Genomic DNA, 283,863 nt, shown 5'->3' on the forward strand with positions numbered 1-283,863 from the left:
CTCGTAGAACCGGTTCGGTTCGGGTTCTTAAGCAGCCTGAACCGAATAATGAACCGAACCCTTTAAATTATTTACTTTGCCAACCCGAATCTAAGCCCAACCGCTTTCTAAAATAAAAGGTTGGGTTCGAAAAAATATAATTACATAAATTTTATGGTTTTCTAATATTACGCAATTATTTGAGAGCTCGGACTAAAATAAGTCATATTTAAATTTTAGATAAATTTAAATTATCATCAAAAAATTTAATTAGTTCAAAATGTAGAGAAAAAAATTTATAACCATACAAATATATTTTTTGTATGAAATTGAACCAAGGTTCGAACCCAAACCTTGGGTTCAGGGGGTATATAAACTAAATCGCGAACCGAACCGATGTCTTGCTCTATGGTTCGAACCGCCGAACCGAACCTTTAACAAAATTTTGGAGGTTTGCAGCCTTGCATCTAATATAAATTATAAACTACGCTTACAAGTAAGAAAAGTCATCAAATTTTTTACACAATATTCAAATGTGGTTCCATTATTGTTTTGCGCAGATATTGATTTCACATGATTTTTTCAATTTTAATTTACAAAGTGATTTATTTATTATTAATTATAACGTCAATATTTTTAAGTTTGTTTGTCTAAACTAATTACACAGCCACACAATAAGACTGTGTTTTGATCCCGCATGTCATATTTTTTTCTAGTCTCAAAAAACGTACCTAAAAAAATCCAACTCGTTATTTAAGATTAGGAAACAAATACACACGTGCAGAAAAAAATGGTTATTTAAATTGTACAACTTTTGTTAATTGCTTGCCATATATTTTGAATAATAATGCTGGCGGATATAGCAGTTTATATATGCTTGGCAATTAAAAGTAATTACATGTTGGAAAATGATTATAAGTTGTAACAGATTAAACTTATTAACTCTCAACAATGTTATATGTATTCAATGTAAAATATTTTATGTTTGAGATTGAATGAGATTGTGCAGAGTTTTGAGTTTTGAGTTTTATGCAATTAAATCAAGTCAACTTGTCTGTTATTTTTAGGCCAGACTTGAACCTAAACTAAGCTGTGCACAAGTATTTGTGTTCGCCAAGTTAAAAATCTGAGGGCAGGTTAATGCACTCAAAATGTTAACAAAGTACATGCACAACATATCTGAATTTATGATAAGCATACGCATGGGGCCATAACATAGATGAGACGGCTGAATGGAGGGAATGGACGAGTCGGGTGTATGGAGGGAAGGGGGGGAGGGGCTGTCAAATAGACCCTATCGCACTTTAAAGTTGCGACTTCGACTGCGACGTGGGGAAAACTTTCAACAGCAGCGCATTTTGAGCGGTGCTAATGAATTCCCCAGCATACACATGAGCACACAAGCCGACTGTGACACTGTGTGCGTGTGTGTGTGTGTGTGTGTGTGTGTATGAATTGGTGTGCCACTGACAGTCATATAATTTCTAATGTGCTGGTTTTATGATCGTCATAGAGTACAAAGGGCACTCACACACTCGCACACACGATGCGGTTGCGAAATACACCCACGGGTGCACGCTTCAGCTACGGTCTGTTCAGTTCAGTTCAGTTTCTGGCTCAGGTTCACACAACGAGCAACTGCCGCACGTGCCTGCGCCTATGTTAAAGTGTATGTATGTATTTGTGTTTGTGTACGTGTGTGTGTGTGTGCAAATTAAAATGCATAAAAGGATAACAGCGACGTTGCTGTTGTTGTTAACAAACCGCAGCCCCAGTGAGGCGATGTTGCTGCCGTGCCGCGTCATAGCGAGTCGAGACTTTGCCTATGCCTGTCAGCAACATTGTCATTGTGGGCAAATTTCGCGAAACTGCAGCAGCAAAAACAATAACAGCAACAGCAACAGAAACAACAACGTGGACGACAGCCATATAAGTCGAGCAGAGCCCTGGCAAATTGTACTGCAGGGAAAATTGTGATTTTCGCGCTCATCAACAAGAGCAGCAACAACAGCAGCAACAACAGCAGCAACAACAACAACAACCAGTGCGAAGTGCACGTGTTGCTGCGGTGTTCAGAGCTTAATGCTTAGACGAAAGCCTTGTCTGGTTTAATTTTAGGACTGGGGATGTGGCCCAGACCCTTTTCCACACCCCTGGCACAGGCCTTTTCCTTGACACTACAAACAGGCGTCTCTCTCTCTCTCTCTCGCTCTCATTCCCCCCTATCTCTCGCTGTATGTACATAATACATATTGCATACTATTAGGCGGTCATAAAAAAAAATGTTACGTTATATGTAGTACATAAAAATAGATGCTCGGTTGTTTGTTTTGTTCTTTGTTGTTTGTGTTTGTGTTTGCGGTTGCTGTTGCTCTGCCTTGTGGTTTCGAGAGAGAGCAAGAGAGAGGGAGAGCAAAAAAAAAAGTGAAAAACCGCGCATATTGTACGGCCATACTCATCAACAACATTTGAGTTATAAAGTTTTATATGATTTAAGTTCTTCAGACCCATAATTATCTGGAGCATAGTAAAATGCTCAAGTTTTTATGACAGCTACACATTTTATTTGATTTTTTTATGCCAAATGTACGAGTATTACGTATACGTAATACAGTTTTAAGTCTCAGTCAGTTCGTTTGTGATGTCTTAGGGCTTCAATTACCTGGTACAACGTAACTGAACGATTATTATTGGCAATCAAGTGAAGTGCTACATTGCCGCGAGCTACATTCAGTTCCAGTTTCCTGCTGATTGCCGGAAACACATCATCACAATAAACCCAAATACTGCATGACAGCCAAAGGCAAAAAACGAAGTGCAAAGTGAGAAACTTTGGCAAATTGACTGCAGCTCTTTTGAAATAGAATTTTCAGTTTTATTTCTCGTAAACTTAATTTTATGGCAATAATATGCGCAAGTTATTTATCTCATTTTCTAAGATCCAAGCCTTTGTGGCAATTTTTCGAGTCAATAATATTTCTGTGTTATTGAGTCTGCCTTTAAATTTCCGCTCTACGCGAAAAGATTCCTATATCTGTTAGTATTCTAAACTATTCACTATTTTTATCCCTCCCTTTCCAACTATCGCTCTGCCTCCCACTTTCTACCCCTCTCTTTTATGTTTCCATCTAAATCTAGACTGATCCCATGTGCAAGTAATTCATAAGCCATTGAAGCGTTCAATTCCAATTTAGTTGCCGAACCACATTTCAGTTGAATATCTCGCATATATAGCCAAGAAAATGTGATATGCTTTCGATAACATTTTGCTCGAGTGACAAATTTTTTGTCGCTGTCAGAGCAAAAAAGCAAATGGGAAAGCTTTCCAAAAAGAGGCGACGTACAAGAAAATATGAAAAAGGGCTGGCAGGCGAATGGAGCAAGTGTTAAATGTTGACATGTCATGACATTGCAAAGAGCGGCGGGCAAAGCGGTTGTCCTGGGTCCAAGAAGGACGAGCACAGGAAGTGCGCAGCAATAGCAGCTGAGGATTGGTCAACATCTGCAAGGAGCAAGGCCCAAAGCTTTGCAGGAAGCGGCTTACGTAGTGACAGCTGACAAGCGAATCAATGAACTACGATATGATGGGCCAAGTAACTTGCCCTGTTCCTCTTACGAAATAACATTTGCTCGATCTACGAGTGTGTTAGTGTGTTCATGTGTGCATCTGTGTGTGTGTGTGTGTGTGTGTTAATACACAGCGTAACATCAACAAATATTGTCGACTTGTTATCCCTTCCGCTTGCCTGCTTCCGTCTACGACTTTGGCAGTATTTCCTCTGCTTAATTTCGATTTGAACTCCATGATGGTCGCCATTTTGTCGTTTACTCTTCATCTCTCTCTCTCTCTCTCTCTCTCTCTCTCTCTCTTCTGTAGCTCCCTATCTGTCTCCTTCTGTCAGTGACACTCGCATAGCACTGTCTCTTTCATTTATTTGCAGAAATTTATTGAAATTGTTTGTCAAATTCCGTTTACTTGTTTTTCGCATTTTTGGACAAATTTTCTGTCTGCCGTCGACGACTGACTTCCACTTCCGTTGATGTGCTCTGCGCCATTTTATCGTTGCTTTTTTTTGGCAGTTAATCTAAAAACTCGTTCTATATGACCGCTTCGTGCCATATCAAGCACAAGTTTCGAGGCCGACGTCTATTCTGTGTCTTTTTATAAGTTTGAGATATACATTCAAGTCATATTGTTCTGTTCTTTTTGCCCATCATTTTCCATACACAAGTGTCGTATGCTAGATGGCTGCCACTGTTTGTTATTCATTTTGCATGCAATTTTCTATGCTTTTTGGCCAAGTGGCTAAAAGACAGAGCTGGTTTACACTTTGTGTTCGATATGAGCTGCCTCTCACTTCCATTCCATACAAAAGGAATACCGCAAAAAAAAAAGCCGAAGGAATATATTCAAAGAAGTAGCAGAGTAATACGGATAGCTGCCAGGACAGAACCCAAAGCAAAGACTTTGAAGTTTTTATTGATGTTGTTTGAATTTGAATGACGTTGTAAAATTATACGCAAAAATATTCAGCCCGGAGAAATACGAGTCCTTCAACAGCAGACGACACACAAGAAAATATGAAAAGATTCAAAAATATACAGCAAATGTTGCAAGGAATATTATTTTTTTTTCTCCGCATTTACTGGCATCTATTTATTTGCAATGTTTTCATTCTTTTTTTCAGAGAATGTGTTAGGTTGTGTATGTTTTGTTTGCTGGTAAATGACATATGAAAAGTTTCATGTGCATATTTTTTTCTAAGATTTATATAAACTTCCTTCGCTTACATTATTTACGGTATACACTTTTAGACGCATTGTACAATAAATTGTTTAGGGAGACTTAAAATGCGTTTTATGTGATGGACAACATGAAAATTGTTTTCAATTGCTAAGCAGAAGTTTGCAAGGAAAATGTTTACTTATGCTATTTTCTTAGATAAACAAAATCAATTTACTTATAGCATATATGAGATAATTCGGTAATAGATAAAGTTTTTAGATACCAACACTCATGATCCTATGTCTTTAAAATATGAAATACATTTTAAGCATGGTATCTTGTATCTTCCTGTCCGTCTAGGACATTTCATTATTAAATACTTTTCTAGATATGCAACACAGTAAAAAAGTCCCTTTGCGAAATTAGGATTGACAGACATACTATATATCTAAAATTCTTTTGCTCAAGTGTCATCGGTTTATTGACGCGGATCTGCTGTTTTTCATCACTTAAAGGATTTTCCTGTTTCTACTTCAATTTGCGCAAATTAACTAACATGAGTAAATCAAATGTTCGTATGTGAGTACCATTTTTTGTGCAATTCTTGAGTGCTCTCAAACTCAAATAACGTAAGGAAACATTTCTTTTGTCAACTTAGAAAAATCAAAAGAGACAAAGAGTAAAAGAGAAATGGAGATAGAGAGGGATTAAAGAAGAAAATTGCACGATAACGCTAGAACGCACTTGCTCTGGCTTATTTATATACACACACACACACACACATACGCACACTTACTGACACATACTCATACATAAGACCATAATAGGCTCAAGACGCTTCCATTCAACACTTTTTAGGTAGCCAAAATGGCGCCAGCATAAAAAGCACAACGACAACCAAATTGGGAAGGGGGGAATAGAGACAAAAAAAAAAACAGAATTGGAATAAATGGCGTAAAGAACGGAGTAATAGGTAAACGCATGAAAGACAAAGAAAAAGGCAGTCAGAAATGCCAAAAAATGGGCAATGAGTCGCACTCAAAGACAGAGTACGATTGAGACTCAGACTCAGACTATTCACAAAATTCCCAGTTGCTTGGTCCGATTTTGGCCGTGATTTGTGCTGGGCAAAAAAGGATACACCTTGTGAAACTGGAAACTGGAAACTGGACAAAAGGGACAGAGCAAAGGGCACATTTATTCGTACATTTACTCAGCTATATTCGGAGCATTCACACGCTGCTTTATGAGTGCCCTCTGACAGCAGGGTGCGTCCAACTGAGGCATCCTCCAAAGAGCATTGTGCCAAAAGTGAGAAAGCAAAAATGTCAATTTGCCAAAATGTCGGCAAACGGAAGCTTAAAATGCGAAAGGTGGCTAGATGTATCTGCTCAGCTTGTGTAGGTGCAAATTGTTAAGCTGCTTGCAAAGAAGCAGAACTTCAAAGCCTTGTTCGGGCCAATACAAGTATTTGGAGCGGGTTTCCAGGCATAACGGTGTCAAAGCTGCCACAGCAACCACCACCAGCAACAGTGCAAAGTAATTTCCGAGATATTGCGCACACACACATAGAGTGAGTGGGGCAACGAGTTATACAGACATTCATACAAAAGCCAAAGCAATCCACACTTCCACCCCCGAAACAACCCCAAAGCCAAAACCACTTTAATTTCCTCGAGCTCCGCCTGTGGCTCGGGTAACCCTCGTTATATATACATACATACGTACGTATATATAAATCTAAATATATATAAAAGTATAAAATATATCTCTTGCCTTTTTTAAACAGTCATTCACACTGCTGGGCCTTCAACTTTCGAACTGGCTTAGTTTCTTGTACACTGTACATGATATTTGACTACGCAACTCGGCCAAAGTTGCTCGGCAAATGCCTAGAAAATACTTTACGTTTACATTTTGTCTTCCATTTACCAATTGCTATGATTTCACTTGACTTCCACTGCGTGGGCCTTACAATTTAAAGTGTGTTTAATTTAAATGACTAAAAGGGTTGCCAATGGACTGTCCTCTGCTTCTGGGCCAAGAGGTTGGGGATTGTGGGTAGTAACACTTAAGCGTACCCAAAACGTGTTAAGGGTTACTTCCCAAAAAGTTTTGCCTGGCAACTTTTCAAGCGCAAATGAATACCAGCAACATCAAGTTAACAAGTAGAGTCAAAGCGAAGCCAAGCTGTCAAAATGTATACGAAACATTTTTTTTTTTTTTTTAAACTGCCTTCCTCCCAAAACTTTCCTCAGCAGTTTACACACGCTTGCGGAAAACTTAAAAGACTTTTTCTAAGGTAGACTAGTAAGTCGCTGATTTAGACAAGGCCATAAAATTTTTAGAGCAAAATAAAAGATAAATGATAATGTCTTTTCATAATGATATGGAATATTGTTTTAAGTTTTTATATAAAATCACATAAATAAAAAATAGAATAAGTCCAATTCATATTTCATTAAAAGTACACTTAAAAAATCTTTTAAAGCTAAAAAATGATGATTAACAAATCAAGTACAAAAATCGTATATCTAAAATAATGCTTAAATCAATAAAATTTCAACGCAATTATTTTCATTTTAATTTGGCACAATTTTAATAATAATTAATACACACAATGCTAAAGAATTTGAGCTTATATTTTTAAATTTTACGTCAAGTTTGTAAAATGTTAAATTTTTAAACTTAATTGCTTTTTTAAATAACATTACACTTAATTATGATTTTCATTTACAAATTTAAATAACTGTTACTATTAAAATTGTTTAAAATATATTTTTCATTAGTAATATTAAAGTAATATTAAACCAAATTGTAGTTCAAAATAAAATAAAAGTATTAGAAATGAAATATTATAATTGAAAGGTTATTAATCCTTAAAGTGAGGGTGTATATGCGAGTGTATGCTTGTAAGCAATTATTTATCGATTTCTGGGCAATCATTGATTTCACGGCTTTGGCCAGGACATAACGCCCTTTCTTAACACCAGCTTCCGTTGTGTCTTTCGTGCTTACTCAGACACATACACACATGCACACACACACACTCACATACTTACAAAGACACACAAACACTTGCATACACTCACACACATGCTGTGTTGAATGCCAAGCGAATTGTGTTCGATCCACATTATTCGATTCTTATTGTAATCGTATGAATATATTCCTCTCGCATTATAACGCTCAATGCCTGAGCTTCAGTGGCTTTTTCCTTGCGCAGTTGTTGACTTTTTGCATTTTTAATGTGTGTAAATGCGTCCTTTCTCTCTCTCCCTCTCTCTCTACACGCCCACACTCTGCATTATTCTCACTCTTCTCCATGTGAGTGCGTTCAATAATTTCCGCCACAACATTTTGAGTTGGGTAACGTGCGTGGTGCCTGAGCGACGCTGCCAAATAGAGTGTAACGTCTACATACATATGTGTGTATGTGTGTGCGTGTGTCTGTATGTGTGAGGCGCCATCAACTTGAAAAAGTGTCAGTGGGCAAAGCCCTAAATCTCTGCTGGCAATTTGTGTGCGTACATGAGCCTGCATGTATGTACGCGTATATATGCACACTAGAGTGGTTCAATTTTTTTTTGTTATAAAATTCGTTATCTACAATGAATTCTAAGAAGAATTGCCCAAGAAACCATATGTCTAAAATCAATATCGAGCTTCCACTTTTTCGAGAAAGGTTTCCATGTCTGTTAGGTAAAACCAACAATAAAAAAGTAATAAAAAAAACACAGATAGAGGCCGAATTATAATGAATTTAGAGATAAGAATTATTTGGTGGTCTTAACTAGTTTTTTTTAAATTGAATTTTAAACAGAAGCACTTTTGTCAAGTTGCAATAAAAAGTTCATATTGCACTAATTTTAAAATTCAATTGAAAAGAGACCGCCAACAACTTATTCTTATCTCTTAATTCATTATAAATCGCCCTCTATATGGGATTTTAATATTTTTTGGTCTTAAAAGACAATTTCCAATTTATGAAATAGTTATAACTTCTATGTAAAAAGTGGAAGCTCGATGTTGATTTTAGACCCTTGGTTTCTTGGGCAATTCTTCTTAGAATTCATTACTAAGTTCATAACCGCTTTGTGCACTTTTATTACTCCATACAAATTGACCCACTCTAATGCACATATAATAAACAGCTCTCCTCAAACCTCCACCTGTTCCAGCGTCCTCAATCCACCAACATTCCGCAGCCCAGATCCAACAGCCGCCATCCAGTAAATCGCATTTGTATCACTGCAGTTGGCTGTTTTCACTTGGACTCACAGTTCAGATTGGCTCAGTTCTGGGCAGAATGCATTTTTCGCAACGTTTCGCCGCCTAACAAGGCGGAAGGAAGTAAGTTTTAAACTCAACCGTTGCCAGTGCCAGGATTCAGTTGAGCTCAGTTCAGGTATACGAGTATACTCGTATTCGAGCACAAATCGCCGCTGGACATGAATGCGAATGGGAGCTGTAAAGTCAGTGTTGGGCATTCAGGGATTCAGCCCAATCCCAATTTGGGGCAGTTTATAATGTTGCATGCGCGAATTGCAATGCTTCCGCTCAACGAAGCGCAGCTGAAATTGCCAAACCAAAAATATGGCTTTAAGCAGCATTTAAAGCAGCAACTTCAAACTGCATTAACTTATTAAATGATCATTATCCACACAGGAAACAGATACAAGTGAATCTCCTTAAAGAGAATTGCTTACATATGTAACTGTTGGCCAATTTATGTTAACTCCTACTCCAATTAAACATATGTGAGAGAGAACTCAAGAAATAATAATAAATGACTTTGTTTGTTAGTCTGCATTACGTATACGTCACGGAGTGTAGACTGAAATCGATTTCCAGTCATGTTGATTTCTTTGGTTATACGTTCCTATTTTGGCAATGGCCATAACAAAATATTTATGCGACGTCATTGGGGCATCATTTAAGTCGTTTGCTGGCACACACTCACACACACTCACACACACACATACACTTACAGAGAGAGACAAATCACTGTCCATCTGTTTGGGCTTAGGCCAGCCTTAATTTGAATTTAATTGAAGCTTTGGCCGCGCCAACCTCATCCATCCCCAGTTGCATCCTCTCGACTCGCACTCAATGTAACTGGCACATCCGCATCCAATTAATGGTGCCGAAACTAGCATGGAATAAATGTGTGTCGAGTGCCCGTTTCTACGTTGGATGAACTGTTAAATAAAATATGGAGCCACCCGCCACGAGTCGAGCCTGACGAGGATTCCTGAGAGCCGAGTGCTTGGCCCTTTTTTTTTTAGCCCTCCGACGAGCTTGTTTGCTGTTTTGCTGCTCTTTCAAGTTTCAGCAGGGGAAGGGGAAGAGCGGCACTTTGTCTGGCACACGAATGCATGTGTGTGTGAGTGTGTGTATGTTTGTGTGTGTGCCACTTAAGTTTACATTTTCATTTGCCAGCTCCAATGACTTTTGGCCATTTACAATCATTTTTTTTTCTCCTCTTTTTTTTAGCGCTAGCGGCAAACTTGCAATGAAAATTGCGTATTAAATTAATTTTCAGCTTGTTTGAAGTTTGACCCGCAGCAGAAGCAACAACAACAGTAACAACAGCAGCAACAACAACAGCTTTGGCAAACAGCAAATAAAACCCTGTAGTTTATGTTGACATGCCGCAGTGTGGTGCAATTTGGGTGCGTCGTGGTTTTATAGCCCACACAAGAAAGAGACGGAGATATGGAGAAAGAGAGAGAGTGAATGGGAGAGCAATATGACAAAGCCAAATTGTAGCTGTTGCCAGTTGGTAGTTCCAAGTTGGCAGTTGTTGTTGGGCTGCTATTAGCTTTGGTTTTTTACTGCGCGCTCGTCCAAATATGAAAAGCCAGCGAGACAAACGCAGGAAATAGTAAAATGTCAGCGTAAAACTGTAATTTATGTGCAAGTGCGAGTAGTCGCTAGAGACCGACAGACAGACAGTCAGACAGACAGACAGACAGACAGACAGTCAGACGGCGAGTGAGAGAGTCAAAACGATAGAGATAGTTGCCTTTGAAGCTGCTTACTTTTTATGTGCATTTTATTTCGTTGTTGCCTTTTGATGCCATTCTCGACGCTTGCCGCTTCCAGTAAAACATTTTCTAGCTGCTTATTGTTGCTGTTGCTTTTGGCCATAACCATGGCACAGGCACATCAATCAATTCATTGACTGCGCGTTGTGCATAAACCAAATACCAAAAACACTACACACAGAAAAACACGGTCGAAATCGATCCAGGCTTTGCTTTCTTATGGCCTTGCCAACAAACCCAACAAATGAGCGCTGCCCTAAGGTAATAAAACTTTGGAAAAGGTTTGCCAACAGATCCCCTACCCAATTAAATATAGTTTTTTATAGTACATTGAAAGAAAAGTAGCACATACTCTTAGGACGCATGATAGCAGATGTTCAGCAGATTTTATTTAAAGCCTTGATTAATGTTCAATTAATCTAATTTAATAGATATATAATATGTATATAATTTTTGATTTTGAATAACTTATAATTTCATATCAAAGGATGATAGATTTAATAATCGAAACCTAATAGTTGTTTCGATTTGATTTCAGGTTTAATATAAATGTATAAAATCAAAGGCGATTCGATGAATATTCATATTACATATTCGCACTATCAATCTGAAGAACTTGTATATTGTTATCAAAAATGTAGTTGATTATTTTGAAACTTATCAAATTCTTCGTATTTACGCTCAGTGTACAACACATTGCTTTGGAAGGAAATCTGAAATTCCTGAAGTGTTGCATACATCTTTCAAATGCCAGGAATGGCAAATCCATATATTATTATCACTCGATGGAACCAGAGAGAAAGAGAGTCACACACAGTAATGCCAACATTTATAGTGGGATTGTAAATTAGCAAGCGAAGGAAAAGCAACTACAGTAAGAAATGATTGTGATACACCAAATACATATCCTTAGATTACCGTTTACGCTTTAGGTTACCGCCGAAGCAACTGAAGCGAATCCTTTGACAACCTCTGTGCTGAAGGTCAGCGAGTGTGCATATTGTGTGTGTTTGGCAAAGTTAGTCCTTCGTCGAGGGAGTTTTTTTTTCTCTTTTTGTGAGCTGCCCACACTAACCAGCTTGTTTTGCTCAAAAGGACATTCGATTTTTTTTTATGGTTATTTAGGTTCTTCTGCTTCTTCTTCTTCATCTACTTGGACTTTTTGCTCGCTTGTAGTTAGTTGCGTGCCATCATAAATATTATGTCTGCCTGGAGTTTTTCTGCAAGTTATAAAATGTATGTGACCACAGCACACACATACACCCACACAGAAACAAAGACAGGGATAGAGAAAGAGGGAGACAAAGACAATATTGCTGTCCTTTGGAATATTACGTGTTAGCATTGAACTTTACGGCAGCACCATTTGGTAGCACTTTTGGCTGCTGCCATTGGTCATATGTGACATAACTTTGATTGAGTTGCTCGTCATGGAGTGAACAACGATTAGAGCAGAAGCTGTGGCAATATCTAATATGCAAACTGACAACTTAAGTAGGCAGCTGAACTGAAATATTAGACAGGCACAGACAAGACAAGAGAAAACAACACACACTCCACGCCACACACTAGAAATGACAAGTTAATCATTTATTTAGGCTAACATGCCACTGTTCAAGTATTCATGTACTTTGTTGTCAACAAAAAGAGACTGAGACTCCTCGTGTTAGTGAATTTAAAATAAACATGCTAGTGTCGGGCTATTCTTGAATTCACTTCCAACACAATATCGCCAGCAAGTATTATTAAACTTAACAAATGTACTCGTATTTAGAAGCATTGTAAAGTTTTTATTATCAGCTTCTAAAGGCTGAGAGTATTATGCGAAAGCATAACGAAATGATGGCGAATTCGTTTAAGGGAATGACAATACGACAATACAATAAGCAGACCCAAAAGCAGCTGCAAAATTATTTATAATAAACATAATAAGCAGGCGACAGCTGCTGCCAATGGCTGACAGAAGGGCGTGGCAATGGCACATGGCGGTTTTGCCCTGATGACAGACAAGGGCGTAAAAGCCATCCAAAATGTTTAATTCTTGAGACATATTCCGAGTTTAATTATGTGTTTATCACGCACTTTACTCCTTGCTCTACGATTGTGTGTAAATGTGTGTGAGTCTGTGTGTGTGTGTGTATGTATGCAGGTGCTTTTTCTCCTTAACGACAATTTAGTTTTTGGCTCGAGCAAGCAACTGGGCCCATTAAAGGACCAACGAGCACTACTGGGCAAATTGGGACCCCCAAAAAGTATGCTACAAATTTTGTATTTTGTTGCATATTTGCCGCAAAATAGCTCACATTTCTGCCAGTTTCTTGTGCCAACAATGTGAAATATTTTATGGTCTGGCCTTGGGAAAACCAGATAATACCCACTCCCACTCCCCTTGATTTAGCCGCAAGAAGAAAAAAAAAATGAAAAATACCAATCAGCGCGCCTGTCAGCCCTCAGCCCAAAAACTCGTGCTTATCGCCAAGTTTTTGATATGCTTTAAACTTTTCTCTCTCACTGTGTACTTTATCTCTGTGTGTGTGAGTGTGTTTGTGTGTGTTTGTTACATAAAACACGCTCACAAAGCGAACGAGCGCCTGGGCGGCATTTTCTTAAAGGCAGGCTCTTAAACTCGTCCTTTTGCGATGCCTTGGCATCCCTTTGCTCAGCTGCTGTGCTCAATTATATAAATTTTTATGGCTCAGGCAGATTTATGCGCACGTTCGTTTCTAATACTTACAAAGTCAAGTAAAAGATGAGGATGTTGTATATCAGAATCATCTGCTTCTACTTGCTAAGTGAATCGACAGTGAGTGTGATTATTACAACTACTAATTGTGTATTCCTACTTCAGATGTTCTCTATCATATGACGCACTTTCTCTAACATGAACACTAACTATAAATCGCAAACAGCAATCTCCACCTGCTCTGTCGCCATTTGGGATATATTTATAGCATCTTTTTATGAACAAAGACAGCTGCATAATCACCACACATTTCTCAACGGTTGACTATCTCTAAACTCATCCAATTTCGCAACTGTTTTAATGTCTGCTTCACATGTAAATAAAAGCAAACACGCCGAAGGATACCTGATAGACAAAGGGCATAAACCTTCCAGTAATTCATTAATTAATGTTGTGATTATTATCTGGTCAACAACAGCAACAACACTTGACTTTCACTTCATATATGTATGTGTGTGTGTGTGTGTGTGTGCGTCGTTCATTCACCTGACCACGCAAAAGTTTCATAATTAGTTTTGTTATTGATGTTGTTATAGTTTTAGCTCTGCGCAGAATAAATAAATCACAAGAGCACGAACAACAACACAAATGAATAATGAAGGTTCTGCACACTGACAAAAATTGTAGCGTAAAATCGCAGCTTTTCAGTTTGGAGATCAGGCAAAAGGCAATCCCGACCAAAATTATTATTTAAAATGTAGATAAGACTTTGACTAATTAATAATATTTATCTAAATGTATTTATGCTGTACACTTAGAAAAATTATAACAAAAGACACCCTGACTCATGACCTAAATTTATGGTCAGTCCGAAAATAATAATTCTTTAAAGCTTGAAAAGATTTTTGTTAATTAATAATATAACTTATCTATTTCAATAAATATCGTTAGCAAAGGTAGTAAAATTAATTATGTTTTGAAAATAAATTGACGTTTTGTTGCTGATGTCTGTCTAAAGTCAAGTTTAGACGGTCTGCCTTACAGTTTTTTTTTTTGCATGATTTCAAGGAGGGTGGCATCACCGTCAAATTGATTATTCAGGTATATTACGAGGCGTCTCAAGTCTTTGGCTCTGACTGATATATGGCTGGCACGTAGCTGGTTTTAATTGAAAACCGAAAAGAAGAAGAAGATGAAATGAAAAGGCATGGAAGGAAGTCAAACTTGAGGTGTGACTGGCCGTTAGTTGATTTTATGCTAATCTATGCAGCTCAGTAAGAGCATCAAAGACGTCGAAGCAGACTCACTGAGTAGCTGCTGTTCCTTGGAATGAGCTGTGCCGTCAATTCATTTCAAATTCCGCATAATTTTAAATAACAGCCGCCTGTTTTTGCATCACAGAATATGTCAAAGCAAAATAAACAGTTTTATTTATAATTATGCGCAGGTATGCGCTGCCAGTCCAACTTATCTTTTTCTCTCTCCCTCTCCCTATCTATTCACTAGAGAGTCTTAAGCTGCACCCAGCTTTTTTTTTATCAGTCTGTTCAGCTGTTGGTCTGCATTGTTACCAACTCAATTAAGTTTGTCGGTTATTCAAAGCTTTATTATTTTAATGATAATTAGAAAGCTCGGCCAGCTCCATCCAACGCGACCAAAGCCAATAATGCAACGCGGCAATCACTTGCAAAGTGCATTGAAAGTTCACAATGGAGCCACAATTCGATTGAGTTACCTGAGCGTCCGCTGGTTTTTGGTTTGGCATCTAATTGACTTAAAACCAAAATCAATTTGTTCACGTATACAAAGCCAAGTCACTTGGTCAATCAGTCAGTCCTTTGGCCGTCAATTCCATCATTCAAACAGTTTCTAGCTTGCTTCACTTCAATTCGGTTGGCACCTATGCGTATACGCAATAATATTCCTTAATGGAAACACAATGTTCTGGTAGTAATGTCAGATTTTGATTCAAAAACAGCTTCAAGTTTTTAAGTTAATTAAATATGGAATAATAGTAAAGATCTTTATTATATCGTACGTTTTCATATAATTTAGAATATAATCTCTGCGATCCCAAAACTTTCTTTACTGGAATATCTTTTTGTTAAATTATACATTTTTCTGACACCAAAAACTATTTAACTTTGCTTAATTAAAAATCTAAATTGCAAAAATGTCATAAATAAAAAATTATAGTTATTTATCTCCCGACGTCGTCGTAGATGTCGCCTTGTCCATGGACTGGAAAACTTTGTGCCTTCTTTTCTTTATTGGATGCAAGTCGCACTATTTTTTCTCATTCTTTACTTCATTCTTTAGATTTTTAGCCTACTTTCCATTATTATTTTTCGGTGCAACTTTGAGCAGGCAAATGAAATATTTTGATTTGCCGCTGCCTGTGGCAAAAGTTCGTTAAAATATTCATAATTACTTGGCGTGTGATGCGGCGGTACTTGAGGCATCTCTCCCACTCCCCTGCCCCGTCCGTGTTCACCTCTCACCCCTGAAACGAAAAGTTGCAGAAGGAAAACAGAAATTGCGCCACTTAATGAGCAAGGGCAAAACTTTGGTAAAACTTTCGGGGGAAACAGCAGAAAATGTATAAGAAAAGGCGCCAACGGACTGCGAGGCTGTAGGGGGCGTGGCAGCTGAGGCACATTTAAAATAATAACGAATTTATTTAAGCTGCTATACGGCGCAAAAAATCATTTACAATAGATGGACGCTTCACTTTTAAGTGGACGAGACAACTTTCGTCTTTCGACAGCTTCGTTCGACACTTGTACTCTGTACAGGAAAGTGAGTATGAGCAGGAGTAAGAAATTTATGCTTATGTCATGGAATTTGCAAATTTACACAATGCTTACTCGTAAAAAAAAAAGAAAAGAGTTCGTTGTTGCCTACTCTACATTTTTAATGTCTGTCATGGCCATTTTATGCCCGCCACAAGATTCTGGCACAAAGGGCTGACAGACTGTCGCCCCCAAAATGTGACACACACGCACACAAAGACGCAATTATCCTGGCCACACCCTCCGCCCCCATTGCTCTATGATATGCTCTCTTCAGCAACTCCCAACTCCCAACTCATCCGACTCACATGTGTAAGCGCACACAAAGGACATGTTCCAGGCCGAGTTGTTGAGTCCATTTGCAAATTTTTTGGTCATGCTGCGACTGCTGAAAGCGGGTTAAAGTCACCCCGGACGGAACGGACGCCCCAAGTGAATGTATTTTCTTTATATACTCCCACTTACATGCTCGTATTCGTTGTGTGTACTTACATATGTATATTCAACTGCCTTGCCTTTTATGCTCGCCAGTTGTTCGGCCATCCGATCCCTCCTCCCTCTTCCACTCTCCGTCTCTGTCTCCATGTGTAGTTGTGCGTAAAAGCTATATAAATAAGTTATACACGTGGTAGCTGGCCATTGGCATAGTCGTCAGCCAGACGCCAGCAAGGACAACTTGGCCCAATGCAATGCTTGAATTTGGCTGAAAGCATGACAATTTAACATACCAGTCAAGGTGGTAATACAAGAGGTGATATTCTAAAGCTTCTGTCCTCACTTTAACTTTATAAAAAAATATACTTGTGCATTTATTGCGAACAAAAGGGCGTAAATGTCATGTTATTTATGTACAATCCGATTCATTCATCGATAGAGTTGTAAATTCAACTAGAGATAAAAGTGAAAGGGCTCTTGTAAAGTCGGTTTGCCTTTAACTAACTGTTAGGAAAGGCATATAAAAAGATAAGTAAGAAAGAAAACAATTGTGAAGCTTTCGCTCTGTTTACAATATTTATTTTAATTACCTTTCGTTTCTGTAGAAATTGCTTAAAGTTCTCGATGGTCCAGTAGAATTCTAAGACTCAATTTCCCACATTGAAAACAACTCATAATAAAAAGAAGTTGGCCACTAATTTTTAAGTTAGTTTTAAAAGAAAACATCGTCTTTCTGTTTCAATAATAGCTGCAGCTAAGGATCATTTTAAGGTATTTCCAAGTTTTGAAACACATTTGAAATGAGTTAAATTTAATCAAAGTTAAGTGCATTGCACTTATAAGCCGACAACTACCATCGAATTTACACAGATAGACCAAATTGTGGGTGCTCTTTAGGGCCTTGGCTGCCCTTCGAGTGGGCAATTAGCAGTTCGAGCCAAAAGCCGCCATGTCGATTTGCAATTAAGCTCAGCAAATGTTGAAAACTTGTTAAAAAAAAAAAAAAATAATAACAAAAAAAGGGTGAACGAATATTTCGTGCCCATGTGTTGCGGTGCGCTGTGGTGCGAGTAGGTGTGAGGTGGTGCGATGGCTTTTTATGCAATCAGATTTAATGATGCGCGAACTATTAAGCGCATTAAAAGCATTAAAAGCGTTTTTGTGCACACTCTATAGCCGCAATCCTTAAAGTGCTCATCTAAGTGGCAGGTAGACAACAAAAAAGCTACCGACATTTATTGCCTTTGACACAAGCCATTAAATAATTTGACGCTAAAAGTGAACGCAAATGCAGTTGACACACGTAAGAGATGAAAAATGAACGCCAAATGAAATTAACGTGCTCAGACTAAAGCTTTTAGCTAGGTTTTTACATGTTACATTTTAATTCTTTTATCATTATTTTTATTACGCTTAATCCAATTGCATGCACTGACAACGTGGCGTATGCGCAATGAAATTAAACGCACGCTTAAAATATAAGGCAGCGAAAAATAGAATGTGTATAGATTGCTTGACATAAGAATGTAAATTAAATTTAAAATACATCAGGAGCGCATTAGAGTCTAACCGGAGCCAGACTGCCATATGCGCATAAGGGTAGCCGGAAGAGGGTGGAGGGCGGAGGGTGGAAGAAAGGGCAAGACGGCACCCGGACGAGTCGCAGCTGCCAGCAACGGAATTAACTTGCGAGCCACGGCAAAGACAAACAGCAGTTGGAAATGAAATAAAACAATGCGAAAAAAGCTACGTACACACACACACATAAGCAAGAGCACACCCATACTTTCACACACTCGCACACAGAACTTGACATATGACATTTAATTTACTGTCTTCGGTATGTTGCCTTTGCTTGGCGCACTGCCAAAAGCATTTGCTCACATTCATTAATTTTCATTTTCGTAAAACAAAAAACTAAGAATAACAAACCACAAAGGAGAAGAATACCATGAAACTTGAACACTCTTATATCAAATCTTTCTCATTTTTTGCACTGGAAGAGTACTAAATTTCTGGCTGTAGAATTGATAATGCGCGCTGCGGTTGCCACTGTAGATATATTTTAAATTATTTATAATTTATTTTTATTTCTTCTTAACTTATATGTAACACTATATGTTCTCTTTCTTTTATTCACCATTGATAATTTTCGTAAACTAACTTATCGATAGCACAATCGTTATCATACATTTAAAATAATATATACACCAAATAATTAATCTTACTTCTGCTGAAGTTTTCTATCTTATAAATTCCGTTAAAATATTATTTAGAGGTATATTAGAAAGAAGTTCACTGCGTGTGATATAAAAATTTTGTCAGAACTCCGTTTAATAAGCACTTCAATACAGTTAGTCAAGTAACTCTTTTGATAAATTGAAATATTCAGAAAATTTTCTTAATTTATGATATTTGCTTGCAATATAAAAAAATATTACTCAAGATTCATTCGGTTTAACTAATTTTAAATAAAAAAAATATTTTAATTTGGCGAAGCAGTTAATTGACATACTGTATGTGAATTTATCGACTGCACGATATCGATATTTTCTTTAAGTGGTTTCGATAAAATAAATGGAGTTTTGGTGAGCATTAAATGATAATAAGAATATGAACTTTAAATTACTCAAACAACAATTAAAATATTGAATATTAAACTCGTTGTTGAGTTGAAAAAAAGTAAATAATAACTCGCTTTCATACGACTGTCAGATGTTCTGTTAAAACTCAAGTGGATGAGTTGCGCGGCAGGTTTTTGCTTTTAGGCGCTGCTGGCGCCGTCATCATCATTATAAACATTATGCTTGGGTCGACTCACACCACGACTTACACTTGCCAAACACACACACACACACTTAGCTTCACATACATTTAGTAGAGTGCAGCAGGACTGTGGCTAATAAAATATTTTATGCGGGGCTTATCTGTTATATCAAAAATGTGGACCTTTGCAGCTGCGACAGGCGCAGGGACACCGACACCGACAGGGACACGGACACGGACACGGACAGGGACGGCAACGGCAACGGCAACGGCGACAGTGACAACAAAAAGCAGAACACAGTACACATTATTAACAGTCGCCCCCTAAAAATAGCAGCAACATCAACAAAAACTCAATGTCAAAAATAAAAAGTCGCACACAACAAGAGAGAAATTGTATTGTTAGAGTTTATGACTGGAAGCAACAGTCCAAAGGGGGTATAAATTACTGACAGGGTAAGTGGAAATCTCGTGGACAGGGGAAGGAGTAGCTGTACACTTTTCTGTCTGCTTTTGCTTGCCACGACTTTCCGGCTGTCTGCATCGTCGTCGTCGTAGCTAATTCGGGCTCAGTTTTTGGTCAAGTGCAGTTTGCCAGTCAGCGAGCAAACATTTTTATGTCCTGATAATAGAACAACATGCGGTTAGCTCTACGTACACACAAAAACAACACACACACACACACACATTTACCCGTGCACGTGAAAGTTTCGTAATTTTTTTGCTCAAACGGTGACAGGATTGGTAAGAGTTTAAGGGAGACGGAGGTCATGTTTTGTGTGCCTGCAGTTTCTAGCAGGTTTTTGCAAAGCGGCAAATGTTGGTTTTCCCTGGCCAGGTTCATTTCCGCATCAACGTCATTGCACAATTTCTACTCCGTTTCGCAAAACGAAGTGAAAAGCATTATAACCAGGTCGAAAAGTACTGCTGACTTTAATGCAATTTTTTGTATAAGAATTATAAAATGTGTGACTCAATAATATTAACAAAGTTATATAAGTCAACAACACTAATACAATACTATTTCAGGGCTCATAATAAAATAAAACTAAGTAGTATTAATGCTATGCTTAAATTCATTTTTGATTTTATTACTATTATTAAAACCATTTCCATTGCGATGCCAACGTGGAGTTTTGTTTTATTTCATAAATCATTATGATTTAAAAAAAAAGATATTTCTAATAAAATTGTATTATTTATATCGTTGCAGGTGAGTTATGCATATATTTAAATATGGGTTGCTTATCTTGGCTCTGGTAAGTTCTGTGTGTTAATTTACTACCTTGGATTGAAATAACTACGACCAGATGATATTTCATTACGGCAACGGGTAAATAATGCCCAGCCATGCGGCTAGCAGGCAGGCGTCAACGGAAATGCTGCAATGCATAAATTTCCACAGGGGACAGACAAGAAATACACGTAATTTCGCATCATTTTAGAATCTTCTACGGTTACAGGAGCTTTCTTGGGGGTATTTATTTATATTGCTAGCAAAATATTTATAGTACTTGGATTGTGACAGTTGAGACACCTTTACTTGCTACTTCACCTCCGCCCCACCACCACTCACACTAGATAAACAATCTCGACAGCAAGTGCATAGAATGATTGCCATTTTATCCATCAATTTGATGCGCTACTCAATCTTTTAGCACTGCAACAAAATGGCAATTGCATTAAGAAGACCCACACACACATACATAGTTGTATTGAACCAGATATAGACACTTTGTAACTGCAACTACGTATACGAGTACTCGAACATACACGTATAGAGAAAGACACACATCAAGTAATTGAATGCACTTGCCCCAACCTACGCACTCAAAGATTATGCGCAGAGCAGAGTGGTTGACAAAGGAACAAAGGAAAGGAGATGGTGACAGGATGGCAGGATGGCAGGATGTGCTTTGATTTTGAGCTCGTTCAATACTATTAACGCAAGTAAACTAATGGCGTCATCATTATTATCATCGGCAGATACAATTGTTATTGCAAGTGTTCCACAATTCATAAACGCCTCAATTTGCTGTCTGTTTAAATTAATAGAAATACAATAATGCAAGATTTTTCAGATTTCGCATTCGTTATAATATCTCCAATCAAACAATGCGTTTTAATGAATTAAATAGTGAAAGTCAAGACTTGAACTCTTCATTCTCAACAGTATTATATTAAGAGTTATTTTACGAAATTCCTGCAGGCGTATTTACTTTGCAGAACACACTAAGCTGCAATGCTATTCATGCCACATTCGAGCATTAAGCTGTCTGAGTCTGAGTCTGAGGCTGACATTGTCTCTGGCTCGACTGGTTCTTGTATTTGCTCAAGTGCTTTGTCTCTCCGCCGACATCGAATCTTGTGTCAATAGTTGGCATACATACATTGCAGGCATTTCATTTACCCCACATCCACTTCCACTCGCTTTTGTCCCCTTCTTTCTCTCTCTGTCTGACAGATACTGTTACTCGCTAAAAACGAGCAGCATCATTTGTTGGCTGCTTTGCATAGAATGGAAAATTTAAATTGAAAATTGACAATTGCATTGCCAACTGGCAACTGCGACTGTGATGGAGATGGAAATGGAGACGCGACTGCGACGGAGTTGATTGACAATGCATGAGATTTGCATATAATAATCGAAATATGTGCTGCCGTCGCTGCTTAGCTATTAAGCTGGGCAAATAGTCGTTAGAAATCTATTTAAAAATCACCACAATTGCTCCACATGCCACAAGTTGCAGTTGCATTTCGATTAACTTGTCGGATAATTCAGTTTTTGTGCCCATTTCAATGAGTTTGTCTCACAGTTCTATTCCATTTCAATTTTGCAGTTATTTGCGTAAACGATATCGTGATTGTTGTTGTGCGTGTGTGTGTGTGTGTTTAATTGGGTATGTTCTGTTTGTTGTCATTGTATGTATGTGCTTATTTTCAACGATTTTGTGTTTGTTTGTTTACAATTTGCTTAAGGATTTGAATGCAAATCGAGATTCCATCGATGCGTATACTTAATATTTTTGTTTTGTATAAATTTCATATGCAACTTCTATATTGATATTGACAAATTAAAGATGCGAGTGTAGACTTATTTGTAGCACTGTGAGTTGCAGTCTCTTTGGCAATTGAATCCGCTTAGATGTGTGGCTGCATTTAAACCCAAATCAATCCAATTCGCATTCAAGTGACTGCAGACTGCAGTTTATACTCAAATACAGCTCGTATTTGATTTTCGGTTTTGGTTGCATGCATTTTTTGAGCTCGGGGCGCATTGCGATGCACAGATGTACGAACATTCATCTGCTTGGAGCTGTGAGTGTTTGAGTATTTGAATAATTCATGCATGACAATGCATAAGTCACTTGGCCATGGGGCCAAGGAAACAGTTGAGTTGAGTCAAGTTGAGCATTGCCTTTCATTTTATGCAGAACTTGCTGAGCCAAGCTAAATGTGATATGTGATTACATAAGAGACCGGACCCCAATCAGCACACAGCAGCAATAAATAACTCGCAAATAAGTGCAATGTTGGTAACAGCGGGACTCTGTGCAATTGTTCATTTGAGTGTGGAAAATGCCAAAAGGAATTTCCGCTTAGTCGTCGCTCACGCCAATTTAAGAAAAACTATTTTTATCAAATTCATGCATGAAATTCTACTTTAGACAATTAAGGTTGAAAATTATATAAATCCCACTTAATACAATTTACTTAGAGAAAACATGCTGTGCTCGAATCTAATCGTTTGTCAGTTATATTGAAATATAGCTGCACGCATACCATTTCATGTTCTCATATTCACGAACTCTTAAACTTATTCTATACTTATCGCTGAATAAAAGCAGCTGCAAGAGCATAGAAACTTCTGAGTTTTTGTTGGATTCTGTGTTATGGATTATGTAAGATTTCAGGAGTCCAGTTGTATTTAATTGTTATTGTGCTCATGTGGATAAAGGAGAAATGAAGAAAGCGCCACCAAGCTTATGCAAATGCTTATACATATATAGTTTGTATGTGGGAATTTTTATATGTATGTTTTAACAGCTGTGCACTGAAATAACACAGCAAATAAATTTGGTCTGTGTTGGAAGGTTATAATTGCAATTGTTGCGAATAGCACGAGGGGTAAAAGGAAGAGAAAGAGAAGGGAATTAAAGTTTTTACTCTCGGCAACTCTTTTTGTCTCTCTCTCTCTCTCTCTTTCTCTCTCTCTTTCTGTCTCTCATTCTGTTGAAAAGAATTTGCGTTCATGTTGCAACGTCATGTCACTTAAATGCTAATGCATTTTTAATTTATTTCGCTCTTTTGCCCTTTCATAGCAAATAAAAATTCATTTAAAATGCCGCAAGGACGTGCGCAAACACAAACACAAACACTTTCGCTCACACATACATGCATATGTGGTATATTGTGTGTTTCAATGTGTGTACGGTCTTACTTGTACTAAGGGATTAATTAGCTGTCATTGATTCAATTATTGATTACAACGTACTCTGTAAGCATCATAAAATATGCCATGACCGATGCAGACTACATCAATGCAAAAGCATTAATCAAATAAACTGCTCGCCTATTGATATCCCAGGTGCGCTAATTGAAACATAATGAAGTGGGATCGACAAAATATGTTTTTTGTTTTCCAGCAATTATAAAATAATAACATCAATCAATATCAAAAAAGACTCCATACCTAATTAGATTAATCGCGTACTATTCACGGCGCATAATTCAGAAATTTTCTCTTGAGAATAACATTGTTCTTGAAACTCTTTAAACCCAACCATTGTCTGTCTGACTGTCTGTCTGTCCGTCCAAGTTCTGTGCTGAGCAGCTGCTGCCCAGTTTGGTCAATAGATAATTTTGCAATCGCTTCTGAGCCTGTCATGTCAGTTGATTTAAATTTATGACCTCTTTTGCCGTGTCCAAGACACATGGCACAAAAACTTTACTGGCTGTTCTCGATAAGAATTCAACGCATTGACCTTTCAATTTTTGAATTTGTCTATGTGTGTGTGAAGTCTTATCACTCACACACAGTCTTTTTATCACATACTCGTATAAACTATAACTAAGCATGTCAAATATGTTGAAAACTTTGATTTATTAAATAGTTTCACTCGTTTTTTTTTCTAAAACACAATTTATTCTACGGAAGAAATTTTTGCATTTTTTTTTACTAAAAATATTTGTTTTTACAGAAAATAATTACAAATTTTATATTTGTCCTTTAGCAACGTATGACTTAAATGGATAGGATTTGCTTTTTGAACAAGAAATTTAGATTTGAATAATAAATTATTATTTAGTTTGCCCAAAAAAAAAAAAATAAAACTTAGCTAAGCTCATTCGAAACTAACATTGGCAAAATAGCAAAAAAAAAAAATAGCTGACTTTAAAACAAGCATAAAATTGAATGAAACCTGAGACGGCTAAAGGATACTGTAGTAATGAAAGAGAATTTAATATTGTGGCCATAGATGCGGTAGCTGTGTAGTTGCCGGGAGGCTAAAATAAAATATACATTTTTGTAATATAATAATACTAAAATATCCAAATATTTTTTTCTAGAGCACCGGATGAATAAAAAAAAATGCAAATGAGTTTTATATCAATCTCTACTTTTGTTTAGTTCAGCTTTTCTTTATAATTTATTAGATCATGTACATGATAGAATTCTTAAAAGTGCTCATGGCTTGTCTGAACATTAAGTGAAACAAATTCATTATATTATATATAAGTGCTATGTACATTCAATTTAACACAACAGAGTGAATTTTTATGAATTGCTTTGGCAGCGGCTTGTCATGAATATTTTCTATGCCATTGAACAGCTATATCGACCCCGCAGCCATTTTGCAAGTGTGTCAACTTCCGCTGGCAGGGTTGCCAACAGTAAATGCAGTTTAGTGCTAAGTGTCTTGCACAGCGCCAGTGACAGCGATAATCAATAAAGTACCGGCAAACGGAGTGCACTTTTTACCACAGTTTATGTTAAACTATTAACAGGATACTCGGCTTCCGTAATGAAGCAGCTGCTGCCGTCGACGACGATGAAGACGAAGGTAATGTTGATGGTGTCGTCGTTGGTGTTGCTTCTTGCTGTCCTCGTTGTAGTTGTCGTTGTCGTTGTCATCAGCGGCTGAACTGTACAAAAAGCGGGTCGCAGTCGACAAGACAACAGCTGCATTGTTCAAGTACACACACAGATATACACATACACATACAAATACACACAGCAATGCACATACACATCTATAGACAGAACAAGCTGGCATGGCGGTGCAATGTCCTAGCCGTATGGCAGAAAAATGTGAAGTGAAAATCGACACTCAATATTAGCACCGTTTATGAGCTATGAACGAGTTACGACCACCATGCCACGTTCGAGGCAGCAGCAAATGCAGCCTGCGGCAAGTTGAAACCGCAGTCGAACCAAACACACACACACACACACACACACACACACATACTCAGACTTACACACTTGACTGGGACGCTGTCAAGTGCTCTACAAGCTGCAATTTGACCCCATTTAATAATCGCCAAATTGTCGCAGTTTGTTACATAAAAGCGAAATTGATGAAGCACAACAGAAATTGAAGCATAGTGAAATTGAATTTTAAAGCAAATGGGGAAGTGGTTGCAATTGCTACAATTTCATTTCCGTTTCCGGTGCACACAAGACAACATTAATCATAATCAACAATGGGCGCATTGCCAAGTGGAGCAATCGAGAGCGAGACAGGGCAAAAAAGATAGAGAGAGAGAGAGAGAGAGAGAGATAGAAAGGGAGTCTATTCGTTGTGGAGCCCTTTCTTATGTGCAACATTAATTAACTCATAAATCTTTGGGTACATCAAGAGGTCACAAATTGCAGCACGTGGCAAACAGGGCATCCCACATATGAGTCTGGCCAATTATTTGTGTTGAAATCTCTGACAGTACTGGGAACTCCTGGGTTATGGCAATTTGATTAATGTAGACTCACACACGTACCTATGTATTCTATATACACCTCTGAAATATATATGATTTGCTGTAACTTCCTAGCAGCCAGTTGCCAATTTCTGCCTAGGGCCATTGTTTCTCAATTTTTTTTTCTGTAAGTTTGTCTATCTATCAAAATCAGGCAAAAAGCCTTTTCAACGACTGTCTAGCTCTGCTCTGCTTTATGCTGCTCCAGTTCAACTGGGACCATCAATTTGATTTTTGACAGCCTTCCGAGCAACACTTGTAGCTGCAAAAGTATCGACAAGATAGCATACATTAAAGTCGAGTTGAAGCTGACTCAGCGATACCTTCTTTTCACATTACCATCAATTTCCAATGATTGTGCGCAACATGAAAGTAATTCAGAGCTATTCAAATTTTTAAAAATCATTTTCAAAACATACTCAAGTAACATGCTAAAATACTGCTGAAAATAATAAATGACTATAAGATACTATGTACCTAGCTATGAGATACCCTTAACTACATATTTGCGACAAGTTGCATCCAGACCATGAGACTTGTTTGAATTGAACCTGGTAGACGAAAAATAAATATACTTACAATTCTTATGTACTCGAAATTCCATATTAGTGATCAGTCTGTAGAAGGTTTCTTTATAAATCTCTAAAGAGCCAAATGCAACGTAATAAAAATTTCTGGAGTTCTTGAAACCAACTTTGTTTACTTTTCAATGTTTCAAAAATATTTTTTAAGAAACTTGATCACAAAATTTCATTAGGTTCTGTTAAATTATATTTTATATTTAACTGTTTGGCCTAAAATATATTTAAAATGAATTTATTTAATAACTTAAATGTATCAAAAATTACTATTTTTTTACAATTTATAGTAAGTTCATGGCGTCGTTTTTTGTGACTCAGAAGATATGTACAAAACATATTTTTTACCAGGGTATAAACATTCAATTTATTACATTTTAGGAGCATGCATAATTTGTTTGTTTGTTTTTACCTTTGCATTTATATTTTCTTAAAAAATTTTGAAACATATATAAATATGACCAAGAAGTGTATCTTGCTCGTTTTTATTCTGTGCTTTAATCGGGAGAAACATAATGAGTACTTGCATTAAATTGCACATTCATTTCATTGCCATTTACAAATAGTAAGTATAACCAAGTGGCAATTGCGGTAGCTAGAGCTAGAGCATTATGGCCACACTACTTGTATTTGGCCATATCAGATCTCCCCTCAACGTTGAACCTGGCGGCAACCTTTTGCTGCTCGTTAAGCAAAGTGCAAGCGATGTGGCAATAACTTTTATGTTTATGTGCATTTCTTGGTTGCATTTCTCTAGTGAATTAGATTTAAGTACAGTCATCGAGTAGGAGGCGACATCGTCTCTGACATGTGCAAATATGACGGGTCTGATGTTGGCAAATTTGTCAGACAACAACGCAAGTTGCAGTGTCAACTTCTCTCCCTCCCTTTCCCTCTCCCTCTCCCTCTCGATGTTGAAGTTGCTCCTACTAAAGGTGGCTGTAAAATGATGTTTGTTGATTTTATGGTGTGTCGAGCTGCTCATAATGTTGCCTTCCCTCTCCTTTTGCCCCCTTCTCGTGTTCTCCCTCGCTGTGTTTGTCTCATGCAGTTAGTGCAGCATTTGTATCCATTAAGAAAAGCAAAAGCAACTTGCTGTCTACCTTAGAGTTTCGTTAGATGCGCTGTTTAAATTGGATTGTATGGAATCGAGTCACATTCTTGTTAATGTTGTTGTTGTTGTTGATGGTGCCGTGGTTTTGCAACAATCGAGATACAAGCGCAACATCAAAGCGGTGTCAGACACTTGTGCGGTTTCTTTCATTGTTAGCTTCCAACTTCCAGCTAACCTCACAGCTATTTACTACATATATATGCCTGGCTATAGTGGGCATGTGAGCTTGTGTGTGTATGCATATCATCATGATTATAATCAGCAAACGCAGGGGCACTTAGCGCTTGTAATGTTGTTGCTGCTGGCACTTTTGTCGGCTTGCTGCACATCAAAGGCGCCGCGTAATGAGCAGCACACGCTAGCATACTCCTCAGGCTCCTCTCTCCCTACCCCTGCCTGTCTCCACCTCCCTTTCCACCCTCTATCGTCTACTAGCGCAAATTGACTTTGTCTGTGTATTTTTTGACACCTGCGGCAATTCGTTTTATGCCCAGGCCCAACAAGACGCGCTCTTTTCATCCGCCTGCCTCTGCCTTTTGCATCAAAAGATAATTTAAAGAGAGCTCAAAACTAGTTCACGGATAGCACAGTACCAAACGCCAATGTGGGCGTTACTTTTGGATGCCAGGGGGGAGTGGGCGTAACAGGGGAATAGTATTGGGGGCTACGGCCTGGCAACCTACATATTTTCAGTCATGGTTTTTGGGGCGTGGTTGGCGTTTTGCTTCTCTATTTGCTTTTTGGCATGCTGATTCATAGCCGCAAGTCTCAAAATTCTTCAGCCAGCGCATTTTTTGGACCAGCGAAAAAGTATACCAAAAAAAAAAATATGTATATATATAAAACTGAGATGCATCAACTTTGCTGGCAGCCCCAAAAAAGTATGCTACGTATTTTGTTCCGTATATAAAGCATTTTAGCAACCCAAAACATACTGACAACCAGAGACTGAATGGTGTCGGAATCTGAATTTAATATAGAGCAATTTGAATTCTGATAAAAATATAACTTATTTTGTACAAAAAAAAAGAAGTTTTTCTGCCCCTTATTATCAATGGGCATAATAGGAAAATTTTGAAGTGAACAGTAGCATTAGTTTGTCGGCATTTCACCTCCAGCTATTTAATTTATTCGAGATTTGAAGTGACACTAACTTTGATGTATACCCCAAGCTTTAGGCACCTGAGAGTCTACTATTTATAATGTCTGCTCTTTTGGCGTATCTTATGTAAATGTCACTGCATAAACATAATTTACTTGGCACAGCCTGCGGGGGCTGTATGGAACTTTTTTACGGCCATATAAAGGCGCTAAGGGGCTGTTGTCGAGCGCTGATCGGAGAAAGTTTTTCCATAAAGCCGTTGGTCCAACAAAAATACCGCATAGTTATGTCTGCGTCCACCTGCCACAAACTGACAATTGGGCTTTTGTGTGGAGCAACAGTTTGGCATTTTGAATGTTCATTGATAAGTAAACAGCATAATACAAATGTCAACTGATTTCAATTTCCCCAAAAGCAGCACAACAGCTGCACAAATGCATTGCATTCACTTGTGCAGCGGGCCATAAGTGAGATGCGTTTCCCCAATCCAAATGCAACTTCTATTCACAGACACACACTCATATCCACATTGATATCAATTGTATTGTGGATCCCCTGTGGCGTCTGCTGTCGAGATGTATTCGCTGTCTTGGCTACAAGTTACTATGTCAGCGTTTAAAGCTCAATTGGTTTAAGTGCCGGAGCATTTGAGCTTTGGCTTGAGGGTAATTCTCACACACAGTAACTGATATTCTGTATTTTGTGATAGTTTCCCCTAGCAGTAGTCGCTGTCATTGGCTTTGCTTGGCTTGAATTCGAGTGCAGCTTGCAAACAAATTAACCACACAGAAAGTGCATTCAAGTGGAATAGTCAGAACTTAAGAATCATTATTTGATCCTTCAATGACGAGAGCTGACTAAGGAAACAAATCCTCTCCACAAGTATATAAATATAATCTGTATTTCAATTGTTGAATTTGTTGTCATATTCTGTACGTGTAATTAATTAACTCAAAGTATATTTTAAGTCTATACAGTAAATTTCTAAAATTGCAGCCCTTTTTCAAAGCACTTAGTGCAACTTAGTTACTTCTGTCTTCGGCTCCACTTCACTAACCTAATGGCATCCTAAAAGGCCCACTGAGTGCAGCAGGCAATAAATGCTTATATTTTATTTAAAACAAAAGTTTCAGGCACCTGACATCCACATAGTAGAGTCACAGCCCCGTTAGTTACATATTATATAACAAAACAGCGTCTGTGTCCTCGAAATATTAGCCATTGTCATCGTTGTCTGCGCGGTGTGTGCAGTTTCTGTTGCTGAAATATCGAAGCACTTTGAAATTAAATATTGCGCATACGCCGCGTTGTGAGGCAAGCATGTAATGCAATGCACTTTTCGCATATTTACACATCATTTGCGCTTGTTAAGTGGCTGGGCGTTGAAGGCGTCGTCTCTAAGCGGCTTTTCTATGCCATTGGCCATAATTTCCCGTTGCTGCTGTTGCCCAATTCTCATGTAATTTAATTCGCGTTCGTGCTCGGCTAATATTTTGATGTTTCGGCTCATTTGTGAACCCTTTTCACCATTCAGAGAGACGCATACGGACAGACACGCTCACGTGAGACTGGCAAAGTTTTGCCTTTATTTATGCAAAAATAATTTCAAATGTTTCGCATACTTTTTGACATTCGCTTTTGAGCGCAAGCATTTTCATAACCTCAGCCAAGCCACAGGAGCGCGTTTTCTCCCATTTTCCATTGCCCATATCCTCCATCTCCATCTCGCCACGTCAGCTCTTCGAACTAAGAATCTAATAAAACTTTTGCCAGTTACCTGCCCGCAGCAACAACAGCAGCAACAACAGCAGCAACACGAAAAACATGGCTGCTTATTTGCTTATCATATGCAAATTTGCATGTTTCAAGTTGAAGTTTTCCTTTGGCAGAGAAAAGCAGCAGCAGCACAGGTAGCGCTGAAAAATAAAAACCCCAAAGAATGTTTAACAAGCTACCTACCAAAGCGGGCCATGGACCGACCGAGCACAAAGTTCAAATAACAAAATTTCTGCTTTTACTTTAGCATAAAAAGCCAGGCTGGTATTTTAGCCTTTCTCTAGGTTTCCCCCCTGGACACCACCACATGCCCACGACATGTACACGTATTTGTGTTTCTATGTGTGGTTTTCATTATACAACTGGCTCTCGATGATGTGTGTTCCTTTGCCGCAGGCCATGCACTCGAAATAAACCCGCTGAAAATGTTTCGAGTATTTGCCTACAAATAAATTCTTCATCTTATTTTAGGAGCCCAACAGTCATTAATAAGAGCAGCATAAACTTTTGCTCAAATATAACATTTAAATAGGTGAGAAACCTTGACTTACAGGATATTTGCATAATTTGGGTTGTGATGCTGGACCGGATAATAATGGGTCAATTATATGACAGGTTTGATTAAAGAGGGTGAACTATAAACTTAATACCCAACTGACAACTAAACAATTTCAATGACTATAATCTAGAAAGAAATTTAAAATATGCAGATATATTTTAGTAAAGCCGAAGTTTCCAACCACACTCATTTCCGACTTGTAGATATGTTTCTCTATTTTGAATTTTAAAGATAACTTCATTCAAAAGACACAATTTTCTAACATATATCTTGACGGAATGAACTTAAACTAAACTTTAAGCAGATTAAATAATTTAATTTTCTCGTATAGGTGTGCCAAAATTAAATTGAGGTTTTTCGACATCGACACAAAAAAGCAGTTCATTCAAAAACTTGAGCTCCCGTTTCTCGTCAATGGAAATGAATTTTCTAATTAAAATTTCTTTTTAACTAACCTAAATACTCATAAATTGACTAACCACAATGTGAGTTTTAAAATGTGTTCGGCAAAGCGTAAAATTCAAAAAGAAAAGTGCGAAACAAGTGCTTAACTTCATATTGAAGGCTGAATTGTGTTCAAATAGGATGTGCAAATTGAAACAGACACTATGACACATGTGCGAAGCATTAAACCCAGCGTACGTCGACTGAAATGCAATTACAATTGCAATCTTCGGCAACAAGAACAAGTAAAACAAACAAAAATTCCCAAAATGGCAGCTGGCGTCGCGGCCATGTTAATATATCAGCCCAAAAGAGTATGAATTGGAACAGAAAGAGGGAGAGAAAAAAGCATGGTTGCGCATGCAAAACAAACAACAAGGAAATGAAAAACGAGCTCAGCTGGAAAATTGCATGGCCCATTCAAATATATACATACAATCTGGAGTACATGTAGAGCCGGAAGTTGACTAGCCAGCGACGTCATTTCCGGCTTTATCCACATTTTTGTATCTTTTTTTTTTGTTTTGTTATGGTTGTTCGGGCTGTCAAGAAGCCTACTAAAAAATTAACTGCACTTAAGAATTGCAAATAAACTGAGGCAGATGAATCAGCAATAATACCAACAACAGCGACAGAAGAGTTCTCGACCAAATTGACATCAAATATTTACTAAGATGAAAGACATATTCATTTTGGCACAAAGTGAAAAAATAACATAACGAACACAGCTCATTAAAAACAAATTGATGACCAGCTAACAAAATGGTTTCTATTTTCATTCTCTCTATTTTCCTGACATGAGAATTGAATCCTGTAATTGTTGACATAGGCTCGCATGGACTTTGTATTATTTGCAAACTCGTAGTAAGTCATATAAAATATCATTTTTAACTTTGGTTAAATCAGAAATCATTTATTTTTTCAGGGCAAAATTTAAATTATTAAGTTAGTCAATTAAATTGAAAAATATAAGTAAGTTTAGCATCAAACACTATCGCATCCAATTTAATTTTTCTGTCAAAAAAGTTGGTTAAACTGTTTATGTATTTTTATGCTTTTATTAATATACATTTTTACCACTTCTGTGACTACAGGGTATAGAGACAATTTTAAGATAAAAATACCCAACAAAAAAAAGCATGTTAACCTCAAAGAATGAAACTATTTCACGTTTCGCTTTACGAGTGTTTTTATTGCCACTTTTAGTCGGGGAAGTGATTGAAATTGTATCCTTTGTGCATGTCGACTGCATTTAATATACAAGTATATATAATGTGTGTGTCTGTGTGTATCTGTGTGTGTATCTAACTACTTCACAATGTTGGTCTGTTATTTCGGATTTTATTTTTATTGCACAACAAATGCTGTGCGCTGTCTGTGCGGTTTTGTTTCATATTATATATATTTGATGCAGGCGAAACCAACTAAAAGTGCTAATAAACCGAAATATTGTAAAGAAAGCCGCAACAAAATTATCTGTAATAGATATTTTATTATATATACACTTGTATTTATATATATGCATTTATGTACTTTGTAAGCAGATAAAACGTACAATGTTACTGCAGGATTACTGCAAATAAATGCACTTACTTTGTGACATAAAAGGTTGCAATTTTTAAATCCCATTACCCCAATTTTTGAGCTCCAACTGTTTCTCTTTTAATATTTCTGTCGGTCTCTCCTTGATTCTCTTTGTAGCTCGCATATCATCAATTAAACATGTTTTCAGTCTAGACATTCCTACATTTATATTTTTATATCGTCGGATATGCTTCTTTAATAAATTTTCCCCATTCATATGTAAATATAATATCTGTGTTTACTTGACCAAACCCTTTTGACTTATTATTAATGCCTATCGTATATAAAAGTATTAATAAACCGTCAGCAAATAATATTGCGCATACGCAGCGTTGACAAACATTGAGTGTGTGCGAAGCATGAAATTTGTATGCCGAAAAATAAATAAATAATAAATAAATCTAAATATAAGTGCTTATATGGAAATGACAGTGGAAATGAGAATGAAAATGAAACAATCTGCCAACTAAAAGACACATAAATAGCTGTCAAATGATATTCAATTTCGATTGTTCTTTATTGCAGAAATCAAGTTCTCTCTCTCTCTCTCTCACTCTCTCACACATAGCACAGTGCATGGGTGTGTGTGTGCTTGGCTTCATTTTGTGTGCGCCTCCGTGGGTATCAATGTGTGTGTGAATTTTGTTGCTATTTTGTTATTGCGGTCACTGACACGTGTACGTGTCAGTTCAGACATAAACGCTGAATTATGCAGACAAGATGGTCGGACAATTTTGATTTGATTTATCGCTGAATGTACATTTTTAATGTCTCAGCAGCAAAGGCAGCGACAGCGACAATGTCAAATCAATGCCATCACATTACAAACAATTTACATAAAATTAGCATAAATAATTTCGCACCTAAGCATGAAGAGAGTGTGTTGATTAATTTGATTAGTCTGATCTAGATTATACTGGTGTGAATGGAAATGAAGTAGCGTCATTTAAAATTTCCTTACACGTACCCCACATATACATTCACAGACTCACAGACATGTGTACATGCCAATATGTATACATATAATTGAAAATGATGATAATTAAAAAACATCTTGTTAGTTTTACATTTCAAAACAAAACAAAATTTATTTTTATAATAAAGCATAGAAATTTAAAGAAACTTCGGCTCATCAGAATTCTATAAATCGAAAGCTTATCACATCTTAATTATTCCAAGTTAAAATTCTTATGGATTATATTTTATTTAACAACAAAAAAGTTTTTGTTTTTTAATTTTTTTTTACCTGTGGTAACTCAATCAGTAAACAATAGTCGTATAATACATTTTGATAGGTATCTAACTTAATTTGATCGGTTCAACTTATTCGTTTATCCTGTATAAATTTCCTTTCGCCATCTATAACGATTCTTCGATATTGTGGACTGCCGTCTACAGTGACTTCCAAATCTTTATGGATTTGTTATAATTGTTGACTTCAAAATCAGCAAATAAGTTATATATTTAAAAGAGAACAATAGTTGAATTTCTTTTAATTATTGGACTTCAAAACAATCAAATAAATTTGACTTTTTAAGAAAATAACAGTTGAATTGATATAACCACAAAACTGTTTAGTTAATAGTTTCATATTACATAATAATAATTGCTAACAGTTAGTCAATTTTCAAATGGATTGTACACACAACAAACGTATAAATACGCCCACACGCACACATACACACACACACAGAGTTTCTTTTGCCAATTACCAGAATCAATAACAAACAAGGCTAACAATTTGTGATATGTATGGTACAATATTTACGAGTATTATTATTACTTTCAAGAAACAACATTTCAGCATTTATGCACAAAAATTGTCATGGCAAAAGCAAAAACAGAAATGTTGCGCACTTTTGATAATTGGCCCGTACAGTATACACTGTACAGACTGGCAAAAGAAAACAGAGGGACTTCATGTAGTCGAAATGCATAAAAGAAATGAGCATAATTGCTTGTTTGTGTTTAATGTAGCCTCTCAAATTGCAGCAGTTGGGCTTGTCAGCTAGTAGGTATGAGTATAATATAAAGTTTGCAGCAAAGCCAGGGACTAAAGACGTCTCTCTGTGTGGAAGAGAGTGGGCAATTTTCGAGTTGAGATTATGTGCTGAACAATAACAAAAATGTTAAGCGGCATAAAGTGCATGCTGTTGGGCAACCAACTGTAAAAGAACAAAACTAGCTAAAACATCTACTGACAAAGACACGCACACACACACACAAATGCACACAGAAATACACACACATATGCATGCACTGTTTGGACGTCTTGAGTGTTTGAGCCAAAGATTAAATGGTGTTTATGGCTGCAACGAAGCAGCTCTCGATGCGCATTTGGCGCTGTCTTCTGCTCAAATACTTTTGACACTTTTGCAAAATTTATGACTTGCAGCATTTCCACAAATGCCAGAGCAGAGAAGAGTATAAGTTATATAAATATCTAAATAAATAAACACTTGCGAAATGTAGATGTTGCACAAAGTGCAATGCCAAATAATTTATAAGGTCTCTCTTTCTCTAACTCCTTCTCTATTTCTATATTTTGCAGGGTTGGACCTGGCCTAAGATGGGTAGCGTGCTATTTGCAGCTGTATTCATAGCATTACACTTTGCCACCGGCGGCCTGGCCAATCCAGATGCAAAGCGTCTGTACGACGATCTGCTGAGCAATTACAATCGACTCATACGACCCGTTGGCAATAACTCGGATCGTCTGACGGTCAAAATGGGTCTGCGGCTCTCACAGTTAATCGATGTGGTAAGTACAAGTTGATCTACTTATCTGTAATTAATGTTAATCTTATTAAGCAAAAAAGTATTTGCCTACACAATGCGTTGTTAATAATGATGGTATCAATTTGTGCTGTCACTTCCTTGACAACTCAATCGCCTGACTGCTACTCAAAAGACAATCAAAGCAGATTAATTTACAAAGCCAACAGCGCCGGTAAGTAGAGGCAACGGTATTTGTTTAAGCCCGAGTAAAGCGTCAGCCGCGTAATTAATAACTGTTTACCAAGTGCTTAAAAACCGGTCGAACTAAGTCTGTGACAGTTTTTCCTTTTCCCTTTCCACTTTTGCCTTTTTCATTGTTCCTTTGTAACGGTCGCACTTGAGAGTCAACTCTGTTTGCATAATAAATCAATCGACTTTGCGATTACATCGACTGATTATTGTTTTGTTGATTAACTTTTGCAATAGCAACGGCAACGGCAAATGCAATTGCAGCTGCAGCAACAACAATTGGGCAATATATCAGAGAAGCCAACTGCTGCCTGGGCCAAATTGTGCTCCATGATGAAACTTCAATTGCCAGAGCAAGAGTCAAGCACAGCAGGAGCAAGCAAATAGTCCGCAATCTTCTGGTTGGTTTGGATGCACATGACAACCGGAAATGGGGAAACCGGCTAACAGTTACGTGCTCTTGGCCATACACACTAGCCGTGCACAGCACAACACCCTACTGATTTTTGCCTCATGCTTCCTGCTGGCTTCGAATCCTTTTTTGCTGCTATAAATCACGCGCTAAGCACCAAGACCACTAAAAGGCATGCCAGGCAACCAGGCAACCAGTCAGGAGCAGCCAGAAGTCATACCGACGCACATTGGGTTAGATTGCACAAAATGCAATATCCTCTCTACGGAACAACAAATTTTCAAGAATATTCTAGCAAAGTTTTCCATTTAAAGTCATTGAGTTTGACACATACAACCTACCAGTAAAGATCTAAGCTTTAAAGTGCGTCAACTCAATCAATAATTATTTTCTATTTAACAAATTTCTATTTAATTTTGAAGAACTTTCACTTTGTGTTCAGAAAATCTGTCATTTTGATTATCTCAGCTTAAAATGTTGTATGGATTCTTGGAAACTTTCAATATGATTTCCAGTAAAATTAATTATTTTTTTCTTACGAAATTTTTTGCCACACTGTGCGATAGCCAAGCACTATGCAACTGGCATAAGGTGCTTATAACGAAATTGCTTTAGTATATGTACGTGTGTGTGTGAGTATGTCGGCGTGTTGCATTTACACACAGTAATATTGCACATACGCCCTGTGTGCCTGACTCGTAACTGGCTTGAAATATTCGCAGAATTTCTTTTATTGCACTCGTCCACACTGGTCACCTTTTGTTGTTGTTGTTGTTGTTGTTATTGTTGTAAGTTACCCTTTGCCATATACTTCATATTGTTGCTGTTATTGTTGTCGAATTGCACGTGTTGCCTGCTCTGCTTATTGGCATTCAATTCCATTTAAATTCTATGAACTGAAATCACTGCCTTTTTTTTTGTATTCGATTCGAATTGAAAATTGCAATCAGAGAGCGACCGAAACCAGGAATAGGTCACTACCAGAGGCTTTTATATTTGATCGTAGAATTTTTAATTTTATATTTTCCATTCGCTTAGCTCTTATGCGTTAGCCTTGGTAACATGTGTAAGTACGAGTAAGTAGCTTTAGTTGCAGTTGCATAGCAACCGCTCAGTCAGGTGAATAACAGCCAGAATTAGTACATGAGTTGTAAGTGAGGAGGCAATAAGTGGTAACTATGGGATGAAGGACATTTCTGTCCTTTAATTATCGGTTGCCAGGTTACAGGCAACAATGTGCCAATAGAGTCTCAAATCGAATCTTCTCACTTGAGTGATAAAAGAGAGAGAGAGAGAGGAAGTTAAACTGAGAAACTAATTCGAATTCGAGCAATTTCAAAGATAAAGAGCAGTATACAGTATTATAAGTCATTATCACTAGAAAAATATTCGAGTCTCAATTTCTATGGGACTTCAAGCAATGCTTATTCATCCACAGCAGAGAAAACATTTTTAGAATTCTATTTTACGGCAAACAGGAAATTCGATTTAAATTGTAAACAAGCCAGAGACGAGTTCCCAGTGCTCCAGGCACAAAATGCAAATGCCGTTGCAGTTTGTAATGCTTAAAGCTTTGGCTTAAGCAATTTAAACACTATATATCCTGCATCCTGTTCGAGGTAATGCAACCGGCAGTCCTTCCTATTCCCGTTGCCCTTTCCCTTTCCCTTCCCTTTCCCGTTGATGTGGCTCTAAGTGCGAATAAGCAAGCAACCGCAACACAGCAATAACAACTACACCAATTATATGGCAACAAACCCAGTTAGGCAGGCTTTAGGTGTGAACCCGACATGGCAGACATGGCCAGTAAGTAGTGAGTGGTAGTGGGAGAACTGGCTAAGAGATTGCTGCTGCTGCTGCTGCTGCTTCTGTTGTGGCTGCAACGGATGCCGCACATAAAGCATAAAGGATACGCGCAACGTTCTCTCTTTCCTCCAGCTTCTTCTCCCGCTGCTGATGCTATTTTATCTCTTCCTTATGCCGCTGTCTTTGTGTGCCTGGTCTTGGGCTTTGTCGTTTTATTGCCGGTTTTCCGCGTCGCCCGCGCCTAATGACCTCTTAGACGCTCAACCGTTGGCTGCCAACTGGCAACTGGCAACTGGCAACTGGGGACTGTAGACTGTGGACTGCAGAGCGCACTGAGCGGGTGATTAGTAGGTCGTCCTGACAGCAAAACCATCCACAACTCACACACGCACACACGCACACACGTAGTGTGCGTGCCAACCGCTGGCAAAATCTATTAACACTGCGTATCTCACCATATTACCAAGACTGTAGCTCCTTTCCTCATCTCTCCTTCTTCCTCTCTCTTTCTCTCTCCCTCTGCTCACAATTCGTGTCTCGGCGGAAAATGCTTTACGTCGCATCATTATCATTTTGTCGTTAATTACATTTTTCAACGCTTAAGTGATTTATTCCGCAATTTTATCGTTTTCTAATTTTTTCCCATTGCCAGCCGCCAGCATATTTACGCTTAATGAGTTGGTTTGCCGTCTGCCACCTAAATAAATATGAAAGGGAAGCAATATTATGAAAGCAACTGGCAAGCAGCTTGACATGAGCTCTACATGTAAATGGATCGCCAGATAATGCTGAGTGATGAGGAGGGAAGCAACTGAAGGGGAGACTGAGTCTAGGTGCTGTCAAGACACAAATTAGAGCACTTACTTTGAATGCTGATGATATGCTCGAATTGTTTGCAGTAACTACTGAGCAAAGAATCTGTAACATCAATTACTTGTTCCTTTTTTGTGTGCTTTTAAACGAATTAAAGAAATAAAAAGGATAAATGGTTTTCCAAAGACTGAGTTCGTTGTAATATGTAACTTATGTTATCAGTATAATCCATGGTTCTTAAACAGAATGCGAGCTCGAAGCAATGTCTTATCATGCGTGTTATGTGACATATGTTATCAGTTTAATCTATGCGTTCAAAATTTCCTTCACAAATTATGTAACTTCAGGCAGTTGTTGGAATAAACTGCTTGATACGTGAATATCTTGTCATTCCACTTCATCTAATGCTGGGAATGGCACTGCGTGGTTTTGTAGTTAAGCCAACTTTTAATCCACTTCGCGGCTTACCACGACGGTGCTTAAACTTTATGCTTGTTTAGCTGCTCTTAACTTTAATTGCATCAACAGCTCTTCATTTCGTCTTCACTATGTCTCATTCCTTTCCATGCTAAATAAATTGATTAAAACTCAATGATGCATTAAGAAAGCTTTGACTCTCGCTCTCTCTCTCTCTATCTGTCTATTTCTTATTTGTTTAGCCAACACTCGAAACTAACCAGCTGCAGCAGCATTTAACCCAGGGAACGTCATGGGCAACCACTTGACAACCAACAAACCACACACCCTTCTTTACTCTTTCCCCCCCTTCCATTTAGCTCGGCAAATTTGATATGCATTTGTTAACCGACACCAGAAGCATCTCAGTTCTTCAGTTCACTAAAAAAACATTCGCTCGTCGCAACTATTTTCAATTTGATGGTCCCCACTCAATGCTCAAGTTGTCACAAATGCAGAGACCCCATTGCCATTCTCATACCAACACTCCCCTTCTCCCCCACCCCTTTTTCTTTTCATTCTCTTTCCACCTCTTCAATAATTCCACTGTTCAGGCACTTGAACAAGTCTTTCTACTCTATTCTTAAAGGTTAACTGAATACTGATATTAAATTTGATCCGTTTAATTTGATAAAATGAGTTTAAAATAATAAAAATACAAGTTTACAAATCGTTTTGGATAATCTCTTTAATAATTTGTTTTTGAATATAAGAATAGCTTACTTTCCGAATAATATTTTGTTCGACTAAAATCCCTACTGAGTATTTGACTGTCGAGCATCAACTTTTACAAACTTTTTAGCTTACAGAGCGCATTTCATTCACGAATACTGATTGAATTTTTGTTTGAATTCGAAACTAACCAAATATTTTTTCAATTTATTTTCATTGCAGAATTTAAAAAATCAGATTATGACGACCAACGTGTGGGTGGAGCAGGTGAGTTCAAATATTTCTCTTCTCTTCGGTTTTTTTTTTTTTAACTTTTTTGTGATGCTGGAATTTTGTGATTTGGCTGCCAATCTTCTTAACGTTTCCGTGGAACATGACTTTGCCATTTGCACTTATCCCTGCAGCCAGCGAGCAAATGCAAAATTATTTTTGTAGCCAATTTTCGTTCCCGCTTTCGCATAATGCCAATTTGTGACCAGTACTTGCAACTCTTGGATTGAAAGCAATAGTTTGCACTCGGACAAGTGGCATGCCACCCTTTTAGCCATTCCACAGGATATTCCTATTCGTATTTATATGTGCATTCCCTTAGCACTAATGCCTTGGCCAGTTGGTGCCACAACAACAACTAAGAGAATACCCAACAGCAGCTATATAAATACGAATACATATTTATTTCTACACTACGAACAAATTTCGTTCTGCGTACTAGTTTGAATGGGTATGATTTGTAAATGAATTTAATATTTTTAGTTCCCTTCGTACTAAAAACAACTATAGAAATAAGTTTTATGGAATTAAAAATAAAATGGAAAAATTTTGTACAAGAAAAAATCAGAATACTTGATTTTTTTTCTGAGTGTACGAGTATTACTATTGTCTGGGTTGGCACATTGTTGGCAAGCAGCTTTTAGGCACTTGAATGGAGCAGCTTTAAAGTTTTTGCATAAAATATGCACACAAAATCCTTTGCACAAATTGCAGTCAATAGCTTTTTGCCTCCTTCCCTTCCTCTAACAATAAAAGCTCATGCTAAGTTTCTGGTCACCCAGTTGACAAAACAAAAGCCAATCGCCGAAATTGCATATAAATAATGCAGCTCATCTGGGTTTCTATTTGTGTTTGAATTTCAAAAACGTGCATAGACATTTCGACAAATATAATTTGAACTCATTACAAATGTTTAACGAGACTGTTCCCGCAAACAAAATCTCATAAAAACCGCTAATGCAAATTACTACATTATCACCATATGAAATACGTTTCAATAATCCCGCCAAACTATTTCTATTACTACCAAATCAATTAAGAAGTCTATGCAATATAAAATATTAAAGTATTTACAGTCGTGTTTTAAAATGCACTTTGTAATCAGCTTAAAGCCCTTATTATGTATTAAACTTGGAATTTCAATTATATTCAGATCCGAAAAGTAGGACAAGCTCGTTTTGCAAATAGTTTACAGAATTGACTTTTGGAACAGGACTGTTTAATTGTATTATATATTTGTTATTTGTTGCCGTTGTTTACGCTACTGCAGTTTGTTTGTTTGTTTGATTTCAGTTTCGTGGCACGCTCATGAATATTCAACATTATGTCCATAAAACCACAAATGCGTGCACCCGCATATTCATAATCGCTTGACTGTACGTGTATATGAGTGTGTGCGTGTGAGAATAGCTGTCATCATTCTTATCCAGATGTCAGAATTCGCAATTGACAACCCCATTTAAATTTGCAATTTGTTTAATTGTTAAAATGTTTGTGAAAATAAAATATCCGATGCGGATTTTGTTTTAGAATGTTTCGTTTATCATAATAAATTGCTTGTCGGTTTAAAAATGTATCAATAAACAAAAATTATTACTAGAATGTTAATGTAGTTAATTTACAAACTAGTCGTGCAATGATAATTTTAATGCCACACTCTGCTAAATCTCATAAAATTTAGCAAATTAAACTTAACTCAAACGTATTAAACATTAAAAGCAATATATCCGCTTAAATACCATACCCGAACTCTCCCTAATTTGTTATTTTTATTGAGCATTTCACGCTTGGCCAACATTTATATACAGCATTTTTCAACCGCTACCATAATCCCATTGTGAATTGCAGTTCAATGCAGGAAACAGCACCCAAATGGCATTCACAATACATTTTACATAAATAGTGCGACAATCAACATAATTACAATATAATATACCCTAAGTAGAGTCTGCCCGACAAATATTTACTCTACTTATTATAAGAAAGAATGTAGGTAAATTAAATAAATATTTAGTTACTTCTTAAACAGGTTCTATTTAGCTAACAGATTGAAATTCATTTAAAAATATGAAAGACAAGAAAATTCTAAACAAAACAGACCAAAAATGATCAAATATTCAATATAAAACTTATTCTAAATATATTGAATTAGTTAAATGGTATTAAATGTAAACAAAAGTGAAAATCGAGGCAGATGACAAAAAAAAATGGTTATCAATTTATATAAGATTTTATAATATATTGAAATTTATAGCAAGCATCAGGCAATTTATTAATAAACAATAATTCACTTCACTTGAATAATTAAAAAATAATTACTGAAAATATATTTAATAGAATTATAAGTGCCCAACAAATTAATAATCTATAAAACACAAATTAAGATAAGAAAAATTGCCTTTTTATCAACTTAAGGACTATCGCAAAAAGGGTTGCCTGATAACTAGACTAATTAAATCAACCACATTGTTTTCCTCTTTAGACTCAACCTTTTGACCGATTCTGTGGTCCCTTTAGCTGTAGATACTCTTCCGCCCGTTGGGCATGAAAAAGGATAACATGAAGAAGAGCAAACAGTTGCGTGGCATGCAGCATCGCAATTCTATTATGAAAATTTAATTTAACGCCAACAGCTTAGCGACCAATAAATTAATGCATAATTAATAGAACGCAATTGGAACATTAATTGCAATAACAACAAAGGACATATGCAATCGCAATCTATACAAACTATATAGATTTGTATACATATAAGTATGTGCCTGTGTGTCAGTGAACACCACAATTGCAATTCAAATCTACATATATGCATATAGTATTATGTAACGTAGAGTTTCACCAGGCGACTAATGTAAATGACAATTTCATTTTCCCATAAATTCAGCATAATGATATTTACTATTGAATGCGATACAATAATATTTCTTGTTACTTTAGATATTTTTATATAAAAAATTGTTTATTTTGTTTCAGGAATGGAACGACTACAAATTGAAATGGAATCCCGATGACTATGGTGGTGTCGACACGCTGCATGTGCCCTCAGAACACATATGGCTGCCGGATATTGTACTATATAACAAGTAAGTTTTTGATCACTTTCATATATCGCATTTTAACCGATTTGATTATGTTAAGAATAAGAGTATCAGTCAAGGGGGCTTTGGCGCCTGGATCCATTTACATAATTGCCCAATGGGCGCGATGGGCGAATAAATCAAGGCTCACAGTTACGCTGGCAATTTATCAGCCGATGATTAACGTATTTTTATTTCAATGTAACATGGTAGCAAAGAAACTGGCCAAGGGTTCAACACTACAACGATGCCCAAAAGGAGGGGGCCTGGCAGGCCTTTATGCTCAACCTCAGCATAAAATGGCTGCCAACTCGTCTGCCTTCTCAAATTGGACGTTTTGTTTTGCTATGCTCGCTGTAATTATTATAATGTGCTTTGTATCGTATTTCACTCTTGGAGGGAAGCCAGCCAAAAGCAAATGGCATAGTGGTATAAGTATGGGAATGGAGACTATCCAAGTAAAAAGACCTTAAAGAAATACGCTAAGCCTGTTCCAATTGTTTTTAGATTTTGTTGAAATTAACTCTATTATAAACGATTTATTAAGGCTTTTTCTTTCAAAGCCTAATTTTTGGTTATTTTTAAATTTTATTAACTTTATGCTACACTTTTCTTCAAGTTTAAAACTCAAATTTTAAATTAGATCACTTTATTAAAATTATAATGAAAGTTGCAGACTTTTTTTGTTCAATTATTATTCAGTTTTAATCTAAAATATAATTTCTAAAATTGTTACAATTGATTATGAAAATTTGTTGTAATTTTGCACGTTGCTTCCACTGTGCCACTTGCTTTGCTGTTGGCCAACACTTGACTTTAGTGCCTACAACACCAGTAAGGACATCGCTTCTTTGGCAGATCGGCTTACGCGCTTTATGTGCCATATTGGGTTCTCTTTTTCTTCCACCTTTTTTTTTCTTGGTTGAGTTTGGATGGGGTTTGACTTGGCTGCTGTGCGCGTTTGTTGCCTTGGTTTTACCAACTATTTTGGGGTGTATATATGTATATGTATATGTATGTGTGTATGTGTGTATATGTGATTTGGCAGAGTCATAAAAACTCGTAATTTATTGCTTGGAAAAAGCTTAAATTTCATTTGGCAACAACGACAAAAGCATTGTCGTTGTTGTGCGTAACTATGGCAACTCCGTGGTACTTACATTGACACACACACACACACAATACAGACAGACACACACACACACCACAAATACGACACACACAGAGATACATACATATATCCAGACTGAGAAATGTGAACGCAATGCGTGTTATATGACCGCCATTGTCGTCCATCTCAGGACCGTTTTTAAACTGCAAATAATTTGTAGAGGCTATAATGAAGCAATGCTTGGGATAGTCGCCATCTCCTCTCCCCTGCACATCCCCGTTTTTAGCCCTATACAGTTTCAATGCCTCTCCTGTCGTATTAAATTGAACTTGAAGTGCCTTTTGTTCGCCTCGAACACTTGTAGTTAATTGTGTTTGGTCAAAATAAATTGCCTCTGTAAAGTCCATTTAACTTTGTGTCCACAGAAGGATTCACAGATTTTCCTTTGACTCACATAAAATGTTTCCTTGAAGCAGCCAATAAAGTATATTAAAAATCAATCGAGATTTGTTCTTGAAACTTAATATTTGTGAGTTTTTTTTTATGATAAGGACATTTAACCTTGCAAATTTTGGAATATATTGAAGAAAAAAAATTAAATTATTTATTGGAAATATTCTCTATTTGCCAGTTAAATAATATAAAGGATGATAATTTTAAGATTTATCTGCCTTGCTTTAATATTGACAAAAGTATTACTGACATAAAAATATATTGTAGAAAAGAAATGTATTTATTTTGTGGAATTATTCTCTATTTGCCAGTTAAATAATAACAATTAAGCATAAAATACTGCTGCATATGACGAATTGCAGTGTATATAGTGTGTGCCGTTCTTGATATCTTAAATGCAAATACATTTTCCCATGTCCAAAAGAGCGCACACAGCACAGAAATTGCGTTTAATTTGCGAATTGCGTCCAAAACTGGCAATATTTTATGCCGCAATTTTTTTGTATTTTTCTCTGACCAAGACAAACTCACAATAGCCAAAACACACATACACGCACACACGCACTCGTACAACCACACACAACAAAGAAGGAGAGAATGAAAATTCTTGCCGTCGAAATTGCGCCCATTTGTATGCAATGAAAAATGTTTAATTGCCTGCTAAACGTGAAATAACTAACAAATAGTTGGAAGGGCCCCATTGTAAATGCGCAACAAAACAACAACATGGTCAAAAAGCAGAAATACCTGCCAGACCGTCATGTTGGCCCAGAAAATAGAATATAATGCCACAGCCATGTTTTCCAAACAACATTCAAAGTTGTAATTTATTGGACGTGGCAAACGCTTGTTGTTGTTAATGTTGTTGCTATTGCTGTTGCTGTTGCTCTAATTGTTTGCGGCTCAATTGCATATCGAAAGCGCTTTGCATTTGCCGCGTTTGTCAATTTTGCAGTTTTATACATTTGCAAATTGTCAGCAATTTAGTTGCTAAGAGAGAGATCTATCTCTGCTGCTGACCAAACATAATTAGCCTTGTGTTTTTGACGTGGTTCTCATTAAATAGGCATCGAAACCGAGTCCCCAATTCAACATCACTTCTCTCTATGTGTGTGGCAAGTTTGTGCAATAAATAAGCACTGCCATTAGCCATAGGCAGCCCACTTCTAAGCCACAGCTCGGCTTCTGTCTGCCTTGAAAGCGACTGCGACAACGACAACGACAACAACAACGATGACTGCAGAGACAGCAACTGTGCTCATATTTGTGAAAGCCGCTTAATTCCAGCAATTAATTTTCATGTTGATCCAAGAAATTAAAATAGCACTCAGACAGCTTCAATCATGTCGACTGCGAACAGTTTCTCTCAGCTTTGTTTCTATACTCCACAGATATACCCAAACATTACGTGATATAAACTTTATAAGTGTTGCAAACTGTTGAAGAATCATGGAGAACTTAAAATATACACGTATGCTAAGAAATTGAAACAAGTAAAAGGTTTGGGTTAAACTTAAACTAAAAAAAAAATTTTCTTCAGATTCGCCAGAATTTGATATTAATGGTAAGGGTACCCCCTTTGAAATTTCGAAAATTCTAAATCTTAAATCTCAAGTTATCAAGTTATCAACTCCTCATATCGTAATTAGAAACAACACTTTAAACTTGATTCTGAGACCTTTCTATTTTTTGTAAAAAATCATGTGAAATTGGACAAGAATTTTGACTTGTAAAGTGGCTAAGTCCGCAGTCTGACCAACTTCAAACTGTCATAACTTGATCAATACTGAACCGATTTTTAAGCGGAATGTCAATTTATTCATAACTTGGCATTTTAATTCATTCTGCATTTAAATTTTATTAAATTCTTAAAAAAAATATTTTCCTCTAGATTCTACTAGATATTGATTTCGATGCTAAGGGTCCCCTTTGAAATTTCAAAATTCAAAATTTTAAATCTCAAGATTTCACTTTTAATCAACTCCTTATATCGTAATAAGTATAAAACAACACTTTAAACTTGATTCTGAGACCTTTCTATTTTTGTAAAAAAATCATGTGAAATTGACAAGAATTTTGACTTGTAAAGTGGCTAAGTCCGCAGTCTGACCAACTTCAAACTGTCATAACTTGATCAAAACTGAACCGATTTTAAGCGGAATGTCATTTTATTCATAACTTGGCATTTTAATTCATTCTGCATTTAAATTTTATTAAATTCTTAAAAAAATATATTTTCCTCTAGATTCTACTAGATATTGATTTCGATGCTAAGGGTCCCCTTTGAAATTTCAAAATTCAAAATTTTAAATCTCAAGTTTTCACTTTAAATCAACTCCTTATATCGTAATAAGTATAAAACAACACTTTAAACTTGATTCTGAGACCTTTCTATTTTTTGTAAAAATCATGTGAAATTGGACAAAATTTTGACTTGTAAAGTGGCTAAGTCCGCAGTCTGACCAACTTCAAACTGTCATAACTTGATCAAAACTGAACCGATTTTTAAGCGGAATGTCATTTTATTCATAACTTGGCATTTTAATTCATTCTGCATTTAAATTTTATTAAATTCTTAAAAAAAAATATTTTCTCTAGATTCTACTAGATATTGATTTCGATGCTAAGGGTCCCCTTTGAAATTTCAAAATTCAAAATTTTAAATCTCAAGTTTTCACTTTTAATCAACTCCTTATATCGTAATAAGTATAAAACAACACTTTAAACTTGATTCTGAGACCTTTCTATTTTTTGTAAAAATCATGTGAAATTGGACAAGAATTTTGACTTGTAAAGTGGCTAAGTCCGCAGTCTGACCAACTTCAAACTGTCATAACTTGATCAAAACTGAACCGATTTTAAGCGGAATGTCATTTTATTCATAACTTGGCATTTTAATTCATTCTGCATTTAAATTTTATTAAATTCTTAAAAAAAATATATTTTCCTCTAGATTCTACTAGATATTGATTTCGATGCTAAGGGTCCCCCCTTTGAAATTTCAAAAATTCTAAATTTTAAATCTCAAGTTTTCACTTTAAATCAACTCCTTATATCGTAATAAGTATAAAACAACACTTTAAACTTGATTCTGAGACCTTTCTATTTTTTGTAAAAAATCATGTGAAATTGGACAAGAATTTTGACTTGTAAAGTGGCTAAGTCCGCAGTCTGACCAACTTCAAACCTGTCTCTTATACACATCTAGATGTGTATAAGAGACAGGTCATAACTTGATCAAAACTGAACCGATTTTTAAGCGGAATGTCATTTTATTCATAACTTGGCATTTTAATTCATTCTGCATTTAAATTTTATTAAATTCTTAAAAAAAATATATTTTCCTCTAGATTCTACTAGATATTGATTTCGATGCTAAGGGTCCCCTTTGAAATTTCAAAATTCAAAATTTTAAATCTCAAGTTTTCACTTTTAATCAACTCCTTATATCGTAATAAGTATAAAACAACACTTTAAACTTGATTCTGAGACCTTTCTATTTTTGTAAAAAATCATGTGAAATTGACAAGAATTTTGACTTGTAAAGTGGCTAAGTCCGCAGTCTGACCAACTTCAAACTGTCATAACTTGATCAAAACTGAACCGATTTTAAGCGGAATGTCATTTTATTCATAATTTGGCATTTTAATTCATTCTGCATTTAAATTTTATTAAATTCTTAAAAAAAATATTTTCTCTAGATTCTACTAGATATTGATTTCGATGCTAAGGGTCCCCTTTGAAATTTCAAAATTCAAAATTTTAAATCTCAAGTTTTCACTTTTAATCAACTCCTTATATCGTAATAAGTATAAAACAACACTTTAAACTTGATTCTGAGACCTTTCTATTTTTGTAAAAAATCATGTGAAATTGGACAAGAATTTTGACTTGTAAAGTGGCTAAGTCCGCAGTCTGACCAACTTCAAACTGTCATAACTTGATCAAAACTGAACCGATTTTTAAGCGGAATGTCATTTTATTCATAATTTGGCATTTTAATTCATTCTGCATTTAAATTTTATTAAATTCTTAAAAAAAATATTTTCCTCTAGATTCTACTAGATATTGATTTCGATGCTAAGGGTCCCCTTTGAAATTTCAAAATTCAAAATTTTAAATCTCAAGTTTTCACTTTAATCAACTCCTTATATCGTAATAAGTATAAAACAACACTTTAAACTTGATTCTGAGACCTTTCTATTTTTTGTAAAAATCATGTGAAATTGACAAGAATTTTGACTTGTAAAGTGGCTAAGTCCGCAGTCTGACCAACTTCAAACTGTCATAACTTGATCAAAACTGAACCGATTTTTAAGCGGAATGTCATTTTATTCATAACTTGGCATTTTAATTCATTCTGCATTTAAATTTTATTAAATTCTTAAAAAAAATATTTTCCTCTAGATTCTACTAGATATTGATTTCGATGCTAAGGGTCCCCTTTGAAATTTCAAAATTCAAAATTTTAAATCTCAAGTTTTCACTTTTAATCAACTCCTTATATCGTAATTAGTATAAAACAACACTTTAAACTTGATTCTGAGACCTTTCTATTTTTGTAAAAAATCATGTGAAATTGACAAGAATTTTGACTTGTAAAGTGGCTAAGTCCGCAGTCTGACCAACTTCAAACTGTCATAACTTGATCAAAACTGAACCGATTTTAAGCGGAATGTCATTTTATTCATAACTTGGCATTTTAATTCATTCTGCATTTAAATTTTATTAAATTCTTAAAAAAAAATATTTTCTCTAGATTCTACTAGATATTGATTTCGATGCTAAGGGTCCCCCTTTGAAATTTCAAAATTCAAAATTTTAAATCTCAAGTTTTCACTTTTAATCAACTCCTTATATCGTAATAAGTATAAAACAACACTTTAAACTTGATTCTGAGACCTTTCTATTTTTGTAAAAATCATGTGAAATTGGACAAAATTTTGACTTGTAAAGTGGCTAAGTCCGCAGTCTGACCAACTTCAAACTGTCATAACTTGATCAAAACTGAACCGATTTTTAAGCGGAATGTCATTTTATTCATAATTGGCATTTTAATTCATTCTGCATTTAAATTTTATTAAATTCTTAAAAAAAAATATATTTTCCTCTAGATTCTACTAGATATTGATTTCGATGCTAAGGGTCCCCCCTTTGAAATTTCAAAAATTCAAAATTTTAAATCTCAAGTTTTCACTTTTAATCAACTCCTTATATCGTAATAAGTATAAAACAACACTTTAAACTTGATTCTGAGACCTTTCTATTTTTTGTAAAAAATCATGTGAAATTGGACAAGAATTTTGACTTGTAAAGTGGCTAAGTCCGCAGTCTGACCAACTTCAAACTGTCATAACTTGATCAAAACTGAACCGATTTTTAAGCGGAATGTCATTTTATTCATAATTTGGCATTTTAATTCATTCTGCATTTAAATTTTATTAAATTCTTAAAAAAAAATATTTTTCTAGATTCTACTAGATATTGATTTCGATGCTAAGGGTCCCCTTTGAAATTTCAAAATTCAAAATTTTAAATCTCAAGTTTTCACTTTTAATCAACTCTTATATCGTAATTAGTATAAAACAACACTTTAAACTTGATTCTGAGACCTTTCTATTTTTGTAAAAAATCATGTGAAATTGACAAAATTTTGACTTGTAAAGTGGCTAAGTCCGCAGTCTGACCAACTTCAAACTGTCATAACTTGATCAAAACTGAACCGATTTTTAAGCGGAATGTCATTTTATTCATAATTTGGCATTTTAATTCATTCTGCATTTAAATTTTATTAAATTCTTAAAAAATATTTTCCTCTAGATTCTACTAGATATTGATTTCGATGCTAAGGGTCCCCCCTTTGAAATTTCAAAAATTCAAAATTTTAAATCTCAAGTTTTCACTTTTAATCAACTCCTTATATCGTAATTAGTATAAAACAACACTTTAAACTTGATTCTGAGACCTTTCTATTTTTTGTAAAAAATCATGTGAAATTGACAAGAATTTTGACTTGTAAAGTGGCTAAGTCCGCAGTCTGACCAACTTCAAACTGTCATAACTTGATCAAAACTGAACCGATTTTTAAGCGGAATGTCATTTTATTCATAACTTGGCATTTTAATTCATTCTGCATTTAAATTTTATTAAATTCTTAAAAAAAATATATTTTCCTCTAGATTCTACTAGATATTGATTTCGATGCTAAGGGTCCCCCCTTTGAAATTTCAAAAATTCAAAATTTTAAATCTCAAGTTTTCACTTTTAATCAACTCCTTTTATCGTAAAAAGTATAAAACAACACTTTAAACTTGATTCTGAGACCTTTCTATTTTTTGTAAAAAATCATGTGAAATTGGACAAGAATTTTGACTTGTAAAGTGGCTAAGTCCGCAGTCTGACCAACTTCAAACTGTCATAACTTGATCAAAACTGAACCGATTTTTAAGCGGAATGTCATTTTATTCATAACTTGGCATTTTAATTCATTCTGCATTTAAATTTTATTAAATTCTTTAAAAAAAAATATTTTTCTCTAGATTCTACTAGATATTGATTTCGATGCTAAGGGTCCCCTTTGAAATTTCAAAATTCAAAATTTTAAATCTCAAGTTTTCACTTTTAATCAACTCTTATATCGTAATTAGTATAAAACAACACTTTAAACTTGATTCTGAGACCTTTCTATTTTTGTAAAAAATCATGTGAAATTGGACAAGAATTTTGACTTGTAAAGTGGCTAAGTCCGCAGTCTGACCAACTTCAAACTGTCATAACTTGATCAAAACTGAACCGATTTTTAAGCGGAATGTCATTTTATTCATAACTTGGCATTTTAATTCATTCTGCATTTAAATTTTATTAAATTCTTAAAAAAAATATATTTTCCTCTAGATTCTACTAGATATTGATTTCGATGCTAAGGGTCCCCTTTGAAATTTCAAAATTCAAAATTTTAAATCTCAAGTTTTCACTTTTAATCAACTCCTTATATCGTAAAGTATAAAACAACACTTTAAACTTGATTCTGAGACCTTTCTATTTTTTGTAAAAAATCATGTGAAATTGACAAGAATTTTGACTTGTAAAGTGGCTAAGTCCGCAGTCTGACCAACTTCAAACTGTCATAACTTGATCAAAACTGAACCGATTTTAAGCGGAATGTCATTTTATTCATAACTTGGCATTTTAATTCATTCTGCATTTAAATTTTATTAAATTCTTAAAAAAAATATTTTCTCTAGATTCTACTAGATATTGATTTCGATGCTAAGGGTCCCCTTTGAAATTTCAAAATTCAAAATTTTAAATCTCAAGTTTTCACTTTTAATCAACTCCTTATATCGTAATAAGTATAAAACAACACTTTAAACTTGATTCTGAGACCTTTCTATTTTTTGTAAAAAATCATGTGAAATTGGACAAAATTTTGACTTGTAAAGTGGCTAAGTCCGCAGTCTGACCAACTTCAAACTGTCATAACTTGATCAAAACTGAACCGATTTTTAAGCGGAATGTCATTTTATTCATAACTTGGCATTTTAATTCATTCTGCATTTAAATTTTATTTAATTCTTAAAAAAAATATATTTTGCTCTAGATTCTACTAGATATTGATTTCGATGCTAAGGGTCCCCCCTTTGAAATTTCAAAAATTCAAAATTTTAAATCTCAAGTTTTCACTTTTAATCAACTCCTTATATCGTAATAAGTATAAAACAACACTTTAAACTTGATTCTGAGACCTTTCTATTTTTTGTAAAAAATCATGTGAAATTGGACAAGAATTTTGACTTGTAAAGTGGCTAAGTCCGCAGTCTGACCAACTTCAAACTGTCATAACTTGATCAAAACTGAACCGATTTTTAAGCGGAATGTCATTTTATTCATAACTTGGCATTTTAATTCATTCTGCATTTAAATTTTATTAAATTCTTAAAAAAAATATATTTTCCTCTAGATTCTACTAGATATTGATTTCGATGCTAAGGGTCCCCTTTGAAATTTCAAAATTCAAAATTTTAAATCTCAAGTTTTCACTTTTAATCAACTCCTTATATCGTAATAAGTATAAAACAACACTTTAAACTTGATTCTAAGACCTTTCTATTTTTTTTAAAAAATCATGTGAAATTGGACAAGAATTTTGACTTGTAAAGTGGCTAAGTCCGCAGTCTGACCAACTTCAAACTGTCATAACTTGATCAAAACTGAACCGATTTTTAAGCGGAATGTCATTTTATTCATAACTTGGCATTTTAATTCATTCTGCATTTAAATTTTATTAAATTCTTAAAAAAAATATATTTTCCTCTAGATTCTACTAGATATTGATTTCGATGCTAAGGGTCCCCCCTTTGAAATTTCAAAAATTCAAAATTTTAAATCTCAAGTTTTCACTTTTAATCAACTCCTTATATCGTAATAAGTATAAAACAACACTTTAAACTTGATTCTGAGACCTTTCTATTTTTGTAAAAAATCATGTGAAATTGGACAAGAATTTTGACTTGTAAAGTGGCTAAGTCCGCAGTCTGACCAACTTCAAACTGTCATAACTTGATCAAAACTGAACCGATTTTAAGCGGAATGTCATTTTATTCATAACTTGGCATTTTAATTCATTCTGCATTTAAATTTTATTAAATTCTTAAAAAAATATATTTTCCTCTAGATTCTACTAGATATTGATTTCGATGCTAAGGGTCCCCTTTGAAATTTCAAAATTCAAAATTTTAAATCTCAAGTTTTCACTTTTAATCAACTCCTTATATCGTAAAGTATAAAACAACACTTTAAACTTGATTCTGAGACCTTTCTATTTTTGTAAAAAATCATGTGAAATTGGACAAGAATTTTGACTTGTAAAGTGGCTAAGTCCGCAGTCTGACCAACTTCAAACTGTCATAACTTGATCAAAACTGAACCGATTTTAAGCGGAATGTCATTTTATTCATAACTTGGCATTTTAATTCATTCTGCATTTAAATTTTATTAAATTCTTAAAAAAAAATATTTTCTCTAGATTCTACTAGATATTGATTTCGATGCTAAGGGTCCCCTTTGAAATTTCAAAATTCAAAATTTTAAATCTCAAGTTTTCACTTTTAATCAACTCCTTTATATCGTAATGAGTATAAAACAACACTTTAAACTTGATTCTGAGACCTTTCTATTTTTGTAAAAAATCATGTGAAATTGGACAAGAATTTTGACTTGTAAAGTGGCTAAGTCCGCAGTCTGACCAACTTCAAACTGTCATAACTTGATCAAAACTGAACCGATTTTAAGCGGAATGTCATTTTATTCATAACTTGGCATTTTAATTCATTCTGCATTTAAATTTTATTAAATTCTTAAAAAAATATATTTTCCTCTAGATTCTACTAGATATTGATTTCGATGCTAAGGGTCCCCTTTGAAATTTCAAAATTCAAAATTTTAAATCTCAAGTTTTCACTTTTAATCAACTCCTTTATCGTAAAAGTATAAAACAACACTTTAAACTTGATTCTGAGACCTTTCTATTTTTGTAAAAAATCATGTGAAATTGGACAAGAATTTGACTTGTAAAGTGGCTAAGTCCGCAGTCTGACCAACTTCAAACTGTCATAACTTGATCAAAACTGAACCGATTTTTAAGCGGAATGTCATTTTATTCATAACTTGGCATTTTAATTCATTCTGCATTTAAATTTTATTAAATTCTTAAAAAAAAATATTTTTCTAGATTCTACTAGATATTGATTTCGATGCTAGGGTCCCCTTTGAAATTTCAAAATTCAAAATTTTAAATCTCAAGTTTTCACTTTAATCAACTCCTTATATCGTAATAAGTATAAAACAACACTTTAAACTTGATTCTGAGACCTTTCTATTTTTGTAAAAAATCATGTGAAATTGGACAAGAATTTTGACTTGTAAAGTGGCTAAGTCCGCAGTCTGACCAACTTCAAACTGTCATAACTTGATCAAAACTGAACCGATTTTTAAGCGGAATGTCATTTTATTCATAACTTGGCATTTTAATTCATTCTGCATTTAAATTTTATTAAATTCTTAAAAAAAATATATTTTCCTCTAGATTCTACTAGATATTGATTTCGATGCTAAGGGTCCCCCCTTTGAAATTTCAAAAATTCAAAATTTTAAATCTCAAGTTTTACTTTTAATCAACTCCTTATATCGTAATAAGTATAAAACAACACTTTAAACTTGATTCTGAGACCTTTCTATTTTTTGTAAAAAATCATGTGAAATTGACAAGAATTTTGACTTGTAAAGTGGCTAAGTCCGCAGTCTGACCAACTTCAAACTGTCATAACTTGATCAAAACTGAACCGATTTTAAGCGGAATGTCATTTTATTCATAACTTGGCATTTTAATTCATTCTGCATTTAAATTTTATTAAATTCTTAAAAAAAATATTTTCCTAGATTCTACTAGATATTGATTTCGATGCTAAGGGTCCCCTTTGAAATTTCAAAATTCAAAATTTTAAATCTCAAGTTTTCACTTTTAATCAACTCTTTATCGTAAAAGTATAAAACAACACTTTAAACTTGATTCTGAGACCTTTCTATTTTTTGTAAAAATCATGTGAAATTGGACAAGAATTTTGACTTGTAAAGTGGCTAAGTCCGCAGTCTGACCAACTTCAAACTGTCATAACTTGATCAAAACTGAACCGATTTTTAAGCGGAATGTCATTTTATTCATAACTTGGCATTTTAATTCATTCTGCATTTAAATTTTATTAAATTCTTAAAAAAAATATATTTTCCTCTAGATTCTACTAGATATTGATTTCGATGCTAAGGGTCCCCCCTTTGAAATTTCAAAAATTCAAAATTTTAAATCTCAAGTTTTAACTTTAAATCAACTCCTTATATCGTAATAAGTATAAAACAACACTTTAAACTTGATTCTGAGACCTTTCTATTTTTTGTAAAAAATCATGTGAAATTGGACAAGAATTTTGACTTGTAAAGTGGCTAAGTCCGCAGTCTGACCAACTTCAAACTGTCATAACTTGATCAAAACTGAACCGATTTTTAAGCGGAATGTCATTTTATTCATAACTTGGCATTTTAATTCATTCTGCATTTAAATTTTATTAAATTCTTAAAAAAAATATATTTTCCTCTAGATTCTACTAGATATTGATTTCGATGCTAAGGGTCCCCTTTGAAATTTCAAAATTCAAAATTTTAAATCTCAAGTTTTCACTTTTAATCAACTCCTTTATCGTAAAAGTATAAAACAACACTTTAAACTTGATTCTGAGACCTTTCTATTTTGTAAAAAATCATGAAATTGGACAAGAATTTTGACTTGTAAAGTGGCTAAGTCCGCAGTCTGACCAACTTCAAACTGTCATAACTTGATCAAAACTGAACCGATTTTAAGCGGAATGTCATTTTATTCATAACTTGGCATTTTAATTCATTCTGCATTTAAATTTTATTAAATTTTAAAAAAAAATATTTTCTCTAGATTCTACTAGATATTGATTTCGATGCTAAGGGTCCCCTTTGAAATTTCAAAATTCAAAATTTTAAATCTCAAGTTTTCACTTTTAATCAACTCCTTATATCGTAATAAGTATAAAACAACACTTTAAACTTGATTCTGAGACCTTTCATTTTTTGTAAAAAATCATGAAATTGACAAGAATTTTGACTTGTAAAGTGGCTAAGTCCGCAGTCTGACCAACTTCAAACTGTCATAACTTGATCAAAACTGAACCGATTTTTAAGCGGAATGTCATTTTATTCATAACTTGGCATTTTAATTCATTCTGCATTTAAATTTTATTAAATTCTTAAAAAAAATATATTTTCCTCTAGATTCTACTAGATATTGATTTCGATGCTAAGGGTCCCCCCTTTGAAATTTCAAAAATTCAAAATTTTAAATCTCAAGTTTTAACTTTAAATCAACTCCTTATATCGTAATAAGTATAAAACAACACTTTAAACTTGATTCTGAGACCTTTCTATTTTTTGTAAAAAATCATGTGAAATTGGACAAGAATTTTGACTTGTAAAGTGGCTAAGTCCGCAGTCTGACCAACTTCAAACTGTCATAACTTGATCAAAACTGAACCGATTTTAAGCGGAATGTCATTTTATTCATAACTTGGCATTTTAATTCATTCTGCATTTAAATTTTATTAAATTCTTAAAAAAAAATATTTTCTCTAGATTCTACTAGATATTGATTTCGATGCTAAGGGTCCCCTTTGAAATTTCAAAATTCAAAATTTTAAATCTCAAGTTTTCACTTTTAATCAACTCCTTATATCGTAATAAGTATAAAACAACACTTTAAACTTGATTCTGAGACCTTTCTATTTTGTAAAAAATCATGTGAAATTGGACAAGAATTTTGACTTGTAAAGTGGCTAAGTCCGCAGTCTGACCAACTTCAAACTGTCATAACTTGATCAAAACTGAACCGATTTTAAGCGGAATGTCATTTTATTCATAACTTGGCATTTTAATTCATTCTGCATTTAAATTTTATTAAATTCTTAAAAAAATATATTTTCTAGATTCTACTAGATATTGATTTCGATGCTATGGGTCCCCTTTAAAATTTCAAAATTCAAAATTTTAAATCTCAAGTTTTAACTTTAAATCAACTCCTTATATCGTAATAAGTATAAAACAACACTTTAAACTTGATTCTGAGACCTTTCTATTTTTTGTAAAAAATCATGTGAAATTGGACAAGAATTTTGACTTGTAAAGTGGCTAAGTCCGCAGTCTGACCAACTTCAAACTGTCATAACTTGATCAAAACTGAACCGATTTTTAAGCGGAATGTCATTTTATTCATAACTTGGCATTTTAATTCATTCTGCATTTAAATTTTATTAAATTCTTAAAAAAAAATTTTTTTCTAGATTCTACTAGATATTGATTTCGATGCTAAGGGTCCCCCCTTTGAAATTTCAAAAACTCAAAATTTTAAATCTCAAGTTTTCACTTTTAATCAACTCTTTATATCGTAATGAGTATAAAACAACACTTTAAACTTGATTCTGAGACCTTTCTATTTTTTGTAAAAAATCATGTGAAATTGGACAAGAATTTTGACTTGTAAAGTGGCTAAGTCCGCAGTCTGACCAACTTCAAACTGTCATAACTTGATCAAAACTGAACCGATTTTTAAGCGGAATGTCATTTTATTCATAACTTGGCATTTTAATTCATTCTGCATTTAAATTTTATTAAATTCTAAAAAAATATATTTTCCTCTAGATTCTACTAGATATTGATTTCGATGCTAAGGGTCCCCTTTGAAATTTCAAAATTCAAAATTTTAAATCTCAAGTTTTCACTTTAATCAACTCTTTATCGTAAAAAGTATAAAACAACACTTTAAACTTGATTCTGAGACCTTTCTATTTTTTTGTAAAAAAATCATGTGAAATTGGACAAGAATTTTGACTTGTAAAGTGGCTAAGTCCGCAGTCTGACCAACTTCAAACTGTCATAACTTGATCAAAACTGAACCGATTTTAAGCGGAATGTCATTTTATTCATAACTTGGCATTTTAATTCATTCTGCATTTAAATTTTATTAAATTTTAAAAAAAAATATATTTTCTCTAGATTCTACTAGATATTGATTTCGATGCTAAGGGTCCCCTTTGAAATTTCAAAAATTCAAAATTTTAAATCTCAAGTTTTAACTTTAAATCAACTCTTATATCGTAATAAGTATAAAACAACACTTTAAACTTGATTCTGAGACCTTTCTATTTTTGTAAAAAATCATGTGAAATTGGACAAGAATTTTGACTTGTAAAGTGGCTAAGTCCGCAGTCTGACCAACTTCAAACTGTCATAACTTGATCAAAACTGAACCGATTTTTAAGCGGAATGTCATTTTATTCATAACTTGGCATTTTAATTCATTCTGCATTTAAATTTTATTAAATTCTTAAAAAAAAAATATTTTTCTCTAGATTCTACTAGATATTGATTTCGATGCTAAGGGTCCCCCCTTTGAAATTTCAAAAATTCAAAATTTTAAATCTCAAGTTTTCACTTTTAATCAACTCTTTATATCGTAATGAGTATAAAACAACACTTTAAACTTGATTCTGAGACCTTTCTATTTTTTGTAAAAAATCATGTGAAATTGGACAAGAATTTTGACTTGTAAAGTGGCTAAGTCCGCAGTCTGACCAACTTCAAACTGTCATAACTTGATCAAAACTGAACCGATTTTTAAGCGGAATGTCATTTTATTCATAACTTGGCATTTTAATTCATTCTGCATTTAAATTTTATTAAATTCTTAAAAAAATATATTTAGATTCTACTAGATATTGATTTCGATGCTAAGGGTCCCCTTTGAAATTTCAAAATTCAAAATTTTAAATCTCAAGTTTTCACTTTTAATCAACTCCTTTATCGTAAAAAAGTATAAAACAACACTTTAAACTTGATTCTGAGACCTTTCTATTTTTGTAAAAAATCATGTGAAATTGGACAAGAATTTTGACTTGTAAAGTGGCTAAGTCCGCAGTCTGACCAACTTCAAACTGTCATAACTTGATCAAAACTGAACCGATTTTTAAGCGGAATGTCATTTTATTCATAACTTGGCATTTTAATTCATTCTGCATTTAAATTTTATTAAATTCTTAAAAAAAAAATATTTTTCTCTAGATTCTACTTATATCGTATTAAGTATAAAACAACACTTGAAATTTGATTCTGAGACGTTTCATTTTTTTGTAAAAAATCATGTTAAATTGATCCAAAATTGTGACTTGTAAAGTTGCTGAGTCAAAGGTCTGACCAACATCAAACATTCATAACTTTGTCAAAATAAAACCAAATTTCAAACGGAATGTCATATTGATCATAGTTTAACCTCTTAATTCATTCTGCATTCAAGGTTTTAAATACCAAGCTTCAAGTTTTAAATTAAATCTTATGTAATAATAGGTATAAAACAGCACGTAATCATTTTAAAATTTTACAATATTTATTTGTTGTACTGGTACATAAAAAAAAACCAACTTTTTTTCCGAAATAGTTGTTTCGGGAGGTACCGGAACCGAAACCGAAACCGGAACTGACAGTTGCTTTTGTTTTGATTCCCTGGTATTTTGGATCCTATCTATTTACTTTAGTGTATCAGCTAGTCTCCTCTTTAAATCCTCTTAGCACTTAGTCTGCGAACTTTTAATTCACGTCTACGTTCGCAAAGCTTTCAGTTATAATGCTTTGAATGCAATGTATGTGCATGTGTATGTGTGTGTGTGTTTGCGTGTGTCTCAGTATGTGTGGTTTCATGTGTATAACATAACTAGGTGGAGAAATTGCGCAGCTGCAATGAATGAAAATGAGTTTTTTTTTCGCTGGATCAACTAAAATTACTGAACTAATTAAAAATACATTTTAGCCTCTAATTACAAATTCATTTTAAAATACGAAAAATTGCTGCTAATGTTGTTTTAGTCGTGCACGCCCATGGTCAATGAATGTGCTCCACCAGGATTGCCACGTTTGCCTGCGTTGTCCATTAGCAGGCATGTCCTTAGGCAATGGACGGGGCAAGGCATTGCCAAAGCCAAAGCTAAAGCCATTGCTAAAGCCATAATCATAGTTATAGCCATAGCCATTGCCATTGCCAGACATACTCGTACACTAAATCCAAATCCAAAGACAAAGCATTTTAAAACGTTATTACAACAACAGCAGCAACAACAATGATGACCAAGTCGAGCAGCGAGCCATTAATGGCTAAAAACCATTTAAAATGGCCGACGGCCCTGCAAAGAGCACAGCACACAGAGTGTGAGAGGGAGAGAGGGAGAAAGAGAGATGAGCGACAACAAAAAATAAAGAGACAAAAGAGAAGTAAAGTTTATAACCAAACCGAAAAACCAAAACCACGCCTGGGGGTCACCACAATTGCAGCCATTATCTTCACGGTGCGCGGTGGCACACAAACACACACACACACAGACGTACACATATACACACTCCCAGTGGACAACGCGGCGTATGAGTGTCAGCCTCATAGTGGTTCGGCTGATGCTGCCGCCGGCGCCAGCTGCGACTATCAGCGCGTTAATCTGTGCGCCACACGGAGTTCCATCTTTGTATCTCGCCCCGCTCCAAACTTAAATCCAAAGCCGAACCGAATCGAGATGAGGCGACATGAGGCGAGGAGAGGCGAGGACAGAGCCAATCCGCAGGCTGGCATAAACTTTCGCGTACTGACTGTGGCAGCGTTTTCAGTGCGCCATTTCTATTTTTATAAATCTAATGAAAGATAATGAAATTTTATTTCATTTCTTTTGATTTCCACGCAATTGTCGTCAGCTTGAATCTGAAAACTAAAGCAGTTGAAAAAGAATCATAGATTCAAGTATATATGTATGTATCTCTGTATAATACGAATATATATGTTATTCAAGCGACTGGGACTCTGACTGTAAGCTGTCTCAGTAATACACAATAATAGAATTAAAGTGGCTGTGGCAGGCCAAGATCCTGCGCCCTCTGCCCTCTGAAGGGGGGAGGGGGGCACGGTTGTGGTGCCTTTTGGGTTCACAAAAGTTCAGCTGATAATAAAGTTGTCAACAACATTCATTTAATTAAAGAAAACAAAGCCAAAGCCATAGCACTTTGGGAATAGAAATGCTCGCATGTATATGGCATGAGAGCTCCCAAAATGGGTGGTCTCGGGGATCGCCGGGAGGGGCGTGTGTTGAAGGCAGCCAAAAAAAAACGAACCGAGCCTCTGTCTACCGCAATGTAATGCCAACGCTGAGATTTATGGTGTTAAGTTAATATGGCCGCCGGAAATGGTAATGTGTTTCCACTGACTGTCTGAATACGAGTAGTGGTTGTTTCCAGTAAATAAGCTATGTGGATTTAAGACTTCTGCAAACTTCGATTTAATTTAAAAAAATATATATGTGGGAATAGTTTAAAAATCGCTTAAAGAGAGTTTGCTGTGACTTACCTGAATAGTTAAAATGAGGAAATTGAAGCCATTTTTCATTATTAATTAGAACCCAATCGATTGCCAAACCAAGTTGACAAATTGTAAACCTGAAAAACCACAAACTGATGTCACATTTGAAACAAACTCAGAACCGCAACGAACATGGAGCCCTGTATGATACAGTTGTAAAGAGTTGTAAGGATTAATTAAGACGGAAATCGAAGTTTACAGATTTTCACTCAAATCCTAGAGATGGATATGGTTTCAAGCTGTAAACCGCAACGAATTTACGAGAAGAGACATTCAACATATGAAACTGCCATTTGACAGTTTCTTGTTAAACAAATATGAAGATTTAAGATCTTTGGATTAAGAATCTATTCAGAAACTTTAAATTTGGCCTGAAATAAGCCTGAGATAGGGTTGTTATTTTGTTAAATTTGTAATATTATCTAACAACAAATTAATGCAAATGTATGCAAGGTGAGAACTGGAAAATTTACTTAAATTAAGAGATTTTCCGATAGTAAATTTTCTGAAAAAATAGTTTTACAGTTTTGCTCTTACAAATACATATGAACTGACCTATAAATATTATCAGATTAAATATTATTGCCTTTATACAATTATTGACATACAACTTATTCTGAATCTTTTTAAATATTCCAGCGCCGATGGCAACTATGAAGTGACAATAATGACTAAAGCAATTCTGCACCACACGGGAAAAGTGGTCTGGAAACCACCCGCCATTTATAAATCGTTTTGTGAAATTGATGTCGAATATTTTCCATTCGATGAGCAGACATGTTTCATGAAGTTCGGCTCATGGACATACGATGGTTATATGGTAAGTGTGGCAGAGTACTTCATAAATACATATGTATTTCACATATATACCAGCAGATAATACATATATTCACTGATCCTGAAACTGCCTGTCAATCAAAGCAACTGGCAGAGCTCAGATGTAAGCCATCCATCAAGACGAGCACCATAAGATGTAGCTTTGGTTTTGGCTCTGATTGACTGACTGCTAATCAAACGCTAATCAAACGTTTAAGTCGATTATAAAAGCATTAAATCAGTAAATTCAATGGCAGCTGATAGGCGTGGCATACGGATCTGTGTTTGGATGTGTGTGTGTGTGTGTGTGTGTGGAGAAACGACTTTTTAAACATGTTTTAACAAAAAGAAAAACGAATTGACTTCGACTGTGTCTGGGTGTCTTGTTCCGAAATTGGAGTGATGACCTTGAAAACGGGCAAAACAAAAGAAATACTCACTCTCCGATAATTGATTATTCGCTTCGTTTTTTATTTATTTATTATATTCCAGTGTGGGCAAAGCGGCCATAAAGGTTTCTTATGGGGCGTAGCATTCACTTGAGGCTGGTTTCATATAGCTGTTATATACGTATATTTATTTCAATACTGTTGTTAATGTTCATTTTGTTTGTGTACACTTGACACGTTTCGTTCGTTGGCATGTGATAAATCACAAGACCTTTTCCCAACTTCACACACACACGCACACACACACACTCGCACATGCAGTTGGCACAGCTGCGTGAGTGTGCGTAGAGAAGATAACAGCCAGCAGCTGCGTTTAATGAACCAGCCACGCCTTTTGAAAACTTTTCGGGACTCGTTTGTCAAACGAAGCAGCAGCTACAACAAACTGCAGAGTGACAAAACATGACATTCTATACAACGAATTAGCTACACACTGAACTTGAATTCTCTAAAAGTGACACAGCTTAAAGTTCAATCTATTCTACTTTTGAAATATTTCTCGCAACTTATAAACTGAAATTAGTTCCAATCTCAAATTTATAAAACTTTAAGCTGAAACTAGTTCGCAAAAATTTTTAGAAGTGAGATCCACCTGAAAACCGTGAAAAATCAAAGTATAGCAATAAAATATCACATCTAATTATATTTTACTAGCATGTTTTGAACAGAACAAAACTTAAAGTTTAAGTTTGTAATTATTGCTATAGTGACTTTAATTGAGATCTACCTTACATATATTTAATTAGTTATAGTAAATAACTCAAGCCGTAAAACTTTTGCACCGCACAACGGCCGCTAGGTGGCGCTGGTTTCATTATGAAAAGGACAAGCGACAAACAAGAAAATAAATTACAGCACATTTTTATCATTTACTTATGGAATACGTACAATTTGTTGTTTTTCTCCAGTTGCCAAATAAGGCAAATTCACGCATCGGAAGCTTCAACATGCTTCATTGACTTTAACTTGATGCACAAGCACACACACACACACTCATACACAAACACAAAGAGAGGTAGAAAGAGAATGAGAAAGAGACACACTTGAAATGTGGAAGGAGAATACATTTATCCTTCCTTCCTTCTGGCCATATATAACAATTGTTGCCGGTTGATTTCGTCGGTTATTCTGAATTCTGCTCATGTCAATTTACAGCATCAGCGTAAATTTATTACGAGGTATTAATGATATTACGGGTACTATGGTCTGGGGAAGCCAACAGTGCTCTGTTAATGAATGGGAATGTAATTTAAAATTGTGTTTTTTGAGGAAAGCAAATTGATTTTTTGCCATTCGCAGCTCTCGACTACGAGAAATTGAGAATAAAACGAAAAATAAGACTCGGAATATAATATTATACTTATAAAGTAAATAAATGGAACGTGTTTGTTCAGTCATCAGATTAAAGCCATAAGTAATAGCAGATCATGAATAACATTTCTCACACAGAGATATTTCATAAGTAAACTAAGAAAAGAATTGAAAGAAGCGCGAAAATAAATGAATCGACACAAACAACAAGCGGAAGAACAAGAAAATAAACTGAATGGTAAAACGTAAATGTCATTACGTTTAAGAAGGCAACACGTGAGTGAAACTTATCACAACAGCTGCCATCTCAATTTTTATTCGTTTTTCACTGGCATCTCCCATCTAAGACGAAGTCGAGGCAATCGCAATTCGTTGCGCAATTGACGATTGTCAAAAATTTGTCAAAAATACACGAGAACGAGTACGTTTTACCATCATCAGTAACAGTAACAGCAACAGCAACATCGACATTGACATCAAATTCAGAGGGAAAATCAGCATCAGCTTTGATTTTCCGCTGAAAATTCATTGCGCCGTCTGTTTGACAAGACCAAAGCGACACTTGAATATTGCTCAAGTTTGCTACGTGTTCTTATTGTTGTTGCTGCTGGAAACGATTGGTGGAAAATGAGGCAACAAATCAGCATTAATGGCAATACAATCGCACAGGTGTTGCATTGTCAAGAATTTGATCCGTAAATCAAAGACAAAAGGAAAACAAATAGAGCAAAGCAAATTTGTTTTATTATTTATCACCCAAGCTATCAATTTATTTAATAGTATTAAGTAAAAGAGCAGTTATTAATAGTAAATAATGGTAATATTTAGAATTGAGAACAATTAAAAAATTAATCTCACAAGTAAAAAGCTTCTGAAAGAAATTTTAAATAACAATAATAGGAATGTTTACAATTTAAATTGTTGTTTAATAATATATTTTACAATTTATACTCCACAGGTGGACTTGCGGCATTTGAAACAAACAGCCGACTCGGACAACATTGAGGTGGGGATCGATTTGCAGGATTATTACATCTCAGTCGAGTGGGATATTATGAGAGTGCCCGCAGTGCGGAATGAGAAGTTCTATAGCTGCTGTGAGGAGCCATATCTGGACATTGTGTTCAATCTGACGCTGAGGCGAAAGACGCTTTTCTACACGGTCAACCTGATCATACCCTGTGTGGGAATATCATTTCTATCCGTGCTGGTCTTCTACCTGCCCAGCGACTCGGGCGAGAAGATCTCACTTTGTATCAGCATTCTGCTATCGTTGACTGTGTTTTTTCTGCTTCTCGCCGAAATTATACCGCCGACATCGTTGACTGTGCCGCTGCTGGGAAAATATCTACTCTTTACTATGATGCTGGTCACACTGTCTGTTGTAGTAACCATTGCGGTGCTTAATGTCAACTTTAGGTATGCCAATGCCATGATTTTCCACTGTCGGATAGTGTAAACTAAACTATATTTTCTTGTAGATCGCCCGTAACGCATCGTATGGCGCCTTGGGTGCAACGAGTTTTCATACAAATCCTGCCGAAGCTGCTCTGCATCGAGCGGCCCAAGAAGGAGGATCCCGAAGAGGATCAGCCGCCCGAGGTGCTCACGGATGTCTTTCATTTGCCGCCGGACGTCGACAAGTTTGTCAACTACGACACAAAGCGTTTCAGCGGTGACTATGGCATACCAGGTAAATCACTTTTCCGTCTCTCTCTCCCTCTCTCTAGTACAATTGTTAAATGTCTTGGTCATGCTTCTATATTCAGTAAAAGAAGTCTTTAAAGAAAAGACAAAGTTTCTATATTTGCCGCTGCCTGAGGCAAACTTAGTGTTGTTCACAAACTTTTTGCATTGCTGTTGCAATTGCAATTGCAGTTGCAAGTTGCAAGTTGTAAGCTGCAAGTTGGAAGCTTTGAGGTGCCGCCTTTGTTGCCGCCTTGAAATTTATGCTTGTTTTTTAGTGGATTCAGCAGGCGCATTAAGTGTGTAGACTTCCACTAACTTACAAACTGGCCAAGTTTATTTCTATTTCCTTTTAAATATACGCAAATACATGAAAATTATATGTACCCTATTTGAAAAGACTTTCCACTCACTGCTCGTTGGAGGGAAGTGCAAATAATTTATGGCAATTAAAGAGAAACTACACAAAAGCATCTGCAAAGTTGCAGCAAGAGAATTATGCGCTTCTTAATTACTTTTGTATCGTTTTGTCACTGTCGTGAAGCTCATTAAAACAAATAAAAATGAATATTACAACGGAAACGAAATGGAAATCAAGGAAAATGCATTTAAATGACTTTAAACTTTCTATAATCAAATAGTTGACAGATAGCTATGCCTTGGTTTATACATAAGTTCATTTTGCGAAGTCTCTTAAATATAAAGCATACGACACGTAAAACCACTCAAAGGCAAAGGCAATTCAATTGCCGTCACCCACAAGACCAAAGTTACAGCCACTTGGTGACTACTTTCCACTGTCTGAACGTCCAATGCGCTGCCAAATTAATGATTTCATCCTTACTTTTCGGTTACTTTCCTGCAATTGCCTTTCACATGAACAAGGAAAGAAAGCGGAAGGGATAGAATACAAGAGAAATCGTCAGCCAAATAAATACAAAAATAAATAGAATGAAGTTAACTATTTGCAGAGTTTCTTTATTGTTTCTGTTTCTGCCACTGTTGCTTTTAGCACTGAGTAGCCCTTTGTCCTGCCCGCCCTGAGGGACATTGCGGCAATATAGCAGAGTTACAAATTGCATTTGGCCATAAAAACGGGGGAATACATTGAAGGAAATATCTGCAAAATAGCTGCTAATTTGATTTACCTAATGCTATTATTGCATCCTCGTTGAGCCACTCACTGAATGCTTCTCTTATCATCTTATCCATTTCTCTTTCTTCTTCCAGTTTTACCCGCCTCGCATCGCTTCGACTTGGCGGCGGCGGGCGGAATTGCCGCCCATTGCTTTGGTGATCCACCTCTGCCCTCCTCTCTGCCACTGCCAGGCGCTGACGATGATCTGTTCAGTCCATCTGGTCTCAATGGCGACATCAGTCCCGGCTGTTGTCCGGCAGCCGCGGCAGCTGCAGCTGCTGCCGCCGCCGCCGATCTCAGCCCCACATTCGAGAGGCCCTATGCCAGGGAAATGGAGAAGACCATCGAGGGTTCTCGCTTCATAGCGCAGCATGTGAAAAACAAAGATAAATTCGAGAGCGTAAGTAGACAAAATATATATTCGAGTACTTTAATCATATATAATAATCAGTTTATACAGTTACTTTTAATATTCACTTAATTTCCCATAATTTTTAAAAACGGAAAAAATTATTATAAAATACATATTTTAAGTTCAATTCTTTGACAATCTTTTTTTAAACTTATAATTTTCTAGACTACACGAAATCTTGGTCTACGACTCAAACCAAAACCTTTCTAAATAAATAATATTTGAAATATTTTGTTTCAATAACTTATACTTGAGTATATTGAGTGCAAACTATTTGTCTTCAATTTATTTATTCTCTAAATAAATAATACTTGAAATATTTTGTTTCAATAACTTATACTTGAATATTTTGAGTGCAAAATATTTGTTTTCATTTTGTTATATACACGTATTTTCCAATCAGTTGGTAAATTTAAAGAGAGGAATATGGCAAACATCATCAAGTCCTCAAAACGGATTATTCAATTTCTACCTCTTGGCAATTCTTATTTGCCAGTCAGTTAGCCAGGCCAGAAGCAGCATGCACGACGTGGTCGCGATATGTTTACTGTCTGCTCCTCATAACCCGTATTTTGCAACGTTCCAAGGATGCAGGACGAGCACGAATCACACTGCTTGCATTTCTCTAATCAAAAATTGCAAAAGGGGATAATTCGAGAGAAGTGGCGGAGTTGGTGGGGCCATCGTCACGTTTGGTGGGTTGAGCTGAATTCAGGCTGAGTGATTGAGTTGTTTGTGCAATCGGAAAGCGCAATTCCGGATTCAGAGTGCAAGTTTGCAATCATTTGTGGCCACATTCTGGTGTTGCCCAGCATCAGCTCCACTTTCTAACTCAACTTTTACCGTCAAATTCAAATCGATAACCAAATTCAAGTAATTTTGCTAATGAATTTTAGCGCACAACTCGAAAATACATTGCGGTTGCATTGATAAGTAGACAAAACTTCAACTATTTAAATTAAGTTTAAATTAGTTAGATATTTTCGACAGCAAAAACTTTTCTAAAATTGCGTAAGCAAACGTCTGAAATAAATTTATTTAATTCAATCTAAATGCAAATAAATATTTGGCAAGAGCATTAGTGTACTGATGTTGAAATACATCGAAATATCGACAAGCGATAATTGAAGCGATTTTCAACTTTCAACTCGAGTTAATCAAGTCGATTTCAATGAAAAATTTACAAAATCATTGAAGTTTGCTCACAAATCAAACGACCTTATGTGTAAAAATTGCACCAAAGTTTAATTTTACCTAGATTATCGTCGATATATCGATTTTATTGGCTTAGCGATTTTACATTTCGATTTTAACTCAAATTACAGTCAATTAATACCTATTAATTATCTTTACTTGTATGCTTTTTAACGATAGGTGGAGGAGGATTGGAAATACGTAGCCATGGTATTGGATCGAATGTTTCTTTGGATTTTCGCAATCGCTTGCGTGGTCGGAACAGCGCTAATTATATTGCAAGCGCCAAGTTTGTACGATCAATCGCAGCCGATTGATATATTATATTCAAAAATTGCAAAGAAAAAAATCGAGCTGCTGACCATGGGCAGTGAAAACTCCTTATAACGACCACTTGGGTTCGCAGCAGGCTGGTGGAATTTAATCATCAGCTCGCTGCGAACCCTGTTCGCCGCACGCGATGACGATCGTGGATAATATACAATGAGCACCACCATGAGCATATCATCTGCGTTATACAACACTAACAGCAGCAGCAGCAGCAGAATCAGCAGTGGCAACACTAGTAACAGTAGTATTATTGCCGCTAGCGATCTGGATAATGATAGCGATATCGATATCGAGGTAATGACCAGCTCATGGAACCCATTGTAATCGGCGGAGCGAAGCGAACATTGGAAATATTAGGAACAAAATACGATTAATCGAGCAAGTGCAAGTTTTGGAGCAGTTGATCAAAATATGTATGTAAAGTAATGCAAAACATGTACTGTAGTGTTGGATAACGTTTATACCTATGGTGGCTAATCAACTAATCCATATGTATGTGCGAAATGGACAGAAACTGGGCTAAGCTAATCCAGAGTTGATACAGAGAATTAAATTAGTAATTTTTCAAAAGATGTATCGATGATTGCATAGGTGTTGGGATGGTTGTGCAGTGCTGCACAATGCAGCAGCGCCAGTGTTGTAAAAAAATAGTTTTTTTGTAAGTTATATTGTATTTTTGAGCGCCAAAAAGTTCCTTGTTGATTTTAAGTTCTAAAGTTTCACAAAATAGAACAACAACAAATACACATACCAAAATGTTTTAAAATGGCATTTTAAACGCATAAACAAAAACTATTGACTGCATGTGTTCAGTGTGTTTCAGTATACGTGAGCGTGTGTGCGTGTGTGTGTGTGTGGGTGTGTCTGAAAGATGTTATCGTAATCAATTTGAATTATTTATCTATTTGTGCATATTTTCGAATTATTTTAAGCAACAAAATAAACATTATGCAAAATGCATTGCATAATATTTCAAACTGGTTTTAGCATTAGTTATGCCTAAATCATAAGTAACTAAATTATATGTAATAATCTACACATAATTAGCACATAAGTCTTAATTAGTCTTAGCTAAGCTACATATATGTTAAGCAAATTAATATTAAAATTAATAAGAGCATTAATATTACAAAACAAACCAAAAAGTTTGCCCCAAGGCAACTTGGTCAAATGAAGCGCGAAATTCTGAAATAAATTTAGTTAAATGTTGTTAAAAAAAAAAACATCAAATTTTTAAACTCACACATTTTTACTACAACAAATACACACTCATATTACCATTTGTATATCTAACAAGCGTATGTATGGATCATATACATATACATATATATTTAAATATATATAGATATTAAATTTCACACAAAACTAAGACAATGCAATTAAAAACACTCACAAACTTACAAAAAGCAAAAGTAATGAGATATCAATAAAAATTAACAATATAAATGGCACTTTGTTATATTGTGCGCAATTCGCTTATGTAATAATCAACAACAACAGTAAAGAGCATAAATTCTGTTAACACTTGTAGATAACAATTAAATACTTTTGTAATCAAATATATTTTTTTTTATATTTAAAATTTCTTTTTTCAATTAATCTCATTTTGTCGATCTATTTGTTTAGCTCTGGCAGTGCGATATTATTAAAAAGTACATAATAGATGTAGTGGGCTTATTCTCATCAAGTAATCTCGACTGTTTTTTGTCCCTTTACAAAATCCCAAGGACTTTAGTAAGACGCGTAATATCAACAAAAACAAAAAACTACAACAACTACAGCCAAATGCCATTGGGCGTTGTCGAGCGCCGCAGAGTATGCAACAAATTAAGTGAGGAATGCAATTTACATGCACACACATACATGTGTATGTGTATGTGTTTTAAGTAAATAATAAGCGAAAAGTACACAAAATTCGCACAACTTTCATGCAAATGCGAGAAAAAGCAAAAAGTATAACTGAAAACTAACTACTGAAACTATTAGCAAGGAATGCCGCGACAACTCTGCTCAGTGTTGTCAAGCTGTTGTGCTGTTTATAATTGTAATGCTTGTTCTTGTTTTTATTGTTTTTGTTTTTGCTTTTGTTTTTGTTGCTCGGCTTTGGCTTTGGTTTTGGCGTTTTGTGAATGTGAAGTCGCAAAAGTTTAATTAAAATTCCAAATCGAAAATATTCAACATTTGCGAATGGGAATTAATTAAAATAGTTTGCCAAGATAACAAATGAGCCAGTACGACAGTACAGCAGAGCTTTATCAAATGCACACACACACTTACACACAATAAATAAGTTTATATAAATGTGTGATTGGCTGAACATGAATATAAATTGCCCACAAATCAACAGCCTTATTTAGACCTCTTTAAGTTGATCGCTTTTGTTACTAACCAGGCATTATTTAAATTATTTTCATATACAGTGTGTGCAACTTTCTCGCCTCTCTTGTCTTGCTTTGCCTTTCAGTTGATTTATTTATAAAATATGTCTAACCTTAGTTGTATTTGCAAATACTTTGCTGTGTCCTCATAGAAATATGCTTTACTTTCTTTAGGGTATTGTTCCTACTCAAAGTATTTTGATTTTTCAAGCTTCCGAAATGTATGATTATAAAGTTAAATTGCCCTTATTTTTTATGTTATGTCTGATTATACTTATTTTGTATCTATAAATTATAAACATATATACCGACAAAATTCGTTTGCAGACATTTAGCTCACTTTCATTTCCATTCTTTTTTGCCCAACGGCCAATTGTTGGCAAGTGTAAACAGGAATTTGTGTTAATAGCATAAACGAATAGCGTAGCACACAAACATAAAAACAACCACAGCAACACCAAAAACGACAGCAATAAAACAACAACAAAAACAGAAGTAACAGACATGGCATCAGATACACACACATATGTATTAAAGAATATTAAATAAATTAAAATTTAAATAGCTGCGCCAATCTGGTGTATTAAAATGTAAAGTGCATAAAAATCAACAGTTAACATTTTTTAATATTTAGCTATTAACTAAACGTAATATAAATGTTAAAAAAAATATCATAAAATTTATTAATAAAACAAACCAATTGCTAAGCATTTAAAAACACAAATACGAATACTAATACAACTGCATACATATACACACATTCAACCGCAGCTGCAAACCCATAATAAAATATGATAATTGTACATTAAATAATTACATCAAATATTAAAAGTATTCAACTGAGCTTATAAAATTAAAAAACAAAACAAACCAATAATTAAATAAATTAAAATGCCAGCAGAAATGGAGAAAAAAACTATTTGACAACTGTCTCGACTTCCGTTATGAAAAGCATATAGATAAAAAGTCTGACAAAATATATATACACACACATTACGAGTATATACTTAAATGCATACGTACATATATAATACTATATATAATAATAAAGCAAACGCTACACACACGGCGCATATATTGAACTTAGAGAAAAAGCTAATTAGCTCCTCAGAGCAATAACAAAATATTTGAATTATGCACCGAGTAAATCTATTGGGTAACAACGGATAAACTTCACAATCAATCACTGAGACAAACAGAGCTGTTCTGGGCTACACTAAATAAATATAATTAAAAAAGCTTATGCTACAAATTGTGCACTGCTCCAAAAAATATATTGTTTATATTGCTAAGAAATTCCTTTGATAGTGACATTCGGAATACCTCTGATTAATTACAATATTATTTAACGAGTATTTCTCAAATCTTTTTGATGCTCTACTTCTATCAAAGAGATTTTAGAAACACTTCTGTATTTTGTAAATAGAATACAATTCTAAATTTCTTAAATTTTCAGTTGTATATGACACAGCTGTATTAAGTTAACTCATAACACAATCACATGAGTATAAATAACCCTTAATGTGTAGTGTAAGTGTGTGAGAGTACTCGTATGTGTAAGGCTTTGCTTTCTCAGTTCCCTGTGTGCATTTCTAAGATAGTTTTCGCTACAATTTCGTTGCTGTGTGTTTGGCTACGCAATTCCCTCAGGAAAACATTCCTGAATATTGACCAGTTGCAAGTGCTCTAATTTAATGCGGCAGCTCCGATCCTCATGCCAAATACATTCATATTCATTTACATTTAGAACAATTTAAAGTTTTAATAACAACAAAATATGATAAACTTTAAGCTAAACAACTTTTTGTTATAGTTTTAGACAATCAACTTAAAAACATTATTTATAAATCAAAACAAAATTAAAAAACAAAAAAAAAACAATGACAAGTAAATGGCGTAACTTTTCTGTGAATAAACTTAACTAAATAACGTAAATGCATATTTAAATTAAAATCGCATCTAAATTGTGTATAATGTGCTTTAAATAGTTGTTGAAGTTAAAGCCGCAACTAAAAATGAAAATTGAAATTTGAAAAAAAAAAATTAAAATAAAAAAGAAAGAAATAGTTGATAGGAAGTAAACCAAATTTCAATTTCAACTACCATTTTTGTAAATTGTTTCACTTGGGAAATCGACACGCTAAAGCAAAATTACATAGAAAACTAAAAAAACATTGAAGAAAAACAAATAAAAAAAACAAACAAAAAATAAATAAATAATATAACAAGAATGTACCAACTATGCAAACTCGAAGGCAATTCGAGAAAATAAAGAAGTCAAATACATAGACGTGTATATGCTCTCATTGGTTGTGTTTTTAGGTTATAATCAAACAGGCTTGTGCGTACGTGTGTACAAGCACAATCAAACAATCGGTCATTCAATCAGTCAGTCAGTCAGTCAGTCAGTTAATCATTTGGTTGGTCGGTCAGTCGATTAGCCAGTACAATTCGAATTCATGATTGTACAGTTCATTTGCACATTAAATATTACTTACAAATTTAATTATTTACTAATTAAATTTAATCATATTAAATATTAACAAAACGAACACATTGTGTTTAACTGTATATTATGCTAATAATGTCAAACATTTTCAATTTGCCTTTTTAAAACGCGTTTTACTTTTACGTTTTAGGTTATAGCTAAATGTTTAGTGTGCTTCATGTCAAAAACAAAAGAAAAACAAAAAAAAAAGACAAAAAAATAAAATGAAAGTTTTAAGCACTGCAAGAGGAAACCCAATTTGATAAGAAAACATGTAATTTAAATACTGCCACAAACAAGACAAAATAAAATGCAAATAAACGTATAACAATGTAATGCAAGTAATTATACTCGTATATCAACATACATACATTTACATACGTGTATTGTATAAGTATACATACGTTTTTGATGTGTGTGTCTCACATTTGTATATGTATATTCACACTCGCGAAACGAATAGTCAAGTAAGGTACTCGTATGATAATTCAGACATTGCAAAACGGGGCTCGAAGTTAACATTGCGGTTAAGATACTTAAGTACTTAATGCATACCACTAGTAAGTACATTTCATACACTAACTCTACCAATACATACTCTCACATTGTATATATATATATACATATATATATAAAAAAAAAACGACCGTTAGGCAACACTGACACTCAAATACTAACACTCGGACTCACTCGAACACGTTACAAAAAGTTGCAACAAACATAAGAGAATAACTAAGTAGTTAAATTAATAAAAGCAGGCTCAGATTTAAAACTAATAAATAATATGTAATAATAAATGTTATTGTCAGTCCAAGATTGCACCCCATGCATTGAAAACATATTTTAAGGCCGAAATGCAGGAAAGCAACTAGAATTTATTTCAGGTACAATTGTTTTGAGTACAGTAATCACCAGCAGACAACGAAATTGTGTACACAAAATGCTAGATAACACATAAACAACAACAAAAACAACAACAACAACATAGCAACAACATAGCAACAACAAGAAAACATTTAGTGGATTGCACATAAAGTAGGTAATCCAAATTATCAATTTATGTGTGTATATCATTAATGAATGCCACAGCAGATAGTAGATGGGACTGCCCTTTCCAACACTAACTGTTAGCAACACTAACACCGAGTGATTTCTATACATTCTCCATTTCCACATTCATTTAAGCATTTTGAGTCCTGCTTGGGTATTCGGAAAGGGCATTCAGCAACCACAAAGTGTTTCATTTTATGCAATTTTTGGAGCCATACTTAGCACTTACAATATTCATAATTAGTTAAAGAAACGAAAAGAAATGAAATAGTTATTAACAAAATATATTAATGAATAAAATTATGAAAACCAAAACTAAGTACATATTTGATATATATGCGGCTTGACCCTGAGATTCAAAAACATAAAATCGGATGTCTTCCAATCAAAGGTCGTCTTTTGTAGCAAAACACAACAAGAATCGAAGTCTGCGTATTGCTAAGCCAACTAATTGGAAGAGCACTGGCAAAAGGAGCTGATAATTGCAAAACCAAAAGCAAAACTGTAATTCTACTACATCAACTACTACTAATACTCACAGAGACACACACAGACACACTCACACTCGTAAACGCACTTTACGGCAACTCAAAACTTCGCCAATATCTATTGCATACTTTAAGGGCAATCATTTTTAATACCTTTTTGTCATCTTCTTCAAGATCACCAACTTATTAAGTACCTGACAATAGAAGCCACATGATTACCAGTTCTATCAACTTCCCCAATCACACAAATTCTCCCCAGATCTCCAGTCTTGTACATATTTACATTACATTTTTCGTTGAGTTGCCAAAATAAAAAGCAGAAAACAACAATCGAAAGTGCAATGAATAAAAGGTTTCAACGACAGCAACAAAAATTAAAACACATCAGTGCATTCGACACACACATACAACTCATTGTCAGACCTGTCGTAGTATCAATGGAAACGAACTTAAAATATTTTATTTTGAACAACTTGACAGCGAAATCCATTCGCAAGGCTATTGTAAAATATTTCGACAGTAAATTTTGTTCTCAATTAATGAATAGCTGCTTTGTCTATTGTACAAATTTTTTTAACTTTGACATTTCCCATTTCCAATTTCTTGTTAAAGCAATTTAAATACAGATATTTGTATTTATTAAATATTTTAAATTAAATAATAGACAGTTTTGAATTCGACTGACAAGTGTGGTATACCAATTGAGTGAACATAAGTAAATAGAATAAATAATATCGATTGTATTCAACTCCAAAAAGTATGCCACACAAATTATTGAAGAATGATTGAATTTGAAAGAGATCAAAATATAAAATTTTTAATTATTTCTTAACTTAAAAGTGTAAACCACCTAAATGGCATTTCGACAAAGGCACTACACACACACACACGCATTCACTTATACACACTCATAAGCTCGAACGTGCTCAGACAAATTTGACAGACACTACAACCAAAAACTTAAATTGTATAAAGTACATATGAAAGCGTTCTGATCGCATCGTTTTAATGTAATAGCATGTTAATTTGTATGTGTGCATATGTGTATGTATGTATACATAGATGTACTCGTATGTATATATGTGAGAGATCGAGTTCTTTATTGAAATCGAATGTTTTATCTAGCTAATCCATATATGAGATACATATAGTACATAAACATACCTACAAGTACATACGTACATATACGCATACGCATGCGTATACACATATGCATATGTATGTATGTACATATATATTTTTTGTGTATTAAATGTTAGGTGCCGTTAGTTTTAAGCGCTTCTGTTGCATTCATGTCTGTATATGTATACAATTTACAAAAATTATTTCAATTTGTCTTAATTCAATTGAAGCAAAAAGAAATCAATTTATTACAAATTTTAGCAACAAGATTTTTAACTTAGAAAACAATGGAAAGTAAAATAAATAAATTCAAAAACTACAAAATGCAAACTACAAGTTAAAATCTTGCAACTCACTGGGGAAAACAACACCACAATTTAACCTTAAATATAAAAAAAATGCCATTGAGCAACTTACACTAAAGAATATTTGATCAATACTATAATTAAAGTACGAACAAAAAATAAAAGCAAATGAAAATATTAAGAATACTGCAGAAAACTGACGCCGAAACGAGTAGTCAAAACTAAACATGTTTTTAGTTGGGCGTGTGTAGCGCTTAATTAAAGATAAGTTTTGCATAAATTATACAACACAAAAATTTTAACTAAATTTAAAATTTAGTTAAAAAATAATATATGAAATTATAAAAAAATGGAGTAAGCGTATAGTAAGCTATATAGGAAAAGTATGTAAAATATTTGCAATTATAATTAAAAATCAACAAATGTTAGTATTAAGTTTAGGCTAACTGCAAATTAACAACAACATCAACAATAAAAAATTTGCCCATTAATATTCAAGGTAAATGTCAAACACGAATTCCATTTTTAAAGTTGCATTTACATTTCACATAAACGTACATACAATACATATACATATAAATTTATATGTGTGTATCAACACATACATACATATTCAAGAATTCTTTGAATAAAAACAGCAATAACAACAAAAAATGAAAAAACAACAAACATATTAGCTAACAATTAAAATTACACAACACAGCGAGATAACAATTCCACGCGCACACAAATTGTAACTTAATAAAAAAAATATATGAAATAACAGAAAAACAAATAATAATAATAGCAATTAAATACCAGCATAAAAAAATGTATAACGTACAATTTACATTTGCAAAAAATATAAAACAAAAACATTACATTGAAGTTAAAATCTAAGAAAGTAAAATTGGCAAGAATTAAACTGCAGAAAATGATAGCAACAATTGCGAATGAATAAAATTGAAATAAACAAAAATAAATAAAAAAGATTATAAAGCAAAAAGCATAAAAAGAACACAACAATTACTATATAAATAAATGTTACGCGTTATTAAATAAAGAAGAATGAAAATAATTTGTTTTAAAAAATGGAACGGTGTTTTCTTTCAATAAAATTAAGTGGGATTGAATATTTCATTCTGTTTTATGCATTTTTAGTGAGTGACTAGGTAACTCTCTTAAACTTTTAGAATCTGTAATAGTATCGAAATCTTTCTTTTACATACGCACCAGATATAATGGAGTCCATTATGAAAAAGAGCTCTCAAAATAAATATAAATGATGTGGCAACCCTGTAACCAGGGCGTCATTATACGAGGTGGCGTTAAACGAAATATATGGTTTATTTTTTTCATTTTTTATAGCAATATTAATTATTTAATAATTAATATTTTATTGTTGTGGATCTTGTGGTAAATGAACTTACTTAACTAACTGAATACTACAACATTTAATTTATAGAGTTCTCATAGCAGTTTATTCATTACATGAAATTGTATTTACTGAACTGTGCAGGAGCCGCCGAGTACTTGCCCAGAGCCAGTGCCAGCAAAGAGAAGTGACAGCCCGGATAGAGCTCGTGGCAGTCACGTAACTGGCGCTTGGAGCGTCGATAGATTCGGTCGTAGTGGTGATGTGCCTGTGGCTCGTGTCCAGCAACGGATGACGTGGGCAGACTGAACACTGTGCGAACCATTTCCTCCAGCATGTTGCCACGTTGTCCTGGAGCATGCAGATACTTAGCGCTCTCGCAGAGTGCACGGGCAACACAGGCGCGTCCATTAAAGCCCATGCTACAAGTCCAAGGGAAGGAGCAGTATTGCAATGGTTGTATATATAGATAGTCTGTGAATCGGATAATACTTACTGGTCAAATGCGGACTGCACCTCGTCGTAGAAACTGCGACGCGAACGGCGCTGCATAATGGGCTTTGTGAGATTGGCTGCAAAGCCATGAGCATGTTGAATCACCCAATTATGGTTGGGCAGATTGTAGGCGACACCCCAGTTGACGGCCCAACTGAGATAGTCCACATCGGGATTGCCAATCATGCCAATGGTCAAACAGATCGCCGCCTGCACAAGCGAAAGTACACGTATTAGTTGTCGTTGCAACCAAATCTCTAGCATGGAGAAGAACACTCACACCGAAACCGAAGAACCATCCGGAAATGCCAGATAACGTTTCTGTCGACTAAGTACTTTTGTCACTGCCCTCGTGACGTTTGCATTTGTCCCGGGCCCATCAATGTGCTCGACTAAATCCGCAAGAACTAGTGCCATCAAAACGACGAAGATTGAAATAAAGTGGAGTAAGCGCGTCATTTTGACAGCATCGCGTTCAGATTAAGACTGACCGATGCTATAGGCTCAATTGTAGCCCGCTCTCGACCAAGTACACCTCTTTTGGGGGGCCATTAGCTCAAGTGATATTGACTGCACTGATTAGCGGCTGCCTGTAAACAACCCGACAACGGGTCAATACTATCACCTGGTTACAGTAACTCTTCCTCACATGTCAACACCATCGACATGGTCGACTGTCAAATGCAAATTTATGTCAACAATGAAATTTTCTCTCCCCATTCACTGCTAAAAAAAAAAAAAAAATTATTCTATATATTTTGACAGTGGTGTAGGCAGCAGCTGGCAAGAGGGGGCTTTTGAATCATTTACCATTTAAACGCAATTAAGAATTTAATCCAAAAACCTTCAACTAAAACTTCGAATTTAATTTCACAAATACTTTAGTCCCCAAAAATCAATTTTATCCGTGCCTACGCCTCTGTCTTTGGAAAACATATAAAAGGCTAAAATAAATAATACAATTTGCGAAATATAAAGTGTGGCCTTTTAACCAGAAATTACAAAAAAAAAAAACAAACAGACCAAACATGTACAAATACTATATATACATATTTATGTATAGATACCAATAAATATGCCAGTATTTGGGTATTTGCTTAAATTCAATTGCATTTTTTGGCATGGCACATAATAAAATAACATTTTTTGCAGTATCAATTTATAACCAGGAAAAATTTTGGCAAGCTTTAAAATATTTGTAGTTGTAATTGCGCTACAAAAAATGGCAATGTGAGATTTACAGTGCTCGAAACTTGCCAAGAGAGCGCAAAATTCGTAATAAAGGTCTAATTTAGTGTTAAACTATGCTTTATTATCTGGTATGTGCCAACTAACAACAAAATATAAGTATAATAAGTTGAAATATAAGTTTAAACTTTAATTGAGGTGAATAAAAACCATAACACAAGTTTATCTTTTGATGAATTTCGTATGATTCATAGAAGAAGTTTAAATGAATGTTTGTTATAAATTGTTACCAACTAAATAACAACACTATTATTATCAAGTTCATTTGTGTACTTTAAAGCGGTAACTTTATTAAAAAAAATAAAAATTTTACTGAAAATCGGCTAATTTTAAAAAGTTTCAAATAAAATTTTGTCTCGTCTTATTGTAGTAGTTTCATTTTATAAATGATCAATATAGAACTATTTATTTATAAAGTCTTCTGATTTATTATCCCAGGAAAAATATATTTTGTGCTCGAAAATAAATAAAGCTTTAACAATTATTCAAAAAAAATTAATGAAGAAAGCTCTACCGATTAAGTTGTCATAATATTTGTGGAATGATTAAATGCGAATCCTTAAATCGATCAATAAATCGTTTTGATTGCTTGCGGAATTTAACAGCTATGAGGTTTATGTATCTTTTTAAATACTAAAAGTTGAACTTAAAGTTGAGTACACCACTCCCAGCCAATAAATGGATGAAGTATTCACCTCGTTGTGTCCTTTATATCTTTTTATTAAATGAATGTTCAAATTTGCTCCGAAAATGTTTACTAAAGTGCAATAAAAAACTCTGGGGACAGTGGGCACCATACCACTGTGCGCACTCATGCAGTGTATGGCCGGCGGTGAAGGCCTTGCGATATGTGGGCTTATGGGCAATCTCCGGATACACGTAGCGCAGCAGAATGCGAAAGATGTCCTGGAACAGCGATTGTCCGGGAGGTGCCAACAAATGACGAGATTCGCAGAGTGTTCGCATTATACAGTAACGTGGCTGATACTGATGGCTGTAAAAAAGTCGAGAAAGAGAGAGAGAGAGAGAGAGAGAGAGAGAGAGAAAGATATATAGAGATTGTCAAACTTAAGCCATCTTTACTTACAGTTCCGAGAGCATTACGAGTAAGTCGAACAGCATAGCATGTGGAGACTGTCCCTGATTCAGGAGATTCGCCCCATTCCTCTCCAGCTCTCGTCTCAGACGCTGTGATACCGCCGTGGGTCGACAGTAGTAATTCCCATACGCATCCTTGACCAGGTTGGAGGCCGGACAACCTGTGCTGTGCACGTTGTTCACATAGGACTTACGGTGACCCAAAAATGGTGCAACCTGCGGATAGCTAAAGTAAAAGGAATGTATGGGATCGGCGGGACTTAAAGGCACAATAACAGGCTGTTGGGGAAGTATGTAGGGTTGTATTGGAGCTGGTATGACGGGTGCAGGAAGAACCACGGCTGCAGTTGCAGGTGGAGGAGGTGGAGGAGGTGGTGGTGGCGGTGGTGGTAATATCGGTTTCTTTTTGCGTCGTGGCAACCAATCCGCCACAGATCCCGGCATATCATAAATAACAGTTGCCTCGGCAAGCAATACCAAACCTCTAGGTATTGTGTCTACCAAAGCCTTGGCACAATTGGCAGTAAGCTGTGGAACAAAGAGAATAATATCTATTAACTATATTCGACTCGACGACTGTTTTAGACCCACAGTAATTGAGGTTCCCAACTCGAAGATGAGCCATCTCTTTTGGCGCTGCAGCAGATGAGGCAGATGTAGCTGCTTCTCACGTAGATAACTGACAGCACGGCTGGAACCGTTCGAACTGCTAGAACTGGAACTGTAGTTGCCTGCGCTAGCCAAGGACAACAACATGGCCAGAAGCAGCAGCGGAGAAAGCCGCAAATTGCGAATGCGAATTCCCATAACGACGACCGAAGACTAAAGGCTGCTCCAGCGTTGAAGGCAGTTGAAGAGCGGAGTTGGACAAGATTTGAAGGCTTTGCGTGGCTATCTAATTTTGCCAGGCCATGCAATGCTAGTTTGTTTGGCTAAGAAATTAGTTTGAGTTGATTGGCAATACGAGAATCGTTTTAAACTCTAAACCAGTTGGCAATTCAGTTTAATTAACAACTTGGTATTTGAGACCATGAATGAAATCCATAAAGAAATGTCTAAACAAATGGAGTTCAAGGTCAAAAACAGAGAACAAGCTATTTTTTTAATTTAAAAACAAGGGAAAAGGCTATATTCGAGATCCCGGTACTTATTACAACTTATATAGAAGTACTTTAAAGAAATTACTACATAATAAAAGCTACTGCATACTTTTAGGTGATTTTATTGAAATAATAACTTTATTAATAACTTTGGTTAGCTATTACTTCCGTTTTACTTGTCCGATCTTGCTGCGGTTAAGTGATATTATAAATAATATTAATAGATAACGTTAATTACCATAAAAACTGTATTATCTTAAAAACTGTGGGTGTGGTGATTTTTCGCGATTCGCGGGGACGGAAAGGGGAAGTGTAAAAAATTTAAAACAAACTTGACCTGCTCCAACGCATTTGTAGTCTGTGGGTGCTAGTTTGGTCTCTCTATCTCTTTAAGTCTCTGAGATCTAGGCGCTCATACGGACGGACAGACGGACGGACGGACAGACGGACAGACACACATGGCTATATCGACTCGGCTGTTGATGCTGATCAATAATATATAGACTTTATGGGGTCGGAGATGCCTTCTTCTCCCTCTTATTTACATTCCAACGAACACAATATACCCGTTTACTTATTCTTTAAGTAACGGGTATAAAAATGTACAGTTAATAGATGAAGCTTTCTTTTCAGTGTGTCCTTTATGTCGTTTTATTAAATTAATGCTCAAATTTGCTCCGAAAATGATTACTAAAGTGCAATAAAAAACTCTGGGGACAGTGTGCACCATACCACTGTGCGCACTCATGCAGTGTATGGCCGGCGGTGAAGGCCTTGCGATATGTGGGCTTATGGGCAATCTCCGGATACACGTAGCGCAGCAGAATGCGAAAGATGTCCTGGAACAGCGATTGTCCGGGAGGTGCCAACAAATGACGAGATTCGCAGAGTGTTCGCATTATACAGTAACGTGGCTGATACTGATGGCTGTAAAAATGTCGAGAGAGAGAGATATAGAGATTGTTAAAGCTTAAAACATATCTACTTTACTTACAGTTCCGATAGCATTACGAGTAAGTCAAACAGCATACCATGTGGAGACTGTCCCTGCTTCAGGAGATTCGCCCCATTCCTCTCCAGCTCTCGTCTCAGACGCTGTGATACCGCCGTGGGTCGACAGTAGTAATTCCCATACGCATCCTTGACCAGGTTGGAGGCCGGACAACCTGTGCTGTGCACGTTGTTCACATAGGACTTACGGTGGCCCAAAATTGGTGCAACCTGCGGATAGCTAAAGTAAAAGGATTGTATGGGATCGGCGGGACTTAAAGGCACAATAACAGGCTGTTGTGGCAGTATGTAGGGTTGCATCGAAGCTGGAATGCCTGGTACGGTTGGAGTTGCAGGTGGAGGAGGCGGTGGTGGAGGAGGAGGTGGTGGCGGTGGCGGTGGTGGTACCATCGGTTTCTTTTTGCGTCGTGGCAACCAATCCGCCACAGATCCCGGCATATCATAAATAACAGTTGACTCGGCCAACAATGTCAATCCTCTGGGTATAGTATCTACCAAAGCCTTGGCACAATTGGCAGTAAGCTGTGAGACAAAGAGATGAGTATCTTTTAACTATAATCGACTCAAAGACTCTTTTAGACTAACAGTAATTGAGGTTCCCAACTCGAAGATGAGCCATCTCTTTTGGCGCTGCAGCAGATGAGGCAGATGCAAGGATTTCTCCCGGAGATAACTGACAGTATGACTGGAACCGTTGGAGCGGCTAGAACTGGAACTGTAGTTACCTGCGCTGACAAAGGTCAGCAAGATGGCCAGAAGCAGCAGCGGAGAAAGCCGCAGAAGCCAATTGCGATATCCCATAACGTCGATCAGAGACTGAAGACTGACCCATCGATGAAGACAATTGATGAGCACAGCTAGCCAAGGTTTGTAGGCCTTTCTGTGATCAGCTTGGTTGGTACAGCCCATGTAATGTAAAATTGTTTGACTAAGAAATTAGTTCGAGTTGACTGAACCCACGAGAATTGGGTCAGACATTAATCCCGTTGGCAATCTAATTAAATTAACAACTTGGCATTTGAGACCACGAATGAAATCAATCTAAACAAAAGCAGCTCAAAGTCAAAATCAGCGACTGATTTTTGATTCAGTTTTAAAAAACAACGCAGACCGAGAATGTCCAAAACTTGGCCGACTCTACTGCCAGTGGTGTTGTTGGTGTTGGGCCACTGCCAGTGCGAGTTCTTAGCAGATGCCTGGATGAAGAGCAATGAGCTCGATGTGTTTGCCACAGCAGCACAACTGGCAACTGGAGCCACTGGAGCCAGTGGAGTGCACACGAATCGGGAGAGAAACAACAACAATGTAACGCTGGCAAACGAGTCGGAGGATTTGGATCCTTTGGCACCGCATGCGGCTGCTGCTTCAATGATGCCATTGTCGCAGCGTAAACTCTCGAGGGGTAAACGCTTTGTGGCATTTCCATTGGGTTCATCGGCTTCTGTAAGTCAACAGACACACAAACACACACTCTGACACACACACACACACACACACACACACTAGACACAAAAGAAGAAAACTTTCAGCACTGTTTAAGCCAAAATACTTTACACAAAACTTACTTAGGCCGCCCTCTGCCTGACCACAGGCGTCATCGGCAATCCCCACTTGTTGTATCTGAGTTTTGGCCTCAATTGGGGCATTGCCTACAATTTGCCCAATATCACATGGGTCCTAAACAATGCCCACGGCTGGAACACAAAAAAACCCAATGCGGCCCTAGTCAAAATCAAGCGCAGACATCGCCGTGATGTCTACGGTAACTTGGAGACCATGATAGACAGGTGAGTTCCATCATAACCAAAATAAATCACAAGCTTAACAGCCATTCTATTGACAACAAATGAATTAAAGATATTTAGTACAACCGTTACGGGAGGCTTTACAAAGGCTGGGTAGTATATCAAATAGTAAAAACCGATTTTATCAGAAAATTTTTAAGTTCCTGTACAACCTAAAGAAATCTAAAATAAATCCAAAGACCATATGTACATCCTATATTTTCTGATTATTATAAAAATAAATAAATATTAATAGACGATTTTATCAGAAAATGTTGCTTTTTCTGTATATTTTTGTTTCCTGTACAATCTACTGGAAACTAAAAAAATTCAAAGAATCTATGTACATCCTATATTTTCGGATGAGTATAAAAATATTTAAAAGTATAAATTTGATGTGTTGCATTTTATTGTTAAAAACTTAAAAAAAAAATATCCAAAAATTTAGAAAAACTTGGGCTAAAATTATTTTTGATTAGTAATTATTTTATTTATATTTTTATTTATTTATTTGTATATTTGAATTAATTCTAAAGTACAATAGTATAGTCAGAGCAACTGAGGCCTTCAGGCTGAATTAGTTAATATTAAAAACTAATGTTAATAAATTTATTCTTTTCTTTTATGCAACATAAAAATTGTTTTCACAGCTAGTTTTCAGTTTTCAGTGCTATAATTCTCACATTTTTTATCAAATAGTATATTAGCATAAGGGAATTTAATTTCTTAATCATTTTCACGTGTTTTCATTCGTATAGAGTCATTCAATAAGTATTCCAATACTCTTATACTATATAGCTACTTGCGTCAAGTGTCTCCTCCACAGGCTGTGTGTGAATTGACTGACTTGCCACAAATGCACAAGCTTACAAATATATGTACATTTTACAAGTATATGTTTGTGGGTATACACTTATAGTATACATAGTGCCAAATTCAGAGCAGCCACTTGGCTTATCACGCACAGTGCGGCCAAAGTCAAAACAAGTTCGAAGACCAAGTCGTTGTCCCATCTTACAGACTCAACCTGCCACATTCCCTTTTTATGTGTCTGTGTGTGTGTGTGTGTGTATCTCTATATGTGTGAATGCGTGCGGCTGGCATAATAATAAAATGTTGGTATTTTATATTAGCATTTAAATTGGCTTTTTGTATGCTTCGGAAATAGTTTAATATCCGAAAAGTCTTCTTGCCACAACGCACAACTTTAACATGAAGTCACAACGAAAAATGCATAACAAAATTGAGAAAATAGACCCATAATTGGTCAGAATTACGAGTGTCTGCCGAGGGAATGACATCTGCATATATCACACGAATGTGAATAGTTTTCTTATGTTCCAGCACAAATGTCTCCCTTATCAAAAGCGAAACAGATACCAAACACACACACACACACACACACACACACACACACGTACATTGTAATGGTAATCAAAGAGCTTTTGACCCATTTGTACGTCATTTGCAGTGGTCGGCTAAGCTTCAAGTGGTCATCACCGAACTTTTTTGGTGATCCTAATTTTACTTGAACTTTGTCAGGATAATGTCCTGTCTCTTCACATTTCGGCTGTCCCATTGACCTTAGCTCATCTTCAGATTGCGGTTCCTGCTCGCACTTCTTGAGCTCACTTCTCAATTTCATGATTGTTTTCATTCCATTCGATACGATATACCATACGATTCGATTCGATTCGATTCGATACGTTGTGATTCGTTTTCGTTTTCGTTTTCGCTTCGATTGTCTGTTTTGCTTAGCGTTCACTCAATTGATGCCTGGCAATTTGAGCATTGACTTTTGTCTCCTGCTTTACGAGCGTTTCTTCTTCTAATGGGTCAACTTAGCGCTCTGCTTTGCCCCCAAAGTGCCCGCCAAACACAATCACCATCACACACACACACGCACACACACACACACACACACCTTACACATCACCCGCACATCCCTGTGTATTGACAACACACACAGCAGCAGAATATGTGCGTATTGCGAATGCCCCATGGGGTTAATGAAGTTGTTTGTTTGCTTGTTTCAACTTTTGCAGCCATAGGAATTGACAATACATTGTAGCTGACATAGACTTTTGCACATCACTGTAACATCGCTTGACATTACTTAGTTTTGCATGCATGGGATGTTCAAGAAGTTTCTCTACTTGAAGTGCATAATCAAATCAATAGCTTTCGTTTCACTTAGTAAATCAATTTGTTTATTTCAACAAACTACATTTGAACAGATATGTTTTAAAAATCTCTAACAACCGAACAACAACACAAAAGTTCCTTTAACCAGGCAATCAATGTTTTTAAATGTCAAAATAGTATTTTTATAAAAAATGTTAAAAATTAAGGATGTTTTTAAATTTTTTAAAGTAAATTTAGATTATTGATTAAATTTTGTAAATAAATTTATTTATTTATTATACTAAATTTTTCAAAAAGTAACAATTTATGTTTAATTTGACATAAATTCATGCCAGATATGTCATAAAAAAGTATTTAATTTCAGTAAAAGTAATTTTCAATGTTTTTAAAAACAATTTTCATCAAAATCTCTAGAGCACAGCTGATTAAAAATGCTTAGTTGCAATTGTAGTAATTTCAGTTTGATTTGAAGAAGTACAGATTGTTTGAAGAAGGCTCTATTCATTTCTACATTCAAATTATCGGCTCAATTCAGAATAAATTTCAAGAAGTATCTATGTTTCGGATGCCTGCATTAGAAAAACATATTCTAAATTCTTGTTTATAATTAAAATTACTAAAGTTCGAAGCACGCGTGGCTTTGTGGCCACTCCATCAGCATCACTATGGAATGGCAATCAAATCATCGATCTTCATCGTCGCTGTCGAAGGTATCTTTGACTTCGCCACAGGTGTTAACTATGTTTCGCGCAAGACACATGCCACAACGGCCAGCAGGTGGCACACACAGACAGAAGGGGAGCGAGATAGAGTGAGTGAGAGAGAGAGAGAGAGAGAAAGAGGAAGTGAGCAGAGAACTGAGTACAGGCAATTCAATTAAGCTGCTGCACCTGACTCAGGTTTACCTGTGTGTGGTCTGTCTGTACGATGTTTATTGTAAACGTGACTACGACTGCTGCTGCTGCTGCTGATGTTGTTGCAAGTGCTGCAAGTGGTGGCAAGTGCAGGTTGCCAAGCATTGCGGTTGCATTCTCAATACTAACAGTCGATTGACACATTTGCACTTTGGCAATTTCTTTGGCAACGACTCTTGGCCTTAACACAAAAGCCAGCTGCAGTTGCAGTTGCAGTTGCAATCTGCCGTGCATCGAAGAGTGTTGCCACAAGTTGCACACGTAGAATGGCCATGATTTACGCGAATTTCGTATTGTTTAATTATCGTTTAATTGTTGTAAAGTTTTTGATTTACGATTTAATTGCAACGACAAGTGCGGCAAATGCCACATCGTCCACTTTCATGAGCAATAAAACTGACGCGCCATTTGAACCTGGCCATGTCAACGACAATGGCTCCAATGATTTATGGCCGTCAGCAACATTGATGACTATGATGGAACGTGCAAAGACAACGTCATCATCCAAATCCGTGCGCTCATTGAGCCGAGCCAAACGATATCTCAGCTTTCCCGAGGGCTCCTCTTTTACAGTATGTGTCAACTGTCATTGGACGCCTCGCTTTCAACGGAGAGCAACGGAATTACACTTGTAACTGCTCTTCTCTTTGTCATTTTCATTGTGTCCAGGTGTCAGTATGCTTCACTGTGGGCATCATTGGCAATCCCTACTTTGCCCATAATAGTTTCGGCTTAAATTGGGGTGTTGCCTACGATTTGCCCAACAATACCTGGATCCTCCAGAGCCTACACGGCTTCTCGCGGCGTCCTGTAACGGCTGCTGTACTTCGTCGGCGCACGAGAAACGCCATCTATCAGGATATTGAGACTATTGTCGATAAGTAAGGCAGGGACCCGACCAATCATTTTAATTGGATCAATTTCAACTTTTGTCCTATCTACCATTACTTTCAGCATGGGTTACAATGGACGGGATTGCATCTTGCGTACGCTCTGTGAGAGTCGTCAATATTTCCAGAGCACCAAATTGAATATGGTCGGTGAGATGATGCGCTCAATCTTCAGGTAAGCGGATTAAATCTAATCTATCTATCTTACATCTGTTATCTTTAGTGTATATAATTAAGAATTCGAAAACATATAATCTATTTATTATGTATAATCTGCAGGCATACATCTTTTTTTAATATTTAGATATTATTCTCATATAACTAACTGAAAGATACTTTTACGCAGGGAGTAACACCGGAACTATTACCGGAAGCGTTAACCGAAACTAAACGTTTCATTGTTAGTACCGGACCTAAGACCGTAACCGAAATAAATTCTCTGTCAAGAACCAAATACCGAAACGTTTGTACCGGTTCGGTTGTGGTTAAGGAATTGACCAACTTCCAACTGTCATAACTATTCCAAGTAGAATGTTATTTTGATCATGATTTAGACTCGATGCTTAATTTTGAAAATTGAAAATTTAAGTCTCAAGTTTTCACTTTTAATTACTTCCCTATATCGTAATTAGTATAAAACAACACTTTAAACTTGATTCTGAAAATTGAACGAAAATTTTGACTTGTAAAGTGCTAGATCCAAAGTCTGACTATAGTTAAACCATCATAACATTGTCAAAACTGAACCGATTTTTAATCGGAATGTCATTTTGATCATGGTTTTGCCTCTAGATTCATTCTGCATTCAAATTTTATTAATTTCAAAAAAAAATATTTTTGCTAGAATTTGATATTGATGCTAAGGGTCCCCCCTTTGAAATTTCGAAAATTTAAAGTTTTAAATCTCAAGTTTTCACTTTAAATCAACTCCTTATATAGTAAACAGCATTAAACAACACAACACAACACAAAATTCATTTGTTGTACCGTTTTGAACCGGTACCGATACCGGAACCGAAAGAAAAAAACTGAAATAGAACCATTTACCGAAATAGTTGTTTCGAAACGTAACGGAACCGTAACCTATATTTTTTTCGGTTTGATTCCCTGCTTTTACGTTAAATGTATAAAAATAAAAAGTTTATTTATTATTTCATTAATTAACTTTAATCTTATCCGTTTCTCCTCTTCCCTTAGTTTACCCAAGCAACGCATTTTCAAGCGTGAACTGAATGAGAATGCGGATATTGTGCACTACGATAACGCTTATCGCTACGCCCATGATGTCGATTGTGCTCAGCAATATGATTGTCAGTTCTCGCTGCTGGAGTTGGCTTTTGGAAAATACTCGACACCGCCGAAAAATTATTATGCCCAATAAATTGCAATACTTAAAATTATCTTATGAAATCGTTTTAATGGACGCTCACCAATCAGACCAGTTCCTCATTCCATTCCCTCCCAACACTCTGGTACTTGTTGCCATCGGGTTATAAATGGCAATTCATTATTCTTGGCTGCAGCTCAGTTCAGCCCCCCTCGATGCCCCTGGCCCGGATGGAAAATGGCAACTGGAGATGAACGAGGCTGACTGTGAGCTGACGGATGTGTGTCAGATTTCGTTGCCGTCTGGCGCCTGCGACCTGCACAAAAGCCTGAACATTATTTAATTGAAAAGAAATTCAACAACAATGACAACAACAACAACAGCTAAATACATTTGGAAAACTTTTCGAAATTCAATTCAATCAACAAGCTGGGAAAATTGCATGACATGACAGTTGAGTAAAAATTGAGTGGGGCATTTAAGTACTGCGAGCTTTTCTGCGAAAACTTTCAGTCCGCTTTACTAGACAGCTGACAATTTTCGTATCTGAAAGATACACATTTGGATGTCTAGGGGATGTGGGTGTCTAAATCGTTTAATAAACTGAACATCTAAAACTCTGACAACTTAATGATGTCTGTGTTTTATAGCAATAATAACACAAGAGATAGACAGGACATTTAATACCCTTGTTAGTTTCATTTATATTGCAGTTATATCTAATAATATACTGGTTAGATATTTTTAACTGATGAATTTTGTGGAAATAATTTTAAGCACAAAATAAATACTCTTAAAAAATTGACGGATTATAATTATTCAAACAAAATTTGAATTTATGTCCTTTTTTCTATACCTTCATAATGTTTCTATTGAACATCTGAGACCGAATTGCTACATTGAATCAAGAAACAAACACTGCTTCAAAATCAATTTCAAGAAAGGGATAGGGATAGGGAGATATTCTTAAAGGTTTATTGTTAAAAGTCTAGCAGTCTTGTATTCAATTAATTCGAAATTCAATGTTCGTTATTGGAACAAATAGTTATTTTTAATTAAATCGTGAAGAGTTTAACCATATATGTACGAACTAAATTCAAATTTCACACCTTTTATATGATTGCGTCCACGATGCGGTTCTTCATGTCAGCACGAAAAGAATCGTTAAGAAAGCAAGAGAAAAAAGTGTTAACACATGTATGTCATGTCCAGCTCTGTGCTGAAGACAAGCGAACAAATGCCCAACAGAATAAGACAAAATGAAGAAGAGAGAAAATAAATGAAATAAACAAACGAACCAGTAGGAAAAAAAAGAACCGATGTCACAATACCACACAAAGCGATAAATAAGTAAATAAGCAACGCGAGAACAACAACAAGAAGAGTCACAGTTTGTTTGCTTTTCTGTTCTGACTTCGGGTTGAGTTGGTCTGGTCAACACCGGTATTTATGTCAAAGAGATTAAATGTACCAAGCGTATCAGTCACCAGGAAAAACTGGACCGAAGCGTGTCTCACAAAGAAAGCGAAGCGTCAGTGAGCCGGAAGTGCAAGAAGAAATAAGAGAAGCTAAATAAGCATTTGACAATGTAAACTTTGTGTGAAATTAAGAAAAGAATAGAGTAACTAGAGAGTGTAGTGTAATTTCATAATAGATAATGTTGTCAACAAGTGCAGTATTAATTGGGCCTAGGATTCATAATTCCTCATCTCTCCCCTCTACGATGGTCTTCTCCTTGAATTGGATGCGACTGTGGCAGTTCCTGCTTCTGTTTTGGATGTGTTCAACAGTCGTTGATTGTGCTGATGGTTTGAATGCGGTCTCAGATGTCATAACGGGAGATCACAGCTACCACAACAACACCCACAACAACTTTGACATTCGTGACAACTATGACAACTTCAACCAGCTGACAGCCAACAACGAGACAAGAGTTTTAAGACGAGGCAAACGTTACCTGGAATTTACCAAAGGTTCGCGTATGTCGGTGGGTTTTGTTCAACATCTCAAAGGATGTCTCATTTTCACCCTATCTCCCTCCCTCTGCAGTGGCGTACCAACGGCAAAAACAATCTCATTAAAATCAACACACTTTTCTCCTATGGTTATGGCTTTCGAGCCAATTATCCGTTTCCCGATCCCCAGGATCAACGCAAGAGAAATCGTGTCTTCTTTAAGCGTGATTTATTTTCAAAATTGGAAACCGCCTTAGATGGGTAGGTCATAGTTTTTCCCTTAGCATGTATTCAGTTAATGATTCTACTTCTATATAGCCATGGCTTTGATGGACGCGCCTGTTTATTGAAATCATTCTGCACGGCACTTTTGGATGTCGATAAGTCTCAGCAAAAGAGCGGCATGTTGTTTAAATTGCTAAAGTTAATATTCAGGTGAGTAAATAATTATATGATACCATGAAATTGAGGTTAAAGGTATTGAAATTGTAGTAACATAGTCAAAAACACCTAGAGATATTAATTGTATTCTGAAAACTATAACAATATGTGAAACTTATTATAAATGGTTTAAACTAAAAATGCTCCAAATTTCATAGTATTTGGTCATAGCAAAGTATTGTTAATTTAAATATGATGAGATTTTTCTGGGAACTCGTATAGCGATAAAAGCTTTAATAAAAGTTCTTAAGAACTAGGTCAGATAGAGCAATTAGCAGCTGCGTAATAATGCGTATTCCAAATAGAATCATTGTGATATCTGTTAGAACATCGTGCTTTTGTCACACTTGTAACCAGTTGGACAGTTATCATTTGGGGTTTTAGTTTGACATTTCCGCTGTAACCACAACAATGGGTGCTCTACGGATCCCGCTGCTGCTTGTGGTGATGATCACCGTGGCAATGACTTTGGAACAGAATGCCACGATGCCGTTGAGAAGACAAAGGCGATTTCTGGACATAATAGAGACAAGTCGGCTATTTGTGGGTAACATTTTGCGATATAAAAACTGCTCCAGTTGCCTTTGTCGCTGTAGTTAACTGACGCAATTTTATTTTTTTGGAATTCAAAGTTTCGCGTTAACGTCAAAAACAATGTGATACCAAAGCCAACAATTTGGGCACATGGCTATGGCTTTCGTGCCAATACTCCCATACTGGTGAAGCGCGAGAATCGACCCTTCAGAAGGGACACCTATGAGTTAGTTCACGAGCTCATGGAACGCAGCGGTTTTGATGGCCAGGCATGTGTGCTAAAGGCTTACTGCACTGCCTTGGCCGGGGATCATGGTCAGGGATTCTTGTTTAAGCTTTTGAAGTATATGTTTATGTAAGTTGGCAAATTTACTTGGATTACACGAAACAAAATTAAATCTTTTTTCGTTGCATTTTTGTTGATTGTTGTTTCAGCTTGGAGGATCACGAGAAACATCACATGCCTTATCTGCGCGAGGAGAACTGTGAGCAAATCTTACATAGCCATTGTCCCCTGAGCTTCGACAGTATATCGCCCTATACCGATGATGTCTAAGATTAATTGTTATGGCTTAAGCTGATCTTAAAAATAAATGGATACATTAATTGAATTGAATTTTTATAAAAATTATGATAGTTTTATTATGAATTCAATAATTTTTCATTACTCTGAACTGGTTTCTTTTGCTTCTGCTGAATAAATCTTCGATCAGCAACAACTATTGAAGATTGTAATGTTTTTTCTCTAAACTAACACAAAACGGACCCTTGACTGAAATGGCTTTTGTATTTTCGCAAATGTGTATTGTTGTTAATTAAATCAAAACCAAATAGCAACCAATTATGAAAACAATTGAAATTTTTCTATTGTCTTTTTAATAAATTGATGAACAAATTGTATAATGTTAAAATAATAGCATTGTCATTGAAAACGTTTTATTCTCCTCTAATTCGTAAATAAGCAAATAATTTACAAATACTTAACGAGTTATAAATTAAATCAAGTGCTCAATTTTAACTTAGTTCTCATTCAGAAAAATTAATAAAGCTGCTTTTGTTGGCACAGAAAGTGTGTAATTAGTTAAAAATAATAAATTACATAATACTTAATAACGAGTCTATGCTAATATATACTAAGTAGTTTAACGAGTATTTAAACACACTTTGCAACGATGCATGTTATACTCTTTTTTATGAGCCCAGTATCCAAAGGTTTTTTTATAGGCTTAAGATATTTTCATTATTCATTCAATTGTTATTTTAATTTTTTTACTATTATCATAATTTCAAAAATAAGTAAATGAGTATATTGTGATGTTTGGAGTGTATGGAACTGGGGTAGAAGGCATCTCCGATCTTATTAAGTATTTTGAAATATATCTGCTCTATTTTCAAAAATGTTGACGAAAAGTAAAAATCTTTTAAAGTGCAACCCGAGTGCAGTCCGAGTTGGAAAATATAAATATTTATTTCAGTTTTTTTTTAAGCTTTCCTGTTTTTTATTTTAAATTTTAAGTTATGGTAAAAGCTGCAAAGAAACGTGCACTGGGCATCCAACAGTCGAGCATCTCGGAGCAGCGTTCATACTGTTTATTGATTGTTTTTGTTACAGCTGCGTGTTGTTGTCTGTATTTTGTTATTTATAATTAACTTGTGTCATTTTCAGGTGGACAATTTTTTTTGTTTTAATGGCAACAAGCAACATGCACTTAATTGGCAGTTTTATTAAACAACAGAGAGAAAGTGGAAAGTCAAGAAAAAAAGTATAGCATACTTTTTTGCGTTCGCTCATTGTTGACCTCATTGCATGACAAAAGTTTCAGCTGCTGCTGTTGATGTTGCCGCTGTTTAATGTCGCCAGCATGAAATGCCAAGTGTTGTTAAAATGTTTGCAGGCGCCTTTGAGCCACTTGCCACGCCCAGGCCCGCAGACCTGTCGCCCACGCACATAGTATTAAAAATTAACTTTAATTAAGTTGAATACATAAATTACACACACACACACACACACACGCACACAAGGGCATTAAAACGCACACACATACACTTACAAACATGCTGACGTTTTGTTGTAATGCACTTTTCAAGTTTGTTGCAAACTCTGAGAGAACTTCCGTCTTTGGGGAAAGGGGACGACCAAAAAGAAAAAACTTTAAACGCTTTTTGTATTTTAACCAGGTATTTTCTCACACATACAATCACTTTGTCAAGCGCACACACACAGATATATACGCAGAGACTGACATAACCTCAATCAAGTATTAATTATGTTCACAGTGCAAGAAATTGCAGTGTAGTTACGAAAAGTCCAACCCAATTTCAATTCCACTTTCGTTGTCATGACGAGTTTTGGCCTTTGCCCTTTGCGCCTTTCCCATTGCTTTCTGCTAGCAGCATTTTCCCAATTTATTCCACAAATACAACATTGTTGTTGTTTTTAATTTGCACTTAATGTCATTTGCACTTATAGTTTAATTATCGCATGTCGCAATTAAAATGCATTTTTGAAACGTTTTAAAATTGTCATGGTCGAATGTCAGTTATACTCGTATGTCGAGTCAAATTGTTGAACTAAAATTTAACCATGAGATTTCAGCTAATTAGTTTTAATTAGTGTTTTATTTCAAAAGTTGAAGGCGATACTAATTAGGATATTCCTGGTCAAACTTACCCCTGTCAAATTTCGGGCAGAGATTATGTTTTTACTGCAGAACTCAAGCATTGCAATTAAAAATATTATTATTATTGTAAAAATACCAAAAATAGTTACACATATTTTCAAAATTGCTTAAATTATTAATTTATTTGAAGTAATAAGTAAATTTTTGTTTACTATTTTTATATATTTAATTATTTATTTAATAACTAAGAATATTTGTAGGGGCTGAACTAAACCTGATCTTTTCCCTAAATATTTCTTCGTATTGGTTATAAACTGCTGAATTGTGAACAACAATTAACAACAAATAAAATCTTACAACTCCTAATATCTTACTCAAGTATTCAATAATAAACTGTCTAATGACATATTTAAAGTCGAGCTGTTATGATCTCCAGGACCTGCAGGACAATGATTTGACAATTTGATTAATTGGCAAATCAATTAATCTCTAGTGCAAAGTTAGTTGTCCATCTACAGGACTGAGATGATTATTTGCTTTGGCCCAAGGGTCAAGAATTGTGAGATTAGTACGCACTATTACACACCTGGGATAATTTATTGGTATTCAAGTTAAAAGCACAACCATCCTAAGCCTATTGAGATGCATTATCGCATGCCAAAGGATTGGGGGCAAGTGGCAAACAGGACTGAAACTGGTTGCATTCATTCATTAATCAGCGTCTGGCATGCAAATTGATTTGATACGTTGTCAATGAAAATGTGCAATTAATTTCATTCGGTTTGCCTCACATTATCGGCCGGCCAGTTGACTGCCAACTTAACACAGTTGGCCCAATCAAAGGGGGAGTAAATGTCAGCTAATGAGCTCAGTTAGGCAATTCAGTTTGCGGCTGTGAATGCCGTGCAATGCAAGTGTTGAAAGCTTAACTAAACCGCCTATAATATGACACTGAGTGTATTCGCAATTAGTCAAATGTTGATTGCCCCAGGCACAGTGCCAGCTATTTAAATAGAAACACTTGCAGCTATTACCATAGCATAAGAGTTAAGAATTTATTGATTCATAATTAGAGCTGCTTAAGGTCTTTGTCATACGATTTGTAAAGAATATTGCTTAATAGTAAATGTCCTATATTATTGGCCAGCATTGTTAAAACGCAATATGCCAGAGCTACACTTTAAATGCCAAGATTGTTCACTTCGTAAATTAGTTCAAGGATTAGCGTAATAAAACTAACGTGCTAAGGATTTGCACAGCCCTTTTGTTGATTTTGTTGGGGGTCGACATGGCAGACTGAGGACCCGAGATTAGGGCACTGTGGGAGTGAGGGGGGCGGGGGCATGTCGCAATTTCCCAATTAGCTACTCATTGAGATAAATTTCTTATGCAAATGATGACAAGGCCAAGCAGCAACAACAGCAACGGAACGCTGAAGTGGCATCGACGTCTCCGTCATCATCGTCATCGCAGCCCGGGCTGGGAGTTGGGGACCTGAGTAACCTGTAAGAAGAACAACAATAACACAAACAACAACGAAGACTATCCGTCAGTAGACTGACATTGAGTGACTCTCTCGCGACGCCGTTGGCTCACTCTCTCTAATTAGCTGCTGACATTTGCCTGCTGCCAACGACTAAAGAACAACAACAACAACAACAGCGACAACAACAACAGCGACAACTACAACAAACATCACAAATTTGACATAATTAAAATACTGGCGACTGGCAGCAACAGCATTTCAAAATGAAATGCGAGTCAAGTAACAGTCAGAAACCCTATACCAATCCCAGTCTAGGACTCAGTTTCTGTCTTTCTCTTTATCTCAGTCTCAGTCTCAGTCTCTGACTCTGCCTCTATCTACGTCTCCTCTTTAAGCTAATAAAATGAAAATATTTTCGCTAATTTCTTTTGAGCGCTTAACCCAAGGCGCTAATCCGTTATATAAACTCCTACTTTTATCTCGATTCTTTTTCTCTTCAAAGTTATTATGATCTTAACGGTATGTTGATATACTTTTAACTAGTGCAGTTCATTGACTGAACTCTGACGAGTAACACTCACACCTAGGTGTAAATTTGAGCTGATATTCAAGTGCAATCTGGAGCATTGGCCTCTAATAAGAAGCTACTAATTAATAACGCATGCTTTTGGACTTTCAGAATTAGATTACATTTGCATAGATAAAGCAGTGAAGTATTTGAGTCAACTTGACTAGGCACTGAGAATGGCAGTCTACGCTGATGACGAAGTATTTTTTGGAACACTTTTAATCAGGCTTCGATCGTTTCAATCGAACAACTCGTTAAAAAAATATGGAGATTTTTTGTCCTTCTAAAATAAAACAAAATTAAGTTGTTTTAGAAAGACATATATAATTAATTATTATAAATATACATTTTAGGTAAATTAAATTTGTGACTATAAATATATAACACTTATTCACACTAATAAATTAAAGCAAAGTTGAAAACAAAATGGACTCTAAATTCGTATGATTTTCTTATCTGCGTGAGAAATTCGCTTGAGAGAGCACGCATAACTTTTTTGATACAACACAAATGTCCACACACACACACACACACACATACACAGACTAGAAAAGATACACAGCTGACACTCGACATGTAAATTGCTCATACGCAATGTGAGCAGCAGCCGCTTCAACAAACAACAGCAAAAACAACAGCATCTGTAAATGGCGCATATTAAAGTTTGACTTGTACTTTTAGGCAAGTGTCGGACTGACTGTTTGGGAGAGGGGGGCAAGGCAGAAGTTGCTGCAACAAAAATTAAACGTTGCTTTTGTACTCCGTGTGTGATAATTGGGAACAATAGAAGAAATAAGTTGGGCGACACGAATGGAATGGGTTCTGTTAGTACTACTGCCTTTTACATATACATAACAAGCTATGTATGTGTTAAAGAGTTTACCCCTTCGCAACCCCCTCTTCCCCTCTGCGTGGGTATGTTTGTTTGCCTGCGACATTCACGCCTCGCTGCGCTTTTTGCATGCTGCCGTTGCCTGCGGGCATTAAGTGTGATTTTATGCGATTTGTAGCAGGCAAAGCCACCCATCCGACCACTCAGCCATCCAATCACACCACTGCTAAAGAAGAGAGCCGCAGCTCCTTCCCCCCCCTGCATCCTACCAAACTGCAGTCCCTCTGCTAATTTACATTTGACAAATGTTTTGCATGCTACGAAAATTTTTGCACTGCTGCGACGACTGCAACTGCTGTTCGTTAGTGTCTGAGCCACCACCGCCAACTAATACGAACATTTACCACACACCAGCACCTACCAAGCCCTACGACACTCTCACACACACACACACACACATACACAGAGACGAGTGTAACCCGCAGCAGCAGCGCAATGTGTTTTGTTTGCTGCATTTGTTTTCATTTGGTTGCAATGTTGACATTGTTTACAGTTAAACTTGCTAAAAATTAGCAAAAATCTCACACGAGCTACCAAAAACACAAATAGTATAATAAAACAAAAAAATAGATATAAGAATAATAAAAAGAAAGCAAATAAAAATTTGCTTAAATTTAAATTTATGTGTGTGTGTGTGTGTGTGTCTGTTGTGTATGTGTATGTTTACTGCATGTGCGATAATTGCTGTGGGTTGAAGCAAGTTTAACTGAGGTGTTGATTGTGTGTGTGTAAGCCATTGGGGGAATGAAAATTACAGTTTGCTTTGTGGTGCAACACCCATAGAGGGCAAACTACCAAGGAGAAGTTGCTTGAATTCAGATAGTTCGCTTTAACCTGCTGTGAGATATTTGAGTGCTAGAGAGAACAATTTCAATATTATCTCAGTGTGGATAATGGAACGAGCAGAGGGATGAGTACTATGAAATTGTTCGAATTTTAACTTTTCAATAGCATTTAAATTTATGTGACCATCATATTGCAAAAGAAAAATATATTTAAACCCAATGTGAAATATAGGAAATTTGCATTCAGTTTTTCAAATGCACATTTTCATTTAAAGTTTCGTAACTCTCCGATATATTAAAAGATAATGATAAAGTGAAATATTTCGAATAATAATTAAAAACACCGCAAACTCTCATGCAGATTTTTTTTGACTTCATATTTAATTTTAAAAACATGATTATTATTCAATAAATTCATAAAAAAGAAAAATGAATTAAATTAAACAGACTTAAATTAGTGCAAAATATTAAAAGCCTTAATATAAAATTTTTACTTTTCAAACTGGTTATTTTGTAATTTTTTTGACCCCAAATTATTATATAATATGTAATATTGCTGCGGCAGGTTACTAACTGTATTTATATATAGAATTCGATTAGAGAGCCATTGGCATTGGAATCATTATCGAATAGTCGAATACTAGGCATGAAGAGCGTTCTTCGCACCTTTTAAAGCCCCTTTAAATGACACACAAACGAGTTAACGACACTCAATTGGGTGCTAATTGTACAATTAAACGTGGCTGACATCAAATGGGCTAAATGGAGAGACACCAACCACTGTACACTATGCACGTAATTCCAACGTATCAGTTCAGCTCAGACAGCTAACGGAATCAATGTAAAAATATACAATAAAAAAATAAACCGAATAAAAAAAATATATCCGATTCCCGCGCAACTCGTCGCCTCTAATGGTAATTATCTGCATCATAAATTTGTGTCCAATTGCGCTCGAGGCATTGAAAATGGACACATTTTAATGTGAATACCAGCTCCAGCTTCCGTTCCCGTTCCCGCTCCCTCTTCCGTTCCCAGCCCTCAGTTGCCAATTGCCACATTTTTAGCATGCAAAAGCCTGTTGAAAATTGCATTAATTTAACGCATGATTGGCAATTTTAGCGAATGGAAGCGACCAAAGTGATATTATGCAAATTGTGTTTAAGTGCCCCATTCCCCAATTCACAGTTTGCCCATCAGTCCAAAGGGCGACTCTGGTATTGCTTAATTACACTAGTGAACAAAACAATTCAAGTGAAAGTCAAACAGTGAATGTTTTGTATGTGTGTGTGTAATGTCATAAACTTGGCATTTTATATTAAAAGGACAGCCGCAATCAGACCAACAGCCAATTTACTAATTACACTAGTGAACAAAACAAGGGTTTGCATCTAAACATGTGACAACAATGGTCAATTTAAGAACTAATCGAACTTCTGATATACAATTTCTGCTTAAAAGAGTCAAAAATATTAAATACAAAGGTGTAAAATTTAATTTTTTCTTTCAATATTAATTATTAGTATTTACTTAAAGTATTTACTTAAAGTCTCAAACTAACATATTTGTAGCATTCTTATTTTATAGGCCTTACTGTGCTCTTTATTTTTTAATTAAATGAAAACGTAATACAATCAATTTAAATATTTAATATAAGACAACATTTGTGATTTTTAAAAACCGCTTAGCTAATTGTATTCTTTTCCTACGAAATTGTAATCTAATTGCTAAAAATGCAATGTAATTATCTATTCCGTATCTTTCTTTTTCTTTTGATTATGTTGAGCAGTGTAGCCCAACTGACTTTTATTTAAATTGAAGCCTTAAAATGGCAAAAGCCATTACAATTGTAATTAGCTGTGCACTTGGCTGTGCCTTGGTAATGCTGCTGAGTCGCAGCAAAGGAAATATGAATGAATCATATCAATTGTTAAGAGCCACAACAACTGCGACAACAGCTCCAATTTCTGGCTCTGATTCTGGTTCCCATGTGTCTGAAGATGGGGATGCATCCATTGAGCCTGCCGTAAATTTATCGCGTAATCATATTTTGCTGCTGCATCGTAAGAAGCGATATCTGTTGTTTCCCGAAGGCAGCTCGTTTCAGCTGGTCTTTGATTTAATCATACCGATTGTGGACTATACGAACTTTGCCATTCTTGGCATCACCTGTGCTGTTGCCTGGGAACTGCCCAGCAAGCCACCCAGCGAGCTGTTGGACAACCTGCGCACCCGCCTAAATGATGGCACACTCGGCACTGTGAGACGCAACGACAGCATCCAACAGCCGCCACAGCAGAAGCAAAAGATGGATCCAATGGACAATAGGGACTTCATTCGAACCGCCACTAATTGGCAGTCAATGCATGCGCCACCATCAGCTGCATCCACATCGACATATGCATCCAATGCCCATAGATACTCGTACTATACGAATGTACAGAATGGCGGCGGGGACACATCCGTTTATGCAAATTCGCCTAATGGAGAACAGGCAGCTGGGAGGCCGACTAATTGGCATGCGCGACAGTCAATAGCAAAGTGGCGACAGTGGGCAGACATATCTTCTCCAGCTGTTTCATCAACCACTCCATCTCCATCTGCCGACTGGTCAGACAATTGGTGGCAGCGCAACAAAGCACGCGTTCAACAAAATTGGCGTCAAAAGCAGCAAAAGTGGAATTCCTACGAGCAGACAACCAGAAGGTAAACAAAATGTAAAGCATTTTACACTGAAGTCTAGTAAAATTAGTGCTTAATTTAAGTGTGGACAGTTCTGGCAATAAGTCTTTAAGGATACGCCCAAAACCAACCAAGAAGTTTATACAAAATTGTTATATAAGTAAAAGAAATACTACAAAAATACTACATTTTTAAAATTGATCTCAGGCTTCTGCTTCTCAAACAGATAAACAAACAATTACTGAATACTCGTACAATACTTAAAAATACGAGAGTTCGGAATAAGTCAATCCAATGCCAGAAGTACGTTAATTCCAGATTTTCTTAAGCCAAGCACAAAATTAAAGGATTCTAGCACAATTTTTCTAAACAATGTTTTAATTTTCGTGTTTTTGGAATATTTATTTTAATTCTGTCAAATATTTTAGTAATTTTTGACACTTTAAACTGATTGTATACGCATATTGTCTTCATCTAACAATAATATAAAGAATTTTTAACTTGAATTAATTGATTGTTATTTTTCCCATGTAGATTAGTTCCAAATATTAAAGTCTAAGAAATATTTCTATAAAAATATTTATTTACTTAGCAGTTACAGTTACACGCAGCGTCCACGTCAGATGTTACAGGAACCACCCAAGCACCACATTTATCCGGTATTTGGCAAACGACGTCGCCGACGTCGCGACGAACTGCAGCAACTGAACGATGACGTCATCGAGCAAGTGCACCTGCGTCAACATCTCAGCTCCCGTGGAGTGCTCTTCGGAAAGATCGAACGTTTGTACAAGTCGTAAGTGAGAAGTGTCCTTATAACTCATTCCTTGTGAGCTGTCCACATATCTGATTCACTTTCTTTAAACTTTATCCGCAGAAGACAACTAAATGGCACCGCCTGTATTCAGCGTGCACTCTGTGAGTCGGCACAGCGTCAAGAGAATGTGGACAGACCACAGAGTTTTATTATGGAACTGCTATCGGTCATCTTTCAATTGCCCGGCAGCAATGAAGCCGGAGAAGCACTGATAAACATCCCAGCACATTACCTGGAGGCACATCGGGAACGTGGCAACTGTCGACAATTATTTGCCGATTGCAGTCACACATTTTGGCATGAATAAAACAAAATAAAAATTATTATACAGTTGGTTTTCTCTATTAATGTTTATATTTTTAATTTATTTTGGCAAATAGCCACAGGGCGTATGCTTAATGTGCAATACATACATATGTGATTGTTGTTTGGTGTGCTAAATTATTTTGGTTCTGATTAGACCTCATTTAATTAGAGCATTTAACTTTAATTTGTTAGATTTTATTGCAGAGAGCATTGTTTGGTTTTGCAATTATCGATAGTATTTAAATCAAATGTGGTATTTGGAGCCAAAAAAAACAAATGAATAAAATAATATTTTGAGAGCAAAGCCTTATATTCTCTTTAGTTTTATTTTAATAATATATTTTTGCTTAAAAACTTTTTACAAATTTTCAAATTGTATTATAACTGCTGTAATATTACTGATACCGGAGCCAAAAGAACAAAACCTAAATACCAAAATTCATTTTTCTTTCAAATTAAATTAATTTAGTTAAAAAATTTCTTCGCTCGATTTAGTTTTTGAGTATTTTCCCTTATTCGAATTTTGAAAATTGAAAATTTGTTTCGGCTTGAATTCTTGGTTAGATTCGATAATATATTCAATATTTTCAAAATTATCAAATAAAACTCCTGTCTACTGTGATTGCTTTTGCAGCACTATTGCATTTTTACAAATACACATATTTTATTACATTAATCTGTGACTAACTAGAACTTTCTTGTTACTGCCAATGAGCTTTATCTGGAGAATTGTATGGCGAGTTTTGTCCAGAAAACTTCGTGGCGTGAAAAAGTAATTTGAGCCTTTAAATAGACCAATGAGCACGAAAAACAAAGACGAAATAAAAGACAAACTGCTTGTCAGAACAAAAAAGAGAAACAAAGGAGAAAAAAACCAAATAAATTAAAAACAGTGCAGTGGGGTGTTAACGACTAGTGTGCTGCTCTGTAGCTATTGTAAATTGGAGATAAAATTGTGTCAAATCGTGTCAAATTGTGGGCACTCTTTAAACAGACTATTCGGAAGATTTTTTTAAATTTTTGTCACGCCCCCTTCCGCGCCCCACAAATTGAGAAAAGCCACCACACCCACAGTTTTTAAGATAATACAGTTTTTGTGGTAATTAACGTTATCTATTTATATTATCTACTATATCACTTAACCGCAGCAAGATCGGACAAGTAGAACGGAAGTAATAGCTAACCAAAGTTATTAATAAATTTATTATTTCAATAAAATCACCTAAAAGTATGCAGTAGTTTTTATTAGGTAGTCATTACTTTAAAGTACTTTTATATATATTGAAATAAGTAACGAGTATCCTATGGTCGGGATTTTGACTATAGCCTTACCTACTTGCTTTAATTGAATACTCTCACCTGAGTCTTGTAAAATCCAGGGTATCACAAAAGACGAAGAGTGTGAAAACTAATGATGAACAAAAAGAAAAAGTAGCACGCAAACGTTACACCAAGCGATGCCAAGTCAAACTTAAAAGTTTTCAACGCGACCAGCGGCAATGGCACGAAGATTCATAGAATGTGAGCGATAGAGGGAGGAGAATGGGAAAGGGAAAGGGAGCTGGGGGAAACTGGCCGCAATTAACAGCCAAAGCAAGAACTAAACGCAACATTTTTGTCTACTGGGTAGAGTTGGGTAGAGTTGGCGCAGCTTTTGAAACTTTCCAACTGACAGTTGGTGTATGGACAACGCGTTGACCGCAAGTGTGGGAAATGTGGATCAGGAACAAAAGAAGAAGCAATCCTCCAGCTGGTTGTTTACTCGTACCGTTACTGCTGACACTGCTGCTCGTTGTCTGCTTGGGAGATGCACTCAAATCCGGTGAAGGCTTTGAGCTGCCAACTGTTAGTCCAGTGCTGAATGTGGTCGAGAATGCTGGGAGCGATGTCAGTTCGGATTTTGAGCAGCTCATCGAGGCGAAACTTAACGAATCAGTGAGTGGAACAAGGCAGACGGATGAGCTGCTCTCCAGGAAGCGGCGCTACTTGGTATTTCCGGAGGGCAGCTCCTTTCAAATGGGTGAGTGTTGCCAAAACGTTGCGATTTATATGCCTCATTTAATCGAATCACAGTTTTCGATGAGATTATCTGCGTTGTGGATTACACCAACTATCTGGTGCTGGGTATTACCGTTGCCTTGGCTTGGGAATTGCCCAGTAAGCCGCCCAGTGAAGCACTTGAGGATCTGCTAACCAAACTGGAGGACGGCACAATAGACATAAGTCGCAATGACACTGTGTCCAACATAACCTATGTAGATGATACTACCAAGCCGGCAACGCAAATCAACAACAATAATTACAAGCCGAACTACATCAACTTGGCGAATGGAGGTGGAGGAGGAGGAGGAGCAGGAGGAACAGCGGGAGGGGCAAGTAGCTCCTACAATTCGTACTACAGCAGTTCGCCCGTCTTTCGTACTCCCATGCACCCATCGCATCAGTATGCGGATAGCTATTATAGACGACCCAGTGCACCAGCCAGGCGTAAGGACAACTTCTACTACACATATAATAACCGACCCATGACCAGCAGTCGTAACCCCTTCGATAAATGGTCACAGCTCCAAAGTTCAGCCCAGAACTCACGGTATCCCTACTGGGCCTTGGCTTCACAGTAAGTTACAGCCTAGAAGTTCCAAGATCTAGCCATTAATTATATTATAAACCTAGTTTAAAGGACTCCCAGCGCCAGAGAAATAACTTTTATAGGTCAGGCAACAATGTTCGCCAGAAGAACATCTATTATGGTCCGCCCCAGGGAAAACGTCAGCAGAAAGTCCCACGAATTTCAAATAAAGCACGACATCACCAAATTTATCCCGTGTTTGGCAAACGCAGCATTCCTGATGCAGTCAATCCCCATCATCGCCAGAGACGAAGTGGCATCTCCAGTACGCACGATCATAATCTAACCAGGATGGAAAAGCACCAAATCAAGTATCATCGGAACAGTCGACAAACGTTGTACGAAAGAATCGAAAAGTATCTCAATAAGTAAGTAAGGGAATTGGTTATTTTTTTAAATTTTTTATGAATATCCCATATCTTATCAAAAGATCAGACTTAGTAATACATAGCTCGAAAAATCTACAAATAGATACACTATATTTAAGTTCAAGTCTCCACTCTAGAATTAACTAACGACTCCTAAGACAACTAAGAAATTGCTCCAATTCCGAAATCTGAGCAAATCCAAGCAAAAAAACTTCCTGAAAAAAACTTAAGCTGAAGGTTTTTTTTGTCTCTAGATTCAAAGTGTATTTGAAAAGTTAAGCTTTAAAGGGAAGCTAGCATATATCTTCATGAGTCCTTATCTGCTTTTAATCTCCTCACAAATTGGCATCTCCTTTCTATAGACGCGGTCAAAATGGTCATCAGTGTGTGCTACGTACTCTATGTGAGACTGGTCAAAAGTCTGGTGAAAGGGAACCTGGCAGCTTTGTTGGCGAACTGCTACGTGCGGTATTTACAATACCAGAGGCTTTGGATCAGGAACCCGTTGCCCATCGGGATACGCACTACGACAAGGCACATTTCCATGACGGCGACTGTGCTGCACTTTATCCAGAATGCAAACACTCCATCTGGGATGCACCATTCATACAATAAATCGAACGAAACTTTGCTACAATTGTGTTTTATTCAAGCCAAGCAGCCAGGCCAATATATCCAATTTACATTGATCACGAAACTGACGATCACAATCCTCCGAATCCATGCGCATTATGCGACTATAGTCATCTTCAACGCCCGATATGGTGGGCATGCTATAATGAATATACATTTAAAAAAAACACGCTCTTGTTAAAATTGGCACAACACTTACGTAAAGATTAGGCGCACAATGTCCTGGAGCATGGAGTAACCAGGTGGCAGCAGCAAACGTTTGCTATCGCAGATGGCCCTCAGAATACAAGCCTTCATGTCAATGCCAAGACTGCAAGGAGAAAGTATTTATAAGAAATTGCTAAGAATAATTCGTTGAGAGTCTCCTACAGCTTTGTAAATGCTCCAAATTGCTCAAAGAGCTGTCGACGATCCCGATGCCCGTGATAATGTCGCCAGCTCGTGAGGTGGCTTAGATCTGGATAGTGAACAGCTTCATAATCGGCTATTTCGGGATCGTAAGGCTCTTGATCTTCCGCAGATCTGTGCCAACGTTTGCCATAGTTGCTCCAATGGGGTGAGACTGTAGTCCACTTGCTCCATTTTCCAGGCTCCTTATACCTCTCAGCTGGCATCCAATTCTTGTACTTCTTTTCGTACTTATCAGCTGGGTTCCAGTTCTGGTATTGTTGTCCATACTTCCCAGACTTCCCAGGTGCATACTTATTAGCTGGAGTCCTATCTTTATACTGCTGTCCATACTGCTTCCACTTGGCTGGATCCACATGAGGTCTGTGGTCAATCCGTTGATGCAATTTGAGGGGCATTGGTTTCTTAAGAGGTGTCGCCTTAAAGCGCCAATCTGTACCCGCAATCCAAACATATGTCGGCTCTGTTGTTGTTAATGGTGCTGGAGTTGTTGTTGTTCTGGGTCGGAAGCGTTTCGGATAGACATCCTCACGACTGGAGGGTACAGGAAAGTAACAGGCCTGTTCAATGTTCATCGATACGCCCTTTGGAAACTTTGACAATAGACCTTTACTCATTGATCCAGTAAATTTTAGATTCGAACCCTTTGGAAATAGCACAAATCTCTTTTGACGCGAAAAAACACGTTCCACAACATGATTCAACTCTGTTCTATTGGAATCAGCAAAGGCTAAGACCAGACTAACAATAGACAGTTGTCCGAGCAACTGAATCAAGTGACAACAACGCATGGTTAACATCAACTGATTGACATGTCCAAAAAAAAATTAACTAGAGCTGCTCAAATGTCCAATCAATTTACTTAACAATTACTATCAACAAATGAGCGAGAATATCTAATCAAATAATAGTTCGTTTATCTAAGGTATTAAGAAAGTTTTCAGAATGATATTATTGAGATTAATTTAATTTCTGAATACCAAGACATTTTTTTTTTATATTTTAATATTTACACATCTCAAAAATAGGTTGGAACTATGGTTAGATGGACAGTTAAAATTCGAGGTATGGATAAAGAAAGACTTTTAATAAATTTGATTTTTATTGAAAGTTAGAGAGATTCTGAGATATCTTACCTTAGATATTTCAGACGAATAAATCCAATTGCTATTGAATTTTAAAAAGCTTCAGAGTTTGAGAAATTAATAGAAACTTTGATATTTAATGAAAACAAGTCTAATATTATTGTTGTAGTTATTTTATTGATGTTTACCACTTAACAACCAAATTAACAAGTTCATATTACACTTAGTTTTTAATTCCCGTGCACAGAGATCGGCATCTTTGCTCATGATACGAGTATAATCATCCTCCAGTCCATCTAATCTAGGCATACTATTTGAAATTGACAAGAATCGATAAATATTTTAATAAATTTCACTCGATAAACTCACGTGAAAACCAATCGCAGCATATCCTGTAGCATGGAATAACCAGGAGGCAAGAGAAGACGCTTTGAATCGCAGATGGTACGCAATATGCAGGACTTCACATCAAAGCCAAAACTAAAAGGAATCATTAGCTTGGATATGGATTTGATTTGTATCTGTTAACTCTACTCACAGAGTGCTCAATCCACTGAAGTGATCAAATAACTGTCTGCGATCGCGATGACCATGATAGTTTCCGGTTGCGGAAGGAGACTCAATTATGAGTCCTGGTCTGGTTCTGCTTCTTTGCCAATGATTCCTCCAGTCCGCTGTCCATTTTGGAGCTGGTGTTGTCCACTTTGACCATTTTCTCTTATTGATCCATTGCTTATTGGCACTCGTCTTCCATTTTTGTGCCTGGCTTGAACCATATTTGGCCCATTGCTGCCATTTATATGGATTGTCAGAGCTGCCTACATCGATGCGATGCGTCTTTGGGGGTTGTGGACGAGGTTTCTTCTTAGGCAAAGCCTGTGCCTTGAAACGCCAATCTGTTCCTGGTATATAGACATAGGTCTCTGGCGTCGTCGTCTTGGGCTTCGGCGTGGTTGTTGTTTTTGGCAAGAAACGTTTGGGATATAGATCATCTCTGGTGCCTGGTATGGGAAAGTAGACAGCTTCTTCCAAATTGAAATTAATACCACGTGGATACGATGACAATAATCCCTTGCCAAAATTGCAGGTAAATTTGAAAAATGACCCAGGCGGAAAAATAATGGCACGTTTCTTCCGACTAAAAACTCTCTCAAAAGCCGGTTTCAAGTGAGTCTTTTCTGTCTGGTTGATTTCCCCGATGCTGAGACTAAACAGCACCAGCAATATAAAGATTTGAGCACGGAGCATGTTAATCCAAGCAAACTCCTACAGCGAAGTGATACAAAAGATTCACTTGCGTATGGAATAAGTACTTTCTGTGAACAGATTGATTCAATATTTGCTTATAGCTTTTGAGGTGGATTGATGTCTTGATTTATTGACCGTACTCATGAATACCGATTAGCCTACAGACCCAATTTCTGAAGCATTTGCATTAACGAGCTGATCAGTTGATGTGTGTGATTCAAGCAAAGCAGTTCTATAATGGACAACAAATCTTTTCCATGTCAAGTGTTACTTATTCTCATAAGCCTCAAATTGTCAAGTTCCCTATTATATCCAGCATCAACTTCTCTGGGTGTATGTCGAAAAAATTTCTCTACACTGAAAAAAAATCAAAGTTCTTAATACAAGAATACAAATCTTAAATAGTTAGGAAAGTATAAATATGTATATGAAATATCAAATAAAACAAATGGAATCCCACTCGTAACATATTAAAATAACATTTATAACATTTATAACATTACCAAGTCAGAATAATATGAATAAAAGTCAAAATTAAAAAAAAGAAAATTATAAATATAAAAATCTATTCATTTTTACTTTTTTTATTTTAATTTTAAGAACATTAATTCATAAACTAAGAACTTGCTCTTATTTGAAATGTTCTTAAAACCAAGATATGTTTTCTTAATTTAAGAATTTCATGTTCTCGACACATTTTTTAGACCAAAATTCTTAATTTTGAGACCAAAATCTTGATTTTAGAACAATTTTTTTATCAGTGTAGAAATGATCTATACAATAGATGATTTTAGAACAATTTTTTTATCAGTGTAGAAATGATCTAAACTATAGACGCATATTTTGATTTTCTAGCTCACCTCCTCGGTTTCTGTGCCCGTAGCTGAGTTCTATCCGGAACGTCGTATCCTGGTCGATTGGTGCTTCGCCATTTCCTATGACTTACCCCACAATCTGTCCTCATTCTACAGCATACCCATTTGGCCGGGTTTTGCGAACTATAAGGCCAAACGCGAAGTGCCTCGTGTTGATTACAATGATGTCAGCTTCTATGCCAAATATGGTTACAATGCATTGACCCAAACACATCCTAAGGATTTCTCAGCTGGAGAGCTTTATGCAACCATTGAAGATGCTTTGACTTCATATGGATTCCATGATACTTGTCTTTTGCGTAGCGTTTGTGAATTAGCCACGCATCCATTTGATGATGATCAGCATTTATTAAGCGATATATTAACCTTCATATTGACGTAGGTCTCGGCAACTGACATTCCCATTCATATTGTTAATAGTGTATTCTCTTGCAGTCCGTCACAGCACGAAGGATTTCTGGAAAGCGAACATGTCTACAAACAGGCGTACGAACAAGCTGAACTTGATGGATTCCTGGGCAACAATTGCACCCAGATCTATTCGCATTGCAAGCACGATATCTTGAGACTCATCAGCAATGTTGTCTTTCACAACTCCTAAAAAATGTAACTATGATAAAATCTGTGAAATACAAAAGTACCTAGCAAAAAAGTGAAATAGATTTTACTGCGTATCAAAAATACCAAAAAAAATATTTGCTTAAAAAACTACAAACTTCAAATCAAAACCATATAACAAAAGTAATATTCTGTGTTGATTTTTATATCGAAATTTACATTAAGTTTAAAAAAGAATAATCATTTTTGTAAGATTCAAAGAGTGAATTATTCCCAAACTTCATGTTATAAAGAAGCATCTCAATAAGAATTCATAATACAAATTTTATATACTTCCCAGTGTCCGAGCAGACGTTCATATAAGCACTTACCTAGCCCAATACCTAGCTACAAATAGGTTAAAGACATCAAAGAAAGCCACGTGATGTAAAGTGTAACATTCGTGTGTTTCATTAGCAACTGACTCGTTTATTGGGTTTTTAATTAACGCAATTCGATGTCGTCGTTTCGAGTTCTGTTCTTATAGTTAGGTTCACTAAAAAATGTCTCTTAAAGGCGTCCACTTCACGTTGGCTCTGCTGGTACCGCTTCTAGGATGCTATGCAAAAATGCCATTGTTTTATCCTTCGTCGTCGGTGCTCCAGATAACGTCGGCGTTATCGGTACCTGTTGTAATACCGCAGCGCAAATTATTTTGGGATTGGGGTGTTCAGATGAACTACGAAATGCCCGCCAAGCCGTCGAGCTTCTATGCGGCAAACATTTGGCCAGGTCAATTTGAGCGCCGGAATAAACGTCAGTTGAGGAACGAGACAGAAAAATATCTGCCAGCGGGGTTAACGGATATGCATCCCAATGACCTGACCGCGGGTGAGCTCTATGAGAGTATTGAAAATATGCTGACTCGGTATGGCATGGATGAGTCCTGTCTGCTGCGAACTGTGTGCGAATTGGCCCGACATCCTTTCGATGATGGACACCAGAACATGTTAACGGCACTGTTGACCTTTACACTAACGTAAGTGAAGTATTCCTTTATTGGGCATAAATGACATGGCATTAAAACAATTTCAGGCCATCCCTGCACGACGCTTTTGCTCCCAGTGAGACTGTCTACCGTGAAATCTATGAGGATGCTGAACGACAGGGATTTATAGGCGCGAATTGTGGTCAGCTCTATACTGAGTGCTCTGTCGACATTCTCGGTGGTATTAGCAAACTAATCAGCTAAATTAAAGTGTTACAAGACCTTAAAACTAAATTTAAACTATCTCCAAGCACATACAACTTGTGTTACAGTTAATCAATACTAAAGTCCTTTTCAAGTCCAAGACAAAGGTGACGCCTAACAAGCTTACCGTCTGGCTATTGACCACAAACAAAAGCCTTCTTGTTGCCAGTACATGTATCTAACTTAATGGCCAGCAAATTTGAATGAATATTCAATTGGATTTCGTAAGCACATTCATGACAGGCACATTGTTCTTAAAGTACTCATATATGTAATTAATGACAGCCTTTTAGTGTTTCATGGCAAAGCACTCAACAGATTAATGCTCAATTTGATGGGACTTCAGATAAAGTCACAGGCCAGCTTCATTTCATTGGCTTTATATATTTATTGTTTATAACTATATAACATTAACTGGATTATTGTTTGTATAACTATAGTATTTACACAAAACTAAAGTTAAATCTACTTGCAATTTAAAGTTACTTCATTTACATTTTAGCATCAATGGAAAGGTCTTCAAAATGCCGTTTGAATGATACAAAACTTTCCTTAATCCATTAAGTACCCATTGAAAACGTTTTATTTATGAAAAAATCTCCTTTTTTGACTTTTTTCCTAGGTCAAAACAAAAAATGTTTTGATGCAAAAAGTTTCTCCCAACAATTTTAATAGTAACTGGAAAAAAATGTTTTTAAAAATATCTTCGCTTATATTTTTTATGATTTTTTTTTTAACCTTGCTAAAAACTACCTTTTTTGACTACTTTTCATACAAAATTTTTTTGAGATCATCCCATACAAAAAATTATAAAAATATAAGCAAAGATATTTTAAAAAAAAAAATCTTTACGGTAAATATATATTTTATATTTATATATTTTGTATACTTTCGAGGTCGATTTGCAGCTAAAGAGCTTAGGGAGTTGTGTAACTATTTAAGAGATATTTTGTCATAGAATGAATAGAAATTAATGAAATGTCGTTTTTGCATGAAACTTGAATAAAAACAAACAATAATTTAATCGTATATAATAACAACTTTAATTTCATCTTACTATTCTGCTGAATATATTTAACATATCCAGCTCACACTTTGGATACGCCTTCTGGCAATTGCCGCCCATAAAACCTAATCTCTCAGCGCGTTCATATCGATGTTGATACAACTTTTCATTTGGTCCAAATCCTTCATGCTGCGATGGCCTATTGAATCAATTAGAATTGTTATAACTGAAATGATTTATAGACTTGTAAAGTATTCACTTACGTTAGCAGAAAGGTGATAATCTGTACGATCAAACTGTAGTTGTAGCTGTGATTATCCGCTAATGGATGCAGGGCCAGTTCACAGACACTGCGCAGCAAGCAGGATCTATGGAAGCCATAATCCTGTAAGCGATGCTCCAAGCCTGCATATAGCTGGCCGGCAGTGAAATCATTTGGATGAATATCGTTCTCAGCGTCCAGTAGCTGCCGGACTGTGCCCGTAAAGCCATCCAATTGACGCTTGCGACGACGCTCCAAGGCATTGGACCAAATGGCCGGATTGTAGAATGACGCAAGATCAAATGGCAAATTATAGTTCATTTGAAATCCCAAATCGATGAAGACCTTTCGCGAATCTGGAATATCAATTGGCACCGACATAGATGTTGTCAACTGGAGTACAGTACTTGTAGGGTAAAGTAATGCCCCACATGGGTCTGTCAACAGGAGAAATACGATGAACGCAACTAGAATCCCGTGTACTGATTTTGTGTTCCGTTGCTTTGGCCGGCGCATTTCGATGTGAACCAGCTGAAGACTATACCATGAGAGTTCCGGTTTTCCGATCAGTTTGTTTATTTGGGTCTCAAATCAACCAAACTGTTAATGAGTCAAGCATTTTCTACGCGTGATCCCTAATTAGAATGATAAAAACTGTTGAGTTGGAGCAAAGAACTTCTTGTCGACTTGAGGCGCAGTTTTGAAAAAAAAAAAAAAAACAATAGAAAGTTTGCATATTTCATGACACAGTGCACGAGTTCGCTAGATTGAAGTTTGAATACCCTACGATTATTATTTAAAGAGCTGGAAAAATATATTAAGACAGTATTTTTATAAATATAAAACTGAACTAAGATTCAAACCTGTAGAATAGAATCAAACAAAACAAGTTAATTGCATCGATCTGTCTCTTAATTTTCCAACTGCACAACTCTATAATTTAGCGTGTAGCTCAACTGTCAATTTCTAGAACAAATATCTGTTGCGTGGCCTTTTACTGTTCTATTCAAAGCTTCATGATTAGCAGCAGCACATTAGTTGGCCAAGAACTCTAATGACAACAAGATGAGCAAAAGGCCAGTTGAGAAAATTCTAGTCGTGCTGCTGCTGGCGACAGTCTGTGGAGTTACCATTATTGCTGGCCATACCAACAGTTTTAAGCCAAAGTCTCCTTCCGTTGATGGTTCAGTTAGTAACGTTACTATTCTTCCAAAACTCAATCGTGCCAAGCGTGTAGCTATATACAATGGCCAAGGCATTCTCAAGGTGTGTTATCGAATCAAGTCTTAAAATCAATCGAATTTTATATGAAATTTTTGTATATTTAGTTTGTCGCCGGTGTAGCGCATCCCGTCAAGCAGACAGATAAGGAGCAATCCTTTTGGTTTTTCTACAATTTACAGAACCAGTATATACCCACAACTATACCCATCTATTGGTGGAGCTTTTGGAATACAACCGCATTTGTTTCCACGGCCCGTGAGTTGCGCAAAGGAATGCAGGCAACGCTGCATCGGGATGATACCCGCATTTGGCTCTATGATGCCATCGAAGCTGGCATGGAACAGTGAGTATAAGCTTCTATCATCTTTTTTAACCATAAAAAAACTCGTTTTTTTATTCCCAGATTGGATGGCAGTGAACGTGGCGCTACTTGTCTTCTGAGAAGCATCTGTGAAATCTCCCAGCTACCCTTCGACGACAGCAATATCTTTAGCGAGATTCTTAATGCAGTCTTAATGTGAGTATGAAATTTCTATATAGCAGAGAAATGTAATATCAATTCTAATATAATAATCATCCCTTTCCACAGACCCACCATGGATAATGTTGCCGAAAAGTATATCAATGCCAGGGATGCAGGTCGCGCAGGTGCCGACTGCATAAAAACCTACAGTGAATGTAGCCCCAGAGTTTGGAACTGGTTAACGCATGTAACAAAAATAACTATCTGATAAAACTTAAGATCATACATTTTAAAAAACTCTAATTTAAATAAAATGTCTAAACAATAATCTAACTTGAGTGTAAACTATGAGCATCCTTCGTGCAGCTTTCGTCACTAGCGCGGACTGCCGTCCGTAATTAAGCAAAAAATAGGGCTTACAACAAATATAACAATGGTCTTACAGCCCCATCTATAGAGAATGTTCTAGTCTATCACACTAGAGGAATCATAATAATTAATAAATAATAAATTAACATAATTTCACATTAGATTTCACATTATGCCTTTAAACAAATGTATGACTCTTAATTTTTAATTTTTATAATTTTGAGAACGAAACTATATTTTTAAGTAATAAGTCTCAATTAGTTCAGTTCATTTAACATCATTTTTAGGGATTAATTTGGTAATTTAAAATTTTTTGTTTTCAGTATTTTCAGCCAAATTATAAATAAACACGAGTACAAGCTTTAGAAAATTTGGTTTTTTTTCTCTTCCATTAACAAAAATATAAAAATATATATTTTTGATCGTCAGATATAAGAACAAATCCTCTTATTTCACATTTCGCAATAACCTATACTTTCATCATTTTATTCATGGAACGGCGTCGCCACTCTGCCCAGGCTTCACAAATCATTGGCTTCTTCCAGCAAATGCATTCACTTAATGGCAGCGCATTTGGCTTCATGCGAACGCACTCGGAGAAGGCAGGGTAGGGTGTCAACGGCTTGGTGCACATCAGTGGTCTCTTGGTCTTCACACAATGCGGAGGAATGCGTCCGGCCCGATGGCAACGACGCTTGAATCGTGGGCAGGCCAATTTTCTTTCGACCTTGCAATTAACCGGTGGTGGGCAGGCCGTCTTTGGTTTGCGGTGGGTACGGCGTCTGTGTGGCGCACTCTTGACCTTCTCAAAGCAGCAGATCTTCTTCTTCTTGATCTGCATTGGGGGACAGGAGACCCAGGTCTGCCAATACTTGCGCTTGGCCTTATCCGACTCGACGTAGTAGATATCATCGAATCGAGGATTGAACGGACAATAGGGTGCATCCTCGTCACAGAAAGGATTAAGCCAAATCGATGGCGGCTTTGTCATCTTCTTTTCATTGACCTTTGCCTCCTTCACCATCATACTTTTTGGTCGGCCACATGGGAAATTATCAAAGCGCCCTTTGCACTTACTCTTCTCGACTTTCTTATCACATTTCTTTGACTTAAAACGCACCGCAGTCGCCACCTGAAGCTGCTTATTCACATGACCCAATACGTTGCGTCTTAAGGCACAGCTTAATCCAATCATTTTCAATTTTTATTTAAATATATACAAATTTAGAAAAAAAATTTTAAAAAAGCCTAAAATTATAAAAATAGAATTTTGGAAAAATTTTTAATTCCTAAAGGTTGAACTGCGTTCGAGACAGTAATTTCTCATACTGAACATTGAACATATCAATTGAATACACAACAGCGTCAAACTTGAAAATAAATGTTTACTTGGTTTTCGATTTCTGTGTCAGAAAGTCTAGCACGGGATAAGGACAGGAAACCGCATAAATACGAGCACAGTCCCTGCCTCTCACTCTATGCTGATATTTATCATCAGCTACATCTGTGGGGATTCTGCAAGTAATCAAAGATAACTCTCAAGTTCTTTGGGTCTTTTTGAGGTAAACTTACGTCAGCACAATGCGCAAAAGATCCTCCATTAACATATCCCTTCCATAATGCTGATTAAACCTGGCTTGAAGTTCGCACATTGCCCGCTTTATGCAGGATCTAAAGTCCAGTTGAAAGCTATAACATATACGAGATATGACAGAGTAATTAATTTTATTTAACCCCATAAGACTTACAACTTTCCCATTGCCTCTAGTTGATCAAAGATTTCACGTCGTTCTCTATACGCACGATTGAGCTTCCAGCTGGGCACATCGTCTAAGGATGAATATACTTCATCCTCCACACTGAATGGACGATGTTGCTGCCAGGGCTGCTCAGTTAATTGCCAGGGGCTCTTATAAAAGTAATCCTTATGTGATTTGGTATTATAATATCTAAGGATAATTTTCTAAATAATTAATAATATAAGATATAAGTTAAAAAACATTACTTGGTATATCTGTCCGCTTGATAAGAATCTTCATAGTTAACACTTTGTCTGTAATAGGATTGGTTTTTATCGCCATAACGACGCCAATGTCCATCCCAACGTCGTTTGGGCTTGATATCAGCTGGCTTTTTTGTTGTAGGACCGATCAGGATATTGGGACGCCAACCGTCGACCGTATCGGGCAGGGGCACATACATATCAAACTCCAGACTGTATTGCAGTCCACCTGGACGACCGCCCACTATAATTTTGGTCAACGCTGCCGTTAACAAAACCGAGGCCTTATTGGGAAATATCAAAGCCCGAACACGACGCGATAGCAAAGCATCCTGAAGACCCATCAATTCCGTTTGATTTTGAAAGGAAAGCTCTACAAGAAGTAGAGGCAGCAGTGCCAATATCATCTTGATATACCCCATACTGACGCACTCAACAGACAAATCCAAACTGAAGGCCAATCGGTGCTTCTAAAGAAATTAGTGCCGACTGTCATGGATGCGCTAATTGGCTAACCTGGTGACCGACACACAGGCCGAAAATTACAACATGTGAACTACACATGTAGGCAGTTTGTATATTTTGTACCCATTAAGAATTCACAACATAGCCTATAATATGAGCAGCTTTGTGAAAAAGATTTAAAGTAAACAAATGACTATAAATCTTTTGCTTTTTATGTGTGTTTATAATATGTAATGGATGTTCACAGGATATCTTGTAGTCGAGAGCAACAAAAACTAAAGTTCGTACCTTACACAATCGAAGATCAAGTGAGCCATAATTTATTTGTTTTTACCTGATATTGATATTGAAACGAGTTTCAGTCACTTTTATTAACTCTTTCGAGGCAGACACATTTTTCGGCAACGTCGGCAAAGTTACAAAATACAACAAAAACTTAGCTTGTTAAATTGTGTCATAGAAGTGGTAAAAATCACAGAAGAAGATGGTTAAAGTTAACAATGGGACTAAAATGATGGTGAATCGCTGCATGGAACTGCTGAATGCGAAAATAGCCAATGCCCAGACCAGGCACATTGCCAAACGGGTGCCCGTGGCGAGACTTAGTCCCCGGAACGTGGACGTGCATGTATTGCAGCGAGAACGCCAAAAGTGCCAGGAATATGAAGTCAGCAAACGACTTTCAATGTGGGAACAGGAGAAGGATCAGACTAATGTATTGCAGGACCCAGAACGCCTTGATAACTCCTACTATAAGCATTATGGAGTTAACGAGCGCAGCTATGATTGCACTTGGGTTGATTTTCCGGAACGTCCTCGGCCCAAGCCACAGACGACTTTTTTAGTAGAAGATCACATACCCTTTAATCGCCGAAAGAGTGGTCAACGTCCGGAGACAGCGAAGCCCTTTGACGCTGAGGCCACAGACTTCCTCAAACAATGGGACAGCCACAATACAACGGTTAACCGGAGCAGATATTCAAAGAACACAAATGCCAGTCCATCAGCTATAGAACGGCACTTTAATGATGTTAAGATCAGTCGAAGACAGTCCCATTACTGATTCGATCATGCAGCCCACTAATGTGACAGTGATTATCAACTTTCTGGTTTGCAAGTAGTTCATAAGTAACATTCTAGTATGTTTGTATGTCAAATTAAATGATGAAAATTTAGGATTTGTGACTGTCTAAAGGATAAAATCATCAACGTATAGAACTATATACCGCTCCCTTTCAATATGTTGGGAGCGTGTTGTTTATTACCTTCTTAACCTTGTCATATTTAAAGTAACCAAAATATTTGTATTCATTTGCTATAATTTTTATAAAAAATATAAATTTTTTGGTACCGCTTTAATTTGCTATTTATAAATTACTTTGATTAGAGGGATAATCCAACTTATGCTTGGATAAAAATTTACGGATAACACTGTCATAAAAAATAATACGAAATCGTAAGAAAGGCCAAAAAGCAAAATGCCAGATATCTGGAATTTTTCGTAAAAATTACTATTTTGAGTTTAAAAATAAGATTGAAGCCCTTCGGTACCGAAGCTTTGAAAATACATTTTTAAATCTTTTAGCTTTGCATTAACTATCTATCTGCCTATCTGTCAACCTCAAAACATATATGACTGAAAGTATTACAGAATCACAGTCTGATTCAAATTTCTAAATTTTTCTATTCTACTTTTTGGTATTTTTACAGTATTGACATCATGTTAGTGTCACAAATTCCGAAATGCTGGATGTGTAATTGTGTACGGTTTCTGGCCTCCCGAAAGCATGGACCATTCCGTAAGGTGCCACACTTGCCTGTTAAGGGTCCAAGGGACTTTGATTACTGGAAACGGTTGAAGCGTAAAGGGATGAGCAAAAAAGACCATCACAAAGATAACACATACAGAACTAATAAATTGAACAAGAAGATAATCACTCCAAAGAAAAAATGCGAAGAGCCGCCTATTAAACGTTGATTTAGAAACATCTGGAAATTACAACAGAGGAAATGTAAATGAACTATTTATTATTTTTTTTTTTTTTTTGCATGCGCAACGTTGCTTAAAATTTTTATAATAAAGAGTAAAGGAGATCTTTACATCTTAGCGCGAGTATACTTTAAATAAAAGCCATTTTGTTTTTACTCCCTGTATCAGGGAATATTTAGATAATCCTTTATGCAGAAATTGCAGGATTAAAAAATTCTTACAAGTACGCAGCTTTTGTTCAAAAATCGCGCCGATCTATTTTTGACCAAATGGTTAACAGATTGTGGCGGTCGGCGATAGACAGTATTTTAGTAGAATAAACAAATTCTTATAATCGATTATAAAAAGGAACTCTGTTATACAACTGTTGAGCGCATGTACTCATTTATTTACTCATTACTGAAAAGTATCGTTTATAAAGAACAGCTGGACTTCGTCTCTTCTTTGTGTTCGGCGGTTTTATTTTCACATTCAATCGTGCGCCTCCCATGGCGCTATTGAGAAAGGTTTCAAGTAGCTTTAGCGGCATATTTCGACGCTATGCTAGCTCCAGTGGATGTACCATATATAGTCTCAGCTCCGGACATGTTAAGTGCGGCGTCTCGGTTATCCGAGTCTCTGGACCACAGACAAAACACGCTCTGCGCGCCATTGTTAACAACGTTGAATACGAGCCGAAACAGCGACAGGCATATTTGAAATCATTTTATCACCCGGCCAGCAAAGAGGTTATCGATAAGGGACTGCTCCTATGGTTTCCCGGTCCAGCCTCATTTACTGGCGAGGATGCGTGTGAATTTCAAGTGCATGGCTCGTTGGCCGTTATTGCTGCCATGCTGGATGCACTTGGTCAAGTGCCGGGATTGAGACCAGCTCAGCCGGGTGAATTCACAAAACGTGCCTTCTTTGGCGGCAAACTCGATCTAACAGAGGTGGAGGGATTGGCTGATTTAATACATGCCGAGACGGAGGCTCAACGCAAACAGGTGAAATTGATTTCCGTAACTTTAAGAAGATGCACTTACATAACATCCATTACAGGCACTTTTACAAAGCACTGGCGCCTTGGCGCGTCTCTATGATAACTGGCGTAAGCGACTCATTCGCTGTTGCGCCCATTTGGAGGCGTACATTGACTTTGCCGAAGAGGAGCAGATTGAAGGAGGCGTCATATTACAATTGACCAAAGAGCTAAACGCTGTAAAGCGTGAAATTCGTGTTCATCTGAATGATCAGCGACAGGGTGAGCTGCTAAGAGACGGTGTGCGCACGGTAATCATCGGTGCTCCGAATGTGGGAAAGAGTAGTCTTCTGAATCTTCTCTGCCAGCGTTCAGTGTCCATTGTCACGGAACAGGCGGGCACAACACGCGATATTATTGAGACAACACACAATTTTGGCGGCTATCCAGTTGTATTTGCGGATACTGCAGGATTACGCAAGCATACCACAGACTCCATCGAAGTGGAAGGCATGGCACGAGCTAAACAATGCTTAGCCCAGTCCGATCTTATACTCCTGCTAACGGACGCCAGGCAGCTACGTGACGTGGCCAGCAATGACGCCCTGACTGGCCACATTGAGAGCTATTTGCAGGAGCTGGACATACCACAGGAGATGTGCAATGGAAAACGCTTGCAGTTGGTGGCGAATAAAACAGATACACTTACAGCGGAGGAGTTGGAGAGTCTTAGCAAGCTGGAGAATGTGTTGGCTCTATCCTGCCATAAACAGGACAACTTGCCAGAGTTTCTGGGTTCCTTGGAGCAGATGCTGAAACAGCTGTGCGGCACACCACAAGCCGAACATCCTCGCATTACGCACATGCGTTACAGACAACAACTGGAACGTTGTATTGAGCACATTGAGATATTCTTAAGAGATTACAAGCCTGATGTATACCCGGATATGGCCATAGCAGCTCAACAGCTGCGCAAATCAATTCGTTGCATTGAACGCATCACTGGACATGTTAGCTGCGAAGATATACTCGATGTTGTATTCAAAGATTTCTGCATTGGAAAATGATTCGTATTCTAGAATTTAAGTGTACAGTTCGCAATATTATACCCAACATATAGACTGCTAAATAAACACCGATTCTCTTTTTCTTTCAAACAATTCGTATTCAATCCACACTTTCTATTATTGTTGGTTTTATAGGTAAGCCGCAGCTAAGTTCCACTTAACGGATTTGATTTCATATTTAGCGATATTTTTATGGGGTATTATTAATACCCCTTTCCACAGTGGATGCCACCACTTCAGTTTTTGTAGTTTCTAATGCAAGCTAGTTAGAGTAGAAGAATTATTATTGAACTTAAGTTTTAAAATGCATTATTTTTTAAAAAACCGTAACAAGCAACTTTAAAATTAAAAAAAAAAACGGAAATAAAGTTTACGGGAATACCTTTAATAAATGCATAGGCTGATAGTTCTTAGAAATAATATCGATAGATATTGTTGAGACCTATCGATAAGTCGATATCACAATGTTCATTTACTCATTAAGAAAAATGAAAAACAATACTTAAATAATTAAAAAATAACGTGACGCAGGCAAATTAGGCAGTTAATTGGAAGTAAGGGTGTTAACACGGTTGGTGTGGCTTTGTTCGTTTGTGTGTGGAGTCTCCAAGCCAAGACAAGATGCCAGGCAAGGTAGGCGTCAAAATAAAGGCTGCGCGCAATCTGCCAGTTATGGACAAGAGTAGCGAGACAACCGACGCCTTTGTGGAGATCAAGCTGGCCAATAAAGAGCATAAGACAGAGGTATTCCGGAAGAGTCTCAATCCAACGTGGAACACCGATTGGTATGTGCACACACACTCACGCATGGTGTACATTTGTATAAATAGATAAACTAATTGATTGTTATCTTTGACATGCGATGCGTGCAGGTTTCGCTTTGAGGTGGACGATGCTGAGTTGCAGGACGAGCCGCTGCAAATCCGATTGATGGACTATGATACATACTCGGCGAACGATGCAATTGGAAAGGTTAATATTAGTTTAAATCCACTGTGCCTGGAGAGCTCTAGTCAGGCGGCCCATGGCAAGGGCACCGTGCTCTCTGGCTGGATACCTGTCTTTGATACGATGCACGGCATTCGCGGCGAGATAAATGTCATTGTCAAGGTGGATCTATTCTCCGATGTCAACAAGTTTCGCCAGAGCTCCTGTGGCATACCCTTCTTTCACTGTACGTACTTCAATTGGGGAATCTGTAGAGTACATCTTCTAATTCTGTTCCTATGACTTCAGCACAATGTGTACCGTTTGGCTTTCGGGCACAGGTCATACATGGCTTCGTCGAGGAGCTGGTGGTCAACGATGATCCAGAGTATCAATGGATTGACAAAATACGCACACCACGCGCCTCCAACGAGGCACGTCAGGTTGTCTTCCTCAAGCTGTCGGGTCAAGTGCAGCGCAAAATGGGACTAAAAGCCATTAACATGGGCGCCAATGCGGTCATCGGATATACGCAATGTTTTGATCTTGAAGGAGATGTCGGTGTCGTGGCACGCGGCGTCGGCACGGCGGTTACTCTAATCAAGGACACAAGCAGCAGTCAGCCAAGCAGCGCGGATGTCGCACTCATTGAAGAGTGAGTACTCAGAAAAAGAATGAACTTATGGTAAACTTTGACTTTATCATGGATATGTCGTGTGATCAGGCAAAACTTGATAGTAGAAGCAAATTTGAAACATCCACTCCAAATTAAACCAGGCGGGTATCAGATGATATTTCAAAAAAAATAGAGAAATTTAATATTCTAGAACAGTGGTCGAGAAAACAATAGAATAATGTAATACAAGAAATTAATTTAATATACGATAGTTGAGCTTTATGATCTGGTAAACACATCTGATCGATTCCATAAAGTTTTAGTGTAAAATTCTACAACTAATCAGAAACATACATATATGTATAAAATTTATATGCAGAAACAATCAATTTTTTCAAGATTCAATAGGCAAGTATTTGAAGTACATATCCATGATAAGAAGGTTACCCAGGGGAATTTAAGATTAACCCAGTGTGTAGGTGTAGACTTTGTAGTTCCACATGCCAACATGTTCTAAAGCGTTCTATTCTTTTCTCTTGAATGTTCTCCTTCGATTCTTCAACGCGAATTCACGAATTCAAAATTCAAAACGCAACGTTCGTTTAACTCTCATCTCTGTATAATATTAATATATATTATGCTCTTCCTTGTCGTACTTTCGTTAATGTATTGCACGCCTCAAAAATATATATATCGTTGTTGTTTTGTGTTGTATTTGTAACATATGATGAAACGTTGTCACCTCAAACTCTCAAACTCACAATCTCCAATCGACTTCACCGACAATAGAGTTCAGAAGTATTTAGACTTTTTGAACTGCACGGGGGAAAGTAGTTTCAGTTTGCCATTGTCGGGAGCCTCACCACAGTATCGCATCAATATATATAAACAGCCCAGTATTAGTGGCAGCTCAGCGGCAGCAGCAGCAGCGGCGGCGGCAACAATGTTCTATTTGGAAAGCGGCAGTAGTGATACAGAGGATGCGGATGTTATGCAGAATCTCTTGAAGCAGGAGGATGAACGGGGCGAGCGGATACGTGAAAAGAAACTGCGGCATCGCATGCGCCGTTTAACATCCTCCTCCCGGAATGTTTTCAGCGAGAAATATGCAACGCTATTGCGGCGTATTGAGCCCAAGATACCAGAGAATGCAACCCAATCCCTCAGCAATATTTTCGGGGGGAACGGTGGAGCAGGCAGCAAACGTCGTCGCAAATCTCGATACTCGGTGGGCAAGCGAACACCACCGGCAATTGTGCGGTCCATAAGTGATGATACGGGTGCAGGGCCAACTATGTGTCAGCTGGCTGTGCCACAGTTTCAGGAGAGCACACGCTCGGCACCAGATTTGGACGTTGTTGCCTTTCAACGTAAGTCCACGTATTCAACGGACTCAAGCGAGTCGCTATCAATAATCGAAACGATTGCCACAGACCTTGACATTGGAGCAACACCAGGAACAGTGTCCAGTGACAGCGACGAGGATCTGCAGCTGGGTGAGATCTACGATGATGACGATGACAATTTGCAGGACAACTGGATTAAGCCCGGCGAGACACGCAGCTGTGAGAACAGCCAATCTGAATTGACGCCCAAGCGGCACACGCTCTTTGAAGATCTGAAGAGTTTCTCGCGCCGCCTGCAGAAATTGATGCACTTGACATCAAGCCAACCAATGCAACCGTTGCCAAGGCGTTCGCTGTTGTATGCCGCTGCTGCCCTTCAGCCGTCATTGGAGCGTAAACCATATTATTGCTCACATCCAGAGTTGCCGACATGCAATGCGGATGATTGGCAGGGTGTAAATTTAAATGCGTCCGCTTCCATGTTGCAGCTGAATCGCTTGCCTAGCTATGAGACCAGTTTGCGACGCAGTGCATCGCTAAGTCGTTTCGCAAGCGAAAGTTGTCTAGATGCAGCCCCCTTAGCTTCCATTGCACCAACTCCAACTCGAACTCCATCAATTCCACTACCACAATTGCAACTACAACTCCAAGATCAAGATCAATATCAAGAAACCGCAACAGAACAAGAAAATGCAAATATGTTGCAACTAAATGCGCCCAAGCTGTGCATTTGGCCATCAACCCCAACGCCAACAGAATCCGATACCAGTTTACAGACGCGCTCCTTTGATTTTTATGATCCTCCTTTTTTTAAGCTAGACCATGTTGTAAATATATCTAATAGTACTAATCATAGTAATAACAATAATAAATCATCATTGCTTGCTCCATGCTATTCTGTTTCGCCATTTGCCATTGAAAATCAACAACAACCACAACCACGATCAAAATGCTCAACTAGGTCCAGCAGTGATCTTCAGCAGCAGCAGCAGCAACAACAGCAACAACAGCAGCAGCAACAACAACAACCGTCGCCGGCACAGGTCGTTCTAATACCCACAACGATTGCCACGATCGAGAATAATGGGAATGCCAAGAAATTTGCTTCCCCTGTTGGCAGCAATCGATTGAAATTAACTCCCAGTCCATCCAAGAGCGGCATCTCGGGTGGCGCGAATGCGGACAGTGCATCCACATCCACAGCATCGACGGTTACCACAATGGTGCCCGCCAAGGAGCTGGGCGAGATCTGTCGTCGCTCATCCGACTCTGATCTGAGTGTCACGCCAAAAGGTATGTAGTTGGCCAGTCCATCCATAGGATGTAGTCATTGGATCTAAGCCTAGGCTAAGTAAGGATATACATACATAACTATATTACTATATATCAACATAATAGTATACTACTAAAATATAAGCAATTATAAGCAATTCTCCTGCTGCTTGTCGTTGTATAAGTTTGCGCGCTCGCGTATGTGTGTGTGTGTGTTTGTGTATGCGCGCGTCTCATTTCGAGTAACTCACAAAACTCTTATAACGTTCTCTCTTTGCGCCCGCTGCTCAACCAATCGCCATCAGGCATATCCTACACATTACATCGTAAGCGTAAGTAGTAGCTGTCTCTCTCTCTCTCTCTCTCTCTCTCTACCTTACTCTCACAGTGTCGATGTACATTCTCGATGTGTTTGTGTATCAGACTCTCCCTATATCTGTGTGTATGCGTGTGTGTGGGAGGAGGGTGACTGATTGCAGCTAAGAATCCCTTGCCTTTTTTAAATGTTATAAAATGCCTCTCTTACTCTCTTGCGCGCTCTCTATCTCTCTTAAGCCTAATCTGATCTTTATCCGCCAACAAATATTTACGTTACGCTATATATGCCTTAATGTTTATATCTAAACGTTCTCAAAATGCTTACAGTTATTCAAGTAATTGTTTTGACAAAAAAAATTCATATTTGTTATTTTTTAAATACTCCAACGCAATGCATCTCATATTTCTTTTTTCTAAATAGTATAACAAAAATATAAGAAAAAGTAAATAAATAAAAAGCAAGAAAAAGCTGTTTATATATAAAATTCATGAATTTTGTATTTTTGTCAAAACATTTACTTAACAATCAATATATAGCTATTCAACTCCATGCTTATTGCGATGTCTAATAATAATCAAAGCTTATTACTATTAATACATCCTTAAATAAACGTATTGATTACAAACCCATTATAATATTTTATTGAGTTTGATAAAAGTTTAATATGATCTGCGCTAAAATTATAAATAAATATTTGAAGGAACACTTTTTCCGAATATTTAATAACCGTTCTGTAACAAAATTTTATTTTTCAGATAAGATTTATGTATTTATTGGTTTTAATTTGAAAGAGCACTTTTTCCGAATATTCAATAACCGAACTGTAACTCAATCTGATTTTTCAGATAAGATCTATATATATATAATTTTTAATTTTGATTTAAATTTGAAAGCTTATAAAAGAAAAATAGAAAAGTGGATGCTTCTATCACGTACATGTAACCACATATAAAGTCTATTTCGCGAAGTTTCAGTTACCCTTTGTAAGGGTTGAAAAAAAATAGTTATTACTCTTTCGCTTTTCTATAAAATCTATAAACTATAAAATTTCAATATTTCCAGGCCAAATTATTTTCAGCAAAACATTGAGGCCTGCTCTCATTACAAAATTTTCCCAAAGCAAAATTAAATAATTAAAAATTATAATTGGTGTTAGTTTAAAATTGTTGGGTCAAAAGAAAACCATTCAAATTTCATTTTGGAATAATTAGATCTGAAATTGACTTAGAAATGGGAACAGGCCTATGTATCTTCTACCATTACTTGGAGGTATGATTCTACCGCGTATATCTATCCTATCGGTGTGCCCACCTACCTAAGCCTAAGACTTAACGTTGTAAATTTGTGAAACCAACGTGAAAAACTGTTATAATGAACCGTAGATTCATTTCAAGTTGACTTTTCCATTCGTAGGCAACTCGATTTGTGTGGCCAGCGAGCGTCTGGCGGCTGCAACGGCGATGATGCGACTAACGACTCCGACAGTGGGCAACAAGGCAACCGATAGTCTGGACATGTTGGAATATCCGTTCTTGACCATGACCAAATATCCAACTGGTTTCATACTGCATCTGGGAGCCACTGTGGCGGCACGTTCTGTCAAATTGCTGGAACGTGTTCCAAATCCGGATGAGCCTGAGGTGCGTGACAGTTGGTGGACAGAGCTGCGCATGGAAATTCGATCACATGCACGTTCCCTGGGTTGCAATGTGGTGCTGGGCTACGCAGAGTCTACGACCATATCGTAAGCATTTGAATTTGACATACTGAAATCTTCCTAATCGATAACTTATATTATTTCTAGTGACGATGTTTGTGTCTTGTCTGCGACGGGCACTGCAGCCGTTATCAATATGGTCTTTAATCGCTCCGTCTCGCAAACGGACATCTTTGCCATGTCCAAGGCAGGCAACAATGTGGCCACCATGTCCAATTCTATGGAGGAGCGCGACCCAAACGGCAGCCTAGGCGAGGCAGCAGCCTCAAGCAAGGACAGCGGCTCCCTGGGCACAGTAAATGGTTCGGCAAGCAAACGCTATGGTTTGCCAGGTCCAAATGCTCCACGCAACACATGTACCGTCTGTCATGTGCCCTACAACCTCAATTCAGTGCCATTTAATGTTAAGATGAAAAAGTGCTCCATCTGTCGCAAGGGCCGAGTGCCAGATGTGCTCTTGGCCACGTTAGAGGTGCCAGAATATGTCCAAGTCAGCGGACGTGGTTGTTTTATGCAAGCCCAAGTGGTGCGCGCTAAGAGGGATTTGCGATCCGAACTGAATGCCAAAGAGATATCCGACGGGCTTCCCTTTTTGGAGTATGAACTGCATCGTGTATTGATCAATAAGTTGAAGGCCAAGGGCATGAATGCCATATTTGGACTGCGTACTCAGGTGGCCATTGGCGAGCGTATGATAGCGTTAATTGCCACGGGAACAGCGCTCTTTCTCAGCGCTTTACCTGTGCCACAGGTGCCCAAAATTGTGGCTGGCAACTCATGGACGGACAAGCAAAAACTCAATGAACTGCAAAAGAAATTGCAGGAGACTTTCGAGCGCAATCAGGAGATCTATCAGTTAAAGAGCATGGATCCCGATTTGGCTAGCGTAAGTGGAGCTGCAGGTGATAAACAATCAGATACCGATGACTCTGATGATGAGGAAATGAATGAAATCGATTTGAATTGTGGCAACAAAGAACTGTGCGTATTAGAGGTGGATGATATTGAGGATTTGGAGATTATCTCGCTACTTATGGAACCATATCCGCCTGAGGGCTTCCATGTGGTCAACACACAACAGGTGCCGGGTCTGCTTGAACTCGATGCCGTTAAAAATCTTCAAATGTTTACACAAGTTTGGCGTGCTCGCCTCGAGGTGGGACAAAATGTGAATGGTTTCCCAAAACATTTTCAACGGTGAGATCAATCTAATCTCGTCAACAAATGTTGTATAATTTTGTACATAACTTTATAATTTCACAGACTTCTGCAGACCATCTATTTCAAACTGCGTACAATGATACCCTGTGCCATATGTGATCTGCGCTTCAGGCTGGATTTGCCGGAATCAGTAAGCAATTCAATCAGAATGAAAATCTTTAAGTGATTAATATTGATTTACACTTGTGCAGGACCAAATCCAATTGCTAGTCACTGGCATGGCAATGGGTCTGAGCGATGCTAACAAAATGAAATATCGACGTCGAGGAGCGCCGGCAATGCAGGCAAATGGGTTTAATGATGCAACTGTGCAGGCGCAGGCACAATCGCAAATGCAGCCAGCTATGCATGGCACCCAATCCCAGCCAGAGTTAAATGGTAAGCGAATGCTGCAGGAGGAGGATTATATTTTCCCGCTGGACGAGGATCAAGTGGTCGACACACCAACGCCGACAAGCACTGCAATACCTCCTTTTGGCATGAGTTCATTTAAGGTGCGCAAGACATCACCATCCCGGCTAGGTAATCTGGGTAATCTATCGACGGGCTTACCATCAGCCAAGACGCTCAACATCACGCCAGTGCCACGTAATCGCTACGTAAATAAAAAAAAACAATTGAATTTTGGGCTGTCTATATTATACGCTGTTTTCTATTTCCCAACAGTTTCCTCTGCGAGATCGACATGGTGTCGATTTGACCCCGCTCAGCTTTATACCCGGTGGACGCATTGAGAAGTATTTGGGCAATCTAAACTTCTTCTTCATCAGAGAGAGCACATCCATACGCGAGAATGGTGGCATTAGTGGATTTGTCCATGGCTTTATCACTGAGCTGCTTGCTGTGGTGCGTGCCCACATTGCGTCACTTGGTGGCAATGCCATGGTGTCGTTTTATATAACCGAACTGATATTGTTCGATAATCAACATAAAAATCAGGTAAGCTACTATTAATTAAACACTTTACAAATCAAGTTTAATTAAAATTATTTTGTTCTTTTTGCAGGGTCAGTGTCTGATCAGCATCGGCGGAGATGCGGTCTATGTGAGCTACTATTCCGATGACTGATATACACGCTTGCGGGGCATATAGCGCTTGTTTTACGCGAATCGTCCAAAAAGTCTCTATTACTGAAAGCAACTTCCTCCCTTTCTTGTGCTCTCTCACTTTCTCTCTCTCTGTTGATGCCAACTGTTCTCAGCTTTCTGGATCCGGCGTAACGATTGAAACAATTCATGACTTGTCATGACAAAAGTGCTAGGCACGACCAACTTAAAATAATTACTTACTTGTTACGTTGTACTTAAATAATTACGATAGAACAGAGTAATCCGATGCTTACAACTGTAGCGACTATATAGTCGAAATCAATTTGCAATATTCAAACTGTGAAATGACGTTCAGACATTTAGCGTGAATTTTTTAGGTCTTGTTATTTGTTTGCTTAATGTTTAGATTTTAGCTACTTGCGATTTGTACATAGTTGAATTGTTTATTGAATTTACAGTTTTTCCCCAGATTATACATAACTATTTGTTTCCCCCTTCTTTTGTGAGCCAATGTCTCTAAACAATATACAATACACAATCAAGTGTAATCAATTTTGTCACACAAAAGTGGACTTAACAACATGTGTAAAATTAGAATACATAATTAACAATACGCAAACGTTTAAAATATACAATTGCTCAAATAATATTCAATGGGTATTCGACTCTTCAGTTGGGCGTTGTGGAAAGTAGCACAAACATGACCCACAGATGCAGCAAGGCCACGTATAGAATCATACATATGCGCATCATCGGATAACGTCGCAGGAAGGCACCAACACGTATGCCCACGGAGTCTGCCTGGCGCAGAGCGCGCTTGAAACGACGGGCGACCCGGTTATCAAATGGACTTGGATGCATTATCAGCGGAAACTGTGCCTTGACTGTAAGAGATACGGATGTGAATTAGTACAATTAAGTGATGACATGTATTCTCATCTATTGTACCATCATCGGTGCTGTTCGAGAGCAGCGTGCTGCGGGAACTGGAGCTGTTACGTTGGTGTCCCATTTCCAGCGTATGCATATTCTGATTCAGCTGCGCCTGCATATTCTCGTGCTGCAGTCGCAGTGCATTGCGCTCCGATGTGACGCGTTCTAGTAAACCTTGTCGCTCGACCAGAGATTGTGTGAGAGCTTTGAGACGATTCTCATAGTCGGTCTTGGCATTTGTGACACCGGATTCGCTTAGTTGTTGCCGCTGCTGTTGCAATTGATGCTCCTTCTCCTGCAGACGGGTGGCAGCGGAAGCCATTTGGTTGCTCATTTGTTGACGCAGCGTAGACAACTCCTGTGTCAGCATGCGTTGCTCTGATTCGATCACCACGTTGTGCTCCCGGACAGTGCGCAGCTCTTTGGCTAGACTTTGCTCCCGTTGACGAGCGATACCGATGTCCAGTTCGTGTTGGCGCTCCTGTATGATGTAATCATCTAGCTGCAGTCGCAGTTTCTGTTGCTCCTCATTGGCGTGCTGCAGCTCCTGTTTAATGGCATCATATTCGATCTGTAGGAAACGTGTTTCACTGTCCTTGTTGGCTAACTCTTGCCCAGTACCTTCTGCATTGGGATTCGCTTTGAGCTCAGCTATGAGCGCATCCTTTGCTTGCAGTGCTCGCTGTGCTTTCGTCCGATACTCTTGCAGCTCCGTACGCTGTTGATCTGTCTCCTTGATTTGCATTTGCAATTTGTGGGCTGTGCTCACGTACTCCTGTTGCAGTTTAGCAAGATTGCTCTCCAGCTCTGAGATGGAGTGCACGTACGCCATGTGAGCTGTTTGCGCCTCGTTAAGTTCGTGCACGGCCTTATCACGCTCCTCAGATAATGCTTGAGTTTGGTTCTCCAACTCCTGGGCCCGCTGCCTAAGGCCAAGGTTTTCGCTGTCGCGGTTGAGCTCCTCCAGACGCATTCGCAACTCGTCCCGTTCACCTGTGATTTCATTCAGAGCAATCTTGAATGCCGCCAATTCGTGTGTGTCCATGTTGTTGCCGTTATCCGTATTAACTGAAAAACTTGCGGATGTTGGTAACTTATGGCGTAGCTCTGTGGTCACCACATTATGTCCCTCGCTTTTAGCGCTGGAGGCGCTATTACCCACCATGGACAACGACATGGGTGTGCTGCTACTGCTGTTGGGAGATCGCTTGGCTGGAGAAAGTGTCGTCTTCAAGGATTGTGTGCTGCTAGTTAAGCTTTTCTTCATGGTATCCAATGCTGGTGCAGCATCTGTGTGCAAGGCCGTTGCTGCATTTTGGTCTAATTTGGTTAATATATTCTCTGCCTTATCGGCCAATCCTGTTATCCATGAAGACATTGCTGACAACAAAACCAACACAAAAGAAAAACTACGAAAATATTTCTAATACGTGGAAAAAGTTTGTTTATTTCAGCGTCAGTTCTGTGCAATTTCGCAATAGCGACATTTTGCAGCACTACAAAAAAAATCGATAACAATTCTATCTCTAATTATGCTATCGATATAGTCTAATGCTACACACACGTAAAAATCAATACTCGCCGCCATATTTTTTCACTCCGAGTCGGACGCGTTTTTATGATAAGTTAAGCAGCGAAAATAGTATACACACGATTATAAGTGGCTAAATAGTGATTATAAAGTGGTACATGATCGAATAAAAACGTTTCTGCACTGCATGCATGCTATAAAAGCGCCTTTAGAATCCAAGTCGGCAAACGTGTGTGCGCGTCCGAGTAATTGTGTATGTGTGTGTGTCTCAGTGTTGCGATTGTGTAAAATTATTATTGAAAAGAGCAAGAGCGTTGTTGGTTGCTAAAACATGGAAGGAGCTGCACAAGTATCTGCCCCACCGGGCGGTGGTCCACGTGGCGGTGGCTACAGAGGTCGTGGCGGTGGCCCTCCAATGCGCGGTGGCTTCGAGCGTGGACGTGGACGCGGAATGGGTCGCGGTCACTTCATGGGTGGCATGCGCGGTGGGGGAATGGGCGGCGGTGGTCCGCCGATGCAGGGCATGATGTCGGGCCCCTCCCGCGGCATGCGTCCCCGTGGTGGACTGGGATATCAAGGTCGAGGTGGGAGCGGCGGCTTTCAGCCACGCGGTGCTCCCATGGGTATGCGGGGCGGTCGTCCGCCTATGTACCAGCAGCGTAAGTAATTAATCAAATGATAAATAGCTAGCTTATAACATTTGCACCTGCCAAATGAATGCAGCTCCCAAACAGCACACTGGCGCCGATAACAACAAGACGGTATCACCAGTACCCACAGCTTCCGCAGTAGCTGGAGATCAGCAGTCCGGCGATGCTGCCGGTGAAGATGGCACGGACGCAGCAGCTGGAGCAACCAGCTCGACAACTGCAGCAGTCAACTCACATGTGGTAAGCAGTGCACCTGGCAGCAACAGCAACAACAACGGAGGACCGCCGCCCTACATAAGTCGGGGTCGAGGACGTGGCGGACCGTTTGGTGGTCGCGGACGCGGCGGCGGTTACAACTCACACATGAACGGCAATGGCGGAAGCGGGATGTACCAGCACTCGCACCACACCAGCTCGATGGGCGGACCAGGAAGCGAGCACGGCGGAATGCCGCGACGTGGCTCCCTGCGCGGGCGAGGCGGTGGTTACAATCAAGGTATGAGTCGGCCACCTATGCAACATCACCAACAGGCACATAATGTCAATACACAAATTGCACCGGTACCAGCTCTCAAACGTGGCGCACCCGGAGGTCCAGGCCCCAAGCGTGGACGTTACGAGGGGGGACCCTATGGCCAGCGACCCATGACGCCAAAGTATCACTCGGCCTCCCAGCATATGCCCCAATCCTCATATGGATCGCAAACAAGCCATCATGCTCCAGCACCAAGGTAAGACAGTTTTTTATTTTTTATACGTGCCATATAATTTTCAGATATATCATTAATCTAGAAAAGAACTGAAAAACAACATAATATTTTAAAATAATAATAATCATAAAAAGTTTATAAAAATATAAAACAAAAGTTAGCCAATGATATTTTTATAAAGAAGTCTTTGATAAAAATAAGCAGGTATCACAAATAATGATTATTTTCCTTTTTTAATTCAAAAAATCAACGACAAGAAAAAATTGTATCTTTAAAAAAAAAAAAACACCATAATGATAGTTTTAAGAAATTTTTGCATTTTCGCCATGATTTTAAAGTTATTGATTTTTATGGATTTTCATCAATAATAATTATTATTTTTGAGTAATTTTATAAAAATCGAACAGTAATAATTTTATTTAAGTTAAAAAAATGTTAAAATCACATATAACCATCAATTCTTTGATCAAAATTAGAATTTATGGCTTACGGAAAGAAACATTTTGCCAATTATGTTGCATGTCCTTATAGAATTGAGTTTATAAAATATAAATGTTAAGAATTAATCTTAAACATCATAGTGTTAACTCCATGATATATAGTATGTCGGAAAATTCAACAAGGTCAAAATTTATTATAAATTGTAATAAGATAGTTGAATTAAATATGATATTAATGCCAACGTTCACTGCAGCCATCATGGTGGCTATCAGACGCATGACCAGACGCAGCATTTCGATCCGTACTCCCAGAGCGGATACAGTGCACAGCCGACCGCTCAGCAGGGCTACAACGGATATGGTCAGAGCAGCGGCTATGCAGCACACACAACACAAGCGACCACACCAGCCAGCAGCAGTTATGCGTCGCATCATGGCACTGAATATGATCAGAGCCAATATCAAGGCTACAAGTGAGTTGATATTTTAAACAGCAACAACATTCTAAACAATTGTGACATGTATTCAACTATTTTAAACAGCTCAACGGGATATGCCCAGCAAGATACGCGCTATCAGTACGGCCAAGACTATAGCCAACAGTATGGAACGGCAGCAGTTGATTACAATGCAACTGGTCAAACGGATTACAGTCAACAGAGCGCTGCTTACGATGAACGCGCTTATGCCGGTTATGGTACGTAATCATCTTGAATGTTAAGTTTATAATATGCGCACATGCATCATCCATTTTTGACAACCTCCTATAGATTCGCAGGCGTATTCTCAGAACTACTCGAACGCAGCAGCCTATTACTAGACAACTAAACAACCTGCCGCATCCCTCAAATGGCGATACACACATTAATGAAGAAAGAACGCTGTGCGTGCTGCAACACGTATGCCAAATACCAAAACAGGGGAGTAGGGCTAAAAGAGCATAAAACTATGATGTTAATACAGACATTTGATTGCTATATATTATAATACTTATACATACACAACATAGACACACAAATCCATAAACACTCAACAATAACACACACACACTCACACACAATTAGTCATAAGCATAAAGTTCTCTTTTTCCTATTCTTTAAGTTGAACCGTGTTGCTAACGTCTTTTTCTACTCCTTCGCCTTTAAAACTATCCCATCAACTTAATGAAACCTACCTTTGTGTTTGTTTGTCTTTGCTTTATCCGATATCTGATCATGTGACTGGCAAGCACATTGTATTGCCTGTTGTTATATGTTTTGTTAGTGGACAAATGGAGCCTTTCATCGGGACTAAGTGCTCCCGCCAAAAATCAAATTATGTATATTTCCTTATATTTTTACAATTTATTTTTCCCCAATTTATCTGTTGGATAAATGCGAATTGAAACTAAATCAATACTGTCAAACATGTCATATTGTACACAGAAATTGCAATGTATAAATTTTAGTTGATAAAAAAAACAACTACAAAATATGCAAATCATTTCGTTAACAATTGAAATTTTTTGCTTACCATTTTTAGTATGAATATCGGAAAATTTATTATGATTTATGATTTATTTGATTCTTTAATCTATTGACGTGAACAAGAAAGCAATTATATTTTCTTTTTCTAATAATACATAGCAACAAATTAAGCAACAAAATCGTAATAATGTAACTCTTATTAATTAAGCTGAGCAAAACTAAATACAAATAAAAAAAAAGAAAGAAATACACAAAAATTATTAGCAAAACAAAGCAAAAACCATTAAATTTATCAAAGTCAATAAAATAATGTTCAAAAATGTGTGTTATGCATTAAACTTATTTATACCTAAATATTATTATTTCAAATGTTTGTTTATACAAAGAATTATAATACAAAATCAACCAAATAAGCAAATGAAAATAAGTGCAACAACAGAAAATGAAAAATCTTATAAAGTTTATTGATTTATTTTTTTCGGACCAGCAGCAAAGTTTATTTAATAACAATTTTAACTACAAACATTAATAATGAAGTAACATCTCAAAGTAAAGAATAATATATAAATGCAAAATATAAACAAAACGAAAAAGGCAATGCATCCGAAGAACAACAAGAACATATCACATTCAAAACGATATTCATTGTTCAACGACATGTAAAGTGATGATTACTGAAAAGTACAAACTTAAGAAACAGACAAGTTAAATGTTTCAAAAAAAAAAAAAAGAAAAATCAAATTTTTAACAAAGTCAAATTGAAAGGTTTAAAGGCATTAAAAAAAAGTATTATTGAAAAGTAAATTCATATTTGGTAAGTTAAGTTGCAAGCCGTTGAATGACCATAAGAAATCCTTAAAATATCTATAATTATATACATGATAACTCAACACTCAATCCTTAAACCATAAGCGAACACAAAAAAAATTATTTATTTTACAATTATTAAAACGTTTTTGAAATGCGTTCAAACATACTTTAGGCTTTATCCGCCTGAACAATTGGAAAGTCCGTTCATTTTTAAAGTGAAAAACTGTGGAATATCAAAATGATAACTATTAAACTAAAGATTGTAAAAGATGTTGAGTCTTACCATAAAAAATTCGGCCTATTGCCGCATTTCTATAAAATTCATGTAGCATTTAGTTTTCTTTTTACAGGAATGAGAAAACTAAATTAACTAAATGAAAAGCGTTTTTAAACGTTTTGAAGAGTGAAGGAAATCAACTGAAAAGGATTATAGAAAAAGGTGAAAAATCGAACAAACACAACACAAAAACTAATGAAATTTATATGAAAAAGTTTAATTTAATTGTTGCAATTTTATGTTACTTACACTTTTGTTTATGTAAAAGAAAATTTTATTTGTTATATTTTATAAAGTAATAATGAATTTTTAGCAACGGCTTAAAGTGCTTACAAATACGCAATTCAAAATGGTGATACATATAATAAAATATTAGAAAAGACTGATCAAAGCTAAATGCAATATATAAAAAAAAATACATGACAAAGGCCTGAATCGTCTTTTTTTTAAACAAAACTAAGATGTTAAAAAATATGATGATTTACATGCAAAATAAATCTTAAAAGGCCGAGCTTAAGAGAAATGATGAAGATATATTTACAAACAAGTCGCAAATTAAGCATTTAATTTTTTATTTTTACTAAAAAACAGTCTTCACGATTTTAAAATCGCCGTTAAATATATACAACATATAAAACAAGAATGACAAAAAAAGACAACAGAACGAAGAATCTTCATATTGAATTAATTGATCTACCCAAAAATGCATTCAATAATAAACTTAAGATTCGAAATCTAAACTGGACTTCAATGAAACCAAAGTACAAATATCAAAATATTTTCAATTCAATCAAGAGAATAAACCAAGAGAAATTGTTTGTTAATATTTTTTAAATTTTAGCATAAATAGAAAACTATAAAAAAAAAAAAAACAATTTACCACCATTTTACATGGTATGCTTTATTTACGTTATGCTCTATTATTTGTTTAATTTTTATTTATTTTAATAATTTATTTAATAAATGCGTGCCAATGCAAAAAAAAAAAATATGCAAATGACCATGAATTTATAAATAATGCTATTATATACAGATTTTTTAATACATCTTTATTACAGCATTCAATAAAAATCTGAATTATCCAACTATCGCTCAAAATTCCATTGGAGCTAATATACAGACATGTGTCCTATATATGTGAACTACGTTTTAAATACTGCCATGCATTATTGATCTTTGGAACCAGACATCCTTCAAATGGTTATAAAACTTTACGGATTCCTTATATCAATATTTTTGTACATTTCGTACAGTATTAGTTTCTCATTTATTGTCAAAGCAAAAGATGAAACAAACTACATAATTGTACAAAATGCCTGTTAAATTTTGGAAAGTTTGCCGTTTCAAGAATTTTTGACAATCGAGGCTAAAAATATTAATTTTTCAAAAAAAAAAAAAATTGTATACAAGGCATAAATCTCAGTCTAGAATAAATTATAAAAAATTTAATAAAATCATGCATCCAATCGATTTGTACATCTAAAGATGACTATTCCGAGAGCTTTTGCGAATGGAACTAAAAATATAATAAAATATTTTGTACTTCTTATAACACAAATTTAAAGTAGTTTTGTTACCAAATTATCAATTTTTTGCAGGAAAGGTCTTTTTGCCCTAGAACGTGCAAGGAAAATAACACTTCACATCACACAAGGTATAATTTACACTCAAAAGTTCTTTAATAAAAACTTCTTTAATGTATAAATCTTAAATTAAATTATAAATTAATAAAGAGTATATTGCTTTCTATGGATCAAATCGAAAACGTGTATTTATTTTAATGCCTGAAATGCACGTTCTTAGCTAGAATTAAAATGTTTTGTGCCTGAAAGAATAGTGAAGTTGACTTATCAAATCAAACTTAAAGAAAAAATTTTTAGGAACAGATCATTTCGAAAAACAATATTAGACTGATACTATGGAGGAGGTTTATCAAAAGATAAGTTTTTGCTGTTTTCCTCTATCCATCCATTTATTTTAGAATTGACAAAACCAATTTTATTTGCATTTTATCATGCGTTCAGTTAGAGAAGAAAGAGACTTTATTTAAAATTCAAATATGTGTATTACATTTTTAAAGTTGAGAACAATATCGTTATGTTAGTTAATAATGCAAGGGCTTCGTGTAAGGAGAACATGTAGTTTGTTTTGATTATTATCGAATATCAATGAGGTATACTTTATGGTTTACAATCTCTTTATTTGTATTGCATTAAAAAAGAGCTTCAAAATAATACACGTAATTTAAATAAATAAAGAGATCAAAATACACAAAACATTTTTTCGGGGGTCTTTGAATACATTTTCGTATATAGAAATATTAGAGATATTTAATTATTGAACATATTGATTTTTTTTTTTATTATTATTGAACTAGAGAGCTTCCAAGTTTACATGTATAACGCCGATGTGCCAAGATTACATAATATTTCTTTATAGTAAGAAGACGTCAAGTGTTGTGCTTTAAACAGAAACGCATTACCGATCCGATCATTAGTCAAAGTCCAGTCGTAGTCCAGTTTCGGTTTAGATTTTAAATTGTTATATCAAAACTTAACGACGTTTGCCGAATCGCAGGAAGACGTGATCAACGTCTGTGCGTTTGTTATAGTTTTTCAGCAAATCCTCAGAGTTCGCCACCAGCGCTGTGAGGATAAGTTAAAAGCAATTTAAATTTGATATATTGCATTGATAGTTCATTTCATATTTACTGGAAGCTTGATTATTGATATAGGACTTGAGAAACGTTGACAATTGATCATTGCTCTCCAGGGCCGAGCAAACCTTTCTAATATTCTGGGGCATTTCGTCCAAGATGCCAGGCTGGCATATAGGCTCCGCTGAGGCCTGGGTGCTAGGAACGCACACAGCCAGCAGGATTATGGCAAAGCAGCAGACGACAAAGAATAGCATTTGAGACATCCTGCAAGGATAAAACCCAACGAAGAGAGTTAATAAGTGAGTTAGTCAATTATTAGCAACAGTTTATCTAAAGTATGCCCCATTTGTATATGCATCTCCATAATTCCTCTTATAATCAAAATGCTGCCTGATTGCCACAAGTTGCACCTGTTGCCTGGATATGGCATTAAATACCTTGAAAGGAGTTTGGCCCGTGGCAAGGTTTTCAATTTGCCTGACTGCGTTACTTTTATTTTTTTAAATCCTAGTGAAAGCCTGATGACAGGCGCGCAAGCAACCAGAAGGAAGGCTCTAATGTTCGCTAATGTGTTTACGCGACAGACAATTTGTTTCTATTAAGCTACAGGCCGAGTAGGCAACAATAATGGCAACCTGTCCCCCTCCCCGCCTTGATGAAGATGTATAAGCCCAGCACACTTATACGCCCCGTGTGACGAACGATGGCGCTGCCATTTGACCCAGTTGACAACGAGCTCTGTGTGCCAATGCTAAACATCTATTTGGTCCTTGTGGCATGCATCTAATGTGTCGTACGTGTTGCGCTTGCATCTGCTTAGCTTAGAAAACGTTGCAACAATATTTTCCAAACAAAAATGTACTACAAGGGGGAGAATTTGGTTGATTGACCCTCGTTGGTTTACATTATGTACACGACATTTAGGTCTTGATTAATCTCCAAATGTCTCAACTAACAGGTAATTTTCAAATGTCAATATTATAAAAATGTGATTAGCATACATTTGAAAAGTTCTAAACTGCATTTATGAGAGCTCCAAGTGACCCTTAAAAGTATGCTATGCACTTTTTTTTGTAAAATTTGCTTAGATATTAAACTTAAAACAGATGTATAGGCTTTTCAAATCCTTTTTCGCTCCAAATAGATAACTTAAATAATTTCTATTGATCTCATAACAAATCAAACCAACTGGGCTTATACACAATTCTAACATATATTGCGAGTGCATTTAAAAGTGGCAAGTCTTACAAAAGATCAAGTTCTTTAGTGAAAATAAAAACTGTATATTTTTTAAATTATATTAACTACAAAAAAGTTCTGCAGAATTAAAAATTTATAAAATCCATCACTAATAATAAATAAATATGTCTTGAAATATTATCTTAGTTACATTTTATACTTTGCAGCTCCTAAAAATGTGTGAACATTTTAAAAATATTATTTGACTACAGTGAAAAGTCTAATTTTAAACAATAATACAATAAGAAAATATGCCAAATTTAGGGGAGTATTTCTAGAATAGTTTAAAATAAACAAACCTGTTGATATTTATTTGTTACTCGAATGTTACGAACGAAAACACTTCAGTTATTATTTTTTAAAAACTGTCAAGTTATTTGAGCTGTTGATGTGCTGTTACACTATTCACTGCTGAATGGAATTGAACTTGTTGAACGCAGGAACTCGAATGATGCTCTGCCTGACAGGACATCAGCTTTTATTTACTTCCGCCGAGCACGCACACAAGTCAAATGCAAGCGTCTGATTGGTTGGAACACACACACACACTGTCACATATTGACATTCAAAAGGACCACATGTTGCGCTTAAACGGATACTTACAGCAGCAGCACGGCGGTTGGTGGGCGTGCTCAAATATTACGTATACGTCACCGAAACCAGAACGATAGCTGTGTGTACCGTGCACTGTGTACTTTGCTACTTTTAAACAAAAGTATGAGCATGAGAGGACACACAATGAATTCGTCAATATATGGGAGATATTATTTAAGTTTTATCAGCTCTTAATTATGTTATAAAAGTACAATTTTTTATGTGCAGTCGCCGGTCCACAGCACGTCAATAAATAGGTATTTAGGATCATTATTATTGCATTTACGAGGCATCGAACTTTATGGATGAGTACTCTTTAAAGCATTGTAGCACCTTTTGCTGCAATTTACTCACTATGTACGTCAGATAGCACGAGAAGTAAAGTGGAGTAATCTTCAGTTTATGAGGTTGGGATTTGCAGTCGAAACGCTGCAATTAATTTGACTTGGCGCGTGTTTCGAATGCAAACTATTTAACAAAGCTTGTCTCTTGACTTATATATACATAAGTACTGTTGTATTATCAAAAGGGCCAACAAACCTGGGGGCGAATGAATAACATATACGAACTGTTTAATTTACAGCCAACGTTATATCAGCACATCAAATTTGTAACACTTTATGCATTTACAAATTAATTCTATTACGCTTTGAAATACCATATAGTATTTAATGGAAAGTCACAGAAATAGATTCTTCTCTTACAATTTTTTAAACTCAAAAATAATCAATCTATATATTTTATTAAATATTATTCCAATAGCTGTTGATTTTAAATTAAATAAGCAGCTCGCAATGTGCATAATAAGGAAATCTTTTACAGTTTATTATCTTCTTTAAATGTAGTAATCATATCACTATTTTACTGAATTAATTTCAATTTTAAAATCAGCTATCGAAATCTATTAAATTGTTGTAGATTCAATACATACTCTTAAAATCTCTATTAATTTCTATTCATTCCAAAATGTAATTTTTTTTTTTTTTTTTGGTAAAAATTAAATTGCTGTAATTTTGTCTGCTATATAATAGATTTAGATCTATAAGTGCAATACAACCGTATCTGCATCGAAAGGTTGTCTTTGTCCAGATTAATACTTTAGCATATCTAATATTTTATACCTTGAGCCTATTGAAAATGGTCAAAAAAGGGTATAATGTGTTTGGCAGAATGTTTGTAACAGGCAGAAGGGGGCTTGGCAGACCCCCTAAAGTATATATATTCTTGGTCAGGATCAACAGCCGAGTCGATTGAGCCATGTCCGTCTGTTTGAACGCGTCGATTTCAGAGACCATAAGAGCTAGAGATTTCAAACTTGGTATGTAGGTTTCTGGATACCATAGGCAGATCAAGTTTGTTATTATTTTTGGCTCGCACCACTATATCCTATAGCTGCCATATAAACGATACATCGAAAATGAAGTTTTAGTATGAAAAAGATTTTTGTTTGTTGAGATATCAGAAACAAACTAATAGAATAAGCACCTGGGCTGGTATTATACATTCTGACCAAGTTTGGTTAAAATCGGTCCACTATATCATATAGCTGCAATATAGACCCTTAATCAAAAATAAAGTGTTAGTATGAAAAAGTTTTTTGTTTTTTGAGATATCTTAACCAATTTGATAGAATATGCATTTAATTTAGTTTTGTCCATCCTGGCCGAAGTTCGTTCAAATCGGGAGACTATATCATATAGCTGTCATAGGACCGATCGGTCAAAAATAAACTTTTAGTATGAAAAAGTTTTTTGTTTTTTGAGATATCTTATCCAAACTGTTAGAATATGCATTTAAGTTGGTTTTTTACATTCTGACAAAATTTTTTTTAATTTAGTTCCATATATCATATAATTGCCATAGAAACAATTGGTCGAAAATCAACTTTTATAATAGAGTACAAGGGCTCAGGGTATCCTACTGAGCGAAGCAAGAATTTTCCACTGCTGGAATAAGTTATTTAATAAATATTTGTCATATGTAAAAATACGACCATATCACATTAATATAACTTCCATCAATATATTATTTTTATACTATCCATTGTACAAATTCGCAACAGATTCGCATTCCTTAGTAATGAAAATGAGATACTCTGCGGAAAAGCGAACTAATTGGATTACAGTTAACACATTTATTTGCGCTCTTTGATGTAGTGTGCAAAAATCAGGCCAAACAATGATGTGGCCACCATATGTGGACATGGGTGTGTTGCAGTGAATGGGAACGGGAGTGGGAATTGGGAACATGGCAGACACGCGTTGTCGCCTTCAAACATTCATGGGAATGGATAGGCAACAATGTCATACGAAATTTGCACATAATTTGAATAAACTGATTGAGTTTTAGTTGGGGGCATATTGTACGAGTAGTTCGATGAGTTCAGAACTATGCCCTACTCAAATCATTAACATTTAAATTATTTTCGAAAAAAGTGTGGCTGAACTTTCGACTGAATTTCAAAACGTTTTTATATTTATTTTGTTGGTAGCAATTGTAAAACTAAATAAATTGTTCACAGAACCAAGTAACAACTAATACTCAGTCCAGGAGTTTGGCCACTATGGGATCAGGTGCAGACATCGCATAACCCAGATGTTGTAGAGCTCGACGTATTTCGACAAAGACGCTGGCATCGTCGATGGTCGCCGGCAAGACGACACGCTCATTCCGGGCAAAATCCGCCATGGACTTGCGCATCGTCTTGCCGGACCGAGTGCGTGGCAAGTTATTGACGGAGGTGATCAGGCGAAAGGCGGCAATGGGTCCCACGACTTCACGGATAAGTGTGATAATCTCGGTCGACAGTTTGGCATCAGTTTTCTTGCAGTTATCCACGGGAATGTATAGACAGAGTGGCACCTGTCCCTTTGTTGCCTCCGGAACACCAAATACGGCAACATCGACAACATCGGGATGCCGCAACACAGCATCTTCCAGGCTGGACGTGGACAAGCGATGACCGGCCACATTAATGACATCATCATCCCGTGCGGTTACAAAAATATAACCGCGTTCATCCTTATAGCCTGCATCCATGGTGTCGTAGTAGCCCTGCAAGAATCATAAATTACATTTAAAATACCACACAAAATTTAAAGGTACTTTGCTTACTGGAAACTTTTGGAAGTATAGCTTGCGAAAGAGTTCGTCATTTCTATAAAGAGTGGCCATGTTGCCAGGAGGCAGCGGCAATTTCAACACAATCCTTCCCAGCTCCGAAGGAGGAGCTTCTGTGCCATCCTTCTTGAGAATTTTGACTGTAAAGATTTAATTTGTATAGATTTAAATAGTAAGAAGGAGTATAAACGCACTATCGTAGCCCACAAGGGGCAAACCCGTGGAGTACATTGGTGGATTGAGGTTCTGTTGGAAACCCAAACAGGTTGCCGTCACTGCCGAGCCAGTTTCCGTCTGCCACCAATGATTGAGTACTGGTACTTTGAAGGTTTTATGAATCCATGCCTTTGTCTCGTAGTCACAGTGCTCCCCGGCTATAAAAATAGCACGTAGAGATTTCATGCAGTACTGTTTTCCATAGCTGATCTCCGGATCAGCACGGCGTATCACACGAAACGAGGTTGGCACCGAAAAGATCGAGCACACCTTATGCTGATCGATAATTCTATTAAAATTAAAAATGAATTAATACAGAATTATTTGATGCAAATAATTTTTACGGAACGAGTTCCGAAAACAAAGAAAAACTTAGAATACAATTTCGAAGCCAAAATAAACATGGCAAAAAGAAAACATAAATTAATAAGGAAATTCTAGTACAGTATAATCAGTAAAAAATGTAAATTAATAAAATATTTAGAGTACAGATTTATTGAATAATCTAGTTTTTTTCTGTTCTCAAATTAATTGTTTTTATTTTACGACTTTTCCAAAATTTGTTTGTTTTTCTTTATTTTTTCAATAATATAGTGTTGATATTTTTCGTATTATTTGTCTGAGATTTTCGACTTAGATTTCAACTCACCTAAAGTACTGTCCGGGATCGGGAGTACGATCCGGTTTGCCTTCATACATGACGCTCGTGGCGCCCAGGCAAAGTGGGCCGTAACAAATATAAGAGTGTCCAACCACCCAGCCCATGTCGGATGCAGCCCACCAAGTGTCGCCTGGTTGAATGCCATAAATCATTTTCAAAGTGTACATCAGAGCCACCAAGTGGCCACCAATGGTGCGGAGTACACCCTTGGGTTTATCGGTGGTGCCAGAGGTGTAGAGTATATAAAATGGATCGTTGGCTTCGATGGGCACACAGGCCACCGGCTGGTCAGCATCGCTCATGTCCAACACCGTGGACCAGTGTAAGTCCACTTTCTCATCCAGTTTGTCCAGGGCAACTTGTTCGCGCATGAAGATGACGTTGCGTTGCGGTGGCTTCCAGCGTGACATGTTGATGGCCGAGTGAAGTATGTCTAGATACGGCACCACTTTTCCGGGCTCCACACCCGCATTGGCGGCAATTACCAGCTTCGGCTCCACGTGCTCAATGCGCGAGCAGAGCTCTCGGGCGGCAAAGCCACCAAAGACCACGGAATGTACTGCACCAAGTCGGACAATGGCCAGCATTGCTATAATCGTCTCGGGTATAAGCGGCATATAGATCACCACACGATCGCCCTTGGTAACGCCCAATTTGGCAAGTCCACCTGCCAGCAGGATCACCTGATCGTACAGCTCCTGATAAGTCACCTTACGCACCGTCTCCGTCATCGGACTATCATGGATCAGCGCCACTTTGTCCCCCCTCCCAGCCAGAATGTGCCTATCGATGGCATTGTAGCAGGCATTCAGGTAACCGCCCACATACCACTTGGTAAATGGAGGATTACTGTTGTCCAGCACCTGTTGCCATGGTCTGTCCCAGTCAAGCAGATGGCCCAGCTCCTCCCAGAAAGCAACGGGATTTTGGACAGACTTACGATACGCCTCCAGGTATTTTGGACTGTGCGCCTCGACTGGCATGCCATATACAGACGTATCACCTGTTCAATTGGATCTAATTAGCAATTTGTTAATAGTTTTCGACTCGTTTCGTTTGCGAGTTCATTGCTCTGGCATATCGGATCTTTAATGGACGATTTAAAGTCTGCATTAATTTAGGCGGCTGATAGTGCGACAAATTAAAATCAAATAGAATATTCTATTGTATATATGTATACAATTTCACCAAGTATAATTCAAATTGTATACACACAGCAACTCATGTAATTGTTTTTACAAAATACAATATTTTTTCATTTGTGTATTTTTAAAAATAATTAAATCTAATGGATCTCAGTCATGTTTTTTCCATACTTCTCTAGAGATTTCGATGCGAATTTCTTTTGAAAACAGCCGAGCAAAGTTTCGGTGTTCCTGAGATTTAAAAAAAGAAATATAATAAGCTTTTAATAAAAAAAAATTAATCAGATCCCTCAAAAAATATATTCACAGATTGATTTTATAACATAAGTAACTAAAAAAAAAATAAAAATAATTTAAAACCAAGAAAATGTTGTTTTGTCAAAACAATTACATGACTAGCTGTACGTAATTAAATTCAACGTCGCGATCACTTGTCGCACTTTGCATATGTATATGTGCATGTATGTATGTGTTTATCGATAGTCGCAGACAGACAGCATAATAGGACAGCCCTTGACATGATACCATTTCTAGTTTCACTCTCTCTTTCTCACACTGTTTCTCTCTCACACAAGTAAATGCGTCTAACAAGATGGCGGCATGCTTGACGTTTGCGGTTAACCGTTTCGAATGACAAGCTCTACAAATGCACATATCTAACAGAATTTTAAATGTATTCACCGTCACTGTTATTTAATTTGATTATATTATATTTACTGCTAAGATTATTTCTTTAATTTACACTGTTCGAAGTTAGTTGTTAAAACTTACAGCCGTCAATATTAGTATTATTCACTTCTTCTTTAATCAGCTCCATTTGCTTTTCAATTTGTAGTTTAAAATTTTATATTCACTATATATTTAGTATATATTATATATCCTATATTTTTTCGAATATTTCCGCTGGGCTTAGACACGACCGTCTCCTGAAAGTCGAAACGTTGCAATGGAATTAAAATGCTCGCACCGTAAGTATAAAACCAAAACTCAAATACAATTGGATCAAAGGTTTTTTTATTGCGATTCTCTCTGAATGTGAATTTTGGAATGATTTCGAATTAAGTTATACTCTCACTACAAATAAAAAGAAACCATGAAAACTTAACAAATTCTGTATACAATAAAACTAACATTATTTAAAGTACTGTAAGTTTATACAATTGTCTTTCTGACTCTTTAAATGAATTCATTGACCTGAGTGTAGACCATTCAAGTAAATATGTATTATATGTAGTAAAAAGTAGAAGCCTTTAAGTATTCGTATTAAGTATTCAAATTTGGAATATCTTTTAAAGAGCATTTTTAAAAACCTACTTAATACTGTAGCACCCATGACGTATAATTGGTGAGTATTTCTGTCTGCAAGGCTTTCTCTATAATTCTTAACCGATTCAAGCTATTTTCCGTGAGGTTAATGCGAGTATACTTTTATTGGTGACGCAGTCCAAATTGTATATTCCTAATTGTTTTTGAGTTCAATAAAATCAAAATTTGTGGAATTTTATGAACAACATTTAAATGTTTTTTATTGTATTCGCTCTTTCAAATTAAAGCATTATTCAGTTTCAAAGTTATACTTATAAAAATATTTCATCTCTTATTTCTTTTTTTTATTTTTGTTAATTTTTTTAGCTGGCGGTTGGTCCGAATCCACATCCATTATGGTCTCCACACTAAAACCTTTGATGTACGGTTTAACTAATCTGAAAACTAACTTTTCGTGCTGCACATTGGTCGAGTCCAAACTTAATCTGACAGTGACGGGATCAAAGGAATGGAAAATCACTTTGCCACATCGTTGTGTGTGATCCTCTTCGTTGAATGTGAATATAACCTCGCTCTTTGTGCGCTCCAACCCATCCTTGCCATCCTTATCACTCTTCAGATAAAGTGTGCCCTCCAGTCCGTATTTGGGTATAAGCACCTGTAGCGCATTCTTACGCACAAACAAAATATAGCTGCAAAACACAATGGATTTGTTTAAATACAATTCTTCTAAAGGATTTTCTGTTATATGTATATGCATACCCCTCTTCATCTTCCTCCTTGCCACGGAAGAACAGATGTGTATTAAGAGCCACAGATGCACGTCCAGCGTATTGTGCCATTTTATGGCGATAATTTAAATTGTTGCAGATCTCCTCATTGGACTTGCGCTCTAAAAGCTGAGCATAGGTGCTGTCCGCTCCAATGGAGGCTGCTAGTAGACGGTGCACCATAATATCTGAATACCGACGAATGGGCGAGGTAAAATGCGTATAAATGGGCGCTGCCAGACCATAATGGAAAAACTCCTCCTTTTGGAGGCTGCCACTGATGAAGTAGACTGCTTGCATCATACAGCGCGTGGTTAGAATTCGTATCATCATATTGAAGTAGGGATTATCCGCCTTAACGCATTTATCGAGCGAATGCGCAAGTTCCAGACCAGTGTCCGTGGCTACGTCAAAACCTTGATACCGAGCGGCTTTCACCAATGGATCAAAGTTGGTGGGCGGCGGCTTTGGATGACGACGCAGCACAGCGCATTCAGTGAATTCAGCAGCAATGTGTTGTGCCACGGATATATTAGCCAACAACATGAACTCCTCGACCATTGAGTTAGTATCGCGCATTTGCTTGGCCTCCACCTCGAGTGGCTCATGGGTTTCGCTGTCCACTTGGAAACGTATCTCTGGTGAAGCCAACACCAAAGCGCTGAAATAAAAACAATGTTAGAGGTCTCTCTTCATAAGTGTGTTGAACACTTACCCATTGTCCATGCGACGCTTTTTGAGAATCTTGGCCAGACGATTAAGATGACGCAGCGATTTGGCAATTTCACCAGTCTGGGCGGCGTCATCGATAAGGACTTGCGCCTCCTCGTAGGTCATGGCACGCTTAGACTTGATGACGCTCTTGTGGAAGCGTTTAGTTAAAACATTCGCCTCCTTATCCATTTCCCAGACACAGGAAAAGGCAAAACGTTCAACGCCACCAACCAGCGAGCAAAGATTGGAGCTAAGCAGTTCGGGCACCATGTCAATACGCTTGCCAACCAAGTATACAGTTGTGCCACGTGCAGCAGCCTCCTTGTCCAGAGCGTTTCCTGGTCTTATGAAATGACTGACATCGGCAATGTGTACGCCCACCTCCAAGTTGCCATTGGGCAGCTCGCGACAATGGAGTGCATCATCAATGTCTGTGCAGCCTGGTGGATCCACAGAGCAAATATACAAGTCGCGTAGATCAACACGCTTGGCATAATCCTCCGGTGTAATAGTCCATGGCATTTTGGGCAAGAAGCTGAGAACTTCTTCGGAGAATTTGCAGTGTGGCACATCGTGCTCCAGTAATATGACCTCATTCTCAGTGGCCATGTTGCCCAGTGGTCCCAGCGAACGAACAAAGTGTCCATGCGGATAGCGTGAGTTCCTTGGCCAACTGTCAATGGTGACAATGATGCGTTGGTTTTGCAATTTGTCCGCCTGACGCGTCTCGATGCGAATGCGTGGAATCTTGCGATCAGCGGGCACAAATATATGACGTGTCGTATCCTCGATCAGACTGGGCTGTAGAATGCCACAATATTGACGCCACTTGCGACGCACAATGCCCACAATGCGACCAGTGGGTGTTCGCTCGGCAACTGGTGCTGTCTGCACTTGCTGCAGCATTTCCTTCTCTTGCTCCACACGATCCTCGCTGGGCACATCGTCCGCATAGACATTCTTCTCCTCCAGCACAATTTCACTGGGCGCTGACCATTCGCTCTCGGGCAATAGTTCCACGGCCACAAGATCTCCATCCACAGCGCGATTAAGTGATTCGCGTCCTTGTATCAAAATCTTTCAAATTGAATCAAAATAAATGTAATAATATGATTTTGATTACTATTAAGTTAATGGTACAATTACAAAATATAAGATAAAATTAAATTAATTATGCAATTTATTAAATCTTTTTTTTTTTTGGGGATCATGTATAATCCTTAATAAATAATGTTGAAGCTTTAAGTTAGGATCTTTAGTATGGACTGTAACTTACGCCCTTTTCGAAACTCTCGACATTAACACTGCCTTCAAGATAGTTCTCCCTGGATGCTTGAAATGCGCCTTGCAGCAGCTTCTTTTGCCGGAAACCCTCAAGCAGCTCCTTCATGCTCAAATGCGGTGGATATTGGGGAAGAGCCTGTTTCTCATTCTCGAATGTCTTCTGCGACAATTTGTCAACCAACAGGGGAAAGTCTTCAAGCGATTTAACGTAATCCGCTGCAGTGGACACCAAAATTCCCTCTGCTTCGGCCTTAGATCGATTTCCCGCATCGTCAGTTAGAAGCACAACACGTGTAACGGATCTTCCGCTGCGCTGAAAAACTTTGGACTCCTGGGAGATTTGCAGATGGGTGTCATACCATTTGGCGGCCATGCGAATAGCTCGATCATTACGATCGTTAGCGCTTTCGTCTGGCTCCCGATCTGCATAGGTGTCTCTGTGAAGTAATGTTCCGTTCATGTTAATGTTTTATAGCTAGTCACAACTTTACTCACTTGTGATGTTCATTGACAAACACGTAGAAATTGCGAGTGCGATCGTGAATGATTTCGTTGAGACGCTTGTAGATGGATGAACTCTTGTGTTTCACCTCGTTGAGCACCGTGGTGAGCACAATAACATTGTGAAACACATCCTCCTCGAGCACATCGATCTGATCCAATACCACATTGGTATCCAGCACAATATAGTGCGGATATTTAAAGAGGCTGCTCTTGATTTCGTGATCCGATGTCAATTGGTAGGCTTCGTTTTGGAAGCAATACTGACACAGATCTGATCCGCAGCCAATATCATCGCGCAGATAATGCTCTCGCACTATTTTTAATATGTTCCCGCGTTTGGTTTTACGCGTAAATTCGCGTAAGGTTTGCATATTTCTAACAAATTATTAACAACACAATGTAAACGCGTGCCGGAATATGAGGACACCTACACGTTCAGTCCATTTCCAGCCCGCTTACACTATTCATGCAAAACGACTTTTTCATCATGCAATATTCTTACATTTCGCAACACTCATTCTGTATTGTATTCACTGCTGCCAACTTAGCTTTTTTGTAGCTAGTGCTGGCTATTTATGGAGTTCGGCTGCTACAAATATTTGAAAATTGCTTTTGGATGAAAATATGTCTGTTTTAAATATATATTCGGTTATTTTTTTGCTTTAAATATTTCTTTAAAACGTAAGCAAAAACAAATTTGGATCCATCGCAATTCCAATTTCAAAAAATTTTGCAGGGTGGCAGCATTTGGACCGGGCTGCAACCTTCCACACCAGTGCTGTCTAATTTTTAGGGGAACAAAAGCCGTTACTGGCTGGGAAGCATCTAAATTTGTTTTTGTGAGCACTTTTGCACAGTTTTACCAAAAATTTGAATAGCAAAACTTAGCAGAAAATATATTTAAGTAGCCAGATTTCCAGCTAATAGTAATTTTGAAATTTTTTTAGTAAACGAACTCTGAAAATAGCCAAAACTAGCTATAAAATAGCTAAGTTGGCAACAGTTGTGGCCAGCACGTGTACGCTGCACGTTGTTGCGGTGTTATTTAAATTATTTGAGAGTTTTTAAATATTGTTTAAAATGATTTCCAACGAAAAGAGTTTTCCGCGTGGCGGAACAGCTAATTTACAAACAAATGGTGAAAACATCACTGCAAATATCGTAAGTAAATCTTAAGAATTTAACGCAATAAAATATACGACACTTGTGTTTTTTTTTACTGCAGGTTTTTGGAGCTACCCAGAAAAAGGTAAAGAAAGTGCAGAAACCGAAAGAGAAACAAACAGACACGGAAAACAATGAGCAGCTGCAAGTGTTCTCCGCGGAAACGCTCACATTTGATACACTCCAAGAGCATATGCTGGTGATGGGCGTCGTCAAGGATGCGGACGCCACCTCGCTGCAGATTGCGCTGCCAGGTCGCATGACGGCACGTGCTCTAGTGTCCGACATTTCGGACGCGTACGCACGTGTGGCTCAGTCGTATATGGCCGGCGACAGCAGTGAATATCGTGGTCTGTCCGAGCTGTTCAGCGTTGGCCGCATTGTCTATGGACGCGCCACCAAAACCGAGAACCTGGAAAAGAATCGCACATCGCTAGTGCTGACCCTCAAGCCGTCGGATGTGAATAGCAGCTTAAGGCACACAAACATCAAGAAGGGCTTCATCTTTTCGGGTGCCATTGAAGAGATCCAGGAGCACGGCTGCATCATTGAGACGGGCATTGAGGGACTCCATGCTTTTATGGCCAATGCAGAGGCTGCCGAGAAGCATCATGTCGGAGAGTTGATATTTCTGAAAGTCAAGCAGATTCAGCATAATGCAGATCAGAGTACCTGCCAGTGTGTCAAAGTGGAACAGGATCAACTGAAGATTAAGAGTAAAAATGAAACAAATCTGGACTACATACTTCCCGGCAGCATTGTCAAGTTCAAGGTGACGAAACAGCTTAAGAATGGACTGGAGGGCAACATCATGAACGAATCTTTTCGCGGTTACATCAATGAGCATCATTTGGGCGAGGCTTTGCATACACCAAAGGATTACGAGATTAACGAGGAGTACCTGGCACGTGTGCTCTATGTGATGCCCCTCACGAAGCTAGTGTACTTGACATTTAACCTGGACATCAGTGTCACAGCTGAGAGGCAGGAGAAGGAGGAAGGAGCCGACGAGGAGCAATTGCTTCGAAAGGGAAGCATTGTGGAGAAGGCACGTGTATTGCGACATGGTACCGGAGGAATCGTACTGCTGCTCAACCAGAAATACAAGGGTCTCATTTCATATGGGTCCATCAAGTCCAACTTCAAGGGCAACTACGATCAGGATGTGGTGCTATCCAAATACACGCGCAAGAGCAAACACAGTGTCCGTGTGCTCGGATATGATGTCGTCGAGGCGCTCTACTACTGCAGTGACGATCCCAATGTGCTGAACGAGAAGCAGTACACGCTGGAGGATCTTCATGCCGGTGACATCGTTTCCGCTCGCATTGTCAAGTCGGAGTCGAAGATTGGCGGCTATTGCGTTAAGATTGGCAAGGTGAACGGCATCATTGAGCAACTGCATCTGGCACCGAATATACGCTACGAGGTGGGACAACGTCTGCGCTGTCGTGTCCTTGATATATCCGTGGACCGAAAGATTTGCTACCTGAGCAATCGCAGCGAGTATTTGAGCAAGGGCGTCAAGCTGCTGACCACGTTGGAAGCGGCTCAAGCCGGCAAGGTCTATACCGGCAGCGTGGTCAAGTGCGAGTCCAACTTTGTGCTGGTGAAGTTTTGCAACGGCATCAAGGGAGTCCTGCACAAGCAACGTGTCAACGGAATGATGGAGAACTCCTTTTTCGAAGGTCAAACAACCAAATTTCGCATTGCCGGTCGCAACGTGGAACAGGTGCTCCTCACGTTGCCCGAGGACAAGTTCCAGCTGGGTGAAATATGTCCCGTGGAAGTGACAAATGCGTTGGACTCCGGTCTGGAAGTTAAAATCACATTTGCCAGCGATGACTTTGATGAGTCACAAGCAGAGGATGAGCCACAAACTGAAGAGTTTGTTGGTCTGGTTCCACTTCGCTTGCTCTCGGATTACGTGGATCTGCAATCTGCACAGAAACGCATTCATCCCGTCGGCACACACACGGATGCCGCCTGCATCTTGCAAAACATCTTCAGTCTGCGCGAAGTTTCCTATTTCTCGGAGAATATAACAAAGGATTGGCAAACTGTCCAAGTGGGCGACGTTCTACGCGCCCATGTGAAGCATGCCAGCGAGCAGATTGTGGAGCTGCTGCTGCCTGTGAGGAACTACAACAAGCTGGTCAAGTTGCACATCAAGATGTTGTGCCTGAGCACGGTGCGTGGCGTCCCTGTCCTGCTGGAGCCGGATCAGCTGCTGTACGTTAAGGTGCTCAGCAAGGAGGTGGAAACCAAAACGCTGACCGTGTCCGCCAAATTGACAGATGTCTGGAGTGGCCAGCTCACGGACACAGCTAAACTGGTAGAGAGGTAGGTACATCAAAGGAATTGAATTAAATTGAATTGGAATACTAACTAATTACTGGCATTCCTTTTCTGCAGCTACCTTGATGAAGTGTCGCAGATTAAGCGAACTCTTAAAATGATGTCCGCAGCCATTGCCAAGTTCACGGTTGGCGACACGGTTAATGTTCTATTTAAGGGCATCAATCCGACGACCAATGATTGGGTCTACACTGTGGATGGTGACACAACAATTACTGGGCTGATGGTTAACAGCTTGGTGGGAACAGGAGCTGCTCCCGAGGTGGGCAGCAAACAGCCAGCTGTCATCTTGTGGATCGACTATGCCAACGATATGCTGCTGATTAGCAACAAGAAGCGGGATATTGAGCACATTAGCAGCAGCAACAACGAGTTGCCTCCAAACTTAGTGGCCAAGTCGGGCATGAAGGCCAAGGTGCTGCTCAAGCTGGACAGCATTGTGGTGTGTTCATTGAAGAAAGGTGGCACCAATCCGTTGGTATTTTGTCCGCTCCGTTTGCATCCCAATGATGTGGAGAACTCCGCCAGTGCTTCATTGCGACAGGGCGACTTTTGTAACCTGGCCTTCATTCACGACAAGTTGCCCATTGCCGTGCCCGAGACCGTGTGGAAGTTGTGGAAGGGTGTCAAACGTCCTGCCATTGTCGAAGATGAGAGAGAGGCCGTCAAGCCAAAGAAGGCCAAACTGGAGTCCAATCCGCCAACTAAGGATATCAATGGTAAAAAAGTAAAAGCCTTGCCTTTGCAAAATGGAAAGAAGGCTAATGGTCAGCTCTTCTTCGAGGACAAGAAGCCTTCAAAGGCGAATAATCAGAAACCCAATGCAGTCGACGAAGCGACTGCAAAGGCACGCCTTCCTGGTATCTCCAGTTTCTGGGATACAGACCTCAGTGCATTGAATGGCAAGCGACAAGAGAAAGAATCCAGCGATGAGGATGAGGACGATGCAGCTGCAGAAGCGAATGAGACCAGTGCCAGTAAAAAGAAACGGATGAGTGCCAAGGAAAAGGCCAAGGCAGAAGTCAAGGAGGAGCAGCGTTTACGTGAGATCGAAGAGCGCAATGCAGATCCCAATCAGCGACCAGAAACCATTGATCAGTTCGAACGCCTGGTGCTGTCAGAGCCCAACAGCAGCAAATCCTGGATACAGTACATGAGCTTCCTTCTATCAAACACAGAGATTGACAAGGCACGGGAAATTGCACGACGTGCCATCAAAACGATTACGTTCCGTGAGACCAAGGAGCTGCGTAACATGTGGACTGCACTCATCAACCTGGAGCTTAGCTACAATTCATCCAATTTCGACGAGGTGCTAAAGGAGGCACTCAACCACAACGATCCACTGGAAACGTATCTAAGCCTCGTTGAAGTGCTCAAATCGCACAATCTCAAGGAGCGTCTGATAAATACAATTAATCTGATAACGCGCAAATTCCGAACGGAACTGCAGGTCTGGCGGGTGTCTGCTGATGCCTACTTCTGGATGGGCATGACCGATCGGGTGCAGCCAACACTACAGCGAGCACTTGGCGTTCTGCCCAAGAATCAACGTAAGTTTCTATCGAAAATTATAATAGATGTTAGTAATTTCAATTACAATACTATTTTATTTACAGACATCAATTGCATTGTTGCCTTTGCCAAACTTTACGCCCAGCACAATGACAACGCGATGGCCCAAACTCTCCTTGATGACATTGTCACATCGTATCCAAAACGAATTGACATCTGGGTGTTGTACGTTGATATGCTTATCAAATGTGGACTCATTGAATCCGCCAGGTGCGTAGACACTCCTTACTCGACTAATGCATCCATCACTCATCACTTTACTCCTTTCCATTTATAGAAATGTCCTGGAGCGTGCGGTGTTGCAGAAACTACAACCAGATAAAATGCTCGTCATTTACAAAAAGTATCTGGACTTTGAGCAGAAACACGGCACGGAGATGAATGCGGCAAGGGTTAAACAGCTGGCGGAGCAATACGTACAGAGTCAAAATAAAGCGCCCAAATAAGCGATTTGACAATCTAAAAAGTTGAGAATCACTTAAGTTCATAGCGTATAATCCAAGTAGAGAATCCCGCTTACAAATAACAAAACTATTTGGAAAATACTGTAGATCTGTTTTAGTTTTGTTGATACTTTATTCTATATAATCTATATTTAAATGAAGTGTGTGATTCTTGGATGCTACTTTTTAAATAGTATATGTGTGTAATATATATATATAGAAATACATACAATTTTGTTGCGGCCACGCTACGGTTTCCGTCTACATGGATAAATGTAGCGGCAACTTCGCAGAACGTGTGCTACACAATAGAAAAAACTGAAACTTTTTCGAAAGATACATGAATGTTTGTTGGGGATGTGTTATAGTTATTATATATATATAATGAATATGGTTACACATGAAAACACAATTTACTTAAGCCTAGAGTGTGTGTGTATGTGTGGGTGTGTCTGGGTGTATTTGTGTGTGTGGACGTGGGGTGAGTGTGGACAGGACACCTGACGAATTACAATGACAATGAGTTATTTCTTACACATTAATCAATAATAAGAAGCAAATTCAAGAAAATATTATTTGCTCATGCGATTATAATTAATTTATACATAAAACAGTCTTGAGCGCAGCGCAGCCAGACGCCCAAAATTCAATCCTTAAATATGCCGCGCGCCTTGGCTGATATCTTGCGAACACGTCCACGGCTGCTGACGCTCACCAGCTGATCATCGCTGTCCGCCGTAGAGCTGCCACCTTCCTCGCCCATTGCCGGTTGCTCACGTTCCTGTGAGCTGTGACTGTTGGCGTTGGTGTTGTTATTGCTATTGTTGTTGTTGGTGGCAGTATGAGCGTCGCCGTTGCGCATTCGCTTGCGCTGACTGTGGGTCTGTTGTTGGTCCTCCTCATCCGATTGTTCATTGTAGAGCGGACGTTTCATATTGCGACCGCTGCGCTGATTGCTTCGCAGGCGATTGGAACGAGCACGTGGTGCCTCGTAATCCTCATCGTCGTCGTCGTTGCCAATTGAGTTGTCCGATGTTGCACGACCACGACGACTTTGCCGTTGCTCGCGTCCTTGGGATGCCGTTGCTGCCGACGAGGATGACGTTTTGGTTTTACGCCGCGTGCGTCCATTACTGGGTGAAACGTAACTGGTTAGTGGCTGATTGTCTTCCGAATCTGTGGCAGTTGCTTCCTCCTCGTCATCCTCGTTGCTGGGCTGTGAACTGGAGCCACCATCTGTGCCTTCATCGGAGGCAGCGGCTTCCTCTTCATCTGGCAATTCTTCGGCTGGCTCGTCATCCTCCTCCCCTTGGGAAAGCTCCTGACTGGCGCGGGTACGTAGTCGACGCGTTGTTACATTATTTGTTGTGGAGGTGGGACGCCTGGGATTGGATATGACAGCCAACAGACGCGAGTTGTTCAACGGATCAAGGCTCGTGTCCAGTTCATCCGCATTACGCTGGTGGCGTGACAGCATGCGACGAGGAGCACGCGAAGCAACCGCCGATTCACTGCCCAGATAATTGTGATCATGGGCGGCCATTGGAGCCTCCTGTTGGCTGGAGTTACTAGTCGTCGACGTGGCATGCGAGCGTGTCATATGCATGCTACGTGGCGGCGGCTGCGGCGACGCAACCCGGCGTCGCAATGACAGCGGATGTGGAGCTGGTGTGCTAGTTTTCATAGAGGCAGTTTCTATAACGAAAAAGCAAAGAGTGATGTCAATCCTACAATCAAGAGATGCACAACAGCTAAGATAACTCACTTTGCTGGTTGTTGGCCAACGGCTCATTATCACTGTCATCGTCGTCCTCACTCTCCGCGGCAGCAGGGACAACAGTATTACGATTCGTGCGCAGCTGCCGAGATGAGGATGCAGTGCCACCCGCCAGACCAAGGGCAGCTCGACTAGTCGACGGCATATCATCGTTTGTGGGTGTGGGTAGAATCTAAACAGAAGACACATTATATAACGAAACAATTGAATGTTTATTTGTTAATTTAACCCATCTCGATGCAATTTAGTGGGATAACTAACAATAACACTCACCTCTTCGGCCTCTTCGCTTTCTTCGTCCTCCTCCTCGATATCACTGCCGCGTGCCCAATCCATGAGCGCCCGTTTGGCGCTCTGCCTTGTGGGTCGCCCAGTTGGTCCATGCGAATCCGTATCAGACTCAATGATGCGTCCATTGCGCACGGGCAGATGATAGCTGTGATCATTCTCAGCTGCATTCTGAGGTCGCCCGCCATTGGCACGCGTGTTGCGGGAGGGACTCTCGAGGATGGCGCTGCCTGTAGCTGCACCACCAGCTGCACTGGTGCTAGCTCCATTGCCAATGGCCGTTGAGCTCTTGACTTTAGTTTGGCGACCTCTCTTGCGCGGCGTATTGCTGTCCTGAGTGCTTTCATCGTGATGGGAATGAGATTCCGTCCGATGATCATCCTCAGAGCTGCCCAGCAAACGACGGGTGCGACGGGGTGGCGGCCCAACTGCACCACGACTACCACCAGGCTGACCAGACGCTTCGCCTCCTCGATGCCGTTTGTTAGAGTGTCGTCGCTGGCTTTTGGTCTTGCGCTTGTTGCCGCCACCTGCGCCACGTCGTCGTCGCCGCTCGTTGGGATTATAGCTCTCTTCGGAGTCATTGGCATTGGATTCATCATCACTGACCCGCTGGCGCGCTGTCTGTCGACCACCACGACGACGACGTGGCTGCAGTGGCGAACTGGCATTCGAGTGCGCCTCATCATCCTCGTTCTCGTCGGTGCTTGCATCTGATGTGGTTTCCTCTTCCTCCTCCTCGTCTTCGCTCTCCGAATTACTGCTGCTCTCGTGGCGACGCTGCTGTGCATTCGAGGATGAGGATGTAACACGATTGGAGCCGGAATTGCTTGGCACAACGGCAACGCCATTGCGACGCCTGCCGCCACGTTGAGTGCCTCGCGCCGCCTGCTGCTCCCCCACCACATCGTCATCATCATCATCATCGTCGTCATCATCTTCATCATCATCGCTACTATGCGCTTCCAATCTTCTGGCAGCAGCACCCGGCGGCTTCTGAGTACGCCGTGTTGTGCGTTCCGTTGGCGTACGCTTGCTCGGACTACTCGATCCCCGTCCGCTGCTACCGGACTTATTCTTGTTGGCGCGTCTCCGCGCTGCCTTCCAGTTGGTAACCACCTTCTTGATGTGTGACTCAAAGAGTGCACTCAATCGCAGCGTCATTGCATAAATCTGCAAGGCAAGCAATTGAAATAATTAGTTAAATAATATTGACAACTTGAATTGGAAATATTATTAAAAGTGTGTGTTGTGTATTTGGAACTTGTTGTAGTAGTCCAAAAGCAACCTTACCGCTAAGTTATCCTATTTTAGTTGATTGATTGTCACGGATCGTCATTCATTTGGTTTTGTTCGAAATATTTGATGGATTTTGATTGATATTCGAGTGATTCGTTTGATGGTTTATGAGTTGGGTGGTTGGTTAATTTGAAGTTTGAAGGCATGTTAACAAAATGCAAAAGAAACGTTAACAAGAGATGAGCTGCTGTGTGTGAACTAGTGTGGCGGAAGGATGTTAGCGGTGCGGGGAAATCGGTAAGAAGAGAGACAAATAAAAATAGCTACGGCTTACTCCAAACAAATATTACGAAATAAACCAACCAAATCCAAACAAGTTCAACAAATTATTCACAGAACAAATGTAATAAATATTCTAAAACGAATATGGGATGTATTGAGACTGAGCACATTAAGTTATCTTTATGGGAAATATCGACTTTGTTAAAAAATAAAATCAATACAGTCTGCTAATAAACATTTCCTCTCAGCAATTAAAAATATATCTTAAAGGGAATAGAATAAATCATTATTAAAATGCCAAAATTTACGACTTTAAAAACTTGTATAAGAAATTAAGGTAAAGAAAGAATCCGAAAACAATAAAACAAAAATATCAATATCATTTAAAATAATAATAAAAGTAGTAGATGTAGAAAAAATATATACATTTTTTTCAACTTTTTAATAATAGCCTTTTTATTCCCTTGCAGAGGATATTAAAATAACTTTAGTATTAAAGTGATGAAAACGTTGAAAACTTTTGATTATCAAGACCTCTCAAAAAATCTATCAAATAGTGTATTTGTTATTTTGAATTAAACAGGGCTCTGCAAGGGCACATTCTTGTTATCTTTTAATTTTAAATTTATCCTTCCATTTCAAGTATTATTTAGGTCAATTTACACATAATGGAATTAACAATGGCAAAAAGAAAGCAACAAGAAAATCACAGTAAGATTAACAGCAATGACAATGGCAATAGAGATGCACAATTGGCATTGGTTTGGAATAAATGACGATCTGCAGCAGTAGCCAGCCAGATCTGGCCAGTGGACTCACCCGTGAACGCTTGTTGGTATTGTAGTTCTTCGAATTCAGAAATATGAGACGGACATCCTTGGCAAAATCTAATGGATCATCATAGTTTCCACCCAGCAGATCCTCTTTCACCGTACGCAGATCCATTGGTGTGGCAATGATTTCCAAATAATCAGGAAACTCAATCGTATCGACTGGCTCACGAAATGGCAACGAATCCGGCCGTTGCCACATCATATCCAATAGTTGCCGGCAATCGGAGCGCCAATCGCCATCCGAGCGAATACGATTCGAGCTGCAAACAATATGAATTCTTTAGAGGATCCACATAGAATACGCTATAGCCGAAAGCTTACCGGCGTGTTGACGAAACACGTTGACGGGCAGCTGCTGCTGAGGTGGTTGGTCCAGTGCTGGTCGATGGCACAACATCCGAATCGACTTCGTTCTCCGACTCGGATGAATGATATACGTCCACCAATTGATGATAAACAGCAGCCACATCTATTTCATCCGCTTCCCTATTGAGTATATAGAATATATTATTAATAATTGCGTACAATATTAACTAGTTAAATTTACCTTATGATCCGCAAACACAGATCGGTCACAATCCGCGCATGCTTCACAATGCTCGTGTGTCGGCGATTATACTGTTCCGCATTGGTGGCCAGATAACGTACATCAAACTGGGCTGAGGTGATGCGACGATAGAAGTGATTTTCAAACCGTGACTTGACCGTTGTTAAATCGATGGGATATTCAATCAGATAGGCGTAGTCCGGATAAATATTCAAGTCGACGGGGGCCAAAAAATGCTCCGCAATTGATAGACGCATCACCTGAAACAAGATGTTTAATTAATGTAATTAATGCATATTTATGTTCTGATCAGGGACCGTAACAGTTATAATTTTTAAAATAAAAATTTTAAAATAACTATTATTTGATTTTTATAAAAAAGTTGGAAAATAACTATTAATTTCAATATTTATTTTAAAAATTAAAAATAATTATTAATTTAAATTTTTAATTTAAAAACTAAAAATAATTATTTATTTAAATTTTTATTGTAAAAATCAAATACAAAAATGTTTTATCAATTTCTATTATACATATTGAAAAATAACAATTGAATAAAAATTGAATGTAAATATTCTTTGAACCAAGTGGCGTATTTCAAAAATCTAAAAATATTAATGTGTGATTCAATACTTTTCATATGATACATTACACGACCTTAAAGGACGTATATTAAGGATGTTTAAGGTATTGACACTTACACTGTATTTTTTTTTTCTTCAGTTTTTATTATTATAATAAAAATTGAAATTAATTAATTGAATTATTATTTAAAATTTTTTATAATAAAAATCGAAAACAATATTTATTTTTCAATTTTTTTATGAAAATTTGTACTGTCAGTTTTTTCAAAGTGTTTTAAAACTATTATTTGCAGTCCCTTGTTCTGCCTATCGAATTAAATAGTAGGCAGGGTAAAGGGGTTCCTTGCTTTTGTTTTAATAAAACGGTTAGTCTCCGTTCAAGTTGAGCACGAAAAGCATTATATAAAATTAACTAAATAGCCAAAAATATTTAATTTATATTTTAGACATCTTAATCACATCTTATCCAATTTTGAATATCCAAGTAATAAAAATAATAAATAATAAAATTAAATGCAGTAAAATATGTAAATAAAAAAATAAAGCTGCTACAGTCGACAAAAAATATCTGGGTAATATGCCAACTTAAGAAAATCAGTTAATTGAAATATATTTCTAGCCATTACCTGCTCGAGTCCATTGATGATGCGTCGACAGGTGCCGTCGCGATCACCGCGATGCCACTCCTCGGACTTGGGCTGATATAAAGTGGCGCGTATTTCCTCGGGCAGCACGGGCACAGCGCCGCCAACTTCATCGGGTAGCCGCTGTTCATCGATGGGCTCCATATCCCAGGGACTCATGTATTCGTACTCGCCGTTATCCCAGCGGACACGGAAACACATGAAGAACGAGTCGGGGAAATCGGCGCTTAGTGCATGTCGAGATTCAATCTGACCCATCCACCAACCGTCACCGATCATACAACGAAAACGATCGCCAATGCTCCAGTTGCGCTGCACGGCCAGATCAAAGGTCTGGCGCAATACCAAAAAGTCGAGGACATCGGGCATATCATGGTACTTGATCTTGAATGTGGTGCCCGTCATGTTACCGTCCTCATCGATGATCGCCAGCTTGAGGCAGCATAAACGAGGCGGACGAATCTCATACTTGATGCCAATCACGCGCACCAGCTCATGATCGCGCAGGGTTCGGAAATTCCAAGGCTCCGAGCTGTGCGACAGTTTGTAGACCTTTTTAACACGCACTGCCTCGAGATAACGCTGATGACCCTGCCGAAAGTAGACAATCTCATCGCCCATTTGCGGATAGTAGGGTGCCTTGCGGGGTATCACCTCCGACAGCCACTCGGCCGGACGATATAGCTCTGGGATTTCGCCATTTGGTGCCGTTGGTGGGATGAGCACACGCTTGCGTCCACGCTTTTTGCTGGTTGCAGCTGCCTGACCGGTGGCAGCGTCATCACTGCTGTCCTCGCTGATTGTACGACGGCGAGACAATGGTTTACGTTTGGATCGTTTCGGTGGCTCAAGATTTGGTCCAGGTGTATCCGCCACCCAATCTGAATAATCGGAACTATCTGTCTCCGACTCTTCGCTGCTGTCTTCCAGATTCTCTTCAACATTCGAGTAGCTAGTGTCACCCGAGCTGTTGCTGCTAATGTCCTCTTCCTCCTCTTCGTGCACATTGGGCGCCGCTGGGTCATCGTAGAGCTCCTCTTGATCTCGGACGGCACGTGTACGATAGGCAGGCTGTGCTCCCTGCTGCTGCTGCTGCTGTTGTCCCGCCTGAGCACCACGTCGACGTCCTGGCCGTCCAGCGCCATTGGATCTTGTATTGCGTTGCCTGCCTATTCCCGCCAGCTGAGCCGACGCTGCACTGGCCGTATTAATCATGATGGGACGACGTCGCATCTCTCGCTTATATTCCTGCATCTCGTACTGCCCAGCCGAATATATGGTCTGCTTGAGGTTCTGCAATTGGGCGTACTTCATGGGGCGGACGTAGGTACGACGCACAAACTTCAATGGCAACGTTTGCTGGGCAGGCAAGGCCGGAACCGGTTCACCATGCGCTTGCTGCTCTGGCACGGGTGCCGGCGGTGCCGCTGGACGTGCTGCAGCCCAGCTTGGACGTGGAGTGCCCTCGGTGAGGGAACGACGTCCGCCCAGAACATTGCCACGTTGTGAGGCATTGCGTGTGGAGTTTGAATCGGGCAATTGATCCTGTCCCTGGCCTTGTCGGATGATAAGACGTTCGAATGACTGATTCGCATTTGCGGTATCATTGGCATTGGCGGCATTGTTGCCCTGTCGATTGGCCAGTGCAGCAATCATGCGATCAATATGGGAATAGTTGGTACCAGGTCCACCAAGAGCTGCTCCTGCCGCTGCTGCTCCGACAGACGGTGCAACTACAGGGACAGCATTTGGCGGAGCATTCACATTATCCTCGATTACGATGCCATCGATGCCCACTGTGAGATTAGGTATCAGTTGATCCACGCTGCAGGCTTCCCGACCGGGCACAAAGCGCTGATACTTTGTCGGATGTGGATTGCCGTCGGCGTCGACAAGAAATGGAGGAGGCATTAGATGCGGCATTATCTGTGTCTGCTCATCTACCACATGATGGTGAGCATCACGTAGCAACGGCCGAAAATCCGTGTGAAAGAACAGCTCCGTGGGCAGCTAAATTAAATGAAATCCAAGGAAAATTAATAACTTTGCTGATAATCCAAGAAATAGGCTTGTTCACTTACCAATTTGTACTTTTCGGTGCCTATGCCAAGGCCAAAGATCAGTATGTGACCGTGTGAATCTGTGGCAGCAATCATTGTGCCATCCGGTGACCATTTGGCATCAAAGACACTACCATGACCTTGGCCGTCGATGTCATTGAAGAACTGGGCAACGCCCACGCCCTGTTCAATGTCCCAGAGAAATACCTGGCCATCATGACCAGCGGACAGCAGGACATGCTCATCCCTTGGATTTGACTCAAGGACATAGAGCTCATCCTTGTGGCCACGCAGCACACGATGCAACTTTGCTGACTTTGAATCCCAGATTTTGATCTGTCAATTAATACAAATAGTAAATAAACTGTTGACATTTGAATCAATCTGAATGTACACACTGTAAAATCATTGACTGCGGTGATAACATAACGATCCGAGGCATCCCAAGCGACCATAGTAACCTTTAACTTTTTGCCTTCCTCCGGCTCTGGACAACTGTAAGAATTCAATAAAAGTTAGATAAGATTCTAAAATCAGAAAATCTGTTTAGTTACCTAGCTAAGCGTTCGGTCATGCACAGTTTAAGGCTCTTCCACTGCTGCGACTCAAAGGTCCAGATGTGGGCAGTGCCGTCCTTGCTGCCTGAGATGAAGCGCAGGCCACGATGTGACCATTGTACAGAGTCCACGGCATCGGTGTAAGCCTCCGTTTCCAGTATACGCTTTGGTCCATCTTCGGCCATCATGTAGACGCGCACATGATGATCTGCAGAGCCGGCGGCCAAGAAGACACCTCCCGGCGAAAAAGTGGTGCACATCATTTGCGCCTGGCCAGGACGCAACTTCTCGTGGTATTGTGTGGGCCTCGGTGCGAACGTGATCTTTTGGCCTCGTGGTGTCGAATACTGCCAGAATGCAATCGAACCATCTGTGCTGGTGGTTACCAAATATTTCAGATCGCTTCGTGGCGATGGACAAAAGTTAACAGAAGTTATCATGCCCGTGTGCGCGGCAAGAACAGCAATGGGTGAAGTCGTCTGCATGTCCCAAACACGCAATATGCGATCAACTGAACCGGCGGCCAGCATAGTGTTATCCAAATTAATGGCAATATCTGTAATCTCCGCAGAAGCACCACGCAGAGTAGCCAGCAGACGGCCATCAGCAGCGGACCAAATCTTGATTAGAAGATCATCGGCCCCGGTGATTATGTAACGGCCAGTCCGATCAAAGAGTACACAATACACTGATGATAAATGTCCCACGGTGCGACGGAGCAGCTTCGTCTTTCGATAGAGATCCGTCGGCACCAACAACTTGCGACGCACAAGACCGCCGTGTTCCCGACCAGAGATTACCTTGGCTAAAATTATAGATTGTTGCTATAATGATTTTTGTTATGCTTGCAAATTACCAATACTCACTTAGATTGTGTATGGGCTTGGTAAGCCTCGAGTCTGGCAGCGATATTCCATGGAGGCTTGTACAGTAATCCCGCAGCGTCCGATGCCTGTAGACGGTTTCCTTCGTACGCAATAAATTTTGACGGCCTGTGCCAAGCAATGAATCTATGCCAGGCACACTTGGCGCCAGCTCCTTGTCCACCAACGGTCCAAGACGACTGCATATTTCTAATAGATGATTTGACCCAATGTGCGCGTACTTCTTTTCCTACAAACATTTCAAAATTAACGAATGCCAGCTATCGATAACTTATCGCGCTTTGTTGCGCACTGCGTAGCTGTTTTCTGCGACACTACATATAATTGTCTCGCTCTAACACATGTAGCCGCGTGATGTGTTGGCTTTTGTCCAAGGTCTGCTGTCGTGCAATACATACACACATGTACACATTTGTATGCATGTGTAAAAGCAAGATGTCGGCCGCCAGGGGCATGACTGTTATTAAAATTACTAAGTAATTGTTATTTACTTAATTTTTTTTGTTTAAAAATTTGGAATCAAAATGCTATATTATTCAAAAAAAAATTTGCAACTTTTTACCGAATTACTATAAATTTTGGTTATTTTCCCCTTCTTTTGTATTAAATTAAATTAATAATTAATTAATTATTCTATGCTGTTGCATTTAATTAATTGCACAAAAAAATAATAGTTCTACACAGGCGTATGCAAGCAATCGATAGCCATGTGACGTCACAAATGCGCGCACGAACACACAAAGACACAAACAAACACACAAAGTAAAAACGAAACGAGTCAAATGTGCACACAAATGTCAATTATGCAAGCACGAATCACTTAGAATGACAATTGTGGGAACACACACACACAATAAAATCATAACAACAATAACTCACCAACTCGGCAAAGGTCTGGTCATGCTCATTCCCCAGCCAGTCGATGCGTCGGGGCAATACCTGTAGGCGATGGAAGAAGCGGAATACATATGTATTTATTATTATCACTTGCACTTGCTGAGCATCGAAATAATGACGTCGCAGTCGCCGTCGTCGCCACAGCCGGGAGCCAAATTCGGTTTTTTTTTTGTTCTTTTACCTACTTTTATTAAACAGGCGGACAGACGATGGTACGGACAGACAGACGGACTTCTCCCATGCTGTTCCGCACCGTAGTGCGATTCAGTTTCAGTATAGCTTTGAACTCTGAAATAAGCGGACGGTGTGGGCTGCTGCCGGTTGTGTTACAACAACGACAACAACAACGAAAACCAAAACAAAATATATAAACAAACGCTTGCGAGTTTTTGCATTTAAATTGGAAAAAGTAAGGGGGGAAAATCCTTATAAAGACAAACTTGTCAAATGCAATGATTTGCCCGATAGACACACACATACACACTGCTTACCTTCTTTTGTTCTAATTCTTTCACCAATATCTGAAAATTGAATTTTGAGAAATTGGGTTAGTAAAATGTTTGTAAACAAAAGCGAAATTCAAACGATGAAATTGCGCTCTTTTTGCAGGGCGGCGCTCAACTAAAAACGCCCGATCACCGACCTTTGCTGTCTCTTCCAGCGGGCCCGCAGTCAAAAATTTGGATATTAAGAAGTACAATTCTGGAAAAGAAATAGTTACGGTTCACATTAAATGCAACAAGTTGTTTGCCAAATGCACATAATTATCATAAAATTGCATTTATTTCGGCTCGGCCATTCGCGCAGATTCTGCACTCACACACGGGCTCAGGGCACTGAGGCTGAGTGAGGCCAGCTAGTCAGCCAGAGAGGGTAGCGTACCTCTCGGACTGGGGCCATTTGGCAGCCATATTTGTGTGGATCTGTTATGTTTGGGGATATAACGCACCTGGCACTATCACATCACTTGAACTGGGCTGCCTGTTTTCCATTATAACACATTTTATTACGAAATTACAAAATTGTCGTACTGAAATTCGCCTGAAATACTTTTCTCAGCTTCTTCTTCTGTCACACTACTAGTTGCCATTCGGCCTATTACGTTACGAATTCCATGTGAATGACTAACCGAAAAGTACTCATGTTAAATAACATAACGAATCGAATTTTGTATTTTTCTTTTCACAAAATTTGGTCACACTGAAAATGTGCTGCAGTTGCTAAAAAAAGTATTATTTTTTTGAAGTTTTTTTTTTCTGTTCCGTGTTGTAACAATTAAACCAAAAGCAAGGAAATTTTTAATTTGATTGCTCACACAAATTGACCACCAGCACAATTGCCAAAATGGATTGCAATCTGGGCAGCGAAATTGGTCAAAAGATGCGCGTAAGTTTTCCACATTATTGTTTTGCGAAAAATCAATGCACTCGTAATCAACACAATTTCACAATTAATTTATTTAATTCTATTGGATGAACAGAGCGCCGTGAAGGCGAAACTGCTGGAATTAGGCACAGGCGGCTCTGCCGGCTTCATTGACGACGAGCTTCCCGACTACGTGATGGTCATGGTGGCCAACAAACGCACCAAACAGCAGATGAACGCCGAACTGAATCTCTTCCTGGGCGATCAGACGGATCTGTTTGTCACCTGGCTGCACGAAGTGCTACAAAAGTTGCAGGAGGTCACGTTGCCGGCGCCAAGTGGTGAGTGCACATCATCAAATCCCTAAACATATGTTTATTTCAATAAAATTTGTAGCAGCCAGCAAGAAGCGAAAGTCACGTCAATCCGAAGCGCCCAAAGCAAAGGACAAGGATAAAGATAAGGATAAGGACAAGAAGAGCAAAGACAAAAGAGACAAAAGGGTGCACAGAAAGTCCGGTGATGAAGTGATGCACTCAGAGGCGACGACAAGATCGGTAGACACTTTGCCGGCAATTAGTTCCATTACGGATGTCTTCGCCGAGGAGCTGCTGGAGAAAGCCAAAAAGACGCTCGATGTGGACACCAGTCTAAAGGATGAGCTCATTCTTAAGAAAAAGAAACGCAAATCAACTAATGATGTGGATCCGCCTGCTGCAGAGGAGGCTCCCAAGGATGCGGACTTGCCAGCCACGTCCGAGATTAGCTCCACAACCACCAGTGGCAATCGCGAAAAGGATATGGCCGAGTTGGCCGAAATACAGCGAAAAATCTACGCTGCCAAGCAGCATTTACGCCAGATTGGCGAACTGGATGATGACAGTGATGCGGATGCGGATGAGCATGTAGCTGAGGATGAGGATGTGGACGAACAGCATGTGGAGGACGTGCTTAGTCTTAACGAGCCAGATGAATCTGTTGGCCATAGCTCAACGCCAAAAGCAGCAGCAGCATCTGACAACTGTAATCTGAGCACACGCAAAGCCAAAAGTCCCATTGTGTTCAATAGGACACCCGAACTGGAGGTAGCTAGAGAAAAACCAAAACCAAAGCCACTGGTCCCACATGAACTGATCATAGATGAGCGCACGGAGCGTCGATCAGTTCATGAGCGTCTAGGCAGCAAGCCGCAACCGCCGGCACAACAACAACAACTACAGCAGCAACAGTCACAAACACCGCCGGATCCGCAGCGTCCACAGCGCGTGCAAAAGGAGCTGGAACTGTACGTTCCGGCGCATCGACGTCGCAGCGAGCAGCAGCACGAGGAGAATAAGAAGAAGGAGGTGGAACGTGAACGGGAACGGGAACGGGAACGTGGCAGGGAACGCAGTCAACGCAATGCCAGCGATAGTCAGCCTAGTCGCCGGCGGGAACGAGAGCGAGAAAGAGAGCGAGAGACGCTGCGCAGTCGCCGCACGCCAAGTCGCAGTCGCAGTCCAGAGAACAACTACAAGCATCGCATTGGATCGCGTGTTATTGTGGCGGTAAATAAGCCGCCAGTGCCATCGGATGACGAAGATATTCTGGATAAGCCAGTCAATTCGGTAATTAAGATCAAACCAAGGCCAACGGTTTCACCCCGTCGACAGGCCTGCAAGAATCTTCTGCTGCGTGCCGTTGCCGATGCCCAACGATCCACGATTTTGGCCAAGGCACCAGCTCCGCCAGTGGCTGTGCCGTCAAAGCAGCGAATGAGAAGCGACGAGCCGGAGATTATAAGCTCCACGCTGGGCAAACGCCGCTCAAATGCGCCAACAGCTGGTAATGGAGCTGGCAAGGAGTTGTTCCGCCGTAGCAGACGTGAATTAGTTGTTAATGTGCTGCATCGGGATGGCAAACGGGCGCGACGATCGGGCGAACCGCCTGTTGAAGCTAAACTGCTGCCAAAGATACACAATGCAGCTGAGGACGAGGATGAGGAAGAGGAGGAGGAGGAGGAGTATGTGCCCAGTTTGTCCGTTAGCGACTATGTGACATATGTGCCACAGCTGGCGCAGAATGTGGACATGGACATTGATATGCATGTGGAGCAGAAAGCTATCATCTCGGGCGCTGGCTCCTCTGGTGTATCCAAGACTCAGTTTGTGGTCACGCTGAATGGCGACAATTCGCTGGGCAATGCCGCCGCCTATCGCAAGCGTTCCCGCAAACGCACCCCCTCACCGCAAGTGTCCTCAACCAGTTCGACAACCGCTCAGCTCCTGAATGCTGAGCCCAGCTCAACGACCTGCTCCTCCTCTACCAATACTAATAATAGACGCAATAAATCGAAACGGGCGCGCAGCTCATCCCGCTCCTCGCCATCCACGTCAAGCAATACGCCGCCGCCGCCGCCAAAACCATCGCGTAGTCTCCATCGCAGCGAGGTGCTGCGCCAGACGCAGGAGATCAAGAAGATAATTATCAAGAACGATGCCGATGATGATGACGATGATGAGCAGCTGCACGGAGTAATGCATAAGCGAGTGTCTAGTAGAAAGCGACTGAGTAGCAGCTCCAACAACATGGCCGCTTCTTCGTCCTCCTCCAATGACGTCAAGATGGACACTAAAGTGCAGCTGGAGGAAGCAAATCGCTCGACCACGCCACCACTGCCTCCAAAGCATCTGGATAAACGCGATATTGACAATGAAAAGCCAACAATAGCCTCAGTTGTGGCAACAACGGGAACTGCAGAGGCGCCAGCTAAAACCAAGCACACTCCCATACGCTTCAAGCTGAAGCCGGAGGAGGAGCCAATGTCCCAATCACAGCTTCAGTCACAGTCACAGCTCCAGTCGCAGTTGCAGTCACAAAAGAAACGCCGCTCCGGCAGCAAAGAGCGTGACTCATCCACGGAGCGACGCCGAATCTCGATACGCACTGCAGAGGACAGGAAATACGATAATCTTCCGGCATGTAAGTATACCCAGACAAATGGCATATTTATTTGGAAATTTATTGTTACCAAGGCAGCAAAAGCAAAACACCTTCGTTCTATTCAATATAAATAAATATTTATACCCGTTAGTTAAAAAATAAGTAAAAAGTAATATTGTGTTCGTTGGAAATATAGGGAGAAATATATATATTCTTGTTCAGCATCAACAGCCGAGTCGATGTAGCCATGTGTGTCTGTCCGTTTGTCCGTCTGTCTGTCTGTCCGTATGAACAAAAGGATCTCAGAGACTATAAGAGATAGAGCAACCAAATTTGGCACACGATTTCTATATACCCCACGCAGATTCAGTTTGTTTCAAATTAAAGCCACGTCCCGCTTTTTGTTATAATAAGTTTTTTTGTGGTAATTAACGTTATCTATTAGTATTATCTATTATTTCACTGAATCGCATCAAGATCGGACAAGTGGAACGGCAGTTATGGCGATTTAATGTTTTCAAAGTAATACAAGTAATTTCTTTAAAGTACTTTTATGTATATTGAAATCAGTAACGGGTATCCTATGGTCGGTATCTCGACTATAGCCTTTCCGACTAGTTTTATTTCAATTTTTTAACCGATTCTTTAAAAATATCATTTATTATTTAATGAATTCCCAATTCAAATCAACTAATTATAAATAAATATTTTTATTTTAATTTTTTAACCGCTTCTTTTAAAATATTTATTAATTATTAAACGAAGTCTCAAATCAAATGAACTAATTATAAAACAAGTTTTATTTAAAATTTTTCTGGATTTTTAAACCGCTAAAAAATTTAAATAAAAAGTTTCTCTATTTTTCAAAATTTGATTTATTATTTAATGACTTTTATTAGCAGTCTCAAATCATGAAGTAAATAATTTCCTGTCTTTTATACACAATTTAAATTTAGATTAACTAATAACTCTAAATTCTATTCTAGTGAGTGCAGTTGCCGTCGACTCTACAGTTCTGAAGGTGACAAAGCCAAAGGAGCGCTGCAAATATCATCCGAATTGCAGTAAACAATTCTGTGAATACTATCATCCATCGGCGCCTTGCAAGTCGTTTCCCAATTGCAAATTTGCCGACAAATGTATGTACTCGCATCCCAAATGCAAGTTTGATTTGGCCTGCATCAGCATTGATTGCAACTTCGCACATAGCGCTAATCGTGATCTGAGTCACGTGCAATTGTCGGCGCCGCCACTATGTAAGTAATTTGAACAGTACTTGAAGTAATTGGGTATGAAAGTAATTGAATTGTTTATTTATATATTTGATTAGCCTCACATGTGATACCTGTGCAGAATTATAAATCGATATCGGCGCCGACAACAGCGACAACGGCAACAACAATGTGCAAATATTATCCCAATTGCTCAAAGGTCGGATGCACGTTCTATCATCCGAAACCGTGTCGTTATGGCAAGAATTGCATTAATAAGCTGGAGTGCATATTTTATCATCCGGAAATGCAAAGCAAATTCAAATGGGTCGCTTCAATGGGCTAATGAGAAATGCTTTCTCGTTTTCTTTAGCATTTATTATTTAGCGAATTGCATATGATGATCCTATTTATATATTCAACAACAACAACAAAAACCTACAACCTACAACTATTCACAACATTTTTATCACTATATGCAAACCGAGTTTTGCATTTTGTTTACAACAATTTGCCAATTTAATTTGCTTACAAATTACATATTTAATGTTTTATACTCCTAGGCATTAGCTGATGAAAACACACAAAACAACACAATATTATAAACTGTTGTCAATAGATTTGTTGCATTAATATAAACAAAAAAAAAAAAAAAAACACAAAAAACATAAAATCATCCTCGTATACATTTTAAAGTGTAATCGTCATTAATAAGTCAGTGAATAAATTTAGCAAATAGCTTGCTACGAATTGGATACCTAAATTTGTTTCATTTGTACAATTTATCGAAGTATTTGATAAAAGAACCGCAATTAGATAAGAAACTTATAAAGCAATTGAATTATCGTTATTGTATTCCATTAAACTTCAACACATTTATAATCGCACTTATGCCTAAAACAAACTATCCCAAAAGTCGCTAATAAAATATTAACATCCAACCGATTTCTATTGGTTGACAATCGATTTAATAAACTCGATTAATCGTCAAAAAATCGAGTTATAGTTTAAAATCGTTTCCACAAAAAAAGAGTTGTCAATATTTTGATGTATTTTAACATCACTAACTTCTGTTTTTTTAAATAACACATTTTTGATTGATCAATTGTCCTCCATAAAGTACATTTTTAATGATTTTTTATTATTATAATATATTTTTATTTTTGTTTTTGAAAATGTCGAAATATTCAATATATATAGTACAGTCTCTTAAGTTTATGCTTAAAAAATGTAGAGCAAAACATTTGATTTACTTAACCCTAAAGTACACTTAGTTCTCATGCTTGATGTATAAGGCCACATTAGCTGTTAGAAGTACATATAGCAATATACTATATGTTATGTAGGATTTTATATATATTTATATAGGATTTTGTTTAGCTCAGCTAATTTAGTTTTAAAAAGGCATACAAATCTATTTACAAAATACTCGTAAATTATATTTAAGGGTTTCCTCTTGGAATGTGCCGAATTCTTTTTGCTGTTATCATTTTCGTTATTACTTTTGCTTTTACTTCACTTCTCTTTCCATTGTTGTGTGATTCGGTGTGCAGCACAACTTTGTTCGCAGCTTTTTCGATATACTCGCTTATTCTGTTTTGAATGAAATCGAATACTGAATCTAAACTGTAACTACATAACGACTATTAAATGATTGCCATAGAAACTACTTACTACAATAAATAGACAACGGCATTATTAACTAACTAAAGCGTACGTACATCAACATTGATGCAGAGTTACTCTGTGGAAGCCTTGGAGCACCTAACAAAGTAATACGCCATACGCAGTAACTAAAACTATTTATATGGGCGGATTCTAAAATATCTTTTGTTAATATATTAAGGGGAGCATTAACTAAATAAGTCGTTCCTCCGGCGGTGGCTTCAGCACATTATCCATTTCTAGCCTTGGATTGCAATACTCCTGCGCACTTGGACTGTAGGTGCCGCGTGTGGCACGCTTATTCCGTGCCATGATCAAAAATGTGCCCAGCAAGGCGCCGGCAATCAGCAGCAGGACAACAACAACAGGTATGACAATGATGGCAATGTCCGTTGTGGAGGGACCATCATCTTTGGCCGTGATCTATAAATAAGGATACGATAAAATATTATTTTTTTATGTTGATACAAAAATAATAGTTAATTTTAAATAAGACTTCCAGAATACTTGTAGGATCCCTAATATTGGTAAAGTATGCAAAATCTAAAGTTATATTTCTAAAAATAACTCTTGGTTCAAAAGATATTTGAATTTAAATTTGCTTTTTAAATGAAAGTGGTATTCTGTAAGTTTTATCTTTACATTAAATGATTACTAAAAATTAAATTAAATTCTAGACCTTTCTAGACTTACCGGAGCTGTACAGTTCTTGCCGGTGAAACCCTCGGTACAGTTGCAATAGTAATCAGCCTCCTCGCCGCAGTTTTCCACGCACTTGCCACCATTGGCACACATGTTTGGTGAATTGCAGGGATCGGTGAAGTTGCAGAAAGCACCACAATAGGGCGCTTGACAAATGCATTTGAAACTGCCTGGCATATTGATGCAGCGTCCAAGTCCGCCGCAATATTCGACACCCTGGCTGCACTCATCGATGTCGGTCTCGCAGTGAACGCCCTCGAAGCCAGTTGAAAGACAGTTGCATTGATAGTCACCGATAAGATCATTACACTGACCGCCATTAAGGCAAGGATTGGATGCACACTCATCTATCTCCTGCTCACATAGACGACCCATGTACCCTAGACTGCACTTGCAATTGGGTATCTGAAAGCACCGAATCTTTAGTATTGTAATTGCAGTAGAGATGATTTATAACCTACCATGTTGGTGGACAGACAAAGGCCTCCATTGGCGCAGGGCGTCAGCTCGCAGAAGGGCGTGTCACACAACGGACCCTCGAAGCCCATGGAGCAAGTGCAGGTAAAGTTATTGCCGGTTTGAGCATCTGTAGAGGGAACAAAATTAATTTGTTATCAGGCTTCGTAACATATATAAGCAAATGAAATGTGTGCTTACTAAATCCATTCTCGCAGTTGGATCCATTTCGACATGGTTCATTCTCACAGGTCATCTGCTTGAGAGCGTCACATTGTGGACCTGTATAATCATCCGGACAGACACATTGGTAGGCAGCTATCAGATCCGTACAGTTGCCACCATTGTGACAGGGTTGGGCAGCGCATTCGTCGATGTTCTGTTCGCAATAGCGTCCCTCGAATCCGGGCTGACACTCGCAATAGAAATTGGCCACCTGGTTGATGCAGATGCCATTGTTCTCGCAGTGGGTGTTGAGGCATTCGTCAATATCCATGCCACAGTCGTCGCCTTCGTAGCCCGCCTGGCAGGTGCAAGCGTACTCCTCGGTGGGCACATTGCAGTAACCGCCATTCTTGCAGTCCGCCTGGAAGCACAGGATGCATCCCTCTTCCGGCAAGGACGAGTTCAGGCGGAACTGTGCTTGCAGCTGCACGGATACATTTTCCGTGGGCGGATAAAGTTCGGCATTGGAGAAGTAGGGCAAGAGCAGATCACCAACGCGTGCCTCACCCAGACATCCCTTGAACTGGGAACCTTGCTGAGAGGATTGGGTGGAGCCACGGGATTGACGCGACTCTGGCATGCCACCCAAGTAAACTTGGGTGCTGGTGGAGAGCAGCTCCTGAAAAGCACCCTGGTCAATATCCGTTGAGAAGCCCGGCGTGGGATCCACCATCGACTCCCATCCCTTCCAGCCACCCTCCAGTTTGCCGCCATGAGCACGCAAATAAATGCGACTCCATTCGCCATCGGTGTTCTTCTCGAAGCGACCAGACTCGCCAATGTGGCGTTGGGTGAGCTTCCAAGTGACCGTGACACGACCGCCATTCACGCCAATCTCAAAGAAGCTATCGTTGTTGTCGATGAAGAGCAAAGTGCCGCCGGCTCGCGTGCGATATGCAATCTCAATGACTGTCTTGAGAGTCGGTTGCTTAGCCACTTCATTCTCATCGGCCAGCGGCTCCTTGAAGTAATAGAATGCCAGCGGTGCATGCTCCTGGCCCGTAAACGTAATGTTGGTCAGGCACTCGTAGCCATCGTCCAGATTCTGGCAGACACTGCTGCCGGGACAGGTAACCAGCTGACAGAACTCGATCTCTTGGCAGTCCTTGCCCTTATATCCATTGGGACACTTGCAGCTGTAGTCGTTCCAGGTGTTACGGCACTCGGCATTGTGTTTGCACGGATTCTTGCGACACAGATCATCGGACACCTCGCCAGGCAGCACCGAGGCACGATCAATAGTGACCGCTCCAAAGGGTTTGGCATTCACATTCACATCGGTCACATTTAGTGGATACATTTCGACAATCATATTCAGCGATCCATTGCTCACTTTAACATCTTGAATGATGCCCTTGAAGTAATCCTTGCTGTCGTCCATCTCCTTTGAGATTGCCACATTGCTAACGGCCATGCTGCTCTCATCCAGACCCGGCTCAGTGCTGACTGGCAACAGAGATTCCCTTGTCGGAGCCGGTCCGCCCAAGTAGAGCACCTGGGCATCCAATAGACCCGTCGTCGACAACGTCTTGCGGAAGTATTCGGTGCCGTTGAGCTTCACCTGAACCAAGGTTTGATTACGCACAACCTCAATGAGATGATTATACCCATTGTCCAGCTTCTGTCCACCAACTGTGTAGGCTTCTGGAGTGCCATTAAACTGCATCTTCACCAGCAATTCACCGCCATGCAGCTTGGCTGACACATAAGAGTCACCAACATCTGGGAAAGCAAAAGAATTAAAATCAAGTTTTAATTAAGTTCAGGAATCGGAACGATTATAGCTAGGAGACAAAATATTAAATAAGTGTGATTTGTCGATATACACTTGAACAAATAAATCATAGTAAATAAGAGTTAAATTAACTTTTATATTTAAAACATAAAATAAAAGTTTATCTGCAAACATACAAAAAAATGTATATCTAAAATGTTTCTCATGTTTATAGTACCGGAACTGAAACCGTAACCGAATGAAAATGCTCTGTCAAGAAGCGAATACCAAAACGTTGGTAAAGTTGCTAGGTCACAGAGATGACCAACTTCCAACTGTCATAACTTGATCAAAACTGAATAGATTTTCAAACGGAATGACATTTTGATCATGATTTGGCCTCTAAAATCATTCTGTATTCAATTTTTGTTCATATAGAAAATTTAATAATTTTCGACCAAGATTCGATTTCGATGCTAAGGGTCCCCCCTTTGAAATTTCGAAAATTCAAAATTTTAAATCTCAAGTTTTCACTTTTAATCAACTCCTTATATCGTAATTAGTATAAAAAAAATACTTTAAACTTGATTTTGAGACCTTTCATTTTTTTGTAAAAAATCATGTTAAATTGAACAAAAATTTGGACTTGTAAAGTAGCTATATCCGCAGTGTGACCAACTTCAAACTGTCATAACTTGATCAAAACTGAACCGATTTTTAAGCGGAATGTCATTTTGAACATGATTTGGCTTCTTAATACATTCTGCATCCAAATATTTTTAAATTCGTCCAAATAAAATTTTTTTTTCCCATGGTCTGTTTATTTCGATGTTATATTTACTATAAAACGACATCTTAAAATATTTCAAAATTGATTTGTTTTACCGATGCGTACTGGTACTGATACCGCAACCGAAAGAAAAAAACTGAAATAGAACCTTTTTACCGAAATAGTTATTTCGGGACGTACCGGAACCGAAACCGTCACCTATACTTGTTTCGGTTTGATTCCCTGATCTCACATAATACTCACTCTTTGTCGGCGCCTTGCGAGGATCGCTGCCCAAGTAGAAGACCTGACCCGCCGGCTCTCGCGTGCGGATGAACATGGAAATGTCCAGAATGGAGCGTATGGCACGTCTAGCCACATCTGTTGTCTCCACAATAACCGCAGAATGTGTGGTGTTCTCATGCCCGAATGTGGCAGCCGTCATATCTGTAAGAAGTTAGGTCGGTTTTAGTAAAGAGAAACCATCGATGATCGGGAAAACTTACTGTGCTCACAGGTCTGGCCAAAGAAGGGTCTAGGACAGTGACAGGCAAAGAGGTGCCAAAGATCAGTGCACTCGCCATTCGAATGACAGCGATTCGGTTTGCATTGCTCGGTGCGTAGACAGCCACTTTGTACATTGGACAATTTGGTATTCCCATCTGTATCTTGCTCGTCGGGAAAGATCACCTTGCCATTGACGACCACATCCTGCATGCAGCCCACAAAACTCGATGGCTGATGAGTTAAATGGCGTAAATATGATTTCAGATTTGGTATGGTACCGCCCAAATAGGTCAGTGGAAACGAGGGTTGACTGTTGTTAGCCGCCTCATAAGATCCCACGGGATAGATGGCCTGCTCATCGTTGGCGGACAGTACCAAATGTGATGTATTAATGGCCACAAACACCTTGTGCCAATTGCTGTCGTTCAGCTTGGAGCCAATGAAGACACCTTCCCATTTATTCAACAGCGAAGAATGTAGATTAAGACGTCCATTTATCAACTCCAGTATGTAGCTAACTGGTTCATTTTGTCCGCCAGATGTGCCAAAAGCAAGAACACCATTTGGTAATGTTGTCTTGAACTGCAAGTTGATGTCGTATCCCTCCTCCCGTTGGGTCTTTACACTTATTAAACTGGTGGCAACCATGGACAACGTTGTTGTCTTCTCACAAGTGTCACCCTGGAAGCCATGCTCACAGGAGCAGTTGAACAGATGCGTGGTCTCATTCACCAAATAGGGACGACATGTGCCATTGTTTAGACATGGTCCACTAACGCAGCCAATCAATGGGACTGAACAGTTCTTGCCCCCAAAGTTGGCATCACAATCACAATCATAATCGTTGATTTGATCGATGCAGGTGCCATTGTGGCAAGGACTATATCGATCGCATTCATCAATATTGATCTCACAGTGGCGGCCCTCAAAGCCCGGATCACACTCGCAGGTGTAGTTGCCAATCTGTAAACAAGTATCAATCAATAATTGAATTCCATTTAATATTGATTCACTTACTCCATCATTGCACGTGCCATGCTTGCTGCAGGGATTACTCTCGCACTCATTGATGTTGATCTCACAGTTCTTGCCCATGACTCCCAGAACACAAACACATTCGTAGCTATAAAAGGGCGAAGTAATTAAATTAAATATAAAATAATAGCATTTTAACGTTTTTTTTAAAATTATTTAATTACAATTAATCCAATGGTAATTATCATTCTGCGACACTTCTAACCACTGGAACCGGTACCGGAACCGTTAACCGAAACTAACCGTTTCATTTTTAGCACCGAAACTAAAAACGTAAACGAATGAAAATTCTCTGTCAAGAAGCGAATACCGAAACGTTAGTACCGGTTCAGTTGGTTAAGGAGTTGACCAACTTCCAACTGCCATAACTTGATCAAAACTAAACCAATTTTCAAGCGGAATGTCATTTTGATCATGATTTGACCTCTAAATTCATTCTATATTCAATTTTTATTCATTTAGAAAATTTAATTATTTTCGACCAAGATTCGATTTCGATGGTAAGGGTCCCCCCTTTGAAATTTCGAAAATTCAAAATTTTAAATCTCAAGTTATCACTTTTAATCAACTAATTATATCGTAATTAGTATAAAACAACACTTTTAACTTGATTCTGAGACCTTTCATTTTTTTGTAAAAAATCATGAAAAATTGGATAAAAATTTTGACTTGTAAAGTGACTAACTCCGGAGTCTGACCAACTTCGAACTGCCATAACTTGATCAAAACTGAACCGATTTTCCAGCTGAATGCCATTTTAATCATGATTTGGCCTCTCAATTCATTCTGCATTCAAATTTTGTTCATTTAAAAAATTTAAATATTTTCGACCAAGATTCGATTTCGATGCTAAGGGTCCCCCCTTTGAAATTTCGAAAATTCAAAATATTAAATCTCATGGTGTCACTCCTAATCAACTCCTTATATCGTAATTAGTATAAAAGAATACTTTAAAGTTGATTCTGAGACCTTTCATTTTTTTGTTAAAAATCATGTGAAATTGAACAAAAATTTGGACTTGTAAAGTTGCTAAATCCGCAATCTGACCAACTTCAAGCTGTCATAACTTGATCAAAACTGAACCGATTTTCAATCGGAATGTCATTTTGATCATGATTTGGCCTCTGAATAAAATGTTGATATTGACTTACCCGCTGGCATTCTCAAAGCTAAAGGGTTGATTAAACACAGGCGCCAAGTCCGTTACATGACTCATCTGATATAGTGTGGAGTTGGAGCGTTCCAAGCAGGTGCTATTGTACTGACAGGGATTACTCTCGCACTCATTGATATCCTGCTCGCAGTTCTTGCCCTTGTAGCCGCCATGACACTCACAGAAATAGTCCTTAACTTGGTCTATGCACTTGGCTCCGTTCGTACAGGGATTTGACACACATTCATCAATGTTCAGTTCACAGTTCTTGCCCTCGTATCCCGTTCCGCTGCAGTCGCAATGGAAGCCACCCAACTCATCGATGCAGAGTCCATTGTTCTGACAGGGAGCCGAGATGCAATCATCAATGTCAATGTCACAGATGCGGCCCGTCATGCCCGGTATGCAGGTGCACGTGAAATTGTTAATCATATCGTTGCAGGTGGAGCCATTAGAGCACGGATTACTAATACACTCATCGATGTCAATCTCGCAGTTGTCACCTTGGTAGCCTGGTTGGCAATCGCACTCATATGCATTGATCTAGTCGAATGGAAAGATGTTGGAGAATTAAAGTCGGATATGAACAAATACACGGGTCAACGAATAGGCTAGCAGTATATACAAATTTTGATATGTCTTGGAAGCAGTTGAAAGAAGTAGAGCTACAGGATCATGTAAGGAATTAAAGAAAGTTATGAGAGCAATAGATTGGTAGGGTCAGAAAAGGCTTGAGCTAGGGAAAATTGCAGCGAAACTTTAATTAAGACATTCAACTTTTATTGGGAAGGATCTACGCTTCCAAAACTTGGACATTATTGGGTTGTTACGTGAAAGGAACAGCTACAGGGTCAAAAGAATTCTATAGATACATGTATTTAGACATGTTTTTTTCTTCTGTTTAATAGAAAGATGGGGATATTATTACCTCTATCTGATCGAACTATCATATATTTAAATAATGCCAAAGCTATACTTTGATTATATGAGGGTATAGATTATTGTTAAGTGTTAGCAAAATATAAATAATTATCAGCTGGAAAAATGTAGTAAAGGAGTGGGGAAGAGGCTTTATATTTTGTATAGCTATAACATTAATATAAATAATAAATTTTGTTAAATTTTTAATAAACTCATATGTACGACTATTGAACTATTAAGACCTAGTTCTTTTCTTTCAGTGTGCATGGACTGAGTGTAGCTTAAGGAGACACTACTGTCGCTAAATTGTCAAACAGACGCTCCACTCACTTGTCTCAATATGCGATGCTTTCCGTATTTAAAGAAAAACAACTAATTGCAATTTAGTAACTGGAGAAACAATTCAAATGCTTAGCACCAACTAACAGCTTACCTTGTTGTGGCATGTGGCACCGTGTAGACACGGATGACTGAGGCACTCGTCCACATCGGAGTCACAGTGAATGCCCGTGAAGCCGGGTGTACAGTAGCATTTGTAGGATCCCTTTTCGTTCTTGCAGATGCCATTGCCACAGATGTTGGGCTGCTGGACACACTCATCTATATCGTTGGCACAATTCCTACCCGTCCAGCCGCGTTGGCACTTGCACTCGTAGTCGCCATTGGGCAGATCGAGGCATGTAGCGCCATTCTGGCAGGGATGTGTGGCACACTGATTGCAGATCTTGTTTTCCGGACAAATACACTGATTCTGGGCACAAATCATTGGCTCCTGGCAGTTGAGGGGCGTACAATTCTCAACCTTTTCGCAACGATCTCCGGAATAGCCAACGCCGCAGTAACAATGTGTGCCATTCATGGAGCAAGTGCCTCCATTCAAGCACTTGCCATTGGTGGCATTACAGTTGATGGGGGTCAGGGCCAATGTGGTGCCACCATCGCCCGAGCTCTGTTGACAGTTGTAACCTAAATGTCAAACACAAATTTTGATGTTAGTTTGAGTTAATGATCATAGCTTTTGTTACCAACTGTACTTATGACTAATATTTTGTATATTTACTAAAAATAGTTACAATAACTACATATTTACAGTTAAGCTAACGAGGGTTGCAACACAAGTTTAACTAATTAATAAGATAATAGTCAAGTTTCTATTTCTAATAATTGATATTAAGCTAAGCGTAAAGTGTTAAGTTAAGTGTTTTAGTAGGACTTGTTGTGCAACCCCCTGGTTGATATGGGTATAGGTATCATCACCTGTGTATCCACTAGCACATATACAGGTATAATTGTTACTATATCCCAGGCAGGTGCCACCGTTCAAGCAATTTTCTTGGGGACATGCATTCAGTGAGGCCAAGCGTTGGTTTGTTGCTGTTGTTGTTGTGGTTATTGGAGGAGGATTTGTAGTTGTTGTTCTTGTTGTTGTTGTTGTAGCGATTGGCATAGCCGAGGTTGTGATAAGCATTGTTGTTGTTGGTTGTTCTGGTGTCGGTGTAGTTGTTGTTGGCAGACAATGACCAATATAGCCTACATACAATATAATATTCACATAGCCATATATACTATATATATATATATAAAAACATATAGCCAATAGAGAGAATAGCACACACACACACATATATATATATGCACACGAAGGTATATGAATTATGCATTAGTTAAAAGCCCTTCATTAAAATTAATATCAAATGCTAAATGACAACTAAGCGAATTTATGGACATAAAAAATTGTTGATTATAGTTTGTGACTTAGGTATGAGCAAAGCAAGCTGCATTGCTGCGTTTCTTCAGATTTCTAAACTATCGACTAATTTAATAGATCTGAGATTTATATGAATATCACAAAAATTGGTTTAAAACACTTTAAATTGACTTTAAATACGAGAATATCCTTTAACTGTAGTCTTTTATATTTAAACTTTATTTGATGTGCTTAAAACATTATTTCGAATATCTTTCATTAAAATTATAAAAATATTTATTGCATTCAATACTTTTTCTTTAATTTTTTATTATGAATCATGATCTATTGATCGATTGAAGGGAAATGTCTATTTTGTATTGCAGCAATTATAATTGAGATAATTATTTTAAGGAAGATTAAATGCTGGCTTAAAAGAAATTAATAAACTACTAATTTAATTTGAAGAAACACATTAATTTCATATTCAAATTGAACTAATACCTCAATAAATTTAATGATATTCAAGCTTTGCTTTATATGTCAAGTTTAAAATTGAAAATGCGTAGCAAACTTAAAATGATTCCTATATGTACACTTTATATGATGGCTGGTATAGCATAAACAACAACTCTAGTCTAAGCTCTAACTAGATATATGCCACCTACTCAATTTTAGTTCACAACGCTTGCGTTTGAGCCACTCGGGCGATATATAGCGTTTCTTTTTACCACTGTTGCACAGTGGGCTTGATGATTCCCCCTCACCATTTAGGACCGTGTCGATTGTGTCAAGTGGAGTTGACAGCTCCAAAGCGATAGCTTTTAAAGTTAATTTTCAATTAGAATAGAGTTTGATAGATTTAATGTTGAAACAAAGAACTCTTTACATATTGAATGAATGAAATGCATGCGATAAACCGCCACCACCACCAGCCATATGAACCATGGACACCAAATGAAGATTTGGAAAGTTGCACTCACCCGAGGTGCCTGGCTTACACACGCAGACGCCGTCAATACACTCCGAATCGATGGGACACAGCTGGGCACAACTGGGTCCCATTTGGCACAGCTCTCCACTGTATTCCGGGGCACAGATGCACTGAAAACCGATGGGCTTGTCGACACAGGTGCCACCATTGAGACACTGTTGGGTTTGGCAGCTAATGGGCTTCTCACAGATCTCGCCATGCCAGCCATCGAGACATTGACACATGTAGGAGCCGTAGGTATCAAAGCAATGACCACCATTGAGGCATGGATTCTTCAGTTCGCACTCATCGATATTCGTCTGGCAGAAGGTTCCCGTGTAGCCGGTGCCGCTGCAATCGCAGCTGAAGCCATTGTTGCGATCGATGCACCTGCCGTTGTTCTGGCAAGGCTGCGAGGCGCATTCATCCATGTCGATCTCGCAGCGGGCGCCGGTATAGCCCTTCTTGCACTCACAGGTGGGACTGGAGCTGCCGGCGGGGACAACGCAGGCGCCATTGTTGAGGCAGGGATTCGCTTGACAGAGTGAATGCACATTCACCTCGGTCTCACAGTGCTCTCCACTGTGATTCGCATCGCACATGCATTGATAGTCACCGCGTGTATTTTCCCGACAGCTTCCTCCATTGCCGCAAGGATTCTTGGCGCACGGCGAGCCATTATCCTTTTGACAGTTCTTGCCTGAGTAGCGAGCTGTGCAACGGCATTCGTAGCCATCGGCGTTTGAAGTGCAAGTGCCGTGTCCCATGCAAGGATCATTCAAGCAATAGTTATCCTGCGGCCTGGTAACCAACTCCTGTTCGCTGCACGGTCCAAATGACAAAGGACAGACCCCAAACACTGCATTCTGTATAGTCATATTTCCAGGCACAAACTGCAGACCAGGACCATCCAAAAGGCAGCCCGAAAACGAGTTGCCCAAGATCAATATGGCTGCCTCGCTGCCAATATCCTGATTGGTCAGAAACTGACTGTTATACGTTGCGTTGGCTGCAAACGAAATAGAAACATGTATTATTAACTTAATAATGATTAATTCTAATGACATTATGAAGGCACGTTTGGCAGTCAGAAACGTGAATATTGCTGTGGTTCATCTAGAAGACCACAGCTCAGTCTAATAACTAGCATTCTTTCACGTTACCTTTTACAATTCAATTGCTTTCAAATTATAATTTTTCAATACCAAGTGCATAATCTATGAGATTAGATATTTAAATAGTTTTTTTTTTACCAATATTTGATAGATCGTTCCTCTTTGCGGCTAGTTAGTGAACCCATGCGACAAATTCTTTCACTTATATACTTGCAGTCTATAACTTTATAGCATTTTAATATAAATACACGAGAAAAAAACACTGGCTCATAAAGTACGAACTTCTATCGTATATAATAATTTTTCTTAACTTCCTAGCTTGGCCTATTAAAGAAAGCTTTCACAGCTTCAGGACACGTCTAATAATAATAATATTTTTTCCTAACTTCTGTACGTATTATTCGAGCCTGACAAAACTTGAAACTGTAGTAGGCCTAATCAAGAAAGCTTGCACAGCTTCAGGAGTCGTCATTTTTCTTAACTTTATTTAACATGTAAGTTAGACAGACTCTTTTCTTGAATTTCATTTGTATTCTTAGGAAATCTAATAATTTAGCAAGTCACAATCAGTCTACTTTCTTGAGCTTAAACTCTATTTATAACGTTAATATTGCTCTATTACCCGAATTATTTACAAAAACAGTACTAGTCTAATTTCGTCTTTCTTATTATAATTTCTATTTAAGCTGGCACGACTCATGTCTTAGACTTAGACGATAATCAACTGAACTTACCAAATATAATTGCCTCACGATCCACATGCAGATAGAGATTACCGTACTCGTGTTTGAATTGCAGCGTATGCCAGCGATTATCCAACAATTGGTAGGGTAATCTAACGTCGAGACGATTCTTGATCCCGATGACGGCCGGACCGGCGAGTGAGATTTGCAGGGCATCGTTGAGCACTGAGATTACAATTGAGTTTTTGTTATATTGCTGAGCCAGTATTTCACCGCCACGGCACGAGCGGAAACTGATCGCCGAGTGGTCCCAGGTGGGCATGGGCGTCAGCAGGCGCAGGTAAGCGGATCCATTGAAATATGCCTCCCTCGTGTGCACCTCCACCGAGGCGACATCTGCAAGAGAAGATCAAAAGCAAAAAATTAAAGAAGGTGAATCAATTTCACCTCAGCAAATGCTAAACAAGGCGATAATTGAATTTGATTGCAGGCTAAGAGAAGGGTATCGTACACTGTGAGAAAAAGCGAGCTGCAAAGGGTATTTATAAGGCTGCAAACCGGTTCTGAGCCGAACCCCGTAAAACCGGTTCGGCTCGGGTTCTTAAGCAGCCTGAACCGGATCATAAACCGAACCTTTTCAAATTTTTTACTTTGCGAACCCGAACCTAAACCGAACCGCTTTCTAAAATAAAAGGTTCGGTTAGAAAAAAAAATAATAACATAAATTTTATGGTTTTCTAATATTACGAAATTATTTAAGACTTCGGATTGAAATAAGTCATATTTAAATTTTCAAATAAAATTAAATTATTATCAAAATTTTATTTCGAAAAAAAAAAATTTATTTAGTTCAAAATGTAGAGAAAAATGTATAACAATACAAATATTTTTTGTATGAAATTGAACCAAGGTTTGAAACTTGGGTTCAGGGGATATATAAACCGATTCACGAACCGAACCGATGTCTTGCTCTATGGTTCGAACCGCCGAACCGAACCTTTAACAAAATTTTGGAGGTTTGCAGCCTTGTTCATAAGAATAATAAAATAAGTATAATAAAGCTATAAATAAAATGTAGTGTTGAATATGGTATCTTCAACCATTCAGTTGAAATATTTGATCGGTAAACTTTTTTCGCTGTGTAGACTTCCGCATGTGTTGACTCTTTCTCATCGCCAATTTAGCAATTGGTCAATTGACTTAGAGGCCTTATGCCAGTGCCAGGAAAGTGTTTGAGCCAGTTAGCATTGACCAAATAGAGATATGTTGCCGGCACAAATGGCACCTAATGATAATCAGTTACTCTTAACGTTAAATTTTACACACAACTTTCATTTGCGCTGGCGGCGCAGAATCAACTCATAGTCCCCCTGATTGCCCCACCATTTGTGCGTGTTTGGGCAACACCAGCAGCAAACCGCACGCTTGACTCAATTCAAGTGTTTTCCTTACCAAAAAAATCAAAAACACAACCCGTTGGCTGTTTGAAGTGCACCAGCCGTAAAAAAAAGGCAAAATCAAAACATAGTAAGTGATTTTTCTTGATGAGAAAGAGTTAAAATCGCGTGAATGAAAGTTGCACTTCGGAAACAATAATGCTAATTTTTAAGAAACATGAGAAGATTATACAAATTGCTAGTTATTTTCTTCCGATTATTCACATTTGCAACTTCAAATTTCCTGTATTACTAAATAAGATAATAGTTTATTAGATAAAATACAGAGGAAGTCTAAGAAATAAACTCGAACAGTATCAAAAATCTAAAAAAAATAGTTAATAACAAAGTAAATTGAAAAAATGTAATATTACACTTTTGATGCAGAATCAAAATAGAGATTTGATGTTTGTAAATAAGTGTTAAGAAGAAAGTATTTATAAAATGGTTGATAAAAATTTAATTTTCCTGCTTTAATGTTGAATAATATGAGAGTTGAGTTGACGTTTATTCAATAAAATCGATTTATTTAGCTCGAATTATCGCCAAAAAAAAGTCGACTTAAAGCAGTTGAAAATATTGTCGGCAAAAATAATAATAATAATTTAAAGTATTTAAAAAATACGTCAGTGGATATATGTTTGCCATAGAGCTCTTTATAAAAACGTTTGACTGTAAATTAAAAATTAAATTAAAAACTGATAAAATATTTTACTATTCATCTTTATCTCAGTTAAACAATAATAATAAGTTATTCCATGCCACACAAATTTCGCTTATCTTAAAATATATGTTTTATTTTCCCAGTGTTAAGTAACCCATGGCTAAACAATATGAAGCAAATAGAGTACTAAATATCTCATAAGCCATTGTACTGAACAGTCGCAAGTTCTTAACCAAAATAGTGTACATATATATACGTGTAAATATAAGTAAAAGTATATAAGTAGATATGATTGTATAAATGTATATTATACATAGACATTTCAGATCTGGTTTCAATGGCATTGGTTAAGTGCCAGTAGCAGTTTATTATGAACAAAAATACAACAAAAAATAATAAGATTCAACACCAAAATTTGCAGCTTAGAATTGGTGTTAAGTGTTGCTGGCGGGTTTTTGTCATAAATCTAAAATTGGCATGTACAAGAAGAAGACAAAAATGTTTATTTTTTATAAGCCAACAACATGAAACTCTGACTTTCTGGATGACTCTGAAACATTTGCTGGCCTTTTGGGGGCCAGAGCTTTAACCTGGCCTGGCCCTAACTGACCGGGCAAGTGGCTTAGAAAACGCTTAGAAAATAGGCATGCAAATGCGTTGACCAGACCTCGAACTGGCCCCAGTACTAGCACACCTTACACTCTTGCCCCTGTTCGGTCCCGTCCCGCCCTCGCATTGTAAACATGTGAAAACATTATGAGGCCATCGATTTTGTTGCGCCGCTTTTAAAGCAATTTTTTTTATTTGTATCTAAATGCGATTTAGTTTGCCTTGCATTAGTGGGGTAGAGGAGGTGAAAGGGAGCGTTCAGTTAGGGGACAGTTTATGCATACATGTTTGTACATATGTAGCTGAAAGCGTTTTGTTGTCAATTTGGTTTCTGTAAGTGTATTTGTGTGTCAGCGCTTTGAGAGCTTCGTGCGCATTCGCAGGTAAGAGTAAGTAAGCGAGCCAGTAACTAAGCCGTTGGTAAAGTAGCTCATAATTATATTATACTCACGTACGAAACTGTGCAGAAAAGTATTCAAAAAAAGCCACACTCAAAACGGCGACAAAACGCATGTTCAAATGCAACAGTTTCACAGCTAAGATACCCTGTATAACTTAAAAAATACATTTAAGAACGTGTTAGCAGCCGCACAATTATTAGCAAATATTTTATTTTGTATTATTTCGATCGATGTCTTCCACAATCGATATTATTGAGAGTTTTCCTTCAATATTAAAGATATCACCATATTAAAATAATTAATTATTTCAAATATTTATTGTGTATCATCACCACAAAAATACTAAGCTGTTAAAAACTAATAACAGGCTTTAATGAACTTGTAGACAGGCATATTCTTTCACATCTTCTTCAAAATAACTTGTGTTAGATGGGCTACCCTTATCCGTCTACAAACTTTACAGAGTATATAAATGCCATTTATAAAATGAACGCGTCTGAAAAAGAATAACTTATTGTACTCATATATGCTACGAGTATTTGGGTAGACATGCGCTTTTGTATAACAGCATTGGCCTTTTGTGTTTAGCCGTAAATGAACGGAACGGAACGGAACGGAAATTTCATAATCATAAACGACTTCAAGAATTTTTGTTTTCGCATTTTCGACAACTGTTTCCAGCGTCTACTTTGGTAGGTATACTAGTATGTATTATGAAAGAATCGACAGTCCGACAATGACGATGACAACGACTTTGACGGTAACTGGGAACGAGATCTTGTCTTCAGAATGAGCGAATTTTAAACTTTTAGCGGTGCCATAAAAAAAACAGTTGTTAATAGCTTTTTTGGAAGCGTAAAGCAAATGCTGGCTAGCAAACTCTTCAGAGCTGAGCCTTAATGATGTCTAGATGGCTTTGTGCTCTTAGTTGGGCGTGTCAAACGGCCGCGACGAAGAAAATTTAAAATACCTCTATGCGGGACTGTAGAATCCAAGCAAATTTACATATTACGTATAATGAGCAATTGTCACAATAGATCGCTCTTAACAATGTCAAGTTAAATTTATGTTTAGCTATTTTTGGTTAATAGCTTTGAAAGAAAAGAGCAAATTCGAGCATTTAATGAAGATTTCTTAATTTTTATTTATATTTAGTTTAGTATTGTCAAAAGAAATAACGGTATTACTTTACCTAAAATAGTTTATACCTGTTACTTGATATTGTAGACTGTAGATTTTTTTAAAGATAAGATTAAATGAACCTGGATATGACAAGTTTAATTGAGATTTTTATATAAACAAAGAAACAAATGCACATAGCAACAGTATTTTTTAAAACCATTTCAAAGTCGATCAGGTAAAAATGAAAAATGAAGAGTGAAATTTTCTTTTATTATTATGGTTTAATTTCTTACTAACAAAATTAAATCGTAAAGACTGATCTTATAGGTATTTTGTTACAATTCAAGTTGACATTTAAACTTTAGTTTAAAAGAGCTATATTAATTGTTTTCCCCCCAGTAATTTGTGTCAAATATATTTAAAAATATTTTTTTTGCTAAGCTTTCTAGATGACAGCATATGAATTTTTCATTATTATTTTCATTTATTATTTGAAAAGTTATTTCACTATGCATTGCCTATTTCCTCATTTTCTTCAAGTATTTTCACAAATAATTATCATTCAACAAAAAGTGATTTATGCAAATGAAATGTCGAAAGCTGTGCTAAATACTCAATATGAGTATATATGTTATGGTTGTATGTGTGTGCATATCTAGTTAAGGAACAACAGTAACAACAAAATTGTATCTCAGACTCCTGACACGCCTACTTGTATACTATAAGGCGCAAGACCCACTTACCAAACACTCTCACACACACAGAATTACACACACTTACACACACACACACACACACACACACGCAGATGGAAATGCATGCAAATCTGCATAAGTATGTGTATGTAAATTAGCCCAGCTTTGGGGCTTTGCATTCTGTAGTATGACTAATCAGCACACACATATACATACATGCATACATTAAAAAAAGCATGGCTCACACACACAGAGACAGATAAGTCAGCATTGCATGTTTGACGCGTTTTATTCGCTGTTGTCTGTTGTTGTTGTTTTTTGCATTCGCGATTTGTTAGCTGTTTTGGTTTGGCTTGTATTCATTATTTTTTTTGTTATTTTTTGCCTTGTTTGTCGCTTTTTTTTTTTTGTGCTCTCTCAACTTTCTAAGCCACGTTAGATTGTTGTTGCTGTTGCAACTAAAATCTCCAAGTAACTAGACAACCATCCACCCACCAACCACCTAACCATCCTTCTCCCCGTCCTCCCCTTCCTCCCAAGCGTATGGCCACAACAAACACAACAACTAAATGTTGCCCAGCTGCCTCTCCGACTTCGGCTCTGACTCTGGTTTTTTTTCGGTCATACTTCAATTGTTTTGCCATTGGTTGCCACAGAGCCAACCCACACACAATAGCTTATTATTATTGTAGCTGTTATGGTTGTTGTTTTTAAATTTTTGCTGTAAATACTTTTTTCGCTTTTTTTTGTGTAACAAAACGCCTACGAGAAAATATTTCATTTTCTATTTTGTTGTTTATCACTGCGGACGGCAGTTCGCGTTAGTGACGAAAGCAGCACGAAGGGTGCGAAAGGCGACTAACTATATATACAGCTAAGTTGGAAAATTTGCGCCGACTGTTCGATCAGATCGAGTTATATACCGATCGACAGGTTTAGTTCTAACTTACAAAATGGCGTACTAAAACTTTTTCTAACCAACCTGGGTCATGAGATACGGGGGTGTAAGTGGGAGGGGAAAAATTTTGATAATTGCAGCTTATGGGGCCGTTGGGGCTTTTTGGTAAAATTTATTATTTTAAAAAATTCTACTTAAAATACGCGTCGATTGATACCTCAATCACCCAAATCCGATAACTGGTTCAAAAGATAAATAAATTTGAAAATTTTAGTGGACTTCTCAAAATGAAATGAAAAGTCAGTTTGTTTGTCTGTTTGTCTGTTTGTCTGTTTGCATCAAAGCGCTAAAGAAGCTTAAATGTAATGATGGGATTGATTCCTTTTCAAAAATCTAGAAATGTTTGTTTTACGACTTTTCAATTTCCCGCTAGTTTAGCGGGAAAACGCTAAATCCAAAATTGAAACCTCAACAGTTTCCAAACCATAGAAGCTACAGATATGTTCTATATATCATTAGAAAGGTGTGTTTGAGGGCTTTTACGCGCTTTAATCTAAAAATTTTAAATAAAAATATAAATTAATATAAAAAAACGAAAATTGGCATTCGGCACTGCGCAAAAAGTTATTTTTATGTACAAAGAAGATCACCCTTTTTACTCACAGTGCACAATGCCAATTTTCGTTTTTTTATATTAATTTATATTTTTATTTAAAATTTTTAGATTAAACTGAATTTTGTTCGTCACAAAATTGGATATCAGAAATTTTGGGTCTAGAAATTGCTTTCGTCACTAGACTTTTACCTCGTTTAGAGGTTTTTTTTGTGGGATCGGATGTTCCAAAGTTGCATAAATTATTTTTGCCGCTTTATTTTTGCTTGGCTCTTACTTTTTAGCCGTTTTCGTATGCTTTGCTTTTTAACCGTAATAAGTAAGTAGCAATAGCAATAATTTTCGAAATTTTTTAATTGCATTATAATTGTTGTGTTTTTCGTTTTAAATTTCGTTTTATTGTTGTCCAAAATTTGTTTCTATTCAGGGAAAAGTGAAAACGTGTCGCGATTAAAATTTAATTACAGTTTGGCGATAATACGATTATCAAAATTGTGGGCTTCGTGCGCAGATCGATCAGATAGGCAGAAAAAAGTGTTAGAGAGAGTAGGAAAGGGAGAGAGAGAGAGAGAGGAGTATGAGTTATTTGATAACTTAAGATTGAATTGTTGTTAATTGCGCTGAATTGTGAGAACATTTTTTACATTAGTCGGTATAATTAATTATACTTAAGCCATTTTTAGCAATAGTAATAGCTCAATAATTAAAATGATAAATCTTTTAAATTAACTATCAAATCAAATTAAAATTAATTATATGCGTTTATTTAAAAGTCAAAGGAAGGAACTCCATAAAGGGTATCAGCCATATCCGTTCGTTTCAATGAGTCTATATTATATCAAATCTGGTAGGTAGGTAGCTAAATTAATTTTAAAAAATGCCCTTGAACCATGATACCATAATAGTAATTAGTTAACTCAACTATTTTCCTTTCTACAATGCATTTTGTTTACATTTCCAAAAGAAAATGTTTTTTTTAGTGAATATATCTAACGTAATATGAAAATCAAACAAGTCAACTTAAGATTAGAAAACTATTCTTTGTTGACTTATATGTGCAAGTGGGAAGAGACTTATAATTGTTGAATAAAGACAATTTTTCTTAACAATTTTATCAGTTGAGTTTGTTGTAGAACTTGGAGAAGGCTCAGTTAACTGCCTTCAAAAGAATCTCTTGTTGAAGGTTTTAAACCATGTTTCGTTCCCATTCGACGGTGTCCACTTTCAGCTCTTTCATGTCTGAGTGCGCTTTATATACCGACTTGGTAATCATTTGTGTAGACACCTTTCAAAGCCAACACAAACACAAGTATAACAAGAAACAACAACAATGCGACTAAAGTCGCTTCAACAAATTAGTTCCCACACAAATTTCCGCATGAGATTCTCAGAATGTCATGCATAGAGAGCTTTTAAATATATTTAAATAAATACTTTGGCTTATATTGTATTATGTATGAGCACAATAATTCGACTATTATTATACTAACACTTCACACACAATCTGAGGAAAGCTAATTAATCGCTTTAGCTAAAAATTAGTAGCAATTGTAGAGAAACGCCCATTTCTAACTATGGGCTGTGTCGTGACAGTGTCAACCTTTGGATAACTGCGGAGCTCCACCCTGTTTTTCATCTATGTCATGGGTTTGACGGTCGTTTTCGGGGAACAACAATGTGCCCAAAATGCTTAGAATTGGGCACAAAGTGGAGTCATTGGTGGCGCCGCAGTTGCGCAGACTCGACGCGCCTGGGAACCAGTTTTTAGTGGCAACAATAACAACAGTTGGGCGCAAACCGCAGCTAAAAAGATACAGATACATATACAGCCCTTGCTGCGTTCCAGAAGACCCGTTCGGCAAAGTAGCACAAAGCAATGAACTGTTGAAAAATGCCTGAGAATCTTTTCCGGTGCCACTGCCCGTACCCTTGTCCGTGCCCGTGCCCGTGCCCGGAACAGTCTGCGCAAACACAGAGCCAACAGTCAAAACGATCAAAATAACTCGCTTGCTCCATTGTGGGCGTTGCACTGTGGAATGGAAAGCGGCTAAAACAGAAGTTCGTAATAGGGCTTAAACTGACGACACTGTAATATGAGAGCAGTCCGAAAATTACACAACAAGAATTCAACCGAAACAATGAGCGATTACTATATACCCTTTACTTGATTAAACATAGAGTTTAATCACAATTAATAGATTTCATTGCTATTTTTTTAAGATAATTTTATATGACAATTATAGAAGATGAAATAAAGTTACCTAAGACCACGTATTTTCAATGACTTGTACCTAGAAATTTTATAATTAATAAATAGTACGTCTTAAATTATGAGATTAATGCAAGAAACCGGTTAAGATGATGCTCAAATATCTAATCATTTATAAATATTATTTTAATTTTGAATATTCTAATTGCTAGCCAGAAAAGAATAAAACTATGGAGAATGAGTGAATCAGATAGTGTAGAATATGTATTCCTATTCTTCTAACTATTTTTGGAAGTAACTTAAATAGCAGTATCTTTATACAATTTTAAGGTTAATAAACTATAGGAGTAATGTCTTTATTTCTCGGTTAACTTTACTTCGCTCAATCTATATTACAAATGGAAATGATAAACCAGGTATACATCTGTAAATGATATCAATTTTGTAGTTTCTTTCCCGCCGTGTGGATACGAGTGTGTATTTCAGGGTGTAAGAGTTTATGAGTAAAAGCAATGCAAACTCAAAGATTGCGGTTGGTCCGTTGCGTATGCAAATAGAGAGAGAGAGATAAAACGCAGCTACGTGATACCTCCGATAAAGACAATGTACGAGAAACAACAACAATCCAGCAACGCCCACTATTTAAACATTTGTTTTCAACAACAAAAAAAAGCGAAAGCAGCTATACGCGTATCTTTTATAATTTTCATTTTTTGTTTGTCATTTTTCATTTTTCAGTTTTTGTTTTTATTTTTTTTGCGGTTTGTGGTCTTCTCAAGGCGCTTGAAAATCGATGCACCCGCTGAAAACTGACAACGTCGCAAACATGTAACTGCCCTTTTAATGCGTTACTAAAAGAAAAATGCTACCCAAGCATATAGCTGGTAATCGAATGTTTAATAGTTTAATAGGTTCAATTTTCTATTATAGAATAAAATAATTTAAAGTGGCAAATTTAAAATTTATACAACCTATCCAAAAGATTTGGCAATGAAAATTCCTTGTAGTGAATAGGTTCAAAACATATTCTTAATTGGTTATCGTTTTAACTTATCCAAACAATGTAATCTTATTTCTAATTCAAAACTGAGCAAGTATCCAAAATTAATTTACTATAGTATGTATACAAAATTAGTTTTAAAAAATTATAGACAAATTTGTGATTTATTTATTTTTATTACTTGACTAACTGTATATACTCTATTCAATTATAGGGCATAAATTTGAAAGTAGAGTTGGGCTAAAATCAGTTTTGCTCTTTATAGTACTTATTTATATTATTATCAATACATAGAACGTGTATATAAGAACTAACGATTTGCACTAATGGACATCGTCATGCAATGTTCATTATCCGGGTGCGTAGGCTTAGTTTGTATATAAATGCGACACGCGTTACGGCCGATTGCACTTTAACACTTGACCAGACCATAGGGTGACACACCCGCCGTCGTACTGAACCGCGGACGCGACTCAATCGCGGGGTCACGTGTTGTTAACGTTAACGGAGCAGGTAGCACAGGTAATTTTCTGTTCTAAATATGTATATGTGCATTGTATATATACTTGTGTGTGTGTGTGTTGCAGTGTTACCTGCGTTGAGATTTTTTCTTTGAAAATAAAGTATAATTTCACTTTAGGATGCATTTCAACGGAAAGCCAACAACAACAACAAGAACTAGAAAGGCCAATACATCAGGCGGCCTTTGATGATCGGCGAGACGACGTTAGCTGCATTTTATGATTAGGCTGAAAAACCAGTTGCTGGTTGATGTTGATGTTACTGCCTGCATCTCCACATCATCTAGAGGGCTTTTCCCAAGTGCAACTGTTACAGCAACAACAACAACAAAACAAAGTTTAGCCTCCAGCATGCTTAGTTGTTTTTGGTGCGTAAAGTGGTTTATCAAATTACCAACATGATTGTTATTGTTGCTGTTGCTGTTGCTGACGTTGCCAGGCGCTTTATGCATTTGTTGTTGTTGCCAGTACTTCATTTTCCGCCTAGATAAGATACGCATACTTAAACACATATACAGGTATGTATGTGTTGTTACCAAATATTGTAAATAAATAAACGAATTTTTGAGGTCGTTGTTTTGCACAATCGACAACGGTGAGCAAACAGAATGAAAGGGAAGTTAAGGGAAGGGGACTGTCACGAACAAGTTAGTTACAGATATTCACTTAATGTTTTACAAAGATCTGAGAGGTTCAGGCACTCTCAACGAAAGAGATAAAAGCAGAGAGAGGGGGAGAGAGCGAAATGACAGCTGTCAGTTAGATTGACAGCTAAGCAAAGGAGAATCCAGGAAAATTTTCCATTTCTAAGATTGAATATCTTGAATTTCAAAGATTTCTAAAAATACAAAAATATAACGATCCTAAAAAACATTTCAAATTTGTGATACTTCTCTCCGACCTCCTCTTAGCAACATATTGAAAATTATAATTATACAAAAAGCTTCGAAACTTCCAGTAGCAAATGCACGTTAAATTATTATTAATTTATTACTTTAGTACTGTATGCTAGGATTCATTTGATAAAACAAAATAAATAATTTTATAACTTAAACTGACATACACGTAAAGTCTTGTGACGATTAGAGCATTTGTCTGAAGCAAACAACATCTTTAAAATGTTTGTGATTTTAACAATGTTTTTCAACCGTCAACATGATAAGAACAGTGATACGTATCTAAATCGTTTATTGAACACTATTTAACTGCTTATTCTCCCAAATATATTCAGCAACACATATTTAGATGGCTATGACTCAATTGAAAGCTATTTAACTGAATTATTATCAAGTTGCCATTTAATCCCTTAAATAATGACCTCTTTTAACGTGTGTTCGTATTGGCACATGTTGCTTTTGCAAACAAACTCCAATAAAGTCAACGCCACCAACAGCAACAACAACAAAAGCTCACTGCAATACTCTTACAGTGAATTCAAAAAAAATAATGTAAGTAGCTCAGCAAAAAATTTGAGCTTGCAATAGAGTTTCATATGAAACGTATTTTGGTGTTGCTCCAATTCAGCCGCTCTCTTTTCGCGCTCTCAAATGGATTTATGCTCACTCTTACTACAAACTGTCAACTGTCACTCTCTTATGTCCTGACCATGTGTGTATACACACTCACACTCACCTGTTGCTAAATAAATAAGTATGAAGAGAAATATCCATTGGGGCGCTGAAATGGCGCGCTTGAGCAGTGGCGTCAACGTCGACGCCGACGTCATTTGAGCTGCGCTTTTCGTTCGCGCACGGCTCTGTCGCTGTCGCAGTCGCTGTCTCTGCTGATTTGTTGTTTGTTGTTGCTGTTTCTGTTGTGTGACGTGCGCGTCGCTGTTGGCGGTTGCTGACGCATAAGCAGTTATAGTCATAGCCATGATCGTTGTATTCGTATTGGAGTTTTTTTTTTGTTTTTATGGGCTATGAGGTTTTTAATTCTTTCTTTTATTCGTTTGGTTCAGAGGATTTGCGTCGCAGTCTAAGTATTGCACATTGAGCTTTAGTTTTCTTTCGTTTAGATTTCGTTGAGGTTTTTGTTTATTGCCTTTTGCTCTCTTTTCTCGTATCGAACGCTTGCATATGTGTGTGTGTAACTTGCACTTGGCGTCTAGAACAGGTTTTAGTTTTCAGCAGCATACAAATTGCGCGGCTGCTACTTTTATTTCAACACTTTCGCACGCGACACTTTCTAGCTTGAATTTGAATTTGAATATTGAGCACACCGCAAATATTCACTGCTAGCACTGGCCATTATAATTTGATTTGTTTGCGTATTAGTATAAGAACAGGCACATGCACACACACACGCACTCACTCACACACAATCACATGCATAAATGAACGAGTTGGCTTAAATGCTGTTGCTGCTGCCAGCAGGTATGTATTTATTGTTGTGCTTATGCTTCTTCTTGTTTTGGTTGTCGCTATTGCTGTCTGCCCTTTTGAACTGCAAGCAGCATTGGCTGCTCCACCAATACACGGGCGCTGACTTGCATTGGCTAACACCAGCAGACACTAACACCTGTGCACACTAGCATAGAATGACAAAACAAAAACAATTTCCGGCGTCCGCTACAAAAACACGAACGTCCAACTCGGCCGAGAACAAAATGCGAACTGAATTGCGCGCTCGTCGTCATGTTGAAGGCAGACTTTGAGTCAGCAGTGCTCGAGCGCTCGCATTCAGACCTAGATGTTAGTGTGTGTGAAAGAGACAAACAGTGCATATTAGCGGGCAGGTGGGGTGGGTGTGTGAGCACAACAGGTAGCCATGAGAAAATCTGAGTTGATCGATTTAAATCGATAAAAAGATTATCGAACAGTCGACAAAAACATATAAAGGCAACGGCTAATGGCAACTTCAAATTTCAATTGTTTTTTTTTCGATTTATCTAACATCTGCAATAAAACCAACCGTACCAACAGTACATATTATTATAAATATTGTAACAGGTATTTTATTACGCCAAAATTTAAAAAGAAATTACATCAATTCCAATTGGTGTTTAGCTTTATTATATGAAAAGAAAATTTTTCATTTGGTTTTTACAAAAATTATAATAAATTGGATACATAATTCAAATGTCTGTTTGATTTTCGATAAATTCCAACATTTGACGATGGCGTTTTACAACACTTTTATAGTCGATCAAAACAAAAGTCCAAAAGCCGTTACACAAATATGTAGACTGTAAATCGTAAGGTTAACAATGTTTTTGTGATTTGGAGCTACAATTGACACAAATATGCACATAAGCATAAAATGCATGACAATAATGGGCCCTGAACGGAATGCAAATTAATATGCCTACAAATGCCGGCGATAAAATGTATGCAAACGCAGTTCACCTAAATGTCTTATCAGCAAAAGTACAAAACGCCGCCTCCAAGTCGGCAATTTTTGAAGGTCTAGGTAAGAGGAGCTGTCGGTATATATACTTGTCCGCTCCGCGAAAACTCCAGCAGTCAGCGAATATTGCAAAATGGCAAAGTTTCAGCAAGTATTCAAATTGTCTTTGATTCTACTTCTTGTTGTTTGCTTGGCGCAAGCACAACCCATCGGCGAAGAGGCGGATTCGATTGACCTGTCGGATATGGGCGACGCTGTATTTGGCACTCCGGATACTGAAACTACTGGGCCCTTAGTGGAAGCCCTAGACGAGCAGTCCGAGCAGAATCCTGAGGAGCTGGGCACGTATCTCGAGGGCGACATTCTCATTCCATTAGACAATCTGGACTCGGACACTGAAGGCACACGCAATGGCCTTCTGGCGCTGAGCACACACTGGCCGGGTGGCATAGTTCCCTATGAAATAAAGGGTCAATTCGCGCCGCAGGAACTGGAAAACATTCAGCACGCATTCAAGGAGTATCACAACAAGACCTGCGTCCGTTTCAAGCCACGTACCAGTGAAAAGGATTACATTTCGATAGTCAATGGCAAGACTGGATGCTGGAGCAGCATTGGACGTCTTGGGGGTCGCCAAGAGGTTAACCTGCAATCACCCAATTGCCTACGCACCTATGGTACTCCCATACATGAACTTATGCATGCCCTGGGCTTCCTCCATGAACAGAATCGGCATGAACGAGATGCCTATGTGAAGGTGCTGAGCGAGAACATCAAGCCCTCGATGATGGCCAACTTTGACAAGGGCAGCTCCCGGCAGCATTCCGGTTTTGGTGTCGACTACGATTATGCCAGTGTGATGCACTATTCTCCCACCAGCTTCACCAGGAACGGCCAGCCAACATTGAAAGCTTTGCGCAGCAGCAACGAATCTCGCCAGATGGGACAACGTCGTGGCTTCTCGTCGGGCGATGTGCGAAAGATCAATGCCATGTACAAATGCAAACTCTGAATCGCTTTCTGTTTTTTTTTTTTATATTTACTGAAAAATTACAATTCTACAAACAATTATAATATGTGCATTTATTGTGGTGCTTCTCCGTACTTGAAGATCGTCTTAGTGATGCGGCAGATTCTTATTTGTATCAAAGAAGACGTTGCCCTTCATGGTGAGCTCCTTGCAGAGCGTTGAGAAACGTCTGATCGCATTGTAGGTGCCGTTGCCATATACTGCATCTTTTTGAAGCACGAGAACACACAAAGTATATACTTATTTATACATACAGACATATATACATTTAAATATATATATACACTTTAGGACTTAGGTATAGGACTAACATGCTGAGTTAAAGGATTATTTGAGTTGGAATTTGTTATTGCTCCCGCGCAGCTTCAATGTTTAGTTGGTTAGTGAGGACGCGCTTTGAAGAGCTGTCTTGCCTTACCTAAGCCCATGGCACCGTCTCCAGAGCCACCGCCCAGATCCAGATTAACATATAACGCCATATTGCCTGTCGATCCGTGACACGATCGATTGTTCAGAAAGTCACGTATGTGCTGCACAATCAAATCAATGGCCACTGCAATGTAAAAAATATTTAAATGCAAAATATCCTATTATATTAATTAAACCCTTTAAGCATTTAGCAAAATATTTCTGTTCTTTAAAATGATATTCAAGAGAGCAACTCAATACTGGAAGCGCTTAAATGCGTTTGGAACTCGGCAACTTACCTTGAGCCAAATGATGAAAGCCAAGGAAACGCACCTCTGGTGAAACTGTACAGTACTCACTTGACCTAACGACTTCTTGTTGTATATGTATGTCCAACAAATATTTAAGCTAAATAACAATAGCAATAGGGGAATTTTCTGAAGCTCTTTACTTCTCTTTTGGGTGTCTACGTATGTGCATATAACAAATGATCTTATCATATAATAGCTAATGTATATGTATTTGATAGCCTTTTGTTATTTAATATAATTAAACATATTACAATTAGAGCGTACTATAATAGGCTTGTATGCAAACACTTAAAAAGTTACAATTTGAGATTAGAATTTGATGCTAAGGAACCCATTTGTGCAGCTAATATTTAAAACTATCAACTAATATATATTTTTAGATAACGTCTGTTAGTATGATTTTTTAATTAAATTCAAATATTATCGCCACATTAATTGAAATTGTTTCTTAGCAAAACTAATTATAATCCAAGTTAAGATGTGTATTTAGTATTCAGTTATAGCTCAGTTTGTTAAAATCAACAAGCGTTGAACTTAGGTTTATTTATATATTCGACAATTTATAAATTGTTTTTGGCATTAATGATAAATGTAGGTTTAAACATTTTGACATATAAAGAAGTTAGGTATGATCTGGATCCCTGTGAATATATATTTTTGTGTAGTCGACCGATTAGTGCTTTAATCAAGAGTCCGGAGAATTAGGATGTTTCTAACATTATATTAATTTCATTGAAAATTATAGCTCTATAATTAATTTAACAATTATGTTATACGTCTTTGTGACATTAGCTTTTTAATGAAAGACCGAGTTAGACTTGAAAAACATAACTAAAAGAAGTGGGATTATGTTTAAGTTAAAACAAGCTTACAATGACATACATTTTAGTATGTATTTAACAAACTTATTCATCTTAAGACTATTTGTTAATCAATAAAGTTAGTTGATTGTGATAGGACCACAATGTTAGAGGAGGCTGCTCTGATTTACCTGCGACCTGCGCTCAATGCAAGCTTAACAGCTGCAGCGTTTCTATTTTTAGTTATGATTAGCAATAAAAAATTGTCTTTTTTTTCGCTTAGAGTATAGGAGTTTCTTGTTTTTGTTTTTAGTGATCGCGCTTCATGCTGGAGGCCGCAGTTCTGACTGTGTTGTTGTGCTGTGCGATGTTGGTGGCCGCGAGAATTTCTCCGATATGGTGTACAATGAGATCAATGGCAACTGCAAGAAATACATTGTAACAACAGAAACAAAAACGGAAACAATAACGAAAACGAAAACGAGAACGTAAAACGATCATAAGGAAATATGGAAGAAAGGGTAATAATACTTCAAGCAGACTATTTGTATAAGTTTTATAAGTTTAGGTTCGGTTATTTGAAACGGGAAGAGAAACATTTAACGGAGAACCCAAAACGCTTTCAAATTGTTTATAATATAAGCTATTTATATACAATTACAAAGTAAATGTATATATACATATATATAAATGGGATAATATATACGTTAATTTGTAAACTAAACACTACAATCGCTGTGGGTGTGTGTCTCGTTGGGTGAGTGATGTATTTGTTTAAATGATAGATAGATAAATAATGTTGTCAAACTAAAGCAAAGCGCGAATTCTTTGTGTGTATATATGTAAGTGTGTGTTTCAGTGCGTTGCTCTCTCTCTCACCTGTATTATCAGCACCGCGAGGTATGATGACGTCGGCAAACTTTTTGGTCTGCAAAAGTGAAGTTAACAAACATATATTTAAGAAATATATGAAATTAGAGATTTAACCTACCGGCGAGCAGAACTCCTCAAAGGCAGGCTTCACAAATGTCATGTACTGTGTGAGAACCGCATCCAAATCCCTGCCTCGCTCATTGATATCACGTGGCACTAAAAAGATATAAATAAATTGGAAGGATTCAAAAGGAACCATTAAGCACACACAACTTACCACGACGTGCTAGGCGTGTGTCTGAGTCGGTGTCCACAAAGAGCTTCATGTGGAACAGTTCGCGTATTTTAGGAAAATAGAAAACCAATATGCCCTCAAAGAGCACCACGTCCGCTGGATAAATGACCAGCACGTTTTCAAAGTCACTAGAAACAATATGTTTTACATATTTTAACAAGGGGTGCAAAGTATTAGCGCATTTCAACTCACAGCGAATTTGTACGATAATCATAGCTAGGTATTTCGACCTTGTGACCCTTTAATATGCGTTGCAGAGTCTCGTACATGAAGTCCTCGTTAAATGCGTCCGGGTGATCAAAGTTGAAGAGTCCTTTCTGCGCCTTCAGCTTTTCGGCACCTGTTAGCTCACGATAGAAACAATCCTGACTGATTGACACCACCTGACGTTGTGTATCATCCATTTCGGCCTGTCCAAGCTGTTCCATAATCTTCTTGCATACGGTCGACTTGCCGCTTGCCGTGCCACCGGCGACGCCAATCAGAAACGGTGATTTTATTTCATCGTTGCCTGCTGCTTCTCCATTGGGCAAGTTACTAGACTTTTCCATCTTCATGCCTTCCATATTAGAGCAGAACTTTAGCAGAAAATTAATGTATTGCTTATTTTAATGAAAAAAATTCCTTGTTCTCCCGCCGCCACCTTATTTCACGCTCAGCTGTTTTAACATCAATGGCACTAACATGAAATGTGGTACTGTTATTAACAGCGGCCTAAAAATAACAGACTGAATTACGATGATATGGCAACGTTGTATACTATTTTATGGGTATTTAATAATTGGGGCAGCGATTAAAAATTAAGGCGCCAAGTATTTGAATTTGAACAGATGTACATTACTACAGAAACGTAAACTATTACTAGATAAGGTTGTGTAATTCAAAACCAATCGAAACACATTTCAATAAAATATGTATATTCAGCTTAAAGAAACATATGTTTCATGTGAAATACAGTTTCAGTTGTAACAATATTCTGCTCGAAAATGTTGCACTTGCAACAAACTGTTTCCACTATAAATAGAGAAGGTGTTTCAGATCAAACTACAATTGAGAACGAAAGTTGAAACTGTAATTAACATGAAATTCTTGGTGGTATTGGTGTCCTTGGCAGGAATTGTCGTAGCCATTGATTATTGTGCGCTTCCCACATGTCTGGACAAGCACATTGCGTGCAACAACAAAGGAGTATGCTTAGAAATCTTATCCCATTAACCAAATAACACACCTCAACCTATTGCAGAATTTCAGCGAGGATTGTCCCAAGGATGTGCGTCAGGTTAAAATAGAATCCCACCAGAAATTGATCCTATCGCTGTTCAATGAGCTGCGCAACAACGTGGCGGGAGGCAAGTTTGAAAACCTGCCTAAAGCTGTGCGCATGGCCAAGATGTCCTGGTGCGAGGAGCTCACCCACCTGGCGCTGTTCAATGTGATGACTTGCCAGTCGCTGCCTGACAAGTGCCGCAGCACTGAACGCTTCGCTTACGCCGGACAAAACAATGCCGTATTTAGCTACAGTGGTGCCGAATCGGAATACACCGATGCGGAGATCATCAAGGAGCAGATTGAGAATTGGTTTGCCGAACGTGCAAACGCATCGCCCGAAGTCCTGGCCAGCTTTCCCGAAGAGTTGCCCAACAAGAACGTGGCCAAGTTCACCATTGCCGTGGCTGAGAAGAACACCCATGTGGGCTGCTCTGCTGTGCGCTTCTCTCGCGATTTCTACAATCACTTCGTGCTGACCTGCAACTTTGCCACATCAAACATCATCGGACAGCCGGTGTACACTCCCGGTGATAAGGCCACTTCCGGTTGCAAGAATCGCTATGGCGCCGCCTTTGACTATCCCAATCTCTGTTACGCCAAGGAAATTTACGACAATGAGAAAATTGTTCCCGATATCAAGCTATTCTAATTGTCTACAATCTGTCTTTAAAAATACTAATTATTTAATGATGCTAATAAAATGAAGACCCAATATCCGATCAACAGGTGAGCTTGATTTTCATAGATAGATAGATAGATTTCATCATTCCATCACATCACACTTTAGTGGCTTGGCAACTGTGATAATTTTCCGAGAACAGGTGATAGATGATGCGATATATGCACCCGAGATATTTAACAAGTGTTTGGCTTAATCTTAAATGTTTGTTTTTAATCTTACATCATTTGCATAGGAGGTATTTATCTTTCACAGTGTTTCAACAATTCGATAGTTTTACATTCATATTTAAGTTAGTTAGCTTCCTCAAACATATTAAGTATCACAATCTTACAAAACATTCGCTTTTAGCTTGGCTAACAATGCTCGTCTGGACGAAACACTTGACAATTTTCGTTATTTTAACATATGAGTGTTGACTTGATTTCTTTTCTTTTTTCTTGTTGTTTTTTGTTAAAGCAATAAATAATATACAATTTGGCTAGGTATGAATTGTCCACAGGTGTTGATGCAGGGCGGGGGGAGGGTAAACTTATTGCAGGCCAAGTCAATCAAAATGTGTGTTTAATTACTCAATGACTTCAAACTAAAAAAATATAAATATAAATTGTTAAGCTCGCATAAGAGAATTATTGATAACTTAATGTTGATGTTTGTGTGTGTGTACGACAACATTAATTAGACTAAAAGACATTTACAGCTAAATTGAACTAGTTAAGTGTTGAGAAGTATTTGCATTACTTTTCCTTTGGCTGCTTGTCGAATATGTACTCCTTGGCCATCTGATAGCCCAGTCCAAGGGTCAGGCAACCCACCACAGTGCCCTGCGCCGCCACACGCAACTGCATGAGGAAAACACTGGTGCTCATTGTGCCTCTATGTCTGTATTTGTAGGCACCAATCGCTCCCGCCGCAATGAAACCCGCAATACCTAAACGAAACAAAAAAAAATAAATCACAAAAAATCCAAATAGAATTCACTTTTTGTTGCTAGACGACCGCTGTTAATCAGCAGACGGCGGCAACAGCTGGTTTACTAACACTAGCACAAGGCACGCGTCAAGGTGGCAACATCGACGTCATTGATGTGTTAATACATGTGTAATTTGCTCATAGATGTGCTAGTCATGATCATGCATTTATGAATGTGTATTAGTTTGTAATTACTGTGATTACAATTACAGTTACATCACAGGCAAAATGCAAGCAAACCGTAATGATGAAATAATATCAGTTATGTCACAAATATAACAATTTCACTGTCAAGGCCAAGCCAACATTGCCATCCACCTTGCAAGACATTCATACAAACAAATGTAAATCGGAAAATTTCGTCATACATAAGATACGTATGTATGTATGTATGTGTCCTTGTGTTTAACGGTCATGAACTTTGAGCTTACCAATTAACATGAACGGAGACTCTTTGGCTTTCTTGGCCAACTTGTTGGCCTGGTCGGCATCATCTTCAGCAAAAAAGGATTTTGAACTCATTTTGGTTACGCGTTTCCTGTTTCTATCGTTGGCACAATCGCGCTCAATGGCATCTACTTCAACAATGCGATGCGATGTTTTTTGAAAGACGTTGCCACCTGGAAGAAACAAGTTAATTTGAACGTCTGGCAACCTTAAAAAATGATCTAGACAATTTTTAATTTCCTAAGAATTAACATTTTGGTTATTTTTCTCTCAAAATTTTGAACACACAATTTTTTTAAGAATGAACACACGCAATTTTAGCTCATGCTTGCCGGTCGGAAACAGCGTGTAAAAAATCGACAAAAATGTAATAAAAACTCTGCAAAAGTAATAAAATTCTAGCTTCAAAATTTCGAAAAATTAATAAAAAATTTACCTTCTTTTACAATATACCTAAAATGGTACAACTTGCCAGATCGTAATATTTTGCTGGGTGGCAACCTTTTGGGCCAACAACAGCGGTCTCATGACATAAGAGCGAACGTTCGCCAAGAGGGGAGAAACGAAACGACGTTGGATTGCCGTTGCCCCAACACAATTTCTAGATTAGTTACAAGATTTCTGACACAAGTTGCTCACATACAACAGGCGTAGCTGCGAATACGAGACGACATCACAGCAATGACGGGCATCATTTCGATATTATCAAGACAATTGCCGCGCAGCGTGCAGAATGTGGGTCTCAAAACCGTGCGAAATCATGAAGTAAGTGTAAGAAGGAGTCATACCCGTCCACACACACACATATTAGATATATGTATTGAGTGGAGCTGAAAATTTAAAAGTGCCGGAGACGGCGGTGCTGCCATCATATTTGTATGTATTTGGACCAAATGGTTTTTGCTGGCGTATGAAGCGATTATGTAATTGAAAATTGTTTGCATTGCATTCAATGGCAAACATGCGTGGCATTTCCACGCCCCCTTTAGTTACTCACGTGACGATCAACACATAGACAGGCAGACTGTCAGACTGTCAGACAGTCAGACAGAGCAACCACCAGTTGCTTATTCCCTGATTGTGCAATCGTTAATGTCAACCTTTTCTTTTCAATCCCACCCACAGTTGCAGCTCAGCGCCCGTCAGTATTCCCAACTAGCTATTGTTGCGGCAACTCAGCAACAGCAGCAGCAGCAGCAACTGTTGCGTCGGGAGGCGCCTTCAACTCTGCGTTGCCAGGATGCGATGCGGTAAATACCATACATACAAATCACAAGATTAAACATCATCTAATATGCTTTATTTAATTTACAGGGCGTTGGGCTGGCAAAGCTTTCACACTACCTCCAACTTGTGCTCGGCACAGGTGGTGAAGGTGCCTCCGTTCGCTGACTCCATCACCGAGGGTGACATTAAGTATGTGCAACAACTTTAAAATGCGATGTTTTCTTGCATGTTGTATATTTTGTTGATAGCTTATCTCACGCTTGTTTTTTGACTCTGTTTCGCTATCATCTTACTTCAGATTTACCTGCAAGGTGGGCGATTCGTTCGGAGCCGATGAGGCCGTCATGGAAATTGAAACCGATAAGACGACGATGCCGGTGCCGGCTCCCTTTGCTGGTTCAGTGACGGAAATTCTAGTCAGCGACGGAGATACGGTTAAACCCGGTCAGGAGCTTTTCAAAATGACGCCCGGCGCGGCTCCAGTCAAGGCCGCTGGTGCTCCTGCCCCGGCTCCAGCTGCACCCAAGGCAGCTCCCGCACCAGCAGCAGCTGCAGCACCCAAACCAGCAGCTGCGCCAGCTGCTGCACCAGCTGCGCCCAGAGCAGCACCACCACCGCCACCACCACCAGCAGCACGCCCACCACCAGCTGCTCCACGTGCCGCTGCCCTGCCCCCAGCAGCTATGGCTCAGGTCAAAATGCCACCTGTAGATGGATCACGTCAGATTTTGGGCACACGCTCCGAGCAGCGTGTGAAGATGAACCGCATGCGCCAAAAGATTGCGGCCCGCTTGAAGGATGCACAGAATACGGCTGCCATGTTGACCACCTTTAATGAGATTGACATGAGGTAAGCTGAAATACTCTTAATCACCTTTCATTTGGTTTCTCCAATAACGCTTTGATATCTCTGCTTTGTTAGCTACGCAATGGATTTCAGGAAACAAAATCTGGATGCTTTCGTCAAGAAGTACGGCATCAAGCTCGGTTTCATGTCGATCTTCGGTAAGGCCAGCGCCTATGCTCTGCAGGATCAACCTGTTGTCAATGCTGTTATCGATGGCCAGGTAATTTAATCCCCTTTTGCGTCACTCGTGACGTTTCAGTCTATAAAGCCTATCACACAATATTTGCTTTGTTTATGCAATTTCTTATCATGTGAAACCCTGCCAAAAATACCAAGATAAAATCTTTAGTTAAGCAGTGAAAGACTTAATTAATTTTCATAAATAAGCAAAAATTCTCCATAAACAATTATTCAGACGTGAATTACCTAAATTTGTTATTGGGAAACCAGTTTTGGGTTCACTTTCGTTCAAGTTTAATATGTACTATGTGCATCTTATATAAAACGAATATTAAACCAGTTTCAATATATTCTTACACTCGTAAAGTCAAGAATATAAATGAGTACGAAATGTTAAAATGAATATAGAGTATATTGCCTACAATTTTTAACCAATTAAACTGAATTTTGTCTTGCAGGATATTGTGTATCGTGATTATGTGGATATCTCAGTGGCTGTTGCCACGCCCCGTGGTCTGGTCGTTCCTGTTATCCGTAACGTAGAGGGTATGAACTATGCGGATATTGAGATTGCATTAGCTGGCTTGGCCGATAAGGCGAAGCGGGATGCTATCACCGTGGAGGATATGGACGGTGGCACCTTTACCATTAGCAACGGCGGTGTCTTTGGATCATTAATGGGCACACCCATCATTAATCCACCTCAGAGTGCTATCCTTGGCATGCATGGCATCTTTGAGCGTCCCATTGCCGTCAAGGGCGAGGTAAGTCTTTCGTCACTCATTCAGGGAACTAGTCAATTAACTTGTTTCGATTGTAGGTCAAGATACGCCCCATGATGTACATTGCCCTGACATACGATCACCGGATCATTGATGGTCGTGAGGCAGTGTTGTTCCTGCGTAAGGTGAAGGCTGCCGTTGAGAATCCAAGTATCATTGTTGCCGGTCTGTAAGGACAGTCGAATTTGTTAGTGCTGCGTCCACGTTGTTCTGTTGATATTATCTAATTGGCAACTTACAAAATAAGGAAGCACACCCAAATTGTTTGTATAGAATCAGAACCAATTTTTCATTTAATGTAAATTATTTTAAATTTTCGAGAGTGTCACAAATCGATCAACATTTTGGTTTAACATTAGCGAATAACACATACACACACTCACATGAGACACTTAATAAAATTATAATGCGACGTGGAACTGTTTTCAAAACTTATCCTATTTTAGTATATTTATTTTCTGCACCTAAAAAAAACAATGTAATCTGCACCTGCCCGAGATGCAATATCGTTAATAAATACGATATCGTAATCGATACTCAACCAAGTGTTCATTATCTGCTTCTTTTTATCTATATATAAAATCTATGGAACAAAAGTTATGAAATTATATCTAAAAGCCGTGGAAGAATTATATTGAAGTATTTATATGCGGGATTCACATTTTAAGAGAGCTTGATAAACTAATTTCACTTAATTTCGTTTCTACATTTGATCAAGTTTGTTCATTTTTCCATGTTCCTTTTTCTATATTGATAAATATAAATATGAAATTCACATATACATTTTATATAATTTTATTCATTGTTTAACATGAAACATGAAATAAATATGAACTTTACAGATAAAAGCACACAATAATATAAACCTCGAAAAATGCAATAAGCAACGGACCAAACCTTCATCAATAATAAATGAGCCCATAATTAAATATTTTTAAATTATATTTCAAGCAATATAAATAGTTGGTACTTTTGACAAAAAAAGTTGGTACAAAATATGTTCATAAAGTGGCAACGCAACAGTACCGTTTGCTTGAATTGTACTGCTTGCTGTGAATGAGAGTGCGACCGCAAGCAGTGCATATCGTATCAATTTCAAAAGAGTGTAACAATTAAAAATTTTACGATTTTCAGGTAGCTTAACAAACTCTTGTTATCATTTACGTTAGTCAGTACAAATATTTAACATTTTCCAGCGAAGTACTGCATATAATATATATATTTTATTTTTAAATATCTTTTTTATCTGATATAAGCAATAAAACTTAAAAACTACGCACTTTGATTTTTAAATTTATTGTTAAACTTCGAACGTGTAATCTCGATAGCTTTTTGCTTGTCTATTGTAAATTTGTCAAGCAAGCCATTATCAAGAGGCGTATCAAGGCTGCCTTTATTTATTTGAGAGTATTTGTTAATTCTGAATAAAAACAAAGCTACAAAAATAACTTGCAATGACGAGCATTATACGGACATTGACCAGACGCATGCGACTCGACGTGCAACATGTTGGCCTTAAAGTCCTGCGGATGCGTAAGGTAAGTCCGAATTGTTTCCTAAGGAATCTCCTCTCTCATTTACTCTCATAGTTACACTTTAGCGTCCGTCAGTATTCACAACTGGCAGCAATGGTGGCAGCGCAGAGGCAACAACAACAGCAACTGTTGCGTCAAGGACCAGATACAATATTTGATTGCCACCGCCAAGGAGCGTTGCGGTAAGTGGGTTATAGGCAGTAAAAATGTATACCTTACTCGTAGATTAAGGTGGGCATTTCCTTTAGGGTATATATCTCTAATTTATTCTTGAAATTTAAAATTAATATCTAAACTAAATATATATTTAAATTGTGTAATGGGTATTTCGTAGTTTCATAGACTCCACTGCAGATTTCTCACGTGTATAAATACCGCTTTATAATCTTTTTTGAATTTACAGATCCTTAGACTGGCAAAACTTTCATACTACCAGCAGCTTGTGGTCTGAGCAGGTAATAAAGGTGCCTGCATTTCCCGACTCCATTTCCGAGGGCGATATTAGGTAAGTGCCACAGCAATCATTATTTCCGGCATTACATGTTCTTTTGTCCGTAGGTTCACTTGCAAGGTGGGAGACTCTTTTGCGGCAGATGAGGCCGTCATGGAAATAGAAACCGATAAGACGACAATGCCGGTGCCGGCTCCCTTTGCTGGAAAAGTGTCGGCAATTCTCGTGAAGGATGGTGATACTGTAAAGCCCGGTCAAGAGCTGTTTAAAATGACCCCTGGTGCTGCTCCCGCCAAGCCAGCCGCTGCTCCAGCAGCACCTGCCCCCGCTCCAGCAGCACCTGCTCCTGCGCCTGCAGCAGCAAGGCCACCTACTCCGCCGCCACCAACACCACGGCCGGCAGCAGCTACAGCCCCACCTCCCCCTTCACCACCCCCACCTAAGCCAGCTTCTGCACCTGCTGGAAGTGATGTACCTAGAATTTCGGGCACGCGTTCAGAGAAACGCGTCAAGATGAACCGCATGCGTCTGAAGATTGCGGCGCGCTTGAAGGATGCACAGAACACATGCGCCATGTTGACCACCTTCAATGAGATTGATATGAGGTTAGCTGGCAAATTAACTTAATACTACTCATTTAACATCTCTAATTTGATAGTTATGCGATGAATTTCCGGAAAGAAAACCAGGACTCATTTATCAAAAAGTATGGGATTAAAATTGGATTTATGTCCATCTTCTCGAAGGCCTGCGCCAGTGCATTACAGGATCAGCCTGTAGTAAATGCTGTCATCGATGGTCAAGTAAATCCGTTAAATTCAAAAGCACCCGTTTATACATATATTAACAAGTTGAATCCTTGCAGGAAACTATATATCGTGACTTTATTGATATTTCGGTGGCCGTTGCCACGCCCCGTGGACTGGTCGTACCTGTCATTCGCAATGTGGAGAACATGAATTATGCGGACATTGAGAAGGCACTGGGCACTTTGGCGGATAAGGCGAAGCGAGATGCAATTACCGTTCAGGATATGGAGGGTGGCACCTTTACCATTAGCAACGGCGGTGTCTTTGGTTCATTATTGGGCACACCCATTATAAACCCGCCGCAGAGTGCCATTCTCGGCATGCATGGGATCGTTGAGCGCCCCATTGCTGTCTCGGGTCAGGTGAGTCTTTATTGTCAACCATCTTTTTACCTCTACATCCAATTAACTCGCTTTTACATAATTTAAAGGTCGCGGTACGACCCATGATGTATGTGGCCCTGACCTACGATCACCGACTGATTGATGGACGTGAGGCGGTGTTGTTTTTGCGCAAGATAAGGTCTTTTCTGGAAAATCCGGAAGAACTTTCCCGCCCATTGTAAAATGTACAACACTAAACAAAAGCAAAGACTAAATTTAGTGTGTAAACCGTAACTAACATTTATTTGATGTATTAATGTATGTGATGCACCTTTAAAATTTTGAAATTCTATTTTAAATTCCACTTCAAGACATGAGTAACTATGTATCTATTTGTTGACAAATATAAAAAAAAGAATAAACAACTCTCTACTAACATTTTTTTGGAAAATAAAACATAGTTCCCCTATAAAGAATATCCTATAAAGAAAATAAATAGAGTAGAATATACAACTCCTTCATCGCTTTGTACAATCTTTGATGTTTAAATACGAATATTTGTGTGTTTGCCTGAAATGCTGAAACAGAAAATAAACGAATAAAATACATGTTTTGTGTTTGTTATTTGAGCAAATTGGCTTGTACAATTTTATTGATTTTATGTTTGTTTCATAAATACTATTTTTAATGTGTACAAAGTGTCATGTGGTTTAAAAATATTTTTTTTTTGATTAACAATTTGGTTGATTTGAATTTATATAATTTTAGAACTTGTAACATTTTTAAATGAAATTAGTTTTTCTTAAGAATAACAGAAATTATTTGTTTTTGTTTGTAGATCTATCAAAGAGATTAATTAACACAGTTATTTTCATCTTTTTTTTGTTTGCTTATCACATTTGTTTGTATAGAATTTAAACCGAAAGAAATGACAACATTTATCCTATTTGAAATATATAAATATATAAAAAAATGATGGCAGAATGTCGAAATCAATACAAAAAATCATTTATGATTAGTTAATTAATTATGTAAGTATGTGTATAAAAAATGCAACAATCGTTTCGTCTAAAATATATGCAAGATTAGAAGAATTGTCATTTTAGACAAAAGGATTGGCATTATCTACATTTATGTTGGAATTTTTCTAATAATTCTTTTTTGTTGTTGATTTTTTTTTTTTTTTAGCTTAACTAAGGGGATACAGAGTGTAGTTACATTAAAAAATTTATGAGTACATCTTAAGGAGCTTTTGTCATAGAATTGAAATGGAGTGTTTTTTGATTTTCACTATTTGCCTTTTATATTCAATTTGTATTTATTTTTGCTTCTGTTCTAACTAACTTGGCTAACTATGTTGGCCCTGGCTTTGGTCTTGCACTTGTCTTCCTGCAAGTACAACACTCTTAAGTCTAAGCAATTACACTAGGTATCCCCAACCTTGTGTCCAAAATGTGTTTATTATCTTTCTATTTCTCTCTTTTTCTACTTTTTCTTTTACTTGTTTGTTGTTGTCTCTCTCTTTGCATAGATCTTTGTTTTTTTTTATTATTGTTAATGTATTTTGTTTTTTTTTTCCGATATTGTTTTTGGAATGATTTTCAATAGAACTATTGTACAAGTGTCCATTTGCTACAATTGTTGTTTTTGTGCTTGCGTTTCTTAATGATTTTGCAGATTTCCAAAATGCATTTAACGTATTTCTTGTGCTTCTGGGCCAAAAGTAGCTAAAGAATTTTTCCCATTTTCATAAGATTCTAAAGTAAATTTGTCAGTCAACCCGTGTGTTGGTGCTTAGTATGAAATTTGTTGGAATTTTCTATCGGGTGGCAAAAATATTAGTAGAAGTTGATGCTTTTTTGGCTTCGGCTTCAATGTCCTCGTTGTACAAGTCGGAAATGTGTAATTTCATAAAGAAAGACGATTTTAGCTCAATGTTGTTTTTGTTGCCAAGACTTTAGATGGTGTGTTGTTGTTGTTGTTGTCGTTGTTGTTGTTGTTGTTGTTGTTGTGAGTCTGTTGCTGCTGCCGCTTGGCCAAGCAACTTTTGCAATGAATTTATAAATCAAAATTGTGTCTGCGTCTAGTGGTCGTTGGAAGTTGAAGATTGGTTTGTTGGTCTGAGAGTTGGCTGAAATAGCTGCCTGAATGTTCCCCAAACCCCTTTCATTCTACCGTTTGATACCCCTTACTTCTGCTGACAGCCATATTTTATTTATTGATAGCAATTATGTCTCGACCCCGTCTATTGCCAGTTTTGTTTGATGTGCTTTCAACTGAAGATAATAATGATGATGATGCTCTTGATGATGCTGATGTTCGTTCGAACTTTTGCTAAAGAAAACTAACCTAACCACAATTTGAAGCGGTCACGAGGTTAGTTGGGGGCTTGGGGGTTGGGGGGATGGGTAGTAGTTGTGTTTGACATGTGTGTCCTTCTCATAAGTATCTAGTTGTTGCTTAAAGTTGTTTCTGCTTCTGCTGGTTCTGTTTTCATTTGTCGCCTTTGATTTTGAATTTGATTCGGTTTTTGAATTGGATTTTGATTCAACTTGCAGGTTCTCATGTTTTTTTTTTGCTTTTGTCTCTTCAAATCGCTTTTATACAATTTTGAGCTATCCAGAAAATCTTTAGCTTTGTCTATGTTTCTGTATGTGTATGCGAGTGTATATATTTTGTTTGGGTTTGTGTGTGATTTGGTTTGGTTTTCATTTGGTTTTGGTTTATGAATTTGGCTGCTGAGCTGCTTTTAAATTTCAACCCCTTCTTCTCTGCAAAAGTTTTTACTATAAGTATAATCGCGTGCCTGTTGTTGCTGTTATTGTTCTTGATGTGGTTGTTGTTTTTGTTTTGGAATTGTTTTGTTCGCGTTGATTTATCTGCCTTGTCCTATTTAGCTGCCTATGAGTCGTCCGCCATTTGTAAGATTTTTGGCCAGAAAGTTGCCAGGACAATTGCATCGTTGTTGTCTTGCCAGCGTCTGCATTTCGTGCCCTTATTCTATTATTATTATTATTATTTTTATTTCATATTCTTCTTTTTTTGTTCTTGACTTTTGTCGCATTAAAACTTCCGTTGCTTCTTGTAATTTATAATCTAGCTTTTTGGGGAATTTCGTTGTAATTTGTCATCTTAATGTGTTATAATTATGCGCCAAAGGGCTTCCGAATGCTGCGACTTCTGACTTCATTTTTGAGTAGGTTTTGAATTTTAGTTTTGTTTTTGGAGGGGTTTTTTTGTTTTGTTGTTTTCGTGATTTCATGATTTCAAGTGGCTTTGAATTTACTATTTGATTTATTTACTATTTACACAAGATTTCTGTTTGTTTTTGATATGATTTTGATATGCTGTGTAGATTTTCTATATATTTTTGAATTTACCTATATAAACAAAGTATGGTTGGGTTCGTGAATTTGTAAATATTGTCTTTGAATTTTGTGTCCGGAAGGCGTTGAAATTTGGTTGGATTTTGTTGCTTGCCAGAGTAGCCGAAAGGGTAAAATTTTGATTTAGTTTTTCGAGCTCTAAAATTAAATAATTTGGAAAAGAAGTATTATTAAATGTTCAAAAATGTTTGGTTTTTGATTCTCCAATGTTTATAAAAATAATGTTATCAAAATAATACAATTTAGGTTTCTGAAATATTGAACTAAATCTGTTCAATGTGTTTCAAATTTAAATCAAAATAAAAAATGTAAGGCATAACTTTTAGAAATGAATTTTAAATTGTTCATTACATGTTGTGTGATTTTGATATTCAGTTTTTTTACTTTGGTAATATAATATGTATTAAATTTTTATGTATATTTTTCTAGCTCATGATTTAATTGGTTTAAAATGATGATACTTGTAATTTATTCGAACAAACAAAATTTTTAGGTCTTTAATCAATTTAAGAATTTCATATGAGACTGAATATATTTTTTTGTTTCAAACAGATCAAATTGAAAATTTAAATAAGTTTTAGATTTTAAATTTCTGTAATATATATCTAATTTCTTTTTAATTTTAAGATCAGAATGTGTCTAACGCTTTTTTTTGTTAAAAATTACTTTTAATTCGATTGGCGAAACAATTGTAAAACTAATTTTATGGTAAAAGATAATTGAATCAGTTTAATAGAATGGGACAAAAGTATATTGTTAAAAGGAAAATGAGAAAATAAAATGTATTTCAAAATAATTAATTTAAAATTGTTTTTAGTTATATTGAAAATATTTTTTTTGTAACCGATAAAGTTTTACTGTAATTTTGCAAATGATATTTATAATATTGGTTGTAATCTAAATGTCTATTTGTTATTGTATTTTATTCTTAGATTCGGGCTAAAATGCGATCTTTAAATTTTAAACAGTTTTACTAAATTAAACACTAAATATTTTTAACTGCATTAATTTCAAAGATATTATTCACGAGTTAAAACTTTTGAACTTTACTATTAGTATATGTTTGTTTATTTCAGATATTATGGCTGCTTTTGATTTGAAGTTTTGAATGCATATTGGAGTAATATTATTTTTTTTAATTTAAATTTTAATTTAAATTTTGAATTTGTATGCGTGTATTGAAGATTCTTGTTTATTTTAATTTGGTGGTCCACTTTTGATAGGGTATTTTTAATTAGAGAAGTATTTATCATGTTTGAATAATTTTTATTTTTTTTGACTGGTAATTAAAAGATTGTAATTTATATTTTAAACTTTAATCTAGCTTGGTTTTTTGATGTTAATTTTGAGGATTAAGTATTTCTCGTTTTATTCAAACTTTTGATTGATTTCAAGAACTTTAAGTCTAACATTTTAGTACCTTTATTTATGTTTTTTTTTTTAGTTTGAATAGATTTTTTCGTTTGGTTTGCATGCTAGTGAATTTATTGTTGAATGGAATTTTGATTTAGAATTTTAATCGCAATGTGGCTTTTGATAGAAACTGGAATTTAGTAACGTTTGTCTTTGATTGAGATTTGCTAAAAATTGTATGCAAATTTGTATGTTTTTGATTAGAAACTTAATATTTGAAAGGCACACTATAAGCCGAAATTATAATTTTCATTGTTAAATTCATGTTTTAGATTAATCTTCTAGATTTAGCTTTGGATTTAAAATTGAACTATATTTTTATAAGGTCTAATTAAAAATTAAATTTTTTGTCTTAATTGAATTAGAAGCGAACTATGTTTGAACTGTGATTTGACAATATAATTAAAAATTTAAATTTATTTAAATATTTGGTTTGTGATTAGTCTATTTTGCCAAGAATTTTATCAAATTTTTTAAACTTATGGTTTTTAAATTCTTTTGACTATAAGGTTTAACTTTAAAGGGAAATTTTAAATTGCGATACAGATTTGAATATTTTAAATTTAAATCATTGTTTTGCTAAAATTAAAATTTCAAGTTACGGGAATAGAATTGAAAGATGTCGTTAACTTTTGGTTATAAATTTCAAATGCGAAATATATATAATAAATTTCAATTTAATTTGGTATGACTTAAGCTGTTAGATTTGGATATCATTTTTTTAAATAAATCTTAAAATGTTGAGCAGAATTTCTTGCATAGAAATTTTAGTTTGATTACGACTGGATATAAAATTTAAACACGAAATGAATGTATCGAATTTTAATTTAATTTGGTCTAACTTTTGATTTAAGTGTATAAATGTAAATATTTTAAATTGTTTAGAATTTTGATTATCTAGAAATTTTAAATAACGATAGGATATGACACTTTTGAGCTCAAGTTTTTAATGTGAAATTTAATTAATTTTGTTTAATTTGTTAAGTCCTCGATTTTAAATTAAAATTTTGTATTTGATGTTAAAGCTTAATTTTTTTCTTTTTTTGTTTGTAATATAATTATCTTTGTTTCAAATTGAAATTAATTGATTTAATTGTATTAATTTAAATATTTTAAATTGTTTAGAATTTTGTTTATCAAGAAATGTTTAATAACGATAGGATATGACACTTTTGAGCTCAAATTTTTAATGTGAAATGTATATATTGAATTTTAATTTAATTTGTCTTAATCTTCGATTTTAAATTAAAATTTTGTATTTGATGTTAAAGTTTAATTTTTTTCCTTTTTTTTTGTTTGTAAAAAGTATAATTATCTCTCTTTCAGATTGAAATTTATATCCTGATAGTATTTATGGTTTTTATTTTGTAAGTATTCGATTTTAAATTGAATTTTTAGAAAGAAATTTAAAATTGATGGCAGATAGGCATATTTGTAGTTTGAGTTTTAGCTTGAAATTTTAAAATAACGATTTGAATTTTTGGAATTTATTTAATGTGAAATGTTTAATTTAATTTGATTTAACTTCTTCGAAATTCAGCAAAAGTTTAATTTGATTGCGTTGATGGCCAAATTGAATAATAAAATGTTTTTTCTAGTTTTATAATTTTTTAAAATTTGCAAATGTAAAATGAAATTGTTAAATTTATCCGTTTCTAATATTCATAAATTCTTGAAATATTTTAAGTTTTGATTTATAATTTTCAAAATATATGCCACTTAACCCATAATAATTTTAAAAACAGATGTTAGAAATTGAGTGAAAATTTAGCACTTAAGTTTTTTGTACCAACGACCAGTAGAAATTTTCTATAGGTTTTCTAACATTTGTGTACTTTGGGCAACGATTTTCTGCTTCCTACGAGTTTGAACACTTTTGTATCTGTTAGTTTCAAATTATTTTAAGCATTTTTGTGCATTAAATATTTTTTTGTTAATTTTCAAAAATTTCGATTTAAGGAATGCTGCAACGCCTTTGCTGTTTCTAATTTAATGAAAATGTGAAAAAAATATTGAAAGCGCCAAAAATGCAAAAAGTAAAATTTCGCTATAGTTTCGATAAAGATTTTCTAATTTTCTATCAAAAAAAAAACAAAAACAAATATTTGGGGACGGGCTATTTCTTTTCTTCTTGGGAATCGTAGAAGCAGCTTCCTTTGCAGCCATTTTATTACCAAAGTAGTGTGGGTATATGTGTTTGTGTATTGATGTATGTGTGTGTGTGTGTGTGTGTTTTGTTTGTTTGTGTGTATTCGAGTGCCCCTGTATGTGTGCTCTAAACTATGTGTGGTGTGTATGTATGTGTATGTGTGAGTTGTGTGCCAAGGGGTGGTTTGGTTTATGCCTGAATCTCTTGAAATGCGAAACTTGATTTTCTTCTTGATTCTTTCATTAAAATTATTGGTTTGTGAAAACTAAAGATTAATAATGACGAAACATTAATTTGAAATTTGGTCAATATTCGATATTTGCATTTTGATACACAAAATGAAAAACTATTGCATTGTGTGTGTGGATTTTTTAGTTAATTACAGGGGCCCGGGGTACGGGTTGGAAATGAAGGCTTCTGCGATGCCGTGGAAGAATAGTATTTCGATTTGGGTTCGCAGTACTATTATATAGAATTTTATCTTTTTGGAATTTTCGTATTTGGCTGTGTGTGGAAAATCGCTGCTTAATATGTACAATATTGTATTCTGAATAGTATATTCTTCAACTTGTTGAATTTGTTGTTGCAACATGAGGACACCTTTTAGCTATAATTTTTTCGATTTTACCTTTTTGCTTGCTTTTTTTTAAATTAGATTTTTTTTTTTTTTGCTTGTTGGATGCCGAAATGTTTAAAAAATTGCAACTGAAAAACGAAAAGCTTAAGAAAATGTCAGAACATACTTGCGAAATTGTTGTTTTCGTTGCGTGCTTTTTGCTTGCCAAAGGTGCTCTCGTGTTGCCGCCTGCTAACTCTCGTTCTCTCTCGCGCTCTCTCGCTCTCTGAATTCGGTTGGTTGCGCTCTTCGTCGCTTGCATGAGTGTGTGTGCGTGTGTGTGTGTGTAATTTGAATTCGCCGCAGTAGCTTAGCTTTGTTGGTTTGGTGTGTTTGTGTGTTTTGGTTTGAATTTGCTTTGAGTTTACTTCCTGTCAAGGGGTTGCTGCTGCTACTGTTTTTGTTAGTGCTTTGTGGGGTAGCTGCCCCTGCTTAGATATTCAGCCAAATATCTACGACGGGGCGGCTGTCTCCCCGTTTAGCTGCTGCCTTAGATAACTGTCTGTTGACGTTGCTGCCGCTGTCAACGTTGCTGTCGCTGTCGCTGCCGCTGTCGCTGCCGTCGTCGATGTTGCTCCTTCTGCTGCTGCTGCTTGCTCCTTTTTCGCCGTCAAATGCTCGATCCTCGGAATCGTTCTCATTATCATCAGCGTACTGCATTTGTGCTTTGCGTTGCGAGTATTGAATTTGTTGTTGTTGCTAACTTTGAATTTTGGTTTCCTTCCTTGCAATTTTTGTCGGAGTTCTGTGTGATTTGCTGGCCTGGTCTGTTGTTTGGGGCACAATGCAACGGAGTTGAGCTGCCGGAAGTTGCATTTCAGTTTCTTAAGGCGTTTCGAATATTGTTGCTGTTTTTGCTGTTGATATGATTTATGTTTTGGCGTCTTTTTGTTGTTGAATTTCGGATTTCGATTGTCATTGCAGTAGAGAAAAATGAGCAATAGACATTTAAAAATTTCTTTGAGTTTCATAACAATTTTCATGAAATCGATTGGATTCTGTTATTGTTGTTTGATCCATGCTAGTTTAGCTTTTGTTTGACTAAACGTCTTTGGGGGTCCTATAAATATACACATACGATTAAATTAATTTAAAAAAAAAATTAAATTAAGATAAAAATATTTGCACTTTTTTTCTAAAAATAATACAAAGTGTTTAAGCTTACCTGTAAAATATATAAAAAATAATATTAATATCTCTGTGCTAATTCCTTTGTCGTCTATTGTTGGTTTTGCTTTGAAAACTTTCCAATTGTTATCGAGCTGTGTGCACTTTTCAATAGAATTTGTTAAAAATTTGTTATATTTTTTGTTTGTTATTTTTTCTGATGAGTTTTCAATTTATTTCTGCTATTGAAATGGTTTTTGTTCGATTTATTACGGAACTGCGTTGCTTGTGCTTTGAAGTCCTTTTTGGTTTTATTTAAAGTTCTCGCACAAATGTGTAAAATCAATGTTTTACTGTAATTATTTTCGAAGTGTTTTAAATTGAGTATAAAAATTAATCTGACTTTCGGTGTTGTGATTTGGTTTTTGCTTTTTTTGCGTTATATTTTTTTGGTTTATAACTTTGTTGAATTTGTTGCTTTGATTTCGTTTGGGTTCTCGGAACGGTTGAAAGTAAACTTGAAAGATGTTTGTTTTTTTTTTTGTAAATGCAACAGCCTGCTTAGCGCTGCCTGAGCATGGCGCTGCAGGATGGAGGATCTGTTGCAGATCCACGCAAAGTCCTCGGCTGCTCCTTGTGCCGCTGTAGCTGCTTCTGCTGCTCCTTCTGCTGCTGCTGTTGATCCTCAGCGTTTGAAGATTGAAATGAAACTGATTGATTCTCCGCAGCAGCCGTGGTTTATATACGCTCACTCTCGGGGTTGAGGATCTGGATCTGAACCTGGATCTGGATCAGGAGGCTGCAAAGCTTTGTGCATTGTCTGCCCGGATGTGCACAATAGGACAATGGGCAACAAAGCGATAGAAATAAAACCCGTTAGGCAAGTTTATTGTAGAAAAACCGTTGCTCAGATCATTGGTAAAAAGTGCGTTTTCTATTCATGGTGGTGGGTCTCCGGTTCTAATGATGCTCACAGCATCTGGATCGAGGCACACCTGGCTATGAAAGTTGCAGCGACGGCTGCTGGACCGCGAAAACCAGTTTGCCTGCTGTTGTCCAACATCCTTGAGTATCCTTGACCGTTATGAACTGCAATTGTCTGCCGTGCTGTGATGGGAAAAACTCCAATTTTGTACCCATTTCAATTTTCATTTCGTTGTACAGCTTTCAGGCAAGTTTTGCCAGATCAACAAGATAAATATCAAGTTCAGATCGCTCTGCTAACTGGTTCTTTAAACTCTGTACATTAATTTGTCTGTAAGCAATTTATGGCCAAATGGAGACAGGTCCAATGCAGGGCATCCAACCCAAGCAAATCCCCAGTTCTTCTCCCAGAAAGTGGTTTTACCTTTTACTTGTGGGTCAGATAACCTTTTCTTGGTTGCCAAATGTTCATCATGCTCGGTCGGTGACTTCTTTTTTCCATCTCCTTTGCTTCCTTTGCTAGTTTTATTTTCAGTTTTCATTTTGTTGCCGCGCTTTTTAGGGCATATCAACAAGTTAAGGGTTGGCTATACTGTATTCTTTTCTGCTCTTGTTGCCACGCAGTTTTATTATTTAAATTGCCGTTAACCCTTGTTTGGCCTATGTCGAGCAATGAGCAATAGGTTAGAGGTGGGGTCACGGCTTTTCCATTTGCTGTGTGGCCTATTCTGAAACGGGACACTGAGCGGGATAGCGAGAGCAGCAATTGGTCTATTGTGAATGCCTGTCATTTATTATGTGTGACCAGAATGCTGAAAATATAACGAGGGCAATTGTGAAGACGTTTTTTATTTTTGATTTAGGGAAACTTTGCTTTTTAAATAGGAGAATATCTTAAGAGCGTTATTGAGCTAATTTTTGAATTAAATATTTGACTACAAAATGCAAATTTTTTTGGAAAAAGTTAAGGTTAATTTCCATAGAATTTACAATAAGGCAGAATGTGAAAATCTCTGCTTTCAAATGTCTAAAAAGTTGTTGATATATTTCCCAAAATGAAATAATTTGTAAACTAAACTAAATTAATTTTAATTTTATAATTTTGTAAATTATATAAAATATTTCTCAACCTAAAAATGTTGTTGAAACTGGAAATAGCCGATTTTTTTGACTTCGAAAATATGTTCGAAAAAACTTAATTTCTGACTTTGACATTTCGAACGGTTGTTTTTAAAAGCAATTCTCTTCAAAAACTCTAGAGATTTTTGGAATTTCTGAATTATCTATCTATCAATTTATTTTTCTATCTATCTATCTTTTAATCTGTCTATCAGCTTATTATATTGGATTTTCATTCATCTATAGAGTTTTGTTGCCGAAGTGCCTTCAGTAATTCATTCAATCAGTTGTGAGGTCCTCAATTAGCTAACGTAGCAATTTTCATAAATTCGAAATGCTTGCAAACTACAGCTATAGGTTGGTCATGTATGAATCCGTTGGGTTGGCCTCCCTCTTGGAGCAGAGCCTGAGCCTATGGAGAGTTGGGTGGCACAGATAGGAGATGAAGAGGATGCACAAATTCTGACCAAGTCGTTTATGGTCTAACAATTTTATTGTATAAATGGAGTCTGTGTATGTGTATGTGTAAGTGTATGTGTGGTGTACAGTTGTGTAGAAAATGTGAGCTGAGCATTTTGTTAGGCTCTTTGGAAGCCTTGTCATAATTTTTGGACTCGACTGTGAACGTCGGTTCTGGCCTTAACGAAAAGAAAATTTACATATTTCTGTTAATTTTACATTGAAGTTGGGTTCATAACGAGGAGGAAATACTTGAAATTTGCATATATTTGCTTCTCATACACACACTCACACACACATAAACACACCCACACACTAACAAATACATATGCAAATTTTTGTGCTGTAAAGTTTTCATATAAAATACAAGTGAAAACAGACACAGAGAGAACGGCTTAGTGTTGTAAGGGGGGGAAAAGGCTGGGCAAGGGTAGGCACAACAAGGACAAGAAGGACAACAAGCAATGGCTATGTCGGCCATTACCAGACCCAAGTCCTCCCGCACACACACACACACACACCCTCACACTCACACATGCACACAGAAAGACAAAGAGGCAAACACAAAGTGCCTACACAAAAAGAGAAGCACTTTTCAAGGAAACGGATTGTGCGTACGAATGTATCAAGATGTGTATGTACACATATATATGTGAGTGAGTGTTTGTGAAAAGTCAGCAAAAGATACACACACTAAATAAAATTTCAACAAAAGGCTTTTTCCTGTGCATATATATACTTGTATACTCGAATATCGGTGGTTAAGTTTGGGACGGGTAGCTGTTGTGTTCTCAACATAAAAAAGGCGCCTAAAAATACTCAAATAAGTTCCTATCTCTCTTCAAGAGCCCTGTCGACCCTCATTTTTGGTTGGCCAAACATTTTTTGTTGTCCTTCTGTTCAATGTGCCGTTATTCTTGTTGCTGCTGGTGTTGTTGTTAATGCTAATGTGGCTGCTGCTGCCCACATTTATGTTACATAATTTGACTTGAAGAAAATAATAAAAAAGTAAAGAAAGTTTACTTAATGTAATCGAAGATTGCATACACTTGATTTATATTATACAGTATAGTAAAATTTATTTACATGTTTGATTTATTTAGGAGCTATGTTTATTAGGTCAAGTCATTTTTTTGTCTCAAAAAGCTTTCACCAAAATCGATATCTACGAAGAATTTTTAGAAAATTTCACTATCAAACTATGCCTCTAAATTCCTAGCAGCTATTTGATATAATAAACTTATTTAAATCACTGTTTATATATCAAAGAGAATTAGACCAGATTTGATGTGGAAATGCTTATTATTATTGTATTGAAATTATTACAAAAAGAATTTAAGAACTTCTAGTACTGAGAAATCTTTGAAAAATCATCATTAAAATTATATTAATGTATCATATTAGGATGATGTATAAAAACATAAAAGCATCTTAACATAATTTATATGAATTTAATTTGAAATTGTAATTTACCAAAAAAAAATATAAGCAAATTATGAGTTTAAGTTATATTTAATTAAGTTATGTATCAGTTCATACAATTCAATATAAAAAAATCTAAAATATTATATATCTAAAATAAGCAAATAAAAGTCCGATTAAAAGTAAGTATTATTGTGTTTATTCTATAGCAAAATTATAGATTGGTTCTAAATATTTTGGTGTTCATTAAGATAAGATTCAGATATATGAATTGTTAACAAACATTGTAACTAAGTTGTTAGATCACATGCACAGAGTATATGCGAGCTTGGACATCCATTACACACACTTAGACTCACACATACACACCCACACATACATGAAGAGAACTGGGAGCCAACACTTGCTAACCGAATTTCCTGCTGTAGTTTTTCGGCTATGATGGGTTCATTTTTCAGCATGGGTGTATGGGTGTGTGTGTGTGTGTGTGTGGCGCATGTGGAGACAAGAGGCGACCACTTATGAAGCGCAAGTTGGCCATGTGAGTGTGCGCGCGCACACACATACATAGTGAGCGTGTGTGTGTGTGTGTGTGTGTGTAAGGTTCTTTTGCGGATTTTGCAGTCAACTTGAAAGCCAACTGCCAAAAATATACGGTTAATGTGTGAGACCAAGTAGGAAAGTGTGGGGAGGAAAGTGTATGTGTCTCTTTTTGTGTGTGTGTGTGTGTGTGTGGGTGTGTATAATGTGTGATTGTGTGGAAAGTTTTGGGCAGTTTCATTTCGGTCATATTTATTAGTTGGCACAGACACTGGCACAGATCAAAACAGGACAACAAGATGCCCCAGCAACCAAACAGGACAACAACTGCAAAAGGAAACATCTTTTTTCACCCTCATCAGTGCAAGTTTAAATAATGTGTTGGTATTAGTTAACATCTACCTATATTCAGATATACTCGTATTTGTATGATTGTATGTGTGAAAACTATTCTGAGGCATATCCTGCAACATTTGTAGTTGAACTTAACACACACAAAATCCCATTGGGATATATACTTGGCAATACATACAAGTATACATATACACATGCCTAATTTTTGGGCACATTTGAAACAGCCTCAAGGATATTGTTGTTGTTGTTGTTAGTGCAAGAAACTGTGCCTGAGCTGGGTTGGTTACATTAAGGGTCTTCGTACGTGAACCCCTTGAATATTTGAGACCTGATCAGAGCTGACAATTTCCCACTTTTTCCCGCCAAATCTAGCTTATTTTTGTAAGTTTGCTTCAATATTCTTTATTGAATGAATTTACATGTAAACATATATTCAATTGATTATTTTAATATAACAGAGGAGATAAAAGGTTCAAATGACTTTATTTAAATTCTTATTAATAAAAATTAATTAATATTCTAAATTTTAGACTGATTTGGATATCAAATATTATATGTAATACATTTTAATTTGAATTTGACATAAATTTGACAAATGAAAAAAGAATTTATCTATATTTTTGACTGAATAACTATTCAATTTACAATATGATTAATATAAAATGTTTCAGTTTTTAAAAAGTAAGCTAGCTAAAAATTTTAAAATTAAAATTTTTATAAATTTTGGCTTCAACTGAATTTACTTTATTGGCTTAATAATTCTCGCATGTTTCGATCAAGTTATATGGAATAATCTAAGATCCTTACAAATTAAAAACTTTTCCTTGAATTTTTACAAAAACATTATGTGTATAATATAAGTACATTGTTCTGAATATTGTTAAAAGATGCCATATCTGGCGCTTGATGGAGAAACAAGTTCTAATGGGTTCCGTGCGTACATATACATAGTTAGCATTTCCTGCAAGGTTAACAGGAAGGATGAGGGTGATTGAGGTCCTCAACTAGTAGTGTTTACAACTAAAATTTCTGTTCCCCCGACTCACCATCTTTTTATCATCAAATGTAATCAATTTTTATGCCATTATTGATGCTTGACTTGGCAATTTATTTGAAATTTCTATGGAAGGAATTTGGGGATTGTCTCCTGTTTTATTTACATGCAAGTTATGTGATGGACAAATTAATTGGAAATTTTTGTTGCTGATTTACAAGGAGACAACATTTGGATTGGGTTCCGGTCTGTTCTCGATAGGTAAGAGTGTGACTAGGGTCTGCCTTTAACTGGGGGCGTTTGCTATTTGAGGTCTAGTCGTATCCTGATGATGGCCCCTCTACAAAAACCTGCCAGGAGCAGAGCCATAAACGAAAAATGCCTCCAGCTTTGGCAATAAAGAAGTCTGTGTGGTGTGGATGAGTTTGCTTGTGTGTAGGTGTATGTCCTTTTTTCGTCCTTTACCGTGCGTACTGCTGCTACATTTAGCATTATATGTCACACATTTGAATCTTATTTTTTATACCAGCTATTTTTTTTTTTTATTCTATATCATTAGAAAAAGAAAAGTCCTTTTGTTTGAGTTCGCCTGTCCCTGCGTGTGCCACATTTGTATCCTTTCATAATTATGTCAAGCACAAAGATTCTTTTATATGTTGTATTCGCATTAAATGAGTTTATCGCAGTCTGCGCTACTTTACGCTGCCCCATAAAGGGACTCACTCTCTCTGGCTAAGGGCTCATTTGGGTATGTTTCTGGGGATAAGCATAAGATGAATTTTGTCCCACGTCCCAGTTCTATCACGAAGTTGTATAGCTTGGCAAAAAATGATTAAATTCAAGCAGAATTTGTTAAGCCTTTCAACACAAAAAAAAATATATATTCCGAATGTTAGAAAACTGTTAAAGTTGTAAGGAAAAAAAAAAATAAATAATTTTGAGAATCTCAAAATTCATCGAAGCATGGACCACAAACCATTTTTAAATACATTATTTTAATGATTTTCTGACTTCTTGCATTCATTAGAGTTCTTAATCTATTTTCCATTCTTACGTTTGTTCTATAAATAATTTTCAAAGAGCAACAAAAGCGAAGAAAATAATTAAATGAATAAATCCAATAATTCAGAACCAAATGATTCCTAGAAAAGCAGACTCTAAGACTCTCCCTTTCATGCTTGCTATATAATTAAATCCAAGGTATCATTTTGTAATCGTATTTAAGATTTCCTTATTAAACTGACTAAATAAAACTTTTGATTAAACTTTTATTTTGTGTTGAAGCAATTGATTTTTTGCATAAGTTTAAAATTTCTTTTGCTTTCATAAAATTATTTCAGCGCCTGCCATCTGTAATAGATGTATGTATGTAGTACTATGTATGTACTATGTATGCATGTACTTATTCAGTGAGGAACCCGCAGAATATTCTTATCAGATGCGCCGTCTTCATACCTAAATTCCCCCGGGACATACACATACTCTAACTCACACTCTTATACACACACACACATACATATACTAATTCCATTAGCATAAAAATGTCATAAATAAGAAACATGCTTGCTCTGGATGTTACTCCTACCTCCGCTTCCCTTAGTTGAGCTTGGGGGTTGTTCTCAAAATTCAAAATGGCGTCAGTTTCTTATTAGAAACAGGCGGTTCTGTCAGCGATGGGCAAGCGGTCGTAACAGCATCGTCTTTTCATATTTTCGGGGGTGAGTTTTTCGCAAACCAGTTTCTTTTTAAGTGTGTGTGTGTGTGTGTGTGAGCGCACACAACCACGCCTTTTCTTATGCCCCGCAGCGGTTCTGCAGGGGTGTGTGAGAGTGTATGTGTGTGTGTGTGCTGTACTTCCTTTGTTGGCATTTTCGGAGGCGTTCAAGATGATGTGCTCTAATTGATGTCGCCATGGCTAAAATATATTCATTCTGTGCCCTTTACAGAAATTTGAATATTGATTTTTCTTTGGTGTCAGGCTTTTTGCAGTTAAGTCTGTTCCTTAATTAAGTTGACTTTGATGAGGGGCTTGGCTAGTTAAAAGCCTTTTTATAAGTTTGCCTTAAGCTGAAGTACTTGGCTTCGTGTTGTAAATGGCATGTCAATAACACAAGAAATTCTATTACAGCCCCAACTCGGCAACGATTTATTATGCGTGTGGTCAACATCAAAAGTAAAACATTAAAAGCATTCAGTCATGAAATGTGAACTCATTCCACTTTCTTTTTGTTATAGTTTTTCACTTAAATGGCGATGCCTATGTGGCTGCTGAGATCCTTACAGGGTGCTCTTCAAGTCTAGCCTGACTGTTCCACAATAAATCATAAGCAAAAGGCACAAAAACGACATGTACATACATGAAAAGCATTTAGAAGCCATGTACAAAAACCCGGACTCTCTCATCCAACTAAAACTTCTTGGAATTCTGCTGGCATTGCTGCAAGTATGTATTTGGATGTTGGCTAGTCGGAAGTCTACTGAAAGCTCCATTCCCCCATTCTCTCACTTGGGCAATGCTGCAAATTTATAAATGAAAATTCCAACAAGAACATTTTCTATTAAATTTTGGCCTCCGTTTTCTAACCAACTAACCATCTCGCCCAGTTTTGTCCCAGCACGAGAAAGTTGTCTTGCCAAATTCCCCCATCGCCCACACTTGAGAGTTGGCCAGCTCGACTGGGTGTCAGACCAACAATTTTCAAATACACTTTCCTCTTATACTCTTTATAAGGTATAGTCATTATTTTTAATAGGATTGCAAGTTATAATATACTTTTGAATGCTGTGTTAAGTGGACAGAAATCCTTTAGAATCAATCCACTCCAATTTTAGACAAATTTTTTTTTAAATTTTTTTTCCTTTGGTTTAGATCTAAAATAAACATCATTGATTTGGAAGAATTTACTATTGGCAATTGTCAAATCTTAAAACCAGGGTAGGTTAAATATAGAAAATTACATTAAACTAAAATTTTATACTTGATTGGAACATTCTTATATTGAAAGATATACGCAATAAATAATAAAAAAATAATTTAGTTTATATTTCTAGTATGTACCTGAATATGTTGAATTGGTTCTACTTAATTTTGCTTATATTTTTAGATATTTTATTTGAATATTTAAAAATATGATTTTTAAATCGATTACTGACTACAGCTACTGAATCCGCAGCATTTATAGATAATTTTCAAGAGTAAATAATCTTCGTGGTTGAGACGGGACCTTACTTTCTTGTTTTATTTCCCTATATACTCCGTAAACTTATACATATTTGTGTGTATAGTTCTTTTTTGGACTAAACTTTTTGCTTTGGTAAAAGTTAGCTCGGTTCGTTGGCATTTTGGAGACTGGGGTCCGGTTACTTTTCTGATGCAAAGTAAAAGTTCTTAGCTTCAGTCCCCCCAAACCCTCAACCGCCCCAGCCTCCCAACCCGTAGGCATGTCCTCTTGCTGTCATCCATTCCTAACTGCCAACTACTTTTTCTCAAGTACCACTGCGGGACATTAAATCCTGTACGTGCTGGGTACTCGTCGTCCTTGCCTGGCCATTGGATTGCTCGAGGTATTATGCCATGACTGAAAGTTTGAATAGTTCTTGTGCACTAGCCAGAGTTGGGAGAAACGGAGAGAAACGAAGAGAGGTAGGGGCAAAGGAATAAAAGAGGAACAGAGGGGGTCACTGAAATAGTTGCTGACCAAAGTTGGCTCTTTTTGCTAGGAAAGTTTGGGGACATGCTTCTTTATGCGCCTGAAAAATTTTTGCCAATTTATTTTGTAGCCCGGAGCTTCAGTCATAAGATAAGGTCTTACCCTAGATTGCTCGCCCCCCTAATTTATGGCTTGTCTTGGATCCCTGATTAATGTTATTTATACTAAAATAAAATTTGTATTTGTGTATTTAGTTTTTGACTGTAGCTTACCATTTACTTTCAATTTTTGTGGTCTTTCCCACACGAAGACAATTCCACAACTGGACAACGTCTTTTCCCACAGCATCCTGAAAAAACTCAGCATTAGGTTCTTATCTCGTACTACCCGTTTATCCAGTTGTCGAAAAAAGAGTTGAAAAACTGCCAAAAATGTGTGAGAAAATCTTGGCAATTCTGACCTCTGACCGGACAGCGTCCAGCGTTTGAAGATGGTCCAGGTCCATAGAAGGGGTTGAACTACAGTAAAGGATGTCTATCCCAAAAACCTAAAGGTTTTATGAACCTTTTTATGTGGTTTTTGTTGGCTTTCTTGGAGTCTTGTTTAACTTGGGAATTATTTTAAAAATCTCATAATAAAAACAATTTTGTTATTTATATTAAATTAATTTATTCATTTGTATTATTTTTCTTATTATTTGGCAAATTACATGTGGACTTACATTATGTGTTTATTATAAATTATACTGTTAAGATATTATTAATTGTAATTAATATGTATATATTTAGTAAAATAATCTTAGAAATATTTTTTACTATTTTTTTCTAAAATAAATTGGAACTTTATGATTTCTAGTACTATATAATAACCAACAGTTAGACAATATTAAATTTTTTTCTTTTAAAACTGCTAAAAATAATCAAATTATTTAAATTAGCAAATTATCGTGTACGCCAAAGAGAGAATTTTTATGCCATTTATTAAAGGGCAAAAGCTGGACAATGGGACATCATTAATATTCATAATATGTACGAATAAGTGTGAATAGAGTTTGCTCATGAATCAATGTGAATTAGCGAGACAAAAGTAACATTAGCCTGGTCGGATTTGATGGGCCGTGTCAGTTAAAAGGTTTGTTGGTCGGGTCAGTTTGATGTTGGCTAAACATGCATTGGAGTCATTAATTAGTTGCACATTCATCAATTTTAATTGAAAAATTTCAACGAACTCATCAGACTGATATATAAGCAAATAGATGTTGTATGTGCATATAGTTGGTTATTCTTTACACATGACCAGGCTAAGGAAGGAGTAGGCTTATAGAGGGGGTGGTGCTGAGTTATGATAACATTCATTTGCCTGTAAATTTCCCAAAAGGCATGTAGCAAAACATTGGGCGCTGCTAAAACTATGGTCAAAGGGTCCTTACACACACACACACACACTCACACACACACACACACACTCCCGAAAACTGAGCTTGGTCACACATAAGATGTGTGCTCGTCGTGCCAGCGCTGGGGGATCGAGTTGGGTGTTATTTCTGTACAAAGGATTATTTCGTCTCGACCAAACATGCAATTAATTATAAGCTTAAGGCCTTGGGTCCCTTTACGGCTCGGCCATGTTGTTGTGCCTGGTTGCGTGTAAAAAGCAACATGGCAGAGACAGCAGCAGCAACAACAATAACAACAACAATAACAACAACAAGTAGAAACAACTTAAAAGATAATAACCTTAGCTTACAGGCAGTCAGAGCGAAGGAATATAAATTTTGGGAATGGGCATTCGGATTGCTATGGTACATATATATAAAAAATATTATAACAAACAAACTACAACTATTATTTATTCCCAAAAGTTTAAGGCAACATCATTATCTTTTATGCAGACCATCCCAACATCCCAGCATCCCAGCATCCCAACACCCTCAACCCACCCCCCAAAGCTAGAAAAGCCTCTGAAATGTTTTTGAATGTCTTTTGGGTTTGCTTTCGGTATTCGGGGCATGTTTCTTGAAGGCTTCAACAATGTTCTATATGTATTTGATATACACACCCACACTGTGACACACGCACACACAAATTAAATCTCACTCACATGCCCGTATCAAAGTTGTGCGGCCATATTCTCTGTTCACTTCACTTCTTCTGGGCCAAAGCAACCCTCTGCGAAATTGACCCTGTTAGCAGTCTGTGTGGGAGCATTGTTGTTGTGTATAAAAGTGTGTGTTTGTGTGTGTATGTGCGTGTGTGTGTAGTTTCATAAAAAGTTTTCTACGCCATCAGCTCAAGACATTAAAACTTATCGCCTGCACATCGACTGTAAACTCCAACTCCGGTTCCAACTCTTTCCCTTACGCCTTCTGCTGATTGCTTCAAATCCACCCCCAAAATTTGAGATTTCTAAGCATAGTTCCGGGGGTTGAGCTGGAGCTTTTTACAGTTTTATTTACTTCGTTAAAGGATGGGGGCAATTGCTTGAGAAGCTCGCAATGTTTGCGGGTATCCAGTATGACGGAGTGTGGTGAATTTATTAGGAATATCGAACTTTTACATATCGCATGGAGCGAAAAATGTTGATATAGATATTAACAGTATATCCCGGCTTATTTATTTTTATTCATAAAAAATATAATTTTTGATAATAAATGTTAAAAAATTAATACTTTAAAAATGAAAGCCCCTCATATTCTAGTTGACCAACTTCCAACAGTCATAACTTGATCAAAACTGAACCGATTTTCAAGCGGAATGTCAATTTGATCATGGTTTGGCCTCTAAATTCATTCTGTATTCAAATTTAAGACTCGATTTTGAAATTTCGAAAATTCAAAATTTTAAATCTCAAGTTTTCACTTTTAATAAACTCCTTATAACGTAATTAGTAAAAAAATCATGTCAAAATTAAGAAAAATTTTGACTTGTAAAGTTGCTAGGTCAGAGGCTTGAACAACTTTGAATTGTCATAACTTTGCCAAAACCCAAACGATTTTCGAGCGGAATATCATTTTGATCATGGTTTGGCCTCTACATTTATTCTGCATTCAAATTTTGTTAAATTCGTTCAAAAATTATTTTTCCTCTGGATCAATGTCATAATTATTATAAAACGACACCTTAACATCTTAAAATGTTTCAAAATTTATTTGTTGTATCATTGCTTGCCGGTATTGAGCCCGAAAGCGAAAAAATTAAACTGAAATAGAGCCTTTTACCGAAATAGTTGTTTCGGAACGTATCGGAACCAAAACCGTAACCTATATTTGTTTCGGCTTGATTCCTTGGATATGTGTATTTTGTAGAATCCAATTTTGTAACTGCTTTAAATTGTACTTTTTATTTGGCAACTTATTGTCAGTGAATCCAGAATCCTGTCGTCTTCGAATAAAGAGAAACGCAATGACAACAATGACAAAATTTTAATTGAAAATTTTAATTTGGTAACAGAAGTAGTCATTGTTGTTGTTGTCCGTGTTGTTGTTGCTGTCGCTAGTGACGGGCAGCTCGGTCTGTCAGCTCGGCCTCTGCCTGAGACTACATCTTCTTGGCATTGTCCTTGTCATTGCCCTTGGCAACGCATCTTCAGTAAGGAGTCGAGAGTCGAGTGCTGCCCGAAGGCAGGCAAGAAATACATGTACTCGTATGTCGACAGTGCAAATTTGCTGAAAATAAAACAAGAAATTTGCCAAAAACACGTACTCGTATGTGTATATAAAAGCTTGTACATTTATATTTGCTTATGGCGAGACAGAGTCACTCCTTCTGGATATGCTTAAATGTTGTCCTTCGCACGCTTTGTCCATTATACACTTTAGATTTGTGTGTATGTGACTAAGTGAGTGTGAGTGTGTGTGTTCCTGTCTGTGGCTCAGACATTCGTTGCCATTTCTTGCTCTTAATATCTTGTTTCTTTTGGTTTTTCTATTGTTCAAACATGCACATGTCCTTTGCTCTGCCTGCCTCGCTTTTTGTCTGTTTGCCTGGCTGCCTGCCAAGTCCTTTACATTTATTTCAACTGCATTTATTTATTTATAAAGCTAAGTTTCTCTCTCAGTCGCATATTCTAAATGCTTCTTGTTGGACTGCCATGTTGCTGCCATGTTGCTTCCATTCAATTGTCTGTATGGCATTCTCGCATTTCGGATTGTCTGCATGCATTTAAGTGTGAACCTTAACGAAATTGATTTTTGAATTATACACCGAATTTTGCCTTGGCATTTTCTCAACCATTCAAGCATTCAATCATCTCTTGCTTCAATTGGCAGCGTTGCATTAGCCAATAAGTTGCTCATAACTCTTTGCCACTTGCCTCATCTCAGCTATAAGTCATCTGATGAGACGACTCCTGCACATCCTTTTGCAGCAGCTTGTAGTTGATTGCTATGCTTCGTCTGCCCTCTCACTTCTCCTGTGCCCGGTCTTGTCTTCTTCTTGTGCTCATTTCACTCCCCGACAGTTCATCAACTCAAATTTTATGCATTTTAGATGAGTTTTCCTCACAGTTTGTTTTCATCTCTATTTTTTTTGTTGTTGTTGTTTCTGTAGCTGTCCAACAACAACAAAAACAATAACGATGGCAATTGCTCCAAAAAAAAAAAAATAATAAAAAATTGTGTTTTTCAGTGTTATTTTTATGCAACTTGATGAAAAATTTCAACATCAACATCAAGTTTGGCAAAATGTCAATGGGCTGCCTGCAAGCAGCGGGCGGCATTTTGTGGCCAGGCGCAGCACAGTGCCGCCTCGCAGTTAATGTACTTACAGCACTATTTAAAATGATGAAGAAATATAGAAAAAAAACATTTGCTTATTAGGTTTTTTTTTATACTTAAAATACAATACAAATATAATATTTTGTTCAGTTTAATAAACGATTTTCTTATTCAATTCAATAATTTATATTCAATTCAATTTTCATTTATACTATTCGTCAATAAGCTAAAAATATATATATAACATATTTCTAAATTTATCCATTTAAATAATTTGCATTTTATTTTGATTTTATTTTGTTTTAACAATTCGAACATTTTCTTGGAAACCAATTTCAAATCTGAAGATCTGCATGATTCTTTAACACAACCTTGTATTATTTTATTTGTATAAATTTAAAAGTATATGGAATATTGCTGTAAATGTAATTAGGAATATTAAGTTCTTTCCAATTAATATTTCAATATATGTGCAGTTAGTTGTATTTTGTGCGCCCCAAATATGGCGCCCAACCTGCACTTGCAGTTAATTCGCTACCCGTTCTTTTGAAAATTCATCAACTTTTCAGCACTTTTACTAATTTTAGCAGTTAACTTCCTTTGGTTTTCATAGTTAACTTTTACCAGCATGGAAAAATGTTGTGCCTTGGCAGCGTTTGTAGCAACTGATGTGCAACACTGGAGGATGCAGAGGGGATCAAGGAGGAGAGGGGAACTATGAAAAAGTCCGGCTGGCCACACGAGCTGCAAAATATTCAACTCCCAAGTTCAATAAAAGTTTTCACGACGTTGCAGTTGTTGCAATTTTATTTGCATGCTGGCGAGAAATGCAATTGCCAGACATTTGTAGTAGTAGTAGTAGTTGTTGTTGTTGATGTTGTTGTTGCAATTGTTTTTGATTATAAATTAGGACTTGCTAGATTGCCTGTATACTGATATATATAAAGTATATAAAGTTGATCAAAATTTGCTTTTTCTTAATTTATTTTGCTCACGAGTTGGGCGAATTATAATTACCAACAAACAAACAACAGCTACAAGCAACAGCAGCAACAATGACAACAAAAACAACAACAACAACAACAACAAGAGTTGCAGCCAGGTTTTGTGCCTTGGCAACGTTCAGAGGTTTTGGCCAGCTGGATTTATTGGCTTGGCCGGCATACACATAGTTCGATATTAGTGGTCGCCAGGCGGCCAGCTTCTAAACAGATTTGGTAGCAACAGCATCTGGAGAGGGGGTGGGGTTGAATTGGGCCACACTTTGCGCATTTGCGTCGCCATAAATATTAAATATGATACTTTATGTGCAAGAGCAGCGTTACTTGGGCTCAGACTGTCGACTGGGTTGACTGGGCTGCAACTTATCAAATATTCCTCGCTGGCAATTGGCCATCCAAAGGCAACGTCAACAGCAGCGGCAGCGGCAGCGGCGGCAGCGGCAACTTCAACGGCGTAGTTGGCCAACATCGCTGCCTTGGCCACATCCTTGCCATATTTGGTTAGCGTTGAATGAGCTTCATTTGCCAGCTTGCCAGCAGCACGCTGTATTTTGCATAATAAACTTTACTGATTCTGTCCCGTAATGATGCTGATGCTGATGATGATAAAGATGATGACGATAAACAGCGGTCACTGTGACTGGAGCAGAGGAGGCAAGGCATTCGAAATGCCCCTAGGCAAACGCTCCCAAAACTAATTAGTCGCGTCAGAAGGTTGGCCAAGACACGTGAGTCGAGCTTAGATGAACTACGACGTGTAACTCATATTAATATTAATGCCTAATTGCCAGCAACTTGTCTATACTCCTATTGAAGTCTGGCAACATCGCTCAAACTGTCTTAAAAAACGAACTTGAAAATTTATTTGATTTGACAAAGCAAACGCAAGTAGGTTTCCACAGTAATGTAAGAATTTCAATGGTTAAAATAGCTTAATTAATATAAAGTAAAGTGACTGGAAAAGACTTAACAAACGCTAATTTCGTTTATGGGTATTTAAAGGTGCTTTTAAATAATAAGAATACATTTTTTTTTTATATTTTTGTGTTCTATTATAATATTTTAACCAATTTCTTATATTACTAACCACCACATGTTCTAACTTTATGTTTTACATATCTGCATTAAAATAATTAAAGAATTACTTTAATTTTACTCACATTCCTTACATTTAATATATTTTAGGCATAAAATGTATGGATATATAGGTAGTCAAGTCATTTTTCCAAAATATTCATACATATATTAAGCTAATGGCATTTTTTCTAATTTTATAGCCTTTGCAATCACAAAATATTTAGTTCTAGCGATAAATATGCTAAAATGGCAACACTGAGTCTAGGCAGGATGCTGCTACTACATACATACGACAGAGTCCACTCAAAGTCCACACTCCGTGGAGTTGCGTTGGAACTTTGTAGCTCATTAGAATATTTTCTGCAGAACTTTTGCTACCGAGCCCAAAAACTTTTGGGCATTTAAATCTAGTGAGTGAAAGAGACAGCGTTCTTGAGATGCAAAGTAAGAGTTGAAGAATGACAGAGAGAGCTAGTGCTGAGTTAGTGTGAGTCATGCATTTATTTATAACGGCGAAAAACAAGAAGCATAACAGTAAAGTATTCTTTTGTTAGCATTTCATTTAATTGGTCTACAACTTGTTCCTGTCCAGACTCTGCAACTCGCAACTTTCCCAGGCTCAGTGCTCAGCATCTCACAACTGGTTACAGATTCCTTTAGCTCCTGTCACTGGTCAGTAACCTTTGAACCAAGTGCAAGTTAAGCAGAAAAACGAGTAAAAAAACCTGAAGATGCTGCACACAATTTAAGCATTTTCTCATGATTTTCTCACTCAGATTGCCTGAATCTGGACAGGAGCAGTGGGTCCAGTCTTGGGTCAAAGGATTGTCTGCCTTGCAATTTCAGTGTCTGCATTTTAAGGGGTTAAAAATCCCAGAACATCCAAACCAGTTTTCATTTTCGGATGATGCTTTTAGGGGTGGCTCCTGTTTCGGATAACAGCAGTGCAACAAGCAGTTTGTTAAGTAGTTAAATCTAACAATCCATAGATGGCGCCACATAGTTAACTGGCAAAGCAGTTTATTTGGATAATAAGCAAAGCAGTGCAAAATGTTCTCTTAATTGTGCTCTCAGTTCAAGGGAAGGGGCAAATATATAAGGGGTTAATTGGAGTTGCGTGATTTTCATTGTCGATTATAGACAATTAATACATGGCTTATAAATGTGAATACGGCATAAAATATTCTGTTAAATGAAAAACACCGACATATATACTTAATTTAAAAAGTATGCACATGTCCCACTGATTATTTAAATAGCTTTTCTTAAGTAATTGTTTTTACGTGTAATTGTACATATTATTGTTTTAGAGAAAGGTTGTTCATTTGTTATTAATACTTTAAGCATATTTAATTCGAATTTAACTTAACTTTTACTTAACGTACTTACTTTATAAGTAATGTTTGTGGAAAAGCAAATAAGTTAAAATAATTAAATATTTTAATAATGCTTTAAAAAACAAAAAAAAATTTTTTTAAAAAATGAATATAGAAAAGAAAAGGTCATTTTGCAAAATGGAATTTGTAGATTTATGGTTTTTGCAAATACTTTTTTACTAACATTATTTGTTTTATATTTCTAAAAATATAAAAATATTTAACGTAGTGGATGTAATTATTTATTTTTTTTACATTGATCTTAATTTGAATGTTAAATGCTAAAAGAAATAACAATTTATTTTTGTGCTTTTTATTTTTGTCAAAACAATTACTTGACTAACTGTAGGTAAGTCTTGTGTTAGTTTCTTGTAATACACTCTTGGTTTTTTCTAAATGCCATGACAACTTTCAATTAAAAGCCAACGAACATGGCTATTAGAACGGAACATGCTGCAGCTGCCCATTCCAATCAGTAGCAGATAATGCCGCATCGGCCATCTTATTGGTAGGAATGTGGTTAGAGGAGCCTTGGCAGCACTGTGTTTGGTGAGCGTCCTCAAGTCGGGCAGAAGCAGAAGCCGCATTCATGGCGACAGGATCCAGCTGCTGTCGCTGTCGCAACAAGGAGGCAGCGATATAAAATAAATTAAAAGAAAGAGCAAACACCAGAGACGGTAAAACGGAATAACGGTTGGCGAAGGCAAAGCAAATGCTTTACATTTTTTAAATAGAAAAGGGGCGGAGCACATTTAAATGCAGCTAGGCATCCTGTTTTTCTTGTTTTTTTTTTTAAGTGACCTTTTTTATTTCTTGCTGCAGTGTCTCTGCAATCCAATAAGACGAAGCGGCTGAGAGTGAGCGAAAGAGACAGCAAGTAAGTGTTGTAGAAAACGAGAAACTAAGCAGTGTGGTACTTGAATAAGGGGAGGGGTTTTGTTTCCAGGCAGGATGTGCACTTAAAAGTATAAAAGGCACCAAAGAAAAATTATCAAACGAAAACAAATATAATGTTTGAAAAAATAAAAAACAACAAGTAAGGAAGGAAACAAAGAAGAAGAAAATGCAAATGACAGGCAAATGAAGTGGGGACAACGAGGCGAAAAGGATTGCAAGTACTTGGAGATGGGGAATTGACAAAATGGCACTTTTAGGGCATGTAACGACGTTTGAAAAGGATATGAAAGAATTTCTGCAAACGTAGTTACCAGACCCATTTGGGGCTGGTCTGAATAGAGGAAGACAGGAGCAGAGAGAAAGAAAGAGTGGAGGGAAATACGTAACTGGCCCTTGTCTATCCCTGCCGTATTCATTTGTAAATATTGTAGCCTGCAGGATACGTATGCAAATAACATTAAGAGTATGGTATAGAAAAATGTAATTTCACTTGATTTGCTCAAAAATGCAAACAGAGAAGAGGGACAAACACACACACACACACACACACATAGAAAGCACAAAGATAACGACCGTTGCAAGGTAGAAAGCTAAATGAAGATAAGTAAGCGAACAGAGAGAGAGAGAGCGAGAGATAGAGGGAGAGATAGTAAGGAGAGAGAGAGAGAGAGATATAGAGAGTAAAAGGATATAAGGAAAGGCAGTTTGTACAGGATATGATGCACAGGTTGGCAAAGTCAGGGATTGCTGAGCTAGAAGTCGTTTTCGGTATATTGAGATCAAAAGGAAGTCGACAGTTATATTCCTCGACAAATCAGGTGCAGATAAGGGAGCATGAAAAGGTAGCAATGTTACGATAGGGTGATGCACATTAAAAAGTAAATACAATTTTATGTAAAGTAATCAGTATTGATTTTTAATTAATTTTTTATGTTTATTAATTTTTTTTTTTTAGTTTTATAAATATTAAGTATATTTTTCTAGTAGCTTGATTTTTGCGAAGAGTTCTTATTTATTTTCAACTTTATTAAAAGTTATTGATTAATATTATTATTGTTTTTGTATTTTCTAAGTTTTTAAGGAAAATGCATAATTTTTATTTTGCGACTAAATTTAACTATTTTAACGTTTATGATCTTGAGTCTGTCCAATTTACTTTTATTACATTTTTAAATTAAACATATTTATATCTATTTCGGCATTCCCATTCGCATACCCTACTAAGAGATCAGAATAATTTAGAAAACATTTTACTATTGTTTTTTGATAAAAGTTAAAAACATTTAATTCAACTTCCGTTGCCAGTTTTTTTTTTCTTTTCGTGAGTCACCCTCTTGTTAAGCCATTCTGCTTCTTTGCTGAGCTACCAGACAGACAAGGAGTTGTCCAGCCTACATACATACATACCTACATACATACATACATATGTATTAATATGCATCCTGCACTTCTGCCCGTCTGGGTGAGTTGTCTGAAAAGGTTGGCAACTCAATCGCTGCTGTACGGCGCTCAGTCGTGTGTCTTATAGCTGACAGCTATGAACACCATACAAACACACATACGCACACTGTCACACAGATATGCACACTTACATACATATATAGGCAGTTGGTTCGGCCTTTGGCTTACATTTTAAGTGTCTGAGGCCTCAATTGCTTTGCTGGCTTTTCGACTGGCAACGAGGTTGATGACGACGTCGACGACGATGGCAACTCTGTCGGCTGCAGGCTGGTTACTGAGTTAACTGCTTGGGTAGAGTGAGCTTGGGAGTCAACATACTTGGCTCGATTACTTCCTTTTCGTCCTTTTTGTTGCACATTTTATCTGCGCTTTAACGTTCAATTCAATATAATGACTCCCCTATGCATAAAATGGTCGATGCAGGACAAGAAAGAGGCGTCTGGTGTCGGTTTGAATGGGTCTGGATTGGACTGAGCTGGACTCTGGACTGAGCAGGCCAGACCAGACCAGGCGCATCCTTTTTATGGCGCCGTCGAGCCAGTTCAGGCCAACTTAAGGGGACGATTTTAATTTGCATTCGTTTGCTTTCATTTCTCTCTTTCTTTCTGTGGGTTACAGGATATGTCTGCGAGTCATTGTTGTTGTTGTTGTTGTTGTTGCTTGCCTATATTTAATCGTTTTTGCAATTTTTCGAGATTTCTCCTTTAGTTTTTGTATGGTTTTGTTTTGCTCGAGCCGCCGTCGGCAGTCCGAGCAAGCTTGTGCAAATTGTTAAGTCGGCTATAAATTTGACTTGTACTCGGGGCCGAGCTGCTTCCATTTTGGGGTAACCATTGAAGCTATTTGCATAATGGTTTATAGAAAAGACAAAAGCCTGCAGGACTGGCCGACAGGATAATATGCCCGAACGTGGGTGACATACGTATGTATAGGTTTTTGTGGTCGACTCTTTCTTTCCGTCTCTCTCTCTATCATTCTAAAATCTACAAATAGTTAGCTTTAAAGGTTTCTCCTTTGGCCAACGTTCTGCAAGCCAAGTTAAAACCATCAACCACTTAAAATAAATTAAGGCGACGCCATTTTACTTTTGTCCAGCAGCAAACAACCCCTCAGCAAAGCCAAACGAGCCAACGAGTCAGCGAGCAGGCAGCAACAACAACAACAGCAACAACAACACACACACACAGAGACAGAGAAGGACAAACCCTTTGGATGGCCAAGAAACTGCTTGCTTCGTACAGTTGGCCATTACCTTTTGTGCTTGCTCGGGCATTTTGCTTTTTATCTTCTTTTTGAACATTTATATATAAGGATATATATTTGTGTGAGTGTGTGTGTGTGTGTGTGTGTGTGTGTGCATGAATAAAAAGCATTGCTCCTTTTTGCTATTAGTTTAGCAGAGCGTTGGCGGTGTCCTGGCCGCTGTCAAGTACAGTTTCGTATTCTTCTGCTTAAGCATAACGAATGTCCTTTTTGCATTTTGCCTGGACCGTTGCCTGGGCAGCTAGCATCAGCTGCCCAGCTATTCCCTTGGAAACATTCCTCCCCCTACCTCCTTTCCCTTCCCCTTGCTCACATTGCGTTTCTAGCAAGCAAAAGTAATTTTTTACTTTTAGTTAAATAATTGCGAATGTGAGGGAAATGCAGCTGCTGTTTCTGCTCCTGCCACCACAGAGCACAGGACGAGGGCGTTAAAAGTTTTGCATTCTTTTTCTCCTTTTTATTTTCTATGTATATAAATATATAAATGTGTATATATGTGTAGAGCTGGGACTGTGCATTTCTTTTGGGACCAGCAAGTGCCACATTGTGTAGAGCATATATATATCTACATATATAACTCCTTGTCTCGTTGCTTGAAAGACGTGCCGGCACCGAAGGACATTCCCCATCCTGACGCTACAGTGGCTGGCAAGATAAAAAATTAGTTTGGTAAACAAGACGAATGCCTTTTACTGATTAAAACTGTTCAGCAAAGCAAACAGATAGTAGATTCCAGTCTACAGCTCCCATCTTCCTCTTCCAGACTTTGCATCTCTTTAATTAATGAAATTGTTGACAGCATTTTGTTAAACATTTTGTTTCTATTTATTTTAGAAAATTGAAATATACAACTATTTCTTTTTAGTTATTTTTACAGCAGTTTAAGTTAAGTTTATCTTGATATTGACATCTTTCAAGCTGATACAGAAGCCACTTCTGAAAAGAGAATAATATAAATCATGTTTGTTAGTTTAAAGTAAAAATTTAAAATATATTGGAAAATAAATAAAATAATACATAATTAAACTTAATAAATAAAAGAACTTGTATTATATATTATATTTCACCAATTTAGGGTAAGTAACTTGGCAACTTAAATTTTAGTTTTGATTGTTATAATGAATATTGATTGATTGTTAATTTTTGCCCCCCTTGTAATTAAGATGGATGTGACATTGAAATAGTGTGTGATTAATAATGTAAATGTGTAACTGTCAAAAACTCAAATTACAAACTTTTAAGTCAAACTTTTAATAATGCAGTATTATAAATAAATCGACTTGAGATTGGGTTTAATAAAATGGTTTTCACTTGAAGCAAGCAGAGTATTAGACTCAGACATTTCAGCAATACTAAAACAAAGAGTAAATTAATGGAATGCATTAAACCTAAATACAACCCAAAATCTGTGCATAATTAATTTATAAATAAATTATAGTTGTCGCCAGTAGAGAATTGAAACTGTCTGGCTAAATAATTGGGCAGAATGCAAATAATAATTATATCTATACTTTTGTAAATATACACAAGTGTGTGTGGATTATTTTGACAGTTGACCCAGGTATTGGTTTTATGTATGTATGTAGAAGTAGAGGTGTGCATTGATTTTGGGGCTTTCTAGGCCAACGTTATTAGCCATGTCGCGGTAACTAGTATGCAAATTTGATTTGCCATCAATAAAATGTAATTGAGTTACTGAGCAGAAAGGCTAAAGTGAACAGAGGATACAGTGCATGTAATGGCATCTGTTGCTTCCGTCCTTCCCCTAGGAATCATGGCAACCACAATCGAACCTCAGTCCAGTCCAGCCCCCAGTTTCGGCCTCAATTCAAACATACGGCCACTTGTCGGTCCAACAGCATGCATTTAAATATGAATTAAACCAATTTCGAGTCGATTAATGTCGACGACTTTTCGTTTTTCGGTCATCGCCACATGCAATTCCATTTCCATGTCGTCACTCTTTTTTATTTTTGACTGCAATTATATTTATTTTTGGCCTTTTTTGCACTCTTATTTTATTTGTATTATTTTTGGCACTTGCCATGCACTTTCACTCTCATCAGCATCATTGGCATTGGCATTGGCACCGACATCGTCATCGACATCGACAACGATAGCGATGTGGACACCCGACGTCCAGAGATATTCCGGATTCGAGATGCGTGTCGGTATTGGGCGGCTTATTAATGCGTATATTGATGGAATACGCACTTATGCACACACATCCATACTTAAAAGCATACGTGTACATACACAGACAGACATTCATTCACTCTCATACATTGAGACATGCGTAATGCAGGCGGTTCCTTTGTTTTGGTTTTATTTTTTTCGGCTACCAAATGAAAATTGCATATTATGTAAAGAGCGTGTTGTTGTTTCAGCAACAAAATAAAATTCACAAAAATAATTCTAGGTGAAGGACGAGGACATTGCCGCGTTGGCTGTTGCTCTTCCTGCACACCATGGCGTATGAGCAATTTTTTTTATTTCACTTTTTTCTCTCGTTTGCATTGTATTTTCAGCATGGATTTTGCTTGATGCAATGAGTGGGACGGCGAAATGGGAGTGGCAATGGCAACACTGACGCTGGCATTGCGGCAACCGCGTCCACATACATCATCACAGCTGGTAGACAGTCCTGAGACAGGACAAACGACCCGTTGCCTCCCGCACACATGTCGACTGGCTGCACTTGTGTTTCATTAAGTGCAATAAACTGTGAAAGCCAAAAAAAATTAAATTAAGTTCCCACCCAGCTAGGGATGGACAGTAAATCACAATATTAAAGTTCAAGTCATACTAAATATCAATTTGAAATAAATTATATAAAAAAAAACCGTTCAAGGGAAAACTGTAAAAATTAATTGAAACTAAATAACTTAGATTTTTGCATAATGTATAAGATCGGTTCCCCTTCTTTATCTTCTATTCCGACACCATTCGAAATTTCAGATTTTATATTAAATAAATTAATATTTTTAAAATTTTTGAAGTTAACTCTATGGCTTAAAATACTTTCTCAACTGTGCACGATTCGAGTTATAGATTTTTTTTACGCTGCGATCTTGCGAATCAAAGCTCTATATTATTAACATAGCGCTAGCGCCTGATCTAATTTGTATCAATGTATTTATTAACATTTATTATATTCAATACCAATTGGTATTATATTAAATTAATTGCTCAATTCATTTGCACTGTGTTCAGCGTGAATCATCGGTATCATTTGAACCATTTCTTTGTCTATGGTGTCCATAGAGTTGCATACTTTGCGGATGACGATAAATTCTCTACCCTCGCCATTTTATTATATTTTTTTTTTATTTTTCAACGCTGGTGAAAGTGTTTGTTTGCTTGTGTGCATTAAGGGGGGCGTGTACAAGTTGGTTAATGCGGCTCATACACGTAATTGGCATTAAATAAAATGCCAGGCAGTCCAGTTGAACCCAACAAAAACAACAACAATCCGATGCAAAAAGTGACCGCTCCGAGAGTCATGTCCAAAGGAAGGTTCTCTCGCATGCACACTGAAATATTTGGTTAGTTTATTCTTTTTTTCGGATGTCACGCACACACACACACACACAGATATACGGATGTGTAAATGTGTGTGTGTGGGGAGACTGTTGCTGCTTATGATAATTGCCGGCTGCACTGCGTCTGCATTTTCCGGCACGTGGCATTCGCCTCGTTTTTTGGTGGTCTCTTTACGTTGTTGTTGTTTTTCCCATTTGCCTTGCCTGATTTTTTGTTATTGCAGTTTTTTTTTTTTGTATTATTTTTTGGCCGTTCATTGACATTGTCAATGTCATTGTTTCCATACCAGCAACCAGTTGTCTGTGTTTTTTTATTTTATTTTTGTTTGAGTATTTTTATTTTTATTTAATTGCAATTTGCTTTTGTTGGCGCGTGTCATTTTCACTGCTGTTTAAGTTTTTTTTTGCTCATTTTTTCGTGTTTTTTGTTGACGTTTTTTACATTTAACTTTTGGTTTTTTCCTGTTATTGTTTTTTATTTTTATTTTTCGGCATTTTTATGATGTTTACATTATGACGCCATAGTGGCATATATGTTGCCGTTGGTCATTGGTCGAAAATCAGCTGATTGCCGGCTTAATTGACATATATTCGATGAACTTTGCGTATTTATCAGCAGCTGGCCATGGCAATACACTGAATTTTACATATATTTAATTTATGGGATTTGAAACAAGTGTTAAATGAATATATATTTGAGGATACTAAAGGGAAGAGGGCTTGGGAATGGTGCAATTTATGAACAATTCAACATTTGAGTTTTTAAAAGAAAGTCATTGGAGTTATGGGATATGCCCAATAACATTTTTTCTATGAAATACAAAATAAATTAAAGATATTATACTTATATGTTAGCTTTGTGAACAAGAATATCGCATGTAAATATCAACAATTATATATTTATTAGTTGAAAGAAATTTAGTTTTTAGAATTAACTTTAACGGATTGTACGCTAGATTTAAAATCATACTGAAATCTGTAGCATAGTTTTTAGCGCAGCATTTAATTATTTACCGGCATTTCCAGGATCGTAAGTAAAGCTAAAATAAAATGAATTTAAGTAGATAAGCTGAATTGAAGCCTAGCAAATATATAGACAAATCTTGTTATCTTAAAAAAAACTTTAAAACTTTAAAGCTAGTTTGTTTTATTTTAATATTTTGATAGTACTATTTTTATGCAAAGGTTAGATAATGGCGATTTAAGGTTTCTAATATGTGGACAATGAACATGAAATATATCATTTCATTTAAAAATTTTAAGAGATTTTGAACATACTTATGTAAATCAGGAGAAGAACAAAAAGCTGAGAAATGCATTAAGAAATATAGCTTTTAATTTTAAACTGAAATAAAATCATTTACTTATTATATTCTTAAGTGAATTAATCGAACACAATTATAAAGATTAAAGGGATGTGTTTGAATTTGGAATTTTGAAAAAATCCTACAATGCATTGTTCTCCTTATCTATAAAGTTCTAATAAAAAAGGAAATACGTTAAAGTTTTAAGAACACCTACAATTTTTTTTAAAAATCAGCAAAATTTACTTGCCAGCTAAAATTTAAATTGGAAAATATTTCAGAGCATTTTGCAGCTGTTGATTAAGTCGGTATCTACTGCCTGTCCCTCATTTTAGCTAACCATTTAGCTGGTCAACACGAAACACATACATACGCATATCCGGGTATTCATACGTGTGAATATGGAATATGTGTAGGTATTTGTATACTATAGAGAACTCTGACGGGGTGACGTTGGCATCAGGCGCATACATCAAGTGGAAAAATTATTTGACGTTTGGGGAAAATTGCGAAAATTTAACCAGCTGCAAGCGAGCCCCAGCAAAAGCACCGTAAGCGTCCCTCACTTCAAAAATTGTTGATTTTCATTTTTCATTTTAATGAATTTTTGTTTTTGCTTTGCCAGCGCTCGTTGTTGTTATTGTTGTTGGCAGTCGTCGGCTGGTGTACACACAAATTACCTTATTTAGTACACACTTGGCCGCATATAATATAATTTACTGTACATAGACCTTTTAATGTGTGTGTACGACAGAATGTACATGTGTGTGGGTTTTTGTTGTTGCCGTGTTTGTTGTATATAATTTACTCAACTGTTTTTGGTTTTTGTGGGCTGGCGCTTTTTTCCAATGCGGCTTTTAAATTCCCTGCCTCCACTCTGATCCGCGTCTCTAACATGTAGCCATAGCAACTATATATATATATATTAATTACGTGTGTGTGTGTCAGTTAAGTTTAGGGTATGGGTTCGACATTGTGTGCGTGCTGGGAGCTGAATTTCAAACATGTCCCCTACGCATCAGTAATACCTTCTTCGAGTTAGTTTTGACTTCAATTGGAGCATGCGATATGATAAATTATTATTTGCCCATCGATATATATTTCAACTCAATTCGCATTCAATAATTTAAATTTAAGTGTAAGCATACTATATAAGTAAAGCACTACAGTTGTATTTGTTTTCTGAAAATAATTAAAACTTTAATTGTAATACTTTCAATATTTTATTTTGTTATCTTGCAACATGAATTTGATGTTATATTATACATATAATTTAATTAATTATCAAATTGCTGTAATAAATTTTAGTACTTTACATGAGCAAATCAAGACTTATTGTTATATGTTTGTAAAAAGCCAATCTACTTGAATTTTTAGAGGCTTATATAAAATAATAAATAAGAAGAATTTATGAAAATGGAAGACAGTTAAAAAGTATTTTTTTTTTTAAATATTTTTTCAATAAAAATATATATGAGAACAATAGTTGTCTATTGTTTTGCATTTGTAGCCGAGTGAACCGGTTTAGACTTTTTTTGCATTCAGCTTAAACTAAAATGGCAAATTTTGAATTAACGACAAGTTGCTGCATGTAAATACAAAGCACACATACACCTACACACACTTCCACACACGCAGAAAAGCAGCCCGCATTATATGTGTTGGTTTGAGGGCATTTCATGTAATGTTGTCTGTAATTTGAGGTTGGCGAACGCAGTGTGCATTTTAAATGAATATGTATAAGTCTATACTTAGTCGCAGGAGGCATATACAAAAATTACATATCTATATATGTACATGTGTATATATGTATGTATAACCGGTTCATATACTCACTCGCCATTTACAAACAGTCGTTATTAAAGGACTCTTATGGCGGCATTTATAGTAGATCGAATGGAGAACTAAGCATTTGATTTGGCTGTCTCTTAAGTGGAATTCCTTCCACTTTTAAAGCCAAGCCCCGCAGCTAAATAATTGCCAAAGAGGGCAGCTGCCTCCAGTGGCCTCATTAGAAAACCCACCCCAAAGACCGAGAGTTTAACCCAAACTCTCAACCCTTAAGCAGAATGCCCATAAAATGAGGGTTAGTTCGGTACATCGGCCATTTTGAATTTGTTATATTTCTAGGTATTGTTGTTAGCCATGAAGTAAAAGGCGAAATAAAACGAAATAAAGCTTTTTTGCCCGTTTTTATATAATTATAATTGCAGTTATTTCCCTGCTGTTGCTATCTGGGTGTGTATGTGTGTGTGTGTGTATCTGTGTGCTTTCAAGCCGCACACAATTCCATTGAAATAATATGGAAAAAGCATGCAGATTGTGCGTTTGATTTGCCAGCCGCAGCTGCAGTATTTGCAATTTTTTTTTGCCACGTATTCCTAAAGCCCCTATGTTTCCTAAAACCAGTTTTAATGTCTCGTCGTTCGCACCTATCCAACAACTGGTCGATATACAAATAAAAGGGGTCCGGATTTGGCTAATGTTGTTACTCAACGGAGGTGTACTTAATGATTTTTCCATTTGCCTGACACCAAAATGGACTTTATGCTGGTACAATATATAATGCAATTCTGCCAATCTTTGAAGTCTCTTGTTTTAGCAAAAAATCTACTTATTATCTAATGTATCGGCTTGTATGCATATTTCTGACATCTGACAATTTCATCTATAAGTGTATCTGAATAGCGAAGTTAACATAAGGCGGCACAAATGTGAAAACTTATTAATGTGATTAAATAAAAAAATCAGTTTTAATTTTATGAGAAAAATGGAATAAAATGCCAGCCTCGGCACAGAAGGTGGACTGGTGATGAGAGGACAATTAAAGAAGGATGCATGAATGTCCTTTGTCTACTGTCTGCTGGCGACACGCTTCGAAAGCAACAGCGGCGACTTGCAGACCCAGCTGGACATACACTTGGTCTTGCACACCCAGATGCACACACACACACACTTATATATATATTTATACATATGCATCCGCATATATATAGATTCAGGTTAACGGCATGCCAAAGGACTGAGTGGACAGGAGAGGACAGGACAGGACAGGACTCTTGGTCTTCACACCACGCGCACTGAATTTAAATCATAAATCATGAGCTTTTCCTCCTCAGCATTTTTCATGCTTTTGTTTCGCCCACCCCGTCTCTTCTTTAGCGATTTTCTGTTGTCTCTCTTGTTTTTTGTATATTTTTCGCTCTTTTTGTTGCATTTTATTTTTTCGCATTTTTCTTCGCTGTGCTGTCGCGTCTGTTGGCGTCGCTGCTGGGGCGCTTTTTAGTACGCACAAAAAGAGAAAATCGGCCGCCATTTTGTTTTTTCTTATTTGCTCATTTTCGCTTCGTTCGCATATAGAAAATAAAATGCCGCAACTTTCACAACAACAACAACAATAACATAACAACAATGCTGCTCGTTGAGTTAAGGACACTTCGCCCATCTCATTTATTGTTCCGTTCAGATAGGTGGGCTTACCACGTAAAGCTCCCCGTCCAACTTAAGCTCTATTGGGCATTAAGGGTTTTCTGGGATTTTTCGGTTTTTCTCGTTTTTTTTTTGTTTTACGTTCTCCTGTTTTGTTTTTGGGTTGCCTTGTTTTGGGCATTTGCCAAAGTTGTGTTTGGTCCTTAAATTATTCACGCGTTACCATTGAGAAGCTTCCTCCCTGCCCCACTTGCTACACCCCCACTCAGGCCCCATTGCCTTTGCATTTTACATTCTGTCAGCAGGGGTCTGACATGAAAAATTTCGTAATTCAAAATTAACATTTAAGGATGACTTGGAGTTGCCGCCACAGACACGTCAGACGCCGAGTTGGAGTCGACTGAAAAGCCTTTCACAGTGTTTGTGTATGTGTGTGTGTGTGTGTTGTTGAATCTGTATTTGTGTGTGCACAAAATTAACGAAAAACGAGAAAAACAGAGAAAAACAGCACTGACATAAGTACAGTTACGACAAAATGTAATTTTTACTTTGCTTTCGTTACATTTCGCATTTACTCTGCATTTGGAGATTGTTTGCTGAGGCGATGAGAGACGGCGAATTGAGGACTGTATTCCAGAAACAGAGACAGAGACAAGGACAGGAGAAAGAAAAGAAGAAAACATCATTTAGCTCTCGTCATTAATAATTGAATTACTTTTCAATGGAAGTAAATGCTTAAATACTCGAATCTTCGTAATCACAAAATGTGACAATTGTCGTTCGTTAAGGTTGAATGCAGTTAAGATGATACATCTTAATCCTTTTTTATGCGTCAAGAAAAAATGGTACATAGACAACTGGCGGCTTTATTCGAATTTGTAGTTTCAACGTTAATAACACCCGCTATGTACAATAATTATCATATTGTTTTTCTACAAGTTGAGCATTCACTATTTAAATATGAAAACTATTATGCTATTATGGTCAGAGTTCTAATGACGATTTAATTTAAATATTTAAGTCAAATATAGTAAGAAAATCTTTATTAAGCCAATAAGAATATCCTTAAGCAAGTAAAATTTAATTTCAAAACTTAACACCAATTAAAAGTATAATTAATTGTAAGTATAGAAAAAATTAAAATTTTATAAATCGAGAGAGAAATGCTTGTTTTAAGGAGGAATTTTAATTTTCTCACAGCAAATATTTTAATTATGAGTGTTCTATAAAAGTTGTAGTAATTTATTTCAGTTCCTTCTTACTTCAAGTATCTTTCAATTAGCATTTTGCCTCATTTTAAAGTCAAAATTCCTCGGATTTGCTAACTATTGATCGATTGAGAGACCGTTCAATTCTTGGCCTAATCAATAACCGTATGCATATTAATAACTTAACTCTCCACTTGTCTCACTCTCTCTTTCTGGCTTTAACTGGTCTGTCTGTCCGTTGGGTTGAGTCTATTTCTGTGTGTGCATTTAGTCCTCCGCTTGGCCAGGAAGCAAACAATTTACGCAATCTGCCAGTGCAACGTTACCCACACAATAAGAACATTTCTCTCTCTCTCTCGCTGTCGCTCTCTTTCTCTTCGCCTCCTCCTTTCGCAGCGAAACTAAACACACAAAAGCGATGGAGAGAAAGAACAGGCTTAAATGAAATAAAAACAAAATGAAATCAAATAAAATGCGCGGCCCAAAAGTAAAGCAGGAAAAACTTGTCGCTACTCGGAGCATAACGACAGGCAGATGGAGTTGGAGACGACAACGACAACAACGACGACGACGTTGCTCTCACCAACACCAACACACACACACAAACACACACAAACACACACAAACACACACAAACACACTGTTGTCTCAGTACAACGGCACTCGGCACTCTTGCTGCTGTTCGTTCTCTTCTGCCGCATCTCAGTATAGAAAAACGTTGCAAAAAAGAAAAGGTTGCATGCCACCCAGTTTGGCAAAATATGTGTGTATTTTTTGCTCGTTTTTTCCACAGTAAAATATCGCATTTTTTGTCTTTTTTTAAGCTCCACCTACTTGCTGCCATCGGATTGGCTGCTGCTCTGCTCTGCTCGACGTCGTTGAGCGTCGACGTCAGCGTCTGCGTCGCAGTGGAAACAACAACAACTAGTTTAAAGGGGGAAAAAAGGCTAACTCGGCAACAAAAAAGAGCTCACATTATTGCAAGTGTGTGTGAGCGTGTGTGTGTGTGTGTGTGTCTGTAGTTGTGTTGGGGTTTTTTGCTGTCTTTGATTTTGTGTTATTTGCTTTTTCACATTTTATTTTTAACATTTATATTTTGTGTGCGTGTTTGGTGATGTTGTGTGTGCATATTAAATTCACACACAAACACATACACCTACACATACACAGCCACAGCATTATGAAAAATGAAAACTGTTGGTTTCTGCTCTGCTTTTCTGCTCTTTTGCCTTTCTATTCTCCTTCCTTGATGCGTCTGCGGTTCTAGCCGAGTATCTATGTCTATGCCGAATTGGTAGTTGGACTCTGTTCAGTTCTTTGCTTTGCTTTGTCTGCCAGCCATTGCACTTTTTCTATATTTTGTTCATTCTTCTGCTTCCTTTATTTTTTTTTTTCACACTGTTTGCTTTGGCCCCAACATTTGCTGTTCATGGTAGCCGTCGTCTGGCTTGGCACTTGGTCACGTCGCAGTCTGCTGACTAGTTTCCTGATGCAACAGCAGCAACAACAGCAACAACAGCAGCAGCAGTCGTGGCAGTTGTTGAGTGTTTAGTAAGTGGTTTAGTAAACACATTTAGTTATTTGCCAACCGCTGACCACACGCACACACACCAATGCACACATACACCCACACACACAGAGAGATAGTTGAAGGAATCCTTTTGCTACGCACTGACTCTGAACTGCCGACGAGTGTCGAGCCTCTCGTCTCCTCACGTCTCAGTTGGTCCTTTCTGCTGGCTTAGAGGCCAATGGGCCATTGACTGCTTTTGCAGCCGGAGCACTTAATGACACTTAGTGATACTCAATTATCACTGCAGCTCTTTGCTTAATTACTTGATGGGATACTTTACACTTGCAGAAAATGCGTATGGTGTAGTAAAAAGCTTCCCTTGTCGATAATTATGGGGGATAATTATCCGTAAAATATTTAATTCAAATACTTTACTAATTGGGAAGTGAAAAGTTTCACTTTTCGTATTTATTTCATAAAATATTTAATTCGAATGAAGTATGTTGGAAACTGTTTTTATACTCGTTACTTAAAAAAATAAGTAAAAGGGTATATTACCTTCGTTGGAATGTATGTAACAGGGGGAAGGAGGCATCTCCGACCGCATAAAGTATATATATTATTGATCAGCATCAACAACCGAGTTGATATAGCTATGTGTGTCTGTCCGTCTGTCCGTCCGCGCCTAAATCTCAGAGACTATAAGAGATAGAGATAATAAACTTTCACTTTGGAGCAGGTGAAGCTTGTTTTAAAACCACCAAACCCACAGTTTTTAATATAATACAGTTTTTATGGTAATTAACGTTATTTACTAATATTATTTATAATATCACTTAACCGCAGAAAGATCGGACAAGTAGAGCGGGAGTAATAGCTAACAAAAGTTATTAATAATGTTATTATTTCAATACAATTACCTAAAAGTATGCAGTAGTTTTTATTATTAGGTAGGGATGTCTTTTAAGAACTTTTATATATATTGAAATAAGTAACGGGTATCCTATGATCGGGATCTCGACTATAGCCTTTCCCAATTATTTTTTTTCTCTATTTGGAACCCTTATTAGGGAACGTTAATCATCCGAATTGCTTTATATTTTGCTGCTTGAAAGGTTTTCTCTTAAAACATAGATTCTAACATTGGAAGAACTTTAGTTAAATACACTATTAACACACTATTTTTCTCTGAGTGCAATAGCAAATAGCAAAATGAAATATTACCGACCAGACTCTCTAGCAATTTGGTTAGACCCAAAATTTCGACCCTTTCTCTCCTCTTGAAATGTTATTTGGAAAGTTTTGTTTGCCGCAGAAAATATATATTTGCCAGTTTATCGGGGTGTTATAAAAAAAATTATGTTCTAACCAAAAGTTGTGACTACTCCCAGCGGAGGACACGCCCACTTTATGCGCCAGCTTGCAGTTTTAGCCAACTTTTATTAGCTTTTCTGCTAATTGCTTCTAATTTAATTAAAATAAAAAAAACTTTTGCGAGTTTTTAGTTAGAATATATGGTTGCATGTGGAACCCGTGTCCGATTCCTGACGCTGAGTTGGCACAAAATTTTGTAATGTGTGTGTGTGTTCCTGTGTATGTGCCTCATAATAGTTTAGCTATAAATTTTCTACGTCTGCTTGCATTTTGCAGTAAAATATTTTATAATTAAATATTTGTTTAATTAGCACGAGTGGTTGCAGTGTCGTCGCCATCCTCTTTATGATTCTGGTTATCGTTCTATATTTAATAAATAGCATTATTGCATTTATCGCCAAATATCGTTAGGACATTTAAGTAATTTGCAACAACAGCTATTCATTTGTTCAAAGTTTAAATTCAATTAAATACCTTATGTGAACATTAAATTAAAGTTACAACAAGAGCTTCCGTTCTGAGTATGCAAGCTTTATTATACACCACTTCACTTTACATCATTAAATGGAAATTTTAAGCGATCAATTTCTTGGTCTTTCATTTTTATGAAGTATAAACTCATTTATTTGTTTTGCATTCAATTTATTTTTAATTAGTAAAATATTTTTAATGTTTTTTGCTTCGGAATTAATATCAAAATTCATATCCAAAAGACCAAGCCAAACACAAAACTAGGAATATCTAAATTTTATCGATGGGAATTTTTTTTTGAAAAAGTCAAATCAAGTAAAGTCTTGAACTTTAACCAATGAATTAATGAAAATACGATTAAAGTTTAATGAACAGTGTTTTTTTCTCTTTATTTTCAAAATGAAATAAAATTTGTAGTAATATGTCGCTCAAAATATTGAAAATTATTTAAAAAAACATAAATTAAATAAAAAGTTAGTTCAAGTTAGTTAGTTAGTTCGTTCAGTTTATTTTTTGCAGCTTTATCCATTTTTACTTTAATTTTCTTTGAGTCAAATTATGCATAATTTAAGTTGTTTAAAAGAAATACATTTTTCCTTACATTTTTGCTTCACTAAGCATAATAAAACAATTCGCAAATGGAAGGAAAGACACTATTCCATATGCGCCTCTCGGTATGCAATGGATAATTTATACATTTTTAAGCCAATTTCCTTATACCCATTACTCGATACGATTAAGGATATAATTAATTAAAATTAATGTTTCATCAAGCACTTATAATTTTTGTTGTTAACTCAACTTGATAGTTTCATTATTTGTTTGAAGGTCCCTTAACCTGTTTTAGAAAACTTTCAAGGAAACTATTTTTTTAAGAAATTTAAATGAGTCAAAATACCCATTGCTCAATTTCATGGTGATTAAAAATGCTGTATATTTCTATATATGAATATGCATAGCATAAATATTTAATTATTTAACCCTTGTCATTAATTTCAATTCCACCTGTCTTGTTTGTGTTATAAATGCCTCTTAAATTTTTTAAATTTACATTATTCAATTCCGTTTGTTAACCTGTGATGGAAGGATACACCTGTCCTGTCTCTATTTATAGCATGCTTAGATTATCGATCTTAGAGCATTTGGTATTGCTGGGATAATTAATATGTTTTTTTTTTCACGCTGCAATTTCATTATCTGTGGACTATTTGTTAATGTCGGTAATTGAATGGCGCCATGAGAAGTCCAAAAGCAGTCCGAGCTTGATTTATAGGCGACTTCCCCCGAACACCCCCGCTATTTATCAGCTGTCTGACCCTGGACATAGATCACATGGAGGAGCTGACGCTGATGTGTTGTGAAAAATATGCTAGAAAGCATTTTGGTCTTCAAAACAATTTGCTGGGGAATAACAATAAGTAAAATTAATGAGGCAAAATGTAATTTTATAAATTGTAAAAAGCTTCCGGCGCATTAATTATCAAAAGGAAACAGAACAAAAAAAAAAAAAAATGAAGAACAACACAAAAACCTTTTTGACGTAAAGCGCGAAACAAAAAGACCGAATACTGAAAACTCAATGAATAGCAGAGTGACAAGGGAGTAGGGGTTAGTAGTTGGGCCTAAAAAAAGGGAAAAAGAATAGAAAACAAGTGAAAGTGAATCGCATGAAAGACAACAAAGCAAATGCCAAATACTCGCTGAATGAAATGAATGAAAGGCTAAACAAATTACAGCAGCCATTTTGCAAAAGGCCAGAAACCAGAGCGAAATAAGGGGTGAAAGTGGATTTACTTTCGTCTACGAACGTGACACGGAGCCAGTGTTGCCACCATCCCAACATTTGCCTGCGGTTGCGACTGCCACTCCCGTTACTCCCATTGCTCTTGTTGCTCCCGTTTGCTGTTGATGATGAGCCGAAGGCTGCAAGGAGCAGCCACTTTGCATGCAGCTCGAGCAGATGCCACTCCACTTCGTTCAATCTAAACGAGCCAGAGACACGCATGAGGCGTCTGCAAGCAGATTAATGTGCTCGGTCAGAGTCCTCGCTGTGTCCTTGCTGTCAGTGACAGTCAGTGGCTCCTCTACTCCAGAACTTCCCTTAGCATGGCAACACCCTTGGCAGCGACCATGATTTTCGAAATTAATTCAACTTGATTTTGCTTTCTTGCTTGTTGTTTTTGCCAGTGCCTGTGGAGAGGTTGGAGCTTTATGTGTGGTTGTTTGCTGAACCAGCAACGCAGACAAGAAATTAAAATTCATTTCAGACGCCACGCACACGGGCAGACACACACTCACTCACACACTCACTCACACACCCGGGCATAGCTTGGCAGTTGCATTGTATATTAGAATATTTAAGGCGCAAGCCTAAAAGTATGCAATGGGAGATGTGATCAACCCTTTTAGCTTTGGACCAAACTACCCTCTTGGCGAACCAAGCAACCCTCGTACCCCATTTCAAAAGCTGAGTGGCTGTATTTACAGTTTTCCACAATGGCCGCCATCGTCATCTCCCCATTTGTTCTCGTATTCATCGCTTTCACTTTGACAGCATTTGATGCCTTTTTCTTTTGTTGATCGTCAAAAGTTTTCTATTGTTTTTCAGCTGTCAGTTGAACTGCTGCCCTTTGTTGTCGCATACTTTTGGCTACAAATTTGCTTCACCCTTAACCCCGCACCTCATAATTCTGGCACCTGGTTGTACATATTTTATTCTGGTCGACTTAATCGTTGCTTTGTTCCTGTTTCATGTCTGCCAGCTGTCGTCGTTATTGCACATATCCATTAATATTCGCTGCTTCAGGTGCATTCTCCTCTATCTCTCTCTTTCTCTCTCTATCTGTATCTCTGTCACTCATTTGTGTCTTCACCCGAGCTGCTTTCTATTGTTTCGAGACTTGAGCTTGTCCCTCCACTTGGCTGACTGTCAAATTAAGCCGTTAGCTCGCTGAGGCGAATCTGGAAACTGTGTTACAAATCATTGACGCTGTCTGGCCTAAAAGTAGGCAAAAGAAATGCCCACAGTCTGTGTCTTTACACTTTCTGCAAAAAAAACGTGGCGTCATCTCATTTTATTTCTGTTTTCTGTCGCCTTCTTCTTTCATTTTATGCACAAAAGTTTTTAACCCTGTCGAGTCATAAAATTAAAACCATCATGGACTCTTAGGGTGCGACTGATGTCTAGCCTGAACCTGGCCACCTTCACCTGCACTCCAAGCCAAAACTCTACCCAGCCATTCCCCGGAGACTTCTTTGGCTTCACATGGGCACATCCAATGGCTCTGCTTGGTCGTCGGCAAGAGAAATTTGAATGCAAGCCTAACGACCTGGCATTGTCGTTGATAAGGTCCAAAATGCCTGCCTGTCTACCTTTTTTGGGTGGCCACTAGCCAGCCAACAGTCAGATTGTCTTTGGCCTATGTTTGTGTGTCGGTTGCGGTGGTTGCAAATGTTTATGCAAGGCCAGCAGGGAGACTGGGGCTTTTACCTTTAGTTATGCACCTTTTTTCATGTGCCCCGTACAGCTATTACATGAAAGACATTTTCTATTCTTTAAATCTTAAATAGTCCCGTTCAGCTGGTAAGTACATCTATTGACTTAATCTCTATCGCGTTATATTTGTTATCATCTTTTTTCCATTCTGTCGAACAAAATATTCGAAATCTAGGAAAATGAATGTAACTTGCTTTTATAAAATAATTAATATTCTAATATAAATATTTCGACATTATTTCATTAAATTTTAAATAATATTTCCAATATATTAGAATACGGGGACCATGAGAAAGGTGTGCAATATTTTTGATTCGGTAACCCTTAAAATATTAAAGAATAATAGTTTTCCCACGATTCTAATATCTGGAGCTAATAAAAATATTTTAGAGAACACTTGATTTTGTTGGCCTATTATATCTACTCGTATCAAATTAATTTATCTAAAATAAGTGAAGCATAATTTTTTTAATCATAATGAATTATAAAAATTTTCACATCTATAAAATAGGTGTTATAAAGATACAGTTTATTCCCGATTTATTTGTATTTGAAGCTCACAGCTTTCCAATTAGATTCTGGGTAAATTTTAGCTTGCCTTCAAATATGATTTGCCTTCTGAAACAGTTGAAAGCTCTGAGCAAAGCTTTCTGATTTGAAGTGTTAGAAAGCATTTGGCAGGCGCTCATTTTTAGGCAAGGGTTGTTTGGTGTATAGTGCGACCAACAGCCCACAGATGGCGCCAAACATTTTGAAGTGACAAGGCAGTGTACTTATGTTTAGATATTTTACTTGTTAGAAAACAAACCTTTTTATGACATGTATATTTCTTGTTGTTCCATTATGATGTGTACATTTCTTGTTGTTCCATTAGCTTGATTATCCTCCGAGGTAAATAAATTGGACTCCAACGAAAATTCGATGAATTTAAAAGCAATTTTATTAAAAGCATTTATTATAACAATAAGCGTTTATTCAAGCCAACTACTAAAAGCCAAATAAAATATAAACTACATAGTAATGCATAACAAAGCGTTTCTTATACACTAGTTGGTTAGTTAGCGTCTATATAATAATATCAACTAAAGGCAGCAAATACGATGAGCTCCAGGGAAATCTGCAAAGAGATAAAGAAAAAACACAAGCATGAAAGTTATAATTTGTTGTGCTTACAAAAAAGACAATTTATATAAAAGTTGACAGGACCCAGAAGGACCTTCGTTGCCTTGCTTGTTTTCCTTTGAATGTAAAAGTTAAAAACAAATTAAACTTGCTTGTAAGCACAGTCCAAAACAAGTAAAGTCTACAACAACAAAAACAACTCACAAAATGGGCATAGTTTGTATACCCTGTAGGTAATATATAAAAGGTATCTTAAGTTAAATTATATCTTCTGACTTTTAATATATTGTAAAATTATGTTGTAATATTAATAATATTTGTTTTATCTGCTAATAGAAATTGCTTTTAGAATATCTACCTAGCGTACATTTGTAATATATAGTGGACGTTCATCTTTTTGAACTTGTTCTTATTGCCACTGGCCATAAAAAGTTTTAATAGAAAATTTAGTTAATAGTTTTGTAACTTTGGTCGACGCTGGTGCTGCGGTGGATTTGATATGGGACCTCCACACTGAAGGGACCGCAGCACATGTACAAAAGTTTATTTTCGGGCAACGAGCGAGCTCTCAGGGTTGCCACAGTGCTTTCTCCTAGCTCTGCTCAGTCTCGGCCTCAGTCTCGACTAATTAATTAAAATCGCTTTTGTGATGTCGCCTCGCACATGCATCAAATTCTAGCTAAGCGCCAAGATAAGCAAAAAGTGCCTTTTTAATTTCCTGTTTGCTGATAAATAATGCGACCCACACACACACGCACACACACATGTTCACATACATATGTATTAAGCAAGAGAGAGAGGGAGAGAGAGGGAGATAAGTGATAGGAGCTTGTGGAGAAACGTGTTATATAACTTTAAAGCACCTAAAATATTAAAACCACCCAAAACACTCAGACGACCACCCAACTGGAGGAGTAGCCGCAGATAAGGCGAAGTAGCAGCTACAGAAGGAGGAGGAGGAGGAGGAGGAGGAGGAGGAGGAGGAGGAGAAGAAGGAGGAGCAGCATCACGTACTGGGCAGTATGCGCAGGACACGTTGCCAAAGAGCTTAAAATGTGGCCCTAAAATAACTTTGACTGCCCTTCCAGATCCTGTCAGGAGCCCACACACACACACACACCCACACTCACACACATAAAAACAAATTCAAATATACACGCACACACTCACACATGCATACACAAATACGTGCGGTAGAAAGAGAGAGGGCTACTCCTAGGATTTGAAATCCGCTCGCCAGGCAACATTTTAACTGCTTGGGGGCATACATCAAAACTTTGGCTTACGCTTAGGATTTATTTATTTTCATATTTACAGAGGCCACACACACACATAGACACACACACACACACACACATGCTGGCGCCATAAATGAGCTGGAGCTGGGAGCGGCAGTGGCTGACAAGGATCTCAAGGATTTGCAGCTTTTGAGAGGGCCAAAAGCAAGGCAGTTGGTAGATACGTATACGTATACGTAATGCTGTCCACCTACATCTAATTCAGGCAACAGAAAACCCACGCGGTTCCAACGGTCATAAAATATCCCACCGAGGGTGTGAGGGTGGAATTCAAAAGAGAAGTCTGCTGTCCTTGGCGTGTGCTTACGTAAAAATGTATACTTTAACGAGGGTTGCTTATAATGTGAAGAAAAAATTTATACATTATTCGTTAGCAAATAATATATATTTAATTGAATCTTGTTTTTACTCAGATTAAGCACATAAATATGATTTTTTGAGAAAATTCCACTTTATCTGAATTCTTTTCTAGATGATGCCAAATTTTGTTGTTATTAAAAATAATATTTTTTATTTTATTTCGCTTTTATTATTTTTCAATCTGCTTCAATAAAATATTTATTGGCACATTCTTTGCTATAAATTATTTTGCTTTACTAAATTTTATTTGGATCTCTTTTATGCACACCATCGTTCATCAAAATGTGTTTTGTAATAAGTAAAAAAATACTTGAATGAGATTCTGTGCTTGATAATTCAGTTTGGGAAGAAGTTTTTTTTTTTTTATGATAATACAATGTTTGAGTATAAATATTAATTAAAAATAAAAACACTCAAATAATAATAATTAAAAATTTATAATAATATTATTGTATATTATTACTTTTGTTTCAATGCGTGTCTAAAACGATCACAAGATGGAATCCTTTTTATGCTGAAGCTTCGCATAGTCGCAATATGCTTCGTTACTGCACAAGCAACCCTCGTTTAAATATGTGTAAGTATAAATTAATGACTATGTGACTGTCGCAGCTTTCCACCACGTGCGGCGTGTTCAGGCTCAGTTTGGTGGGCTTACGCGGCGTATGCGCATTTTATCTGCTGAAGTACATCTTAGCAGCCGCCACGTAACCGCCTCTGTCTCCTCAGTCTCCCCTTACTGCCCGAGTGTGATTTTATATTTGAAGCTATTAAGAAATGACATTAAAAAGGGAATGGAACGACAGGAGTCTCACTCTCAATTGCGCAGCAAAACCCTTTCCGCGTTGTATTTAAATGCGTCATTTGCATATTTATTAGATGTCCTTCGTACTGCGTCTCGTTTTTGCTTTGGAATATAACATAAGACAACGCTGTATATAATTATGTGCCCCTGCCATGGCGACGACGTTCCCAAAACATTTATGAAATGCAAACAAAAGTTAATTTAGACCCAGCTTTTATTTTTCAAGCAATTTACTTTTACACACAGAACCTCACTCTCTTTACAAAATCGCAAGCATTTATTGTAGCTCTCGTAAATGTCATATTTGAGGGGTTAATTTTTTGTTTTATTTTCATACTTTTCATCCTTTTCGCAAATTTGCACTTTCACGCATTAATTAATTTGCTTATTATCACAAATAAAAAGGGCTTTTTGACTTCCCTTAAAGTTCTTAAAGTAAAAATAAACCAAATGAAAAACTTATGCATAGTGCTACAACAAATGCATATGACAGCATATCCTTTTTTCTGACAAGAAGAACTATCCACCAAGCCCCATGTTCTCTTACCCCAAACCCCAAGCACATCTAATGCATTAAATACGTATACGTTGTTGTTGCAGTTCCACATGTCAAGTCGCAACAGAGAAAGATATGAGTCTTTAGCTTATGTGTTCTGCAAATAGCTTTCATTTCAATTTCACCAAAAATGATTCACTAATAGTCACAACTTATTTTAGGAAGCAAAATATATCAATTAAGTACTTTACATAATTCGTCATTCTGTCATATACTCTCGATTAACATATTGTAGTACATTTAGGATTTCAATGAAATTAAAAAGGATTAATCTTTATTTAATTTAAAATCAAATGTCTATATAATTTAGCTAAAAAAGCTCAAGTTAGCTAAAATGTATGGAGTGACTTTTTATTTTACTCTATGGCTGAAAACTGCGTTTTTTGATCTCATAACTGGTGTTAATTTTAGGTAATGACAAATTTAGAACAAATTATTTTTAATTTAAAATTTAGTTTAGTTTAGATTCAACTATCGCTAAATTAATTAAAAGAAGTGTAATTTTATAAGTTGAAGGATCTTTTTATGATATAATTGCAGGTTTGAGGTTCCTTAAAAGAACAGAGCCCAAAATATAGTACTTTTTTATGTGTTCTGCTAAAATTATTAATCTTAAAACTCCAACGGAACTCCTACAATTCTCAATTTAGACTACACTGTGTTATGTGTATGTTTGGGGATGATAAGAATAGTATTGTTATCATGATCCAATATAAGTATTTATTTAGGACATTAAGAAATGAAATTTGATCAGTATTGGTAGGTGAAATTGCAGCGAAAGAGATTTCTTGGTTACTAAAATATATGCAGCTAGTCGGAATATTTCTATGTGAAAGCTGTTGGGACAGTTAAAAATAAAGCAGTGGAGAAACTTACGCAGTGCAGCAATCTGGTGGCTGAGGAGGGGCGGTGGGAGAGGGATGGAGAGGGGGGCAGAGTACAAGGCCAGTCGTCGGCATGAAGCAATTACAAAAACTGTAGAATGGGAAAGACATAGCATGGAGAAAGGGAAAAGTCTGGCCACATAGAAACTTGCAAATATAAAATTGCACAATTTAAAAGCGCAGACAGGGGGCGAGAAAGGGGTGTGGCAGGAAGCTTGTTACGTGCAAAGAGGCTGGTCACCCAAGAGTAACGTGTATGCTGTATGGTGTGTGTGAGTGTGAGTGTGTGAGTGAGTGTCCTGTGTGCCATTTGCAATTCACATTCCTAGTTTTCAGTTCAGTTGAGTCATTATTTTATTGCCAAGAAACGAGGATGAATCTGGGAGAGCTTGGACTGCGTCGACTCACGACTCATGACAATGTCGAAGGACATATGAAGAGGCAGAAGAAGCTGCAATGCGAAGCAGGAGCAACAACACTTTTGCTTTTCCATTTAGTGGAAGTGGTTGCAAATGTTCAACGGGTGTGAGCAGAGACCTATGAGCAAAGGAACATCGTCACGTCACGTGGGTGGCTCCTTTCGTTTTCGTCCTTTTTGTACATTTCTGCGGTCTTTGTCAGACTGCGTGTGTCGCATTTTCACAACTACAAGCATAAGCGAGCATGTATGTATGTTATTAGATTGTTTCGGCTGAAATGTTATTAGAAAATTTTGAATTCAAATTCAAATGACTTTATACTTGTCACCCACTCGCCACAACCCTTTAGTTTCCTCAAACCCATTGAGCAATGCAAAGGACGTGCACTTCTTTGTGCATATATACATATATGGAAATTTGAGCCAATGTGTGTGTGTCTGTCTGTCTCTGGTTTTGGCATAATAACATAGACGACGTGGATGCCTTCTCGTCCATTAAACGTAAAATGTTTGGAGTGCAATTTGCGCTGTGGCACGTTGTCGCAGTGTACTCCAGGAGCAAGGATTAACCCTCTGCCTCTGGGCGTGCTTTAGAATGCGACAGGGGTTGTTCTGTTGGATAAGACAGACACATATCAAATGCAATGCCCCTAAATAACTGATTATTCTTTGAATTTCTTGCATAGATATTTAAGAAATCTAAAAAAAGTTCAATTACTTCGATCTCTTCTAGCTCAACAGCAATGTGTTGATTCTTGAATGAGATCTAGTTAAGTGCATCATGTGATTTGGTTAGTCGACCTTTTGGTCCACCCATAAGGGAAAAATTCCAAATATTCCTTGCCACGTTCGGTGCAAACAAAAGTTTCAATAAAAACCAAGCATGTAACCAGGCTAAGCATCTGGCCAGCTGGCCATCTGACCAACCATCTGATAGCCCAGTTCACTGCAATACACCCACAGCAACCGCATTCGTTACATGGGAAAGAGGTTTTGGGTAATAATGGGTGAGGGAATTGAGAGAGAGAGGGGGGACAACCTGCAACATTTGCAAACTATCTGAACTTAGTTTGAGCTGAGTTGAGGAACTGTGGTAAAGTTTCCAACGTAATCATACGAAACCTTGTTCTGTTTAGGTGAAGGGTGGTTTAGGGTTGGGCTTGGGGTATTTTCTCTCCCTATTATACCGACTATATGTATGTGTATATAAGTGTGTGTATGTATGTAACATATATATGAATGTGTCCCTTTCCAGAGCATACAAAAGACGACTTTGTGCACTTTCTGACATAAGATGGAGAATATGCCTGGCATGGGCATTGTAGTGGTTAGTTGGGTTTAGGCCAGGGGACTGTGACGAGGGAGGGAAACTTCTGTGTAAAGACTGCAGCGACTGCTGGTCAGCTATTTTATATTCAAATAAAATGAAATTACATTGTTTTCAGCTGGCAAACAATTTGAATAGAATTTTAACTTTTTACTATTATTTTATTTCAATGCATACAATGCCAGAGTCCAACTGGACGAAGGACCACAAGATGTGCTCAGATTGCCTTGGGTTTGGGTCTCGGCATGTGTACCAAGGGTTCAACACAGCTTCATATTTGAACACCAGAGCAAATGGTGGTCAACTGGGCTTAGAACCGAATATTTCTTAATTAGAAAGATTCAAATTATTTTAAGGGTTGTGCAAGCTTCTTCTTCTTCTTCCCTTTCTTTGCCCACATAAAGCCCCAGCCTGTTTAACTTTTCTTAAACATCATTAATTCTACTTGCAACAATTTACAGTAGCCTTAGGTTGTTCTCCCTGATCTCCAGCTCAGTTTGAATGCTGCCAAACAATTTTTGCGACCCTTTTTGACATTTTGCGCAAATTCGGTTTTGGGCTGATTTGCCGGGTACGTGACAACTCTGGGATCGGGTAATTTATTATATGCCGCAAATGTAAATTTTCAAATTTTTTAGTTTTATGAAATTGTTCCGGTCAATTAATTGTAGGAATTGTCACTTATCCCTTTTTTTTGGGGGCGTTTACCGTGGGGTATATGCGAAATGGACCTAAGGAAGTTGTGTCTGATTGCTTGGGATTTGTACGCCTCATGCCCAAACTTAAAAGATTAAAGCTTTAAGCTTAGTTTCTGTTTGTAGTAACTTCCCCTTTCCCCTTCTGTGCTTGATGGACTCCATTCTGTTGTAATGTCGCAGCTGCCAATCCATCGGGCGGATAGGCATGCTGCAGCCCTGGACAAAATGCATTTTCCGAAACGAAACAAAATTTCCAGGCTTTGAAATTGCAATGCACAAAATTTTGCAATTTTCCCATTTTCGTTGGGTATGGCTAAAAAAAATTTGCATTTTTGCTAGAACAAACGCCAACTGAATGCACATGCACGCATACACACATATAAGCAGACAACAATTGGAGTTGAAGTGCTATGCTATACCCTGTAAACTTGTAATCTACATTTTATTTATTTATTTGCTTAGTTAAATTATTTTATTACCATTCAATTTTGTATTCAAAATCCCTTTTTTTTATTTTCTTGTATATTAAATTTCCTTCATAGATTTCATGATTAATTCCTGTTGTTAAACCTTTAATTTATTAAGTTTATTCAATTATTTAATCGCTACAATTATATAAGAAATAGCCAATCTACTATATGTGATTTTATTAATTATTAGTTTAATTATTTTATTATCATTCAATTTTGTATTAAAAATCCCTTTTTTTTTAGTTTTCTTGTATATTAAATTTCCTTCATAGATCTCATGATTAATTCCTGTATTATTTATTATTTATTAAGTTTATTCAATTATTTAATCGCTACAATTATGTAAGAAATCGCCAATCTACTATATATGATTTTATTTACTCTTTGAACTTAATATTTTGTTATTTCTTGATATACTTTTGCTATAATTTCTTTTGTAATAAAGTCTACCAAAATCCGATAGCAACAAATCAATAATTAACAGAAAACACTTTGATTATAAAATCTTTGTTTTTTTGTATTTGTGTCATGCTAAAAAAAAACAAAATGTTTGAAAGTAATATGCTTGATTTTAGTTTAGTTTTAGTAATGGTCTATTTTATACAGGGTATACTTATAGATAGATACGAGTGCAGGCATAGTGCACATCGATTTGGATCAGACAAAGCGGCACTGGGAACATATATGTATACGAGTACGCCCAACACTTTGGCTTTGTTGCATTTTTGCCTAGATTGCAATTTTTTGCAACCCATTTGAACGACGGCAACGGCAAAAACTCGGAGAGCCGAGTCCGGGCACAGCCACTAAAAATATTGTACATCAAATGTGGGGCCTGGCAGCTCAGTTTCGGGTCTGGATATGGCCATGGATAGGATACAAAGCCAATGCAACTGTCGCTGCAGAGGGAGTCGGTGCCTAAAATGCACTTTTTCGTATGCAACGCAGAGGATGGGGACAGGGAAGGGGAAGGGGAATGGGATAGACTGGATGGTTTGAGTTGCAGAAGAAGTTGTGGAAAAAAATTTTGAAATTGCATTTCAAATGAATAGATGGGCGACGAGCGGAGGAGGGTCGAGTAGATGCGGAGCAGGACCTGGAGCCAGTTGGCCCAACCAGAACTAAAGCCGGAGTCAGAATCAGAATCAGGACCAGAGCTGCAGCTGCATTGCTGCTCCGTCTGGACCCGGAGCCATCATAGTGGGTCGTTTGAGTTGGCCCAAAAAAGCACATTGAACAACGGATGTGCGACGATATACGACGTTACCAGGACAATCTCCTGGAACTATGTGAAATGTGTATGAGTCTCTATATATGTGAGTGTGTGTGTGAGTGCGTCTGTATATATGTATATATATATATATATGTGGGAGACATGCATGACTAGCAGAGCGAAGAGAGGATCTCCCCTGCTCCCTTGGAATTGCCTCCCATTGGATGGGTGAAGCATTTTGATGCAAATGTATTTGAAAGTCATGCTGGTCGCTCAGTCGGATGCAGCCTCAAGATGAGCTCAATGCAATGGGTAGAGCAATGGCATTTCTGACTAAATGACATGCAAATTACTTGGCTCTGATTTTCGGAAAAAAGCAGAACAAAATGAAAGAAGCCTGAAACATTTTGCAACTGAAAATTCGGCACCACAATCAGAAAATTGGGCATTAGTCTCAAAATGCTTACAGCCAGAGATCAGGGGTATTACCAGTTTCTCTCAGCCTTTTGGCTGTTCAAAGAAATTTAATCATTGAAAATTATGACAAACATTTTTAGATTAATTTTTAAAATTTACACTGAACTTTCAACTGCAACTTTAAGGACACAGTCTTCGATATTTTTTAGGAAAAAAATAAATGCTAATAAATCTAAAAGCGGCAAATTAAATATGAGAATAACGATCAGAAAAATTAAGTATTTTTATTGTTATTAAAATACTTTTACATATCTTATAAAAATTGAGCAAATAAAGTCTGTCAACAAAAAATATAGAATGGGAATTTAAATGAATATTTTTTAAAAAATCATCATTATTTTAACAATTGTCCCGAGGTGAGTCATAGTTTTTATCTCTAAGCTCTGATCAACCCTTTTCAATTTTTTTAAAACTATTCTCATATTGAATAATACAGATTATTAGCATTAAGCATTCAATTCACTTCTGAATGGCGACTAAATGCAATTGTTTTATTTCTTTGTATAGCCTGCAGTTTTGCACTTATATTTATTTTTGAGCCACGCTTATTTACATTACGCTTTTGCAATTGTACGTCATTGCGGTGCTTTTGCTTTTTATATCGTATTTATTTATTTTTATTGCAATGTGGCCTATAGCATGGGCTTGCATCGCGTGAATGGCCAGAACTTCCATTCATTCATTTCTATTAGTTATTTGTTTTCTGTACGTTTTTGTAATTATTTGCGCTCCTGCCGCATGCTAAATTGCCTATGCAAATATTTGACAATTTTGCATTTTGCCAAAGAGAAACCAGACCCACAGCACAACGATCCCTTTCCGTCCCCCTTCCCTTCGCCTCCACTGCCTAATGACCAGGCAGCCGGGCGGCCATCGCACTTCCTGTGTATCTTCTGGCCTACTCCTATCCGGTGGTGTCAGTGCAGTCCATGCATTTTGCATTCGCTTGTTTACTTTCCTCTTAGTTCGATTAATCACACATTTAAGTTGCCCCAAATTTAAGTAACTCCCTAACATTTGCAGTGAGTTCAGAGTTTCATTAAAACCAAATTGAAAACATATTTAAATTAATAATTCTATTTACCACAAGTTACAGACTTAGCTAAGAAATGCGAATAAAAATGTGTTTTTGTGATATTATTACAAAAAATTACAATTAATACCTATTATTTAGTTATTATTAAAAAATTTAATATTAAGTAATCATAGAATTTGCATTCCTGTTTAAAATTAAAAATATTATCTATATAAAATTAATATTATATACTGTAGTTATTTATTAAACAAATTGAATATTAAGTAATCATAGAATTTGCATTTCTGTTTAGTATTATTGGAAATATTAAAATATTGTTATATGATTTTAATAGATTATTTTGTTTTGAGTTAAAAAAATTGCTAAAATAAAATTATACTTTGAATTCATTACTAATTGAATTATAATCATTTTATTTGTTCCCTTAAGGTTGTGCGCAAAAATTCTAAATGTAGGTTTTTCGCAAAGCTTTAGTTTTTCACTTAAATTACGTTTCCTATTTGAAACAATCAACTAAATAGAATTTGCATTTGTATTAAGCAAAAGAGATGGATTACGAGCAGATAGAAAGCTCTTTTATATTTGCTAAACCGAAGCGCATATTCCATTAAAATAATTGAATAACTTGCAGTTGCATATGATAAAAGAGCTTAAGTAAATCTCCAACTATATATATATAGAGACAGAGCAAGATAATTGGTAGTGTATAAAGAGAAAGAGATAGAAACCGGGCAAGGTAAAGTTTTGCATGCTAAACTCATATATTTATATAAATTTGTGTGTGCACTCGCATAACTTTTGTCATGTTGCAAGTTTGATTGAGTGAGCATAATGGAAATTTGAATTGCCCCTTCCCACAGGTACTCAAGTAAAGCAGTTGATTTCCCCACCGAGTCCATTCTAGATTAGTCAGCTCAGACTTGCCAGAGAACAAAACAAAAAACACTCTAACCAATGTGAATAGCCAATACTTAAGTCTTGTCTAGTCCAAAAAACGCAGTGAAAAAGTATGCAATATTTTTTGTGGATGCGCCAAAAAGTATGCAACGATTCCTGTTAGTCTCCAAGCAGACGTCTCAACGTTTCGACTGTCGACTACATCAAAATGCATTTTACACAAAAATTGCTTCATGCCGTGCAGTTCTTTTTGCTGTTCTTCTGCAATTTGAAAACCAAAACTCCACTTCTTCCACCCCTGGAAACCAATCCGAAACAAAGCAACGGCGCAGCACTCGACAAAAATTGCAAATTTACAATGGACACTGGACACTGGTCAGAGAAAGCGTGCAACGCATGACGATTCCGTGGCAATTCCCCAAAAGCCTCTCCTCTCCTCCCCACCTTCCACTTGTTATTTCCCTTCCCCACAGCGTTCATAATTTGAGCTGTCTCTGCTTGGGGGTCTCCTAAGTCTGGCTGGAGGAATCAGTGCAATGGTCGTGGAGCCAACACAGCCAAATTACAATGAAGAAAAATTGCATTGCATTGGCGTTTTGTATCCCACAAAGCACGCGAAAGTGGAAGAAGGAGAGAAAGGAGTTGGAGTTGGAGCTGAAAATCCCTCAAGGCAAAAGTCCTCAGACTTGGCCTTTTTGCATACTACAGGCTAGACATCGGCACGTTAGCGGCCAACAGACGCTGTCCTGCCACATTCTGCGAAATGTTCATCAAATCAACGTTGCAGCAGCTGCGTTGCCCCAACCGTTGCCACTTGCCACAGGTCCATGCCACTGCGTCACTTTTGTTGCAACGTTTTATGCATTTTTTCAGCGTCTGCGACTGCGACGACTACGACGACGATGACGATGGTGGCAGTGACGTCTGTTGTTTCAGTTCCAAGACAAATGCGACAGTATTAAGCCTTGCCACGCCCCATGCTGCAATACGCCACAGTGCCAGACGTTGCAAAAAATTGCCAAGCTTAACATTTCGCGTGTTTTTTATCTGAACTGTGTGTGTGTGTGGTAGGTACGTGCCCAAGTCGCCTTATTGTTCACAGTCCGAGCTAGCCGGCAAAATGCAGCCCAATCCCAATGTGTTGCCACATCCCAATTCCAATCCCAATCCCCGTGCAGCAACCCATTCAGCATTCGCTTGCAATAAATACAAAATGCAGCATTCCAGCCGCGCACATCTTCGAGTTTCCACTTGCCACCCGCTTGCCTTTGCTTATTTCTTGCTCTGTCTATTTTGTTTTTTGTTTTTTTTATTTTCAAGTGTGCATTGCATCCCCTCATCCTTGACTGCCACAAGGGCACATAAGGCGTCTCGACGACGGCTCTGTTGATTTGGCATACCCTTCCCACCCAAAACAGATGGCGTTGTAGATGCAGCAGCGACATTGCCACGAGTACGACGTCCAATCCAATTCCACGGCCAGTGTCCTAACAATGTGCATCCGGCTGACGATGAAGCTGGCACACTGTACAGTATACACTGCAACATGGCCACTGATTCGTTGTCGTCCTCCCCCTTTGCTTCTTTTGCCTCCTTTTGCAGTTTTTGCGCTTTGTGCTTTTGTTTTGCAATTGCGTTTTTTGGTTTGTTTTGTGCCATTTTTACTGCAGCCTTTGGCTTGCATTTTTTCTTGCCGCTTTTCACTTGAACTGAAGTAGATGGCACCGCATCAGCGGCATCAGCACATAACAACCCCTCGCCCTTCCCCCCCTATGCCTTTTTACCCATTTTCCTCCTCCTTTGGCGCAACGCAGTTGCAGTTTTTGATTTCACTTTTTGTCAGCTGCCTTCGATGGCTGCACTGTTTTTCATTTGGCTGAGTGAAGCAGAGGGGTTGAGTTTGCAACTGGAACAGGAGTAAGGTATAGGGTATACAGGATATACACATGCATTGCCTACTTTTTGGCGCTTTAATATATATTTTTATTATTTTTTAAAGGTCTAAGACTCTTTCATTTACCTGACATTCTTGTAGACTTTCTGAGTATTTGTTAAGCAGAAAATTAAGTATAATGACCATAAAAACAAAACTAATTTGAAATTGCATTTGCTTTGTCTGAACATCCGTAGCATCCACCTTCAATGCCTACTCTCTACACTGATAAAAAAAATGTTCTAAAATCAACATTTTGGTGGCAGAACTAAGATTTTTGTCTAACAAATGCGTCTAGAACATAAAATTTTTCAATTAAGAGAACACTTTTTGATTTTAAGAACATTTTAAATAAGACCAAGTTCTTATTTTATGAATAATTGTTCTTAAAATTAAAATCAAAAAATAAAATAAATAAAAATTATTTTTTATATTTCTATCAACATTTTGGTCTCAGAACTAAGATTTTTGGTCTACAAAACGCGTCGAGAACATAAAATTCTTGAATTAAGAGAACACTTTTTGATTTTAAGAACATTTTAAATAAGACCAAGTTCTTATTTTAAGAATAATTGTTCTTCAAATTAAAATCAAAAAATAAAATAAATAAAAATTATTTTTTTATATTTCTATTTTTTTTTATTTTTAAATTTTGATTTATTTACATTTTATTGATACGAAATAGTACCTTTATTTATTTTCCTAACAATTTAAGATTTTTATTCTTAAATTAAGATTTTAAGATTTTTTAGAGGAATAATCTAAGTTTTAGTAATGTGGTCTTAAAATTATCTTATTTTAAGAACAAAATATTTAGGATGAATGTTCTTGTTTTTAGAAGTTAATCTTTTTTCAGTGTATGTGCAACAAACTAGATGTTTACTTTTTGTCCCATCAAGTGGCGCGTGGATGCTATGCTGTGCAGTCTTATGATGCTGACAGTTGGCGCCAGTGCCACCCAAAAAAGCCCCAATTCACTGCATCAGCATCGGCATCAGCATCAGCATGAGGGCGATTGCAATGCAGACAGAGCCGGAGTCGGAGTCGGAGCCGGAGCAGGACATTTCATTTCTGAAGAATTGCTTTGTCGGTGCGCCTCGGTCTCGTGACCAAAAATAACAACAGCAACAACAGCAACAACAGCCCGGGCAGCAGACATGGCCGGGTCCGGGTACGACGAGTAGGGTGAGGGGGAGAGGGGGAAGAGGGTGGCCGGGTAGTGAAGCGGGCTCGAGTTTGAGGCGCACGTTGGGCGCCAAGTGACTCTCACGCTGCACAAATGAAATTTTGCATTTTCAATTTTTTGAAATAGGCTTCTCCCTGCCACATTCCCACCTACACCAACCCAAAAACACACGCACACACACACGCACACACACACACACAGCGGCACATCTGCAGCTTTGCCATTGTCCTTGTTGCTCGCGTCGTGAATTCGCCAAGTGTTGAAAAAATTGAACCGAACTCGTCTTGTGTTTTTTAGCTTTTGCTTCTGCATGTAATTTTATTTCTCGGCATTTGATTTGATTCTTTTGTGCTGGGTTGAATGGGGAGGCACAGGATAAACCTGTGCGCACAATGCAACTGCAGTTAGCTGAGGGTTGTCAACCCAGTTGCAGGGTTGCAACTGTCGCTGTTTTGTTTTTGAGGCACAGACCGAGGCAGAAGCAAAAACAGAGGCAGAGTAAGAGTAAGAGCAAGAGTCAGAGTCGGTCGCAGGAAGCCGCTGGTTGCATTTTTTCTTGTGCTGCACTCGCAAATGCATTTTTCTACAGAATTCACTGCTGCTTTCTTTTTACACTGCACGGCTACTGAAAATGGATGGGTAGATGGATGGTACTAGCTGGCTGGGTTGGTGGTATCTGTGGTGTTGGTGCTGTTGGTGGTGCTGTTGGTGGTGCTGGATCTGCGCACTTGTTATTCAAAATGGTTGCCATGCATTTTGATTTTTGCTTATTTTTCAGTTTGTTGCTATGGCTGCCAGCGCTGTTTGCTCTTAGTTTGTTGTTTTGGCAGAAGAATTGCAGCGACACCAGAGAGGAGGTGGAATTGGAGGGCTTTAGCACAGAGAATGCAGTTATTCGAGTACATATGCATATACGCGTATAACGGATGTGAAGTATTTGTTATGGCCAGACGTATTGCAGTTTACATGGAAAAGGGGGGGCAACTGGAACTTTCCCTAGAACTTAAAGCTTCTACAAAAACTAGAAAGAATATTCAAATAACAACCCTAGGTGTCTATCTACTCATTATTATCACATAAATATCTTGGAAAAAATATTTCTTGACATTGCTTCTAATGTTTTGAAAAATATACGCTTAAAAAATCAAGATAAATAAGCAAAAAATTGAAAATATACAATAATTAAGTTTTTATTTAACTAATGCTTGAAAACCTTGGCTTTTCTCCTCAAAATTAACGAAAATTCATCAAAAATTTCCGAGATTTGCAGCTTGCAGCAGATTTTTACTGAAGTTTTCAAAAATAAGTCACTCGTTGAAATAGTCTTAAGCATTTAAAAATATTCTAATAATATACCTAACATTATTCAATAAAATTCTCATTACGCCAATAGTTTTAAGCAGTTTAGTCTAACTTTCATTCCAGTTTCTTTGTAAAAAAAAATGTTTTTCATTCCCCTAGAGCAGCTCAAATGGACATGAGTTCACAGATCTGAATCTGGTTCGTTTACGGAGTCAAAGCTAATGCTAACGCCCAGAACCAGCAGCTATGTTCAGCTCCCTCTTCTGCCCTGCCACTCTTTTTAGTTTCTCGCGGGGAACTGCATTGGACTGGCGGATTTTGCGAAAAAATATGAGAGTCTGCATCTGATGCTGCGCCTGCATCTCTTGCTCCTCCTTTGGTGTTGCTATTGCTGCTGGCAGTGCATCCTTTTTGCACAGGATTTGCATCAGCGAGCACGTTGTTGTTTTTCTTACTGTCACATTTCTTTTCACATCGCGTTTTTTTCTCACTGATGCAACTGAACAGTGCCTGTGTTTGATTTTTAGTTTGTTATCCAAATTAACCTGAGAAATAATCAAAGAACTGAAGTTCTACTCTAACGACGAGATTCGAGTCTTAAAGAAGTTAAGTAAGAGTGCTCAGCTAATAACAATCTATATTCGATCTTACTGTGTGAGAATATGATAGTCCTTATGTCTATCTCAGAGATCTCAGAGTCCATAAGAGCTAGAGCAACCAAATATGGCACACACCTCACTCCTATAAGCCCAACGCAGCTTAAGTAGCTTTATTTTTAATACTAATACTAATATTTGAGAACTAAGAACTTCTACAGAGCTAGTAATATATATTTTTCCGAATTCTGGATAAAGTTTGGATACAAGAATATCCGAATTAGCTGTCAAATCGCTTATTGAATTGAAATTTCTAAATTAGTTAATGTAGCTGAGATATATACCATCACATTTTGGACAGATACACTATATCGTAGTTAAATAGACATTCGTACACATATCAACTGTCAAATGAGAGAGGCCACAGGGCGGCGGTTTTGATCATTGGAACCGGAAAATGCATCAATTAAATTTAAAGCCATCGCTCTTCATCAGAGATGGCTCGCCTAACTCTCCCTGGTTTGATTAGATAAAAGTGCATTGCACTGCATATATGTGAGTACATAAGAGTAGGCAGTAGGCAGTTATGTATTGGATGCATTTACACATGGGCTTGAGCCTGGACTTGGTCTGAGTTGCCTATGTATACTGCAAGTCCAAAGTTCTGCATGCACAATGTACAATGTACAATGTACATGGTTGGGGCGGCTTACGTGGCGTATGAAAATGCATTTTGGCAAAAACATGATTCTGTCGTAAAACCAGGAACTCAATGTACGATGTACGAGGCGCAATGCACAACAAAACCAGAAGGGCAAACATTGCAGGCGTCGACTATACACTTTCTTCCACCTCCCCCCCCTCAATGCTGATGCCGACGTCGACGTCGACGGCAACTCCAACGCCATCGCTGTTGATGCACAATGCAAATAGAAAAGCTCGAAAAACCCAATGCACACAAACGTACAGAATAAAGAATAAAATCGTGAATGAAAGAAAAGTTATCATAACGAATATTTCATACTCTATTTTATTAGTGTAAGTTAGTATATTAATTTTGGTCGTAATATGAAATGTAGAATATTAGAATAAATTTAAATTTTGGATGTTTTTTGAAGCTCTTTGAAAAATTCAAGCGACCCGCTTTGCGAAACTGCGACTGGCTTGAAACGAGGCCTATAAATTGGCTGGAAAAAATGCAGAAAGCGAGCGGATAGCATTCGGCATGTGTGTGTGTGCGTGTGTGTGTGTGTGTGCGTGTGTGTTGGTTGTGTTTAGTTACCGGCTAGTTGGGCGGTGTGTGGGCGTTTATCGGGCGTTCACAATGGATTTCAGCCTAGCGCAGATGACATGCATAAATTGCATATGAAAGGTGCATCAGGAGCAGCAAGGACAGCAGCATGGAGCACTGCATCCAGACTACTGCCGCTGCAATCTATAAATTTATGCAACTCCTTCTGACCCTCTCCGACATTTAGTTATGATGCATAACCGAAATCTAAACTCTGGCCCCTTTGGCTATAGCCGGGCCAAATGGTTTTTGTTTGTTTTCCCTTTCCCCAAATTATGAGACAGCTCCACCGAGCCACATAACCATCTGGATGATGTCGACGCTCGACGTGAATGCCGTTGACCAAAAACAATGTAGACCGTAGTGACTGTCTCTGTATTTGTGTGTGTGTATGTGCAACTATTAATCAGACCTTATGAAATAGACTTTAATTTATATAAAACATAATTTAATGTCATTTGCTTCTGATATTCGTTTTTGAATTCCACTTGCAGTCTGAAGAAAATCGTATAATTAATTGTTGCAATGGATCGATATTAGAAAATATCTAATTACTACATATGCTATAAGCTGAAGCCAAAATGCTTTGAAAATATTAAAAAAATATCCATGTAGGTTATTTACATTTATTAGTCAACTGTATAATTTTTTGAAGAGATATAATTGGGTATTTTTTAAAAATGGAATTTTCTTATAAATGATGTGTTAAACCAAAGAAAACTGCTTATAAACTTTGTAGTGTAAGATACTTTAAGCATAATTCTTTTTTTTTTCGCCTTTTGTAATTGTATAGAACTCGAGTTTTGTTTTGAATATATAGAGACTAAGTTTTAATAAATAACATATTAAATGCAAAACGTTAGAGAGAAGCTTCAAGTCTCGCCGTAGCTTTTTTATTTAAGAAATAAATTGATATATTTATTTTAGAAGTTTCAAAAAATGTATTAACTAAAATTATATAAAATATCTATTTCAGTTTCCAGTCCAATAAATAAAATTCGTATGCTTTTATAACACAAGTGCATCTTTGGCTTGTTTATTATAGTTTACTGCAGATTTTAAATTTATAGCCATATTGTAAAAAACAGAAATAATAACTACTGGTTAAAATAATTGATCTGAGAGTTTCTTACTCATACAAAAGTAAATAAATTTGCATAAGATACTTGAGTTGTGAAATAATTGAATAATGAATCAGTTGTAACGTTTACTTCATCTGTTTGGATTACGTGTATTGCATGTAAAAGTAAATTTTCCTCAGTAGTTTATCCTTTATCATATTGCAGCAACAACACTCCCACAGTGTCAGCTCCTTAAGATGCCCGACAGCAGATATACGCAATAAGGAAAGACGAGGACATAGCATAGCATAGCATATGGATTGGTGTGTGTAATGTGTACATATATATTAAACATAGGTACGAGTAATAGAAGAACAACAACGATTCTTTGATTTTGAGTTGCTACGATAATGTGAAGTTCTACTCGGAATCTCATTCGCTCGTTTTCGTTTTCGTCCTCTTCATTATCGCTGTCGTGTATATAGTAAAAATGAAATGTGAAAAACGAAGTAACGATGTTGCACTTCCGAAGAGAGTAAAGCTTAAAGGATTTAAGCAACTACGCAACGAAAGAATACGAAAGAATATATTAAGCGGCATAAGAAAGTCCACTTACGATCCATTTGATTTCTTACTACTTTAAGCCGTGGACTCGACTTCGTTTCTTACTCTCTGCTCTCTTGTCGACAAACCATCAACAGTTTCCCCCCGCTCTCGACCGCTTTAGCCACCCAACAATTCATACACAACATTTCATTTCTATGTCCACTCTCCCACACACACACACACACACAAGAACTAACGTTGTCGTTGCCTTTACTCGCATTGCTCTCGCTCTCGCTCTTGCGCTCGCCTGCTCGCTCTTTGTCGCTCGCTCTATCCTCTCCTCTCTGGCGCTCTGAACACAATCATGGCAGCTGCGCTCGCTCACCAATACACACAAAACTGGGCCATGCGAACGACGCTTCGCGACGCTTTTCGTTTTCTAATGTCTGTTTCTCTTTCTCGCGCATTAGTTTTAGTGTTTTGCATCTCGCTTTTTTGGTTGCTTTTTTGCACACCACGGTCACACACACACACATACACTGAGAATAAAGCTGCGCATGTAAAAAGCGCCTTGCCTTGTACATAAAACATGGGCGTGTTTGTGCTGTCAACGTCGCTGCTCGCTGCCGGCGTTCGCTGCGCTGCTTGCGCACCAAAATTTTGTGTACTTTTTTAGGATATCAAATAGGGATACAAAGCACACACACACACACACACACATGCACATGCACAGGCACAGGCACAGGGAAAGAGGTTGGACCCTACATACACATATAAGGGCAGAAATGAAGGGAGTGAAAACTGCATTTGCGTTTTGTTGCTACTTTTTTTGTGTTGTGTTGGTTGCACCAACTAAAAATGAGCTTCTACCCCCCGCCGCTTTGCCCTAAGGGCATCCACACACATGTACAGTGCACACATGCATATATACACGTATATATGTATGTACTCTTGTGCATGTGCTTGTATTTGAAAGTGCACTTGCATTCGTGCTCTCGCTCTCTACACGCACAACTACAGTGAACACTTTCGAGTCGCTTTCTACACATTTTAGGCAGCCATTTTGACTTGCAAGGTTGGGGATCGAGTTCAGGCAGAGGCTCTAATGCAAATGCATTGCGTCGCTACTGCAGTCGCTGCCACTTTTGACGTCGACGTCGACGTCGACGCTGCCACACCCAGAAAAACTGCATTTTTCTACAAGCGTTTTTGGATTTTTCGTATTTTGTTTTTGGTATTTGGTTTTTTTGCTTTTGCTTTTTCTGCTTCTGGTTTTTTCGTTGTTGTTGCTTTACTTTTCGCCTATGTACAACAAATATTCACTTGCTACTCTTTTTCCAGTGCTCTGCGCTTTTAGTGTGCGTCTGTGTATGTCTCACCAAGCTTGCATGTGTGTGTACGTGTGTGTGCGTGTGTTCGCATGCGTCTGCATGCAACTGCATTCGGTTGGTGCTAAAAGTTGCACTCTATGTGCACATTTTGTGTGCGTGGCAAAAGCCAATCGGGTGCCTGCTGCATCACTGCTTCTTTTTCATCAGTCCCAAACTCAGATACGGCCTACCTAACTCCCACCCCATACACCATACCACCCCACCCCCACCTCCAACCTAACACTCACATCTTCATCTACTTACATTTATAAAAAGAAACTTCAACAAGCTTAACTCTTAAACATCCATTATTTTATGCTTATGAAATAAGATCTTCATTTTAAAATTTCCCAAAAAATATTATTAGTAAAAAAGTATGTCAAAAACACAAATACATTCACATTAACCAGGAAATACAGCCGTAATTGAAATAGTAACCTTTAACCGGTATTAACCGATTGAAATTGGTAGCCATAACTGAAACCCTAACTGAAACAAAACTTTTTTTTGTATCGAAACCAAAAAAACCTAAATAACCGATAACTAACCGGTTCATGTATAACGGTTTGTTTCGATTTAATCAAGCATTAAGCTAAATGATTATGTTTTTAAGGTGTAATCATCTTTTCGAATTTCGAATTTATTTTAATATTGATCTTATAAATAGATCTTTTTGAAATCAATGAATTTTTGCTTTTCTCAAAAATTTTTACTACAAATATTTTTTTTTTCGAAACCGAGTAAATAACTTGAGAAATTTTATAATTGTTAATAATTGTTAGACTATTTAAAAATCTAAGTATCTCAACTGGTCTAAACCAAAAAAAATGTGAAATTACTATAATAATTCAAAAGTGCTTAAAAATCACCTTAAACTAAAAGTAAACATAAAATAACTCAACTTCAATCTAGTTCATTTCAATTCATTATTCTTAAAAACTTAAAGAGTAAATCAAAATATCGAGATATGTAGGTGTCAACTAATAAATTTGCTTTGATCTTATTTTAACCTAACACTTCATTATTTAACAATGTATGAATCAAATTGCTAAATCATTTAGATTGACTGGAAATTCAATTAAACAATTTCTAAATAATAATTAACCATATTAATAGTAGAATGTGTGTGAACGAATGGTTAAATGAATTGTCAGTAATTAAGAACATATTAAAAGTACTGCTAGCAATCGACAACAGTCTCTAATCAAATTACTTAATTGTGGTCGGGAGGTCAAAGGGCATGGTAGGGTTTTTGTTTTGTATACAGTTGACAATAAATAAAGCAAGCATCTCATGCATTTTTATAATTTTTTTTCTTTCTATAACATAGAAAAAATGCTCACACTAACAGACACAATGTCACATACACACCACACATACTCACACACACACACACACATATACACACAGACTTGCACAGGTTGCTGATTTTTTCGCGTGACTTTGTGGGGGTCTGACTGGGATTTGTTATATTTTTTTGCCGTTTGTTTGTTTGGGTTGTTAGAAAATTTATTTTTTGTAAAATTTTCAGCGTGTCAGGACAAAAAAAAATGGATGAATAAAGGAAGAGTAAAGAAGAATAGAAGGCAAACGAAAAGGAAAAGTGGAAAAAATATGTGAAATGTGCGCGCAAGTAAAAGAAAAGTGGCAACAGTTTTTGTATTTTCATTTTCGCTTTTTTTTTTTTGTATTTTCCTTTTATTCTCTCTGTCTGTTTCCTATGCCACATTTTGTGTTTTGCTTTGCTCATACGCTGCCTTTTTTTTTTTTAAAACACCACTTTAGACCAAGGCGAAGGCCGTTTGAATAACCTTGTAACCTTTTTATTTTGCCGACGCTGATTTTTTTTTTGTGTTTTTGGCGCTGTGGTAGACCAAAAGTGTGCCCTTTAAACCTGGTCAGCTGTAACGTTGCCCCAAAGCATTTCAAATGGCATGCATGCATGTATGTGATCTTTACCTCCAGCATCAGCTCCAACTATAGTTCCAGTTTTATATCCAGCTCCACTTCCAGCTCCAGCTCCAATAGTTTCCCAGTTCAATATCTAAAATGTTTGAGGATGCCGCGAGTTTCCGTTTCTAAACACGATCACGACACATTGGCGGACAAAATGAAACTGATCAGTGAATGCAGCCAAAAGCTTAGAGGCTTCGTGTGTCCTTTTTTTTTGGCAAGGATCAACCAGTTTTCTAACTTTAGATTTTCTTTTGTTTGCTGCGACAATTAATAAA

The 283,863-nt window shown here is 37.3% G+C and overlaps 34 protein-coding genes and 1 long non-coding RNA gene across 41 annotated transcripts; 19 read left to right on the forward strand and 16 right to left on the reverse strand.

Moving 5' to 3' along the window:
- Positions 1-36,135: 36,135 nt before the first annotated feature.
- LOC117790666 (acetylcholine receptor subunit alpha-like 1) lies at positions 36,136-70,010 on the forward strand. Its single transcript, XM_034630170.1, has 8 exons — positions 36,136-36,327; positions 40,915-40,959; positions 43,936-44,045; positions 63,257-63,437; positions 66,152-66,612; positions 66,675-66,886; positions 68,110-68,417; positions 69,804-70,010. Exons 1-8 carry the CDS (start codon positions 36,136-36,138, stop codon positions 70,008-70,010), a joined length of 1,716 nt encoding a protein of 571 aa, XP_034486061.1.
- Positions 70,011-79,221: 9,211 nt separating this feature from the next.
- LOC117791385 lies at positions 79,222-80,106 on the reverse strand. The gene is made up of 3 exons (XM_034631118.1): positions 79,916-80,106; positions 79,635-79,843; positions 79,222-79,560 (listed from the first exon to the last, which is right to left on the reverse strand). The coding sequence occupies exons 1-3, from the start codon at positions 80,090-80,092 to the stop codon at positions 79,251-79,253; spliced, it is 696 nt and encodes a 231-aa protein (XP_034487009.1). The 5' UTR covers positions 80,093-80,106; the 3' UTR covers positions 79,222-79,250.
- Positions 80,107-81,589: 1,483 nt separating this feature from the next.
- On the reverse strand, positions 81,590-82,786 carry LOC117792738 (CASP-like protein 4A1). The gene is made up of 3 exons (XM_034632988.1): positions 82,571-82,786; positions 81,969-82,507; positions 81,590-81,875 (listed from the first exon to the last, which is right to left on the reverse strand). Exons 1-3 carry the CDS (start codon positions 82,784-82,786, stop codon positions 81,590-81,592), a joined length of 1,041 nt encoding a protein of 346 aa, XP_034488879.1.
- Positions 82,787-83,738: 952 nt separating this feature from the next.
- LOC117792739 lies at positions 83,739-84,999 on the reverse strand. Its single transcript, XM_034632989.1, has 3 exons — positions 84,676-84,999; positions 84,074-84,612; positions 83,739-84,006 (listed from the first exon to the last, which is right to left on the reverse strand). Exons 1-3 carry the CDS (start codon positions 84,997-84,999, stop codon positions 83,739-83,741), a joined length of 1,131 nt encoding a protein of 376 aa, XP_034488880.1.
- A 205-nt stretch (positions 85,000-85,204) lies between these two features.
- Positions 85,205-91,223, forward strand: LOC117791551. The gene is made up of 4 exons (XM_034631335.1): positions 85,205-85,533; positions 85,660-85,877; positions 89,888-89,998; positions 91,021-91,223. Exons 1-4 carry the CDS (start codon positions 85,207-85,209, stop codon positions 91,202-91,204), a joined length of 840 nt encoding a protein of 279 aa, XP_034487226.1. The 5' UTR covers positions 85,205-85,206; the 3' UTR covers positions 91,205-91,223.
- A 1,636-nt stretch (positions 91,224-92,859) lies between these two features.
- Positions 92,860-94,670, forward strand: LOC117791525. Of its 2 annotated transcripts, XM_034631315.1 has the most exons (6): positions 92,860-93,137; positions 93,200-93,366; positions 93,424-93,540; positions 94,044-94,106; positions 94,148-94,435; positions 94,516-94,670. In XM_034631315.1, the coding sequence occupies exons 1-6, from the start codon at positions 92,874-92,876 to the stop codon at positions 94,634-94,636; spliced, it is 1,020 nt and encodes a 339-aa protein (XP_034487206.1). In that variant the 5' UTR covers positions 92,860-92,873; the 3' UTR covers positions 94,637-94,670. The 2 variants fall into 2 exon arrangements, with proteins under 2 accessions (XP_034487206.1, XP_034487205.1); XM_034631314.1 differs by lacking the exons at positions 94,044-94,106; positions 94,148-94,435.
- A 6,557-nt stretch (positions 94,671-101,227) lies between these two features.
- LOC117791191 lies at positions 101,228-104,261 on the forward strand. Of its 2 annotated transcripts, none has more exons than XM_034630878.1 (4): positions 101,228-101,349; positions 102,222-103,138; positions 103,707-103,910; positions 103,992-104,261. In XM_034630878.1, exons 2-4 carry the CDS (start codon positions 102,261-102,263, stop codon positions 104,236-104,238), a joined length of 1,329 nt encoding a protein of 442 aa, XP_034486769.1. In that variant the 5' UTR covers positions 101,228-101,349; positions 102,222-102,260; the 3' UTR covers positions 104,239-104,261. The 2 variants fall into 2 exon arrangements, with proteins under 2 accessions (XP_034486769.1, XP_034486770.1); XM_034630879.1 differs by having other exon boundaries at positions 103,710-103,910.
- Positions 104,262-105,950: 1,689 nt separating this feature from the next.
- On the forward strand, positions 105,951-107,849 carry LOC117792740. Its single transcript, XM_034632990.1, is given in 4 exon segments — positions 105,951-106,257; positions 106,311-106,858; positions 106,972-107,234; positions 107,597-107,849. Coding segments are annotated over 4 exon segments (1,371 nt in total).
- A 16-nt stretch (positions 107,850-107,865) lies between these two features.
- LOC117792750 lies at positions 107,866-109,066 on the reverse strand. Its single transcript, XM_034633000.1, has 3 exons — positions 108,237-109,066; positions 108,067-108,177; positions 107,866-108,007 (listed from the first exon to the last, which is right to left on the reverse strand). Exons 1-3 carry the CDS (start codon positions 109,064-109,066, stop codon positions 107,866-107,868), a joined length of 1,083 nt encoding a protein of 360 aa, XP_034488891.1.
- A 451-nt stretch (positions 109,067-109,517) lies between these two features.
- LOC117791445 lies at positions 109,518-110,608 on the reverse strand. The gene is made up of 3 exons (XM_034631206.1): positions 109,899-110,608; positions 109,730-109,840; positions 109,518-109,670 (listed from the first exon to the last, which is right to left on the reverse strand). Exons 1-3 carry the CDS (start codon positions 110,606-110,608, stop codon positions 109,535-109,537), a joined length of 957 nt encoding a protein of 318 aa, XP_034487097.1. The 3' UTR covers positions 109,518-109,534.
- A 237-nt stretch (positions 110,609-110,845) lies between these two features.
- LOC117792760 lies at positions 110,846-112,102 on the forward strand. Its single transcript, XM_034633012.1, has 3 exons — positions 110,846-110,941; positions 111,464-111,861; positions 111,919-112,102. The coding sequence occupies exons 1-3, from the start codon at positions 110,846-110,848 to the stop codon at positions 112,082-112,084; spliced, it is 660 nt and encodes a 219-aa protein (XP_034488903.1). The 3' UTR covers positions 112,085-112,102.
- Positions 112,103-112,583: 481 nt separating this feature from the next.
- On the forward strand, positions 112,584-113,317 carry LOC117792762. Its single transcript, XM_034633014.1, has 2 exons — positions 112,584-113,059; positions 113,116-113,317. Exons 1-2 carry the CDS (start codon positions 112,584-112,586, stop codon positions 113,270-113,272), a joined length of 633 nt encoding a protein of 210 aa, XP_034488905.1. The 3' UTR covers positions 113,273-113,317.
- A 986-nt stretch (positions 113,318-114,303) lies between these two features.
- On the reverse strand, positions 114,304-115,056 carry LOC117792764. Its single transcript, XM_034633015.1, has 2 exons — positions 114,542-115,056; positions 114,304-114,477 (listed from the first exon to the last, which is right to left on the reverse strand). Exons 1-2 carry the CDS (start codon positions 115,054-115,056, stop codon positions 114,321-114,323), a joined length of 672 nt encoding a protein of 223 aa, XP_034488906.1. The 3' UTR covers positions 114,304-114,320.
- A 549-nt stretch (positions 115,057-115,605) lies between these two features.
- LOC117792765 lies at positions 115,606-116,495 on the forward strand. The gene is made up of 4 exons (XM_034633016.1): positions 115,606-115,806; positions 115,869-116,107; positions 116,168-116,281; positions 116,354-116,495. The coding sequence occupies exons 1-4, from the start codon at positions 115,606-115,608 to the stop codon at positions 116,493-116,495; spliced, it is 696 nt and encodes a 231-aa protein (XP_034488907.1).
- Positions 116,496-116,975: 480 nt separating this feature from the next.
- On the reverse strand, positions 116,976-117,842 carry LOC117791676. The gene has a single exon (XM_034631489.1). The coding sequence runs from the start codon at positions 117,789-117,791 to the stop codon at positions 117,066-117,068; it is 726 nt and encodes a 241-aa protein (XP_034487380.1). The 5' UTR covers positions 117,792-117,842; the 3' UTR covers positions 116,976-117,065.
- Positions 117,700-119,020, reverse strand: LOC117792766. The gene is made up of 4 exons (XM_034633017.1): positions 118,602-119,020; positions 118,345-118,545; positions 118,169-118,285; positions 117,700-118,111 (listed from the first exon to the last, which is right to left on the reverse strand). Exons 1-4 carry the CDS (start codon positions 119,018-119,020, stop codon positions 117,982-117,984), a joined length of 867 nt encoding a protein of 288 aa, XP_034488908.1. The 3' UTR covers positions 117,700-117,981.
- A 427-nt stretch (positions 119,021-119,447) lies between these two features.
- On the forward strand, positions 119,448-120,241 carry LOC117790435. The gene has a single exon (XM_034629888.1). The coding sequence runs from the start codon at positions 119,548-119,550 to the stop codon at positions 120,124-120,126; it is 579 nt and encodes a 192-aa protein (XP_034485779.1). The 5' UTR covers positions 119,448-119,547; the 3' UTR covers positions 120,127-120,241.
- Positions 120,242-121,478: 1,237 nt separating this feature from the next.
- Positions 121,479-123,171, forward strand: LOC117792031 (tRNA modification GTPase GTPBP3, mitochondrial). Its single transcript, XM_034631986.1, has 2 exons — positions 121,479-122,039; positions 122,095-123,171. The coding sequence occupies exons 1-2, from the start codon at positions 121,542-121,544 to the stop codon at positions 123,079-123,081; spliced, it is 1,485 nt and encodes a 494-aa protein (XP_034487877.1). The 5' UTR covers positions 121,479-121,541; the 3' UTR covers positions 123,082-123,171.
- A 340-nt stretch (positions 123,172-123,511) lies between these two features.
- Positions 123,512-132,194, forward strand: LOC117789749 (C2 domain-containing protein 5). The gene is given in 11 exon segments (XM_034628866.1): positions 123,512-123,866; positions 123,954-124,255; positions 124,318-124,663; positions 125,414-126,531; positions 126,652-127,263; positions 128,975-129,305; positions 129,366-130,475; positions 130,542-130,629; positions 130,691-131,098; positions 131,166-131,438; positions 131,506-132,194. Coding segments are annotated over 11 exon segments (4,815 nt in total). The 5' UTR covers positions 123,512-123,702; the 3' UTR covers positions 131,569-132,194.
- Positions 131,973-133,941, reverse strand: LOC117789748 (golgin-84). Its single transcript, XM_034628865.1, has 2 exons — positions 132,498-133,941; positions 131,973-132,433 (listed from the first exon to the last, which is right to left on the reverse strand). Exons 1-2 carry the CDS (start codon positions 133,858-133,860, stop codon positions 132,219-132,221), a joined length of 1,578 nt encoding a protein of 525 aa, XP_034484756.1. The 5' UTR covers positions 133,861-133,941; the 3' UTR covers positions 131,973-132,218.
- Positions 133,942-134,039: 98 nt separating this feature from the next.
- LOC117791550 (hornerin) lies at positions 134,040-136,730 on the forward strand. 2 transcript variants are annotated; one of them, XM_034631334.1, is made up of 6 exons: positions 134,040-134,672; positions 134,737-135,159; positions 135,232-135,394; positions 136,068-136,286; positions 136,356-136,510; positions 136,584-136,730. In XM_034631334.1, exons 1-6 carry the CDS (start codon positions 134,345-134,347, stop codon positions 136,631-136,633), a joined length of 1,338 nt encoding a protein of 445 aa, XP_034487225.1. In that variant the 5' UTR covers positions 134,040-134,344; the 3' UTR covers positions 136,634-136,730. The 2 variants fall into 2 exon arrangements, with proteins under 2 accessions (XP_034487225.1, XP_034487224.1); XM_034631333.1 differs by having other exon boundaries at positions 134,737-135,394.
- Positions 136,731-140,367: 3,637 nt separating this feature from the next.
- Positions 140,368-143,279, reverse strand: LOC117790390 (dromyosuppressin). 2 transcript variants are annotated; one of them, XM_034629827.1, is made up of 3 exons: positions 143,213-143,279; positions 141,078-141,289; positions 140,368-141,011 (listed from the first exon to the last, which is right to left on the reverse strand). In XM_034629827.1, the coding sequence occupies exons 2-3, from the start codon at positions 141,286-141,288 to the stop codon at positions 140,920-140,922; spliced, it is 303 nt and encodes a 100-aa protein (XP_034485718.1). In that variant the 5' UTR covers position 141,289; positions 143,213-143,279; the 3' UTR covers positions 140,368-140,919. The 2 variants fall into 2 exon arrangements, with proteins under 2 accessions (XP_034485718.1, XP_034485717.1); XM_034629826.1 differs by lacking the exon at positions 143,213-143,279 and adding an exon at positions 142,564-142,781.
- A 2,007-nt stretch (positions 143,280-145,286) lies between these two features.
- On the reverse strand, positions 145,287-148,920 carry LOC117790274 (acyl-CoA synthetase short-chain family member 3, mitochondrial). Its single transcript, XM_034629664.1, has 5 exons — positions 148,772-148,920; positions 146,844-147,858; positions 146,173-146,483; positions 145,973-146,118; positions 145,287-145,912 (listed from the first exon to the last, which is right to left on the reverse strand). Exons 1-5 carry the CDS (start codon positions 148,815-148,817, stop codon positions 145,400-145,402), a joined length of 2,031 nt encoding a protein of 676 aa, XP_034485555.1. The 5' UTR covers positions 148,818-148,920; the 3' UTR covers positions 145,287-145,399.
- A 570-nt stretch (positions 148,921-149,490) lies between these two features.
- Positions 149,491-152,981, reverse strand: LOC117791627 (exosome complex exonuclease RRP44). Its single transcript, XM_034631435.1, has 5 exons — positions 152,530-152,981; positions 152,027-152,471; positions 150,752-151,827; positions 150,029-150,697; positions 149,491-149,958 (listed from the first exon to the last, which is right to left on the reverse strand). The coding sequence occupies exons 1-5, from the start codon at positions 152,907-152,909 to the stop codon at positions 149,598-149,600; spliced, it is 2,931 nt and encodes a 976-aa protein (XP_034487326.1). The 5' UTR covers positions 152,910-152,981; the 3' UTR covers positions 149,491-149,597.
- Positions 152,982-153,530: 549 nt separating this feature from the next.
- Positions 153,531-158,396, forward strand: LOC117792359. Its single transcript, XM_034632469.1, has 5 exons — positions 153,531-153,699; positions 153,764-156,045; positions 156,118-157,613; positions 157,680-157,845; positions 157,913-158,396. Exons 1-5 carry the CDS (start codon positions 153,619-153,621, stop codon positions 158,079-158,081), a joined length of 4,194 nt encoding a protein of 1,397 aa, XP_034488360.1. The 5' UTR covers positions 153,531-153,618; the 3' UTR covers positions 158,082-158,396.
- A 254-nt stretch (positions 158,397-158,650) lies between these two features.
- LOC117792358 (bromodomain and WD repeat-containing protein 3) lies at positions 158,651-169,765 on the reverse strand. The gene is made up of 15 exons (XM_034632467.1): positions 169,620-169,765; positions 169,314-169,372; positions 169,162-169,191; positions 168,653-168,712; positions 167,756-168,002; positions 166,887-167,694; positions 166,731-166,827; positions 166,354-166,668; positions 164,255-166,282; positions 163,045-163,304; positions 162,819-162,983; positions 162,484-162,757; positions 160,129-161,316; positions 159,844-160,027; positions 158,651-159,773 (listed from the first exon to the last, which is right to left on the reverse strand). Exons 1-15 carry the CDS (start codon positions 169,660-169,662, stop codon positions 158,725-158,727), a joined length of 6,807 nt encoding a protein of 2,268 aa, XP_034488358.1. The 5' UTR covers positions 169,663-169,765; the 3' UTR covers positions 158,651-158,724.
- Positions 168,728-169,434, forward strand: LOC117792361. The gene is made up of 2 exons (XR_004618166.1): positions 168,728-169,217; positions 169,280-169,434. It is a non-coding gene; the product is annotated as an uncharacterized LOC117792361 (long non-coding RNA).
- A 97-nt stretch (positions 169,766-169,862) lies between the features above and the next one.
- On the forward strand, positions 169,863-174,923 carry LOC117792360 (zinc finger CCCH domain-containing protein 14). Of its 2 annotated transcripts, none has more exons than XM_034632471.1 (5): positions 169,863-170,056; positions 170,151-170,376; positions 170,435-172,996; positions 173,944-174,213; positions 174,288-174,923. In XM_034632471.1, the coding sequence occupies exons 1-5, from the start codon at positions 170,015-170,017 to the stop codon at positions 174,512-174,514; spliced, it is 3,327 nt and encodes a 1,108-aa protein (XP_034488362.1). In that variant the 5' UTR covers positions 169,863-170,014; the 3' UTR covers positions 174,515-174,923. The 2 variants fall into 2 exon arrangements, with proteins under 2 accessions (XP_034488362.1, XP_034488361.1); XM_034632470.1 differs by having other exon boundaries at positions 169,868-170,056; positions 170,432-172,996.
- A 739-nt stretch (positions 174,924-175,662) lies between these two features.
- LOC117791372 (protein crumbs) lies at positions 175,663-200,556 on the reverse strand. Its single transcript, XM_034631102.1, has 13 exons — positions 199,574-200,556; positions 187,825-188,169; positions 185,986-186,984; positions 184,573-184,845; positions 183,749-184,281; positions 182,393-182,937; positions 181,224-181,329; positions 180,206-181,169; positions 179,964-180,146; positions 177,193-178,938; positions 176,997-177,121; positions 176,527-176,940; positions 175,663-176,256 (listed from the first exon to the last, which is right to left on the reverse strand). The coding sequence occupies exons 1-13, from the start codon at positions 199,815-199,817 to the stop codon at positions 176,026-176,028; spliced, it is 6,708 nt and encodes a 2,235-aa protein (XP_034486993.1). The 5' UTR covers positions 199,818-200,556; the 3' UTR covers positions 175,663-176,025.
- A 638-nt stretch (positions 200,557-201,194) lies between these two features.
- On the forward strand, positions 201,195-202,360 carry LOC117791375 (zinc metalloproteinase nas-4). Its single transcript, XM_034631107.1, has one exon. It carries the CDS (start codon positions 201,423-201,425, stop codon positions 202,299-202,301), a length of 879 nt encoding a protein of 292 aa, XP_034486998.1. The 5' UTR covers positions 201,195-201,422; the 3' UTR covers positions 202,302-202,360.
- Positions 202,307-205,676, reverse strand: LOC117791374 (uridine-cytidine kinase). 2 transcript variants are annotated; one of them, XM_034631104.1, is made up of 6 exons: positions 205,199-205,665; positions 204,989-205,134; positions 204,830-204,927; positions 204,718-204,766; positions 202,738-202,872; positions 202,307-202,525 (listed from the first exon to the last, which is right to left on the reverse strand). In XM_034631104.1, the coding sequence occupies exons 1-6, from the start codon at positions 205,570-205,572 to the stop codon at positions 202,407-202,409; spliced, it is 921 nt and encodes a 306-aa protein (XP_034486995.1). In that variant the 5' UTR covers positions 205,573-205,665; the 3' UTR covers positions 202,307-202,406. The 2 variants fall into 2 exon arrangements, with proteins under 2 accessions (XP_034486995.1, XP_034486997.1); XM_034631106.1 differs by lacking the exons at positions 202,307-202,525; positions 202,738-202,872 and adding an exon at positions 203,158-204,260 and having other exon boundaries at positions 205,199-205,676.
- A 14-nt stretch (positions 205,677-205,690) lies between these two features.
- Positions 205,691-206,994, forward strand: LOC117792769 (antigen 5 like allergen Cul n 1-like). The gene is made up of 3 exons (XM_034633022.1): positions 205,691-205,700; positions 206,031-206,194; positions 206,250-206,994. Exons 1-3 carry the CDS (start codon positions 205,691-205,693, stop codon positions 206,922-206,924), a joined length of 849 nt encoding a protein of 282 aa, XP_034488913.1. The 3' UTR covers positions 206,925-206,994.
- A 152-nt stretch (positions 206,995-207,146) lies between these two features.
- On the reverse strand, positions 207,147-208,517 carry LOC117791376 (HIG1 domain family member 1A, mitochondrial). Its single transcript, XM_034631108.1, has 3 exons — positions 208,358-208,517; positions 207,696-207,885; positions 207,147-207,540 (listed from the first exon to the last, which is right to left on the reverse strand). The coding sequence occupies exons 1-3, from the start codon at positions 208,446-208,448 to the stop codon at positions 207,519-207,521; spliced, it is 303 nt and encodes a 100-aa protein (XP_034486999.1). The 5' UTR covers positions 208,449-208,517; the 3' UTR covers positions 207,147-207,518.
- Positions 208,518-208,916: 399 nt separating this feature from the next.
- Positions 208,917-211,958, forward strand: LOC117791373 (dihydrolipoyllysine-residue succinyltransferase component of 2-oxoglutarate dehydrogenase complex, mitochondrial). The gene is made up of 7 exons (XM_034631103.1): positions 208,917-209,138; positions 209,499-209,623; positions 209,688-209,789; positions 209,899-210,450; positions 210,523-210,667; positions 211,086-211,391; positions 211,448-211,958. Exons 1-7 carry the CDS (start codon positions 209,055-209,057, stop codon positions 211,580-211,582), a joined length of 1,449 nt encoding a protein of 482 aa, XP_034486994.1. The 5' UTR covers positions 208,917-209,054; the 3' UTR covers positions 211,583-211,958.
- An 859-nt stretch (positions 211,959-212,817) lies between these two features.
- Positions 212,818-214,961, forward strand: LOC117790462 (dihydrolipoyllysine-residue succinyltransferase component of 2-oxoglutarate dehydrogenase complex, mitochondrial-like). The gene is made up of 7 exons (XM_034629916.1): positions 212,818-212,947; positions 212,999-213,126; positions 213,348-213,449; positions 213,503-214,000; positions 214,054-214,198; positions 214,261-214,566; positions 214,635-214,961. The coding sequence occupies exons 1-7, from the start codon at positions 212,864-212,866 to the stop codon at positions 214,767-214,769; spliced, it is 1,398 nt and encodes a 465-aa protein (XP_034485807.1). The 5' UTR covers positions 212,818-212,863; the 3' UTR covers positions 214,770-214,961.
- Positions 214,962-283,863: the final 68,902 nt, after the last annotated feature.

The sequence above is a fragment of the Drosophila innubila genome, assembly GCF_004354385.1.
Source record: "Drosophila innubila isolate TH190305 chromosome 3R unlocalized genomic scaffold, UK_Dinn_1.0 2_E_3R, whole genome shotgun sequence".
NCBI lineage: Eukaryota > Metazoa > Arthropoda > Insecta > Diptera > Drosophilidae > Drosophila > Drosophila innubila.

Coding starts and splice junctions, on each gene's coding strand:
- LOC117789748 (XM_034628865.1), bottom strand. CDS start 133,860: ATGTCTTCATGGATAACAGGATTGGCCGATAAGGCAGAGAATATATTA. Junction 132,434..132,497: donor CTCGAACAGCACCGATGATG/GTACAATAGATG, acceptor TATCTCTTACAG/TCAAGGCACAGTTTCCGCTG.
- LOC117790274 (XM_034629664.1), bottom strand. CDS start 148,817: ATGGAGCTGATTAAAGAAGAAGTGAATAATACTAATATTGACGGCT. Junction 147,859..148,771: donor TAATACTAATATTGACGGCT/GTAAGTTTTAAC, acceptor CCAATTGAACAG/GTGATACGTCTGTATATGGC. Junction 146,484..146,843: donor GATCCCGGACAGTACTTTAG/GTGAGTTGAAAT, acceptor TAATTTTAATAG/AATTATCGATCAGCATAAGG.
- LOC117792764 (XM_034633015.1), bottom strand. CDS start 115,056: ATGCGCCGGCCAAAGCAACGGAACACAAAATCAGTACACGGGATTCTA. Junction 114,478..114,541: donor ATTATCACCTTTCTGCTAAC/GTAAGTGAATAC, acceptor TTGATTCAATAG/GCCATCGCAGCATGAAGGAT.
- LOC117790435 (XM_034629888.1), top strand. CDS start 119,548: ATGGTTAAAGTTAACAATGGGACTAAAATGATGGTGAATCGCTGCATG.
- LOC117791385 (XM_034631118.1), bottom strand. CDS start 80,092: ATGACGCGCTTACTCCACTTTATTTCAATCTTCGTCGTTTTGATGGCA. Junction 79,844..79,915: donor CGGATGGTTCTTCGGTTTCG/GTGTGAGTGTTC, acceptor TCGCTTGTGCAG/GCGGCGATCTGTTTGACCAT. Junction 79,561..79,634: donor GTGCAGTCCGCATTTGACCA/GTAAGTATTATC, acceptor TTGGACTTGTAG/CATGGGCTTTAATGGACGCG.
- LOC117790666 (XM_034630170.1), top strand. CDS start 36,136: ATGGGTAGCGTGCTATTTGCAGCTGTATTCATAGCATTACACTTTGCC. Junction 63,438..66,151: donor GGACATACGATGGTTATATG/GTAAGTGTGGCA, acceptor TATACTCCACAG/GTGGACTTGCGGCATTTGAA. Junction 68,418..69,803: donor ACAAAGATAAATTCGAGAGC/GTAAGTAGACAA, acceptor TTTTAACGATAG/GTGGAGGAGGATTGGAAATA.
- LOC117791191 (XM_034630878.1), top strand. CDS start 102,261: ATGGCAAAAGCCATTACAATTGTAATTAGCTGTGCACTTGGCTGTGCC. Junction 103,139..103,706: donor TACGAGCAGACAACCAGAAG/GTAAACAAAATG, acceptor TTATTTACTTAG/CAGTTACAGTTACACGCAGC. Junction 103,911..103,991: donor ATCGAACGTTTGTACAAGTC/GTAAGTGAGAAG, acceptor CTTTATCCGCAG/AAGACAACTAAATGGCACCG.
- LOC117792360 (XM_034632470.1), top strand. CDS start 170,015: ATGGATTGCAATCTGGGCAGCGAAATTGGTCAAAAGATGCGC. Junction 170,377..170,431: donor CACGTTGCCGGCGCCAAGTG/GTGAGTGCACAT, acceptor TAAAATTTGTAG/CAGCCAGCAAGAAGCGAAAG. Junction 174,214..174,287: donor ATTGTCGGCGCCGCCACTAT/GTAAGTAATTTG, acceptor ATATTTGATTAG/CCTCACATGTGATACCTGTG.
- LOC117792760 (XM_034633012.1), top strand. CDS start 110,846: ATGGACAACAAATCTTTTCCATGTCAAGTGTTACTTATTCTCATAAGC. Junction 110,942..111,463: donor CAGCATCAACTTCTCTGGGT/GTATGTCGAAAA, acceptor TTGATTTTCTAG/CTCACCTCCTCGGTTTCTGT. Junction 111,862..111,918: donor ATATTAACCTTCATATTGAC/GTAGGTCTCGGC, acceptor ATTCTCTTGCAG/TCCGTCACAGCACGAAGGAT.
- LOC117792762 (XM_034633014.1), top strand. CDS start 112,584: ATGTCTCTTAAAGGCGTCCACTTCACGTTGGCTCTGCTGGTACCGCTT. Junction 113,060..113,115: donor CTGTTGACCTTTACACTAAC/GTAAGTGAAGTA, acceptor AAACAATTTCAG/GCCATCCCTGCACGACGCTT.
- LOC117792765 (XM_034633016.1), top strand. CDS start 115,606: ATGAGCAAAAGGCCAGTTGAGAAAATTCTAGTCGTGCTGCTGCTGGCG. Junction 115,807..115,868: donor ATGGCCAAGGCATTCTCAAG/GTGTGTTATCGA, acceptor TTGTATATTTAG/TTTGTCGCCGGTGTAGCGCA. Junction 116,282..116,353: donor ATTCTTAATGCAGTCTTAAT/GTGAGTATGAAA, acceptor CCCTTTCCACAG/ACCCACCATGGATAATGTTG.
- LOC117791375 (XM_034631107.1), top strand. CDS start 201,423: ATGGCAAAGTTTCAGCAAGTATTCAAATTGTCTTTGATTCTACTTCTT.
- LOC117791372 (XM_034631102.1), bottom strand. CDS start 199,817: ATGGCTATGACTATAACTGCTTATGCGTCAGCAACCGCCAACAGCGAC. Junction 184,282..184,572: donor ATGTGCTAGTGGATACACAG/GTGATGATACCT, acceptor TTTGACATTTAG/GTTACAACTGTCAACAGAGC. Junction 177,122..177,192: donor CAACTGCGAGAATGGATTTA/GTAAGCACACAT, acceptor TTCCCTCTACAG/ATGCTCAAACCGGCAATAAC.
- LOC117791627 (XM_034631435.1), bottom strand. CDS start 152,909: ATGCAAACCTTACGCGAATTTACGCGTAAAACCAAACGCGGGAACATA. Junction 151,828..152,026: donor TCGAGAGTTTCGAAAAGGGC/GTAAGTTACAGT, acceptor TCAATTTGAAAG/ATTTTGATACAAGGACGCGA. Junction 150,698..150,751: donor AAGCGTCGCATGGACAATGG/GTAAGTGTTCAA, acceptor TTTTTATTTCAG/CGCTTTGGTGTTGGCTTCAC.
- LOC117792359 (XM_034632469.1), top strand. CDS start 153,619: ATGATTTCCAACGAAAAGAGTTTTCCGCGTGGCGGAACAGCTAATTTA. Junction 157,614..157,679: donor CGTTCTGCCCAAGAATCAAC/GTAAGTTTCTAT, acceptor TTTTATTTACAG/ACATCAATTGCATTGTTGCC. Junction 157,846..157,912: donor GGACTCATTGAATCCGCCAG/GTGCGTAGACAC, acceptor TTCCATTTATAG/AAATGTCCTGGAGCGTGCGG.
- LOC117792739 (XM_034632989.1), bottom strand. CDS start 84,999: ATGGGCTGTACCAACCAAGCTGATCACAGAAAGGCCTACAAACCTTGG. Junction 84,613..84,675: donor AGTTGGGAACCTCAATTACT/GTTAGTCTAAAA, acceptor TTTGTCTCACAG/CTTACTGCCAATTGTGCCAA. Junction 84,007..84,073: donor CTCGTAATGCTATCGGAACT/GTAAGTAAAGTA, acceptor ACATTTTTACAG/CCATCAGTATCAGCCACGTT.
- LOC117792738 (XM_034632988.1), bottom strand. CDS start 82,786: ATGGGAATTCGCATTCGCAATTTGCGGCTTTCTCCGCTGCTGCTTCTG. Junction 82,508..82,570: donor AGTTGGGAACCTCAATTACT/GTGGGTCTAAAA, acceptor TTTGTTCCACAG/CTTACTGCCAATTGTGCCAA. Junction 81,876..81,968: donor CTCGTAATGCTCTCGGAACT/GTAAGTAAAGAT, acceptor ACTTTTTTACAG/CCATCAGTATCAGCCACGTT.
- LOC117791550 (XM_034631333.1), top strand. CDS start 134,345: ATGGAAGGAGCTGCACAAGTATCTGCCCCACCGGGCGGTGGTCCACGT. Junction 134,673..134,736: donor TCCGCCTATGTACCAGCAGC/GTAAGTAATTAA, acceptor AAATGAATGCAG/CTCCCAAACAGCACACTGGC. Junction 136,287..136,355: donor AGCCAATATCAAGGCTACAA/GTGAGTTGATAT, acceptor TATTTTAAACAG/CTCAACGGGATATGCCCAGC.
- LOC117792358 (XM_034632467.1), bottom strand. CDS start 169,662: ATGGAAAACAGGCAGCCCAGTTCAAGTGATGTGATAGTGCCAG. Junction 162,758..162,818: donor CGTGTTTCGTCAACACGCCG/GTAAGCTTTCGG, acceptor TATTGTTTGCAG/CTCGAATCGTATTCGCTCGG. Junction 159,774..159,843: donor GTTGGCCAACAACCAGCAAA/GTGAGTTATCTT, acceptor TTTTCGTTATAG/AAACTGCCTCTATGAAAACT.
- LOC117792031 (XM_034631986.1), top strand. CDS start 121,542: ATGGCGCTATTGAGAAAGGTTTCAAGTAGCTTTAGCGGCATATTTCGA. Junction 122,040..122,094: donor CGGAGGCTCAACGCAAACAG/GTGAAATTGATT, acceptor CATCCATTACAG/GCACTTTTACAAAGCACTGG.
- LOC117791376 (XM_034631108.1), bottom strand. CDS start 208,448: ATGAGTTCAAAATCCTTTTTTGCTGAAGATGATGCCGACCAGGCCAAC. Junction 207,886..208,357: donor GTCTCCGTTCATGTTAATTG/GTAAGCTCAAAG, acceptor TGTTTCGTTTAG/GTATTGCGGGTTTCATTGCG. Junction 207,541..207,695: donor GACAAGCAGCCAAAGGAAAA/GTAATGCAAATA, acceptor ATATTTTTTTAG/TTTGAAGTCATTGAGTAATT.
- LOC117792769 (XM_034633022.1), top strand. Junction 206,195..206,249: donor TTGCGTGCAACAACAAAGGA/GTATGCTTAGAA, acceptor AACCTATTGCAG/AATTTCAGCGAGGATTGTCC.
- LOC117792750 (XM_034633000.1), bottom strand. CDS start 109,066: ATGCGTTGTTGTCACTTGATTCAGTTGCTCGGACAACTGTCTATTGTT. Junction 108,178..108,236: donor TTTGGAGCATTTACAAAGCT/GTAGGAGACTCT, acceptor TTCTCCTTGCAG/TCTTGGCATTGACATGAAGG. Junction 108,008..108,066: donor ATTGTGCGCCTAATCTTTAC/GTAAGTGTTGTG, acceptor TATTCATTATAG/CATGCCCACCATATCGGGCG.
- LOC117791525 (XM_034631315.1), top strand. CDS start 92,874: ATGGTCTTCTCCTTGAATTGGATGCGACTGTGGCAGTTCCTGCTTCTG. Junction 93,138..93,199: donor CCAAAGGTTCGCGTATGTCG/GTGGGTTTTGTT, acceptor CTCCCTCTGCAG/TGGCGTACCAACGGCAAAAA. Junction 93,541..94,043: donor TTGCTAAAGTTAATATTCAG/GTGAGTAAATAA, acceptor GATGCCGTTGAG/AAGACAAAGGCGATTTCTGG.
- LOC117791551 (XM_034631335.1), top strand. CDS start 85,207: ATGTCCAAAACTTGGCCGACTCTACTGCCAGTGGTGTTGTTGGTGTTG. Junction 85,534..85,659: donor CATTGGGTTCATCGGCTTCT/GTAAGTCAACAG, acceptor AAACTTACTTAG/GCCGCCCTCTGCCTGACCAC. Junction 85,878..89,887: donor TTGGAGACCATGATAGACAG/GTGAGTTCCATC, acceptor CATTACTTTCAG/CATGGGTTACAATGGACGGG.
- LOC117790390 (XM_034629827.1), bottom strand. CDS start 141,288: ATGTCTCAAATGCTATTCTTTGTCGTCTGCTGCTTTGCCATAATCCTG. Junction 141,012..141,077: donor TATCAATAATCAAGCTTCCA/GTAAATATGAAA, acceptor TTATCCTCACAG/CGCTGGTGGCGAACTCTGAG.
- LOC117791445 (XM_034631206.1), bottom strand. CDS start 110,608: ATGCTCCGTGCTCAAATCTTTATATTGCTGGTGCTGTTTAGTCTCAGC. Junction 109,841..109,898: donor TTCAGTGGATTGAGCACTCT/GTGAGTAGAGTT, acceptor GATTCCTTTTAG/TTTTGGCTTTGATGTGAAGT. Junction 109,671..109,729: donor ATGCTGCGATTGGTTTTCAC/GTGAGTTTATCG, acceptor AATTTCAAATAG/TATGCCTAGATTAGATGGAC.
- LOC117792766 (XM_034633017.1), bottom strand. CDS start 119,020: ATGGGGTATATCAAGATGATATTGGCACTGCTGCCTCTACTTCTTGTA. Junction 118,546..118,601: donor CAAGCGGACAGATATACCAA/GTAATGTTTTTT, acceptor AATTATCCTTAG/ATATTATAATACCAAATCAC. Junction 118,286..118,344: donor CTAGAGGCAATGGGAAAGTT/GTAAGTCTTATG, acceptor TATATGTTATAG/CTTTCAACTGGACTTTAGAT.
- LOC117791676 (XM_034631489.1), bottom strand. CDS start 117,791: ATGATTGGATTAAGCTGTGCCTTAAGACGCAACGTATTGGGTCATGTG.
- LOC117791374 (XM_034631104.1), bottom strand. CDS start 205,572: ATGGAAGGCATGAAGATGGAAAAGTCTAGTAACTTGCCCAATGGAGAA. Junction 204,928..204,988: donor CACACGCCTAGCACGTCGTG/GTAAGTTGTGTG, acceptor ATATCTTTTTAG/TGCCACGTGATATCAATGAG. Junction 202,526..202,737: donor AGACGGTGCCATGGGCTTAG/GTAAGGCAAGAC, acceptor TGCTTCAAAAAG/ATGCAGTATATGGCAACGGC.
- LOC117790462 (XM_034629916.1), top strand. CDS start 212,864: ATGACGAGCATTATACGGACATTGACCAGACGCATGCGACTCGACGTG. Junction 213,127..213,347: donor CACCGCCAAGGAGCGTTGCG/GTAAGTGGGTTA, acceptor TTGAATTTACAG/ATCCTTAGACTGGCAAAACT. Junction 214,001..214,053: donor TTCAATGAGATTGATATGAG/GTTAGCTGGCAA, acceptor CTAATTTGATAG/TTATGCGATGAATTTCCGGA.
- LOC117791373 (XM_034631103.1), top strand. CDS start 209,055: ATGACGGGCATCATTTCGATATTATCAAGACAATTGCCGCGCAGCGTG. Junction 209,790..209,898: donor ATCACCGAGGGTGACATTAA/GTATGTGCAACA, acceptor ATCTTACTTCAG/ATTTACCTGCAAGGTGGGCG. Junction 210,668..211,085: donor ATGCTGTTATCGATGGCCAG/GTAATTTAATCC, acceptor TTTGTCTTGCAG/GATATTGTGTATCGTGATTA.